Source organism: Lepisma saccharinum, chromosome 2 (genome assembly GCF_977018435.1).
Source record: "Lepisma saccharinum chromosome 2, izLepSacc3.1, whole genome shotgun sequence".
NCBI classification, from domain to species: Eukaryota; Metazoa; Arthropoda; class Insecta; order Zygentoma; family Lepismatidae; genus Lepisma; species Lepisma saccharinum.
The window spans coordinates 177,811,619-178,099,976 of record NC_139230.1 but is presented as its reverse complement, the minus strand read 5'-3'; the positions used below and the strand labels follow the sequence as shown (position 1 = coordinate 178,099,976).

The 288,358-nt window shown below is 37.9% G+C and overlaps 3 protein-coding genes and 1 long non-coding RNA gene across 5 annotated transcripts; 1 reads left to right on the top strand and 3 right to left on the bottom strand.

Annotated features, from left to right (window-relative positions):
• Positions 1-302: 302 nt before the first annotated feature.
• Positions 303-731, bottom strand: LOC145983772 (uncharacterized). The gene has a single exon (XM_083116821.1). The coding sequence runs from the start codon at positions 729-731 to the stop codon at positions 303-305; it is 429 nt and encodes a 142-aa protein (XP_082972947.1).
• A 54,384-nt stretch (positions 732-55,115) lies between these two features.
• LOC145984207 (F-box/LRR-repeat protein 5-like) lies at positions 55,116-147,932 on the bottom strand. The gene is made up of 7 exons (XM_083117737.1): positions 147,829-147,932; positions 97,624-97,821; positions 80,694-80,840; positions 76,334-76,823; positions 74,331-74,490; positions 71,366-71,533; positions 55,116-58,655 (listed from the first exon to the last, which is right to left on the bottom strand). Exons 1-7 carry the CDS (start codon positions 147,922-147,924, stop codon positions 58,097-58,099), a joined length of 1,818 nt encoding a protein of 605 aa, XP_082973863.1. The 5' UTR covers positions 147,925-147,932; the 3' UTR covers positions 55,116-58,096.
• A 32,249-nt stretch (positions 147,933-180,181) lies between these two features.
• On the top strand, positions 180,182-212,998 carry LOC145984206 (uncharacterized). The gene is made up of 3 exons (XR_014441286.1): positions 180,182-180,629; positions 200,619-200,720; positions 205,979-212,998. It is a non-coding gene; the product is annotated as an uncharacterized LOC145984206 (long non-coding RNA).
• Positions 212,999-232,829: 19,831 nt separating this feature from the next.
• On the bottom strand, positions 232,830-283,189 carry RYBP (ring and YY1 binding protein). 2 transcript variants are annotated; one of them, XM_083117734.1, is made up of 4 exons: positions 283,100-283,189; positions 270,886-271,011; positions 265,062-265,214; positions 232,830-233,795 (listed from the first exon to the last, which is right to left on the bottom strand). In XM_083117734.1, exons 1-4 carry the CDS (start codon positions 283,123-283,125, stop codon positions 233,576-233,578), a joined length of 525 nt encoding a protein of 174 aa, XP_082973860.1. In that variant the 5' UTR covers positions 283,126-283,189; the 3' UTR covers positions 232,830-233,575. The 2 variants fall into 2 exon arrangements, with proteins under 2 accessions (XP_082973860.1, XP_082973861.1); XM_083117735.1 differs by having other exon boundaries at positions 270,886-271,008; positions 283,100-283,187.
• Between the last annotated feature and the right edge of the window lie 5,169 nt (positions 283,190-288,358).

Below are 288,358 nucleotides of genomic sequence, written 5' to 3'. Positions count from 1 at the left end.
GTCTGGACTGCCAGACGGCTAGTCTGCAGGCAAAATGAAAACATGAACATGACACTCTAGCTACTGTTGCATTGATCACACCTTGTGGGTTGGAGCACAATCTTGCTGGAAACTCCAATGTTGATTCTGGAGCAATGTGCTGCTTAAATCTTTGACGACAGGCTCCAGGACTGTGTTTTCATACACTCTTGCACTGGTTTCAACCCAATTCCACAAAAACACAGCTGGGTGGCACCAGAATAAGTCACCCCCCACCAAACTATTACTGAGGAGGGATGATGGCTCCTCTGAACTCTTGGAGCTCATTGATGGGTTTCTTGTGAGATAGAAGCATTCAAACGATCATTTTGCTGGTTGATGCTCTCTTCAATGGTGAAGATTTTCTCATTGGTGAACAGAATCCTCTGATGTCCATTCTGAGCATAACACTGCAGGAGACGTCTGCACTTCATCAGCCTCTGAGTCTTCAGCCGTGGGCCGAGGTAATGTCTGGTACATCGGTGATACGCTTTAAGTCCAAGGTCCTCACTCAGTAGCCTCGACATCAATCTTTTTGATATGTCCATCTCACGAGCCATCACCAACTGCTTCCAAACTGGATTTTCTTGAACACGGTGTGCCAATGCCTTCTGTGCTACTGGAGTCTGCACAGTGCAAAGGCAACCTTGCTGCAGTTGATTCCTAACAGATTCTGTTTCAGTGAAGCACTGGATGGTCTGGTGCACAATCATTAGACTGGTTTTTAGCTTTTGTAAGGTCTGGAAAATTTCACTGGCTGATTTCCCAACCTCATGTAATGTTATCACAGTGACGTGATTTCCTAAGTCTCACCATTCCATGTTGGCGGCTGCAGGTATGTGCTTGCTCTTACACAGCCACACTCACAATGACTCAAGGTGGAACCCAGCACATGGGTGGTTTGGTTTGAGTTTTAAGTCCATTTTATGCACAGAAGCCTAATAGGGACTGGACTTACAGTTTAAAGTGGGATACGAACAAGTATTTGCCTCCACATGGTACACGGGTGGCATCTTATCTTTCACACCACTTGGATGGCATGTGTAAGACATTTGTAACAGTATTTATGGCAAGACTAGGTGTAACCATACATATACAGGGTGTACCAGAAGTGATAGTGCAAACTGAAATGTTGAAGAGTACATTATAGGAGAAGTAAAGAAGTGTTAGTAACATGGGGTTGCAAATGAACCGTTTGTGAGATAATTGCAAATGTATAGTTACGATCGACCACCGACTTGATTGTTTGTACACATTGTATGCCTTTCATGTGTGAGATGCCATAGTCCTACTTAGTAACAAATAACAGAATTAAAAGGTTAACCTCACTAGACATTACTGTTCCTTTCATTACCAAAGACTATTGTACTGTACTGTATGGTACATGTTCGGCAGTGTTCAGCTTTAAACAAAGAAACCTCAGAGTGCATAAGGAGACAAGCATATGATGTGTACAAACAATCAAGTCAGTGGCAGATCATAACCATACATTTACAATTATCTTGCAAACAAGGTTTGCAAGATGTGTGACCCCATATTTACCAAGACTTTTTCTTCTACTATCTTGTACTTTTCATCATTTCAGCTTGTGCTTTCACTTCTGGTATATCCTGTGTGTGTGTGTATTATATATTACTTCCTGTACATGAGTGTAGCAAGTAATTTTTAACTTCAATTTCACAATTTTTCTTTTTCAATTTTCCAGGAGGAGTCAAATGACCCCCACCCCACTTCACTCACTCTGCTGTTACAGATCGATAGAACTAATTAATTAATTAATTTGTTCGTTCATAAGCAGCAGTAGAAACAATATCTTGCTTGTAGGAAACCAGGTTCAAAAGGAAGACCACCTGGGCTTGCTTACACACATACACATGTAGAAAGAGAGAGAGACTCATACTCTTGCAAGAATGAAGATGATCTGTCTGCGCTGTTTCTCTTTTTTTACAGAGCAAGCCAGATAGAAATGATTATTTCCTTTCCTCGGGTGTTTTATCAGTTAGAATTAAGATGATGTGTACCTACTACCAAAGATTTTCAAATTTTGTGTATGCATTATTTGAATCACAATTGTTTCTGATGATTCTTTTTTCTGTTTTCAGAGGATATTCGTTCTGAATTGCAGCAGAATGGCACTGAAGTAGAACCAGAAGAAGGAGAAGATACTGTGGAATCCATTATTAAGTACTTTGCTGAAACTTGCAAACTGGGTTGTGCATATTGTAAGGATATTATTCGTAATCCAGAATATCGTACACATCAGCTCATAAATGATAATGGTGTTACACAATGTGAAAAACTCAGTCTTGCTGTTTGTGATTTTTGCAGTACAAATGGACATGTAAAACCCTACTGTCCTTTGTATCTTAATACAAAGAAATAATTCAACGTAAAATCGAGATCCCACTGTTTATTGTTGTAATATCACAGACATTTTCTGCTTATGAAAAGAGAGGTGGTAACAAGTTACAATCTCTTAAGTTTCAAATATTGATAGAAATGGAGGAAGAAATTCAATTCTTGCTCCATTGACCATTAAGTCTTGTAATTGAGGCCCATCTACCTATTTTTTTTTCTTTTTGGACTCTGAAATCAATGGATCAACTACCCACATTATATAGCGTATTTACACGTGTATAATGTACACCCTGTTTTTTGATATGGAAAAGTGAGAAACAATTATATCTCGTATATAATGCGAAGTATAATCCAGTTTCAAGAAATGGCTTAGTTAGTTGTAGGTCGTAAAGCTATTGTTATGCTGATCAAGAGTGAATGACATCATACCTATTCAATGAATCACTTGTCGCTATGTGGACCAAGAGGAGAAGAATGTCACTTGTGTATACCATGAGTTACCAACCCACACCACTTTCTCCCTCTCCCTCCACTGTGTTTAGCATCCCAAAGCTTTCACCCTTTAACCACCTTATTTATTCTGTAATAGTAGACAGTGAGATGAAAGTTATGTATGGATTTGCAGTGCTCAGGAAGTTATTTTCTATTATTTCTTGCCCAACAAATATCGCTGATATGCATCCCATGTGATGGTAAGTGCATTCTCAAAATTCTGTCAGAATGGCACTGCTTTCCTTGGTGTCACAGAACATTACATTACATTACAAAGTAAAAAATCATAAGAAATGGCCTTCAAACTTTTATATGAGGTTTTGCTCATTCCTTTTTTACTTTTTCTAAAAAAAAACCTTCAAAATATGTACTTTTTCGTGACTAACATTTATATGAGGTACATTCAGGACCCTCAAATTAGCAGTTAGCAGCACAAGATTTCTTCCATTAAAGCATTTACACACTCCATATATAATATTATTTGGCCAGTAATACATTTTAATTATTATTTTCTTTTTCCTTATCTTTTCTTTCATCCAGAGTATCATAAAAATCAATGTTCCTTCATTTTGTGATCAAGTTATTTCAACCACATTTGACATTAGTGTCACTATCTTGAATGGAATACTGTTGCCATATTCACAAACTACAGGATTTAAGCTTTACAACAATATATAACATGATAGGGTTCCGTAATCATGAAAATCAAAGCAAGTGTTACAAAATCATGGAATGACCTTGTACGGTTTCATGTAGGCTGTCTGTATTATTCTGTTCATAATACGCACCACAGTTTTTGGGAGCAAAAATTTTGGAAAATAGTGCGCATTATACATGAGTAAATACGGTAATTGTCATATTTTCTTATCTTTGTTGTAAAAGACTGTACATTTAAAAGTTTGATTCATGAAATACTACTAATGAATTTAAGTAATAGTAATTTTTTAGTAACAGTAACAAAGTTAAGTTTAAAATGATTAAATGTAATTTTAACTCTGTTACTTTTGGTATAACTGTAAGAGAATTAATGTAATCACACCTCTGTGAAAAATTCGATTCTTTTTGGGGGGGATAAATTTTATAGCAACTCTGTTCCTATTTGTATGTCTTTCTGCAATCATCATCATCATCGTGCATCTCCCTACCCCAACTCTCTGTCCAATTTGCTCACTTTTCAATTCTGCCTCCTCTGGTTTTACACTCCTATTCTCCTTAGGAATGTCATATCTCACTTGCCCCTCTCCTTCATAATCCAAGTATGCTCTACAAAATTAAAGATATGCTCCCCCGTGTGTTTTATATTGCATTTCACAGCCATATCCTTGTTCTACATGTCTCCACATACTTTAAGAGAATCTTGTTCCCAGGTGTCCTCTACTATTTACTTACTCATATATATATATTCCACTTTCTTCAGTTGTTCTTCCATATTCCCTGCCTAATTATTGGTAAGTTTATGGCTCCAATCTTCTTGTTATTAACATCTCGCTCTTTCCTGCATTGACATTCATTCCTGCTCTTTGAATTTTCTCAAGTTGTCAACATACTTGTTCTTCACCATTTCATCTAAACAACTTTGTCTTCATGTTTTCTTCTCTACCTCTGTGTGAACAGCAGTGCAGAACTGATGTTGAAGAATTCTGTTTTTATCATGTTAGGTGCCTCTTGATTACATTAATTTCCTTACTCCTTTTACTAAGATTTTCTCATTGACATTTTTTTGTTTCTTCAAATTCGAATTTATAAAGTATGGCAGATGACCTTGTTGCTTTGTGTCTAAAAATTTAGAACATCCAGGCATTCATATACTTTGAATAATCAGGGTTAATATTAGAAACTATTTGCTTTTCTATATTTATGTAATAATATATCTTTATATTTTTTTATAAGTGTTTCTTTGTAAAGTGGTAATAATTCTGTGTTACTGAAAGAACTTGTTTTTCAAGTATGATATTGTAGTGGGATTGAACAGAATAGAGAAATACTTTGTTGTATTGGATATTGGAAGCAATACCATTGTATGCCAGATGAAAATGAATTGTATTTTCTGGTAAAATTTCAATAAATTCACATAATGAGAATAGAGCAAAAATGATCATTATCTCTATGTGATTATAATAATAATAATAACTGAGTACCAAGAGAGTATTGGAGAGAAACTATATCTGGAAGAATATCGAGTACTTTTAAAATAATAGTAAATAGAGTTAGGGAGCTAAAAGCATATTGAAAAATGGCTTCTGAAGGCCATGTTTCTTCCCTCTCAAATTTCTAAAGTATAGCAGATGACCTTGTTGCTTTGTGGGATGAAAAGGCATTCATGTACTTTGAATAATCAGGGTCAATATTAGAAATTACTTGCCTTTCTAGTATCAACTATACATTTATATCTATATAATAATATTATGTAATATATCTATATATATATTTTAGAAGTGATTGAGAACAGAATAGAGAAACACTTTGTTACAGTGAATATTGGAAGCAATACCATTGTATGTAAGTTGAAAATGAATGTATTTTCTGGTAAAATTTCAATAAATTTATGTAATGAGAATATAGCAAAAATGATCATTACCTCTATATGATTAGGTTTAGAAAATAACCAAGTGCAAAGAGAGTATTGAAGAGAAAGTAGATCTGGAAGAATATGGAGTACTTTTAAAATAATAGTAAACAGAGCTAAAAGCATATTGAAAAATGGCTTCCAAAGGCAATTTGTGAATAGTGCATCTCAGTGGTGTCAAATTCTTTGTCTTCATACAGTGATGGCACCAGGAAAATTGTGAGTGGTTAGGTAGGGGTAGGGTGACCAACTCTCCCATATTTCCCAGGATATTCTATATTTGAGCAAAATATTTTGGATCCTTTCAGGTCCCAAATTGACATTCTATTTCTCCCGTATATTTCATTCACTATCTAGATTGTAAAATTTAAATTCATTCCGAGTTCGGCGAGACATACAAAACATCAAGTCAAATGCAAAATTTTGGGGGGTAGGTCGGAAATTACATCATACCTTGTGGTAGTTGTTGACTGATGCTTAGTTCTGCAGCAGCAGTGGACAAATACATGTGGTTTAGGACTAAGAAAGATGCCAATTAGTAATTTCTGAAATCAGTGGCCGCGGTGGCTCAGTCAGTAACGCATCTGACTACCATGCTAAAGGTCCAGGGTTTGATCCCCGGCCGGTTCATATCCGGGAACTTTTCTAACGTTGGAAGCGGCCCTGGCACCCACCCAGGGTCAAATGACATGGTTACCTGGGGGAAACCCTAGGGGGTAAAGTGGTCAGGGGCGTGATGCTGATCACATCACCCCCACTCATGACCTGATCAAGAAAGTGTGGGGCATTACCCCCACACCCCCTATACGCCTTCATTGCATGGTGCTAAGCACAGGGGAGAACTTTACCTTTTTTTTTTCAGTACATTACATAAAATGTAAATTAATATTATCCATTTCATAAACATTTGCTGGATGACACTGTGCCACTAAAAATGTACAAGATTTGTCACAACTAAATCTCCCATAAATTCAAAGCAGAAAGTTGGAAATCTCCCTTAAATTCATGGTCGAATGTTGGCCACCCTAGGTAGGGGGCAATATTTTCTGGGGCAAAATAAAACTGAATACCACAAAAATGTATATTCAGGTTGAAAGAGGTTTTAGCATGCAATGTTAACTGGGCATTATCCATTGTCTAGTATTTGTTTTTACCTACACATATTCTAACACTATGTTTCAAGGAAGCCTCTCTTCTCTTATCTTCAGCTGAACAAATTTACTTATTTCAGATGATGGAGATTGAATCTAGAACAAACCTGTGCTACTAACTGCTCCACTGCACCCTTCAGAATTTTATCCTACTTCTTGCTCCACTTATTCTGTTTCTATAAGTGGAGCAAAATGTTGTATAGAATTCTAGGGTGGCACTGTAGTAGTTAGTTCATTTCTAGGAAGCGGGCATGGCCTCCCTTTGCTCCCCAACCCCTTCCGGACATCCATGCACAACACAAAGTCACACTGAGGAGGGTCAAGGCACTAGAGCCTTGTTAGACTGCAAAATTTAGAACAGTATTTCACCGATCAAGAACAGGTCACATGAAGCAGCTTTGTAATATTTTTTTCAGTGGCAAAGAAAGTGATCCATGACAATGACTGCATAGGCACAACAGCTCACAAAGATAAATGATTTTTGAAAGTAAGAAGATGGTAATCAAATGTCAGTATTAGTATTTGAACAAGTTAATTATACTAATAATTAATTGTTCATACATCAATAAGAGGTAATTGAAAATAATGTGATTTACATTTGAAAACTGTCTCTATGTTTCAGAAGGAACACTCCATTCCTCACCAGACTAACTTTGGTAAAACTGACACAGACACTTAGGTTCTACGAAATCGAGTATATGGTTTCAATATCGGTCCATTGAGGCCATAGGCATAGCTAGAACTTTATATTTGGGTGTGCACAAAGAAAAAAATGAGGTCTTGTACCATTTTAATAGCATATTTTGCAAAACAATCACTTGGCTCTTTAACTGCACTGATGTTTGTAAAGGAATATAAATTCACTAAATGACAGTGTTGAAAATTTCTGAATATACGTAGTAGAAAAAATCAAATTGCATAGACATTACACACACACAAAATGTTCATAAATGTTACAAACAAATACATCAAAATACATGTCATCTATAACAAGAGACGTCTGTCAAAAGGTACAATGTTCTTAAACTCATCAATAACTTCATTTACATCAATAGACGAAGATTTTTCCTGTTCCACAAATAGCAAGGACAGGGCTTCCAATCTATCCTGCTTCTGAGTTGCTCTTAATTTAGTTTTAACTTGGGTAAGCTTGGAGAAAACTCTCTCACACGTGCAGCTTGTGACAGGTATAGAAGAAAAGCGCTGTAGTACAGAGTAGAATGCAGTAAATATCTTCTTTCTCTCTTCTTTCACCAACCACTCCTGTACCGTAACAGAAGAACTTCCCTTGGGTACAGAGGATTTTCCTTTCAGAAGTCTTACTTTTGCTGCCAACTCGCCGCCTGTTAATTTGAATGTTCTAGCTTTACATCCTTTACATTCAAGTCAACCAGATTTCCCATGGCACTGATGACCCAACAGTTTCTTGACGAAATCTCTCATCAATACCACAAACAACTGTCTACAAGAGGATAATAACAATAAATTCTCATCTCCTCTTTCTTTGTTTCATACCAATACTGCGAGCTCACTGATTCGTCAAGAGTCTTTGCAATTTTGTGCCTCTTCACTGGATGAATTGAAATCTCCAGACTATCACAGACTTTAATAGCTTCGTTGAAAAGTTCTGTGAATTAAGATGAATTTCTCATGGATTGCACAGCATTGCAAAGCGATCTGACACTAGATACAGCCGAAAGTAGATTTACTTCTGGACTTTGGAGTAACTTGCTAATCTTCACGATCATTTGTAATTCTGAATGAAGCATTGTGAGACAAAAGACGAACTCAAACGATCTGACTTGTTGTTTTAGTCCATTCCATTTAGCTCTCACATCACCCTGATGACTGTTTTGAGTGATTTCTTCCAAAGCCAAAATAATTGCAGAGTAGTTCCTTTTCATTGCAGAAACAGCTTCAGCATGGCACGCCCATCTCGGTGTTGACAAAGACTTCAGTGTTCTTACTTAGACCAATTTCCTGGCATCCATTTTATCTCGGTGTTGACAAAGACTTCAGTGTTCTTACTTAGACCAATTTCCTGGCATCCATTTTAAAAACTGCATGCCTTGATGAACTACCTTCAATGAAAGAGTAAAGGAATTGAATTGTTCCAAAAAAATCTGAAACTAGTATATTTTCAGGTCGTGAGTTACATGAATCCACAAGTACAAGATTCAAACAGTGAGCATAGCAGTGAACGTACATTATTGAACTGTTCTTTTCTTTGCACTTCATTTGCACCCTAGATAGTGTCCCAGACATTGCTGAGGCTCCATCGAAGCAAACTGAAAGAACATTTTGCCAATCAACACCAAACTCTGACACTACTAGTGCTAACGTATTAAGAATTGTCTGTACATCTACAGAAGATAACTTATGAAGAGCCACTAAATGCTCAACAGGTAACTGTTTAATGACATAAAAAAATCGAAAAACTATAGACATCTGTTCATGATTACCACAATCACTTGTCTCATCAGCGATAATGCACACGTTTGTACCAAGTAATGACATTTTCAACTTCCTTACAAGAACATTTTTCAAACAGCGGATTAGTTCATTCTGAATTTGTGGACTTAAGTAAGTGCAATTTTTTGGCTCGTTCACTAAGGGTTCTTTCAAAATGAGGTCATATTTGGAAATTAAATCAACTACATCTAGAAATAACCCCCTGTTGTATGCTTCTTTATTCTCAGTATAACCTTTCAATTCTAAGATAAAGAATTATGTTTATTAGCCTGTCCATGATTTGTCGATTTTGCAGTCTTGTTTGTTCTTGCTTTGAAAGAAAAGCCTTCTTACAATCACCTAATTGGACGTCAATTGGTTTATTTTTATTGTAGTTTGACCAGGATCTTAAGCTTTGCTGGTGTCCTTTAGATTTTTAACAACTTCGAAAACATTTGTTTGCTCTATGCCAGTTTTGAAAACCTCGTGCAATGAATGCTTGATCAAGGTGCACTCTCACTGATGCATTGTTTGAAGCAAAATCTCTGCAGTAAAAACAAAATGCAGAGTCAACAGTATATTCCAACCATTTGTAACTGTGAAACCAGCTAGATTCAAAAGCCCTTTCTTTCCCACCTATTCTATTTCTAGCGAAAACCACCAGGGTTGGCTGTTATGGTCCTAATTTCACCCTTACATCACATTCTGTTCTGTTATGTGGTATTGCATTCACAGGGTCACAAGGATCTATTGATATGTCAATAGGCTTACCTGGTGTTTGTTCAGCATCAGGAGCACCGAAACAGGATTTTTTGTTATTTACAAGTTCACCAATAACACTACAACTTGCACTATCACAGGCACTACCACTTGAACTTTCAACTGTCTGGTTTCGATCGTGACCACCTGGTGTTTGTTCAGTGTCAGGGGCATCAAAACAGGATGGTTTGTTATTTACAAGTTCACCGATACCACTACAACTGGCACTATCACAGGCGTTTGAACTTTCAACTGTCTGCTTTTGATCGGGACCACCTTCATTTCTTTTCAGTCTTACGACAAAACTATCATCTTCTTTTAGAGCATAAACTCACTATTTAAAAAAAAAAGTATGGTAAGTTTACACGAACGAAATATCACTTCCACAAGCGGCAATTTTCATCAAATAATGGCTCCTTCGATCATTCCGAGAGACGAATTTGCAACAGAATCTTAAAGAGCAAGTACAATGACAGTTACAAAGAAGAAAACTAGTCGGTTCAGGAAAGATATTTAAATACCAGCCACCAGCGACATTGATAAATAAACTTCCAACAATATAGTTGCATTGTCAAAATGTTTACTGATAAGCTTTCTGCCCCACAGAAAGCATACAATAATTAATTGATTGTGAGAATGGAGGGGAAGGCGATTGTTGGCAGCAAATATGTTACTGTGACATTATTGTTATTCTTATACATATTGTTTCCCTGTATTATATCAGTTTTTAATTTCAAGCGTTCAGTAAAGAAAAGAACCTGTTTCCACATTTCCACAAATATAGGTAAATTTAAACCAATATTGAGGAAGGGGGTGGGATTCGGGGATAAACACAGTGAGTTCAATATTTCGAATAATTTCTACTTTTAATAATTTTGTCCTGGAAAAAGAAAGATGACACTTATTTTTTCTCTTATTGAAATATCTGTCTTTAATTCTCTTTGATAAAGCAGCCCATTAGGGTGTGCCTAGGCACACCCCGTAGCTACGCCTATGATTGAGGCACTATATCCAAAAACAAAAATGTCGGATATTATTAGTTGTTGACAATCATGTTTGTTATCGAATTATAAGTTAATTGACACAATAATGCAGCAGTACATGCATTCATACAAAATGTTCTTGATATTCATGCACACTTGAATAGCAAAATAAAGAAAGCAAAACATGATATCAAATGAATGAAAAAAAGGAGTACTCACCACAATCCAGTCTATATCCTCAGTTGTTCTTGCTAAAGTATTCCTTGGTACAATTTCAACTCATCTGTTTAAGATTCTTATTCAGTTTGTTTACATGCTGCGGGTAACCATCAGGCCACACAAGCCACTCCCGCATGGAACTAGCACTAATCGTGAACTTAAGACCAAGAATCTCCAAGATATTAACAACCTTTTAACAGGCACGGAGGAGAAACAGCTGCATGTTGTTGAAAAAGAAAAAGGACCCAACACCAAATGTAAAAAAAAACAAAAAAACATAAGAAATATTGCACTTACCTTGGAGTTCTGGTTGAGCAGTGATAGTATTCCAAACAGCATTCCTGAAAAGGACAGTCTCCCATGAGTTGTTCGTTGGTATGAAATGCATGTCCATATTTTGAAATGTTAGTGATCAAGGGGTCCCAGGTTTGTTTGTTTGAATTGCTAAGTCCACATTATACACAGAAAGGCTAATCGGGGCTGAATTTACAGTTTAAAGTGGGATCTGAAACACTGTGGAATGTGTCTCCACCGGGTATCGAACACAGGAACCCTTGGGGCCCAAGGTTTGATCTTGGTGGAGGCATATTGTGCAGTCATACAGATCCCACTTTATAAACTGTAGGTTTATTTCTGTGTAATCTTTCCCTGCATAAATGTGAACTTAACCTTTATTGGGTGAGGGAAATTGTTCAAATTTGTCTTTTATTCAATGACTTTGTGGTAGTTTTTTAAGTGCATAAAAGATACAACCTTGCATTTGCCCTATATTTAATTGTATCTACATATCCATTCTGAGATGTTAATGGGAACATTTTGTTTTCTTTTAATCTGTACATGCAGAACTAACAAGGAGAGAGTGGCACATTTGGATATAATCACAGTACTGTAATGGTATTGTTATTACATGTCACTTTTGGTTAATTGGTAGGGTGACCATATGTCCCGTTTTGACTGGGACAGTCTCGTTTCAGAGGCATGTCCTGGTCATCCTGTTGATGTTATTTGAAAACCACTATTTGTCCCATTTTATGAAAGTCTAGGAGTTAGTTTGAAAATCGAGTCTAAATTTTAGACATTTCATTCTAAAAACAATATGTTGATGCAATTTTTAAACTAGCGACATGGCAAAACAGCTGTACTGCGTTTCAAACACTTCATAAGAATCAAAATCTTTCATTGTCATTGAGAATGTTCTAGCAGACAGTAGTTTACTGTTAGCTTGCATCGCAGGTTGTTTTGTTTTGTGTATGTTCCGTTACTTACAGAACAGTGAATAAGCATGGTACAGTCAGAGAAAGAATTACCTGGGACACGGGACCTAGAATTTCATAACGTGTTGAAGCCTGTTGTTTATGCAACCCAAATAACAAAATATTCGTTTAAGTTTGCCTGGTGGATCTGTGTTCTAGGGAAGGATTGAGCATTGATAGCATGAGTCACATGACTCATGCCCCAGCCACAACAAACAGGTGGGTGCTACGAGTGCTCCAGAAGAAAATTTCAGAAAGTGGTTTCTTAACAAGAGCTACTACTCATAAGGAAATATTCGTTCCACTAATATTAGAGTCATGTCAAGAAGGTTCACTGAAATGATGGTTTATATCGAGTTGTCATCACCGACCACATGACACACACTAATTGTTTAAGTCTAGTTTATGCACTGGACCTACAGATTAAAGTGGGATCCGAACCAAATGTTCCTCTATCTTGTATTGAATTCGGAAGTCTTTGATTACATGGCGAAGACATTGCCACTAAGTCATCGGAGAGGCAATGGAACGCTTTGAGAAACAGACCAGTGAAACCATATTTGGCGTAAATTTTAAAAATAAGATAATATTTTGTGGTCACAGTTTGGAACCGTGGGAGAGGCATATATTTTTTGTCCCATCGTCCATTTCATGAGTTCCCCTTCCTTTGAGCTCTCGATTGCCTCTGTCATGATTGATCTAAAACTAATAAATGCGACGTTAATTTAACAATCTAAACAACGAAACAATGCACAATCAACTGCACAAAACAACATTCCAATTGTTTTAAAATCGGAAAATAATTGAGATGCTGTAAAATGAAGCAAGATGCAGTAATAAAGTGGAAATTTGGTATAGAATTAAATCGGTGAAGATGTTCGATTTGATTTGATGTTTATTATTTATATTCTTTCACTTTTGGCAAATAGCGACAATAAAGATGAGTAATGAGTGATGATATGATATTGATTAAGGGACACTCACCAAGAACACCCATAGCCAAGCCGAGATTCGAACCAGGGACCCATGCTGTCGTAGCGCGCTTTGCTAACCACTCCGCTATGGAGGTCAGTTAGGAGTGGACATTATACCATATTTTGTGTGCACAATTGGGATCAATGCATGGAATGACTAGGCATATTATATTACTAATATATTCATATCATAATATCACGTCATATTATTCGGCACGAAGTAACATCAGAGACATTCAATCTTACATTTTTGCCTTTCAACTAATTCTTCAACTTCAGGTTAATCACATCAATAAGATAAATTATGAAACAAATGATAATGAATGTGGGATATTGACAGTTATTACGAATTACCTGACACAAGCAACACTAACCAGACTTGGTGGGCAAGCTCATTAAGTGTCGACATTCGATCTCGTCACCAAAGTTCCCAGGTTTGAGTACCGTCCTTGTTACAGGTGTTTGAGTATTTCGTCATTAATTTCATGTAATGGTCACTCGTCCCCGACTGGGAAGAAAAGTGATGTTACGTAACAAAAATAATAAAAATAAACATGATCAAAGAGTACTTATTTCATCTCTCACGAAATCTCCTACAAAACCGGGATATATGAAATATATGTATCTTCATATACGTTTTTGATTTCTATATTTAACTAGTCGAGATCGAGAATGGGAGAGCAATTTTCAAATCGAGAAACCAAGAGAGGGAGTGGAGTCACTGTCGAGTCTTGTTTCTTCCTTGAGATCTCCCTAATTGAGTTGTTGTTCTGTTTGTTATTGATTTTGTATTGGCAATTATTGTCATTATTCTTTCCCTGTAGGTAAACCATTACGACGATTTATGATGAAAAAAGCAGATAAAAGGGCAAGAACAGGAAAGTCATGCCTGCCCGGGACTTCAACCCAGAACCTTACGTAACGAGATTGAAATTCTGGAGAAGGCATCCTTGGCTTTCTCTTTCCTCTACTTCTGTTATGTTATCATACACATATAATTAAAAGGTATCTGAGAAAATATGTAGCGATTCATAATTGTGTTGGTTAGATGCTACAGATGTGAACTCCAACATGGAAAAAAATATTATTTCTTGTTTCGTATGTGGTTGAACATGAAATTTTCTTACACTGTGACAATTTATTATTTTACTTTTTGTTTTGTGTACAGATAAGCCAATCGGGACTGGAGCTTCAGTTTAGAATGGGATACGGACCACTACCTGCCTTCACCGTGTATCGAACCCGGGATCCCTTGATTACAAGGTGAGAACGTTATCATTACGCCATCGAGGAGGCCCCGTGACAAAATGTTATTCACTCGATCTATACAATAATTTATTTCAACATTTACATTTTTGTTTTCTTCTTTCTTTTTGTTAACTACTCATATACGACTCTTTTTCCGTCTTTGAATTTCTTCTTGTTTCAGGGAAAAAAAATAATACATGCAGGCTGTATAACCCCCCGTACAAATAGATAGAAAGCTCACTCTCAAGAACTAATTTATAAATAACGTAACCATTAGGAAAGTATTAGAATGTTAACTGATATAACTGCAGATGAAACAATACTTACAGACGCTAACGAAATATCTATTCTTGTATAAGCTCACAGACAACAGGTATCTGATGAGTCATTCACTCTTGCTAACTACGAGCGAAGGTCACTTAACCAAAGGGTGGCAAACAGACGTCTGCTCTACGAAACTAGGGTTAGCAGACGAGACCACGTATTCTTGTTATCAATGACATACGAAATAAGGAGGAACAGAGCTTTCATATCAAACTAGACATATGTTTTGGTCCCGTCATTCCAAGTAGAATACTTTCTTGTCGTGGCCTTGAAGGCCTACGTAAAGGCTTCTCTGCAAGAAGGATAGCTTACCATTGAGGAGAGGGAAAGTGTGTGAGTATCGAGGTCCTTCAACTTTCGTATTCTTCTTCATTTCAGAACGCGTGCTGTATCGTCGACTTAATCCAATCTATCCCTTGTAGGTTTTAGGTTATATTTCTGTTCGGTAATTTCACATTGTCTTCCTGCTTATGTTATTCGCGACGAAGGTTCTGGATTCGATAATATGGACAATAACGGGATTGTGTTGGTTGGTTGATTTGGTGTCTTAAGTCCACTTTATGCACAGTAAGACTAATCGGGAATGCACCTACAGTTTAAAGTGGGATCCGAACCACTATATGTGCCTACACATTACTTTGCTACTAGATATTTGCATGCTAAGATGTAGGAAGTGCTACATTTTCGGTGTGTGGAATTGAGAATTATTTTGGATACGAAGGATCGGACAATGGAGTAGTGGGAAAAGGATCACCTCACATGTTTGAATTATAACCCCTCACTCACTCACTCACACTCACACACACACACACACACACACACACACACACACACACACACACATATGATATCGACCATGGTTCATATAATGAAATATAACATGGATGAATTGTGTTAAGAAAAACTGGAGCTTATTCACATCCCTACGGAACTTGGAAGAAAGTCCACACAGAGATTAGAAAGTTCTGTTCCGAGAAATTCTGACGTATAGTAAATGAAAAAGCAAAGTGCTACCTTGTGCTTTGCACCAAGCCATGAAGGCGTGTAGGGGGTGGGGAGTTAGGGCCCCACATTTTCTTGTTACGGCCGAAGGTGGGGATAATGTGATCAGCACCATTCCCCTGGCTGCCTTTACCCCCCCCCCCCCCCCGAGTTTCCTACAGGTACCCACTTTATACGATGCTGGGTGGGCACCGGAGCCTCTTGAACAGGTGGACAAAATTCCAATTCTCCCATCGGGGATCGAACTCAGATCTCTCTCATGGTAATCAAATGCCCTAACGACCGAGCTACCATGACACATATAGTATAGTAGACTTTGTGTTTAAGGCAATAATCATTTTAGTTTTTCGTTCAATGCTTTTAGGTGAATCATTTTCGGACATATAACATGTAGCTCTTGTCGGTCTCTGCGACCTGGCTTGAGAAAATGCGATTTTCTGACGAACAACATTCCATCTGACAAGTCACGTGACTTTCCTACATTTCCTGTATCTGTTGGCTATTGCATGAAAGACGAGTTGCTCTTGAGACAGACAGAATCACCCGATCACCTAAAGGTGCAATGTGTGTTGTCTACCTTTCTGGCATTATTAACTGCCATTAAAGTCTTACGGGGAAGAACTTTTTTCCACCACTGTACATGTAGTTTCAATACGGACATGTAAAAATAATTCAAAATCCTGAGTCTTGACGCAAACTCAAAAGACAAATCTCGTGTTGTATGTCAGATATGTGCGGTAAGTTTTCGGAGAATTTTATGAATGGTTGGTCAAGAATAATGCTGTTCTCAAGAAGAATGGTTCTTCTGCTCAATACTTCTGGTATTCTTCAACTTCAGTAAATAATTACATCAAAGGTTAATCAGAAGAGGACAGAAATACTATGTAAGCCATATCAAGATTATAATAATTAATACCTTTTGACAACGGAAGATAATATTTAATTTATGTTTATGATGTATCATTCATGTGATCCATACTTTAATTAATAATAATAATAATAATAATAATAATGACATTAATGTTATAATTAGGCCCAATCGATTCTTAAAGAGAAGGGGGAGGTAACTAACCTACTTGGGATGTCCCGTTCTTGGGCCAAAATATTATGGTCACCCTATTAATTGGGTGAATGATGATTAGATGATATTGATGAAGGAGACTCACATAGAATATCTATGCCTGTTGTCACCTTGTAATCAAGGAGTCTTAGGTTCGATACCCATTAAGGCACACAGTGACTCGGATCCCACTTTAAACTGTACATCTACTTCCAAGTAGCCTGTATGTGCATAAAGTGGACTTGGAACAAACTTCAACTTCACACACCCATTTCCTTGGTGGGACTCCAACCCGTGAACTTCAGTGGCTATACTTGACATGTTTGAATACCAAACCAGCTACAAAATCACAATCAACTAGTAACACTCTATTAACTTTCATAATAACTGAAAAACATAAATGACCCATTCCACACCAAAGTTGTATGCTAACAGTGGTCATATCTCTAGTTCATACACAACATGCTTCATTTCGTGACACCATGTTGGTTTTTTTTAAAAAAAACAGTGTAGGAAACAGACAGACACAATGTGGTACCTTGTTTTGTCCAACCATTTGCACATTATATCATTACTATTCTCTGTTCGATGAGTAAACTGACCCAGAATTTTTATCTCCAGCTGTGGGAGTTTCCAAGTGCAAAAACTGGGGATATTACATGTTGATATTTGCTTAGTCATAAATGACACCTTCTGCTGTGAACATGCACCCTTCACCAGTGTGCATATTAATGGGGGGATGCCAGGATTTCTTCCCCACAAGAGATTTTAAACCCAGCAAAATAAAATTATTTTTATCTCTGCAAGGGATGTATTTATCCCCTTGAAATAAAATGAAATTGATAGTATACAGTATAGCATTTTTTAATTATAACAAATGCAACTGAAAAATCATTCGTGTCCATTAATTGTCTAGTCATCAAACATTAACATGCAGAAAAGTATGCAGCCTTGTGGATTAAAGGAGGAGCATTCTGTAAGTGAACAACCTCACCAAATATGTATTCAAGTGTTTACAAGAAGCTTGTAGGTGGTTAAATGGACATTACATTTGAACCTGGCAATGGAAAGTTGGATAAGTTTTCGGTGTTACTAGTTCGATAGCTCTTTTGGAGTACGAGTTAGGGATTTCTTAGAATGTAAATAGACTATATTGTTTCTAAATTATGTCATGAATGTAAGTAAGATTTAATGACCTACGTTAGAAACCAATGTTCTAAGGTACTTCCTTAGCATCCAAGGAAATAGTTTAAGTTTACTGACTGGTAACATATGCATATGTAAATTGCACATCCAAAAAACTACTTCCCAAAATGAAACCACATATACACCCCTGAGTGGGCCAATGTCGCCAGTACGAGGCTCTTGCCTCCCTCCCCCCAGGGGCAGCACCAGGGGGTGAAAGGGGGTGCTTGCACACCCCTTAATTTTTTTATGCATCCCTAATATTTTTCAGCAACCCTTTGTCAAAGCTTATTTCCAACTGGTAATACTATTAACTCTGGCAGTGCCTTATAACATTATGACTTGTTAAAAGCAAGTTGTCGTTTGAGCATCGAATGTTAGGTATTGAAATGAGACCATTGTTATTGTGCAAAAGGCAAGCCATTGATTTCAATATATAAGAGAATCTGCAGCGGCATTTTCTACAAAGATCAGCGGTTGTTGTCTTTCTTTCACCAGCATTGTTGTTAAGGATTGTTTCTCCTTTGGTTTTTAAATGGCCCGTTTGAAGTTTCCGATAATTTCCTTCAGCTTAGTGTGGCTTGCTTTTGTGTTTTTTTTGTTTTTTTTTATAGCATTGTTGATACAGAAGGTTTCAATCTCCACCTACTTGTCTTTTCTTGAAGTCCCACTGCAACAGAAATATCATTTGACTTCAAGATATGGTTAGGTCATGCTCGTGAAATGATTTAAAGCAAGTTATATTGTGAAGAGTATTTTCTTTTGTTTTTTTTAATACACACTTGTTACGTAAATGTCTGGTAAACGTACGATTTTATACTTTTTTTTCAAAAACTGCTATGAAGAGGTCGAAAGTTGATGAAGCAGCGTTGCAATTCATTGTCGAGGATAGTGTGGCAGAAAGTGATTCCAAGGAAGACGAAGTTTCTGTGCAGTTCGCGTTTCCTGCTGACATCGCAGCATCTGGAGCAGACGGACTTCGACAACCTGTACTTAGCGAATATCCTAAACGAGAGTTCAGCCAAGAGAAGAGGAGCTTTCAAGCCGATTGGTACAAGTCATATTCTTGGTTAGCATACAGTGTAATCAAGGATTCTGCTTATTGTTTTCCCTGCTGTTTCTTCTTCCCGGATAAATCTCATCATTCATCTTTAGTTTCTACAGATGGGTACTCCAATTGGAGAAAGGCTCTTTCAGGAAACTCTGGTTTAAGGAAGCACGATAATGCAGAAGCTCACAAGAAAAGTTGTTCTAGGTGGGAGGAGTGCAAGAAACTTAAGGAAAGGGAACCTCAGACGTCTGTAGCAACATTGCTTAGTGAAGCACATGCAGCTGAGGTAAGGGAGAATAGAGCCTACATCGGACAAATAATTGAAATTCTCAAGTATACTGCAATGCAAGGTATTGCACAAAGGAGACATGATGAGAGTGAACTGAGTGATAATCGTGGAAACTTCCTTGAACTTCTAGCATTAATAGCAAAAAGTAATGTAATAATACAGAAGAAGATCAGTGGTACTTAAAATATGAAATACGTTCATCACTCGGTTCAGAATGAAGTGCTGGATATCCTGGCAAGCATGACACTTGAAGCAGTGAGTAAAGATGTAAACGATGCAGTTTTCTACGCTTTAATTGTCGACGAATCTAAGAACATAAAAACAACAGAGCAACTATCTGTAGTGGTGCGGTTCTACTTAGACAGCAAAATTTACAAAAGGTTTATTGGTTTCTGTCCTGCAGCTTCCTTAGATGCTCAGTCTTTGCTTGATTACGTGAAGGACACTTTACATAAATGTGGTATCAAGTAGGAAAACTGTATGGCACAAACCTATGATGGCGCCAATGTTATGAAGGGTTCGGTCAATAGAGTGCAAACTTTGTTTCGGAAAGAAGTACCGCAAGCACTCACTGTGCCAATCATAGACTGAATCTGGTCATTGTGGATGTGTGCAAGAACACCAAAATTGCAAACGAGTTCTTCGTATTACTGCAAAGTCTCTACGTGTTTATGTCAGGTTCAGTGATACATTCAGTTTTTGTTACTGTGCAGCGTGATATGGGGGGTAGTGTTCTGGAGCTGAAATCTCTAAACGAGACAAGATGGACTTGCCAATCTGCTGCTTGTGATACAGTGAAAAGAACTTTGCCTGCCATATTGGTTACGCTCCACAGGATTGTTGACGAGAAAAGCTCACAGACTCACGAGGCAAGGGGGTTCATCGCCGCTCTTAACCATGAATTTTTCGTTCTTCTGTGCATCTTCAGCTCTCTTCTAAGAGAATTCAAAACAGTGTCTGATATGCTTCAAAGCAAGGACTGTGACATTAGCAGTGCTCTTGTCTTAATTGAAGCTACTTGTGGTCGCCTTAAGAGACTCTGTTCTTCTACAGAGTTCGCTATGATTTGGCACGAAGCATGTACCCTCAGTGTTGACTTAGAAGTCGAAGTAAACGATTAACGCCCCTCTCGAGATCGTCGACTTCCAAGTCATCTCGCCAGTATGTGGTGTTGGAAGGCTGTCTCCGTGATATCTTAACAACAGAAAATTATTATTATAGACAGGCGTACCTCCCTGTGATCGATAGGATTCTAGCAGAACTGGATCGAGGGTTCAAGGTCAACAGTCCTATTATCAATGGAATGTTGTGCCTTTATCCTGATTCACGGATGTTTCTCGACATGAACAAACTACGCCATATGGTAGCACATTACGGGTATGATATGGACAGTGTAGAAGCAGAGGTGAAGTTAATTCCAAAAGCAATAAATCGCTTCGAGAATAAGAACGAACAATAGACAATATATTTAAATTTGTGAATTTCCTTGATGAGTACAAACTTGCGTTTCATGAGGTGCATAAATTAGCAACAATAGCCATTGTTACACCAGCCTCGAGTGCCGGATGTGAGTGTACATTCTCAAGTATGAGCCAATTGAAAACCTATCTACGTAATAGAATGTGTCATCAACATAGTAACTTGGCAGTGCTGGGTGTGGAGAAGGCTGGATGTCCAGGGACTAATTGATAAATTCGACGGTATGCACAAAAACCGCAGTATAACTTTACACTAGGGTTGGTTTGGTAAAGGTAAGCTATGCTTTATGTAAGTGAATGCATGTGAAAGAAGGGAAAAAAAAGCAAGGAACATTTCCGACAAGTGAAGCAGTCCAAAATAAGTGACATTTTTAAGTGATGATTCCATGTGTTGGTTTCTTTTTCCAAGTAGCAGAACTTCGGGTTGCAAAGTTTTCTTAAATCAATTCACAAAAATTGAACACTCAGCAGCTACTTTATTGGTGTCATCTGTATAACGTATTTGATATTTTATTTCTTTGTAATTCACGATGGCTGTATTGAAAAGGTTTTAAAAAATGCATTTATAAAAGCATGGTCTTTTTTGCATATTGTAATTTGTATTTGTGTATATGCTACATGATCCCTTACTTGGAGAATAAGATAATACATGTCATTGACAATCCTTGAACAAGTTTCTTACTTTCAAATTACAAAACATGTGGTTTGTGCTAATAACAAGCAAAAATAAAACAAGTCACTAGTATTCTTGAGTTTCTTTGTCATATTTTCATGGAAGTCTACTAAACGTTGATTGGTGTTTGGTGTAGTGTCTAAAACATGCACGTAAGATTAATGTTTTCTGTATTTTCAATGTCGCACCCCCTAAATTTCATTCCACACCCCCTCAGCACCCCCAAGTGGTTAATCCTGGTGCCACCACTGCCTCCCCCCATGCCCGAGATATCAGGAAAACGTTGATGTAATTTGAATGGTGAAATTGTAACGATATTTCATTACAGCAATTAACTGCTAATGAAAGAAAGTTTACACAAGAGCATGGCCATCCAGAAGGGGGGCAAGGGGGATTCGTTCTTCCTGGAAAATGGATGTTATTTGTATATGTATTTGTATTACACACATATACATTTCATTTGTCACATTAATTTGTGTTATTTTTTTGAAGAATGTTGCAGGAACATGATAACATCAATCTGAAGGAATGCTTTTTGACTCTTATGGGAAAGATATGCCCCCTTGAAAATAAATTCTGTGGACATCCATGAACAAGAGACATTAAAATCATGTTGACTGTCGTAACTAGGGGTGTGTAGGAGTCAGGATGCGATTGGGAAGGAAATATTAATGATTCTGACATTCAGGACTGAAACAATTCTCAATTTCCTGAACAGATCAGAAAATTTTTGGTTTAAATCTCAAATTGTACACATTCTTCAAGTGATTGCATTTCTGGAATAAAAACTTCATTTAAAGAAATTTCAGCCACTTATAGTGCAAAAGATATTAGGAATTAGCCTCTTTTTCTAATTTCTCAGCTGTTCGGTATTACGAAAAGTCGGGATCTGACGTCGATAATTCACACCCTGTTATTTTCAATTATTACCCGTTTTTACAGTACCCTTCGGCAGGTAAAAACATGGACAAGATGTACCATGAAGGACAGTAGATTATGTGGCATCTGATTGATATATCTGCTTTCTGAAAAAAGTACAAAAAGACAGAGAACTGTTCATCAACAAAGTGATAGATATTTATGGAAAGGAAGGCAAATGCAGTTTCTATCTAGATGGCAGACTGGAGTCTGAACTTGTACAAGCATCAAAAAAATCCGTTTGAATTTTATGATTTGTAAAGTAATACTAATAAAAAAAACAACAACAATACAAGTTTCTATGACTGAAGGGCAACATATGAAATCTTACCACACAATCCCGCTCCTGCCCGCGGCCTTGGAGTAGGCATCCCTCCCCCCCCCCCCCCCCCCCAATGCAAAGGGTTTAATTTGCAAAGTGCCCTTCACTCACAGATGAGAGAGACAGAGAATGGGACAGCCAATCATTCGTGTAATGACAACCTTAGGCTTAGCTGCACCGGGGGGGGGGGGGGGCACGTGGGGGCACTGGCCCCGGCAAACATCCACGTGGCACCGGGAAACTGTTCTGTATTTGCTGGAAATTTTACTTTGATGACAAATATTGCAAAACAATTCCTCAGTAAATTTTGTTTGCAGTTTGAAACACTTCTTCAATTTTCAGTAGCACGAACCCAAGCAAGGCATTTATTTCTTATTTCACTGTTTCTTGCTTGTTTAACACAAACAGATGTATTGGGAGGGGATGCAGTGAATGGTTTTGTGGTCCGCCCCGGTCATGGAAGTCTTGAGACCTATTGAAAATGCTGCACACCAGATCCAGGATCCCCCCAAAACCTGCACTTTCTCTTCATCTGGCCCTGCACTTGGCTCCATGAGCACCGAAAGGATGACACAAACAGGAAGATTTAGCTACGGGTGGCTAGAACTTTCTACGTTAATTATTTTATGATTCAGAAAACATAACCCAATGCATTTCAAATTCCAAGAACAGAATTCTATTGCTTGTCCCTTTTTTGGCATGGGAATGAATGACATAGCAGTTCTTCTCACATGCACCCAACCCTCCTGCTAATGACCTCCCCTGCAAGGAAGGAAAGGCCACTTTCTGAAAATTCGGAGAAACATCGAAGCGGTCAGTTCATCTGTTGATTTGGTGGACAGTTCATATATGTCAGTTTCAAGTAGGATTTGTGGTCCAAGCAGTGGTAAACTTCTGTAAATGCGAGAAGATAGCATCACGAAGTGTTTGTGATCTCGTTTTCCTAGTAATATGTCGAATGAGAAGCTGCCAGATTGTCTTCCTCTTGAAACAATGGATCAGGATCGACTGATCGCCCAAATATCCAACATATTTGTATTCTAAAAGAGAGTATGACTACCACACAAGATCCTGGGTTCGATCCCCAGGGTGGTTGATCTCATGTATAATGAAGAATAAATCACGTTTCAATTAAGGAAGGAAACTAGGTATGTAGCAATTGTATTTACAACCGTCTGCATGCTCTATAAGTATTATGTTACAAAATGTGTATATATTTCTGACTTTCTGTGATATTTCTGCATTTAGCCTCCACCTGCAAATGCGGAAGCTGCTGCTGGCTAGGTGGCTAGGTTGGCTAGACATACAAATATAATTAATCCCTAGTCATACAGCGAATAATAATTATAATATAATCATGAGTTATGGAGAAGCAAATAACTTATTAAGCATTTTCTGTTTCTATTTGTTGTGCAGTGGTCAACAAGGTGCATTACGATGCCAGGGGTCGAATCCCAGACTGGGCATGTGTGTTCTTTATGATGGTCCTCTCATCAATTTCACATCACTCATTGTCATCTTCATCTCCACAATTAGCCAAAAAGTGTCAGAAAAGCGAAGTAAAATAAACCAAATCAATCACTGACATATTTCTATATTACGCCGCTTTTCTACCTCTTGGGTTAAATGCAACAATGAGGATGAATGATGAGCCGAAGAAATGGCGATGGGACAGACATGATACAACCATACCTGTCCAATGTTCGAATATTGGACCTCTGGTTTCGTAGCGTGTTATACTCAGTGTAATTCTTAAGAAGAAAAACTGTAAAAGTAGGGTGAAAAGAAGCAAAGTTGTACGATGCATAAAAAGCCATGTTTAGTTCTTCTAAAACCTTCCAATTATCGAGTTCGTGTTTTAAGTCCACTGTATGCACAGTAAGACTAATCGGGGATCCGAACCACTATGTGCCTCCACCCGGTATCAAAACCGGGACCCCTTGATTGCAAGGTGGTGACGCTACCACTGCATCATCAAGGAGGCCGAGAAAAACTTACAATTATACCTGCCGCAAAATTAGTTTGGTATTGACGCTTGTGAAGCACGTGGAAAAAGAGGGTCTACGTCACTGCGGGAGGGTGAGTTGCTGGCATGCGAGCCAATCAAAATCTTCCCTAGTTACCTAGCAACAGAGAACGTTTTTCTCGGTGTTGCCGTTTATCGGGCGATTCTTCCTGCGATCAGTTTTCATGTTGTTGGGAGAGGACATGTTTGTTTGTTGCGTTGTGTTGCTGTGATATTTTAACCGGTCCGTTTGTTTAGTGTTTAGTGAATTTAGAGTATTCTTTGTTGTATATACGAGGGTCACTATTGTCTGCTGCTGCTGCCGACGTGTCTAAGAACAACCATAGGGAAAGAAAAATATAATGTGGTAGAAATAAATAAATAAATAAATAAATAAATAAATGCGAGACTTCAAAACTGGAAACCCCAGGAAAGAAGAGGAATATCAGTAAACACATGACAAATTTAGATATCTTTCAGCAAGATGCTATTCGTCGCCATATTTACTCTTATTATGGAAGGAAAGATCATCCCACTTTTGGGAAACTGCACGTTTCGTTGAAAGATTCGGGACTTTTTCAAGGTGGGGAAACATCTTTAAGGACAGTCATAAAATCTCTGGGATTCTCATATAAAAAACTTAATGGATGCAAAATATAGTAAAGTATGTAGGCATATGGGGATGTGGAGGTAGGGCTCCACACATTCTCGACCTCGACCTAGGCCATATTATGGAGGTGATGTGGTTCACAAACCGCCTTTACCCCAGGTTTGCCCCAGGTATTCACTGCTCTGAGTTGACCCCGGAGCTGCTTGGGATATTTAAAAAAGTTCCACAAACCACTACAGGTCTCCCGTGTGAAAGTCAGATGCCCCACCAACTGGAATTTTGTGCACTTCAGTTGCGGTATAATTGAAAGATGGGCAGACATTAACGGCGACTTCGGAAAGAAATGGTTATTGAAAGTGTATATATTCAATATTTTCAGAATGGATTAAAAGGTAACCTGTAAACAATGCTCGTTTCGTTAATTCGTTCATGTTGTAAGGGAAATGGAAATGAAGAGAAAAGAATACACATTTCATCATTGTTGTCGTTATCCAATTTTCCTCGAAAAAGAATAACACATTTCATCATTGTTGTTCCTTTTCATAACACGTTTTCCTTGGCACAGCGTCAGACTGCTGCACTGCGTACCATACCATACAGTACCACATGATATGGCAACACCGTGACGCCTGTTAATTCAGCTCTCAATACCAAACTAATTTTGTGGCAGGTATAGTCAGTAAAATTAATATTGAGGGACAAGGCCTGCGAAGAGTTCTTTCATTCAGTTGCGTGGGTCATCACATCGAGTCCCATAGTTTCGGGAGCAGAATTTGCTTCCATATCGCTTTCAAGTACTTCCCAAATTGTCCTCACGATGTTGGAACAGCACAAAAATTTTGGAACTAATACAAGCAGGCACAAACCCAGGGAAGGGGCTCGGGGGCTGCAGTTTTTCCTGAAATCCTACAAATATCTGATTTTAATAATGTGTAGTATTAATTAAATTTACTTCATTAACAGGATTAAACATCTTGTATATGGTAAGTTGCAATATACCAAGAAATCAATCTTCAGCGCATTTACTACTCCCCCCAACCTTTTCATCTTAAGATGGCAGCTGCCGATAAGGTATAAGCCCCTTCCGAAATCAAATTCTGGCTACCAACCTGACTACCAGGGATCGAACCTTGAACCTTTCGATTGATTGATTAATTGAACTGGTGTTTTAAGTCCACTTTATGCACAGTAAGGCTAATCAGGACTGGACCTACAGTTTAAAGTGAGATCCGAACAACTATGTGCCTCCATCGGGAATCGAACCCAGGCAGGTTGTTGAATCTGCCAAACCAAAGACCAGAGCGTCATTATTTGAGTGTGAGGGAACTTTGTTTTATCCAGTGCCATCATATATTCAGTTTTCGACACACAAATAAGATTAATTTTAAGAAATTAGACGTGTGCAAATAATTTATCGTCATCATTTCCCAAGTGAACAATCAGATGCCATAGAAGACTCGGGCCTGCCCCTGAACTAAGATATACCGGATTCGATTCCAGTATGAACTGTATACATGAGATGCCTAGCTTGAACTCATTACACACACATTTCATATTTGCACTGTTGCCAATACTTGTAAACCTGGTTCCAGCACTTTATATCTAAAACCACGGAAAAGGGTTTTATCTACTTCTCAATTTTTTTCAGCGAATTTACAAATTTAAAGAATAATAACATTGTTCTTAGTGTATAAGCCATTAAGCTAATGAGTTCATTCTGCATTTAGTTTCCAGAATAATGGCTGTGTATTTCGCGAGAGTATATCCATAGACTGTTGGGGGCTACAGAAGAAAATGATGTTCCTTTCCAATTTATTGATTTATTGAGTTGATGTTTGAAGTCCACTTTATACACAGTAAGGCTAATTGAGACTGATTCTATATCATCTATGTTATGTTCATTGAAAGTGTATTTCATCGTAACAAATCTTCTGCTGTTACAAATGAGATCAAGCTACCATGTGCACATTTTATATTTGAAATTGCAGTTTCCCTAACCCTCAAATGAGGTCATGTATGTAGGCACATACGAGTTCCTTTTACCCAAGAAGTTTATGTTAATACATTTACTGTATCCATGTTATTTTATTCTTATTGTGTTATCCTAGGGAAACCTACATATTTGCAAGACTGAAAAAAAGTTTGTGTGTGATCATTTCTTGAAAATAGGGACAAACAAGCCAAATTTTGAATTCATGATTATAAAGTAACTATTCCGCAGATTTAATCTTAAAATGTAAATTAACACTGACAAGTATATTGGTGAAATAATACAGATATACACATAAATATGAAGGATTAATCTTTATATGTCTGCATTACATTTCAGCAGGGAATCATTTTGTTTAAACTTCAAATTTCAGTTTGATACAAGTAGACTCAGGGACATCATTAGGGAAGGGGCTAGGGGCCCTGGCCCCACCAGTTGTGACTGCCCCCCAAAACAAAATTTTGATTGATTAAAAAATATCCTAAATTTACATATAATTTTCCAGTAATTTTGTAACACAGTTGGAAACTGTGCAGGGAACAAACTTGCTATTCTGAAGAAAATCTTTAGAAGCAAATGTGGGACACCAAAATTCTGACAACTTCAAACTTTCCAGCAATTCTTATTACATTAAAAAAGTTGGTTTACTGGTGGTAAACCAGATAACATGAGATAGTACACTACTGTTTCAAACTAACTGCATTAAAAAAATTAACAGTTTCTTACTCACCCAACATGATGCACAGAAGACCTGAAGAGGTTGCCAAAAAACTAAAATGTGATGCAATTTACAACTAATGTTTCCATATCTTTGCTAGCACAATTTAAAGACCTCCTTCAATAATCATCATGCCTAGAATGAAAATGAGAAAAAGTTGACTATGCTGGCAAAATATCCAGAAAATGAATTTCTGACCCCAAAAGACAAATTAGGAATATTTGTATTTTCTCATCTTTGGAGACAATTTCTGGAGGGATGTGGGAGTAATGAAACATTTTCTTGATACAAGGCTTCCTACATGGCGAGAATTTCAGTCAGGAATCAATAGGATTGGTAGCTTTATGTATACAGAACGAGAACATACATAAATTAGTTACTTGGGTATCATGTGCATGCTGCATGTTAATACTGTATAATATACAGAGGTTGTTCACTTTATATCCAACCATTGTCGATTTGGTGCTGCCACCTGGCGTATCATACTGGAACTATGGGTCTGCTGGTGGGAGCAGTGTTGTGTCTAACCTTGTAGGTGCGTGAGTGTTGGTAGTGAATGTTATCAAATGGCACCGAAAATCAACCGGTATTGGGAGGGTTACATAATGGCCCTTTTCCATGCAAAGTTTTACACAATACGTACGCATTGTGAAACACTCGGGGTGACTACTGCGAAAGCTATTGTGGCCCATTACACACAACAGGATCTCCTTGAGAAACATTCACCCACGAAAACCACCAGGAGAAGGGCTGCAAGCAAAGTGTCACATACCGTGACACTGACGGCAAGGGGCACAGCAACTTTGTTCGTCAGTGCAGGGAAAGTTTCTCGTGGCTTTATGGTTGTGACAGGATTCGGATATGAGGGTAAGTTGATGATATGCAAGGTGGACAAAAATGTGAAGACATTTTTAGTCAATTATATTATGAGTTGCACATCAGTCGTGGACTATAGCAATCCACATGTTATCATCATCTAAATATTGTTCTTGTTCTGGTGTTTAGTATCTATATGCTGAAACACCAACATTTCATTGCTTCACATTTCAGTGATATATCAACTTTTGACACCAGTACATCACTATGCACATTAAATTTAAAGTGTCACCATGGAAATAGGCTGGGGCTGCTTTCTCTTTGTGAAACTCTTGCACAAGCAAGTAGGGGTTGGTATGGAATCAGGATGAGAAATTTTTAGAACTCTGAAGTTTGGGGTGGGGAAAATTTTCGACTTTTCCATTTCCTAAGATGGTAAATTTTCAGGATGAGGAAATGTTCTAAATATGCCAACAGTGTGGGCCTTCCTTATGGTGCAGTGGTAGCGTCGTTGCCTTGTAATCTAGGGGTCCCAGGTTAGATACCCGGTGGAGGCACGTAGTGGCTTGGATCCCACTATAAACTATAGGTCCAGTCCTGATTAGCCTTACTGTGCATAAAGTGGACTTAAAACATCAACTCACAACTCATATCTCAACAGTGTAAAAATCTTGAATTCTACATACACACAATTTCCCCCTCTCAAGTGAATGTTTTAACATTTCTGTAATAAAAACTCCTAATTTCAAGAATTTCCATGCACTTATAGTGTAGAAAAAATCAGGAATAATCCATTTTTAAACAAGATATTTGGAATTTCCCAACTGTACAGAATCCCAAAATGTTAGGGATATCATTTCCCAAAGTTGAGATTGAGATATAATTTTCTCCTTCTGATCCTCGAACTGACTTTCTGGGATCTCGCATACCCTTATAAGCAAGCGTCATTGTTGAAAATTTCTTAACACTTTTGCCACATTTAAAATTTGCCTCAAAGCACCGAGAAGAAATGTAACTGTAGTGAAATTTTTGCTACGAGCTACAAGAATTGCATACTGAAGCTTCAGCTACAATTTAAAAAATGTAGCACCACTACAGCTACAATTATTGTAGCTACACAAGCTCTGCTACAGCTACATATATTGTACATTGCTAGAAAAGGTGTTTCGTGCAGCGGTGCGTCACTGGGAGTTTTGTGTGGACGTGCAGGGTGGTCATTTGGAATAAGGCTCAGTGCAACCTGTGATTTATTATGTGTTACTCTGAGGTTGGGTTCACATTATCTGTAGACGTTTTGATAGATTATATGTTACTATGTGTTAGGTTTTCCATTCTCATTATTGGTTTGATTCTAATATCTGTCTTTCAAAGAAATGGATCAAAACTTTATAATCATCCTGTATAACACATACTATGTGCCAATAATTATGGATGGAGCAGACACTTGGACAATGACAGAGAGAGAGACAAAAGAAAGATTCAGGCAGTAGAGATGAAATTTGTAAGGAGTATATTTGGGAAGACTAGAAAGGATAGAATAAGGAATGAGGAGATCCAACAGACAGTGGGTATGGTGATGCTTCAGAACAGGATAGATCAGGCACAGATGAGATGATTTGGACACATGAAGAAGATGGGTGCAGAAAGACTACCAGTAAGAGCTCAAAATGCACAATGAGTGGGAATAAGGCCAAGGGGGAGACGAAGATGTCGGTGGAAAGAGCAGATAGTGGACAGTGTTAGGAGAAGAGGACAAGGTTGGAACACCGTGGAAAGAGAGGAGTGGTGGAAGACCATGAAAAAATGGAGAGGCTTGACTTCTATGCTGACCCAGCCAGAGGCAGGAAACGGCAAAGGATGATGATGATGACCAATAAATGCTGCCCACAGGGATCTATCATGGGACCAGAAATGTGGAATATCAATTTGGAATTGGCCCTCAAGAAACTGCAAATCATTCCCAAGATAGTAAGAATTATAGCTTACACAAACAATTTAGTACTGATAATCCAGTGCAAACCTCATCCAGTGTGTGCTTCAGTTACTGTATGGGTCACAGGTGGCAGATAGTGAAACCTCCTTCGGATATGAGGGGAAGCTGTGAATAAGGGGAAACCCAAATAAGCAGTCCCAGAGTAAAGTGGGAAGGCTATCAGGGGGTGGAGGGTGTCCAGTGGCATGGACATACTCAGCAAATACCACAGATTATCAGCCATCAACAGCCTTGTGTCATGATGAATAAACACAGCCATAAAAGTGTTTGGCCCCACTGCCTTGTGGGGCTGGAGGGATCCAGAAAGGCTAAGGGAGTTGGAACCCTGACAGAAAAACAAGGGTATACCCACAGGTGGCAGCCCCACCACCCAGGTGTAGGCTGTGACAGGCCCAATTAGCCAACAGCCAAAAACATAAAAAAATCCACAAAAGAAAGGAGCAAGCTGGACTGGAAATTGGAGACGGCACAGCCTACAAATAGGAACATTAAATATTGGAAACTGACAGGAAGTACTGAAGAAATTGTGGATCTAATGGAGAGAAGAGAGATCGACATCTTTGGAATGAGTGAAACGAAATGGAAACGAAGAGGAGAAATGAAATTGAGGAAAGAGTATAAACTGTACTGGACAGGTACCGAAGAGGGCAGGAGAAGTGGGGTTGGATTTGTAGTCAGAAGTAGAATAAGTGAGGAAGTAGAGGGGGTAAATGACAGAATAATAAAACTAAAAATGAATGTAAGAGGAAAGAAAAGAAATATAAATAATTCAAGTGTATGCCCCACAAACAGGATGTACAAGGGAGGAGAAATAATTTGAGGAAGACTTGAAAATCATGTAGGAAAGGAATGGCAAATTGTGATAGGTGATTTTAATGCACAAGTGGGAAGAGATAGCAAAGGGTATACAGAAATACTTGTAGCAGATGGATGAGGACAGAGGATTGGGAAGGGAAGGAGGCTACTGGACTTTTGTAAGACAAAAAGACTGTTAGTAGGTAATATATGGTTTAAGAAGAAATATGACAGCCATAAAATTACAAGATACAGTTCGAATAATGAACAAAAGTCTGTAATATATTATATTGGTTAACAAGGAAGTAAGGGAGATAATGAACAACATTAAAGAAATACCCAGTGAGAACTTAGACAGTGACCACAGGCTACTATGGAAATGATTTGATTATGGCATTCCTAGATATAGAAAAGGCATATGATAGCAAGGATAGAACAAAGATTTGGAAGGCTCTAAGAGAGAAAGGAGTGGAGGAAGAAATAGTGTGTAGAGTGCACAGCAAATATAAGGAAAACCATAGCTGTATGAAGACACCAGTGGGAAGAACAGAGTGGTTCAGTATAAGTAATGGACTAAAACAGGGAAGTGCTCTTCATAATTGCAATGGATGCAATTAACAAAGAAGTGGGGAAGAAGATAGGAGAGGAAGAGATGAAGGCCCTGTTGTTTGCTGATGACTTAGTAATATGGGATAACAGGGAAGAAGTAGTAGAGAGAGAACTTGATAGTTGGAATGAGGAAATCAGTGGGAAGAATGGAGTGGTTCAGTATAAGTAATGTACTAAAACAGGGAAGTGATTACTTTCTTTTACCCCTCTCTGCTTGTGAATGTTTGATATGTGGGCTCTGATTTTTACTACTTTGTACTAAATAATGATCTGAGTCAACATTAGCTCCTTTATATGTTTTACATCCATCAGATAGGTACAATGTAGAGTGTGAATTAATACATGATCAAACTGATGTTCAACTGAGAAGTCTGGGTATAACCAAGTAGGTTTATGTATGTTTTCATGAGGAAACATAGTACTGCCAATTGACATGTTATGTGATGCTGCAAACTGTACTAATCACAGGGTGCCGTCATTCGTGCTTGGGTGTGGTTTATATATGCCAATCATGGGTTGAAATATCTGTTCTATTGTGCCATTCATGTCTCCTAAAATTATCTTCAAATCCATAACAGAAATAGGCAATCCACCATTTTCACCTGACTGTCCTGAGGGTCAAGGGGACAAAGATGTGATGGCATGCTTCATATCCAGCACAATGTGACCTTACTGCGAATTGTTCCAAAATATGATTTTCAAGACTTTCTGGCAGTGACATCATCATCTCATGAAGTGCATAGCTTCACAAGCAACAGCAAACTTTTGCAAGAAACAGCAGCTGCCAATGTACAGGTGAGAACAGTATGTTCTGATAGGGCCATTCTGGAAATTGAACTGTTGCACCTTATACTGTGTCATTGATCTAACAACCGAGCCATAAAGCCAGCCCTGGCTTTCATTGATTTTCGCTTCCATTGTTTTAACTGCATGGAATCATTGTCTGCGATACTGTAATGAGATCTGTATACAGTGTGTTTACAAAGTACTGTTCCTTGAACTTTGAATAGCTGTAAGTTGGTAACGAAATGTTGGAAATGAATGTGACTTTAACAAAAGAGAGCATGGTCCTTTGGCATGTTTTTGCGGTTGAAAGAAATACACCACGTACCTGAAGACATGCAGGAGGGGAAGGGGTGTCGTGCAGTGTGGAGAAAAAAAATGAACAAAATCATATTTTTGCCCCAAAACTTCTCTCAGTTCCTGGTTTACGACAACTTTCTCTGAACTTTCAGTCTATACGTACACAGAAATGTCAAAAGAGGCTACTTTTTTTTTGGTTGCAATGTATAGGGTGACAGAGAAATTAAATTTTATGACGTCAGCAGGAAAACATACTTTTTGTACATTTTCACGGCAGTTTGCAACGCTGCGAGCATCAAATTGCAAGGCACGGTGCATACTGGGAATCTACACAACATGGGAAGGAAAAAGTACCGACATTGACGAATACATATTTATTTTGAAATTTTTTGGAAATTAGTAACAAACAGTAAACCCGTCACATGGGTGGCAACACTGGTCTGAACACACTCCTCTAAAGCAAGTGCTAGAAATGCCCACCTCTCTGTTTCAAAGCACATTGCAGACGATGCCGTAAGTTGCGGAAGACTTTTTTCACGACTTGTGGACTGATGTTGTTCATGGCATGCACAATGTTTGCCTGTAGACATGGGCATCCGGAAGCGGGAGCAAGAGGGCCGTGGCCCTCCTGGAAAATGAAAGTCAACCAAAAATTATATATTTCACACACACAATTTCATTTCAGCTACAATAATACGTATTAATTACACAGGGCCGCATGGGTTCTGTTGTTTTTATATTTTTGGGTGTTTTACATGTATTTGAACTTGCTGATGCTTAGACTGGCATTAGTTTTCTCACATCACGCAAGAATTTTTTACAATTCACGATTTATATATGTGGGTTGTGGTATGCATGTTTCAGTGTAATTGAAGTGATTGTCGCTAGATGTCACTGGTATGTTTCAAAATTATTCAACAAGTAATAAAGACGAATAAGCTTCAAACACAGAAGTTTTGTTTTATTTGAATTAATTAATATGTTTCTTGCCTAAATGCTGAAAATAATACTATGTAAAACATTGATATATCATTTGAAATTAATTTTATATTTAACTGTCAAAAGTCCTAATTTGATTCGATGGTATGTAAGATACTTTGATCTCCTACATTTGGTTGTTCAATGTGGTACGTTACTGTGGTGTGGCCATGGCATCTCGTGGTTGTCTGAATAGCCCAGATGTGTTTTGCTACATCTGCGGTGAATTTTTTCCCCAGGTACAGAGACAGGAAATTACAGATTTTGTAAGAAAAGCATATTACGCATACTTTAAAATGAAGCTAGATCAAGATAAATCGTGGGCCCCACACAAGGTATGTAGATCATGTGTGGAATCTTTATGAAACTGGAGCACGGGAAAGCAGCCATCTATGCCATTTGCAATACCCATGGTGTGGAGGGAGCCTCAGGATCACAGTAATGATTGTTATTTCTGTTCCTGTGAAATTGTAGGTCGAAATATTAGAAACAAGAAGAGGATAGTGTATCCCAATATTCCCTCTGCAATGAGACCTGTGTTGCACGGTCCAGATTTGCCTGTACCGACACCTCCATCAAGTCTTGAGTGTGTAAGTGATCCTGGTTCACTAAGTGATTCAGTGGAAGGAAGTGAAATGGAAGATGACATTTATGACCCCCTCACGGAGCTCGTGACCCTATACCGTTCACTCAAAGCGAACTCAATGATTTAGTTAGAGACCTAAATTTATCTAAAGAATCAGCTGAGCTTCTTGGTTCCAGACTTAACGAAAAGAAGTTGCTGGTTTGTGGAACCACATTTTCCTGGTACAGACACCGAGAAAAAGAGTTTGTGCCTTATTTCTCGAAACAAGATTCTCTCGTGTTTTGTTGTGATGGGTCCGGTTTGCTGACTAAGTTAAATTTTCCTTCTCTTTCAACTGATTGGAGGCTATTCATTGATTCGAATAAAACAAGTTTAAAATTTGTTCTGTTACATAATGGAAATAAGTTCCCCTCAGTTCTTATTGCTCATTCTGTGTCACTAAAAGAAACCTACAGCAATATGCAACTTGTTCTTAATAAAATTAAATATGAGGACCATGGTTGGTTGGTGTGTGGCATCTTACTTGGACTACAATGTGGATATACGGAAATGCCATGTTACATCTGTGAGTGGGATAGTAGGGCACAAAATTACCACTGGGAAAGAAAAGAATGGCCAATACGGAAAATGTTGAACCCAGGTTCAAAGAACATCGTACAACAACATTTAGTCAGTCCTGAGAAATTTGTACTTCCCCCTCTTCATATCAAATGAGGGCTTATTAAACCATTTGTGAAGGCACTTAACAAGGAAGGAGAATGTTTCCAGTTCATATGCAACAAATTTCCATCCCTGTCGTAGGGCAAAGTGAAAGAAGGTGTTTTGTTGAACCAGACATTAGGAAATTAATGAATGATAAAGACTTCGCGGAAACAATGACTGTAGCTGAAAGAGATGCTTGGATAGCATTTAAAAGAGTAGTGTTGAACCCCAAAAGTCCTGATTACAGAGAAGTTGTTGGAATATGTTACTTAAATTTCAAGAGCTGGGTTGTAACATGAATCTCAAATTACATTTTTTGCATTCACACCTTGATAACTTTCCACAAAATCTCGGTGAATTAAGTGAGGAACAAGGCGAACAGTTCCATCCGGACATGAGGGATATGGAGAAAAGGTATCAAGGACATTGGAGTGTTAGCATGATGGCTGACTACTGTTGGGCATTGTACAGAGAAACGCCAGAAGAAAATCACAAGAAAGTTAGGAAAGCTTACAGAAGAAAGCGTGCTAAACAGAACTGAAAAATATGTATTGTGTAATGATTTTCTTGTGTGTATATTATATACTGCTATATGTCGTTTTCTATATTATATGGGTCCTTTATGTCTGTCTACATTCATTTTAAAATAAACATGTTGATGCGTTTAGTGTGATAAGCTACTTATTCTGATTGAAGAAAAGAAAAATTGTAATAAAACAGTATGCATTATTGGAAAGAGCCCAAATTTTGAAATTTGATTTGTAAGAAAACTTTGGGTGATAGAGAAAAACGAATTTCATATTCGTGATCAGCATGGCACAAATAATAAAGTTCACCTATTAAACAAAAAACAACATTAAATTGAATTTAATTTGTGGCCCTGTGTTATTGCACGAACATGATAAATTTAAATGTAAGCAACGTTTTTTGAGGGAACAACACTATTATTGTGGAAAATGTGCCTTGTTTGCCCCCCCCCCCCCCCCATGGAAAAACATACCTTCCTTGCCCCTCCGTGGAAGAAATCCTGCGGACGTCCATGCCTGTAGATGTTCTAATGTTTGTGGGTTGTCTTGATAAACAACATCTTTTAAATAACCCCACAAGAAGTAATCTAGTGGGGAGATGTTGGAGGAACGAGGGGGCCACAAGCCCTATCGAATCAATTTGTCACAAAAAAATTATCTCAAGAAAGGCATTGTTTCGCGTGATGAATGACTTGAGGCCCCATTTTGTTGAAACCAAGTGTCTCTCTCATCTTCCTCTAACATCGACACAAATTCCTGCACAATGTTCACATGCACATCACTATTCATAGTCTCTTTGAAGAAAGATGGTCCAACAATGCGCCGCAGTGATATTACACATCAGACACCTATTTTCATGGAATGAAGTAGCTCCTCATGTAAAACATGAGGGTTTTTGGTAGCCCATATCCTACAGTTCTGACTGTTAACATAACCCGATAGGTGAAACCATGCTTCATCGGAAAAATAAACTTTGTCAAGTTCCCTTTGAGACCTGAATTTCTGAAGAAACAATTTAGCAAATCGTATTCTTTTGTCTATGTCCAGAAATTTAAGTTCATGTACGACACGAACACGGTAAGCACGAAAGTTTAACTTACACAGTGGGGATCTGCAATTCTCTCGATAAACGCAGGGGTGATTTCTTAGGAGAACAAGCATACCAATGTTCCAAATCTTCCAAGAAATCGGCTGTAAAGGCACTACGTCTTCCACTTCGTGGATTGTCACATTCTACCAGTTTCATCAAATTTGTTTTTAAGCCGCAATATTGTTTTCCTATGTGGTACACTCTTGCCAAGATACCTCTATGAAAACTGTTCCTGCACCTGTTCATGACTGTTTGTTTTCAAGAAGCATTAGAGTAGGGGGTGTGCGGGACACAATTTTTTTGGATCGGGACGGCAAATTTTTTAAATCCAGACATGCGGAACAGGAAAAAATTAGCAATTTCCCAACAAAGTCGGGAACTTTTCAGGATGGGAAATGTTCGAAATTTCCCGATGCTCTTGAAATCTCAAATTCTACATGTCATTTTCACCTTAAGTGATTGTATTTCCATTTCTGGTACAAGAACTAACAATTTACGATAAGTTCCAGACACATTTACAATGCAGAAAATGTCGAGAATCAACGACTTTTTAAAATGACCATTCGGTATTTCCCGATTGTTCGGGATCCAGAAAAGTCAGGAAGTCATTTCCCAAAGTCAGGATCGGGATGGGAATTTTTTCCCAGTCCCGACTTTTCGGGATCCCGCACATCCCCTACATTTGAGAATAAAAACACGTTCTTGCAAGATGTAACTCATTTCAAAAGATAAAGGATTAATAACTTTAACACTCTGTATTACTTTAACTGATAAGAGCACTAGCATAGCAGAGATACAGGTTCAAGTCCAGGTTGAGCCTGCATTTTTCACTTATATTTATTTCTACATACTACACTTCCTGTTTGTGCCACATCACAAAGTAAACCTTGAATTGTTTTCTGCCACCCTCCCAACCTGACATATCTTTGTTCAAAATATGCCCACACCCTCCAGTTCACTGATGCAATCCACTTAGGTGAAGGACCCTACAGACTCACACCATTGCAAGTAATTTGATCCTTTACCCCAAGGGACTCTGCCACTCCTCCAAACCATACATGCATCCTAATTGCAACATTTGTAGTGTGTATTTTCCTTAGCAGAAACCGTTATCCTCAACCTCAGAATAAAGAACCACTGCTCCTCCACCCAAAACTGATTCACCATAGCCATATGCACCAACAGCCACAACACTAGCTAAAAAGTTTGTTTAAAATCTACTTCACACTCAATCAGCTGACTGAGACTGAACACTGAACAGACCCCTTGATTACAAGGTGACATCGTTACTACTATATCATCGAGGAGCCCTATCACACACCACATCCATTGGCTTTTTTTCTGATTGCAGGTAACCATAGACTACCCTTGTACATTGATGCCTCTTTCACAAAGTGCTGGGAGAAGACTTACATATCAGTCATGCATGCAAAAGTATCTCCTTCACTGAACCTAGAAACCCAACGACCTTATCTTCTCCATACTTCAGATGACCATCAACAGTCATCCAACCAACAAACACTACTATACTCTGTCCCATCTTTCTCTGGGGAAAGCAGACAAAAACAAGTCTCTGCACAAGTAGTGATGCAAGACAGCTCCACCAATGAACATCTAAGAGGAAATGGGATCAAATGGAGGGGGGAGTGACTGCAGTTACCAACTTTTGAGCGGCATCTACTGCTTCTCTCTGCCCACTCGTTTGCCCCCCCCCCCCCCCTCTGCAGCTATGCACAGCCTTGCTCCAGAGATACCCAAGACAGAGTATAAGCAAGCATACAAACACAGATGTTGATCATCATATTGTTCAAGGCAACATAACTATTCTCTTCACCTTGCAACACTGCAGTCTGATGCTTTCACACTTTCATGACAATGTGCTCAGGCTGCAAAATATTAACTCTTCCATTTTATCAGGTGAGTGTTACTAGTTTCCTTCAAGTTTGATATTATCTACATTTTTGTCTCTCCTTCTTGCCCTTGTTTTACTCTCCCTCACATGCACATATTCAGTACAGTGCACTGAGGAAAGGCAGAGGAATAAAATAAATAAAAATTACAATTGGACTTTATCCATTGAAATTCTGAATATACACTGTTACTAGACCACACAACCATATTTACTGTCTTTTTTTCTTATATTCATCCATTTGCATTTCTTTTGAAACAACATTATAATGCACATCTTATATAATAAAAGGAGATTCAAAATTTTAAAGTCATATTATGTTTTCTTGCAACCTCATCACATTGAAAACAAGTGATGGATTGATTGATTTGGTTTATATCACTTTTCTGCCACTTTTAGCTACTTACAAAGATGATATTGAGTGATGATATGATGAAATTGATGAATGAACTCACAAAGAACACCCATGCCCAGGCTGGGATTCAAACCCGGGATCCCTGGCATTGTAGTGTGATGTGCTAACCACTCCACCACGGAGGCTGGCTGAAAACAAGTGAGTTTAAGTATTCAACAAACTGACTCCAGACTTTGGCTTCCATAAGATTTAGGGAAGTGGAGGGAACTGCGAGCATATATGGTATTGAAAACTGGCTTTGGCTCCATCCAGGTCACAAATTGTACACAGTATAAACGCAAAGGTTTTTTCTCATTCAACAATATGGAGAATCTGTGGGAATTAATTTGAATTATTCTACTTTTTTGAATCTCTGCATGTGGTGTAAAAATTTTGAACATATTTTCTACTTCAAGAAAAGTGACTTACAAACAATTGGATTTCAGAAAAATAATAATAATTGTGCAAAGCTCACTTTATCCAGTCTCTTCTATTTTAAGGACATGCCAATATCAGAACCAGTGGTAGAGTGAGAGCTTTGTAAGTCTAGCATGATCAATGCTATTCCTGTTATAAACTGTGGAGATTTTGTTTTTTCATTCCAGGGATGTAATAACCAATGGTGCAACAGCCCATGAGACCAAGGTCTATCTACAGACTGCCAGCCTCACTCCCACCTGCTGAGGTGGCAGATCACCCAACCAGTTACGGGGTGACGAGTGGTCAGCATGACTACAGAGGCGAGGCATCCAGTCATCAGGAGATGTGGCGATGACCAAGGAAAATAATAAAAATATTGCATTTTAAATATTTTAGAGAAGATGTAAAAAAAATAAGTCAGAATACTAGCATATTTGTGCAAAATAAGCCAAGTGACAGCATGAAACGGCTCGAAATACGCAAGACAATTGCTAATCTTAGCACATCGAAATGAGGCCCGTACTACCCCTTGTGGAAAACCTCCTGCCAAATTTCCTATTCAAGGTAGAAGCCCCAGTACATCGCAAAATGGTGTGAATCCATTTGGTCTCTGCTGGTGCCAAGAATAGCCTAACACTTCCGAACAGGCAGACACTATGACAAGGTCCAACAACCTCTACTTTCCCCCCACTCTTGAAAGTCTGGGTCATAACAGGCCTTTTTTTTTTTTCAGTCCCCATCCCCATGTTTAGTCACAGCAGGGTTTCTCTGGGGTCATCAAGATTCTTCTGAGTGTCCAGTGGTGTGCTCAAGGAGGGGTTGGTGAGGGTCATAATCCCTGCTTAGGCTCAATATATATATATATATATATATATATATATATAAATCAAAGGCAGGTAAAGATGGCAAAATGAGGAATGAATACTAAAAAGTACCCCACCCCCTCCCTCAAAAATCCTGGGCACGCCACTGCAAATGTCTGCTATTTCCACTTGTTAAGATGAAAAGCACATATTGAAATATATGAAATCTGCTTTTCATTATCAAAACAATTGGCGGCAGACCATAAAGGTTCTTACCTTTAAACGTGACAATTGAGGTGTTTGCATTTCAGTTTCGATCATCATATGGGATAGAATTGTGTGTCTTTTGTAGTTGTAAGGTCTGTGGTATGAGCTTTTACATTGAATTGGCAATGACCTTGGCATTTATCACAGAAATATTGTGCCCCCTCCATTGAAAGATTGACCCTGATATTTGGCAAATCTTGGGATGACTACATAAAAATGTCACGCTTCGCAACTGCATGACAAAACCTCCAGTTGTTGTTGTAGGTTTCCATGACTGGGTTATGCTACTGATTTGCAGCTCCCCAAATTCCTCATGATGGTGGGTGGGCACCAGTCCCATACACCAGATGAAATCTCAGGAGAAATGTTGTTACGCTTCCCCCAGGAGACTCGAACCAAAGTGCATCCCATAACTTATCAATAAAAATATGCTATGTTAGATAAAATAATTATAACCAAAAGAACATAGCCGGATTTGGAATTCAGAGGTGGAAACTAGTCAAGTGGACAAATTACTGATTAAACTGACCAAAATAATAAAAAATTGACCAATTGTTAACCTTTTTATTTACACCATATCAATAAATTGTCATCCTAAAAGCTTCCATCATCCCCATAGCCAGCCAACCAGGACACATTTTTGAAATGATAAGACAATGTTTTCATTATTGTACAAAATTATGTAAGGCAATAAAAACACACTTAAAAAGTAATGTGTAGCAGGTATTGAAATCAGTGCTGGAACTCGAAAATGTTAGCTGGGGAGATGCTTTGTGAAAATGCAAAACATGTGTTGTTTAAGTGTACCTTTGGTTATTTCAAAGAAAAAATATTAATAAACTTTCATGTTTCTCCATAGTTTTCTGCATTTCATCGGCATGCAATTTATTTAACCCTTCCTTTTACATCTCTATTCCTTCTAGCATGAGCTGTGCCATGTTGACTCCCACCATGTCTTTTCCTCAGGAGCCTTCTTCACTTAGCAATGTTCCAGCAATCATTCTCTTCTCATTCTGCCCATCTCAGCTTCTCCAGTTTTGCTTCATTCTCTTGAATACTCTTCCTTTCATTGTCTAATTTCATCAACCTTTCCCTTTCATTAATTTCATTCTCCCTTTGTTTCTTGTCTTTAAAAGCACACACACTGTTCATCACAATGATTGTAATGAAAATGGGCTGCTCTTGGCATCTGTAAGAGCTCCTGTGTCATATTAACAAGGCACACCTTTTTCTCACATACATGATTTAAAATAACATACCAGGAAACATGGTCCTCAGACAATAAAATTAGAACATTTCAGCAACTGAAGAAAGACAATACTAAAGAAATGCTTTTATCACTGGTAGGAAAAATGTAAAAAAAAAGTCTGACCTTTAGCTGAATTGAAAAAAAAATCATTTCAGTGTGAAACCATCATGGAGTAACAAAGTCACAAATTGCAGTCATGTAAACAAAAACTACTGAATACAGAGAACCTTAGTACTCAGCAGTGGCGTCGCTAGGCCCTTTTTGGGGGGGCTGAAGCCCCCCCAATTCCTCGATAAGCCCCCCAATTTTTAGCTATTATTACATACAGTATTTCGAGAAAACATATTTGAACAATTGTTAATGCAGGAACATACCTCTAGATACATATTCTGGGAAAGAATCTTTTCGTTGTGACATAGTTTGTTTTTTAAGCACGATCTTACATCTGACACGCCATGTCTTTAGCTGGCAACTGCAAATGATCGCCGTCATTTGTTCTATTTTCACATCGGTTGCTACGCGAGGAAACGGTAGTGGTGCGTTACGGAGTTTGTGATATTGTGTGTTTGTTATCAAAGCTTTTTGTGACATTTACTGTTGTTCGTACAACAATGGACAAATTTATTATTCGAAGTAAGCGCCTGAAATCAGAAGCTTTAAGTGAATGCAGCACAGCCACAGATTGTCTCGATGAAGATAAGGTACCTGCTTCAACTGCACCAGCCGAATCGGAAACATGTCCTCCCACTCCAAGTTCATCTACAAAAGAAGTCGAGAGTTTCATCACTTCAGATTTAGGCAGTAAAAGCGAAGGGCCTAAACAATCGTTTCTTTCAAGATTTCCAGGTATTGTTTTCGGTAACCAGAATAGGTGTTTAAATGAAGTATCATACAAAAGTTTCCGGTGGATTGAGTACAGTGTTAATCACGATGCAGCCTTTTGTTTTCCCTGTAGACATTTCGTAGGCCAGACAGGTAAGGCAGATCCTGCATTTACAAGTATCGGTGTTCGTAACTGGAAAAAGGCTATAGAAAATTCAAAGATCACGAGAAATGTGCTTCTCATGCAGGCGCGACTCGTGCATTGTTTTACTGGGGGTTCACCGAAGTCATATGACACATACTCAGTTTTCGCAAATAGATTTTTTCGGGAAACAAAGGAATGGGGAGGGGGCTTAAAAGATTGGTACATAATTTTTTCATAGAACGAGGTTTCATAGTAGAGGTGTGCGTATAAATTTAGGGCTAAAACTAAGTACAATAAATTGTACATCTTTGAAAGAAATTTCGGGTTTTATGGACGTCATAAACGTCCTCAGGATTTGTTCCAGGGATTGTGTTATTGATAATTTTGCAAGAAATTCGAACCGCAGAGTACAGCTGATACATAAAGACATAGTTCACCAACATTAGAAAAACAGGACAAGAATATCCATCTGTTTTCATAAAATTCAATGCAGTAAGTCTATGTTAGTTTTAATTCCTTATGCTTGTTATATATTATTGTCTTATTAATCACTTTGCTATTTTCAAACATTAAAAATATTTACAATAGTAGTAAGTCATGTATCTGGTTGCAGCCCCCCCAAAGCAGATGGCCTAGCGACGCCACTGGTACTCAGTCGTCATCATTGGTGGCAGTGGCCACTGAAATTAATAGAACTGTCAAAAGCAACTTTGCATAAAAATTGAGTACTAAGGTTCTCTGTATTAATTTACTACAATGACACTCATTTCCCAAATGTAAAAAAAAAAACTACTAACTTCACTGAAAAATTAAAACAAATGACAATTTAAATATCAATATGAAAAACTGACTTTTACTGATTTTACTGACCATTTTCCACCTCTAGAAATGTCTTATTAAATTTCTAAAATTCTCATTCTTCCATTACAAATATAATTTCAATCTAATTTGCGATTTATCTCTGCAAAAGTGTTAGTCATGCATACTCATAGGTATTTATAAATCCCTCAGAAGTGTTTTCTGTATCATTATCATATAATTTAATTTTAGCCACAATAATATGTGTTAATTATTGCATGAACACCATAAATTGAAATTTGAGAATTTTTTTTAGGGAACAACACCATTTTTGGGGAAAATGTGCCTTGTTTGCCCCCTCCCTGGAAAAAAATTACCTTCCTTGCTCCTCCCTGGAAAAAATCCTGCGGACATCCATTCATAAGTATTTACTGGAAAATTCTCACAGTAAATTCGGAAATTGTCGAAATCTAGCAGAAAAAGAAATTCTAGTTTTTGAATTTTGGAAAACCTGTTACTGAACTGTCCTTTCTTATTGTTTATGGATTTGGTTTATTTACTTCACTTTTGACTAATCACAAGCATGAGGATGAGTGATGATATGATGAAATTGAAGAAGGGACACTTACAAAGAACAACTGTGCCCAAACTGAGATTCGAACCCAATCCAAACTTTTATGGGTTTCAACTGTCTCACAGTAAAGTCTGCAATATGAAGCCTTCATTTTGTTACTGATAATAGTACTTTGTTGCAGTGTTCTCATTTTATATGCTTTGTTACAATGCGTGGTGTTCACTTAATATTACTTCACCATGTCCTCTTCTCTCATTCTGTGATTGAGGAGGTCCATGCATCGACTTTTTTAGTATCTTTTTTTTCTACACAAACTTGATGCTCAAAGTCACTGGCAACCCTGCCTCATCTGCAGGCAAGACTCAGTACTTCTGCCGAGAAGCCACGCCCTCTGTATTTATGCAGGTGACCTTCCACCATTTGCTTGAGGCAGTGTTCTCTCATCAGAGGAGGTCTCCTCCCCTCTTTCTGTCAGCCTGGTCATCGGAAACAGCAAGAATGTGTCCTATACACAGAAAGTTCTTGTGCGCTCGAATCTGGATTTGACTCTCCAGAATATAAAAATAATGTATTGGATTTGTTGTACTTTTGGACTGGTCCATTTTCAATTCAGAAGTCATAAAGTAACATCTGTAGAAAATTGCATTTTGTCAGTTTAATCCATGCTTCACAACAAGAACAGATTTAATGAAATCGAGCATACGAGTAACAGTTCAGACTGACCAAGGCGACCATGGACCTGTGTGTAAGGGCAGATAAATTTTGCATGGTTGTGTATAGGTGTTTTGGTTTTATTGTGCAATAATATATGTTAATCCAAATACAGGGTGTCCCAATAAGAAGGACACATTTAATATTTGTAAAATAACATTATATAGTTACGAAATGGCAAATATTTTTACTTCAGTATAACGAGTAAATGTTCCGATTTAAGAATGCCAAGTTTGATTTACGCAACATGTCTTGTGTGTGGGTTGGCATCACTGTTCTTACAACTTCCTTTATCAGTGATTGTTGGCTTAATCTGGATGGAGTGCTACACAACGGAACAACGAGTTTTGATAGTGAAAACTCATTACAAGAATGGTGAGTGTTATGCAGAGACTGTTAGGAAGCTTCGTGCAATACTTGGACGTGAAAGCAATATGGTTCACAGTTTCTTGTGGCCGCATTTGAATGGAATTGACACTAAACGCATGTGGTTTCAACAAGACGGCGCTACCTGACACACCAGGCACGAGACGATTTCCTTGCTGCATGAGAAATTTCCAGGCCGAGTCCTCTCTCACAATGGTGACCAGAACTGGCCAGCTAGATCATGTGACCTTACTCCTTGTGACTACTTCCTTTGGGGTTTTCTGAAATCAAAAGTCTATGTAAACAAACCCGGAACAGTGCAAGAACGCAAGGTGGAATTTGAATGTGTTATCAACAGTGGCGAAGCATGGTGTTGCTGGAAGGGTAGGCACAGGCGTGCGAGTTCGTGTTGTTATGGGTGTGACTTTTTTTAAATATAAAAAATATAACCTTTAAAGTTATTTTTGAAAAGGTAACAACATATTCTTGCATCTATCAACGTATCTGAATAGTAACGCTTGATGTGTGCTAACTCGTAAATCGTATTTCTTGATTTTATTGTAAATTGATGCTTTAGATGTCATTTGAGTGGCAGTCCTCAATGTTCCGATGCCCCTTCTTTCTTCCTATGCCCAGTAACAGGATTTTATGATTGTTTTTGTAACATTCCAGAGTAATACAAGTCATTATTTCCCTTGCTCACTTCAAGCTCACAACAATGAAAGCCAGCCCCCGTGGCGGAGTGGTTAGCACATCGTGCTATGGCACCGGGGGTCCTGGGTTCGAATCTCAGCCTGCACATGGGTATTTCTGGTCAATTTCATCATATCAACACTCTTCCCCATCTTCTCAAATTAGCCAAAAGTGGCACAAAAAGCGAAGTAAAAAAATCAATCAAAGAACAATAAAAAAATAAATGAGCAAAAAGAAAAACAAGATAAAATATAACAAAAAAACAACAACGCAACAGGAGTAAATTGAAAAACTAACGAAAACGCAGAACACTGGGATAGAATTTTTTTTTTTGCCCTCGGAACAAGTTGTCTTTGCCATTCTACCTTCACCTTCCCTTTTCCCTTGTTGGACACCCAGCGCTGGACAAGAAACAGATGTGAAGCCCAGTTTGTACCGTGTGTGCAGGAAAAGTGTGCTGCTGATTAAACTATTAAATTTTGCTAAATGCAACTAAATTGTGCTCAGATGACTTAGGTCTTAAGTTCATTTTATGCATCTATTTTGGGGGCAGTTGTGATGTAAACGTGTGTTGTTGATTAGTTAAACAATATTGGTAATTTCCTTCATTAAATTAGTTACAATGGTTTAACCAATATAACTGGTTCAATGTAATGCTTGAAAAAGTTTGAGAAAATTTGACGACTACAAAAGGATGCAGCTTGTTTTATCTGTGACCCCAAATTTCTAGCAATTTCCTTCAATAAAATGTTCCTCATGAGCTAAGTTAGGAAAGATAAAGAAAAGATGAAAAGAAGACTGTGATCCAGATGTAGCTGGATCAGCATGCCACCTCTTGTTTGAAACAAATAAGATTTGCGATTTTATTTAATTTTTTTTTTTTAAAATATATTCCTCTGAATTCAATTTATCTGTCTCCCAGGAGCGCATGTTTATAGATGATGCTATCTTTTACCATTATTCCAAACACAGGGTGCTAGGTGCCAATGAAGTTCAAATTGTACTAAGTTTAGCACAATTGTGCTAGGGTTGGCATCTCTGCGTGAGGCTGGATTCACTGTGTCCATTTCGGGCGAATGCGCCCCTGAAATTATGCTTTCCTGCATGAATCACATAGAATGTTATTGGACCAGCTGAGGCCCTCGGAGAAGTGGCTCAACATGCGACGATATAGTCTCTGGCAGGGATGGAAATTTGTGGAAATTATAGTAGGGCCTAGAATTTCAGTTTTTTTGTATTAAGGCATCGTTTAATGAAATTATAAGTAATAAAATAATCCGTAATAGCCAATTATATTAGGGTAGGCCCAGCCTCTGGGCATCGTATGATGCTTCGCCACATCGATGTGCAAGTGTGTGAAAAGGTATTGCAAATTTCATCGAGAGAGTGAAGTCCTGCAGAGCAAGTCGTGGGGAACATATGCCGGATGTTGTATTTCATACTTATATCGGAACATTTACCCATTGTAATGATGTAAAAATATTTGCCATTTTGTAATTATATAGTGTTATTTTACACATCTTAAATGGGTCCTTCTTAGTGGGACACCCTTGTGTTAAATAACCACTGTATGAAAGGGAGTGTGAGTGAAAATATTCAATGCTATATACTGTTTATGCTATGAATTTTATTCAAGAAGCTGGTTTGAAATGTTGCCATCATTATTTCAATCATTAAGTTTTCTGTTAAATGCATATCATGAAAGTGAATAATAATTGGGGAACATTGCATCAATTTTCATGCTGTTAATCCTAAATATCCAAGATTATTGTTTAAAATCTATTACTGCTCATGTTAATTGGGAAGAGGGGATTTGTTATATGTTGTAAGAAAAATATAATGCTACAATAAGCCAAATTATTTAAAATTAAAAATTCTCAGCCTAGACTACGTCATTCTATTAAGAATATTTGCTGATTTTATCATTGTGTTTCCATCCATGCACAACAAGTGAGAAGAATTAAGAGGGGTTACAATAAACCAGTCTACAAGGGAAAATAAGCTCGATTTTTACTGTTTCCTTCTATATTTGTGGACCTGCTCTACAGTGACTAGAAGATCATAATTGTAGGCCAGCTATCCACAATTATCTTCACAATCCATGTCCTGTCTTGGATATTGTATTCGGCGAACTGCCCTGGTTCTTCGCAGTACGTAGATTGGAATATGATTTCTTGTTTTGTAAGGATTGAACAATTAATTAATCTGTTTTTCCGAACTCACCTATCTAGTGTGGGGAATCAGGAGGCTGATAAAAAAGGGGGTAATATTTGTTTCTTCCTTTTTTACAGGAATGGTTGGATGTTTGAATTTTTATATTTACCCTCTGAATTGTCATTCGCTGATGTGGTCATTGCACATAAATAGAAAGGTAGTGCAGCTTCCAAAACATTTTCGTCTTTTGTGACGATCATGTCACAAATGCTGACAATGTATAACAGCCTTGCTGCAAAATGCAGTTTCTGTTGTATTGTGCCAAAATCATTCTATTGTGGTGAAAGATGTACTTAACTGTGTTAGCTGCTGCCTGTGGCTTACAACGGAATTGCTTGACTGTCTCTTCTCTGTCCAGATTTCTCCTTCAAGGTGGAGACCACCAGGGACTGCACATACACTGTAAGGATTTCTGTAAGCCAAAAACTAAGGGTTTACGCAGGCAGGAACTGAAGTTCTCATGAGGCATTCTTTGCTGAAGTGCTGCAACCTAACAAACAGGAACTTGAATGTTATCAATTTGAGTTAATTACTTTGGAAAAGGTAGATATTTTCTGTTCTTTTTCCTTTTAATACATTAATTTCTACCATACTGCAAGAAGAGTAAATAAGGAAATAACTGAAAAAAATTAAACATCTTTCCAAGAGATTCAAATCTGCATTTTTCAGGTAACTAAATCATCTTGTCCTAAATGTTCTCACTAGTTTTGTTTCTTTAAAACAATTTTGCACTCCTGAGTGTGTTAGTTCATGGAATAGTCCCAATTACCACAAATTAGTTTCTGAACCAACTACTAATATGTTAAAAATTACATACCACCATCCCGCTCTCTGGCATGCATATACACATATTTCTAGGGTGTACCTAACACAGGCGATTAGTCTACACTAGTCTGAAAATATTAACAATACAACATATTACTTGTAGCAATGTAGTTTTATTTGATTTCATAGTAATACAAATTTTATGAAGGAAGGAAAAAAAAATAAGGATTAAATTAAAAATAACACAAATCAACTTACAAAATCTATAAATTTGTATAGGAGAATCAATACTGATAAAATAAATGAATGAATAAAATATTTACACAATCAACAATACTGTATAATTTTCCATTGCAGAAAAATCCATTATCATGCCTCACGTCTAAATTTTCTGTTGATAAAACATGAAAATACACCCAAATTAACCAGAAAAACATGGAAGTGTTCAATTTATTCCTTCACCTTTCACCCAATTTTTAATACATAACAGTCTGACTGTGATATGGCTAAAATGGCCTATTGGCCCAGTTTGTCCTCCCTATTTGTGTATTTTAAGGGTATTTTCATGATGTTAACACCATGTAAGGCAATATTATATGACTTTTGTAGTAACAAATAATAAATGAAATTAAATCTTTGGTTATCAACTAGCCTGATCAATTTACAGCTTTCATGTAACACAATTCAAAAGACTATACGAGATAAACATATAACCACTAGTATACTATATTAATCAATGAATTAAATATAAAAAAATAGATATGAAATTCTAGGTTTCAAGAACTTGTTAAACACATCTTTCTTGGAAAAAATCAATTTACACTAAAGACAAATTAAACTTTAACATATACATTTTCTAGAGAAAACAATAAAGAACCTAACCTGGTGATATAATTATACACAGTCTACATATACAGGGTTACTACAAAAGAAATAAACACTTTGAATGTTATACAGAACCAAAACCATTAAACAGACTTGCAATTACGTGTACTAGCATAAATGTGCAGTGGCCATTCTTTTCTCATGAGAACACATTAACTGGGAAGAATTACTTTGACATGCTTAGGGAGGGGCCACTGCCTCAACTACAAGAAGACAGCAAACTTCCGTTTTTAGATGTGTCACTGGCACAGGGAGGTTTGAAATTACCTGAATTATACTCTGTCTCATGTCAAATTGGCCACTCAAAAGACCAGAACTGGCACTGGCACATTAGCCAACAACAAGTCTGAATCTGACAACTTGTGATTTTTTCTTGCGGGGTTATATGAGTGAGTTTTGGTTCCTCCATTTCTTGTAAGGTAAACAATCTAAAACACATCACAACAACTGTTGGGAGCATTGATAAGGAAATGCTCTGGTGTGTTTGGAAAGATTTGAATTATTGTATCGTTATCTGTCATGTGATAAAGAGCTAACATCTGTACGTTAGTCACACAAACTTATAGACACATACCATACAATAATACAGTATAAGTATTTTGACTATTTTAATAATACTTGGGTTCCTATAATACATTGAAAGTGTCTACATCTTTTATAGTAACTTTGTACCAGGTAATTTTTCACATATGTTCTTGTGATACATTGAATCATATTCCACCTTAATAATGATAATTCTGACAGAGGTGTGAAAATCTACAAAATCAAACAATATCACTACAAACCCAAAGAACAACTACATATCTTGTTATTTAAAACAGCAATGTTTAAGAAATACAAAGCAATGATTATTGCAACATGCTAATCATAAGTACTGTTTCAATTTTAAACATACAAAAAAGAGGAGACAGTACTCAATTCTTAAGCTAACTAATGCATCACATGATACTGATAAAATATGTGCATGTGAATTTACCATCACCTTACATGCAGGTTAATTGCTCTAACAACTATGCTAAATTACTTTTCAACTCACAGCCATCATTGAAAGACTAATACACTTATAATTGCCAAAATGTACTATTAATCACTTAAAACCTAAATGAGTGCAGATAAAAGAACAAAGCAAGTGATAAGGAGAGAAGTAGAATTCTTCTCCATACACGTAATTTTGCACAATACTCGTATACAATATAAACCGTGAAAAATGTATAAATTCTGTGTTATTGTACAACATTCTAGTACAAAGTAAAAATCATTTGCAACTACAAAGTAAAAACCATTCTTCATATTTAACCATTGGTGCTTAAAATTATCTAAATATTCTCGGTATTAGAAAAAAATGGGTTTCATAAATAACCACCAAACCAAAATTGGCTAAAAAGCAAATCATCCTATGTTTCATGATTTTACACCCAATATAAATGGTAAAACTTAGATTACCAGGTATGTTTAGTACAGTAACCAAATATCAGTCACACTTTAACATGGTGTGTGTTTAAGAGATAATTTGGAGCTTCGCCAAATATTTCAGTACCAAATGTGACAGTTCATATGACAAGGCAAAAATAGCTAATATTTTGGTCACACTATATTAAGGAGGTCATGAAAGTTCAAATTTATAAATTATATGTGGATCTGTAGGAAATTTTTGAAGTTAGTTGCTTTTTTTTTTTAAGAATGTTAGTGAACTTAATGTAGTGCACAAAAAATGTGCACTTCCACTGAGAATGAGAACATTAAATGTTAAAAAAAAGTGATACTAGAATATGGTAACAATTTAAAACTTTCCAAATATTTATAAATATTAACATACAATTATTTCATTGAACCTATATCACAATTTTATTTAAAATGCATATGAGCTAATAATTTAATCCAGAAATTCATTTCTTCCCTACAATACAGTGAATATGAGCTTAATAATGTAAATTGTGAATTTTGCAAATTTCCAAGTAATTTCATGAGAACAATAATGGCCAGTATTTTGCAGAACCTGCACAATACCTGGACTTGGGAAAAGCATAAGCCAGGTTAGGTTAAATTCCAAACTAATACTTTTGAATATCGATATCACTTACATCAGAATTTGTTCAGCTGTGATATTTTGTTTCCATTCACATTTCATAATCATTGTTTAGATATGGACAACCCCATGAATTCCAAATAAGTGATGTTCAAAGGCAGTTTTTTTTTTATCCAATGGATGTTACATCACTTGCTTGAAAATAATATAATTATTATTTAACTATATTAATTAAATTATTAAATTTGATTTTCCTCTGCTGTTGAACCTTTCTATTCACCTACGAAGGTATATCAAATTTTTCACATTTCCTTTTCAAATATAGCTGCCGGGTTAGTCAAAATGTTATTTCCAACAAACCATACACAACAGGAACATAATCCAGACATCACTGGATAGAGGAAAGTTCCAAGTTTGAAATTTGCTTGTGACGAAGCAGCTGTTTGTTGAATATATGGCATAATTCACATTGCACTTGCAAAATGGATTCACACTTTGCAAATTTTAACACACAAAATGACTTTTCCTGTGGCATCGTCATTTACCCGTAATGAGAAAAAAAAACGTCATTGTGAGTGCATGAATGAAACCAACTGGCGTACAACAAAACTTTGAATCTTAATCTATCCAATGATGTGCATATTATGTTTCTGTCATGTATTGTTTGTTGGAAATAACATTTTGAAATCTGCTACTTCTTACTAATCCTGTATATTTTGGTAATAATGTTCTCCATGTTATGTATTGGAGGCCCATACTCAATGTCTGGTATTCATACACTGATAGACAATGTCAGATTTGGCTCTATGTTAGCAATCTACAATCTGCTGGCTGTGTGAATGGAGACACTGATGTGAAAGGCTCCATTTGATATAATGGAAAAGCCGGGAGTGCAGCCACAGTGCTTGCCACCACAATTGAAAGGGACTTAAGGCATCAATTGAATGCTACACTGGTATAGACTTCAGTAAGAGTATACATACGATAGAAGATTACTTTTAATACATCAGTTATACTTGTTAAATTTCAACATTCTTCTAACACTCCTTAGACAGGACTAGTATGATATATGATAATTTGTAATTTGCTTTTAGATAACACACTAACCTGCTAATTATCCAGCACCTCTGTTGTTAAGGCACGTTAATTTTTGAGTTATTTTTACCATGTTGTGTTTCGATTTCCTCTGCTTTGAGAGCATAATTGTTTCTAAGCTGCGATGTTATATCTATGTGATAACTTCTCAGAAAACTTATCATATCATAAGCAACACCTCAGAAATATTATTCAAAATCAAGTCTTCAATAATTCACTGCCTTCCTTGGTTTTAACTTTTCTGATGATAAAACACAGCATGAAGGAAAAACAAAAAGGGTATTGACATTTTGCCCTAGTAAAGCACTAGCATAACTATGTCTCCACACTTTCTGGAATTATCAATAATCATGAACATAAGTGAAAAATTTCATAATACTTACCAAAAAATAACATTCCCTATTTTTACATATTTGTTATATCATCAGTAATTTAATTTCTTGACATTGCAAAATGTGAATCATTAGGCATGTACATGTAAGATATATGCAAAGAGTAAAATCAAATGAACTGGCTGCATTTGAAATGAATGAATATATTTGAGTGAGTGAGAGAGAGAAAATTTAGGGGGAAAAGCTAAAAAATATGAAGGAAATCAGCCCAAAAATTCATTTGTTGCACTTATTTTGGTCACTGCATTAAAATTCTATTCCCCGCACTGTACTAGACATTGTTGGGGGTACGACATTTACGGTTGGTATCTCCAAATACATTTATGCAGTCAGCAAGTCCTTAGTTGCTGGGTAAACCATGTGGGTTTAATGTGAAGCATATCCCCCTGCTTACAAGGTGAAAATCAATTTCTCAAACGTGCTGATAGCACCAAACTTAACCCTCCTAACAAACTTACATGAATTTTTTTCACAATTACAATTACAATTTTAATAATGGTGAACAATGTTAGGTTACAAGACCAGGTTTAGGGCTGTTAGCAACCCATTTCATGACATGTTAGCAGCTGGGTGTGCCTCTCACCAAACCCCAAACCATGTAGGATCCCGGGCAAAATACTGGCCATGTACTACTTGCTGCTGTGAGATATTAGGTCAATACGTGGTTACTTTTTTTTTAATTGACAATAGTCAGTGTTCGTAACTGCACTTGTTGTGTATTATTGTTATCAGAATATCAGAAAATATTTTATTTTGTAAAGAATGTGTAATTTTACAGAACACAGCTGATATATTAGGCCAATCGATGTATGGGTTTCATGTTTGTGTAATTTTTTAACATCATCTTTGGGCATCCTCTTGAGGCACAAGACACCTGACTATTAAAATAAATTATTATTTAATTAATATAATGTGTAATTTTGCCAAGAGAGGTGTTCGAAAATGGCCTAAGTACAATTAGCATGCAATTTTTCCATGTGTATGTAGGTCGAGGGTGGGTCAAAATGTGTCCAAATTCGAATAATCCCCCCTATGAAGTAATAATCCCAGGAACCATGAAAGGTCATAGAAACAAGTGTTCACTGATCTTAAATATGCATCAAATATTAGCATATTCATATGAGGGACAATCGGAAAAAAAGGTTACAAAGCATATAACTTTTGTTTTATTCACTGTAACGTAACAAACATTTATGTGTAGATTAATAACATGTTTGTCTTGTTGCAGGTTTGAGGACTTCGGATTCTGACCATGTATACCCAAGAAGCGGACATTTAAAACGGTGACTCATCTGGAAAATTGGTCAAGAGTAGAAGTGAGGGCAGTGGTGCGGTTCCTGTGGGCCAAAAACATTACACCTGCTGACATTCATAAGCAGATTGTGGAGGTGTATGGGGAGGGGGCAATTTCAAGGCAACATGTAGCAAAGTGGTGTCGTGCCTTCAAAGAAGGATGGACCAGTATTGTTAATGACAACCCTGGACACAGCGGTAGACCCAGTACCTCAACCACTGATGTGAACTGTGCTCGTGTGGATGAGTGTATTCGTGAGGACAGAAGAAGAACATTACGCTCAATATTAGCTGAGCTGGGACTACCATTTGGGGTTGTGCAGAACATTGTGATTAATGTCCTTAAGTATAGGAAAGTATGTGTGAAATGGGTGCCACGGTCACTATCAGAGAACCATAAGACCAACAGAATGGTGACGTCGCTGAATATCCTGCAGCGTTATGCAGCAGAGGGGAACAATTTTCTTCACCGGATAGTGAATGGTGATGAAACAATATTGCATCTGTTCACTCCATCAAGGAAACAGGCATCCATGGAATGAAAGCATGCATCTTCTCCATGGAGGAAGAAATTCAAAGTGGTTGCTTCGTCCAGGAAAGTTTTGTGCACTGTATTCTGGGACATAACAGGTGTGCTATTGATCGAGTATTTGGAACAGGGAGAGACCGTGAATGCTAAAAGGTATTGCAGGACACTTCTAAAGTTGCGGGATGCCATCAGAAGAAAACGTCCTGGTCTCCTCCACCGTGGTGTGATTCTTCTGGATGATAATGCGAGACCCCGTTCAGCACAAAAAACTGTTGAGTTTATTCAGCGTTTACGCTGGGAACGACTAAAGCACCCCCTACAGCCCTGACCTAGCCCCCAGTGACTTTCACCTTTTCCCTGCTCTAAAGCAGAACATGGCTGGCCACCATTATCTGACATGTGATGATGTCAAAACCGCTGCCTCACGGTGGCTACGAGAACTTGATGTGGATTTCTGTGCAACCGGTATGGAAAACCTCATCTACTGTTGTGACAAGTGCTTGAACAAAAAAGGTGATTACATCGAGGACTAGTGTTGAGTGCCCTCTATCATCAGGTATGTTGATCTTCCAGCTATGTCTAACACATACGCCATAATAGTCTTTTTAACCTTTTTTTTTCGATCATCCCTCGTGTGTGTGTGTATATATATGTTATATATATTTATTTATTGATTGATTGATCTTTCTGTCTTATCAATGCAATTCAAGAGTTACTTACAGCTGTATATCTACAAAGTAAGTGCACAGAAAACCCTATTCTTTTTGATATATTATTATTCTTAGACTGTTCATCTATCTGGGTCAACACTTGATATAACATGACCTCTCGCATCACAGATGCCATGAGGTTGATTCAAAATATAATTTACACCTGTTGCCATCTTTTGGTAGGATTGTGCAGTAAGGGAAGCACATGCATGGAATGGAGTTCACATCAACAGTTCCCTGGTGAGTTCCCCACATTGGTGTGGTAACACAAGATTACAAGAATGGAAAATTGTAAGCTGGGATTTTACTCTGAGCTTGATGTAAGAGGAACTAGGATTCTACATTGAAAAAACTGAATTGTTCAGAGATTCATATTGTTGTAGCACTGGTGTATGAAGCAAATAAAAATGCCACATCCAGCAGTTTCAATGTGGTTGCACAGATCTTATTGATGTGGAATGGCAAGGACTTATATCTATGCTGATACCAGAAAACAGTGATGGGGGTTGACTGACTTCACAGGAATTGCACATAAGGTGGAAAATTCAACAAGCAGGGCATGCAATCATCCACAATCAGGATAATCAAAACAGCATTCACAGTGGGCTTCTTGGCTCTCGGAAAGTTCACCACGGAGCAGATTTCTATCATTTGAGGGACAAACATCTAAAATCACAATCATACAAGCCAGTACAAAAACGATGTAAATGTGTGGAAAAGCAATGGAAGGTTTCTGTATTTTCTTGTATTCTGTTGCATGTCCATACAGGTTTCTTGATTTACACTAGTAGGGTGTAACTTATACTTTATATCACCCTTGTACTAGAGTTTATGAAGATAAAATTTATTGGGCTAAAACACTAGCAATTATATATTAGCTTGGTGGGAAATAGCCTTGGGTAATCCACATAATTGCCTGAAGATGTCAACAATCAAGAACTACAAATGCTGCAGCAATATTTGATGCTGCATGTAGCCCATAGCAAACAGAACTCCGAAGCAGACCCTGTTTATTCTCAGTGGTAATAAAATTATATAATCTGAAGGAATGCCCAAAAGTTATAAAAGACTGAGAAATGTGCAGTCATACTGCCATACAATGTGTGTCTAAAAGTAAAACATTACTACATCAGGATACTGCTTAGTACCTATGGATCACATTGCAATCACGCAACATAAATTCAGCTTCACCCTGATTGGTGTTTTTTGTGTTGTGTTTTATCAGCGGAAAAGTTAATACTGAACAAAATAATAGCATTGCTTGTATGTAGTGTTCAGCAGTGCCTTGTTCGAACTCTAATAATTATCTGTTACAAATATTCCAACATAAAATATGAAAAATCATCTTTCCTCAAGTTATTACTAGACATACTGAAAATAATAAAATATGGACTTAGTATTTAGCCTTATTGTTCGTAAGCACATATTCCCAACAGAAGAAATTTAAATGCTACAGAAAATACATAAATTCCAGCTTCCCAAAATAAGCACAAGATAAGGAAGCAATGCTAATAAAGATATTTGTGAACTCTTGTATTTCTTTACAATAGTAATAATCAACAAATCAGTAAACAACAAACAATATCAATTACTATGTTAAGGACAACAATTCTCCCCCCACCCCTCTTAATCTTTTAAAGACATGAAACAATATATCACTACTGGTTAATCATTTAAAAAATATATGTATTTCACACTACCAAGGTGAGTGTACATCATGGAATGAACAGTAACACAAAATGATGTTCTATACAAGCATGCTACACTGATGACACAATGCAACAAGCTCGCTTACCAGAATGAATATTGTCACAGCCATTAGCATCCTTAGCATGCGGTCCATCTGTAATTGAATTACAATACCATAATTTCTCTGGTTTAAGTTTCGTACATTTAGCTACCAACTCTTTAAGTGCACCACCTGTCATAAGAAAGCAACCACTAAGATCTAACTCCTCAACATGAGAGGTAACTTTCTCTGTCTTGCTTAACAGGTCAAGACTATGATTAGTAAGTGCACTGCACCCTGAGAAGTTTAAATATTTCACACCACTGACATCTCTTTTATTATTACGTGTGGAACTCTTACCCATTCGTGGAGATGAATCTTTTACTTCTTGTACCTGCTCCCATCCATTATCACCAACTTCCTGTTCATCGTCTGAACTATCAGATGTTTCTGAAGTAGAAGTGTTGTTTCCAGCATTAGGTACGGAAGACCAGCAAGCAGTCAGGTGGAATACTACTGCATCACCGATGAAAATACAACCACTAACATCTACATGTTGCAAATTGGCACATGCCCGATGCGTTGCAAGACTGCAAAATAATATGTGTGTTGTGATACAAAATAATGTTTCCTATATTCTGTTGTACTAACAATCTACATCAAAGAATATCTGTATTTGAAACATGCAATCTACTATATCTCAGGAGGTGACAAATTTAATCGTAACAGGGCAGAAATAACAATGAGTGTTTTACATGCCCAGAGGGCACATTCTTCACCATTCATCACCCAAAATAAACAAATTAATTATGATACAGGATTTGTTAAAATTGTGACAATGTTTCATAATGTTATTATTAATGGTAGAGATTGTTCATCATTAGGGCTGAGCCGATACTACTTTGAACCGATACCGATGGCAATACCCTCACTGATTCCACCAATACAGATACTGTTGCTTGAAAATTATAATAATTAAAAGTTGTTCAAAGTATAGATTAATTAATATGTATTAGTGTGTATTATATGCATCAATTTACCAAGATTTTTACTTTAAAATATTTGAGAATTACATCCAATATTAAATTATATATTATATTATCACAAAATTAGGTTGTTTTTTTTCACACAAGACTATAAATAAATAGAATAATAAAAAGAAACTTCAAATTTTGAATAATTTCCAGGATAACTACACTGCGAAAGTGTCACACTGCATTTTTGCGGAGTCCATGAAAGACCAAAATACCGGAAAAGTATCAGCAGGTATATACCGGTAAATTCGAAACAATACTTTCTGATAGCGATACATCGGCATCAGTATCTGTTCAGCCTAGAGTTGCAAAAAAAGCCGGCTTTTTTGAATGGATGTTTTTTTTTTTAATAAAAAGCCAGGTTTTTTGGGGGGGGAATTGAAATTTTGGCTTTTTACCAAATGAGGCTAACCCATTTCAGTTGCAGTGTTAGTTAAGAGTTTAGAGGTTCGTAACATCATATTTTGCAATTAGCTAAGTAATTTTACATGGGTAGCAACAAAAAGACACATATTTGGGATTTCTTCTACAGGATGTCCAAAAAGTCCAGCAACCAAGACATTGAACATTCATAACTTTTGTACAAATAGTTATAGAGACATGAATCTTCAACTGGGTATTAAGTTTGTGTATGTGAATATTTCTTAAACATTAAACTAGAAAATCATGCTGTTCATGAACATTCAGTATGGGGAAAATGTTACCAAGGTGTCAAAAAGTTTTTGTATGAAGTGAAAACGAACATGGATAAAATACATCTATGGAGTTGCTTGCAAAAAGTTTTCAATGTATATCGACGGTCTCTGTTGGTATTTACTGAATTGATAAAAGAACAATGAATTTTTACACATTACAGACAATTTATAAGGTTTATTATGACATATTCATTTAAAAAAAAAGTATGCTATGTATCAGGTGTGCGCGACAACTGTCTGTGTTATTCAATCAATGTCCAAATGAAAGAAAAGATTTGAAATTTATTGTATGAAAACCTTTTTTATGATAAATTTCAAATCTTTTCTATCATCTGGACACTGACTGAATAACATAACCAGATGTTGGGCACACCTGATACTGCTCTCTGACACGACCATTGTTGTCAATAGTAGTTGCCTCAGAAACAAGGTCAAGAATACAACTTCTCTCTTTGCAAATATTAATGGGATAGAGAGTAAATGCTTAGTGGATACTGGGAGCGAAATTTCTTTGATGTCAGAGAACAAATGGAAAAGTATTACTAGTGATGTCACCTAAATTAGAGCCAATAGAAGATATTATTTTGGTTGACTATTCTGGAAAAAGAAAACAGAAAGTATGTACTTGGCAAATCTTGTGTGGATATAGAAACTGAATATACTAGTTCAGTTTGTTGTCATCAAAAATTTGACAGTAGAAATTCTTTTAGGTTTAGATTTCTTTGTATAATGTAGAGGCTCTTGTAAACTTCAAGGAAAATTCTTTATTGTTACACACCAAACAAAGTGAAAGGATAGTTATATTATTACCCATATCTTGTCCAACTTTTGATGCGATTGAAGAGGCAGAGAGTAGTTGTCCTAATGTAACACAAAAGTCAAAAGAGGAAATAACCGTTGCAAGTGTAGATGATCTTAAAAGCTATGCAAGCTGAAATACTAGATGAAGATGAAAAGAATCAACTGTTTGATTTGTTACTTGTATTTAGGATGTTGTTTGACGAAAGACCTGGTTTATGTACACTTCACAACATCTTAGTTGACCGCCTCGAAAGAATTCTAAGTCCTGAAATCGTAAACTTAGCAACATTGCACTTCAGCTCCAAGTGAGAGTAGCCAACTTTGAGTAGGTCTTTCCTCTAGACGATAAACACTGCGGTGATAGGTTTTCAATTTAACACTTTCCATGAACTTAGAAACTATAAACCGCTATTATAATACACAATCAAACAGATATAATAAATTGGAAAAAGAACCTTGAAGGATATTTACGATTCTGCTTGCTCGACTTGAAATTTGGGGGGTTTGAAACACTGAATAGAGTTTTTCTCCACCTGGAGGAAATTGCCATCAAGTTTGTGCAGAAAGAAGCAAATTTGTGAGGATTTTATGCGACATTTTATTTACAATACATTGCATAATATTGAACAGTTCTGAAAAACATATATATTACACGACTTGTCGAGAAAATGTGCTTGAAACACAGGAAGGTGGGAGTCTTCATACACGTCAACATGTTTTTAAGAGTATAACGTCATTAAGTTAACGTAGAGCAGTTGGTTAGCCTCTGATATCCTTATTTTTCATCAAGCGTGAAAGGTCGCGGGTTCAAATCCCACCCTATCCTCTATCTTTTTTTTCTTTTTTTTTTTTTGTTTGCTTAACAGATACCATTGATATTAGAATATTTAAAAAATGAATCCGATGCACACTTGAGGGACGTCCCTTCTGCGCATATTTCCCCTTAGAAGTTGCAGATTTCCAGGATTTAAAGTTAAAACTTTTCTTTTTAGTTATTGTTCACATGTTGTGTTAACACACACATCATGATTAATTCACAAATCACATATATGTATTCAGGATGCAAAATGTAATGTTATTTAAGTTATGTATTGTTTGTTCTTCACTGACACCTAAAATATTGATTATTTGATTTCGATATACTAAAAAAAGATATACAGTTATGTTAAGTAGTGATCTAGTGCAGTACTGTAACGAAGGAGAGCGTTTAATGAGTTCAAATTGCTAAGATTGGTAATTTTATGTCCGTTCCTTCGTAATGACTGTTGTCAATCCCCTCACCACCATCTTACCAACTAATAGTAAATCACTTATTAACATAAATAAATTGTTATTGCGACGAAGGCCAATTCGATAAGAAACTACTAATAAGTATTTATATAGTGAGTGACAAACAAAAAATTCAAAATCTCATAATCATCGTTAATTCCTCTATGCTTTGTATCTAAATTGTTTGTCTTCTTTGAACAGAAAGTACGAGTATCAGATATAACAAACTTTCCGCACTAACTTTGCAATATTCGAAACCACCATTACAGACTTAGCTCTATGTAACTTGATTCTGCGCATTCCACATGGCATGTGACTTCCTCCTATCATCGAAATAACTTTCTCTTACTATTTCCTTTCCTCTCGTGAAATACAGAGACCAATGTTAACTTCTTAGCATGGTGGATAAACTTTACACCCAACGATATACTCCTGAAAAAAATCCTGCCTAGATGGAGAATCGAACCTACGACCTCCCTCGTAAGAATCAAGCACGCTACCTCTTCTCCAGGTAGGTCATGTTAAAATTTGCTACCAGTTTGAAGAAACCAATTCACACATAATGTCATATCTATAATTTCCTCATGGCAATTTTCATGAGGAAACGAATTCAGATAAAATCGAGAAACGCTGAAAGGGAAAAATGATGAACATGTCTATTGGTGTTTTGTCATATTTTGTAAATTGTGTAAAAATTCCGTGTTTTAAACAAGCAATCGTTTAGTTAGGAAGTATTTTGTTGTTTGTTAAAAGTAGGAACAGGAGACCGAAAAGGAGTCATTTGAACCAGACTCCGTTTGACAAGAATCTTCAGCTTTTTTCCAAAGACTGTATGAAAAGAGAGAGGAACGTATGAAATATAAAATATGTGTGAAATTAAAACAATGGAAACCGTGAAAGATAATACTAACGAACTTCAAACTATGAAAAACATATTTTCGTGGTGGAAAACTCCAAGTCATTTTCGAAATATGAACTTGATGTTATTCTTTATTATGAAGTGGAGATATGGGACGATACGATCCCTCAGCAAGAACATTTTAAGTAAGATACCTCCAACTTTTTCAATGGTCATAATTACTAATTAGGGTCCGGAAGTTGATGAAAAATCAACTTTTTTCTGACCCTTAAAAACAATGCTAAACCTGATATCATGTCCGTTTCCCTTCAGTTAGAGCCGGAAAACACTTTCTCTTTTACATTTTCTTTTTGTTGCATTTTTCGGCCTTTTTTGGCTTTTAGTTTATTTGTCAGTATTTTTAACAATTTTTGTTGCATTTTTACTTATTTTTTAGGTTTATTTTTTTCCCCTCCCCTGTTGTTTCGTGCATTTTAAATGCATTTACTAGTAAAACTTACATATTTAGATTTCTTGACGTGATCCTTTTAGCAAATTCACCATGAATCGAAAATACGGTCAATGGAAAAGCATAATGTTATTCTTAACTGAAATGTTTGGCAATGGATTAAAATACTTTGTGTGAAGATCTACTTTGAGGTTCTTTTTCTGGACACTATTATCTCTTTAATCTGTAGTTTTAAAGTAAAATTAGTCACAATATTAAATGCAATTACACTCTGGTATACGCGAAGCAGAACTGTATTTTCGGATGCTGGCCGACTACAGTATCATAGAGGCCAACTCTGAAAGGAGATGAATTGGTTGATTTGGTGTTTTAAGTCAACTTTATGCATAGTAAGGCTAATCGGGACTGGACCTACAGTTTAAAGTGGAATCCGAACCGAGTGCATAAAATAACGTGAACCGTGTGGTGTAGGGGGATCGTTTGCTTATGGAATGGAAGGTCATGGGTTCAAACCCAACTTCCTTGCAAAATCTTTTTCGGGAAGTAAACGGCTTTGGACGAGAATGCTTATCTACATTTCTTGGATATTTCCATTGATATTTATGCGATTTATGTCCAGCATTTCCGGATGCAGAAAGTTGACATGTAAGTTCTTAATATGTGTTAACTTATAACAGCTGAATGAAAGGAAAAGTATTTCCCAAAATCCTGCCTATCACTGAAAGATTAAAAACATTAGTAGAAGCATTACTTGAGGCATGCACAGAGGCCACGATTATGGAGTGTGGAGGGGCAGATGACCCAGCACTATGCTAAACTTTATCTACCAAGGGAAAGAAACTGTTCTTGCCCTCCCCCCTCCTGCATCCCCCACCTTGCCCCATCAGTTTTGAAACCCAATCGCCGCCACTGAGCATGCATCGCATAAATATTTACAGTAATATCATATAATATTATATTACGTTATTAGAACACTTCGTACTCGGTAAGTAAAAAGGAAAAAATAATAAGGAAAGGGTGGGATTTGAACCTATGATGTTTCGATCTTGACGAAAACAGTAAAAAAATGAAAGTGCTGTCATCTTACCAACTACTCCAGAAGATTGCTATCAGAAAGCTCAGTAAAATACGTTAATCTCAATTGAAGCGACATTGTGCCGGAGTTTCGAACCATTTTTCCCCAAGAACCAAGAAAAAGACACACTTTGCAGAATCGTTTGGTGTTGTGCAAGGTATCTTTACTAAACATTTCGCATAAAATCATCATAAATTTGCCTTCTTACATTCAAATGTGACCGCAATTCTTTCCAGGTGGATGAGAACCTGTTCAGTGTTTCACAATGCACATACATTTTCCTATTTTCAAATTCAGAACGAAGAATCTTGAAATATTTTCAACATTCGCATTTCTACTTAACATTTTTTTTGTCTACTCATATATTTTATTACTGCTTTAGGGTATCTTTACTTTATGGAATGTGAAAGAATGAAAAAAAACAATCACGAGCGTATTCATTCAGGAAGAAGAAATGTTGCAAAGTTGGGCACTCTTAGTTGGCTCTGAAGCGCTATGCTGCCAAATTTACGAATTCCGGACTTTGAAATTTTTCAGGGCGGTCAAATAAGATGTTGCGAAGTGTACTAAATATGCAGTGGCGAAGCGTGACATCTTCACATAGTCATCACAAGATTTGCCAAACGTCAGGGTCGATCTTTCAACGGGGGGGAGGGGGGGGGGGTACGGACAATATTTCTCTGGGAGAAATGACAAGGTCATTGCCAATTCAATATAAAAGCTCATACTACAGATCTTACGACTACAAAATACATAATTGTATCCCATACAATGAGAATGATTAAATATGATTATGAGAATTATTAAATATGATTATATCGTTCAATATATGTTTTCCTCTTAACAAGTGGAAATAGCAGACATTCGCAGTGGCGTGCCCAGGATTTTCGAAAGGGAGGATTACATGTACTTTCTTGTAGTAATCATTCCCCATTTTGCCATCTTTTTCTACGTTTGACTATCTTATTTTTATATTGAGCCTAAGCAGGGATTATGACCCTCACCAACCCCTCCTACAGCATGCCACTGGGCACTCGGAAGAATCTTGATAACTCAAGAGAAACCCTGCAGTGTGGCTGTAAACATGGAGATAAGGGCTGAAAAAAGGCCTGTTCTCATCCAGACCTTCAAGAGTGGGGGGAAGTAGAGGTTGTTGGCCATGTCATAGGGTCTGCCTGTTCGGAAGTGTTCGACTGTTCTCGGCACCAGCAGAGACCAGAGAGATTCGCACCATTCTGTGATGAGCTGAGCAGTCCAACACCATTGCCTTCAATAGGAAACTAGGCGGGAGGGTTCGGTGTGAGGGGTAGTACCGGCCCCTCATTTCGATGCACTAAACTTTAGCGATTCTCTTGCGTATTTCGAACAGTTTCATGCTGTCGTTAGTTTTTGTTTTACTTCTTCTCTAAAATTTTTAAAATGCAATATTTTTAATATTTTGCTTGGTCATCGCCGCATCTCCCGATGACCGGATGCCTCTGTAAATATGCACATCATATTGAATAAGATACAACAGAACCTTTAGTTTCTAAGCCATATCGAATACCGTACCATTATAGACAAAATGTAAGAGATCATATTCAAAAATTACTTGAATGGGACATTATAGAACTTTGTGATTCACCTTATTTAAACCCACTGGAATGGGTTTAATGGAAGTAAATGGAGTTTTAGCTGCAATGTCTGATTCTTTTACATGAAGCATTTCTATGAATGTGGTAATTGCTATGATATTTGGTACAGTGGTCGCGAAGATATTAATGATCATTCTAGACAGTCGACCACATCCTGTTATCGTCATACTTTCGTTAATAATACGGGAGAAAAAATACGCGTGGAATGCTCTTGGCAACTAAATTTTTGTGTATGAATTAGGTTCATTATTATTATCATCATCATCATCATCATTTCTTTTAAAGATATACAAACTGAAGCATTTGTATTTTTGATATTTACTGCCTCTTTTCTTCTGCTTTAAACTATTCGCGGCGATGATGACAATGATGATTGCATGAAACGACAAGGGGAAACACACAAAACTTTCTTAGTGCCATCAACATGAGTGTAAGGAAACTTTCAAACCAATGGGACAAGCGACACGGGATGTTCACACTGTCACACTAGTGACACACACTTCCAGACTGTAAAATAGCATTCATTGCACATGAGGGTCCAAACAGCAAATGACACGTTCATATGGCGTATTCGCATGCTACTTGTTACTTCGGTCAGAAAGCTCCTTAAAGGAAGGGTGCTGAGACCAAAGCGACATTCTACAGGGGGAGTTCCCAACTAAGTGACAAGCGACATGGTGCCTTCAGTCTATTAGCAAGCGTTGCTTGCGAACAACAGATAGGCGACACGATAAACCGCACATTACAACAACAGATCTAGGCGACACGATAAGACACACGTGTCGCTTTGTCGCTTCTGCGTCGCTCAAACTGGGCCATTTCCTCAATAGCTTGAAACATGTTGCCGTGGTTTGTTGTTCGCACATACGCGATGCAATGAGTGTCTTGCTTTAGGGAGATTGTGCACCAAAGCGACAAGTGGCGCCCGACACTTATCGCTTGAGGATTTCACCAACCGAACGTTGGCCTGTGCTTCCCGTCATGCCGCTACGATGTGAAATGTTGCTCTTGATTGGCTCCTTTCCAAGCAACATGTGTCGCTTCGGTATGAAAGTTGACTTGGACCGAAGGACCCGTGTCGCTTTGGTGAGAAATCCTCATATTGTTTGCCGTGTGTCGCTTTGGTCTAAAATCTCCTTGAGGAAATGGTGCAGTCAGAGCTTGTGTCCCTACGGTTCGAAAACTGCATTCATTACCGACTGCTCACTTTCAAGCGACACTTGTGGTTTGTCACCTCGGTATGAAATATCTCTCAGGACACTATTTATATTCTAATAACATAGAAAAACAAACTCGAATACACAGTCCAGACCTGACGTCCGGAATCACATTACGATGTTTCTTCTTGTGTTACGCACGCATGCTATTTATTTATTCATTATATTTTACTTTTCTTTCCAAATTAATGCCATTTCGTGACTGCAAATCACTCCACAAATATAACTGTTTCCCTCAATTCATGTACCGCCTTTCAAGACAAACAAATCTACATAATATATTCCAAAAACTAACAAAGCCGCATTACTTTCATAAGAAAATTAGCACCGATTCTGATTGCACTGCCATCTATGTTCTCATCAGTCGCGGGAACCAGTTTCTTGGGTCGTTTTCCACACTACGTTATTCAAGGCGCTGTAACCAAGGTATTAGGCAACATTCTGTCAGATAATGTTATCATTTATGTTGATGATTTATGAATTAGAAGTGGATCTTTAGAAAGTCACATAGAACATTTAAAAAGTGTATTCTCTAAATTAAAAGAGTCTGGTATGACTGCACATCTCAAGAAGACATTCTTCTCTAGAGAAAAGTTATTGTATTTAGGTCACATTATTGACAAAACAGGTATAAGAGTAAATCCAGAGAGAGTAGAAGCTATTCTCGATCTTCCTACTCCGAAGGATGTAAAGACACTTCACAAAATAATAGGTTGTTTCTCTTGGATGAGAAGATTCATTCTAAATTTTGCTAAAATACAAGAGGGAACAAGAGAGTTTTGATTTGCTCAAGCAAGAAATTTCTAGTGATGCTAACTATTCCATCCTGATCTTAATCAAAGGTTCTATGTCCAAGGAGATGCCTCTTTACTTGGCATTGGAGGATATGTGTATCAAATAATTGATGGTGAGAAAAGAAAAATAAGTTATGAGTCATACATTGAAAGGTTATGAGAAACAATACACCATAACCAAACTACAATGTTTAAGTCTATTTTGTATTGAGAAATGTAGTCAGTATCTTTTAGGTAAAGAGTTTACCTTAGTTTGTGATCATAAGTGTCTTACTTGGCTGAACCATTCGAAGAACTGGAACCCTCACTTATTGTGTTGGTCCCTTCAACTTCAAAAATACCAGTTCATTCTAGAATACTGCAAAGGATCTGACAATGGTCGAGCGGACTTATTGTCCAGACAATTTTCAGAATCATGCTGATTTTGATGCACATAAACAATAATGTAATGTTTAAAAATGAAGTATTAGATATACCTGTAGAGTTGTTAGTGCAACAGCTGTACAATGATAAGCTCTTTCAACCTATTATTGATTATTTGAACAATTGTGAAACATAGGCATGGACAGACCATCTGATTAGGGGGGGGGGGGGGGCAAAAGCCTTTATAAAAGTTCAGTCGGGAAAGAAAAACCTCATTTCATCTCACTGTTTTAGTTTCATTGCATTGAAACTACAATATAGCAACACAGGTGCACCATAATGAATGAATAAATTGTCTCTGAAATGTGCCGCCTTTTCCTCCAAACAAATGTGTTCATGTATTTAAGACAAAACTGTTTAGCAGCAAGAGTCTGAAGTAATTAGTAGTTATAACTTCTCTCGCTGGCAATTTACAATGCATTACAGAAAACAATAAAACTGCGAGCAAAGCGAGCAAGAAAACTTTTAGATCCAAATTTTTGCAAACTGAAAACAATATTAATTTAATATGGGACAAAAATAATCACGTGGTTCCATGGCATTCTCTTTTACAATTTCTTACATTTAGACCATTCGGCACCCAGGGCCAATTCCTGCCGCCACCTAGCTATAGCTCTGAACTTGACAAGACTGCAAGAAAATTTTACGAAATGTATTCTTATTTGTATAAAATTTGATATCGAGGGGGCAATTGCACCTCGGTGCCCTCCTGCAGGTACTCTTGGCCATCTGGAAGAAATAATGCAAGAAAGAGGTGATAACTAATTTCATCTTGAGTGTCCTTTTGTCCTGCTACTTTTAGATTCTACTAGTTTTGCTTTCTTTTACCCCCCCCCCCTAAAACTGATTTCCATCCAAGGCTGGGTAGGGGCAATGTCCATTGCACCCCTGTGGTTGCGCCACTGCACCTCCTTCCCCGTAGTTGCCTTGAACTATAATCGGCTTGAAAATATTTTATTTTCTTTAAGAGTATAATATCATTTAATAACGGCGATACAAAATTTCTAGGTGAAAATATAATAGGGGCATGGACGTCTGGAAGGGGTAAAGGATGGCCACACCTCCCCCATAGAAATCGAATGTTAACCTAAAAGTACATATTGCAGACATATAATTTGATTTCAGTCATAGTAATTTATATTAATGCTATAGTTTCAAATTCTAGTGGTGTTTTTTGAGGGGGTAACACTATTATGAAGATAATATGCCCCATGATAAAATATCTTACTTGTCTCTACATGGAAAAAATCTGTGGACGTCCATGATTGCAATTGCCCCCCCTTTTGCTATCAGCAGACACTCTAGGACAAGAAAGTAGAGAGACTTTCCCCCACCCTTGAAAGTCTGAGGCCTTCTCTTCAGCCCCTATGTTTACAACCATGGCAGGGTTTCTCTGACGTCATCAACATTAAACTTCTTCCAAGTTTTCCAGCATTCTGAAGCATGCAAAGCTCTTATTTTTAGGAGGAAAAATACATATTGAGTAATGAGTGATATGAAATATGTTTTTCATTATCAAAATCAGCATAAAAGCTTGACTTAACATGAATTGAGATCTCAAAGTATTGAGTAAGCCCGTGCAAAAGTCTTGATGTTCTTGTTTCTCTTTCTCACAACAATTGGAGGTTGCCTTTAAATGCAATTCAATTTCAAACACAAGAGAGAAAGTTGAGAATGGTTGCTTTTTCATTTTGCTCAATTTAAGTAGTGTGGTCTCCAAAATATTTTCTTCTAAGTTTATAATTTTTAGTGTTATTAGCAGTATTATTAAAGTTACTAACACTATATGAACTGACTGACAATTCACAAAAGCAATGTCAACAAGAAAATAAAATGCAATAACATGCTGTGCTGTAGCCTTTATGTTTACTTTGTAATTCGTACATGTCAATTCTTTATATTTAATCACAGGAAGAATACAAATTAATCAGATTTCATAATTCTCATCATATAGGATTAGCATAATTTGTCCTTTGTGGTCGTAAGGCCTATGGTACTGCAGTCAGCTTTTACATTGAATAGTTAATGATCTTGGCATTTATCACAGAGTATTATGATGACCCCCCCCCCCCCAAGGCTGTTGAAAGATCGTCCCTGAGGTTTGGCAAATATTGCGATGACTGCATAAAAATGTCACTCTCCACCACTGATTATGAGCCCTCCTCCTGAAATAAAATTCTGGCTATGGGCCAGCATGTGTACCAAGATAAGTATTATTTTTTGCTAGTTTTGACTCATCTACCCATTTACAAAACACATTCTAAATATCAATGTAAGTGCAAATCTGCTCATTTTGGTGAAATTGTGTTTAAAAACAACCTTTGCCATGTAAGTCTTTCGGTGTGCAACAACTACTTACAATGGAGTTGTTGAAGGAGTTTGTGGCCTAGTTTTTGGTGAAATGTATTGAAAAGGTAACATCAAGATATTAGACAAAAATATTGAAGATCTTAAGAATTACTAGAATAATATAAGCAGTGTTTGCATTATATCTTAACTACTGCTTACTTTCCCCAATACAGAATCTAAATGAAACAAAAAATACAATAGGTTGGGAAAGTTGCTGCCATCTTTTGACTTGTTTTCCAACCAAGAAGACTTTCTGAAGGTTCACGTACGCAAATTCCCACTTTTTTTGACGGCTTCCCCTTGTTTATCTCAGCTTCTTCAGTGGAGCTAAGAAGAGCCAAACACTGCCTAATCTGGTGAGTTTTTCTTGTCAACAGTAGTAGTGTCAACAGTAGTAGGGGGAAATTGGGGAAATTTGAAGCATTGTGAAGACTTTATGAATGAAAAAAGCTGCTTTGTAAATTAAATGCAGAAAACAAAGAAATTGAAAATTTTCAGTTGAGGGTTCCGGTGCTCCATGAACCCCCTTCAGGTGATGCCTCTGATTGGTAGAACATCTGTCATCAGTAAATTTTATATCCGTACTTTATCGGTATTGGCCAAAATTTCATATAGGTCCATCCTTAACATACATAAAAATATAAAATAATTATTTTTACTGTCCTATTAATTAATTATACATCATTACGTAAAAGTACTTACTCTTTGAAGGCATGTATGTTAATTCGTGTGTGGCTCACATTCAGATACTGCAAATTAGGGCATTTCTTTAGAATATTTCTGAGCATTTTGTTGCTGAGGCAGGTGCTACCTCCTGCAACAAATTTTCTAACACAATGTCCAAATCTGGGAAGAACATGTTCAACCAATCTGCAATAAAATAAATACACCAAAGTTATTGATTCTCATATGTACAAAATGGCAAAAATTAAAAGTTAAATGCAACAAAAACCATAGCCTGAAAGATTCCTTTGTGTACAGAATATATCTGAAAAGAAAATAATATTAAATGGTTTCATAAATGTGTGTTGTAAGACTGATTGATGTTTATAATTTTTTTTTAGATGTGTCAGCTCTAATAAACAAGCCCCTTTCTATAAAATCATTAGCAAATGTCTACTGATTTAGAATTTCTTGTCATGTCTATGCTAAATCTCCTTTTACAAGGACAAAACGTTTCATATGAGACAAACACACACACATACAGAAGGTTGATTTTCATGTACTAAGTTTGGATGGAAGTTAGTTGGAAGAATATGCAGAAATAAAAACAAAATAAAGAATAGATAAAGTTATTTTTGACTTAGTTTTAAAGCTATTTATTAGCAGTAGAAGTCTGGTACAATTGCATCCAGTGGGTCTTTGATGCATCAGGGGTTGGAGTAATGGCTATGAGAAGTGTCATGATGTAATACCGCTCCTAATCTATTGTTTACAACATTAAGTGACTGGCTGCAAATGACCTAAGTGTTACATTGTGATACATCACATACATGTGATGTACTACATAGAAATTTCAGCAAAAAGCAGGCTCGACCAGGACTCAAACCAGTGTCTCAGACATGCCATGTCATTGCTCTACCAACTGAGATACCTAGCCACCTCTGATTTCACTTGATTTTTCACTCACTGTTTACCTTCTGTGAAGCTGTCTCTGTCAGTGCTACCACAACAGGATATGTTGCATCTGAAACACTGATGATGTCGACAGTGCCAAGTTTCTCCCAGTGTAGAGATGTATATTTAAGATACACAGGATATATACTAAGAGAAATTCCATTGCAGTTGCACTGAGAGACAATTCCACATGGCTAAAACAGCAGCAGAGATAAATCAGGTGAAACCAGGGCTGGCCTAGCAGCTCAGTTGATAGAGCAATGGCATGGTATGCCTAAGACTCAGGTTAGAGTCCTCGTCAAACCTGTATTTTTTACTGAAATTTCATCTTAATGTTGGTTGTAAGGTTACACTTTTCTCTATGCGAGAGACTGAGAATGTGTGCGCAAAGCATATTAAATTTTTCATTCTCGTTATTTGTATTTAACCTCATGTGTTTTCATTGCTATGTTCAGTGTGATGACCTTAGCTCAAGTGTGAATTTTAAACAAAAGAAGCAAGCAATCGTACACAAAATTTACACCTTCCCTTACACCAATTTTACTAGAAATAACAAGTAGTCTCGTGATGCTGGTTCCAAAAGGGGACCAACCAGTGTGTGAGGCTTGTAGGCTCTGGTCTCCTCCAGCATTTAACGGCTGATCCACAATATCTTGTAAAGAAATTCATCATAAATTCACATATTTACTATCATTAACTGTCATGTTTCACTCCTGGACCAGCTTATGCATCCAAGTGTTATAATGGAGATGTTTCATTGTATTTGCACCAAAAACTTTACTTATGGTTCGACTGGACCTTTGGCAGACATCAGCAAAGACATTTTATGAAATTTCCTCTTCTTTCGAGACACTGCTATGATATTCTACAATGTGAAAAATTACATGTGCTTAGAATTTCTTCTAGCAAATTCAGATGAATCTTCATGGTTTACTTTCGCTTTTGTCTAGATATGCATAATAGTTGGTTTGGAAAGGGTTAAAAATAACTAAAAACAACTGTATTGTTTTGTTATTCAAGAACTGAAATATATTAATTAATTTTGCAAACATGATGTATTAAATGCAGTCACGTAGTGCTGGTACACATTATGGACAAGCAATCTTCAATAGAATCAAGTTGAAAAATGCATGGAAGTACAACTGAGGCATTGCCAATTTTAGGGGGCAAACTCGACAAAGGCCAATTTTTCTTTTATTGTTGTATCATATACGTTGAAGACTGTAGGAACTCATGCAAAGTCTGACAGGAGTTTACCTTGCCTCTAATACTTTGAAATTTTCTTTTGAATACTGTAGGACACACATTTAGAAAACTGCTGATTCCCACAACTTGTATTTTGCAAGTTTGCCCTTAATATCCACAATGCTTAAATTATATCCTTCATATCTGCAAGAATGGTTGAAAATGTATAATCATTGCCAGTATGCCACAATCAAGCTATTCCAAGCATTACATGTAGTGGGAATGCCCCCTCTGCTTGCCATTTTTGTCATACCATGCTGCAACACAGCATGCGAACATGATAACATCAAGTAAAATATTGGACGGTTTTCACTCTCGATCTGATGACTCAACTGGTCGAAAGGTCAAGGAGAGACCTCCCTCACTATACAGCCAGGATTTCACAATCACATGTTCAGGTGCTATGCACGAAGACCATTCAGAACAAGCACGTGTATCAGCGCATCAAAACATACCCACAGCACAGGATGGTTCAAATCACTTTGACATTTGGATGCCAGGGAAAGAGTTACGCAGAAAATATTGTACTATCCTCATGTATTCACTTTTGTCATGGCTTAATATTTCCAGCTGCATTGAGGCTCACCCAGCTTCCCACCCGATGGGTACCTTGGGGTAAAGGCAATCAGAATGTGACTGATTACACCATTACAAAATTTGAAATTATCACATCTGCAATCAATAAATATATACCTCCAGTGGAGAAACTTCACCAGTATTTCAATCTGCAAAAAGCATACTTTATTCAAGATGATCTCTAAAATATGAAAGGAATCAATGGGAATAATAACTATCGGTAACTTACCCGTTTAGTATTTTCAACTCATGAATCACATGCCATGACAGAGAATCATCATCAAGATCATTTTCATCATTTAGTACATCTTGAGGAAAATACATAGTCCATACATGGTCTTGATTCTCAATTAAGTCTTCAACAAGTTCTTCTTTAAGGGACCAATATCCTGCAGGAAAGAAAATTATCATTGTAAACTTGAAGTAACATGTTCAATACACATTAATTAACATTTAAATGACAAATTATTTTGAAAGTGCATTACTAGAGAAAGGTAAAAGAGCACAAAATGGAGACTCCTTGCAAAGAAATTCAAGATCATGTAATTATGCAAGATATATAAATTACACCTTACTGATTTGACATTCTTTTACACTGTGCACAAATTCAACAAAAGTTCTGCATTGACAATAACAACATTTGGTCCTCTCTCGTGTACACATATGAATGGCAGAAAATACTGGAAATTTTCTGGGGAAAAAAAATTTAGACCACATTGCAATCATTAAAGGCATAGAAATAATGAAGATGAAACTTTAAAACAAATCTGGTTATTTTTTTATTCAGAACATTCACCTTTACTAAGAGAAACTTTGCACAATGAAAATATTCCTTTCAAATATTTAACTTTCTCCCACCCCTGATTCCAATGGCATGCAACACCAGTTACTACACCTGTGCACCAATGTCATAAAATGTTAACATGCACCTTTGTTGTACTGCAATTGAACTATCAAATTTCTGTCAAAATGTATAATGGTTACTACAGTGCCTTTCACTGCTGAGGTGGCCGTGGAACGGCGGCTAGCATACCGGAAAGTAAGATCGCATCTGGTGGCAAACTGGATGCAACATCTGCATCTGTGGTTCGCTAGGTATGTAATGAAATAATAAGCTTGTGCAATTACATTCAGTTACAATTAAAATGAGCACATACCTTGTTACAAGAGGAGTTTGAAATGTTGTCCTCCTGCTTCCACACATTTATGGCATTTTTAAAGGAAATTTTCAATAACACGTATGAGTTCCTCTTCCGAAATTGCTTCAATTTCTCTCCTGATGTTGTCTTTCAATTCTTCTAATGTATGGCTTCAGGTTTAAAAGTCTGGCAGCTGACCATGCAAACATCATGAAAATGTTTTGCAAGGCGCCGGAGGGATTTTTGATCGAACTTCAATGTTGTCTAGTTTCTCCTCATTAAGCACACGCCATCTTACCCTTCATTTCTTATCAAGAACTGACCCTGATTACCTAAATTTGTTCACAAGTATTCAAACACTGTCTCTGTGTGAAACAGGAGTATCTGGGAATTCTGCTGCAAAACACATTCTAACTTCCCTACAAGAATTTGTAATGACGTAAGAGTCGTACATAAAAATACGTTGTTTTAAATTATACGAATAGCGTGGAATTATTAGACTGCAGAAAAGCACCACTAATATGTAAACTAAAACAAAACAATCTAAAACACTTATTAACACCTTAACACTTCACAAACATGTGCAAACTGGACACCAGCTATCTGGATACTGAAGCACTGATGCATCCAATACACAGGTCAGCGTACAGCTGTGGGTCTAAATGCGAGCAGGTGCGATCTTACTTCCCAGCATGCTAGCTGCCACTCCGTGGCCACCTTGGCTGTGAAAGGCACTGTATGTCACCTTCAGATATCTAGGGGTAAGCTGGCCCACAGGTTTCTAGTATATTTTAATATTTTAGTAATTCCACTTGTTTGTTTGTTGTATTTAAGCTCTTGGGATTTACTCGGCGATGGATTTATAGCTCTAAACATTGAAGTTTCCATTCTGTTTCTAAAATATTAAGAGCTTCCCAGTTCTGAAACATTGCATGCTCTTGATCTATGAACGTTTAAAATGTTAACCTGCTTTTAACATACACGAGTATGTCTCATGACCAAGACAATAAAATCTAGGCATGTTAACGTTAAAGGCCATCAACACTTTGAACTATGAGAGAACAGAACTTAAAAGTAACAAGAAAGCACTTACCTAATGCCCATTGTGTTGGAAGAAGAGACCTCCACATTGATTCATCACAAACAAGATTGTTGAAGAGTTTGCACACTTGACTGCATTTCAAACGCTCAGGAATGTTCAAATATGAGAAAATTTCCAACAATATTGTCTCTGGTAAACTAGTAATTGCAATCTTTTCATCATTTTCCTTAGGGACATTTTTCTCAGAGGATTCACCAGATTTGCATTCCTCAGTTGTTATGGTACTTCTTTCGTTGTCACCAATGGCAAGAATGATTTCCTGATCATAATTATTGATGTCCTCAGTACAAGAGAAAGCATCACCACACACAGTGTCTGAGCACTCCAACTGTTCAACATTATAATTAGGAAGCTCTTCCATACTTAATTTGCTGATGATAATATCCTCCACAAGAATGTTTTTGCCTTCAAAGTGTTGTGAAAGGACTAAGTCCTTCAAAAGCTTCAGTTCATTGTAGTCAAAGTATTTCAACAAAAGTGGCTAAAACAAAGAGAAATAAAATACAAATAATTCATTAAATGTTAGTACTTATACTACGCATTTACTTCATTGTTAAGCTACAATGATTTACAAACCATGTCAGTAACAACAAAATTTTAATTATGTAACATTGTTTACATTGATGGAGAAAACATGAACAACATAATTTCTATGCACACAATAATGGTCAACACATCACCAAAATTAACATCTAGAATATTATTTACTGTGTGTTTAATGAAGTTGTCACACAAACTTTACAAATAAATGAACTAAATTGATGATTTTGTATCTGACTTGGAGGTTCAAAAAGAGCAGTGAAACCTATCTTCTGAGATATGCCAACACAACAAGAGTGAATTTGCAGATTAAATTCACAGAAGTGAATTTCTATGGAATATTGTTATATTAAAGTTTGGAATATTATTATGTCAGGCAATAGGTCATAGGCACGGTGGCATATGTCGGCGAAATGACGAGAACGCCCACCAGACAGATACCATATGTTGTTGCATTCCAAGGCCGTGTCTATTACCAATTGTCTAACATAACAATATTCCAAACTTTTTGTGAGGAGTGTACTACAGTAGACCCTCGTTAACACAAACTCACTTAAGATGAACACTCTGTTAACATGAACAAAATGTTGGTCTCGGCAGAGATGTATTATACAAGGTCCGCCCATAAAGAAGCCAAACTGTCAAAAAAAAAAAAAGAACCAAACCAAATAAAAAGGTACCATATTCTGGCAACACTGCAAAGAGCTATATCTAAACTTCCCATCAGTGCATGTTTCAACCTGTTATAGGAATCTGGTACAGTTGCAATGCAGACATTTTAGGACAGTTCTAGGTTAAAGATTGCAGCTCTCATACAGTTTCCACCGACTGCAATGTAGCCTACATTGCATGCTCAGAATTTGGCACAGAGCCACCAGCAATCGTGTGAGGTGTGCAGACCGGACGTTGTGAGTGATAGTATGGTCAGACGATGGTGCAGACAATTCACGGGAGGCCAATCGAATGTGCACAACACCATACAGCTGAGTACACGTGGGCCCTTTGCATCACTTCAGGTGAGAGATCTTGGACCACTCCCTGTACAGCCCTGGCCTTGCATGTACCGACTTTCATCTCTTTGTTTAACTGAAGAGTTTTCTGGCAGGACAAGGGTTTGACAGCTACACTGCGGTAGAGATAGTTCCAGTCTTTGCTGTCAGACACATATACCATGGGCATACAAAATTTAGTGCCATGCTACAACAAATGCCAGAACAACGGTGGTGGTTAGTCTAAAATTAGGTTAGGACTCTCATTGTTACTAATGTAATAAATTACAACTGATATTCTTGTTTTATTTATGCCTAATCCGTAGGGACCTTGATATTTTTTTTCAAATTGGTGTATTTTCTTATTTTTTATTTTTTACTATACGGTGTTATTTTTTCCAAAATTCACATTTTCATTTAGCGCATTTTCTGGCAAATATCTGAAATTATACCTTCGTGGTGTTTTTTAAACTACTGTTTCAAATTGTAAGTCACATGGCCTACGCCTCTTAGCGAGAGTGATATCTTGAAAGTTATTTTGGGAAAGTTATTTTCCATACCCCTTTTTTTAATTTTAAGGTAAGGATTTTAGATAATGGAATTTTCTCCGTATATGCTGAAGGATGCATAATGACCATTAGTGGCGACACACCCAAAAAATTAAAATCAATCAATCTCACGTGACAGATACCGATATATTATGGCACCAAAAATTGGCATTATCTTTTTTTGACTTGTTAGTGTTACGTTTCCCAAAATTCGCGTTTTTGTTGTAGAATATTTATCTGCCAAATATACCGAAACTTAATACTCTATTGTGCTTTTCCACTATTATTTTAAATTGTAGGTCACATGGTCTACATATTTTCGTGACAGTTTGATATGTTGGAACAGATTTTTGAGGAACTAAAAGTAAAGTGCTCCCTTGCACTTTTCCATGAAGGTGTATACGGGTATGGAGTTGGGGCCCACACTTTCTTGATCACGGCTGAAGGTGGGGGTGATGTGATTAGCACCATGCTCCTGGCTACCTTTATCCCTCAAAGTTTCTTCAAGGTACCAGCTTCATATGATGCTGGGTCGGTGCCGGAGCAGTTTGAATAGGTGGAAAACATCCCTGTTCTCCCCTGCAGGGTACGACCCCGGGTCTCTTGCATAGTAGTCAGACGCCCTACCGACTGAGCTCCATTATTACTCGCTCGACAAATGCCGATGGTGCGCACTTAGCTTGGTAATTCAAAACATATCTCGTGCGACAAATACGAATATGTAGCTCATGTGTGACGGTAGATACGCACTCGATCTCCAGTTAGAACACTGCCACTTTGCTCTGTGATGTAAATGGTTTTGATAGAAGTTGAAAAAATTGTGGGAAATACATGATTTAATGTGGTTGTCGGAATTATTCCATGTACGTATAACTCTATAGTTTACTCTTGAGTAAAATGTTGGAAAACTTGCATATTCTATGTACACAAACATGGCCTAGAAAAGACAAGAATGTTGGATTTCATGGAATTTTTCGTTGTTTTAGGACATTTCTTTAAAAAAAATCGCTAAAAACGCCAACAATTCGCATTATTTCGATATTTCGAACTGGCGAAAAATTTGTCCAGACATCACTGCACATTCCTAAACATAACATCGCAGCAATTACCATTTTCCACGGTTTTGGCGTTTGCGAAAAATCAATGTCCCTACTAATCGGAAATCACTTTCTGACCACCCCTCGTATACATCAGTAGATGGAAAGTGAAAATTAAACGGGCTGGCAGAGAAAAGTCAATTCTTGAAGAGAGTGATTTGCTTTTATGATTGAATGATTCGAGTAAATATATTAAAATATTTACATATTTATTATTAGTATTTTATTTCATAATATTAGACATTAACCTGACTCAGTGAGATATTAATGACTAGGGAACGGAACTTTAGGTAAATAAATGTTGTTGTTTTTTCTGCGATAAGATAGAGATCCTCGTTTTTGCCAAAATTCTGATTATAGCCTTATATACCAACACATCAAATTTTATTTTACATAAAAACACATTTTCTAGTTTTCCGTATGTAAATAAATATTTTGCAAATTTTCATTTTAAATACATAAAATCGCTCATTGACTTCAGCAACCTCGAAATCCACGAAGGAAAAATGTTTATTCTCCCCACCTCTTTCATATCGAGAGTGTTAGGTTTGTTTTGTCTTGAACACACTCGCTGGCAGACTTCTGCCACTGGATTTAACCCTCAAGTGCTAATGTCTAAATGTACAGAATTTTGGGGGGAAAACCAAGGTTTTCAAACTTTTTGCCAAATTGCACGTGTTTTGGAAGGAGGTGAAGTAGAGGAAGCTTTGGAAAACTTCAGCATTAGTGACATTTCGTGCTTCAAATATGCAAGAATTGTTTTTTTGTGACGTGGAGCGATCTTCTCACAATATAAGATGCTTTTTAGAGATAATCGTCACAGATTTACAATAGAGAATTTGGAAAAAACTATTGTGATCCACTGCAACTCTTCCAAAAAATAGCTCGCTAAGAGGTAAGCATTTAGAAACTGATTTCAGGTGTTTATAATGCATGTCATATTTTGTTCTTGTTACCAAATGTTTTTATTTTTGTTACATATTTTCCTGTTTTTATCACATATTTTCAACATTTATGACACATAAAAAAATAAATATTTCTGAGTTTTTAGCACATAAAGTTCCGTTCCCTATTAATAACCATCTCTCATGAGTTTAAACAGACAGGGCAGAGAGTGGCTTTCATGCATAAAGAAAAGTAAGTGGCAAATTTGAAAATAAAAGAAGTTGCAACTTGCCTGGTATACTTCTTCCTCCTCTTTCATATGAGGTAAAAAGGTATCTGTGAAATCATTTAGCACCTTACGTAATCTGTTCCCATAATCAATGCATTCTTTCACAGATTTACTTTTAACAGCATATCCGTTCTTCACAAACTCCAGCACCTAAAATAAAAAAGTGTTATTTTAATGCCTACAAAGGTTTACATTAAGACATACAAAAATATAACTATTTTCACAACTATATTTGATTGATTGATTGATTTGCTTCATTTTACTTCCACTTTTTGTGCCACTTTTGGCTAATTTGCGAAGATGGAGATGAGTGATGACATAATAACAATGATGAAATTGATGAATGGACACTCACAAACATCCATGCCCAGGCCGGGATTCACAGTTTTCCTTCTCTAGGTGAAAATTTCCATTTTTCCATCTATTTTCCCTTTCACTTTAATTATCTTTTGTTAATAATAATAATAATAATAATAATGATAATAATATCACAAATTACTCATGTAATTAATTAAATTTCCCTTCATTTACCAAGCATGGCACAGAAGTAGGAAAGAACAAACAGCTTTCTTCCACCAACTTTGTTTGCAGCATTCGAACTAAGGACATTGGTCACGCGTTCTTTAATAGCCAGTCGCCCACTCACTATCTCTTTGGCTCCCTTGCCTCCCTGCATACTACCAGGTCGATAGTAGTCTGAGTTGGACAACAGCATTCAGTGGCATACATAAACCAGTGTTTAAATAGTTTACTTATATTCTGGTTGCTTTAATTCTTCACAAAATACATAACATAACAATTTTCCATATATTAAAGCTAAATGTATATAAATATGTGAGAAAAGTTGGTTTACTGTCAGTAAACACGTTAACATGGAAAATATGCAACTGCCTAATTGACTATCTTTGAATTGAGGACTAAAAGTGGTAAACGTTGTAAGTGCCAAAAGTGAAAGTGTTGGGAAATCACATCGTTCCGCACATCTGCCTGTAAGAACGTGCACACTAGTGACCTCTTTACATGCCCTTTGAACTACTCAGAGGGCTACCAGCCACATTTCACGTTTACCACATTATCAAGCATGGCACATTTCACAGTTTAACGTGGAAAACTGTGTTTGAATTCTTGTGGCACTTACAGCGTTTACCAATTTTAGTCTTCAGTTGTTGAGTTCAGGAACTTTAACTATTTCCTAACAATATTGGTATATCTTTCAGACATAAGGGTAGCCACTATAATAATTGTTACAGTTAATTCTATGATTCCCATTAGCAGACAGACAGACCTATCAATTTAGATATTAACAATGTACACCAGAAGCCCACCAAGTAATAATACAACAAGTTTCTAAATGGATGGTGGCCATCAAAATTAATGGAACCATAATTAAATAGTTTCATGGTTAAAGTAGGGTAAGTATCCAGCAGTAGTGTAGCATTGCAGAACCCCCATACACCTGGCATTCCCAGATTTAAAATAAGAAAGATGCATGCTGTAAATAACAAGTAAAACATTACTAATTGTACATAATAGCTATTTATCTCACTCAGCCAACAATGCTCCACTGACAGCTCTCTATCTGTAGTTTTTCCAATGTCTTTCCTGACCAAATGTTGGAATTTTCAACATACATACAGGACCTCTGCCATATAGCAAGGAATGTTGCACAGTGTATGTGTGATAGCTGTGCTTTTGTAAGAAGCTTGACTCTCAACAGAATGTGCCAGAGGCTTCCTTGTATGCTGGTGTATGCTGTGGATTTCCCCTCAGCATAGTGACTGAAGCAACCTCATTCTTCCAACTCTTTGTGCTGTCTGATGCTACAATACATATGACTGACGTAACTTTTCCAAACTCAGATATACTAAATGTCTGAACATCATTATAACTTCTTTGTATAATTTATTGTAAGAACAGTAATGTCCAGTACAAATTACAAAAAAACAGCACAGATTTTGTCCAAGAAGTTGGTAAAAACTGCATTCAGAGTTTTCAAATCCTTGTGATATGAAAGGTTATAAATTACAAATTTTTCATTCGTGGTCAAAGTTCAGCCTATGCCTGCTCTACCACTGAACCCACAAATGCTTAATATGGTGTCAATGGAAATTTGTAGCACTTGTTTCAAAACTCTTCACAACGAAGATGAGTAGTCTCTACATGAAATTATTTAAAAATGTTTATCAGGTTTCTTAAGATTTAATGTGATGTCAAACACTGGTCTAAATTACTAATCGGCACTGTTACATCAGTAATAGTTGGATCATCCACAATAATAATGTCTACTAATATTCTAGAAGTGCTTATGACTCTGGTAGGATTTTTAACCCTCTGTTAGGGTATGCCATTTTCTGTAACACACATAGGCATGTGATAAACACCTATCCCTCAACCCCTTCAAGTATCTGTAAGGTATGAAATACACCGTGAATTATACTGATTATGCATGAAAAATGTTCTATCTTTGTATTTCTTCTATGCGCAGCTGCAATTTTCTGCTGCTCTTTCAAAATGGTGTAATAATATAGCAGGCGCGGAGCATCCATGTAAGCTGTGTAAGCCGGGCTTACACTTTATTAGTTCTAGTGAAATGTACTCCCTCTGTCCCATAATTATTGTCCGGTACACCTTTGTTTGTTGTCCCATAATAATTGTCCAATATTCAAACTGTGACATTGGTGTGTACAGAAGAAGAAAATGAAACACGGGAATGAGTCATACAACTTTATTACTCAAGGATCAGTACAAATTGGCCGATCAAGTATCCAAAAGAACCTAAATAAAAAGTACTCCCTCTGTCCCATAATTATTGTCCGGTACACTTTTGCTTGTTGTCCCATAATAATTGTCTGATAGGCAAACTGTGACATTGATGTATACAGAAAAAGAAAATGAAACATGGGAATGAGTCATACAACGTTATTACTCAAGGATCAGTTCAAATTGGCCGATCAAGTATCCAAAAGAACATAAATAAAAAGTCACCATTTTGGCATACCGGACTATAATTATGGGACAGAGGGAGTAATCAATCCAGGATCAATACAAAGTGACCAAGAAGTTCGACAAAATAAAACATCAAGACGAAAGAGATTGTTGGTCCAGGAAGGTTGTCATCCCATCAACGAGCTTGATCTAGTGCTGCAGAGCTGCTGTAGCCTCATCGTAAATGTTTCATGGACACTTCAAGCGAGATGGCAGGATGTTTCGGCAGTTCAAGTGTGCTTTTTGCATATGGGGAATCCTGTAGTTGTTCCCACCTTTGGAGGCGCATAATTTCAATGAGACACGACTGCAAAGTGAAAAAGATGTTGTTGAGCTTGTCGCGTGTCAGATCAGAGAAAGATGTTTCAACGGCGGTGATCAACTCATCAATAGTTTGTGGAGCTGCCTGATGCTGGAGAGACTGAATTGCCATGAAGTACCCCAGATCTAAAACATTCATGTCCGAGATCCAAAGTGATTCCACTGGCTGCTACAGCATCCATCCAGGCGCAGTCATTGGGAATGATATGCGGACGTGCATTCTCCTGCTGAACGGACACCTGGATTCTCCCTGCGTGCAGTCCACGAGGCCATTGTGCATCTATGGCTGGGATTAACTTGTTGATGAGAATGTCCCGGTAAACATCTTTGGTAACAGTTAATGGTTTGGTGACCATTGTACCAGCAGGACGATTCCTACTGTTCCTCTTGGCAGGTTCCTTGCTGACGAATGGCCAAATGCCTAACTTACCTTTAAACCACTGCTTGTGACCAGGATCCAAACGAGGCCGGGTGACAGCAGCCAGAAACATGATGTTGGGAATAAAAGATTTGCTTTTACATGTTCACTGCGGGTCTGGTTCATTTGGCAGCAAGTACAATTTCTGACCGTCCTTCATCAGGTAGAACGATTTTCCATCCACATGAACTGTCTCCATCATCATGTTGAACTTCTGATTTCCGCTTTCAGGACAAGCGACTGTGGTAGGATCCAGCATTGACAAGGCAAATTTTAGACGTTACGTCTTGTTGCTATCAGTCAATAATGGCTTCAGCGCATTAGTATGCACTCTGGTCTCTCCTGCCTTCACACGCCTGTGTAGGGTACTCTTAGCAACATTTAGCGCCACCCACTGCCATTGAACGAATATTCTGCCGCGTTCGCAGCGGTAGGTGCTGTAGTCATTGTAGGGCGAGATCCTTCTTCTTTGGTCCGACTTTGCCTTTCATCCGAGATGCAACCGCAGCACAAATGGCCCCATTTTTCAACGATTGCCGCTCCTGTTGCCAAATGTCACATATTGTTCTCATACTTACATGAAATTTCTCAGTCGCACTTGTCATGGCACCTTTCTTCACTACGCCAGCCGTACTGTTTTCAAAGAGAAACTCGTACACTGCCTGTCATTTACTGTCCGTGAGGTTCTTGGTACCCCTGTCGCTTCCTATCATGTGTTGTGTGTTCATGGCTGTTCTTCTCACACGTACTCACTGAAGGAGTGCTCTACTAACGATTTGCAGCGTGCCTTGCTAGACCGGTTGCCATACAGTGCCACATCGGTGACATTTTGGTATACCGGACTATAATTATGGGACAGAGGGAGTATGTAATTATATGGCAAAATTCGTAAAATCTTCAAAGTTCAACTCGGCCCAATACCAATCTTCGAGATTCTGTTTGTTAGATTGCAACACTTCAACACAAGGGGGCACATGGGAACTCCCGCCTTCTGCTTGCGGGAAAGTTGTAATACGTCTGAATGTTGCCTTACAAATTTCTGACCGCAAAGGAGCAGTGCCTACTGTATCTGGATCGAGAAGAGCGAGGAATATAGGGAGAAGAGTGGGCCAAACCCTAGGTTTGTAAACCTATGGCCACAGGCTTACAGCAGCGTTGCAAACCTCATGTTTAGAAAAAGTGTTGTTCATGGACGTCCGCAGTATTTCTTTCCACCAGGGAGGATTAAGCAAAGTACTTTTTTTTTTTTCAGGGGTTGGGGTAAACTAGGTATATTTCCCTTCTCAAAATATACTAATTCAATTTGAAGTTAACATTTTTCTGCAACGCCCTTACAATAATTAGTAATTTGATGTGACTGAAATGAAATTGTATGTGTGAAAATGGTTGACATTCATTTTTCATGAAGTGTCTCCTTGCCTTGCCCCTTCTGGACATCCATGGTGTCGTTTAAACTCCAAAATTATGCTACATACTACTAAATTGTTCTGTGATTATCATATTATTAATATTAATTTATAACAAAACATAAATATAAATTCGAATGGTTCAACCAATGGTTCGACGTTATACGTGAAAAGTTTGAGAAAATTCAACCACAACGAAAAGTGGCCCTCTTGTTTCATTTATATCCCCAACTTACAAATGACTTTTTAAACTTGTGCGAGATTTAGCACCATTATGCTTGAGTTGGCTTCACTGAATACGTGCCAGCGAGACAGGTCCTGCAAGAGGAGGGGCTCCAGCATTGTCGGGTATGAATGGTTGACTGCAAAGGAAATTTGAGCCGGTGGTGCTTCAAGGAGGTTTTTTCCCAGGAAAAGGAAATTCTGAAGCAAAAATCTAACAGGAAGGAGAAAAAGGAGAAACCTAAAAATGAGCGGGATATGGGAAAAGTACATACACATTGATGTGCTAAATTCCTGTTTCTGTTTTAAGCTTGTAGGAGAGCATAAACATCAGAAACATTAAGATCTCTGTTTTCCATTTATGTATGAACTCAGCTGGTAATAATTGACCTAAAAAGTGCAAAAATAAATAAATAAATGTTAATGAAAGCTGAAGATTGAACCAATTTTACAAATCTCATGTCAAATGTGAACCAAATATTATTAATTATGTAGTCCGTGATTCAAACACTCTTCGAACAGCTTTCGAAAAGCCTGTTTATGATCTTTTAGGTGCAAGATTTGCTTTTACAGTATCCTAAGAAAGCACTTACATGTCCTTTGATAGAAATTTCTGGATATGTCCCTACAATTAGTGAGCATTTCTTTTATAATTAATATTGTATTTTTTTTTTACTAAATATAGGGAATTTTAAGGCAACAGAGGGAATTTATTTATATCCGAAAGGGATATTCCCCTCACAGTTCGAAAGATCACCGCTTTGAGCAGTGACCAATTTTGGATCTGGTTTATTTTTATTTCCCCGTTCTTGTTGTCGAGGTATTGCTTTTGCGAATTCCATCTATTGAAAGCGGACTGTCGGCCCTGTGCTGTGGTGTGATAGTGAAGTGCATTATGGAATAAAATGAGTGTGATTGTGCGGTGGGGTGGAGAACTTGTTCAAGACGCCGTTATCCATCAAGGATTTTGCTGCCAAGAAGAAACTTGTGGAGGCCCACCCCTTCCTTCTCTAGCAGGCATAGTATCATATACTAAAAATAAAGTGCGCCGATTTTGTTATTCAGGGTACGAAGCTGATACTTGGTTATGCGGTTGTAAAAAGTATTCAGCACTTTTCTGTTTCCTTCTGTTTTAGTTTCTTTTTATTATTATTCATTTTATCTAACTTTGCATATTTTTTATCGTTGCATTACTCATTGTGATAGGAATAAGACTGACTTAATTATCAGTTGAAATGTAGGAGATACACAGCCTAGCAAAGAAAACACCAATCCCAGGGATTTATCCAGAATTTTTAATTTGGTGAAAAATTCCAGGGAAGTGTTCTAAAAAAATGGGGGGGGGTCGATGTGTGTGGATAAATCAACCATGTCAGCCCAAAAATAAGCACAACGGGAAATAACCTTCATCATTATAGGCTTACACTGTTGGAAAGGTCACGCTCCGCCACTGTAATATAGAGTTAACGCCAGTCACATGCTTGGTGTACAGTTGTCTCCCATGCACCTAAATATGTAACAACCAAAGCAGTGCCATGTACATTTTCAATTACACAGTCACTTTCACGTTCATTTTCGACACTAATACATGTCCTCCTCTTCCTCATTAACCCACTTTCACATAACATCGGAATCTGCAGTGTGCTCAGCTGTTTGAAGCACTGATATTTTTTTGTTACATATTTAGGCACGTGGGGGTCAACTGTACACCAAGCACATGACTGACATTAGCATTATTATGTGGCTTACAAGTGCAACAGAACTGTGTAACTGTGCTTAGAAAGAAAGACAAAGAAGGAACGTTCAGCAACACAAAAACACTGATGTGTAGTATAGTTCACAGTGTTGTGATCTCACAATGAATATCAATGGGAACACCTGTACCCCATGTGGTTAATGAATTGCACCATGCCAAAATGTTTAGCTGGGCAAGCGTAAAGAAACCTAATGTTTTGCTATACATGCTTTATGTTTGAGGCAAAAGACTCCGGATAATTTAAAGAAACTAATTTAATAAAGCTTTTAAACACTAGTCTTCCAAACAACATTGTTGCATAGTGAGGCATTTCATTTGCTAGGTAAAACACACATAGATCATATTTTCTTATCAGAAACTGCCAGACTTCATGCAAGAAAACACAATGAGATAGCATTTTCAGATGTACAAAAGTTTTGGCAACTCATTCCATCGGTAATGACGTTCCTATCCAAAATGCTCATGCTACGCCACTGGTCACTGTTATCAAGTACAATAACTACCTATAATACCACAACTTCACAAAAGCCATTTGGAGAAATTATTTCCTACCGAAATCAGGAATTTATAAAGAGAAAGAGGTGTGACGATATTCTTCCGCATCTTGGATACAATAGTGTTACTTACTTGAAGGTTATGAAACGCTTACAACCTGAAATTTAGCAATAAAATTCATTGTGCCACTTACATCATAAAAAAGAAGTGAGACCCAATAAAAATTTACATGAATAGATCTTTAGGACACATCATTTTTTACCTTTCAACAGCTTTAGGACCTTTCTAGAGTCAGTGTCTCGGAAGAACTTTCTGCACTAACTTCTGTCGCCTTTGTGAGTAAAATGTTAGCTGCAGATAGTTACAGCACAACTTACCAAGCATGATAGCACTGCTATGACTAATCAAAATTTGTAGACCTCAAACAATAGAAAGGCAAGAATAAAGTTTACAAAACGAAAGAACTTATCACCTATACACTTGAATCTTCACTGGACTATTTTATACCCATGATGCATTACTGTAGCATGTTCATGTTTCCTGTCCACGTGGCAAGTCATCTCAGGACATAAGAAAAACGAGCATTAAGAAAAAAATCATAGTTAATTTACATGCAGGGTGGAGGGGGAACAAACATTGAGTGTTGATAGATACCACAAACACACACAACTTTGCTTAAAAAACAGCACCTTGAAAGTGTTTATACCCCCAGGCAAAACTATCTTCCCGCGCCCACGAACTGCGAAAAATGGTTGACAAGATGCCGGTTTCCCCTGCTAGCCAGGGTTACCAACCTGGATGCTCATAAAAGGGCTAAGACGGTAAAATAACTTTTAAGGAACTAGATTTTCGAAGGCGCGACAAACTGCTTCCTAGAGCAATTTTAGGTATCAAAGTGGGGAAGGGAGTTGCTATTACCATTTGATGACAAATAGCCTAGTCCAGTTTAGGCTTTCTCAAGAATAATACATGTTTAAAAGGTAAAATTACGTTTAAAAAAGGTTAAAATGGGAAGGTGAAAGACAAAAGAGGGTTCCGTCACTTGCTTTCTATTCCTTCTCAAGTTGGCAACAGTTTATTCCCTTTGTTAGATCCCACCTCCTTCCTCCTTTCCTAAGTTCGCAGCTTCGAACGAAAATTGCTAGATATCATGAAGAACATACTGTGAATGCGAATTTATTGTCAGTATAATACTAAAAGGGGTAGATTTGGAGCTAAATTTACCCTCTTGGAGCTACAAAGCTCCTTGGAACATTTCGATATTTTTGGAGCCAACGAGTGTGCAAAAGAGCAAGACTTGGCTCCAAAAAGGCTAAATTGGCAACACTGCCGCTAGAGTCTTCAAAAAGGAGGAATTCCACTGTTGCCGCTTGTTGCAGAAAGAGGCGGCAGTGTTAGGTCTAATCAGCTCTTTGACTGCAAGCTTGGTGAAAATATACCATGTAGACAATTAACTAAATTAGGGACGTGATAAATTCACGTAAAAATATCACACACATGAAAAATCAAGCACAAAATCTAAATAAATTTCGCCACGAAATTTCGCCGTTAAAATTAAGCACAAATCGCCAAACTGACGTGTAAAATCATTTCACTTTGAAACCATTTACGTTAATCGAAAAAACGACAAACTTGTGTAGACGACGAACTGAAAACTTCATTACAAAATAAAGACTCGTACAGGAATGCAACAGAAGAACTCATCTCCGTTATGTCTCTTTATCTTGTACTGAATGAAGTAACAAGTCACATTTAAAGGGCTCTGCGTATCCGAAAGTTTAGCGCTCTCCTTTGCAGCGGGCTATCTATTGATTAATTATATTGTTAAAAATTATAACTGTCTCTTCAGCAATGACGCTATTTTTCCCCTACTCCGAATAAGGGGATGCAAGTCTCTCCTTGGTAAAAACAACTAATTTTAAGCAAGTGAATTAAAAGAACAAATATATGGAGAATTTGTCAAGAACGAGTTGAAACACATTGAAAAACTCAAATCGCTACAAAACCGATAAAAGCTGAGGCTGTAAAGAAGCACTCGGCACACAGAAGGGCCAAGGCAAAAACATTATATTGGGTGTAGACTCAGGCACCAGAGCCTCGTACACCCGCAAGAACGAGTGATTGCATTCCCAGTGGGAGCCCCATCATAAAAAGTATGTTCTAACTCCACTATATGCTCAGATAGGCTATTCGGGACTGGATCTACAGCTTAAAGTGGGATGTGAACCACTTCTGCTGGGAATCAAACCTGGGATGCTTTTATTACAAGGTGACAGCATTAAGCACTACGCTATCGGGGAGGTTCTAGGGTATCCCAATCGCGAGGAAAGTTTAGGAAGTATAATACCGGACCTGTACTACGGACTTCATTCAGTAAGGTAAAGGTAAATATGGCAATCAGACTCCCTACCGACTAGTTTTACCGAATTTTAATCACTACCCAAGTAAAAAAAATGGTTTTCCTTGGTTCTCCTTCAAACAATAGTATTTTTAAAATTTATTTGGCGACCATGCAGAATGCATTAGGAACCAAATAACCATGAATCTCAAGAACAACTTCGATCACTGATACGTTAAAGTGTAGTTAAGTAAATATAGTTCAGGCACATATGCACAAAAATACAGTGAAATTTTTATTTGTCCGTACCGTGCGAAGAAGTAATGCGTCAGCCGAAAACAAAACTTCCAGCATCAAAAATATACTTCTTCCAGACACTAAAACGACAGATTCGCGTTTTCCTAACTGCAAACGTTATATCTCATTCATTTCGAAACGTTTTCTTCGTCCTTCTGTACACCGTGGAAAAACTATCCCTCAGCCCATGATACTAAGAGACATGGTAGGCTCATGCGCATCGCCGGGGGTTCCCCGGGACCGCTGTGACGTCAACTGGTGAGCAACTCGAGATTTCGCCCGCTACATCTGGCAGTGAATCTTTGTCTCTCACTAACAAATAGACGTTTCTTTCTTTAGTGAGAGTTTTCTTCAAAATGGCTTGTGCTGTGTTCCGATGTAATAACTACAACCGTAAGACTAAAGAAGGAGCTGTTAGGTATTTTAGATTTCCGAGAGATGAAAATGCACGAAAACAGTGGATTTCGCTTTGTAGAAGCGTGTGTACTTCACACATATATGTATACCTAGGTAAAATGTGGAGCATGGGGAATTCCATTTTAGACGCGAATGTAGAGTTTTTAATGCAAAATTTGCTCAAATGATTTTTATTTATTTATTATTATTTAGATTTTACAATTTATGACTATTTCAAAACATGTTTCAAGACCAGATAAGAATTCCAAAACATATAAAGTTCTGGAGCTTATTCTGAACTCATTTTGAATTTAATGGGATGGAAAATCAGAAGTTTGTAATATGAAAATTGCGAGCAAAGTTACATGTATTCATTTTAATGCAGGTTCTTATATAAAAGGGGTGAGGAGTATTCCACCTCCTCTAACTTGATTCATTCCAAATCAGGAATAATCATTTCCCACCCACTGAATATGAAAATCATATTTTTAAAGATATCGTACTTTTAGAACCCCATAGCTATATATAAAATATCATTAACCTTTAAGCAGCCAATGGGTCATATATGACCCATAGAAAGTATAGGCGAAAACAGCTAATGGGTCATATATGACCCATATTTCCGATTACAACATTCACGTGCTTTTAGGACCTTCATATTTGTATGTGAGGTTGTAAACGCTGATGTTGAGATAAGACTTTGAAATGTCATGTGGAAGAAAAGCCACCCCTCCCTCCCTTTCTCTAATATGCAAATTAGTTATTTTTTTTTGCCAAAATGCAGGATTGTACATATTGCGTCATATTTCAGCCTGTATGAGGACTAGGCACTTGAAACAAGTTTCACTTTGTTGAAAAAAGTCTATTTTTTGAAAACAATGAAAAAGTTTGCGCCCTTTTTGAAAATAACGGGAGAAGAGGGGGCGAACGCCAGATTTGTTTTCATTGAAATCTCGGGACTTGGCCCCGTTTTTCTCACTTGAGCTTTCTGAATTGTACACGGTCGCGTTCTCCGATGTTTTTGCTTTCAAACAAAAGTTATCCGAAGTAGATTGCTCAAATAGTCTCAGAGATATAACGTTTTTCTGAAATAAATGTAAAAGTTTAAAAATAGCACACAAAGGCCGCGGCGAGAGAGGGGTTACTTCCGAAAACCGACTCGGCTCTTTAAAGGTTAAACTAATTTTTGACAGATATGTACCGTATGCAGTGCCCTTTAGAAGCCATGTATTCGGTATTTTCTCAGACTTCTAGAAGGTGCTTTACATGTACTTTTCTATCAAATACGAAAACTTTGACGTATGTTAACAGCACTTTTCGAACGCTTGTTGACAGCTATAGCGTTGTCTTGCCTTTTTTAAAAAAATACTGAATCGAGATGATTCCCGATCAACTCGCAACAGATCTAACTTTCAGGTATTTGTAAAACATTTGACATAGTAATTATTTGTAATGTAATTAGCTGTACCTTATGTTGTTCTTCAAACGCTGAATAAAGTACTATCATTGCATATGCTAAACCGAAATTCTTCATATCTCAGAGCAAGCAAAGTTAGAGGAAAACCATACGCTCGAAGTAATTTTCTTACAGTTTGACTTTAGAATTTAACTTGAAATGGTGTTGTTGTTTGTGTTGCATTCAATATCAAAATTAGATTTTAAGCAATTTATGTCCAATTCTAAGCATATCTAATTCATAGGTAATGTCTCCTTCTGATAAAATCACAAATGGCACCCTGTTTTAATGTCTAGGAAATATCGCTGATCCATTTCAACTAGGAATGGTATCGAGATGAGACAAAAATCTCTTAATATGTAGGTTTAAGTACAGTTTTCCGAACACCCTCTGACAAAGTTATAAATATAATCGGTGAGGTATATTGTACCCCCGAAATTGGTCTGTCGTGTCGCGTCTCGAAAACAAGACGAGGCAGGAATTGTGGAAGTATTTCGTTTCAGAAAATTCCATTTGAAAAATTCAAAATGAAAGAAGGTCAGTCATATTCTCTTCTGATATATATCTTCGAATCGACGCGATCACTTGTTTACAAAACATGTACCCCCCCCCCCTTATACGAAGGGAATTCGTCTGCAGCGTGATTTTCTGAAAGTAAACTTTAGCTCATTCCATCGTTCCACACACATTTTAAATAATTTTCATCTCCTTAAAAAGATCAATGAACTAACTGTAGTAGCAAGAACAATGTAGTACATGTAGAATAAGTTTACAACGGTTTGAATTCCTGTGGTAAGGAAAATAATGCTTACAATTTACAATTTTTATATTGAGCAATTAGAAAATACTAGGTTCTTTTAACAGTAGCATCTTGTACCTGAGGGGGGGGGTACAAGGGGTACAACTAGAATCTATTTTGGGGGTACAGTACCCCCTTCAAAAATGTAGGGGGGTACAATGTACCCCTGTGAACCCCCCCCCCCAGTGTGGTACTGTAATGTTGTTTGTGTACTTTATAAAATTTGTGTTGAACAAAAAAAAAATTGCAGTACAAACTTACATTATAAATAATGTAGCTAAACATTTGGCGTTTTGGAAATATCATTTACAAAAAAAAACACTATATAAAATTTTATATTTATATTCTTCATTCTTCCATGAAAGAAAATATTCAATTTAGATTTTTGTTGTTTCTTTGATACTGTTTCTACCCGACGAACTGTATCTTGGATGACTACCGTGACTACCTACCTATGTACTATATTTAACCTATTTTTTACTACTTTTCACAAACGCTGATATGGGTATATTAAACTAACTGAAATTAGTACAATGACACTGAAGGATCTTAGAATGTGTTTTAACACGTTACATTTTAGGAATTTAAATACGTAGGATTCATTTTAAATTTGCGTATCATCAGACAATATATCATTTAGTAAACGCAAGTGTGTAGTGAGTTACAAAAGTTCGAATACCGGGTAAAGCATTTCTGTTACTTTACTTGCCTTTGCGAAATATAGAAGAAAAAAGCAACAGCCATGGTGAAAATGCGAAAATATTATCACATTGTCCAAACATTTACAAGAATCAATGCAACATGTGTCAACTTGAGATACAGACGAAAAAGCGACTAAATTAGCTACAGGTTTTCTTCCGTATGCTCCTCCCCTACGCTCTATTCATTCCTACTTTTACTGACTTTGTGCACAAAGAAATACCAGTCCTTTTAAGCAGTAAATAAGGTTTTAAACCTTCCCCGGAAAACTTCATTCAATGAAAAAGAACCCCTGCTATGTATTCTACCCGCTGGCTGCGGCATTTGCTCACCAGATGACGTAATGCGCTGGAAGGGACGAAAGTCGTCCGCCGGATGAGCCAACCTACTAGTCTTAGAACCATGCCTCAGCCTGTCTCTTCCGGTCGGAATATTTCACGCGGTATGCAAGGAACTCGTGTCGCCGAAGTAAACGTGGCAACAGCGTGCGGTATTGCCACAAAGGCGGATCCCGCACCGGAAGAGAGTTTGTGCTCGACTCAAGTTTCGTCGCTGCAAGTGTGCAAAATCTAACCAGGGTGGCTACTCTATGATCATGATAAAATTCAAGTATATTTCCTGGTTTCCAAAGCGAGCTTTCCAAAAATTAAAGGATATAAGCAGACGTTTTCTCTATTTCAACCTTACGTATCACCGGCTCTTACCACCCACACACATACACACACAAATATATTAACAATATATATGAAGGGTCTGTGTGATTCCAATGTATTCAAAAATTCTAATTCAATGAAACGGTATGTATTAGGGGTGGGCCGATACCGATAAAGTACCGATATAAAATTGACCGATACCGATATTCTACCGATCCGATATAAAATTAGAAATGGTCCTTGAAGAACCTGAAGGTTCATTGACCTCCTTAATAAATGTGTGTTTCAGGGTGACTGCAGTGAAAAAGAAATTGCATATTTAAACATTTTCTTTTTTAGAAAGTAGGACACGGAGATTATCCATAAAAATTACAACAAAATTAGAATTTTGCACTAAATTATCAGATATTTAACGATATATCGGATCGGTAAAATAATCGGTAATTTTACCGATAAACCGATATGCCTATATCGGCCGATACCGATAGAGTACCGATTAATCGGTCCCATCCCTAGCTATGTATATTTCATTTCAGGTGTCATTTCACATACTCAAGACTCCAAAAATATCTACAAAAACAAGTCACAAATGTTACAGGATATACTAATCTACAAAAATTTGTTATATGTATAAGAATTTGAAACTCAAATTTATCTAATCAACTTCAAGGTACCTTATCTTGCAATAATCTTCCGTTTGTCAGAGAGACTGTTCTGCAAAGGACACTAACAAAGTAAAAGAAATGAGAGCATTCTCCACGCAGCGTTATTTTCCTTCCTCGATAAAAATAAAAGCTAAATGGTGAAAAACATGCTTCAGGGCATTTATAAATATGTATAAATTCCAGGGCTGAGCCGATACCGATGCCGATGTATCTGTATCGGCAAGTATAGGTTGAAAATTTTTTACCGATACCTACCGATAATTTTTTTGATATTTTGGTCTTTCGCGGACTCCGTAAAAATGCCGTGCGAAACTTTGGCGGAGTCCAATTATCCTGGAAAATATGCAAAATGCGAAGTTAATTTTTGTTTTGAACCAGTTTTGGGTTTTAAAAAAAAATGGGAATTTTGTGACAACGTAACATGTAATTTAATATTCTGATGTAATTTTCAAATATTTTAAAGCAAAAATCCTTGTAAATTGATGCATATAATTAGAGTGGAATACATATGCACTAATATTAATCTATATTTTGAACAACTTTTAATTATTACAATTTTCAAGCATCGGTATCGGTGGGAATATGTATAAGTATCGGCACCGGTATCGGTTCAAAGTAGCATCGGATACATTTATTGTAGTTTGGGCAAGTTTAGCCCACATTATACATAAATAGGGACTGGAACTACAGTTTAAAGTGAGATCCGAACCAAGGAAACGTGCCACCACCATGAATCAAATCTGGAAACCATTGTGCACTTTCATTTCCGTGGTCAAGGGCACCAACTTTTGAAAAACATTGGGTGGGCTCAAACACTAGAGTTAAGTTCACAAATAAAATCTCACAAATCCTCCCTTCCTAACACTGAGCGAGAGTTTTATGGGAACTGAATTTTCTAAGCATGTTTCCGGGCCTCCCCCATGGCGCAGTGGTAGCGTCATTGCCTTGTAATCAAGGGGTCCCGGGTTCGATACCCGGTGGAGGTACAAGTGGTTCGGATCCCACTTTAAACTGTAGGTCCAGTCCCGATTAGCCTTACTGTGCATAAAGTGGACTTAAAACACCAACTCAAACCAAAACCAAACTAAGCATGTTTCCAATTGAAAAAGTCAGAAGAAATCAAATCTTTCTTTCCTCCCCCTTTTCTATAACTGGATCCCGGATTCAAATCGCGGCCTGGATTTCTTTCTTGCCCTTTCTTCTTGCTATAACACGGAGAGAGAAATGTGTTTGAAACAAGTCTCTCCTTTGATGGAAAACTTCATAATTTTTATATATTTTTAATATAATTAGCTTCATTGCATACCTTACATAACACCACTTTTTTATTTTCATCGTTATAAATCCACAGATGTCTGCACTGCAATGATTTTTGAAAAGTTATACCATCAGCATTCTTTATTTCCAGTTAACTTGATATTATAAAATCACGATTATTTGAAGACGAAGTTGGTAATAGCTGATTTAAGAGCCGAATTTAAATCTAGAGTATAGGAACACTGGACGAGAGTATTGCCCACCTGTGGTCACTTAATTAGATATTTATCCATGATAAATAACACTAAGAAAACCATAACCACATTACACCAACGTTCACGCAAAACCTAAACTTTGTTTAGCCAATTCGTTCCTTGGGAGTTGTGTTCGGTAAACACCACTTTTCGCTCACCCAAGTAAATTGACACTTGTTCACTGTTACGGCCTTGTCTTGCACAAGATCAAATGGGCCGACAGTCTGGCTTCTGGAAAATGACGAACAAAAACCATCTGACTAGCGCTAAGAGAGACGAATATAGTGCACAGCAATGCATCCTCACATTTTTCCTTTTACAAAAAGCTATAATTTATTGATTTCAATAAGCGATCCATGAATTACGATAACAAATATAATAATACGACAAATTATTGGGTGGACTTGGTCCCCAATTGGCGTCACTGGCCATACGACGTCACAACGATAATAATAAAATGTTACAACAAATACATAAATAGCCTTAAATACATACAGTAACCGTACTGGCACTTACCTCTGACAATTTACTATTTGCATGACAGTTGCACACTGACGAATCATCTACTGATAGTGAATGCATTCTATCTTGCAGTCTCTCCAATATTAACATGTTTTCTATGTCTTCATGGCACTTGAATTCGCAGAAAGTGTCATTCAGCAAGCATAATAATGACTCCATTGCTCTGTTGTTAGAGAAGTCCGTTTTTTGTAACTGAAAACAAGAATCATTATTATTATTATTTATATTTAAACTGGTGAACCTATACTCTATCCCGGGAATCTCTGGAGCAAGGCCGCGCATAAAGGGAGAAAGTGAGGGGGCGAAGCAGTACACGATGCTGCAAAGGCTAGAAACTGCAGTCGCTTTCCCCCCTCCACGCAATCCTGTTCCCTCGCTCCAGAGATTCCCGGGACAGAGTATAGAATAAAATTTAAATACAGCAGTATACACACACAGATATCGATAGTCTGACGTAGGGATGTAAGTCTCAATCATATTTTTTTGTGTTTTGCTTTTTAAATTTTGAACCAAGCGTTGAGCGTTAAACAATATACTACGGATCTGAGGTGGTTAAAACGTGAAGACGTTTCAAACCAATGCACTAAAAGTCTTCTTCAGAACAAGAAAATTAAAACATGATGTAAACAGGTACAGTGAAGGATGGGCGAAAGTTTTTAAGAATGGATGGGGGGGGGGGGGGTCAGCTCCTGAAAATACATTTTGAATACCAATAGGAAAATGGGAGTCAAATAATTACACTCATAGGCGTAACTTGGCGGGGCAAGTTGGGGGCATTCGTCCCCCTCCAAAATTTTCAAGTTTATTAAAATTTACAATTTAAGGGTACCTTTGTTAACCTCCTGGGACCTGAGGAGCAAAGTAATAAAATAGTAATGCTTGTGATTTCATAAATGTAACAATTATTTATCAAATAATCCTGGACGCTATTTCTATTGGATGGAAAACTTTTTAGATTCTGCACCCCCCTTACCCCCCAAGTTACGCCCATGATTACACTGACCTATTTTCTGTACGAAAATAAATACCGAAGAAAGGGGTTCTGACCCCCATCTACTCCCTTCTATACGCCCATGGAGGGGGGGGGGGAGGCAGAATTTAAAAGGTAATAATTTGTAAAGTAAATTTCGCCGTAGCTTCGAGTTGTGTCTGGCGTTGCATCTTAGGAGGAAGTTGTCAACATGGTCAGAGTTCATTCCAGTCCCCCTTGATGGTGAATGACGTCATATATATATGACGTCACAGTCATAAATCCAGGAGTTCTAGTTCCTGCCTGCAAGTGTTGCCACCTGTGATTCGGGACTTCGTTAGCACTACAGCACGTAGCAACAGGGAGGAAATTTTTAGTGCAAGATTACAATCACCAAAAAAGGACACAAGAAACCTGCAGGACATCCAACAAATTCACTGTAAAACATTCACAGATCAGGAGGAGTGATTCCCCCTGATAAAGCATCACTATTCTCAATTTCTCGAATGCAATACGTAAAACATCAGAATACTCCCAAGGAATGGACCTGCTCTGCAACACAGGAAAAATGCCTCATTAAGCATAAACTCGTTGACCCGAGTTTTATTTGAAACTTTCGAACACACCAAGGGCCCAAACGTTGCTCCGCCAAAAATAAGAAATAGTACAAGTATATCAATTGAAAATTGATTGATTCATTGATTTTGTGTTTTAAGTCCACTGTATGCACAGTAAGGCTATTGAACACTGATTGATTGATTTGCTTTATTTTACTTCGCCTTTTTGTGTCACTTTTGGCTAATTTGCGAAGATGGGAATGAGTGATGACATGATAAAATTGATGAATGGGCACTCACAAACATCCATGCCCAGGCCGAGATTTGATTTGATTTGATTTGGTGGTTTAAGTCCACTTTATGCACAGTAAGGCTAATCGAGATTGGACCTACAGTTTAAAGTGGGATCCGAACCACTTGTGCCTCCACCGAGTATCGAACCCGGGACTAGGGATGGCCAGATCCGGATCCTGGCGGATCCGAAATCCGGATCCGGATCCTAAAATTTTTCGGATCCGGATCCAGAACTTTCGGATCCGGATCCAGAACTTTCGGATCCGGATCCGGTACTTTTGGATCCGGATCCGTTTTGCCATTAGTGTTGCCCACGAGACAGGACTTTGGCCTGTCTCGTCTCGTGGAAATGCTGTCTTGTCTCGAAAATATTCGTTTGTCTTATGACACATGGTCGATCTCGTCGCGTCTCGAATTTTTAAAAGCCTGTCCCGTCCCGTCCCGTGGGCAACACTATTTGCCATCCAACATGCGCTTCTTTGTAAAGTAAGAATGTGCTTATAACATATTGTTACCTGCTAATATATATATATATATATATATATATATATAGTGTGTGTGCGCGCGTGCGCGATTTGTAATTAATTAATACACTTACAAGGGTGGTCTAAGTTTCCCCCTCCGAATTTCCATGAAACTTGGCAGGTGTATAGAGGCCGCCCCTCCTCAAATGTCAAGATGAGGAGAAATTGAAGTGGGGATCTGACCCCAAACCATGTAAATATGGCATAGGAAGAAACAGGGGGCATAGGGCCTCTCTATACACCTATCAAATTTCATGGGAATCGGAGGGGAACACAGGGGTCAAATGATCCCCACGTCAATTTGTCCTCATCTTGACATTTGAGGCGGGTTTTGTCCCCTAAAACAGATTTTTAGCCGAAACAAAAAAAACACGTATTTCTTCCTTTGGGCCCCTCTATACACCTGCCACGTTTCATGGAAATCGGAGGGGAACACAGGGGTCAGATCCCCACTTCAATTTGTCCTGATCTTGACATTTGAGGGGATTTTGCCCCCTAGAACAGATTTTTAGCCGAAACAAAAAACACGTATTTCTTCATTTGGGCCCGTTTATACACACACCTGCCAAGTTTCATGGAAATCGGAGGGGGACACAGGGTCAGATCCCCACTTCAATTAGTCCTCATCTTGACAATTGAGTGGGTTTTGCCCTGTAAAACAGTTTTTTAGCTGAAACAAAAAAAAAACACGTATTTCTTCCTTTGGGCCCCACTATACAGCTGCCAAGTTTCATGGAAATCGGAGGGGGACACATAGGTCAAACACCCACTTAAATTTGTCCTCATATTGACATTTGAGGGGGTTGCCCCCTAAAACAGTTTTTTAGCCGAAACAAAAAAACACGCATTTCTTCCATTGGGCCCGTTTATACACACACCTGCCAAGTATCATGGAAATCGGAGGGGGACACAGGGGTCGGATCCTCATCTTGACATTTAAGGGGGTTTTGCCCCCTAAAACCGTTTTTTAGCTGAAACAAAAAAACACGTATTTCTTCCATTGGGCCCGTTTATTCACACACCTGTCAAGTATCATGAAAATCGGAGGGGGACACAGGGGTCAGATCCTCACTTCAATTTGTCCTCATCTTGACATTTGAGGGGGTTTTCCCCCCTAGAACCGTTTTTTAACTGAAACAAAAAAACACGTATTTCTTCCATTGGGCCCGACTATACGCCTGCCAAGTTTCATGGAAATCGGAGGGGAACACTTAGATAACCTCAATTGTTAGCCTTACACTTTGTAATTATATAACACTGCATATATTATAATGTTTTATTTTAATTCCTAAAACTGTAACTGTAGAACAATTGTATAATTTTTGTATAACATTTCTATCTTGTTAAATGTGTTAAAGGTTTCATCCTGGAATGGAATGTCTCACATTTATGTGTGTTTTCATTTCCAATGCATTCGAATGAATACATATTCGTTTCAATGGCATTTACAAAATCATCTGTGACATTTTATGTTAAACAAGTAAGATTATTTTTGTGTGTGCACGAGTGTGTTAGCCGATGCGTAGCAAAGTATTTTAGGAATAACACTTGAAAAAAATTCTTGTAGGACTAACTAATGAAAAATCTCTTTGTAATCGAAGATCATAATACCTTTTAAGGTGTGGTAATATTATAATGGGATCGAGATACGAATCTCTCGGATCCGGATCCAAATCCGGAATTTTCGGATCCGGAACTCTCGGATCCGGATCCGTTTGGAATCCACGACTTTTGCGACACTAGCATTTCTGCCGTCATATGCGACACTGTATGGAAAATATATTCCATGACAGTTGCGACACCGTCATCTGCGACACAAAGTGTAAATAGCTTCCAGGCTTAGGATTGGCAGCATCATGGAAGCTGGTGTTTTTGAAAACCTTTATTAGTTTTCCTTCACACTGGCACCATGGAAGCTGGGTGTTTTAAAGCTGGATGTATTTATCCTTTGTCAATGACGGATTGTTAAGATCCCTTGTCAGTATACGAGCAGACTGCAATCCCTTGTCAATGTAGAACCAACATCTTACTATTTTCATTCTAATTTCTGAACGTACGCCATTCTCCTCAAAAAGCGCTTAATAACTCTATGCATTTCATAGTCGGCAAACGCTCTTTGTATTCTCTCAACACATTGTTATACACAGCCGCACGTCTGGATCTGTTTTGTAATCGTTTGTCAGTCCCAACTCCTGCACCTCTCGCCACAAACATTGGTTAAAGTGATAATTACAACCACTGATCTGAGCCTCGGGAAATACTTTCCTCAGAGACGCTATTGCTGCTGCACGTACGCAAATGTCGCTAATTCTGGTGAACAAATTAGAAATCGTAGGGGAAAATCCAAGCAGTGTCGCTTATGACGGGAAAAAAACAGTTTTTGCCTTAGTGTCGCAAATGACGGTGTCGGAAATGTCGGAACTCCATCCGTTTGGCCATCCGTACCCTGGACCCCTGGCGTCATAGCGAGATGTGTTAACCACTCCGTCACGGGGGCCGGCTCAATTGAAAATCTAAACAATATATTTTTTTTATGTGAAACCTTGTGTTACAAAGAGGAGAGGGATTGTTAGCGGGAATGAAAATTAACATTTGTTGCCAGACACTTGAGAAGGTGGGAACCTCAGGATCCCTGAATAGAATTACATCACTAGTGCAAACCCATCCCTGCGAGAAAAAAACTTCAGTCACCGGCAATAAAAATGGAACACCTAGATCCTGAAATGCTCACTTCCCTGCAAGGCGTTGTGTGTTGCCTAACTCTACAGCGGTGATAGTTTACATTGAGAATTTGCTATTAAAATCCACTTATCGCCGTAGAGTTAGGCAACAGACATAACGACTTGCAGGGAAGCCAGCGTATTTCAGGATCTAGGTGTCCCGTTTTTATTGCCGGTGACTGTACATAACAAAAAGGAGATTAAAATAATGATGGAAAATATGTGTGTCCGCAGTTCATGTAAGTGAATGTACAATGCTACGCAATCTTTACACGCACTTGATTACTGGCGTGCCCAGAATTTTCGAAAGGAGAATGTTACATAAACTACTATTTTTAGTAGTCAGCCCTATTTTTGCCATCATTTTATGCTTTTGAAGTTCCTTTTATTAGAAATCCTGGACCAAAGGAGGAGTTATAACCTCCACCAACCCCCCTTGGGCACGACACTGCACCTGATGCAAAATTCTTCTAAAATTGGTAAAATCTGACCCTCGCCTCGCCCCCTTGCGATCGAGAAAACAAAATGCGATTTCCCACATGTAGATACGTGGGGACAATTTTGGGTTATTACAACTTATTCATAAAAAATGCGCTTATGCATCAATCTGTAAGAATCTTGATAGCACATAAGCCTGTAAGTAGATTCGGTGCAAGTTCCAGAACAAAGAACACCAAAGATGCTTTCCGCCTGCTAATCTGATATTTCCCTACCGCCTCCCTTTATTTGCTAAAGTCGGGGAGTTCCTTCCAGAAAGAACTAATGGGATGTAACCTAAAGCCGGGCTGACAGCGAGAACCCACTGTTTCAAATCATAAACAGGGAGCATTACTCCATTATCTGGGATTAGTCACCCACACAAGACCTGTCTTTTGAAAAGGTCAAGTAACAGATGCCAAGCCTACCACCCCCAACTATTTCTGGCCCAGAGACATTCGATCTATACCAATGAATGGTTGCACTCCACTGTCTCCAATGCACCCTGCCACTTCATAAGAATTTTGCTCTAATAATTTTACCAACGTTAAAGTAGAAGTTGGTTTGATTGACTGATTTATTTCTGCGGGAGGCAAAAGTTCGCGCTGTTGCCACCTCGGAACACAACCCCGTGTGTTTGGAGATTTGGAACACAACCCTGTGTGTTCGGAGGTTTAACAGAATGAAAGATCTCGTAGAGTTGGTCTTTGTAAACCATGCGATACAAACTGACAGTATTGCTCGAAAGGTCAAGGATGACACAGTACCCTGGAGAGAGGTCGGTCTGACGCTCAGCCCGGTTGACCTTGCCACACAATGCGCGGAAACCAGCGACTTTTGTCCCGCTCTCGCTTTGCTTTTCCCAAATTTGGCACCAGCGCAATTCTGGCCAGCCGCCTATTTTCATGGCTATGCGTTTAGTTTATATTGACTCGCTTTTCTGCCACGTTTGGCTAATCGCGAAGATTGAGATGAATAATCATAAGATAAGATGGATGAAGGGGCAATCACAAACGCATATGAAGGACACAAGGCGAGTCCGAAGGAGGACTGCTGTATATTGGCTGCGAGTACAGACGCCAGAGACTTGTTAGTCTGCAACAATGCCGCCCAAGGTGCACTACGTGGAAGTGAAGTTGACATTTAGGTGCTTTGAGGACAGTCGCCTCTTGATTTCCAAAATTGAAATTGGAACTGCGTTTGCAGCATCAGACCCGTGGCGGAGTGGTTAGCACAGCGCGCTACGATGCCACGGATCCCGGATTCGAATCCTGATCTGGGCATGGGTTTTCTTTGTGAGTGTCCCTTCATCAATTTAATCAAATCATCACTCATCCTCATCTTCGCGATTAACCAAAAGTGGCAGAAAAACGACGTAAAATAAACTAAATCAATCAATCAAGCCGCATCAGGTACTATGTTCCATTAACACAAACCAACATCGAATGAACAGAAAAATCTCTTATCAAAATGTTTCATACGCATCCGTGTTGTTTTTGTTTCCAACCCACTTTGTGTAACGATAGCCTAATCAGATCGGATCTACAGTTTAAGGTGGGGACATGACCATTGTGCAATGTGCCTCCGCACGGGATCGAACCCGGGACCCGTTGATTACGAGGTGACAGAGAAACTACTATGCCATTGGGAAGGTCCGGGCCCTTTGGAAAGTAGAAATGTGACATGCTCGCACCAAAATCAAGTGACTTCTTGGGAAAAATCCAGTAATAATTAGGGTTGTTAAAGGTCCAGGAATTATAAATAAATTCAATTCCGGTCCTGGGGAGAAAATCTGTAAAGTATTTCAATTCGGTCCAGAAACCTTTTTTCGGATCAGTTTAAATAGGGTCCAAGTTCCGAAATGAAATGAAACAATACGCAACTTGGACTGAATTTAAATTGTGCGAGAAAAAAAGGTTCCGGTCCTGCCCGGGAGAGAAAATCAGCAAGTTCTAGACGTAAAAAACCTTTTTTGTTTAAAGTATTTCAATTCGGTCCAGGAACCTTTTCCGGATGTATTTAAATTCGGTCCAGGAGCATTTTTTCCGGATGTACTTAAATTCGGTCCAGGGACCTTTTTCTGTATCAATTTAAATACGGTCCAGGAACCTTTTTGCCGGATCAATTTAAATTCGGTCAAAGTTCCGTATTGAAATGAAACAATACTCAACTTGGACCGAATATAAATTATGCGAGAAAAAAGGTTCTGGTCGTTGCGGAACCCGATAGAATCCATTAGAATTTATGGTTTCCTGACCTTTAACATCCCTGGTAATAACAACAATAATAAATAATGATATAATTATGTATTAACTACAGATAAGAAAATAATTCGCGAAAAGAGTAGCGCCAGAACCTGGTCATGGAAACTCCGGGGGTCAGATCAGGCGAAGTCTCCACCTATCTTCAAAAAGGAAAAAAAAAAAACTTTCAAGATCACACTTTCGCGTGCATCTACGAAAATCAAACACGATAGTTTTTCCAACTCTATTTCTGACAGGAGTTAAAATATGAAAGAACAAACTTGGAGTCATGCGTGTACAGTTATAAAGTCAATGTTAATTAACCAGTTCGAAACTTCAGAAGCAAAATTACACTTTAGACATCCCTCCGAAGTTAATCATTCCCTTGGGGCTCCTCTGTTTGATCAAGCATGGTCGACTTATATTACACGGTCGCTCCGTTACACCTAGCACCACGCCCGGTGCTTCACTAGATCAACACAACGAGCAAACAATGTCCACCGAGTCCCTACGCTACTTTATCCGCCCGTTCCAGGAGAACAGCCTGTGTGCAATGAACACGAGTGGAAGTTCCAAAAGTCATAATTTCTTACCTGCTCTTTAGAATAGGGCTTAGCCAATACCATCCTTTAACCGATACTCTTACCGATTTCCACAGATACCGATGCCGATACTAGAAAATTACAATAATTAAAAATTTGTTCAAAATATTTATCAATATTGGTGTGTAAACATTTTTCTCCAATTAAATGCATCAATTTACCAAGTTTTTTTCTTTAAAATATTCAAGAAGGATATTAAAATAGATGTTATGTAATCACAAAATACAGTTTTCTTGCAAAATCGTTGCAAAATAAATAGAAACTTTCACTTTGGCATAATTTCCGGGAATTAGACTCCTTGAAAGTGTCGCCCGGCATTTTTTGCGGACCCCGTGAAAGACCAATATGCCGGAAACGCATCGTCTGGTATCGGGAGATGAATTCCAACAGATACTTTCCGACACCGATACCAACGGTATCGGCTCAGCCCTACTTTAGAACAATTAGAACAAAAAAATATCAAGTCATTTACGAATCGCACAGGAGGTCATCCGAGGCTCTTGCTCTGTAATTCTAGGTAAGTGTTAACAGAGATGTGAGCTTTCCAATAACGGCCATGACAACCTCGGAGATCGAACGCGACAAAGATCTCGCCGTACAGGTTGCGGGTTCGAGTCCTGGTTTGGAAATGAAAGTTCCTTTCCTCCAATATCATCTTGTCACCATCCGTCCTCATCACCACCAACGTGATAGACAATACAAGCGTAAAAGTGGCATAAAATAAGGCAAATGCAACAATGGCCTCGAACATTTTCTTGTACAGTTACGAGTAAAAGCGGGTTCTATTTCTGCAGTAATGCAGAAATGTGTGTTTTGGAGCTGAATCCCTCACCGAATGTTGGAAGAAAAAGAAGGAAAGTGACCATACAACACACAATGCCTCGTTTATGTTTCTGGAATATTACAATGTCTACGTTGTGTAGCTCTCTCGTGTGTTGTATGGATACAGTCACTGACATAAATATATTGGAGTTTAGATATAAGGAAATCGAATCTGCCACCAAACTCTTACAGTCACACAACATGCAAAACACAACGAACTGACACGTAACATAAAACGCAAGGAAGTATCTGAAGTAGGGCACAAAGGATTCGCGTTCATGTCTCGCTTAGTTATTGTTGAATACAGATAATATCAGAAAAGAACAGAAATGTCCCAGCAAACAAATGGAATATATGAGGACGTAATGTCACCGGTGTCCATCTTGAAATTACACAAAGTCATACATTATTGTCCTAATTTACTGCAAACTAGATCTTTACATGGTATGCAATAAATCAATCTGTCGAGTGATGTGGGTTGTCTAACCGTAGGGCCTCCCCGATGGCGCAGTGATAGCGTCGTTGCCTTGTAATCAAGGGGTCCCGGTGGAGGCACATGGTACAGTGGTTCGGATCCCAATTTAAACTGTAGGTCCAGTCCCGATTATCCTTACTGTGCATAAAGTGGACTTAAAACAACAATCAATCCAATCTAACTGTAGGGTTTGGTGGTTGATCCAATTTCCTGCTTCATATTGCTTGTATATGATCTCCAACCTATTTATGCCCGCGATTGTATCCCTCATACACACACTCTTTATCCTATTTTACACTTCCACTTGTAGTTACCGAGTAACATAGCAATAATATACCCAAACCAAATAAATATCCACAGAGCAAAAATATTCCAATTCAAACAATTTGATGCGAGCCTCTTCTCCAAGTTCGCAACCAACCTCTGCTGAGAATGTATTTGTATAACGTTTACATAACGGTTAATTGCGACGGTGAGTTACAAGGATAAGACCACGTGTCGCCCAATGAAAAGCCACTTGGCAGGCCCTGGCCCTCATAAAGGTTGTCGTGTCACGGAGTGGTGAACTGATCAAATGAATGACGGAACAAACCAAATTCACACAAAAAATGCTCAGATATTAAACGAAATATTTACATTTAAGGCCGTACTACAGCGCCTAGAATAACGTAGTGTGGAAAACGGCATGCTTCTGCGCTCTCTGGATGGTTCCACTCGAAAATGATCCGCTAGAGGCGCTGGTGTTGACCCCGGTGCTTGGTGTTCGACTGTTTATAATGGAAGTAAATGGAGTTTTCGCTGCAACGTCTGATTCTTTTACATGAAGCATTTCTATGAATGTGATAATTGCTATGATATTTGGTACAGTGGTCGCGAAGATATTAACGAACATTCTAAACAGTCGACCACGTCCTGTTTTCGTCATACTTTCGTTAATAATACGGGAGAAAAATTCGCGTGGAATGCTCTTGGCAACTAAATTTTTGTGTATGAATTAGGTTCATTATTATTATCATCATCATCATTTCTTTTAAAGATATACGCACTTAAGCATTTGTATTTTTGATATTTACAGTCTCTTTTCTTCCGCTTTAAACTAATCGCGGCGATGATGATAACGATGATTGCATGAAACGACAAGGGGAACCCCACAAAACTTTCTTAGTGCCATCGACATGCGTGTACGGAAACTTTCGAACCAATGGGACAAGCGACACGGGATGTTCACACTGTCACACTAGTGACACACACTTCCAGACTGTAAAATAGCATTCATTGCACATGAGGGTCCAAACAGCAAACGATACGTGCATATGGCGTATTCGCGTGCTACTTGTTACTTCGGTCGGAAAGCTCCTTAAAGGAAGGGTGCTGAGACCGAAGCGACGCGCTACAGGGGGAGTTCCCAACTAAGTGACAAGCGACATGGTGCCTTCAGTCTATTAGCAAGCGTTGCTTGCGAACAACAGATAGGCGACACGATAAACCGCACATTACAACAACAGATCTAGGCGACACGATAAGCAACACGTGTCGCTTTGTCGCTTCTGCGTCGCTCAAACTGGGCCATTTCCTCAATAGCTTGCAACATGTTGCCGTGGTTTGTTGTTCGCGCATACGCGATGCAATGAGTGTCTTACTTTAGTGAGATTGCGCACCAAAGCGACAAGCGGCACGCGACACTTATCGCTTGAGGATTTCACCAACCGAACCCTGGCCTGTGCTTCCCGTCATGCCGCTACGATGTGAAATGTTGCTCTTGATTGGCTCGTTTCCAAGCAACATGTGTCGCTTCGGTGTGAAAGTTGCCTTGGACCGAAGGACCAGTGTCGCTTTGGTGTGAAATCCTAATATCGTTTGTCGCGTGTCGCTTTGGTGTAAAATCTCCTTGAGGAAACGGTGCAGTCAGAGCTTGTGTCCCTACGGTTCGAAAGGCTGCACTGATTTCCGACTGTTCGCTTTCAAGCGACATTTGTGGTTTGTCGCCTCGGTATGAAATATCTCTCAGGATACTATTTATATTCTAATAACATAGAAAAATAAACTCTAATACACAGTCCAAGACCTAACGTCCGGAATCACATTGCGATGTTTCTTCTTGTGTTACGCATGCTATTTATTTATTAATTTTATTTTACTTTTCTTTCCAAATTAATGCCATTTCGTGACTGCAAATCACTCCACAAATGTAACTATTTACATCAATTCACTTACCGCCTTTCTAGAGAAACAAATCTACACAATATATTCCAAAAACTAAATAAGCCGCATTATTTTCATAAGAAAATTAGCACCTGGGTCGATCGCACTGCCATCTACTTGTCATCGTCTCGGGGAACCAGTTTCTTGGGTCGTTTTCCACACTACGTTATTCCAGGCGCTGTAGCCGTACTAAAAGGCAATTTTGTGGTAATTTTTCGATAACAGATGGCAGCACCGTTTGCCATGGCAACCGAGGGCCATGTTTCCAGATCTCCGCGTAATCAAGGTAGATACATACAGGTTGGTCGATTAGGGTACTCCTTGATGGGATATGACGTCACGTTGGTTATCAGATTTTATTGAAAAATCTAAGTAGATGTGGAGCAACGTAATTGTTTATCATGAGATTTTAGTTCTATGTTCTTATTGGAAAAAAAATACAACAATTTATCAGCAATGGAAGATAGTAATAGTCGTAATAGTAATATAAAACCCCTTGTATTGTATTATGTATTTCTTTTAATATTTCGAAAGCAGAAGAGAACATACAAAGATAACTGTAGTTAATTCAAACACGAAATGCATAAAGTAAGGAGAGTAATTGAAATAATTGAAAACATTTTGCAATTACGTTTGAAGCGAATGCTGCGTTGACTGTAGAATTCACTTTATATGACAGTACTTAAACACACTTATATCTTTTATCGGTGACGTTACCAGATTTTCTTCATAAATTTGCAGAATTTCAGTGAACATTTTGTAAATATTTATAAATAATAGCTCCCTCTAACGATCCTCAATCTTTTATCCTTGAAGTGAATAAACATGGAATTCTACACCTTTATTTTTTACTGAGTTTTAATATCGCGATTTTGAAAGAAAAATGTCCGAAGAATCCTGGATACACAATAGAAGACTATTTTTATAATAATTAAATATTAAATACAGTTTTGTAGCGCATCTAATTTATTTGCATGTCTTGTCACAACACAATGTCCTGTTTCATAGTTCTTTACGGATTTGGTCTATTCTGGTTTTCAGTTCTGCAGCTGATGTAGAATCTTTGGAAGTAACAGTAATATTTTCAAGTAACAGTAACTGTAAATTACTTACGTTATGAAGTTAGTAATTGTAACTCAGTTATTTTTCCACCTAACTAGTAAGTTGTACAATTACTTTACTGCATGGAAAGAAATATTATCTTGAACCAAATGTTCTCCTCAAAGAATGGGTAAATTGACGATGATTAAAGCCGGCTCCTTGGCGGAGTGGTTAGCACATCGCGCTACGACGTCAGGGGTCCCGGGTTCGAATCCCGGTTTGGACATGGATGTTTGTGAGTGTTCATTCATCAATTTCATCACATCATCACTCATCCCAATCTTCGTAAATGAGCCAAAAGTGGCACAAAAAGCGAAGTAACATAAAGCAAATCAATCAATTGATGATTATTAAAATCTTGAGTCCATGAGGACAATTTTGTATTTTTTTCGTCAAGAGCCAGGTTGTATCCCAAGTTTATTTGTATTAGAACACTCACCATATAAGACTACATACATAATCTCCAACAATCCTCATGAACACACAGTAATTTTATAGTTCAACAAAAATTCTAAAAAATATTTGATTTGCTCAACAAAATAAAATGAAATGTTAATCGTCATTATTTGTAACAGAAGTTTACCGTGAATTTTATTGCCTCAATGTTTGTACATGAAATGTAAGAAATAAGTCATAATTTCATGAAACTTAATGCTAAGGATTTGGTGGTTATCGGTGGTGAAAAGGACATCGCGCTTGCAACTCATGTTCCAAACAACGTCTTAAGATATAAAACAAATCTAGAGTAAAGTAACTGTAATAATAACTATGTTAGGTACTTTCTAAAGAACAGTAATAATAGTAATTATATGCGAATTACTTTCTCAAGTGATTAACTCGGTATTACTTTTAAAGAGTAACTATTCAAACACTGTTGATATATCACCCAGTTCAGCAACATATTGGTATGAATTGCGAGGGAAGTTGAGCCTCCCCCTTGGCAAAGTGGTAACGTAATCGCCTTGTAATACAGGAGTCCCAGGTTCGATAGACGGTGAGTGTACAGTGATCGTCAATAAAAATTGGACAACCACTAGATCATGAGTCTCTCTTCTCTGCAATGCGTCTTGTATTTGTATGTTGTCTAAATCTACGGCGATGAGTGAATTGTAATAGCAAATTTTCAATGGCAAGTTCTGCCACTGCCGTTGAGTTAGGCAACACACATAACGCATTGCAGGGATGCGGGTGTTACAGAATATAGGTGTCCCTTTTTTTTGCCGGTGACTGTATATAGTGGTTTGGATCCCACTTTAAACTGTAGGCCCAGTCCCAATTATCCTTTTTAGAAATTTGGGTCTGTTTACAAGTTGATAAATTTTAATTGTGACCCACGATTCAAGTTTCACGGCTTCCCGGATGGCATAATGGTAACGTCGTCGCCTTATAACCAAGGTTCGATACCCGGTGGAGAAACTAAGTCCAGTACCGATTAGCCTTTCTGTGCATAAAGTGAGACCTAAAAACAAACTCAAAACGACTAAATAAATGTACGGTTCCCACTCATCTTGGCAAAACAGATTCATGGACTTTTCGAGGCATTTAACAGGCCATTTTGTGGTGCTTCAACATGCTAATAACCAAATTTTAAGTGTACTGCACTTGTAAGGGGGGAAAAAAATTAATAAGGGAAAAAATATGTAGAAAATCTCGCACTACGTGGTTGATTCAAGAATGAAAGGAGGAATTCATTTTCATTGGCAAATCGTAGCTAGTAAGAAAAATACTAGATTTTTTTCTATTCAAAGTTTTTGGATGTACAGGGTTGTCTACAAATGACTGAAGCGGTTTCACGATGTTACTGTACGTGTACTATTGAACATATCGTGAAGTAACTTTACAGTTTTGTAGAGAAACTCAACAAGTTTTGTGACACATTACAAGCTTTTCGATATGCCCCCCTTCGTGATTCTGCAAACGTAAACTTTATAATCAAGTTCTTCCCAAACGCGATGCAGCATGTCCCTATCAATTCGATCAAACGCAGTGATGATGCGAGCTCGCAGTTCTGTTAATCACTCGGTAATGGAGGCACAAACACTAAATCCTTCACATAACCCCACACACAAAAAAGTCACACGGATTTAAGCCAGGGAGCGTCGTGAGGCAACTGAGGCAACAACAGCAGTTGTTGATCATAATTTCCACAACGACCGATCCATCGGTTTCACTCTCTGGTGGTTAAGAATTCGCGGACATCGCGATGGAACTGGGGCGGAGCACAGCACTGTCTGTCTCAAACTGTGGCATGAGCCAATTTTCTAACATGTCAAGATACCCGTATTCTGTAATGGTTGTTCGCTGAAGAAGCTAAATTTTGAGATTGCACAAAAAGCATTGAGTTTCGGAAAGTCACGAATATGCTCAACGGCGCCACAAAGATAAAAAAAGGTAAAATGCTCCCCTGTGCTTAGCACCACGCCATGAAGGCGTATAGGGGGTGTGGGTACTTTCTTGATCCGGTCGTGAGTGGGGGTGATGTGATCAGCATCACGCCCCTGACCGCCTTTACCCCCCAGGGTTTCCCCCAGGAACCCATGTTATTCGACGCTGGGTGGGCGCCGGGGACGCTTCCAACGTTAGAAAAGTTCCCGGATTTGAACCGGCCGGGGATCGAACTCGGGACCTTGAGCATGGTAGTCAGACGCGTTACCGACTGAGCCAACGGCGCTACAGGGAACAGAAAACCCCCTTAACTTGTAATGTGTCACAAAACTTGTAGAGTTTATCTACAAAACTGCACAGTTACTTCGTGATACGTTCAATAATACGCATACAGTAACATCATGAAACAGTTTCAATCATTTGTAGACACCCTGTATTTTCAAAATGCCCTGACCTTTCCAAGATTTTCACCCATAAATTTGATTTTCCTAGCTTTTTCAGGTCAGGGTGAACCCTGAAATTATGGTTTCACTACAATGCCCTTGTCTTCATGGACCACCTTTCTATCAATACTCTCCCATTCTACGGCCCTTATACTGGAATATTGTTCGTTCCCCCCATTGCTGGCCACGTGTCACTGGTGTTTCCGGGTTGGTAAAAGGGGGGCTACAATACCACAGAACCTACTGTAGGTCAGAGCATCAACCTCCCTTGCGATAAACATAGCTGCCTATGTTACTGTTAGTAACCTATATAATTTGGAAACAAATATGCACTGTAAAAAATTAACTGCGGAAATGACGGTCTAGGACCATCAACTTCCGCTGCCATCCTACAACCGTAAAAAGTCACCATGATCATTTTTAAGTATTAACGGCCATTACACATATACCTTAATTAATGTAATTTTAATTATTTCATTTCCAAAAAATATATTTATGGTGCACGCAGCTGTAATTTACACTCATCTCTCTTTATCCTTGATAAATATTAAAATTTAATTTTTTAAAAAAAAGATTAAGTTTCGTTTTTTGTAAATTAACAGGCAGTGTTAAAAGTTCTAACGCTACAATAGTGTAAATTTTAGGGTAACTTCAACAGTGCAAAAAGTACAATTGATTTGAGTGTAGTGCTAATAACACCATTTTCTTCAATTACAGTGAATGACAATAGCACTTTTTTCACCTGGCACTCCAATCTCGTAAGTTTCGGATTTCTGATATTTTCTTTCTGTAAAAAACAAATTTGTAACAACTGAATTGTACGGGCTATTAACTGATTGTATTTAATAATCCTTGGTATGCAGGGAAAATAAATTGTATCTGCAACACGTTTAGCTTTTATCTAAATGTGTTTTCCGATAGCATAATTAATCAAATTTTCCCATCTATAACGTGCTTCATATAACATGTGTGAGGAAGAGAATACAGCAGTAAAATTTTGTTTGAAATGTAAACCTTTTAACTGACTGATTCGCGGGAGAAAAATAAGCAGACAAAATATAAACATTAAACGAACATCATACTTTATACAAGGAATTCCTGGCAGCATGTGAAGCTAACAATTATACCACGGAAGCTGCAATGCTGAAAAGTTGATATAAAAAAAACATACTACTTCAGTTTCGGAAACAACTGTTGTAAATATTTTGATTTATGAAAATAAACAATGGTAACGTTTGTTTTTGGAGTTTATTTTATGTCCTGAAGTTAATCCGAGGTGAATCTACAGTTTGAAGTGGGATCCGAACCCATGGAAAGTGTGCCTAAGAAGTGAACTCAAGTTTTCCTAATTACATCCTTCAGGGATTCGCACGTTATATGAATATTACTGTATTAATTTCGCATCATATGCTGTACTATGTTCTAGGATAGTTATTATTACATCAATAATTGGGTGATTTAGAACTTAATTTTGAAGAAATTTATAATTGTGATTGGAATGTCAATTTTCTGCCTAAAAGCGCGACAATCCGTAAACTATAACTACAAGTAATTTCGCTAAATAGTTACACTGCTACTTTTCATAAATTTTCAAATCGTGCATTTTTGTTATTGTTATAGTAAACAATTTGAAGTGCTATGATATTCAGTTTCTTCAATTCTATTTTACGTCACTTTTCTACCTCTATATGTTAATCGACACGCTGAGGATAACCTATGAACTTACGAAATAGAGGATGAATGAGGGCTTTCGGCGTCTTAGCTCGTTACACTATAAAACCAAGATCGACATTTTCTTAAATTAAAACTGTGTGGTATACACTTACTAAACATTTGGAATTACTGTTATCGGGAACTGTACATAACATTAAACGCTTGCAACAGCCATTTACTGAACATAAAGTTGCGGCTTTATTACGTATAATGCTCTTCTTATCTACCTGAATTTCTGTGACTACGTGGCCAATCGCGACAATAAGGATGCAAGTTTGAATGGAATTAAAGGAAATTCACAAATACGCATACTCGAACATAGAACATTCGGTGGAAAAATTGTGAATGACTATGTTCGCCAAGCAAGGGAGGCAATACGCGGAATTTATTATATCACATATTATTATTTTAATAATTATTATATAATTACTTCGGGAGCTTACACACCGAACGAAACCAACACGATACCTGATATTCATTTTTAAAACGCGCAAATGCAAATGGAGGCCTTCACACTGAAGTGCCTTCAGTGTGAAAGCTTCCATTGGTTTCTGCGCTTTTTTAAAACTAATAGCAAGTGCCATTAGAATGAAATAACATGCATCGTGTTCACAGATAGCACGTAGTGCGTATTGCGGTGTGTGGCTTTCGCAACTCTCGCACCATCAGCAAGACAGAGTTACGAGAGCAAATCGAAGATACCTCAAAATACGCGTGCGCCATGCGTAGGCGGAGATACAACTGACACCGCCCACCTCGCGTCATGAACAGAAAATTGAATCAAACCCTTCGCACAAGTGGGAACAATTTTGTGCTTCATGAGGCTGTAAATAACTTCTCAGAAAATTTATGAATCCGGCAAATATCTAGAAAAGTATTTTGGGGACGATTCAATTCAATCTAACCCATTTTCCTTGTATAACACTTGTACGACCTGCAAAAATACATGATACAATATTCGTCAAAATGACTATATGAAATACATGATACAATATTCATTAAATGACTATATGTTTTGAAGATATACATTTATGCGAGTGCACATTGACCACATTGGTGAAGTCTTTTAAATTAGTATTTTACGTCGCTTCTCTGCGTATTTAGGTTAATCGCGATATTGGGAATCATTTATGATTAGATGCAAATAATGCCGTAACACACACACACAAAGAAACGCTAGTGAACCGACGGGACTCGAGTCAGGAGCAATTTTAGCACAAGTATCTATTGAGTCACAAGATGGCACTGAGACCAGACATGGCAGTCTCGTCTGTCAGCTCTGTCTCGTCTCGATTTACAAACACCCAACTGTCGGTCTTGCACAGAGAAAGAAAAATATTTGAAATAACCAAAAAATAACTTCTTGTAACCGAATATTTGCTTAAATAGACGACAAACAGATGATTGTTCACCAGAACCAAATTCTCGTAATGATGCACATTTGAGACTTACTAAAATATTTAGTCAAAAGTAATGAATTTAGTAAAGGCTACCAAATATTTTGTTCGCAGTTACCAAAAAGTTGAACTACGTGCTATGTTAATTTAAAAAATTCCGTTTATTTCTTTTCTGTGCTTCTCGAGTCTTAAAATACATAACATAATCAACACCCACAGCACAGCACTGTGCAAACTTTCATTGTATATAAATTTAATTAAGGCAAAACACTTTCGTCCATGATATATTCTTGTTAGTTGCCTTCCTTTGATGCTACGAGCGTTAGCAAAACGGCTATTTTATCCGGGATGTATGCAACAACGTTGTACAGGTTCACAATTACTACCACTTTGCAATTACAAAAATAAAACAATATGCTTTATTCATAAATAATCAAAGTTGTCCACACGTTTTTGATATTTTGTATAGGCCCAGAAATTGAACAGATAGTTTTGCATACATGGAAAATTCAATTTATAAACAGGTGTTTCCGTGCATAGGTATGTAATGATTTCTTCGATCAAAAATTAACTGAATATGAGAAAATACAAATTTAAGGTACATGGGTGTAAGGGGTAAACCTTTCTCAAGCCACCCACGTAGTACACCCTGGACTGCACTTTGCAGACTAACGAGGTTCTGGCGTCTGGACCCACGGCCAGTATAATCATCTATGGGACTTCTGTTTTGTGCTGTGCACATGTGTTTGTGCTTGTCCGTTCATCTATTTCATCTTATCATCATCACTCATCCTCATCTTTGCAATTAGTCAAAAGTGGAAGAAAAGCGAAGTAAAATAAATCAATCAATCAAAATTTAAAGTACATTTACAATACAGCTTGGCAGCTGGCATAGCAGATCCATGAATAAAGATGACAGGCGATGATAAAACAAATCAATAAAAATTATGCAGAGCAGTTACACTGCAGCTTGGCGACTTATAATGCAGCTGACAGCTTTGCATATGCCAGTATAACAAACTGGTTTGTTTCTTAAATTTGTATAAAAAAAGAAGTGCTTTGCTAACTATCGAAGTCTGCAATCATAGCAATTACACATGCACGGCTTCGTTTCCAGAAAGGAAACTGGGAATACATTGTTCAGCTCCCAGCACCGAAATAGCAAGTGTACTTCATTTCTCAATTTTTTCTTCCGGTTATTTAATTGGTTGGTTTCTGGCACTTTTGGCTAATCACGAACATGAGGATGAGTGAAATTGATGAAGAGACACTCACAAAGAACACCCATGCCGAGGCCGGGATTCGAGCAGGGGGTCCTTAACGTCGTAGCGCGCTGTGCTGACCACTCCGCCACTGGGGTAGGCCTGACGGTTATTAAGAAGAGGTTCTTAAATTATCCTGAAACGTTTTATGAAATTAATATGCAATAGCAATATCGCCGAAAACATGTCAGTGGGAAGGCAGAGGAGAACATCATGTCTATTGTCTGGTCATGGACGTACAGAGAGCGGTGGGTTTTCTAATCTCAACTCCGCCCCAGAAATTTCTTCGAAATACTGAGGCACGAAGAAGAATAGTTCTATTGCAACTCTTGTGTCACTCAACCGTTACACCTTCCATTTTCCCCTCAATACGCCCCTGGCCACATATATTTCGGATACAAGTTCGCAACCAAGTGTTTTATTTTTGTTCTTTTTTTCAGTAGGAGTCCCGCACACTTTACTTTAGGGGACGGCAAAATACAGCGCTACGCCACTGTTCATTTAAAATAGTGCTTTTTCTTTTCTGTCGGTAGGCACAGGTACGCAGCATCGGCACATTTTTACAGGTGACAATAACATTTTATTTTGATGGAAGAAATGTATGTGTGTATGTGTACGTGTGTGTTACTACATGGATGCACGATCATTTATGAACATGCCACAATAGCCTGAGTAGTTATGATGAACATAATAACAAATCAACTTGAAGAGTGCCAGAACCTTCCTTCTTACAAAAAACCACTGCGCGTTTGTGTACATATATGAAAATTATACCGTCATTAATACTCCTCGATTTTTCTCCATTGGTACGCCCCTGCTTCCCTTAATATAGTTAAAATTGCACCCCAAACAGTAATTTGTCGGAAAGTTCGAAGTTATCAGGTTGAGTTCATGAACCGGACACAAGTCCAGAGACCCCAGGTTCGATTCGTAGAAGGGAGATTAAGCTCCGGTTCCGACTTGACTCCGTGAACAAAGTGAACTTTAATATAAAGTCTTCAGATAAGTTTTGCCAAGTCGCCAGGAATAATTACGAAAATGAAAGAGGAAAAAGTTTTGAAAAGTACGGACACGGCTATCCTTCCGTCAAAATGAAGCCCCTGCTGTCCAAATGCAATTTGCAACGCAGCGCGGATTAGGAAAGGTTTCACGGATCATCCACGTGTACCGTTTGCTGGGCAACAACCAGTCGTCCGAAAGATTTCAATGATAATTAACTATACACAAAGGCATCGATTCCAGTCTACCAGCGTGATTAATCAGGGTGCTTGGGTCTACCTCCGCGGGGGGCGGAAGTTTTAAGCCTAACAATGCTGCTCTCCAAAACGGCCACTGTTCAGCCGTAATACTCAGGAACTAATCGCAACACCGGTTCTGTTACCTGGTAATATCAAACAACACATACATGACTAAGAGATCGTCTCCCCTTCTTCCACCCCCCTTAAACAACCGCGGGAACACCCCCCCCCTTCTTCCTGAGAGAGATGCATTTAATAGCCTCCCTCGGCTCTGACCCCTCGTGCAGCCCTTCTCATGCAAGGTCAATATTTCTGAGTCACGTTAATGCTGGGGACGGAGTCAGGTACCAAACAGCAGGTGGCGGGGGTCTCAATCAATGATTATGGAAATGGGTTCCCTAAAGCGTCTCCTGCTCGAAACCGAAAGCAATTCTAGTGCCTCGAACAATTAGTACCTTGCGATTCAAATTAGTGGCAGCCTTCGGAAAGTTACTCTTACTTCGCTCAAAAAAGTAACCAAGTTAAAGTTAAATTTATTAATGTAACTCGGTTACACTTTGCGTTACAGATAAGCTAAAACTTGCAGAACGTGATGCACACAGAAATTGCAAGCGGGATGATCATTTTACATTGACAGTCATCTAATATTCACGCTAGTTTTCATTAAATTCTAAGAAAATACCTGAAAAAAAAAAAACAACTGTTACTTGTAACTGTGTTACAAATAACTCGTGATTCGGATCCAACTTTAAACTGTAGCTCCAGTCCTGATTAACCTATCTGTGCATAAAGTGGACTTAAAACTCCAAATTCCAGATTTAACAACATTTTTACAAGTAACTCGTTACTTAAAACACAGACAAATTTTATCTGTGCTTAAAATCACGGATTGGCGATTGCCATCGAACAAACTTTAGAGCGTACCGAAATAAAGTTTTGCAATCAAGATATATGTGCGTTTGTTTGTGTAATACATCCTCAGACGGGCGAAGCAGATCAGTTTAACGGTTAAATAGCCAGTATTTTTATAATTAGAGCAAAATTCTGACAGTTCGCTATATTCATCAATATGGAGTAAATTTTAAAACCGCAGCTTTCTTAATTAAGATAGCAAATGGACTAAATGTTCTTCATGGAACATGCAGTTTTATATTCGATCGGAAGAATGTCAGTAATCGACAAATTTTATATCTATCTATCCCTTATATGCATACATATACCGGTAATGTATGCATATATACATCTACCGCCAGCTCAATTTATTTTTACGAGTTCATTTGAGAACTATTCTAGCTACGAATAGCCCATTAAAAGCCATAAATGGTATCGAAACCAGACGAGACTTGGTAGTGTCTCGAGTTATATTTATATCTGTCTTGCTGTCGTCCCGAAATAATAGTAGAAACAACATATTCAACGAGATATGGTACAAACTTTCAGAGTGCATGTAAGTCAGTATAGTTATTTTTTTGCTTGTTTGTTTGATGCCTCGTTTCGAAATTACGAGCTCTCCAAAAGCGAAATTTTCTACTCAATATGTATGCAACCAGGTCATACAGGTTCTTAAATGCCCCTAATGTATAAAAAAAGGTAAAGTGTTCCCCTGTGCTTAGCACCACGCCATGAAGGCGTATAGGGGGTGTGGGGGTAACGCCCCTAATGTATTGACTTCGCAATTACTATAAACAAAATGTATTATTTTATGGTATGTCTGAAGAAGTCTTACAGTAAAATAAGTTTGTAAAATTTTCGATATCCTACCAAAATCTCGAATGAGACAGAGAGTCTCGAACAATAGGTTCCGGTCTCGTCTCGGTTAGTCTCGAAGGATATGGTCTCATTCTCGAATTTCGATACGAAACCATGACTTGTTTCGGGTGCCATTCCTAGCCTGGGTAGCGTCTAACCCACGAAACTAGAAAAGCAGTTTAAATACGCCATATCGCTGCATTAATAGTGATTGCATATAGCTACAGATTTTAGGTATTCAACAATTTCACTGTATACACCCACCTGTGGTTACTGGAATAGGTAACTTAACTAACAAGACAATAGTTTTTGTGCATGGTAATTACTGAACATAACAGTAACTAAAAAAAATACAATGAGAGGAAGGGTATCCACGATGGGAATTGTAATCAAGGATATCCGAATTCGAGCCCCGGTGGAACACATTGCACGGTGGTTATATCCACTCGCGGTTAGCCTATCTGAGCACAAATGGATAAACTTAAAATCGGAGGACAATTGAAGAGGGGACATATATATAGTGAGCTTCGTAAAAAGAAAGGTGGGAAATCGAAATTTTCTCTACTGCAGGCTCAAAGATGTACTTACGTTTGTCAGGTTTTTTTTTTTTTTTTTTTTTTTTAGAAAGGCAATTTCAGTATCTGGAAACGCTCTCATTCGTTCAGTTTAAAATAAGAATACCCAATTTTTTTTTGGGGGGGGGGGGCGGAATTAAAATCTCAATTGGACCGTTGCATATTTCCACTCTTCAATTTACGATGATTATGATCAAGATGTGGTTGTGAATACTGTTATTGGTTCGTTTTTGTTAATATTTTTTTTGTTTAGTCCGCTTAAACAGGTAGTCTAACCTCGTCTCGAATGTTTTGGCCTCGTTCTCGTCTGGATTTTTACAAGCGGTTGGTTTCTTTACCATTCCTACCGTGTACTAATTTAAAACACTATACCGTTTACCACCGCAGCTATCCTCGCAGAGCTATTATGTACAAAATAATCTTACTACCTGTTGAATCATGCAGGGTGCCACTTTCAACAATTCGTTCCAAATTGATCTCCACTTGAAATGTCAGCCAGCTGGTGCTTTAGTACACGCAGTGAGACTAACACGAATGGACGCAAAGTCACGCAAACTGATGCCGAAGCAGGCGGATAATAACCAAGTGCACTACCTCTAATTGAACTTACTACTAATCGTGAAACAAATTGCTAAAGCGAAAACACTTAAATATGTGATGGCGCACTTTAAACTAATTAAGTTAATGTTAATCATTTGTGATCATTTTATGTGATTGGGTCTTCTTATCTGCGCATGTTGTTTTCATGGCAAATCGATAAATCGATTGATTTGGTTTATTTTTCTTCGATTTTCTGCCACTTTTGGCTACTCGCGAAGATAAGAATGGGTGATGATAATGATGAAATTAATGAAGGGACACTCACAAAGAACACCCATGCCCAGGCAGGGATTCGAACCCGGAACTCCTGGAGTCGTTGCGAACTGTGCTAATCACTACGTCACAGAGGTCAACACATATGCATAAGAACAGTTCTGTAGCTTGGATTCTTGATTAATGGGAGAAATATTTTTTCACCTCTTAAGAGCCAATAAATAATTTACAACGTGCTCCACTATGCTACTTGAAACACACAACTATAATTGAGACCAAGAGGGTCCCGATGGCCAAGAGAGAGTGAGGGGGGGTGTTGACAGTAACAACTCTTGAAGTATCGGGATATTATATAAATTATACATACAGATATACAACAAGAGTAAAAAATTAGCAACCACAGAGGGTGCAGCAATCAGGGGGGAGGCGAATTCCCATCATCTCCTTCAAATACCACAATGGGCAAAACCTCATAAAAAGGGGGTGCCGAATATCATACAACGATTTTGGCTATTGCAAATGTAATGCAAAAGAGAGAGAGAGAGAGAGAGAGAGAGAGAGAGAGATGTGATTTCGAATTGAGGTTTCTTTTTCCTAAAAATAAAGGAGCCTAATGTAAAATTTTCACATCTTTCCAAGAATGGCCAAATGAAATTCGCTTCTTTTTTATGTATATCCGAGAAAGGTATTCTCCTTTCTTGTTTACTCCTGTTTGCAATTTCACGATCTCGCTTGTTGGGATGTATGGGGACGAAACAAATAGTGCTTCAGCGCGAAACTTGGTGCACTTGATTAGCATCCAGTTGCATATGCCAACAATAGATTGGTTTTCTGACTACCGTGTGAAAAAAAAAAAAAAATAGAAACTAATATATGCTGCGGCGTGTAGGGGAGGTGACCTTCTGAGAAGGCACACAAATGATAACTTCACTTCCACGTGGGGTGTAAGGGGTGACCTTCCACGTAGTACACCCAAATGTCAACCTCACTTCCACGTCAGTACATCCTGGACTGAAGACTAACGAGGCTCTGGCGACTGGCCCCATGGCCAGTATAATTTTGTTTGTGTTGTCCTGTGTTTTGTCCTTATTTGTGCTGAGTGTTCTTTACAGCCTCGGCTTTTAACGAAAGTCAGAACATTTTAATATTATATGATTTTAATTAAGCAACGTTAGAGTTGTTATGTGAAACGTTAAGGGGCTGGACCCCGTATAGTGTGACGGGTGCAAATTAGCCTTAGTGCTGACGCACCCAAAATTTTAAAATCAAAATCAAAAACTTCCACGTAGTACATCCCGATAACGACAGTCTTGCAGGCCAACGAGGCTCTGGCGTCTAGGCCTATGGCCAGTCTAGTCCTTTGTAGGGTTCTGTGTAGTCCTGTGTTTTGTCCATGTATGTGCCGAGTGACCCTTTATAGCCTCAGATTCTAATGTAGGTAATGCTATTTTAGTTCTCAGAGACAAGTGTTGATTGTACTTACGATAAGAGGCTTGGCCCCGTGTAATGTGACGGGTACAAATAGCCTAAGTGCTGAGGCACCCACAATTTTAATTTCAATCAACCAATGATATATCAGAATTCCCCATGCTTCATTCAAATAATTGTTTGTATTCAATTAATGAACGAGAAAGCTCCTTCAATCAATGAATTATTTTGGTATCTAAAGGTCGGCAACAGGGGCTACATAAAGAGTGACCGTGATCCTCAACCCTTCGCGATGTCCATGTTCCTAACTACATGTTCAGGGAACTACAGTCAAGAGAGGATTGGGGACGAGAAAAACAACTGTGTTGGATAAACCTGACTGACCCTACCGAAAGCTGTTACATCACATTAATCACGTTCGACTCTGCTGCCCTTCTTAAGACCCTTGAGAGAGAGAAATATAAGATGTTGAGTGTGTAGTGGGGGTATTTCCGGTGAACTTAGGTGCTTGTTAGCTAAGTATCGTTGTTCGAGAGGGAGTTAATTGGAGCTCTGTCAGGTTAAGAAATCTCCTGATTGAACAAGAACCTCTTCAGATGTGTCGTATATTGATGATAGCTCAACGGAAGTCCAGCATCTCTTAGTGCATGCAGCAACGAGACTGAGAAAAATCGTAAGAGGATAAAGTTAAAAAATAAAAATCAAGTGAAGACATCATTAACGTCACAAAATGCTCGTAAAATATTCATTTTCAAATATTTTATGTAAGAAAATATGCCCGGGGATAATTTGAACAATGGATCTAACATCACGTCACTGTCCTTTGCACGCGTCGGCCTGCGTAGTGGTAACGTGGTTGCCTTGTGATCAAGGGAACCAGAGTTCGAGCCGAGGTGCATTGTTCGGTAGAAAGATCGGATCCAACTTCTTTAAACTGTAGATCTAGTCTCGATTAGCGTACCTGCGCATAAAAGACCTGCCTTGACTCATCTCACACAACAAGCCGTTAGGTGCCGGGCTTGCCCGAGTTGATAGCTTCCTGAAGATGAGGCCTGCTCGAAAAAATAAGCTCTGCATACATATTACCTAGGTAGTAGTTGCAGTGCTCTTCAGAACATAGGCACACACAGGCATTTTTAAATGTGGGGCTTCAACTGCTAAATATATATTATAGTGCACAAAATAATTAGTGTCCTATTTTCTTTAGGAAAGTCCAAAGACCTCCATAAATTATTATTCGCTGGAAAGAAGCTGGAAATTCAGTTTGCAACTAAATTGCGGTAGTTGCACGTGTTCAATTTCAGTTGTTAGAGAGCTGTTGGGACACACTGAAATTTCTACAACTTGCATCTATTGTGAAAAACTACCTTGTATCCTGTATTCCATTTGGATTTACTGCATTGTCCTGGCTTTTCTGCAGAAAAGAAAAAAATATATATAGGATTTTTGGAACTCGTTTTAATGATTCCACAACAATGCCAATTTTCTCCTGTTTTCTCGGAACGTAACGTGTCGATTAGGGTTATGACAAAAAAAAAATTGCAAAATTTTGTATCTCCTGTGGTCGCAAATGATGAACTTTTGTGACCTGATTACTAAAAAATCATCATTGTAGGTGGTTCTAAAAAAAACTTCCCGCACCAACCCGTTTCAGTTTCAGTGTGTGTCACGAGAACTCTATGTACGGTGCTGTAGCCTGTAGCTACTAAAAAAGTAGATCCTTATAATATAGCTCACGATAAAATGACTAATAAAATATGTTGATAGTTTTAGTAAAACATTATATAAAATGATACGTGTATTTGTGTCTGTATGTAGTTACTGATTATGCTAATTACACAGTGTGTGTGACTGTTGGTGGGTTCAAACAACGGGGATTCTTTGAAAAGATCTTCACAATAAATTTAATATTTTCATAACCCTACATTATCAATAACAACTATTTTAAGGGCTCTTTCGAAAAATACCACAAACAACATTTGAAAAGGACATTATTAATGTAATAATTAGTAAATTAATGTAGTAATTATTAAATGATTATTTATTAAGTGACTAATTGTGTATATTTTCTCTATTTTCAGGTTTGGTAGTTCAATATTAGTATTATAATGGCATATTATAAATCAAGTGAAGCGATTAAGAAAAATGCGGAATCGTGGACGGAGAATGTAGCTATTGGTGCAACACAAAGAAGAGATGTACCTATAATTGCAACACTTTTCTTTTACTTCCGCGAAAGAAAGACATTATTGGTCGCTATCATACACTTCTGGAAATAGCGAAAGATAAGAAAGAAAGAATGGCTATGGTAACTGGTTAGCTTATTGTTCTCTGGGAAAAATTTAGCTTTCCAAATTTATCAAAACAAACAATTATGTCAAAAGTAGTTAAATTGATTGAAGAGAATGATAAAAATGAGGAAAAAGGATTCATTTCAAGTTGAAATAGAAAATATATTTGACATAACGAAAACAGACGGAAATTGGCTGTGCCAAGAAGATAAAGAACTATACAAGTTACAAGTTAAATCACAAGGTAAAATTGGATATGTAACAAGCACAGTTGCTCCACAATCGTCCATCCATCCCTCTAAGCGAGTGCGAAAATCGGCTTCACAATCTGAACCAAACGCTGTCTTTGCCACTGATGTAGATGACACATCATCAACAGAAGTAAGTAGTGATGAAATCTTTTCTGACACAGCATCTGTGTCAGAAGAAAGTGAAAATGAAAATGACAAAAGAAAACGAGTCGTGCGTTTCTCAACATCACATGCAGCTAAGTTGGTGACAAAAAAATCTCTTTCAAGTAAAAAAGATGCTGTAGTGTGCTCCAGTCTAGCCAAAGATGGAATCAGTGTTCCAACACCATCACAGTCAGGTGTTTGGCGAGCTGTTATAAGAAGTGGCGAAGATGCGAAGCGTAAAATAAAATCTATTTTGCAAGAAGAGAAACATTTCTGCCTTCATTTCGACGGTAAGCGAATTGCAAATCACTAGTATGACGTGGTAATCTTGAAGAGTTCACTTAGAGAATTGAAATTAGGTATAGTAAAATGTGAAAGCGGATCATCACAGGATATTTTTAATGCACTGCAAAGTTTGCTGAATGAATTTGATGCGTGGAAGAACTTCAAAATGATCATATGTGACACAACAGCAGTAAATACTGAACGAGTGAATGGAATTGTTCAAAAATTAAAAAGTGAAATGATCAAAAGATGATTTGATCAGCCACAGTACATTGGCTGCCAGCATCATATTCTTGATAGAATCGTAAAGCATGTGTTAGACTTCTTTAAACCGATTTCTTCTACCAAACCAACTCTCAACTATGAATTCGTGGACGAAGTGATAAAACAATACGATGTCTTGCAGCAGTCCTACAAGCCAGAAAGTGAAATGATAACTGTTCAAAATCCAGGTTGGCGAGATGATTTTAGATTTCTGTATGAGTTATGTAGAACATTCAGTTTCCTTAAAGAAACTGGAGCATACCCAGCAATTAAATGGAGAACATTACCGTCTCTTCACAATGCCAGATGGAATTCACGTGCTATATATGCTCTTATTTCGTACTTCCTCATTCCTAAATGGAGAATATCACTGAAAATACCGTGCTCTTTCATCTCAAATACGTGGCAGGAAGCCTGGTTTTCTAACCAAATGTTCAACGCAGAGATTCAACAGAAACTGATGGATGGAATTTCCGAATTAAATTGCTCTGCAGCCATGAAGTGCTTTGTATCTCACTGGAACGTTGAAAGATCCGTTGTAGATATACCACGGACGAATATTTGTGCCGAACGAGGGGTGAAATTAATGGAAGAACTGTACCAAAAATGCAAAACAGATAAATATTTGAATCTGAAGCTTATTTCAACTAATACATTTTGACTGTGCTGAATGTACTTAAGTTTGAGAATTTTCATTGTCATTGGTGCGGAACATTTTTTATGAATTGAACGAAATAATTGTCAATTTCTGATTCTGGCAGTCAGACGTCGTACCGACTAGACCACCGCGGCTCTAAAAAAAAAGGTATTATAAGAGTTGCAGAAATATATTTTCTAGCTCTCTTTCTCATAACTGTGGTGTATTAGGGAGGAACGAGGAAGTGTAAGGGTCAGCACGAGCTAGAATGCGGAATGGTGCGAGTGCAAGATGTGGTAAGGGTGTTGACGTAGAGAGGTAAATGAGAATGATAGGGAGTTTTGGAGGAAAGGCAAGAACAAGAGTAGAGCAGTTGAATTAGAGCCGCCAAAGGAATAGCATCGATTAAGAAGGTATTCACTCGTCCCAGATAAATTATACCAACCTAGCACCTAAATGTGAATCTGTCTGTCGTTGTACAAGTTATTAGAAATGTGGGAATAAATGGGTATTTTGTAATTCGACTACATAAATTCGTAGGCATTTGTTCGTTCCTTTTGCCAAGGATGAACATCCACCTATTTCATCCCCTATTAGTCGACGTTAATTAGGAATTATTTCTACGAAGGCTACGTAATTTAGAAGATAACTCGTGAATCGACACTTTGCTTTCCTGACTTCTTGGTTACAAGGATTGCGTCATATCATGGAACTTTCGAAATTGATAGTTGCCGACCCGCTGTTTTAAATCCGTCCGATATTTGCCATAAGCTCGATCCCTATGAGTCGTCGAAGGTCTTCTGTCAACCAGGGATACGGGGGTCGTGAGAGGTGCATTTGTAAGTGGGGGGGCGGGGGGTACAGCTCTGAAGAGCAACGTCAACACTCAAACAAGCAAAGGGGGCTCGCCCATGTGAAATAAGAACAACACTAAACAATTTGATTTAAATACTTGGAATGACTGGACAGGCGGGGTTAGGAGATGACATAGGAATGTTTGTACCTGTAGCGCAGTTGAAATTCAAGCCTCCGCTGGTCCTCGCTTCGACGTGGTCCTACCCTGGAATAAAACGTACGAAGGAGCGCAACTCCAGGCTCCTATACTCGTGTATTCCGGTATTCTAAACTATCACTTTCCGATCCTTAATTTTCTACTTTTCCTTTTATAACGACAACTATGGAGCTTACTCGCAACAACTGTATGTGACGTAAAACTGAAAGCAACTAAGAGCGAGATATTCTCACGTGAACTATCAAACTGGAATTTGAACTTATTCAGTTAAAACCGTTGACTAGATCGCGTGCCCTGCCAACGGTGATTTCTGTGGACAACGCTGATTTACTCTATTTCATATTTCTCCGGCCTAATGCGAGTTGTCAAACAGTTTCGTGACGGAGGAAGTGTACAATCTTAAAAGAGGGTTCGTAGAGCAACTGGTACTGGAGAGCATAATGAAACTGCTGTCGTAGCCACGGTGGCTCATAATTAGACCTCGGATTTTAGGTTTTTAACCTACTTTTTCCTTTCAGGTAAATTAGAAATAACAAGTTACGTCAGCGTTTCATTAAAAACGAAACAACTGACTATTTTTTATAGTGCCTAAAATAACCTATGTTGCTTGTTAGAACCTATTTTAGGTTTATGTTACTAAATTAAACCTTTTTTTAAGGTTTTTATAATTTCTTTTAGGTTTTACAGGATTTTTATATCTCACAGAGCTATTTACTAGGTTTGGTGGTGAAATAATTCAACGACTGGCGTGTTTGAAACATGTTTTCTGTCGATTTCCCTCCCGTTTATCAAAACTTTAAACAAAACAAAAATGTTACCTGCAGACAATGGCGACGAAAGGGCACAGTTCCCCCCTACTTTTTACCCCTGCACTATAGATTCTTAATGCTAAGCCTTGACTACCAAGATAAAGTAAACTGTCCTTGCCCCCCCCCCCCTCCTCCCCATTCTCAGTTTTGGCACCCAATCGTCTCTACTGCCTGCACAGTCCCAAGTGCAAACTTCTGATCTGCGTGGCCTTGCTCACTTTCGCGTCAGTTTGGTCCTTTTTGGCATTCACGCCTTGCGAAGTAATATTTCAGCATTCAAATTAGCACTACTGACTATGTTTCTGTTGAAAGCTAATTTTCAGCACATGAAATGATCCTCACAGACAAGAGGTGGAGTTTGAGTGTGGATAACGCAAAAAGATTCATGTTGGCCACTAGGACCATGATAAAATTCAAGTATAATTCCTGGTTTTCAAGGTGAACTTTCCAAAAATTCAAGGATACAAGCAGATGTTTTCGCTATTCCAACCTTGCGTATTACAGACACGCACCCTCCCTTCCATACACAAAAATATTGAAATATAAAGGGTTTGTATGATTCCACTGTAACAAAAAATTTACCTAATCAACTTCAAGATATATTATTTTGTAATAATCTTCAGTTTGTCAGATAAATTGTTCTGTAAAAGACACTAACAAAGTGAAAAAATGAATGAAATAAAAGCTAAACTGAGAGAAACTTGCCTCAGGGCATTTATAAACATGTATAAATTTAATGGGCTATGGATTAATAAAAGTTGCAATTTTTCACGTCTACGGAGAAAAAATGGAATAGAGAAAACATCCGCTTGTACCTTATTTCATGTCTTGCCAAAATTCATGAATAATTTCCAGAGCCAATAATCCACGCATAATTTCCGGTGCCAATAATTAACGTGTAATTCCCGGAATTCAAGGAATTCCAAGTGAGTAGCCACCCTGATATTGTGCAGCAAATTATACATACGTAATTCATTTTTCATATCAACAAGTAACTTTTTCTAACAGCACAAGTGCAGCATTATAATAATTTGTAGATAATTTTAAAAATGATATAAAGAAATGAAAATTTGTTTAGAAAATTAATATTTGGTTATTACGGTTCTTGTGAAATTTTGTTTTTAACGATTGTATATATCACTATTTTTCAGGAATTTTGTACGAAATTAAGTCTTTTTGCAACCTATTTCAGAATTTTTCGAGCCTAATTTAAGGTTTTTAGAACCTATTTTCGGATTTTTAGAGCCTATTTTAGAAACCTAAAAGCACACATTTTTTTAGTACCTAAAAATCCGAGGTCTACTCATAATCCCCAGGCGAGTACGCGAGTAATATCATCGCAGTCAGGAATATCTCGCAATAGTGTTTGAAGAATATTGAAACATCACAAATTTCTTCCCTATCACGTGTCCATGCATCAGGAACTTCATTCATGGCGACGATTTTCACAATCGAGTGGTGTTTTGTGAATGGGCACGCGGACAAATACTAGTCGGTCGGCCAGCAGTTCTTTCGTACAGTACTTTTCTCTGACGAGTCAACCTTCACAAACCACGGTCAGGTTAATCGTCACAATATGCATTATTGGAGTGTGGAAACCCCACACTGATTGCGTGCAGTTGAACGTCAACGTTCTTGGTCGGTTAACGTGTGGTGTGGAACCATAGTCGGCAAACTAATTGGTCCCTATGTTTTTGATGGTACTTTGGACGGGCACAGTGACGTAGCGGCCGCCCCCGCAATGCGGGGAGGGGGCGATGTGTGCCCCTGAAAATATAATACTACTAGAAATTCAACAGAGAGTATCTCATATTTAAAAAAAAAATCGATATACGAAACATAAATTTGGTTCCCAGTAACGTATCATATGACGTATACGATAATAAGCAGCGTATTGTCCCAGCCATAGGGGCCCGTGCAATTTGACAAGTGGGCCCCCTCCGAAATGCAGAATGAACTTACTTGCTCGTAAATGACCATCGATAGAAAATACGCTACGTAGTTTGTCGTAAACGTAGTGTAGTGTGTCAATTCAATTGTCTACAATTATGAATCCAGTAAGAGCAGTGTTCAGTTGCTCAACCAGTCGATGCCTTATTGCTATACAATAAACAATCTAAACTTGGTAATTCAGGATCTTTTACCACTAATATTAGTTACACGTGATATTTAAGGTGTAACTTCCCTCCAGATATATTCAAGGGGGCCCCAAGATTTTTCATATTGAAATAAGAACTGAAATAAATTTCCCACATTGTCCACATTTGTTATGTTTTACTTCAAAGGGGGCCCAAAATTCAGTAGGAGGTGGAGTCCAGAGGCAATTATCCCTTTTCCCTAAGGGACAGTACCCCCTTTTCTGTCACGCAGGGTGTATGAGTTAAATGTTACCATTACGTATTTTCTGAAGTTCATTTTTCTGATATATTGAAATTTCTTGCACATTTCTGTCGAACCAGTTCTACTTTTCCAATTTGTTACGATTCTGTGATCTGCAGTGTTCGAAGTGAAAATTCCTAGCTGCGAATTTCCTTGTTCGAGTTTTGGATCAACGTGAAGACAATGCAGTAGGTGGAGGAGGATGCATTATGAATTTTTTCCTAGCTGGGGGATAGCATCCCTCCTTCGTCCCTCCCTCCCACACGTACTTCGAGCACTAATGATCTATTAATAAAACGGTTCTTTTTATATGAGAAAGTCTTTAAGAAATATATGTTCTGCGGTTTATCGAAAAGAAATGGCATCGTTGAAATTTTGAATAATGATATTAAGGTCCACTAACAGTAAAATTAAACATCGTGTCCGTGTGGAAATACTTTTTTGGGGGCCCAGTTCTTCCAATCGGCATTTCATTGAGCGACATTTTTTCAGTGAATAGTGTCCCATCATCGCTTTATTATCTATCTCTCAAAATTGGAGGGCGCTGCGATTTCTTCGTAGCAGATTGCAATTGGCTTTGTGATGTTAGGTCACCACTGACAATCTAGAGGTCCAGTTCAACCCCAAAACTGAAATAATAAGTTTGCTTGAGTATATAACCCACTATTAGTATTAGGAGGCTAATGTGTGCGACTCTTAATCTTGGCTTGGAGCAGCCAGAGGATGGTTTTGGAGTTGAAGGCTCATCCACTTAGAAATCTCAAAGAGGAGTGTTTACTATCCTTTAAATAATTCCCCCAAACAGTATTTTTTTAAATTGAATTGTTGTTTTAAGTTTTTAACTCCACTTTATGCACAGATAGGCGAATCGGGACTGGACATACAATTTAAAGTGGAATCCGAACCACTATGTGTCTCCACCGGCTTTTGAACCTGGGACCCCTTGGTTACACGGGAAGGACTTGACCACTACGCCATCGGGGAGTCGCAGTACTCTTTTTAATATCTGTGCAATTATATCTAACCTGATATTTTTTTAAAATGTTTCAAGCAAAAAAATACAAAGGATCACGAACAATTTATTTTGCTGCGTGAAACTTCTCCCTCCTTCAAAAGAGAATCCTGGCGTTGAAGTAAGTGAAAATGTTTCCAATTTCTTCTTCCAGTTATCTGAGAGATTCAAGCCATCCTGATTTAGTTTCAAAAAGCTACTAATCTGATATATTTGTATAAGTCGATAATACAAAATTGGAAGGAAGAATATTTGGGTAAAAGTTAATTTCTTGTATAGCTGAGGGGGGAGGGGTGATTAGCTGACTAAGGTACGTGCGTTTCACTCTGGCACCATCTCGATATATATATATATATATATATATATATATATATATATATATATATATATATATTCATGCTATGGGGGCCCCCAATATTTTACTTGCAGGGGGACCCCAGAGAACTGCGATGCGCCAATGGACGGGCACAAATATCGAACGTTTTTGCATGATGAATTACCGACATTGCTTGACGACGTAAACCTTGCACTGCGACAGCACATGTGGTTCCAACATGACGGTTGTCCAGCACATAATGCTATAGTAGCACGGGAGGAATTAAACCGCATGTACAATGGTCGTTGGATCGGTAGAGGCGGTCCGGTGCATTGGCCTGCCAGATCGCCAGACCTTACATCGCCGGATTTATTTTTGTGGGGATATCTGAAAGAACGTTTTATTAAGATTTGCCAACAACCCGCGGAAACATGATCGAACGAATAAGAAATGCTTGCGCACATATTGATACAGATAAACTTCTGCGCTGTGTTCAATCATTTGAACAACGGACCAACAAATGCATTGAAGTTCGAGGACATCATTTCGAGCACTGCATTGAATAATTGCATCTAGCACCCCGATGGTTAGAGGCGAGGGGACTCACCCAAAACAAGCACCCCGAGACGAACGGACGGCGCCATCTATCTATCACGAATGGATAGATCGGACAAAACATACGAATTTTCAGACGTCGAATTCGAATCTGCAATAAAAAATTAGGGGTTCCCTTTTAACATTTCAAGGTTGCCCCCCCCCCGAGCCGGCGCGGTGGTTTCATTGTAGCGTAGGTGACTTGACCCCACAATACTATTATACTTTCATATGGAACATTTTCTCCTTTCGATGCATATTTCTCGCGATATTTCGATTTGTCAAGTTACTGGGCGTGACCTTTGTTTTCGCCGTTATATGTTGATGCCCGTTCGGGTATGTGTTCAGTTTCTCAATGAGAAATCCAGGCTGCTTGCTGCTTAGTATTTTGTGTGTTGAACTTAGTTACTAGTATTTAGCGAAATTCTTTGTATTAAGCCAATTCGAAGTGCATAAGTATTTCGAAATGTGGTCCCTTTTCTTGAGCTTGCATTTGAATCTCATGCATGCATTCTCTAGTTTCTTTAGCTTATTTGATATGGAGCTGCTTGCATTGAAAGCAACTATGGCTCTATAGATTTTTAATGTCTCTGTACCATACGTGTTTAGTTTTGTAATTGGGAATGCACAACGTAAGTAGAGCTTGAAGTGGAAAATGTTAGCTGGGGGGATATTTGGTCCAGCATTGGGGTTAGCTGGGGAATGCTCCTAATAGTTAATATGGTGACAATTAGATAGCCTCGGGACCTACAGTTTAAAGTGGGATTCGAACCGGGGACGGGACCCCTTCATTACAAGGCGACCACTACGCACGTGATTTTTTGGAGACAAGAATTAAGTCAATCCATGATTTGGAGGTATGAAGAACGTAACTTCTTCCTTTGCGCTGCAGAAATCGATAGATCCTTATTAAAGTATCTCATAATTATGGAATGTTCATAGTTGGGCAAAATATTCAAGATTTCATTTTCAAAGTTACCGAGATAAAACAGCCTTTTGTCGTCTTACAGTGACTTCGAGTACGACAAATTCAGAGGAATTGTTATATTCGCCTCGTGCCTTGAAGGCACATAGGGGGGTAGGGCCACGTACACATTCTCGTTCTCGGCCAAACGGAAGGTGGTGTAATAAGCACCACACTCCGGCCAACTTTACACCAGCCTTGGTATCCATTGGCAAGAGGCTAGGCGAGCCCTAAAGCTGCACTTTGCACAGACATTGTCAAAAAAAATCCTACCTTAGATCATCCACCCTGAAAATCGGAGTACATGTTCCTAAAGTATGGTGGCGGTTGTCCACCCCCTCTTCACCTCTATATATTTCATTAATCACAAAAATTTCAACAGAAACTTTCTACTACTTTCCTTTTGCTACTTTGAAAAACTTCTAGCTTGTACTACATTCTCTGAAAACTATTGATCGACTGTTGTGCAAGGATTTAATGTCCGAATGATGAAAGGGGAAAGCATGCAATACAGTAATTTCTCCTCCTATGAATTGCGTGCATTAAATTTATTAATAGCCAGAAAGAGTTTCTCAACATAAAGCTAACTACATACTGTCTGTTTCACAATAGTTACACGTCCATCTGATGATGATATTTTAAAGTATTAAAAGTTACATCGTCAACAGCTTCCAAGTGAAGCTTGGAAAATCTAATGGAAGTCTTTGAGCTACAATGTGAAAATCATGTTGATGTGGTGCATAAAATCATCCCTTACAGGGATGAAATGAGAGCTTGGTTGAATCGAATCCTGTATTGTTCATCCCTTAGGCATATGGAATGTTGACTTACATAGTGGTAACATACGTGATAATGATGAGAAGTTATATTAGGATTAGATATGACCTGGATCAAGATCACAAGATCATACACCTCCTATGTTATTTATTTTCTTGCATTATATAGGTTTTTATATTATCTGCAATAATGAGGATGAATGGCAAAATGATGAAATAGATGTAGTGACAAACCCAACAAAACCTCCATGTCAAACCCAGGAGTTATCACATGTTGTGATGTGAGGGATCCCAGGTTCAAATCCTGGCCTGGGAATAGGTGTTCTTGGTGAGTATCTCATCATTTTCATCGCCCATCCTCATCTTCAAGATTATCCAAAAGTGACAGAAAAGCGAATTATTTTAAAATAAACCAAATCAATCTAACGTAGGAATCAAACCTAGAATCCCTGAATTCTACATGCTACACTAGAAACTAAGCCTTGGAGAATGGGATGCATTGAAGTCAAATCAGACTAGTTTCTCCAAGGTAGCTTTTGCAGCAAAATTGTTCCTATTTTGGTTATTATGCTCTGCTGCCTCTTGGTTTAATTAAGATTTAAGATGATGAAGATGAATGATGAAGTGGCGATGGAACAAACACAATGATACATCCATTCCTTGACTAGGTTTCAAAAGTGGGACCCTGACTTTGTAGCATGTTACACTAGCTACTTCACTTGCATCAAAATTGTGTGGTACATTTTACCTACCGGTTGCTACTCACTTTAAAACTTGTTAAGCTACTTAGCTTTCCTTTTTCTCTATTATGTCACTTGTCTACCTCTTGAGTTAATCAAAATGATAAAGATGAATGATGAATTGACACAATGGATGAACCTGAATGATGAATTGACACAATGGATGAAAAGACAAACACAAGGATAGATCCATGTCCTACCCAGGGTTCAAACCTGAGACTTGTTGCATGGATTGCTCATGGAGGCCAGCCAACTCAAGCTACCTTGGTGGCTGAGCAAGTTGAATGCTCAACTCGTAATACTACTACTGAAACTGTAGGTTCTGGATTCAAATTCCTGCATGGGATGGATGTTCCTTTGTGTATGTCTCTTTATTAATTTTCCAAAATCACAGTGATTAACTTAAAAGAGGAAAAAAAAGTGACAGAAAATAAGCAACACAAATACAAACTATCCCCAAGTCATGCAGGACTCACATCCTCTACTTTTAGCTTATCCTGTTTTAAAACTAACAGCATGCACCCAACTACCAGACAGCATATAGTACATGACTTCAGTGTTTACACAACCTTATGGAATAGCAGCTTTGGGCTTGCACTATGAGCATATGTACTTGTATTCGTATTTGTACTTTTGTTAGTTTGTTGCTTTTCTGCCACTTTTGGCTAATTGTAATGATGAGGATGCATGACAATAATTGTATGAAATTGATGAAGAAAGACACAAAAAAACATGTCCAGGGCAGGATTTGAACCAAGGAACTTCGGTGACAAGATCGAAAGCCCACCACTTAACACCCTTGGCCACTGACCTGGCTGCATGAATTTGGTAGCATGGACAGCTACAAGGAGAAACTTCGGTACTTTACTTTGGTAATCACATGAAGGTAGGAAAGGTTTTACATGTGATTTCATCCCAGCATACTTTCTTCATTATCATCACACCATAAATATTTTCCCAAGTCACTAATTCTCTATGGAATGTAATTTGGGTTACAAACTACAAGCATTTCTTCTACATCTTTACTGTGGTAAGTTTAAAATGCTCAAATTTAAATAATGCTGTTTCCTCCAGTGAAGACCAATGAGAATACACCAGTGGCTCAAGAAAGTTAACAGTAACATGGGAAATTCCTAAGAACTTCATTGTATCTCTTGCAACTAAATGTATGTATAAGTAAAAAAAAAAGTTATTTTTCCTACAATCAATACTATAAGTTTTGCTTTCCTTTTTTTTAGAAAAAGTAAAATCTTATCTAAATTGAAATAATAATACTTGCCTTGTGTAAAGATGATTTAAGTAATTTATGTTACAAACTGAATTAGCTTCTTTGTTTATAGATTAATTTACTGCTTCCCTGTGTCTATACAGGTTATGGTAACAAGAGCTGTTACACAAAGCATCCAAGGTATGGCAGCAGGCAATGTGACACTTGTTGCTTCATTGTGAAATCCTCCTACTAACTAATAGATCTATATATCACAATTACTTTGTTTGACATAACTTCTACTAGCAACCAGTATCTTCTATAATAATTTCAGTATGCAAAATATGAACTGTTAAAATCCATTATATATATTTACGATTGATTGAGTTGGTGTTTTAAGTCCACTTTGTGCACAGTAAGGCTAATCGGGACTGGACCTACAGTTTAAAGTGGAATCCGAACCACTATGTACCTCCACTGGATATCGAACCCGGGAATCCTTGATTGCAAGGCTACGACGCCTCTTGTTTACTAGGTGATGACACTACCACTGCACCATTGGGGAGGCCTTATATATATTTACCAATTTCGATTTCTGCAAGAATTATAAGGAAAACCAAGATGAAGCCGAAACATTCTGTGCTGCAAGATTGCAATTTCCACTGCAACAAACTACGGTGGAGCACATGCATAAGAATTCCATCACATTCCTCCTTACAGGCTTTTCATAAGCCAGTGAGGGTGCAGAGGCTGCGATGTTGTAGATATCGTGTTAATAGTTCAAATGCACAGAAATCCATTGGACTGGCATGAGAGCTTTAGACAGGAATGCCATAAAAGGGAATAACACGTATTCCTGTTTCCTGCTCCATGTCCTGAAAAAACTGGAGGGATGATCTAGCAGTATGGTTGGTCGCTTTGTCCATGTGGATCCACATCTGATTCTTGTTGACTCCGTACAAACGAGGGATGTCTGTCCGATAGATTGAGGCCATAATGGATTCCTGGAAGTAGGCAGCATTCACCGTTATGTACCTCCAACTTCCCCTCGTAACCATATCCAGAGACAATGACAAAGTTACAATACTCCTTAGCAGCTCCCTCAATTTCCTCACAATGGTGGGTGGCCGGCCACCAGTCCAATACACAGGTCAAAATCTCAGGAGAAAAGTTGTTACGCGTCCCCCAGGAGACTTGAACCTGTGCACATCCTGTAGCCGGAGCCCAAAGCATGATGCCTTAGACCACATGGCCATGGTGTGGCATGTATAATTCAAATTCAGTCCATAATTCAATCAAGTATGCTTAAAAAAAAAAAAACTCGCAATTGTAGTGTTTGTGATCAGGCCATTCATTAACAATTCCAAAATGGTTTACAATTGTTTATGGATTCCAATATGCAATTTTATAATATCTCTATTTCACTAGATGGATGATACATAGGCTTGTCAACTTTCCTGGAATGGCTGGGAGTCTCGCAGAATTGAACTCTCTCTCTCACAGTCTCCCAGACAAACTCTTATCTCCCGGATTACTATATTCAGTATAATTTTTTTTATTTTTATCTTTCTATTTTCTTCTGACAAGAGAAGAAATGTTTATGCCAAACCAAACAAATAAACTTAATATTATTATTTTGAAGATTTGTGATCATTAACAATGAGTTATTGTTTAAGTAAGTAGGAGGGAGAAATAGAAAGTTTAAACTTGTGCCAAATCATCTACACCAGTAGTTCTCAACTTTCATGAGCCCGAGCCTGCAGCCTGGTAAATTTGTTTTAAAAATTAATGACCCAATCCCAATAAATTTACTCATAAATAGCTTACTATTTTTTTTACTTTATATGATAATTAATATGTACCCTTGAAATTTAATATTAATGAATAAATTATGGTATAGTTAATCATAGGGAGTGTTAGTTTCATTATGTCTAGGTTTTTGAGAAAATATAAAATTTGGTTTAAATTAGATTACAACGACAGGATTTAATGGAATCTTTTAGTTTCTCTTGCCAACATCATTAAATTAATTCAGTAAGTGATAATTTTCATTATAATGTTCCATTTCGAACACTAGAAAATTTCAATTAAAAAAAATATTTCCACTTCAATATATTTGTTAATGAAAATTGCTGCACAAACTAAATTGTCCATGGTACCTGTCCATCAACCTCCAGATTTGGAGGTGGAAAGCAACGTGCCTTCCGGTTAGATCGGTTTATCATTCACCACCATTGTCACAAAAGAATTTCCAGTTATCACAGTCAAAATCATCTTCCAGGTGCTTTCCAGCTGGGGCCGAGATTCATTTCACTCTTCCGGCCTTAACTCGAGAAAGGCCCAACCATTAAAATTCAAATTTGGAGGCTGTACAGGGGACAATCCCCTCAAGTCTTTGAATCCTCAATAGCACTGGTGAGAAAGGATTTCCTCTAATGCTAGTGAATGCCAAATGAAAGGCCATCTTTCCAGGTGGTTACTTACTACCTCATGATGCAAGTCGCTTCTCTCTTTTGGCCCTAACTCAAGAAAGACCCAACAGTTAAAATTCAAATTTGGAGGCTGGATGGGGGACAATCCCCTTAAGTATTTGAATCCTCACCAACACTGGCGAGAAACGATTTCCTCTTCGCTATATCACTAGTGAAAGGTGAATGAAAGACCATCTTTCTAGGTGGTTTACAGCCCCGAACAGCAAGTTGCAAACTTCAGAACACGGTATCATTGACAGCAGGGCCTGGTGGTTGAAAAACAATGGTATACACAAAAGCTGCACAAAACTAAAACAAAGGTATTGCGACAAAGTCTCGAGGCCTCTATATTTACCATCATTATATAGAATTATTTTGTAGTATGTTGGATTAAGTGCGTTTTCATGTTCGTGTTGGTGTCATGGCCATTTCAGAGTCGCAAGAAAAGAAAAAGTTTTACTTAATTTTATTTTCTTATTTGTTTAATTACAAATTGTGGTTGCTAGGTTGTTTTCATCAAGTTGATTCAATTTTGTATTCAGAGTACCAAGACCACAAACAAGTATTCCGGATAGGCTATTAGTATTCCAGAACATTTTAATCTAAAGGGTTTTAAGGATGTAAATAAATCTCCTGGAATTTTAGTCTTTCAAGTTGGCAAGCTTAATGATGAACAAGGCAAAAGCTAATGACACCAACTGCATTTTGTTCCATGCTCATCATTTCTTACATATATGTTGTTACAAATTTTGTAATAGATTTAGTGTAATTTCCAACCTAATTGATTTTTAAAACAAAAACACCAATATTACATTGTGATGTCTAATAAATTAATACTAAGAGTTATTTTAGTATGCGCTGCAATGTAACAAAAATTGTATTCTAGTGATCGTAACCAGAGAAGGGCACAGTGAAAGTAAGTTTCTTCTTGTTGTTGTTGTCCATTTGTTCTTTCCTTGAAACAATACTGCAAAGAGTATTTGAGATTTTAAGTTTTGGAATAAGGAAACATTATAGTATCATATAATTCTTTCACACTGAAAAATTAGCAAGGCTGTTTTTCAATGTTTGGTCACATTTTTTGTTAGCCAAATACCAGTTGGAGTTTGCCTCCAGCACCAAAATTTCTTGATGTGAAAATAAGCAAAGGTTAGCTGCCCTTAGGTTGGGTGCATAATAAATGAGAGTTGGTAATGCTGGGGTGAGGAATTCAATCACCCACCCATCCAGATGCCCAATTCATAGCAAATTTTACTCAGGACAAAACTACAATAAGGCACCTGTGGTTGTTGAAATTCATAGTACAGTCAAGTGTTCCCTGTACTTTGCACCATGCCATGAAGGCATATAGGGGGTGTGGAGTTAGAGCCCCATACTTTCTTGATCACGGCCAAAGGTGGGGGTTATGTGATCAGCACCATGCCACTGGCCACCTTTCCCCACCAGTTTACTCTAGGTACCCACTTTATACGATGCTGGGTGGGTGCCGGAGCTACTTGAACAGGTGGAAAAAAATCCCAGTTCTCCCTGCCAGGCATTGAACCTGGGTCTCCTGCATGGTAGTCAGACATTGAAATTCATAGTTTACACTGTAAATGCAAAAACCCATGCATGTGTATTTTGTATTATTACAAATAAAAATACATGTAAGGGAAAGGCAATACTACACATTTGGCTTTCTTCCTAAAAGAGATTAATCTCTCAAAGTGCAAAATGTTATTGCATACTATAAACTAGAGCTGAGCCGATGTATTGATATCAGCCAATGCCAGTGGTATTGAAAGTATCAGTTGGCTTTTGTTTACCAATACCGGCCGATAGTTTTCCGTAGTTTTCATCTTTTACAGAGTCCACAAAAATGCCACGTGAAACTTTTGCAGAATCTAACTAACCCTGAAGTTATGCAAACTTCAAGGTTTCCAATATTCCATGGAAAAACTCTTTTGTGATTACATAAGAGGTATAAGAATATTCCAATTTAATTCTTGAATATTTGGAAGGAAAACTGATAAATTGATATTTATAACTGGAATGCAATACATGCCCACTAGTATTAATCTATGTTTTGAACAGCCTTTAATTGTTACAATTTTCAAGCCAGTATCTGTATGAGTATTGGCTCGAAGGGTAATGGCTCGGACCTAGTATAAACATTTATCGCAAGTATCATAACCATCAGGCCATTTAGAGATTTTATGTGAGAAAGGTTGGCTTTACATTGGTCAATAAATTGAAATTAGCTGTATATTGTCCCAACAGTTCTTTCCGATGCTTGCCGAACCATGGATAAGAAAGTCGAAATCAGTTTTACAAACTACTTTCTCCTGTTAAGACTACATTCTAAATTCTAGAATGCAGGGTGGATAAAAATCATTATTTTTATTCAAAAAAATCACTTTTGATGATTTTTTAAATTTTTTTTAAAGAACACGCTTAAAATTTCTTGTATGGTTTTTGGCACCATACATACACATACATGTTTTTGTAGAAAGGCTATTTCTGGTAAATGTGTCAGTAAAATATTTGAATAGTTTGATTAAAGCAAATAAAAAAATATATGTAAATATACATTTTTCTGTTTCTGATACTGTATATATGAACCTACTACGGAAATGTTTGTTGGGTGAGTTAATGAAACCATAACAATTTCAGTAACTTTTCTTCCAGTGAAAATAAAACATTCTAGATGATGTACCATATAATTGTAACTTAAAATATTTGCAAAATATCAACTCCCAAGTTTATTTAGTTTCATGATAACGACACTATTTATGGTTTAACATGAATAGTATTTTGTATATCATTCTACACAAAATGTTTGTCATTTTTGCCCTAGGAACAACAAAGTCAAGCCACATGGTTTGGACATAATGACAGACATGGTGTGATTGGTTTGCTTTACTCTATTTTGCCTTTGTGCCACTTTTGGCTAATTGGCGAAGATGGGGATGATGAGTGATGATATGATGAATGGACACTCACAAACATCCATGTCTAGGCCAGGATTCGAACCCAGGACCCCTAGTGTCATAGTGTGATGTGCTAAACACTCCGTCACGGAGGCCAGCATGGTGTGATTGGTGATTGGTATGCACCAATTTTGATCATTATGACCAACATGGCAGTTAATTATTGTAGATTAGGCACACACAGGAGATCATCTCCTGTGTGTACCTAATCTACAATACTTAACATCCCCATGCTGGTAGGAACCAGGCAACGTCAAAGTCTACTGTGTTTCAAAGGCAACAGATCCTGTTGCGGTAGCACTGGCAGAGACGATTTCATGCAGGTAATACAGCGATAGCAAAAAATCAGGCGAGGCCAGGCCAGCTCGGTAGCTCAGTAGTTAGGGAAATGACACGGTATGCCCGAGACCCAGGTTCGAGTCCTGGTCGGCCTGCATTTTTCGCTGAAAATTTCTACGTAGTACATCTCCTGTGTGTGCCTAATCTACAGGGTGTAACAAAAGTACCATTACCCCCTTGAATTGTAGACAAACCTGCAAAATGTGACTTTAACAGCAGGCATATGATGAGAGGATGGTATACCATTAAATCAGACCAATGACTAACATTTACTCCAGAGGATCTGTGTGCACACTGCCATTTTCATTGCACAGTATTATTTGCCTCCAGGTGCAATGTGAAATTCTCCGTAACATAAGATGTCAGATCTGGATTTCGGGGTGGCCATTTTAAGAGAATTCCTCAATGATGTGTTCAGAGACAAACTGATTGAACGAGGATCGCCAAATTTACCAGCACTTTTAAAATGGCCACCCCGAAGTCCAAATCTGACATCTTGTGATAATGCGCTATGGAGACACATCAAACAGAAAGTTGCCCATAATCGTTATCAGACAACTGAGGAACTTCAAGAAGTTGTTAGCAGTGAGTTTGCTTCCTTCGCGCCAGCCAAGTTACGGAGGATTTCACATCGGACCTGGAGGCGAATAATACTGTACCATGAAAATGGCAGTGTGCACACAGAGTAAATGGTGGCCATTGGTCTGATTTAATGGTATACCATCCTCTCATCATACGCATACTGTTAAAATAACATTTTGCAGGTTTGTCTACAATTCCAAGGGGGGAGGGGGTAATGGGACTTTTGGTACACCCTGTACAATACTTAACATCTCTACGCTGGGAGGAACCAGGCAACGTCAAAGTCTGCTGTGTTTCAAAGGCAACAGATCCCGTTGGGGTAGCACTGGCAGGGACGATTCCATGCAGGTAAAACGTCAAAAGCGAAAAATCAGTGGAGACCAGGCCGGCTCAGCAGCTCAGTGGTTAGAGCAATGGCACAGTATGCCAGAGACTCGGGTTCGAGTCCTGGTCGAGCCTGCATTTTTCACTGAAAATTTCTACGTAGCACATCTCCTGGGTGTGCCTAATCTACAATACTTAACATCTCTACATAGGGAGGAACCAGGCAACGTCTAAGTCTACTGTGTTTCAAAGGCAACAGATCCCGTTGCGGTAGCACTGGCAGAGACGATTCCACACAGGTAAAACAGCGATAGCGAGAAACCAGGCGAGGCCATGCCGGCTCGGTAGCTCAGTGGTTAGAGCAATGACACGGTATGCCACAGACCTGGGTTAGAGTCCTCACCGAGCCTGCATTTTTCGCTGAAAATTTCTATGGCAGTTAATGTGTTAAACAAAAAATGTTACAGGAGTGTATGGAAGCAAAAATCATTCTCCGGAGAAGATGCAGTAAATAATTAATCACTAGGACTCTGAAATATGTGCTAACAGACATAAATAGAAAACGAGCCATGCAAAATATGGCAATGTACTATGATTAATTCGGAATTAAACAATCTGAACTTGCACTGTTATTGGAGTTATTACAACTCAAAAGTGTCTACGACTGTACTAAAGTTTCAGTGTAACAGAACTACACATATACAGATTTTGAAAAATAGTAAATAAAAAATGGGCACAACTATGCACACATTCTTATGTTGATATTTAATGGTAAAGTGCGTAATCATATTTGCAAGTTCTACAGGCCTTTTACAATACTGGAAATGATTGTGCAAGTAAATTTGAAATTTGGAGAAATTAAATATTATTTACCAGATAAATCATGACTTGAAAAATAGCTCATGTTTTCCAGTGTGCAATCATTCTTGGTTTAAGTTCGCCTCAGACTCAATGCAGTGCTCAATGGAAGCATTCAGGGACCTGACTTGTTTAATCTAACAATGAAAACATTGTTAGAAATAAATACTCCTTCACACCTCACAACACATGACATGGTAGCAGGAGCAGTCTCTATCCAGATGATAGTAAATAAATGGCCATTTGCAAAAAGAGATGCATGTTCAAGTATGTGGAAAGGAAAAAAATTGTTCCCCACCAAACATGCGGTAAGTAATTACGGTAAAAATTTACTATTCCACAAACACATGTAACTTCTTCGTTTCGTCACTTTTAACATTCTTACTTACCTATCTGATTCACGGAACATTCTTGAAGGTGTATTCACGTTTCTTGTATGAAAGTAATGTCAATTTTTCACATTATGAGTACTTCTTTATTTGCGTTGTTTCATTTCCGTAATAAACAGTATGGCGCGTACACCTTTGCAGATCATCGCGCGTCGTGCTTGTGTTTTGTTGATGCAGTGTTTCCAACCTTCGTAACCTAAAAAATACTCGTCAAGTGAATTTTTTTTAAGTTTCTTCGCATTATTTTACGAACAAGATTTTAACTATGCTTGCCTAACCTAACCTTGCTGGAAATGGTTCGTGGGGCTATGCATGAATGGTTTGTGGGGCTACGCATTTTTCAAGTATGCAATTACAAAATCCAGCGGATCATCCACACCCGGTATGAATTTCACCACGCATCCATGACACGTCATCTTTTCAGAAAACAATGGCGTGGTTGGAAACCCTGCAATCGACAAAACAGAAGCACGACACGCGATAATCTATGGAGGTGTATGGGCCAAAGGCTATTGTGCGTCGGAGAATTAATTTTCAACAAAAATAATGAATTTCAGCGATGATACATTCCCACATGACAGAAAACACCTTCCAGATGTTAGACAATGCTACAGGAACTTATTACCATAAGTAGTTTCTTGTGTAAAAATGAAGAAATCTGTTTATGGAATAGTAAATTAGCACCGTAATTACTATGCCTGTGAAGTATGTGTGTACAATGATTGGTTTGGAATTAACCAATCTAAATTTGGGCCTATTTAGTAAGTATCTGAAACTACATTTTCATTGCATTAAAGCAGTGAACACTCAAATTGATATGTACAAGGTGTACAAAAATTCCCATTACCCCCCCCCCCTTTTGAATTGTAGACAAACCTGCAAAATGTTATTTTAACAGCATGTGTATGATGAGAGGATGATATACCATTAAATCAGACCAATGACCACCATTTACTCCAGAGGATCTGTGTGCACACCGACATTTTCATGGTACAGTATTATTCGCCTCCAGGTCCGATGTGAAATCCTCCGTACCATGGCTGGCATGAGGGAAGCAAACGCACTGCGAACAGCTTCTTGAAGTTCCCCAGTTGTCTGATAACGATTATATGGGCGACTTTCTGTTTGATGTGCGCATTATCACAAGATGTCAGATTTGGACTTTCGTTTGACCATTTTAGAGGTGCTGGTAAATTTGGCGATCCTCGTTCACTCAGTTTGTCTCTGAACACATCATTGAGGTATTCTCTTAAAATAGCCACCCCGAAATCCAGATCTGACATCTTATGTTACGGAGAATTTCACATTGCACCTGGAGGCAAATAATACTGTGCCATGAAAAGGCGGTGTGCACACAGATCCTCTGGAGTAAATGGTGGTCATTGGTCTGATTTAATGGTATACCATCCTCTCATCATATGCATGCTGTTAAAATAACATTTTGCAGGTTTGTCTACAATTCAAGGGGGGAATGGGACTTTTGGTACACCCTGTACAGTGTGATGCACAACTTTTGCCCGGCAAATTGGCCACGGCTAGCTATTTTCATTTAGTTTTTTTTTTTTTTTTATATATATATATATATATATATATATATATATATATATGAATGCAGTGTGCTGATGCAGAGGTTGTCAGCAGCTTGTTTGACGTTCGGTTTCAATTCTTCAATCTCCCATTGCATGAAATAAATAGAATAAACATAGTGATGTTCAATTTGCTTGGTAATACTTATGCATCCCACTCGACGTACAGATGGTGTCTTACCATGCAGTGCAGCAACGCAATGCAAGTGAAAAAAGGGGGCATTAACAACTGCAACTGTGTCAATAAGGATTGCCCTTGTACTTAGCTAGTGCAGCTGAAGTTGTACGTAACATTACTAATTAACTGCTGTACTGATTTAGGTTCAGCCTACGAACTTGTGCCCGATTGTAAACTTAGCATGTAAACATTATTTCCAGATGTAATCAATCATTTCTAGATTTTTCCATGTCTTTTGTTTGATTGGTCTTTGCATTCTTCTTCAACAAAGCAAAAGAGAAATGCACAAAACGTGCACAGGCTGAGAGAGACTGGTGTTGTTAATTTGGAAAAAAGTTTGCTTTGCACCCATTTTATGCTTAGGCAGATTAATTGGGACTAGGCCTACAGTTTAAAGTGGGATCCAAACCACTGTGCAATTCTATCCCATCGGGAACTGAACCCAGGATCCCTCGATTACAAGGCGGCAACGTAACACTAACATCATGGAAAGCCCTGCCTGTCAATTATACAGCTACTTGTCTGAAAGCCTCGGTCAGTGATCGAACTCTGAACCGTTATCATAAGCAGAAGCCTCTGACAAACGTATTTCCGCTGGGTACTGGGCATGTATTTGTAACGCGTACTGTGCCGAAATTTATACATTTGAATCACGAAGAGTTAAGAAAAATAAAAGTTAACTTGCTGATTGAAATTTGATCTTATACTTTGGTGCTCCATACGTTAAGACCTGTTACACACACAAAACAAACATCCGTAACACAAACATGACTGACACGACACACAATTATTTCTTATTCATTCTAAAGTAAAGATGCTAGAAGCACAATACCTTATGCAAGTAGGAAGTGACAAGTTGTTTCATCCTTAAATGTGGTATTCTAAATAAATCCACATCTTCGGGAACGTTAAACACTTCCGCGGCCATGGTGCTCATTTGTTCACCTTCTGGTCGAGAACGTCTGTCAACCAAATAAACATCATTAATGAGCAATTCTACAAGAGATGTACCAGAAGCATCTCAACAAACATATGGTAGATTTTCCATTTTGTTTGGAAAGTTACACACAGTGGCGCAACCACAGGGGAAACAGGAGGCATTGCCTCCCCAACCTTCGACGGAAGTCAAATCTAGGGGGGGGGGCAAACATTGACGGCTAAGGAGATCTGCAAGGGGGGGGAGGGAAGAGGAGAATTGCCCCTTTCGAATTCAATTTTTATGCAAATAAAAGAACATTTCGTAAAATTTTCTTGCTCGCTTCCCTCGCAAAGCCCACTTTTCTCGGTTTCGTCAAGTTCAGACCCTTAGCTATAGGGCAGCGGGATAAAGGCCATGGATGTCGAGCGATCTAAATGAAAAAAGTTGTATAAGAGAGAAGGCCATTGCGTCCAGCGAAATTATTTATGCCCTATTAAATCAATATTGTTTCAAATTGCAAAAATTGGATCTAAAAATTTTCTTGCTCGCTTCTCTCGCAATTTCATTGTTTTCTGTAATATAATGTATTTAAATAATGTATGTTGTATATGTGTATTGAATAAACTTTCAATAGGTACACGATTAATGTTAGCATGTTGCATTTGCTTTATTTTACTTCGCTTCTTGTGCCACTTTTGGCTAATTTGCGAAGATGGGGATCAGTGATTATATGATGAAATTTATGAATGGATATTAACAAACATCCACGCCCAGGCCGGGATTCGAACCCGGGACCCCTCGCGGATGTTGCACATGTGTAAGACATAAAAGTTATACATGTTACATGTACAAAAGTTATTATCTACGGAATGCATTTACCATTCATTTTCTGCCATTCAAAAATACAGTTTGTGTGCTTGTTTTCCATTATTAGATAATGTGAAATTGACGGTGTTGAAAATATACTTCAAATAGTTTGTTCCAAACAAATGCTTTAGCACCGACTTCTACCTCGTCTTTGCGTAACTTATGAGGATAATAACGTTTTTGATACTAGTACTATTACTACTACCACTAATAATAATGATAATGTCATTATTGTTATTATTATTATTATTATTATTGTTGTTGTTGGTACGTTTATCCTGGTACTTACCCCCCAGATAAAAATTCGTGGTTGCGCCACTGGTTACACACACACACAGTAGTGGCGATTGGGTGCTAAACTGGGGGAGGGGGCAAGGACAACTTACTTTCTCTTGGTAGATAAGGCTTAGGTCATAGTGCGGGAGCAAAAAGTGTGTGTGGGGGGGGTGCAATTGCACCCTTCGCCGTCATGTACACTCGCCTCAATTAGTACTCAAGCAGTTTGTTTCTTTATACAGCATATTTACAGAAGATGCAATTCAATCTACAAGTGCATCAATATACGCTGTATAAGACACAACTTATTACTAACTTCGTTGACCCTGTACACACACCTGTGCAATTTATTTTTTTTTGTTTTTTTTTGTTTAGGGGTAGTGCTATTGATTTCAATTAATATTATTGAAGGCTACTTTCGATTGCAATCGCCACTACAAGAGTTCGATGGAGCGACGTCGCCAGAGTAGGGTAGGGGGGCGGACACCCCCCGGCAGACACTCCGACCCAATACTCCCCAACTGACGTTAATGCAATATCGAATAATAAGCGTCTTCATTTCTAAGAGTATGGCGACATTATCTTTTCTAAGTGGTCCTATTCTGAATGTTACACTTTTCCTATTTCTAATAACAACTTCATTAACAAACATTAATTTTGTTCTAGTACGTGTATGTGTGTGTGTGTGTGACATTTGTTCAAGATTTCAGGGACAACCTGGGTATAGGTGATTTCTCGTTCATTTATGTCTTGTAATCGTCACGATTAACCTTAGTTTTAACCTGTTTAAAAAAAGAAATATTATATGCGAATGGTCTTGAAACATCGTAAAAATTCTGAGGACCACAAAACATCATCTCTGTAGTACAAGCAAATTATTCTAATAGTGTATCGTCAGTGGCAACGATAATTGCTGTCCCTCGGTGCAAGATAATGGCAACCCACACTTGACCGAAATTGAGTTACAGTTGTTCCACGAGTCTACATATGTTTATCTCCTCTTCTGTTTTGTCAGAGTTCACATGTGATACTGCAATGTATGTTTTCTGGTGAGCGAAATTATACCATCACCACATATTCGTAACCAACAAGGCAAAATGGCTGGGGAAGCGTTAACGTCCATCGAAGCAATTGGAAAGTGAACTTCGATAAAATTGATTTTGAAGTATTGATTCATCGTAAAATCATCAAGCAGTAGAAATTCCTCAGATAGTGATGAACGAGTAAGTATTTGTTTCTTTAGTTTTCGTTCATTGTGTTGCGTACCATTATGTTGCACCGGAAAAAAAGTTTTGTGTTGTATACCATTATGTTGCTCCTAAATTTTCCAAAAAATGTTTCGGTGTTGCCATTAGAAAATGCTCCCATGACCTCGGATGATACATCAGATCTCAAGTTTACTCTTCAAGGGAAATCACCTTGAAAACGGCAAAGCCTGTATGGGACTAATTACTTAAATTGTAAGATAAAGCATTTGTGTCGTATCATGGCCCGCTACGATCCCTAGATCCCTATCGTTGTATTTTTTTTAATAAAACCTAAATTATACATTTGTGTGTACTGAATTTCACCTGATCATACATAATTATTATATTAAAAGTTGCAAAAAACAATGGTTGGTTGATTTGGTTTTTAAGTCCACTTTATGCACAGTAAGGCTAATCGGGACTGGACCTACAGTTTAAAGTGGGTTCCGAACCACCATGTGCATGCACCGGGTATCGAACCCGGGACCCCTTGATTACAAAGCGACGACGCTTGTTACTTGCTTGCCCGCCCCCCCCCCCCCCACACACACACTTTACCTCCGCACTCGAGGTTCGGTGCACTTCGTACTCGGCTCTGATTTGTCTAGGGGTATCTTTCTTTGTACAACAATGCACGTGGGTTGCAACAAGTCAACATAATTATACTTATATTTGACTACAAATTCCAAGAGACAACGAATAACCTTTGCGAAACCTTACTGATCAGGGGGATAAATTACCTTGTCCAGCAACTGTGAAATTAAAAACTGAAATTTTGGATATTTTCTAAAGTTTAATTAACGTAAATTTAAAGTATATACAAGTCGTATTCGAACATTCTTTTCTCTAAATATCTGGCCAAGACTCTAATTTTGATGTTGGAAATCTCTATTGTTTGTACCTGGATGCTTTACATTTCATGAATTACATCGGGAGTACACTTGTCACAGGGTAGACTCGCGTTACACCAAGAAACGTCTTAACAGGCGCGAGGTCGCCCGACGTGTACATTTCTCAACTCTCCACGGTGACAAGGCACTAGGCTGCCCGGCGCACCGTAATTACTTCAAAATAACATCCAGTACAAACTACCTTTTTACCTGTAAATTGAACACCAAGGCACTAGCTTTCCCGGCAATCCAATCTCTTACAGCATCCGTTTCGGGAGATCTGTCCTCCGGTCCTAGCTGACCGAATCAAAAATAGCCTCTCCCTTCCAAGTCTCAGTTTCAACACCCGACCTCCTCCACTCTCATCTGGGAGTTTATATACAATATGTTTGGTTGGCGTCTGTTGCCAACGGCCCTTCTTTCAAAATTTTTAATCTTTAACAGCTAAACTGCCCGCCTTTTTCCTTGAACGTTCGAAACACGAAGAAAGAACATAGAGCTACAGGATTTTTATACATGGAATATATACGAACCTAAAAATGCATAATAAATAGTCATACACTTATCACATATACATATTTTTATACACGTAATTACCTAATTAATTAACATATTAGCAAAATATTTCAATAAGGAAAAAAAACACTGTTGCCCTGACACGGGAGCAGGGTAACACGCTACCACTGCGCCATCGGGGAGGCCCCGCAAGAAACAATGGCAAACAACAGTTGGGTGCAATACAATGGTATTCCACATCATTTTTCTTTCCACAACTTGTCTCCAAAATTATTTTATTGTGAAAATATTTTGTTACAGCAATACACAGATTATGTGCTATGTGATCATTGAAAGTCTTTCTAAATCATAGTTTCAAATTAATGAATTTTCCAAATATTCAATCGCCTTTTTCTCAAAAGTACCTTCTTGTGGGTTGCCATTTTCTTGCCCCGAAGCGCAGAATTAGTGAAAGACATTCAAAAGTGGTTCAAGAAAACTGACACTACATGTTAGTTGTTGTGGATGCATCGCGGTATCTTACTATTGAGAGGCTTGATTTTCGAGAGGATGATGAGTCTAAGACAAGCCTTAACAGGAAATTTCTTGGAATTCTCGAAGTTAATTTCAAAATGCGATGATATTATTCGGAAATGTATTGAACTTTGGACTTAAAATTCAAATTATACAATTCGATTCAAAAGAAATTAATCTGCGTAATGTCCATAATTTTCAGCAAAATAAGCCAGGAAGTGGAAGAGGCAAAAGTCTGAGTATTGATGGTAGATGAAGCAAGAAATTGCGAGGAAGAATTTCTTGTCCGATTAGGATTTGCCGCTTTCAGTCATTAGATACAGGTTCGTTCTTTGCATATATCATGAGACTTCTTTACAAGAACTCCATAGATTCCTGTAACTGTGTAGCACAAACCTACGATGAATCTAGTGCTATGGGTGGTAGAGTGAGAGGTGTATACCCTTTGCAAATTTTTACTCCTCTGATATCATTGCCCTGAAAGGTGAAATGAAGAATTTGCCTCAAAATCTTCAGCGTTACGAGGATGGAACAAAAGTAGCCCACTTAATGCATTTCATCCGTCATCGATATCCTAGCAAAGTATAAATTGACATTGCACGAGGTTCACACTCAAGTTGTAATCTCCGTAACAATTCCAGTTTTCAGTGCAGCGTGTGAAAGAACCTTTTAGTGTTTGAAACCTTTGAAATGTCTTGCTCGAAACAGAACGCTGGTTTCTAATACTTAAGCAAATAATTTTCTTCCAGGGTCATGTGTATTTAGAATTTTTGTCACATTATTATCTTACAACTTGAATATTTATATCACTAGTTTCTACTCAAGAAAGACGAGAAATTATGAAATTATAAATGAGAAAACTCTTTTAGACCATTTTCTACCTGTCTCCCAATACTGAAATAAGCCAGTAGAAACAACACAACTTACGGCAGTTCCCACGAAGAGAAAGAATTAATGCCTTTATTAAAACGAATCTCTTTTCTTTTTAACACTTTTTTACATATTAGAAAGGAAGTCTCGTCTCGTCTTACCAGTTTATTATCATCTAAGTCTCGATTTTACAGAGGCCTATCTCGTTTCGACAAGTCTTGAAGGATCTAAGCCAAGCGTCAGGTTAACCTTGCAGCAGGTTTTCGCATATGTAGATCCAAACGTGCGCGCAGAATATAGTTCCACTGAGATGGGTTCTATTCCGACACAACTGCATACTTGCAAGAAAACAGTTATTTAATTTGTAAAATACAGACAAAATAATACATCCATTAGCAGGTGTGGACTTGATCGGATGCAATCACTATGCAGACGAACTTGGATCCGCAGATTCGCCAACGGAGTTTGTATTGCGCTGAGGAATCGCTGAAGCCCAAGTGCGAGTCGAGCAAGACTGAATACGTTGCAGAGCGCGTGGAATCCGTGATACCAGTGTTTCACATCCCACTATTTTAACCCTATGTTTATTGTGATTAATAATCGTGCTATACAGCGGCGAGAATGGCTGAATCAAGGTCTCCTGTTTAGCGAGTGTTATTGTGGGCTTCATCCGAAGAGAATAGCTCTTCAAATCAAGAAAGTTATTTAAAATGCTTCACTCTCCTTACGGAAACAAGATCAAAGTAAAACAGGGCGTGAGGTGATTTGCTGTCAATGTGCGCACGAACTGTATCCCGGGTGTTGAATGATTTGCGGTTTGAGTTTAGGAAGAGGAAACGATTGTTTGTTAATTGACGACAAAAGAATGTCACCAGTATTAAAATATATCCCCGTGAGAAGAAACATGTTTATTATTTGGACCAGACGTGGGCGTTATAATGATTTTTTTTTATATACCACCGTGCAAAATCACCGCCAGGGCTGAAGAAACCGACGAGAAAGGGAGAGGGGAAAGGGGAGGCTTATTGTTTCACCCACCGGCGGCAATGACGTCTTTGTTGAAGGCGCATTCCGTGCAAAGAAAGGGATGGATGATTAGCAAGAAATGGACAGACCAAGATTTGAATCCTGGTTTAGTGAAGTGATTCATAAATTGAAACCAGAGTAAAGCAGCAGACAATGCACCTGATTGTATATATCCCCAATAACAAATCATGCTTTTTTTAATGCTGGTATAACTTGAAGTGCGTGTGTCTTACAGTAACAAAGGTTTTCATAAATGTATTTTTTTTATAAACCAAAAACAATAATTTGTCATTCAATTCAAGAGAGCCTATGGTTGTTTACTTATATCTTTGTTTATTTTTATTTTTGCGTGCTCGAAATATACACACATGCTCATGGGCGTCCGGAAGGGGGCAAGGGGGCCGTGCCCCCCTGTAAAATGAAAGTCAACCAAAAATTATGTATTTCACACATATAATTTCATTTTAGCCACAATAATATGTGTTAATTATTGCATTAGCACTATAAATTCAAATTTAAGCAATGTTTTTTAGGGAACTACACTCTTTTGGAGGGAAATGTGACATGTTTGCCCCCCTGGGAAAAAAATCCTGCGGACGTCCATGCACATGCTCTCATGTTTCGAAGATATTTCGCATTTATATTAATATATATATATATATATATATAATGACACATTTTTTAAATAATTTATGTGCCGAAAGTACTTCTAAAATGTTATGTTTCAGGAGACAAAAAGAAACACAAATACTCTATGTGATCAAAAGTATCCGGACACACCGCGAAACGTGTGTTTATCATAGAGGGCGACACAGTACTGCCATCTACTGTGTGGAACACATAGTCAGCGAACTCAGTAGTCTGCAGACAGTGTGAGACAGCAGTAAGGGATATTCTGAGGAAGTCACAGACTTTCAACGTGGTCAGTTGGTTGGGTGCCACTTGTGTAGGAAGTCTGTGTGTGAGGTTTCCACCCTCCTAAACATCCCTCTGTCCACTGTTTAAAATGTTATAGTGAAGGGATGTGTACAACCCAAAAGCGTGCAGGCCAACCTCCCATGTTGACCTCCAGAGACCATCGAGTGTTGAAGAGGGTCGTACAGCATTATTGTCAATCATCCATCGCCACCATCACACAGGAATTCGGAACTGCATCAGGATCTACTCCAAGCAGCATTACTGTTTGGCGCAAGGTGCGTTAACTTGGTTTCCATGGCCGAGCAGCTGCCCGTAAGTCAAACATCACAAAGACAAAAGCCAAACGCCGCCTCGTATGGTGCAAGGAGCGTCGAAACTGGACCATAGAACAGTGGAAAACTGTTGTGGGGAGTGATGAATCACAGTATACAATGTGGCTATCCGATGGTAGGGTGTGGATGTGGCGAATGTCTGGTGAACGACATCTACCAGTCTGTATAGTGCCGACAGTAAAATTCGGAGGTGGCGGGGTTACAGTGTGGTCATGTTTCTCCTGGAGGCGGCTTGGCCCCCTTGTTGCTTTACATGGCAATGTCACGGCACAAGCTTACATTGACATTTTAACAGCTTTCATGCTGCCTACCGTCGAAGACCAGTTCGGGCATGACCATTGTGTCTTTCAACACGACCGAGCACCCGTCCATACTGCAGGGCTTGTGGGGGAGTGGTTTGACGACAACAACGTCCCACTAATGGACTGGCCTGTGCAGAGTCCTGATTTGAAAACCATAGAACATCTCTGGGATGTTTTGGAATGCCGACTTCGTGCTAGACCACACCGATCCACATCAATACCTCTTCTCATATCGGCGCTCTGCGAGGAATGGGCTGTCATTCCTCAGGAAAGCTTTCGGCACCTGATTGAAAGTATGCCTGTGAGAGTGAATGCTGTCATCAAGGCTGGCCAACACTGTATTGACTGCCAGTGTTCTCGATGGAGGGTTGCCCAAACTTGTACTTTATTTTGAGGTGGGTGTCCGGATACTTCTGATCACATAGAGTATATTCAGCTTGACATGCATGCGGGTATTGATGTGTTGTTCGGTTGGCTATACTGTGGATTTTCTCAGTGTCTGCGATGTAAGCAGCTCGGCGGTTGAGGCAAGACTGGCACGCAAGATTCTGTGCTCAGTTCTCGCGCGGATTGATACATAAAACCTGCTGCAAACTTAGCCTGACGCGCGGCTTAGTCTCGCCTTATCGCGGTTTCAAACAGGTCGTCTCGGTTTCGTCTCGAATGTTTTCCCAGCCTGAACTTTTTTTTCTCAAAGGGCTCAAGCTCACTCTGCCCTTCTCCCCCTGTTCGAAGCCCTTGCATCATAGCGTGGGGGAAAAAACCTCATTATTTTCCCACGGTGTCGACAAAAATGCTGACTACGTGTGCTTTAGCCCCAATTTAACTACTAAGAAAGTTCCGAAGAATTTCAAATTAAACATTTTGAACTTTTAAAAAAGTTTTTAGTGTTCACCATCCAAGTCGGTAATAACTATCTGTATAAACTTACAAAGTTTTTTCAGTAGCCACACATGAAATGGTGTGTTCAAGGCTTGTCCTGATCCCCGACAGACATGTCAAAATTTGCCTTCCAAGCCTTGCACATCATAGCCGATGCTTCAATGAAGTAGGCTATATTCTTGGCTTATGCAGATATACATATTTACCTTCGACATATAGAAATTTGCATCTATGCTTGTAACCTTTTGATGACATCGGCGCAGTCAGGCATGGGCTCGCCAGGCTCGATCCCTCCCGATGTTTGCAAAATATTTTGTGATACAGTGCAGATTTTGAAACTCATACTTCCATAGTCGGAAGTGTAACAAGTGGCAGTGATTAGGAGTGTGTGGGAGGGCAGCCAGCCAGTTCTCAGAAGGGTGCGATGGAGAACGATCATTGGCGTACGCAAGCCAGTTTTGAATTTCTTTAAATAATTTACCTAAATTCTGGTTTAGAAGCTTGTTTTAATAGTTTGCATAATATATAATGAGCAATTACTCATATATTAAAGCTAAATCTTTAATATATGTGTGAAAAAGATTGTTTACCGGTGGTAAAAGCGGTAACATGGAGAATACGCCACTGGATGTACTCCAAGTATGTTCAGTATTGAATCAATTTGGGGGAAAAAGTGAATTTCAAAATCTCAAAGTCCTGGTAAGAAAAGCAAAGTCTGAGGGGAATAATAAACATTCTCTATCCTTTGAAGGTACAGCCAATTAGGAAATAACACTTTCTATCCAGAAACAGAAAAAAAAAATGTTGCGTAGTGTAATAGATGTCTTTCCGAAGGATGGTGTACGTGAATTAATGCACACACACACATACATACACCCCCCCCCCCCACACACACACACATACAAACACATTAAAGTGCACATATATGTTCGAGATACGCCAAGTATAGAAATATTATCTGTATGTTATGTAAGACGAAATTATCAATTGGAGTTATCTTAGTGTGAATGTGAACATGTACTTACACATAGGTGACCACATTTATTACAGCAAGACAGTGTGCTATGAGGTTGTACATCACGATCTTGGAAAGATAAAAAGTTGTGACTTCGGGATAAGTTTAATCAATAAAACTCATTGAGAATAGAGCAAAGCAATGGGGATTGATTGATGATGGTATATTTCACTTCGCTTTTCTGACACTTTTGGCTAATCGCGAAGATGAGGATGAGTGATGATATGATGACACTCACAAGGAACACGCATGGCCAGGCTGGGATTCAGACCCGGGATCCCTGACGTCGTAGCGGGATCAACATGGAAAGAATCCAGTAGGTGGGGGCTTATGCAAATTTTCCTAGATGAAGGATATATGAATTACTTAAACTCTTCTTCACATGTTTTATTTTAAATCTAGTATAAAGATGAGGCACGTTTTTCAAATAGAAAGTGTGAGGGTGCAAGAAATTTCAACTTGAAAAGCTGAGCTCTCAAAATGTATCCTGTACCTATACAACCCGACATAGCAAATGGATGGGGTTGCCTACATTTTAGCCGCGCGTCAGGCTAAGTTTGCAGCAGGTTTTATGTATCAATCCGCGCTAGAACTGAGCTCAGAATCTTCCGTGCCAGTCTTTCCTCAACCGCCGAGCTGCTTACATCGCAGACACTGAGAAAATCCACAGTATTGCCAACCGCACAACACATCAAAACCCGCATGCATGTCAAGTGGAATGTATTTTTGCTTCTCTTTGTCTCCTGAAACATAAAATTTTGAAAGTATGTGTGTGTATTTCGAGCACGCAAAAATAAAAATAAACAAAGATAAAAGTAAACAACGATGGGCCCATCTTGAATTTAATGACAAATTATTGTTTTTGGTTTAGAAAGAAATACGTTTATGAAAAACGTAGTTGCTTCGTCCGCAATACATCCGTTCCTGTAAGACACACGCAATTCAAGTTATACCACCAAAAAAGCATGATTTGTTATTGGTGATATATACAATCAGGTGCATTTTCTGTCGCTATTACTCTGGTTTCAATTTATGAATCACTTCACTAAAGCAGGATTCAAATCTTGGTCTGTCCATTTCTTGCGGATAATCACCCTTCCCTTTCTTTGCGCGGAACAGTAAATATGCGCCTTCAACAAAGCTTTCATTGCCGCCAGTGGGTGAAACAATAAGCCTCCCCCTTCCCCTCATCATTGGTTTCTTCAGCCCTGGCGGTGGTTTTGCATGGTGGTATCCTTCCATGTTTTATTCCCCCTTCCCCCACCCACCGAGTTGAAGGACGTCTCGTCCAAATAATAAACATGTTTCTTCTCACTGCGATATCTTTTAATACAGCGGAAATTCTTTTGTCGTCAAAAAACAAACAATCGTTTCCTCTTGCTAAACTCAAACAGCAAATCATTCAACACCCGTGATACAATTCGTGCGCACATTGACGGCAAATCACCACCTCACGCCCTGTTTTACTTTGATCTTGTTGCCGCAAGGAGGATTATGCATTCAAAACAACTTGCTTGTCTTTGAAGAGCATTTCCCTTCGGACGAAGTCCAAAATAACATTCGGGTAAAACCACGCGCTGAACAGTAGATTCAGCCATTCTCGCCGCTCTACAATAAACATAGGGTTAAAATAGTGGGATGTGCAACACTGGTATCACCGATTCCACGCGTTCTGCAACGCATTCAGTCTCGCTCGACTCGCTCTAAAGTTGCAGTGTCTCTTCAACGCAATACACATTCGAGTTGGCGAATCTGCGGTTCTAAGTTCGTCTGCACAGTGATTGCAACCAATTAAGTCCATACCTGCTAATGGATGTACTATTTTGTCTATATATTACAAATTAAATAACTGTTTTCTTGCAAGTATGCAGTTGTGTCGGAATAGAACCCGTCTCAGTGGAACTATGTTCTTGCGCGCACGTTTGGATCTACATATGCGAAATCCTGCTGCAAGGTTGACTTGACGAGCGGCTTAGTAGTCGGGCATCAAAAATTAGCAACAAATTGGAAGCCTACCCAGAGAGTGGTAATCGAAATAACTACGCCACTAAACTACCCGTCACCAAAGTCTAACTTATTTGTGGAACCTTTGGACGCATTGTAACGCACCGTCCCAGTCTCTTACGAGATCCAACCTACCAGCAAATACATGCGGTCAAATAAATCACAGGAAAAGTTACATAAACGTCATCTGTTTTCTCAGATCCCCCAAATTAACTAGCAAACAATCTCCAAGGTTGCGTCGTGGAAACTCACAGTAAACAGCTGACCTACAAAACAATAATACCAAATATAATTTAGTATTCCCTCCCGTTAATCAAAACTTGTTATTGAATTATGCAGTACTTACAATACTAAAAAGGTTGTCTTTTTTTCTCTCGTAAAGGCATGTGAAGATTGCAAGTCCAATTTATAATTTATATTTCTTTATTACGATTAGCCAACGCAACGTAGTACGACTATCGTGCAATAACAAATACATTCATGAGCAAATATAAATTACAACGCCGAGCGTTACTAATACAAGAATTGACCTTCAGGTCTCCTTTGGTACAAAAATCATCAAATACACAACATTTAAACTGACCATTAGAATAGATTAAGATCTGTCAAATTTCCACAATTCATTATCGTGCAACGTATAAATATGTATGCACGAATTCAACGCATCAAATCAAATTAAAGCTTGTATATTATTAAGTTACTGTACACTTGCAAAGTTTATTTTAAAAATCGAGTTATCTGATGCTCAATAACCTTTACAGTAATCTTTGGATTACTTCTTGCAATTTTTAGTAAGAATGACGCACCGAGTACGTCTCGTAATAGACAAAGGAAGATTGTGAAGTGTTTCTGCAAGACATAGTTGTATATTAAATCATTATTTTTGGAATTGCAGACGAAACACGTCACAATTTATGAATCTCTGTTGGCTGTTTTGCTTTGATGCAAACGTAGAGTGGCACGGACACGTTTACCGTTCAAGAGCAAGTGAAGAAAATTAGTGATGAAGGTGAAATATGCGCTGAAGCAACGACAAATGCACATTTTTGTTTTGCATGCCCGCACAGAAAGCATTACGGCAAAACTAAAGAAAATTACAGCGAAGTTCGGATAATTACCGACTGGCCCTAATATAATCGAAGACACTCTTATTTACATATTTCTATAGTTTTATATAGAGCGGTGAAGAATGGTATTGTTTACTGTCGGTTACTCTTATGCTTGAAATATTATTTTACCATCTCTTATAGGGCGGAGTTTGAGCTTTTGCTTTGAGGGGGCCAGACTCTGAGAGAAGCATATCATGTACCCGAGGGTTATTGAATATTCCCTACTTTATAAGGGATCCGGAGGCCTTCCCCCGGAAATTAGAGAAAAAAAAACAACTTAAAAACACTGAGTTTTAGGCCTTTTAGATTTGAAAATGTTAAATTTCCTCGCATAAGTAAACAAATATTAATTAGTATATTGGTTGTCAGTCTTAAAAGAAGCAAAACAGTACGATTATTGCATTTTGCATTTCATTAATATTTTATTGATACAATACTCGTATATTTAAAAAGTTACGGTACAATAGTAAGCTTCAGAAATTTTAGAAAAATTAAATTGAAAAGTTCCTTTGATGTCTCAACAGTAACTGTTGACTCAACACAAAGTCATTTTACGTTTTCCTTTCTTCAAACTGTACACATCAATCAAATCGTCTAAGTTAATTTTTTTAACAACATCTGATGCAGTGTATAAGATCATTAAATTGTGCAACGCAACCACTCGTGGATTCGACTCATAGCAGAAAATGTCCTCTCACAAGTTGCACTATTTGATGGCAGGGTAAGAGCAATTTTCAGAAGAATGCTAACATTTTTGTATGTTTCTGTATGTTTGCTCAAAACTGTGTCCACTATCTTTGGAACAACATTCTTCAAAGACGCACTTATCAAACTCAAACCTGAACTTTCCATTACATTTCTTAAAACGGTCATTTCTGTCTTCAACATTGTTGTGTCTATACCAGGAATGGAGTAAAACTCAATGAAACGTGCAGCTCCTTCTTCAACCAGACGAATAAATCTTTCACTGGCTTCAGCAACTTCCAAAATTTCACCACTAAATCTTCTTTGCAGTTCGCCAATCAAAATATCCAGCAATGGATAAAAAAAAAATCATACTTTTATTTTTTCTTCCAGTTTTCTTCACTTTGAAATGTAGAAAGTGTTTCAGCAGATGTCTTTCCTCTGGTTCTCTAGCCCACTGAAGAACAAACCAGATAAGCATCTAATTTGTTTGATATCAGTCTAGGCCGTTTTGGATTTGTACCTTCTTTCTTAGACCTAATTCTTTGTCAACATCCTTTAGTCCATTCCATTTTCTGTTTCAAGTGTTTTAGTTTCGCTGGGACTCAAGCTCCTAAATCACTCCGTTGGCTACACTGGAACTTTGAGCTATTGAGGCATCAGCATTCTGAAGGGACTGGGATAAAACATTTATGAGGGGGAGATATTCAGGAAATACTGATAAACATACAATGAAATCCAACGATTTTATAGCTGAAAGCAGGCTTTTCATTATCTAAGTTACCTCCAATAGCTTTAGCTTTTTCTTCTCTGTCACGTTGTTTCAGAAAAAAAGAACGAATGTCAGTCTTGGTATTCTGCTTTTTACTTATTGTTACCTGGAATGTAGACAGTAGGCCTACCACTTACAGACGATAAACTAAAAAATACATTAACAACGAAACAGTTCTGCTAAATAACTATACACCAGAACAAAAAAATCACTCTTATAAAGCCACGAATGAAAAATACACTGTAGCCTAGAGTAGTAACTGCAGACTGCACTGACAGTGTGACTAGGAATTCGGACGAATCTATTTTAGGAGAAATAGGAGAGGAAGCTAATGAGTTGAGTGTTGCATCAGAGCCAGTGTTTCCAATCCCACTTGTAAGAACTACCCGCTATTGAGGCGCAATTATCGCACATGCCATCATGCCAAACGTCAAGATTTGCGGTATGGCTTCATAGCAAAAATGTAGTAACTGAACTTAATCATGTGTTATTTTTTTAGTCTTTTTTAAGTGGGGGGGGGCAGGGAGGGCCTGGCCCCTCCAGAACTCCGCCTAAAATATAATAAGAATAAAACAGAAAGAAAGAAGGAAAGTTTTATAATACAGAAGCTACCTAGGCTGGACCTACACTTTGCACATGTCTATTGCCACTGAAAATATAGGAGCAGATTACTTTATTGTGCAATAGCTACTATAATAAATTTGATGTTATGTTTTATTTATTGTTTTTGTTATTATTAGACCAAAATTGAGATGAAAATTGGGGGCGTGGAAGAGGGTGAGCAAACACCCCTTTGCACCCAGTTTGCGCTGCCAACGTACAAGAAACACGCAATGATGGAAAGTGGATAATAATTTTATACTTTTGAAACACGGTAATTGAGCTATAAAATATCTGAGAAAATACAAATACATTTGGTGGTAATTATTCACATTTTAATTTCAACTCATCTAAATGAACCACTTGGCCACAAAGAAAGTTTTGAGATATGAAGTCTTCAGTGAACTGATTGGTCGGCCAGTACCAGTTAGTTCATTGAGTTTAATATTAGCCTTATTACCTCATTCTATTTTAGATGAATTTGCTAGGTTAAAATGGGCTTATAACAACAAATCAATCAATCAATCAATTGCTAGGTACCTGAACTTCCCAAGAAACTCTCTACAATTAATTCAGAAGGCGGGCAACGATTTTGAAAATTTTAACGCCAGCAGAACCCTTCACGAAATATTTTCCTTAGCACACCTCTGCTTCGCCTCATTTAATCGTACCATACCCCGTTCGATTAAGAAATATTGACCCTGGCAGACCTTGTCAGCTCCTGCTCAGAATGTGTAGAATAAGCATTCTACAGGAAATGGTAAGAACACTGGCCTTTGGTAAGAGGTGACGAGAGGCCAAGCGAGTGTTTAAATACGTGCGCATGAGAGCGACACGAGGTCTTTTAATCTGGAATCATCGGAGAAGCAGGAGCTACTGGTCTTATTTCTAAACCGAACAGGGTAAGCTAGTCTACACCCATTCTGCCATCTGCATTGCTCACTTCAGTCTAGAAACGAATCATGAGTCTATTTGAATGAATAGTTAGATATTTGTACCTGCCCGTTCAGGGCTGTCTCTACCATCAACTAGTACTAATAGCTACATCCCTATTTAAGATCCCGCGTTCAGAGGCATCGTTACGTGGTGGATTGATGCGGGCCTTTTCATTTTCTTTTGGAAATGAAAAGCGTCAAAGACTTGTTTTCTTAAACAGACATAAAAATTGAAAGGATAGGCATCGCTACGTGGTTTGAGATGCGTGGGCTTTTCATCCATTTTTACGGAAATGTGATGAAAATTAGCACTACGTAGTGGAGTTGCGGAATTTTTTAATTTATTTCACTCTGAAATAAATGAAAATTGAAATTTGTTAAATAGTGACATGTCAGAATTGTTTTTTTCTCTGCGAATCTTTATTTTTGGGGAAAGCTGCGTAGCACGCAGTTTTAATGTTAATGATGGTTATTGTCGATAATCAGCTTTAATTCAGTCCTTACCCACCACACCCACCCAATAGGCTAATCACCCGCTGCATTAAAGCACATTACAATGCGGAGGAAACGAAAATAGAATGTTTCCTTTGGTAGCCACGGGCGCTTTTGCTTCGTCGCGGTTTTCCGCGTCGATGCGATGTGGCATAAGGTACGTCCGTCATTCCGCGCGCCGGAAGGTTCGATGTCGGACATTCGAGTGTCATATTCCGCCCAGAATTTGGCCAGCCCGGGCACGTCTACCGACGAGCCCTTGTCATTCCGCTCCTAGTAACGCCGTGGTTCGCTCGAACCCGGTACCTTCGGTCAGGGCCTGATGGCTATGACAAAACTACCACCTGGGAAATTATCATCAATTCCCAGGATTTTATCAAAATTTTGAAAGTGGCATTTGATTTTGATGACCTTGCAGTAGTCTCTTGAAATACAATTTGGTATTTTTTTAAACGTAAATTTGGTGCGTGACTTATGATATTTCGGCTATAAACGCGACGACTCAATCACACCATGATGTGTGTACTTAGTGGGTCACAGCAGAGAGTATTGCTGAAGTTAATTGTGTTTTAATTAATTAAAGTCCTTTAAAGTTTCAATTTCATATATATATTTTTAAAACAGACCGTAACTTGTTAATGATCCGAAAAGTAACGCCGTTTGTGTTTATGTGTTTTAAGTTAAACTGTTAAAGATTATCGCAAGGAGGGTATTTAATTTTATCACGTATAGTTTTGAAATGCACAAGGATCAGTGGTCGACTCACTCGTAATTTAAAATGACTGAAATCTCCTCGCCCCGAAGATGGGAGCCTTGGTACTAATAATTGTAGTGCAAATTGATAAGGAGATAGTCGAGAGAATACACGAGTCAGTCGCAGAGCATTTTTATTTTTACCTTGTTTAAGGAATATTTTTTTTACTAAAGTAAAGTTAATATGTGAAAAAACGAAACGCTAATTATATTTCTAGGAATAGAGGAGCAATTATATGTCCGCTACTATACGCTGGCGTAAGTAGTAAGAGTGACGCTACCATTCGGCTAGAGTATAACCCGCTCGTTGATTCAATGTTCTAGCTAAGGGATAATAATAGGTGTTTTTAGTTGTACGCGCAGAAATACCGGTAGTGAAATATAAAAGAGTGCGCAAGTGTTTATATATATGTTTTAAGGAATAGAGGAGCAATGATGTCCGCTACTAAAGGTAGTAAGTGTGACGCTCCCTTCCATTAGTTTTAAGGTTAATTATGTCTTCCCCTACGAATTAATTGTGTACACAGAGGTACCCGTAGCAAGAGGAATGACACTGTCATTGTAGCGCAATGACATAAGAATGACTTAGTCTACATGACTTTTAGTTTGTTAAAACACCATAGTTAGGCGTAAGCCAACTTGTAATGAAAAGTAGAACGAGACGTAAGCGGTATTCAAGGCGTGGAGTATTTCACATATTAACGAGATTTTTTTGTTATTATCCATATATTTATTGTCTCCTTCAGCTATTTATTAAAGAATAGCTTAATATTCCTCCTTTTGCGTTTTCTAGCTTTGAATTTTAAATACCTTAAATTTCATGTGTATTTATATTATGATATTTATATTTCAAGTTACGGCATTCCTTAATGTTTAAATAAACATTCTTTAGCGTTATTCAACAGATTTCGTGTGGTTATTTAATCGCATCGCAAATCACTAAATCACTAAATAGCGATAAAAGTTAAAAAGGTTGTTTAAATTAAGGCAAATCTGGTTGTCATTTTTTTCATTAAATAACGATGAAGTATTGCGAATAGTATAATCAATCAAGCCCTCCCCTTAGGTATAATCACGTTTACATTCCGTCAGCTTACGATAGGTTTAAACACGCAAGTTTAATCTCTGCACCGAAAGCACGATTCATTCGTTGTTTTCCTTTTGTTCCTTCGAACTCAGGATATGTGCAGTCGCAAGACTCAAGTCCAGGATTTTCCTCCCATGTAAGTCACCAGATTTCCGTGCGGAAATTTTCACATTCGAGTTAGCGGAAGAATCATATCTTATTTCAGTCTCGGAGAGAGATAATTTGATGACACCTTTCTTTGTTGTAGATGAACTTTACACTCAGCTGGCGTCGACACTGAAATTCCTAGCCTCCCAAAGAGGTGAGAATAAGAGTCTTTTCAAGGGCGCTTATTTATGCGTTTTTCTCGTTCCTTCAGAATTTTCAAAAGTTTCCCGAATGAAATTTAATTACTTCTTACAGATTAATTTCATGTTAATCTTCGTAAAGTAGGTAATAGCGAGTAATTGTGCTTATATTTTAATCTCCCACACGTCATAGACTTTAGTTGAAGTAATATCATACGAAATCCTATACTTTTCTCCCGGCCCGGCGTCATGATGTTCATTTACGGTTCCGTTTCAATTTTTTTTCCTAAGGCGACCATATACAGTAGTTTTGTTTACCTTATTAGGCTAAAAACTCAAAAGAGTGGATTTAGACGCCTACAGTTGTCATGGGTCAAGTGTAATCTCTTACGCGACGAGCATTTATGCTAAGTGACGAAGAAAATCCACGGCGGGTTATAGCATTATTATTATTCCTCTTTTCTGTTTAACGCAATGCCTTATATATATTTTTTTCCCCTTTATTCTCAGAACCGTAAATTTACTTCACAGATAGCCAAGAAATGTTTTCTAAATCAATAACCCAGTTTAGTTTCAGTTTTGAATTTACTGTTATCCTATTACTAATTTGGAACTTCATTTTAACTGTTTATTTATGCTATACGTCAGGCGTATGCAAGCGCAAACAAACCTTGACTAGTGAGCGCTAACAGTGCGTCACTATGTCGCCTTGATTTATTCATCCATTTTATTATGTACCTTTCGTAATTAATGATTTTAAGGTCATTGGAGCCATGTCATTTACTCTTTTATTTTACTTGTGGCTAGGTCCGTTTTAACAGCTGTGACGTTACCAAATTTTGGGTTAATTATTTTTTTTTCGTCAGTTCCTCATTTTTTACAATGCTTTGACACTTCTGACATGATATTAATGGATTTCGTTGGGTTAATTTTCTGATACCAGGGGATATATTTTATACCATCTACATTTTACTTTTATATATTTATCAATATTTAAACCTAGATATTTTCGTTTATTTTATTGTATATTGATCATGTCCCAACAAAGGGCATTTAGTGCCATGTCATAACTTTAGTTTATATTGCACATTATTTTATATTTTGGGAGAAGCCAGGGGCTATATATATATATATATATAATTTAGTCAATATATACATATATTACTTTTGATGAAGTTAGATTTTCATTTTAATGGTGTTCCAGTGTTAAGGCGTCAAATAACATTTTCCGCCTTTTATTTTCTTTAGCCTTCATTCAAACTTTGTTTTATAATTTATATCACTTATTGGGCAGTTTATTTTATTTTAGTTTACTTATCTTTACTCATGATTTTCACTTGCCTATAGAAGACGATTCCTTTACACATTTTTATATATTTTCAATATTGAATGACTGAGAGCAATGTAGTTTTCCCATGTCCAACCTGTTTCCTTCCCTGTTCGGGAATTCCAAGAGTTCAAGGAATTTCGAAAAGTCCAGTGATTTTTTGAGGCCGGAAGAAGAACGCATTCCTGAAGGCTTTGGAGCTCACCAGCCTCCTTTGGTTTTCAGCGGTGTATGTCACGTAGCAGCACCGAAAATCCTATTCCAAGTGACATCCCAGGACTGGAACAGCGTCAGAAACATCAGAAGAAATGTCATCTTACAGAGCAACCCCCCCCCCCCCCACGACTCTAACCCCCTTAAGAAGAAGCATGAACATCTTTCATGTACATCGTCCCCTTTTGCTCTGTAAGGCCAGGCAATGTCCTTCACCACATATTGGAACTTTCCGGGTACAGTCAACGACCCAAATGTGTTGAGACCCAGCCCTGTGGATCAGCAACCTGCCAGGCCACCTGTGACGTTTCATCCTACCAGTGGCCATAATTACTGTATGCAATGGCGTCTGCTGTGAACTTTCGGGGGCCTATCCTAACATCCCCCCAGTGTTCGCCATTGGACAAGGCATATTTTGGGGCTTGGAACCGCTACTTGGAGTGGCTTCCCATGGACTACCCTGTGTTCGCCCGCCCCACGGCCCACGTCTTTTCATCTGACCTTTGCTGACCAGTATTCCGAAACTTTCCACACCGGGATTCGAATCCGGTCCCCCAGTGAAAATGATCGGTCAAGGACCGTGTATGTCACAGAACAGTGCTTCGTACCCCAGGACTCCGGGGTTGGAATGTATTTGGACTGCCCTGCCGTCTCATTTCTCAGGTCATAGTGTGCACACATAGTGTGCTAAGAACGTCAGTGGCAAGTGCAAACATAATCTTCAACTATTTTTTTTAATCTTCGTGTGGTTGTGCTCAGTCCAGTAGAGCTTGGTGTTTACCACGGTCTTTTTGCTCTCGCCTCGAACTGTCATCCTGATGAGGCGGAAGATTGCGAGCATGCGGCCTTAAGGTTTCTTACGGATTACGTTCTGTGCTTATTTAGCACTTGTTCAGAAGCAAGTCGCATGTATCGCGTTACGATGCAGTGTGTTGAACTTTCCGCTGACTCCACGGACCTGCAAACAACACTTTATATCGCATGTTGACCAACCGTCAGCATTGTTGATTACGAAAGACTCTTCCAGCGTGTGGCTAATGAAAACAAAAGACTTTCTTTCAGCTTTCAAGCTTGAGCTTAATTCTGTTCCATTTAATTTTCGGTGAAGGGTCTCCGACATTTTTTTGTTATTATTTTATTTTATGTAACTTTTTTTTTCATGTAATAAACAAAAACCTTTTAAATTTTGGTGAATGGCAGAAGGTTCAATTTAAACTTTTCATGACTACAATTTCAATTTTAGAAATTGTCTTGCAAGAGGGGGTGTCGTACCATACCCCGTTCGATTAAGAAATATTGACCCTGGCAGACCTTGTCAGCTCCTGCTCAGAATGTGTAGAATAAGCATTCTACAGGAAATGGTAAGAACACTGGCCTTTGGTAAGAGGTGACGAGAGGCCAAGCGAGTGTTTAAATACGTGCGCATGAGAGCGACACGAGGTCTTTTAATCTGGAATCATCGGAGAAGCAGGAGCTACTGGTCTTATTTCTAAACCGAACAGGGTAAGCTAGTCTACACCCATTCTGCCATCTGCATTGCTCACTTCAGTCTAGAAACGAATCATGAGTCTATTTGAATGAATAGTTAGATATTTGTACCTGCCCGTTCAGGGCTGTCTCTACCATCAACTAGTACTAATAGCTACATCCCTATTTAAGATCCCGCGTTCAGAGGAACGTTACGTAATGACCACCCTCTCACAATCATGTGTGACATTTGTCCCAATCGTAATGAACGAATGTTTTGATAGATGTCATGTTATGATTTATCTCTAAACATTGATATTTGAAAAGTTGGTCGATGTTAAACAGTCATATGTTTTCTATAAGGAGATGCACAAATATACCTTTTTCTGTCTATAGAGTCGATACTCCATCAAAAGAGAATTGAGATGTTCAATTGGCAATTTAAGCCTCTTTTCGCAGTAACATAATGATTGTAATGATTATTTTCTTGAAAAGAAGTTTATAGTCCACCAAAGAACATGAACGCAACCTTCCATTTCAAGAAAAATAATACAACAAGGGTTTTGTTAGCTGCTTTTGTAGCAATTTTCCGTCGATGCTTTGTCCAACAGAAAGAGCCAAAGGCCAATTAAATCGCTCTTGCCTTCCATGCGTTTTGTTTCTTGGACGTCGATCGAACAAACAAGTCTTATGTTGTTGTAGCTGTCTTGGGTTATTATGATTGCTGCAACCACCATTTCTTCGTAATTCTTTGTTGTCATCTGTTGCTACAGCAACTTTCACATTGATTGTGTAAACCCGTTATCGAAGCATGAAAGTTGACATCCTGTCACCTGGTGAACCAACCAACAGTCTTCTAAATCGATCCTGTCCTGAGAAGTGTTGAGGTGAAAATTCATAATTCAATGAAGGCCTAGCAAATGCGACATGGTAAGGATCGGCAATGCAAGATGATAGGTAAAACATTTGTGTTCTGGGCATTAGAGTCTCGATCCCATCTCGGTAACGTCTTTGAATGCGAGACGAGATCGAGACAGCATTATAGACTTGTCGAGACTATTGATTGATTGATTTGGTTTATTTACTTCGCATTTCCGCTACTATTGGCTAATTGCGGCGATGAGGATGAGCGATGATATGATGAAATTGATGAAGGGGGAAACAAAGAACACCCATGCCCAGGCCGAGATTCGAACCCAGTGCCCCTGGCGTCGTAGCACGCTGTGCATTTGTCGAGACGAGAACGAGACAGGCATATACTACTCGAGATGAGACTACAAACAAACCATCTGTATATGTATGTAACACACACACATACACACATTGCTTTTTCCGGAAACGAAAGTACCGATATGTTTCATAAGTTACTTTCAATTGTGCACAAATCAATACAGTTGCAATGTTAATGTAGTAGTAATTACAAAAAATACTGAGCAGTATATTCATATGTGATCGTACGTTCCGTTCACACATAGTCAGGGACGTCGGAACCGGCCAACTTATGTTTCGCTTTGAAAAAAAATGGAGAAATATTCTTGCACTAGTTAAATGAACATGAACTCAAGTTTTCGGTACCAGCAAGAAGTGACAGGAAGATCCATTTGCAGATAAGAATCGCAGCCACGTCTCAGCAAATCAATAGTAACGTGCAATTATCCCCGTAGGAATTCGCTGCTTCCGTTTCCAGTTTTCTTTTAATCTTCCAGGTTTGTATGTACAGGTGCGGTCAGTGTGAAACAATAAACCCAGCGTACCCTGGTGGAAAGGAGGGGCGGAGGCAGAGAATTTTTAATATCTTATTTTCCATCTACAACTACATTGCACGGACGCAAGGACTCCAAATCAAGGGGGGAGGGGGCAGGTGGAGATTGAGCCTTCTAGGTAAAGAGTTAAAGGTGGAAAACATTCGAGGTGAATGCCAGACGATGCGGTGGTCTAATCGGTAGAGCTTCCGACTCCCACGCGGAGACCAAGGTTCGATTTCCGGGGTGAGTGATCTAAGGTAGGAATTTTTCCGCCCTTGTCCCCGCATAAATCGACTCCGCGGCTCACCCAGCCTCAAATGGATGGGTAACCCTTGGAGTTAAATGCAGCCGGAGCTTGGTGCTGATCTCACCAGCTATGAACATGACGTCTAAAACAAAGAGTAAACTTTTAATAAATCTAAACGGCCAAGAAGTAAAAGTTAATCTCTTGGTTGTTCCGCCTCTACACAGTGCTTTCAGTATTGCCTGATGTGAAGAAACCACAGAGGAAGGACAAGATTGTTATTTTGCTCCTTCCTTCCCCTCCAGTTACGCCCTAAAAAATGAGACTATATGTATTTCGAGTTATCTTGTTTGTGAAGAATATCTGTAAAAATATTTTTGCACTAGATTTGTGAACGTGCACTCAAGTTTCCGTTAACAGCAAGAAGCACGTGACATCGCAGTCAGGTCTCTGCAAAACAATTATCCCCGTTGGAATTCCCTGCTTCTGTTTCCAGTTTTACTTTGAAACCTGCCAGGTTTTGTACCTGCAAGTGTGCTCACATTTAACAGTACACCGGGGAAGTGCACTTTCCGAACACGAGCTTCCTTTAAAGACCCCTTGCTGTGATGGATTTGAAAACCTGCCCCCCCCCCCCACTCCAAAATAAGCTCCGACGTCCCTGGACATAGTTTCTATATTTCTTTCTAACATGATTTTTTTTTGCCTCGGTCACAGAGTACATTGGGTGCTGGACTCACGATCTAGTCACATATGGTCTCGAGTTCGAGTCCTGTCGTTGCGATTAGCCTAAGGACGTCAAATAAGCAAATACAAACTATACAGCACGAAATGTTGTTTTGATTCACACACACACTGTGTGTGTGCATACATTAACACGTAAATACATTTTATGCTCACATTGGGTTTCACAAGACGTCCTGTGTTTGATTTCCCGTGAAGGAACATTACACAATGAATAGCATTCCACTTTAAACTGTAGGATCAGTTCCGATTAACCTATCTGAGCATAAAATGGATTTTATTGTATATTCACACACACAATATATAATCATCTATGCTCGTTACTATCTCTCGATACATATTTTCTCCTCTAGATCCAGTGTCTATCGGCCTATCCGAGCATAAAAGTGGCCTCAAGAAGAATTTTGAAAGCCTTGACTTCTCTATATTGTAAACCCTAGCATCAGCCACGTGCTTCGCCACTGCTAGAGTGCGCGTCAAATCTCCTGCATATGGCGATAGCCAATAGCAGCGCACTGCAGCGGTGCCATGTCGAAATCTCACACGGAAAGAGACAGCGTGGTTGAGCGAAACGCCTTGTCACGGAATTAGGCAACGCCGCACGTCTGCGATTCGTTGGTGCTATTCAGCCTGAACGGCCATATGCAGGAGATTTGACGCGCACTCTAAGAGCATATAAAACGCACATAGACAAAAACGACACAGAATGAAATAAATTGCAGTTGTATTTGCATCTAGGTTTGTGTACAGTAACACTTGTAGGTCTGGAGTAATTAACGTTGGAAAATGATACTCCCTCTGTCCCATAATTATAGTCCGGTATGCCAAAATGGTAACTTTTTATTTATGTTCTTTTGGATACTTGATCGGCCAATTTGTACTGATCCTTGAGTAATAACGTTGTATGACTCATTCCCGTGTTTCATTTTCTTCTTCTGTATACACAAATGTCACAGTTTGAATATCGGACAAGTATTTTGGGACTACAAACAAAAGTGTACCGGACAATAATTATGGGACAGAGGGAGTAGCACTTTTCGCGTAAAACTCATTCTACAGTTCCCTCACGACTTATGAGGCAGGAAGTTACTTTCTAACTGGCGGGAAATTCTCTCCTCTTCGCTTCTCTCTATATGTCACACTCGCACCTGCCTGTGAGCTTCAAAAATGCTTTGCTTAGGTCACGCGAGACTGCCTTTGTGGCGTTCATTCAAACCGGAAGCCATGAGGGTGCATTTCACATACACTATGTTGAATTGCATTATTAACAATGTGGATGAGTCAGAACCAGTGGCGAAGCGTGGGCAAATTTTTTGGATTGACGTGAGAAAATTTGCAGCCCCATTCTTCTCCCCGTCCATGCCATTTGTTTTAGGGAGCACACACACCGAAGAACCAGCTGCGCTGATGCCCGACTTCGGTGTGAATGCTCTCTTTTCTTATATTTTTGTACCACTTTTGTGTGAAATACTTAAAAACTACTAACAATATTTTGAACAACTTCTAATTATTATATTTTTCAAGCATCGGTATCGGTGGGAATCGAGAAGATTATCGGCACCGGTATGGGTATCGGTTCGACTCGTCTCTAGTCCTACTAATTGTTGCTATTGTTTATGCCCCTGTTTCTAGCCCAACTGTGCGGGCGTACGTACTACAGGGTGTCCTACATAAAACAGGTTCACCTGTAATGAACGATACATGTGATGTGTATCGGTTTTATGTGGGACACCCCGTAAAAAGTTAGTACTCGAAAGCCGTAAGCAGGTGGTTGTGCAGTTGATCATCCTCTGTAAACATGTAAAATGTTTTTGTGCTTGTGCTGAAACACTAGCCTCGGACAAGGGGTCCCGGGTTCGATACCCGGTGGAGGCACATAGTGGCTCGGATTCCACTTTAAACTGCAGGTCCAGTCCCGATTAGCCTTACTGTGCATAAAGTGGACTTAAAACACCAACTCAATCAATCAAAACATATAATATTTAAATAAAGACATTACAAGAGTTCGTTTTAGGTCCAATTTGTGGTTACATACATTAATCTGAACTAGATCTTCATAGGGAAATTCGAACCAGGAAAGGAGCCCAAGGACCCTTTGATTGATTGATTGATTTGCTTTATTTTACTTCGCCTTTTGTGCCCCTTTTGGCTAATTTGCGAAGATGGGGCTGAGTGATGATATAATGAAATTGATGAATGGACACTCACAAACATCCATGTCCAGGCCGGGATTCGAGCCCGGGACCCCGTCCGCCACGGGGGCCGGCAAGGACCCTTTGATTATAAGGTGAAAGCATTAGTAGATTTTTGTGAAATAAAAGTAGTTCAATTTTATGTGTATTAACAATGATTACAGAAAGGTATAAGCTTGTAAACGTATTTCCGTAGGTGAAACTGTCACAAAATATTTGACCTAGAATTCTATCGTTTTGTGTCCATCAGATAGTGTTATTCGTTTGAAATGAACAATCCTCGTATTAGATTTCCGGTGTTTAAGTGTTTATTAAATCTAGTCTCGATTAACGTACGTAGTTGTGCTAAACTCTTTATTCTTTTACTGTATGGAAAAGAATTGCTTAAACAATTTTTGTTTGTTGTAATATAATGCTATCAATACTTTTTTAATAGATATTTATTTATTTATTTATTTATTTATTAACACCTTGTTTTAAATGGCGGAGTTAAGGCCGTACAAAGCCTTTCCTTCCACTCAACCAAACACATACATTATTATATTATACACAAAGTACATTAAGTCATTTCACATAGGTCCACACACACACATTATACTCATGCACACAAGTCTTAACGCCCTGAATATAACACACAAAGTACAAAATATATAATACACAAAATACGATGTATGGAATGCAAAATTTAAAATTATATATAAGTAATTACAAAGTATTTTAAGAATTCGTGCACTTCCATATGCCCTTTAGTCTGCTTGACTTATTCATTCGTTTTTGGAGGGGCACGTTTCCATTCCAGCTAAATCCACCAATGATAACAGAGGACTTTGTTGTTTTTCTTTTTTTAACTATCAATTAGGGCTGAGCCGATACTGATGGCGATACTCTTACAGATACTTGAAAATTGCAAAAATTAAAATTTGTTCAAAATATTGACCAATATTGATGTGTAAATATTCTTCTCAAACTATATGAATCAATTTTACAAGAAATTTGCTTTAGAATATATTCAAGAGTTAGCTACATCAAAATATTAAAATAGATATCATGTAATTGCAAAATATAGTTTTTTCCTTGTGCAAAATTGGTGCAAATGAACAGAAAGTTTGAATTTTGCATTATTTCCAGGATGCAGCCCCCGTGAAAGACCAAATATGCCGGTTTTGAGTTGCTGTTTTAAGTCCACTTTATGCACAGTAAGGCTAATCGGGACTGGACCTACAGTTTAAAGTGGGATCCGAACCACTTGTGCCTCCACCGGGTATCGAACCCGGGACCCCTTGATTACAAGGCAAAGACGCTACCACTGCGCCATGGGGGAGGCCCTCCAAATATGCCGGAAAAGTATCGGCTGGTATCGGTAGATGAATTTCAACCGATACTTTCCGATACAGAGACCCTTGGTAGCGGCCGATACCGATACATCGGCATCGGTATCGGCTCAGCCCTACTATCAATATCTAAATGCACGGTTGGACGATTGAAATTAGATTCCCCATCAAACACCTGAAGTTTATTTGCCTGTTCTATAAATAAACTCCTAACCTGCATATAGTAACAGCCTTCTAAGCCTGGCAAGCGGATTTTTCGTTGCGAGACGCGTGGTCAGCGCATTGAGTCTCATCGCCGTTGTTTTCTGGCTTTCAAGACTGAGCCAGTGTTTCTTAAGTAGCTCCCCAATTGTCCTCACGATGTTTGGTCAACATCGAAACTTTGGGGGCTCCCGTCGGGAATCGAACCCGAGACCTCTCGCACCAAAGGAGAGGGCGGTAACCATTTGGTTATGCGGAACTTACCTATATAATCAGACCACCACTTGCTCCTATACCCTATCCCGCTTATCTCTGGAGCAAGGCCGCGCATAGCGGCAGACGAGGAAGGGAAATCGAGTGGGAGGAGCGAAGCAGTACACGCTGCTGCTTTCCCACTTCACGCAACCCCATTCCCTCTCATGTGTTCATTGGTGGAGCAGTCTCGCGTCGCTACTTGCGCATAGACTTGTTTTCGTTCGCTTCCTCCAGAGATACTGGGGCAGAGTATAGGCGCAGATAAGGATATATCCTTATCTGTGGTATAGGCATGTCTGAAATAAGATCCACAGTAAACTAATTTGAATTTAGCAGATATGTGTTATATTCAAGATTGTTGCACGAGACGAGACCCTAACTCTCTGATGATGACTACTTTGAGAATAAGTTCTGATCAGCAGGGTTTATAGAATCGAATTTTGGGACGAGGCTGATTTTCTTCACCATTCTTATCGAAGCGGCCTGTTAGAACGCTTGCGATGTCTCGGACTGCAGAGGCTCAAAAGAGCATGCCACTCACCAGTGGCGATTCTGGCGAAGCGTCCTATGAGATCTGGAGGCCGGGCCTGCACTAATATATTTGTCCATTTACGGATATTATCACTTACAATTTCATTAAACGACGTTCAAAACAAGAAAACTGAGATTCTAGTTCTTACGATAAATACCGTAAATTTCCATCCTTGCCGCTGTTCATCTGCTCCCTAACATCCCATGTAGTGCATGCGAGGAAGTCTAATTTTAGTGGCAGGTATGCCTATAACATGGTGCTTCCTACTATACTTTGTCCCGGGAATCTCGAACGAAAGCAAGTCTCTGCGCAAGTAGTGACTCAAGAGGACTTGAGCAATGGACACGTTGAGAGAGAACGGGATTGCGTGGAGGGAGGAAACCAACCGCAGTTACAAGCTGCTTCCATCAGCTTGTACTGCTTCGCTCCACTCACTGTCCTTCTCCCCCCTATAACATTATGCGCAGCTTTGCTCTAGAGATTCCCGGGATAGAATATAGGGCAATGTTAATTTCCAGACAGGGATTGCAAATCATTGCGAAACATCACAAAACAGTGTTAGTCTTAACTTTAGATTTTACTTTAATAACAACGTTGTATGGCCAAAAAAGATATCACGACATTATTGTATATTCTTGTTACTTCAGTATGACCACAGATAAGGGTATATAATATATTATATACCCTTATCTGTGCTATGACTGATTAACCTTTCTCTCCCGTAACCAGGAACAGGGTGAGACTGGAGATCCATGTGCATCTCATTCGAGTCTTTCGAGTTACATTGAAGTAACATTAAACATACGGTCTCAGAATGCGGTCTGACAGGTGGTTACTTTTCATAATGTTAAATGAAATGCGATGTTTCTTAACATCACCTGTAGGATACTTTAGCTTCATCATAGAACGAAGATATTTGAGTAACTTCATGGTCTTGCTCGTCCGTGTCAAGTCGACAGTCGCTGAATAACCTTGGATGGATTGATTGATTGATTTCGTTTATTTTACTTCGCGTTTTGTGCCTCTTGGCTAATTTGCGAAGATGGAGATTAGTGATGAAATGATGAAATCGATGAATGGACATTCACAAACAACTCGAGCGGGATTCGAACCCGGGACCCTTGGCGTCGCAGCGCGATGTGCTAACCACTCGGCCACATAACCTTGGATGGAGACTGATTCTGTAGCGTGGTATGGTGTGTGATCAATTTTTGATTTGGTTTTACTTCATAGGCTCGTGATTACAAAGAAATATGAAGGGACCATTCTGTTTCCACAGTGAAAGCTAATTTTAGTGTTCAATGAAAACAAACACTTGTTACAGGATCGGCAATTAAAGCTGCGCTACAACGAAAGCAGACGAAGGTAAGAAGCATTCTATTATTAATATCTTAAATGTAAGTGGCCGATTAATACAAGCAAATTTTGTATGAATATTCATTAACATTGTGGAAACCAGTAGGAAACGAAGCTTAAGAACGGGTTATCTGTAAGGTTTTTTGTCATGTTCGTCCATGGTAAGAACACCCACTACACCGTGAGGTGTTAAACTTGATCAAGTAAATTATGAAAACATGGAAGATTAGGTTCTTTCATTTTTCATCAGAAAATTGTTTCTAACCCTCGTATCAGAAAGAAAAAGAATCAAGTAAATCAATTTATTCGTACACGAAAGCGTCTCGTAATGTATTTTCCAAACACAAAATACAGTAGATGAAACTTCGACATCATCTCTACGGTGTGCAAAATTGGCTTTCCTCCAAGTACACTTGCCATTATATCCAAAAACATAGTCTCCAAGTCAAGATTAGAAAGTAAATGCAACCCTTTTTAGAATATGTTATGCAGTTTTACTTTAATATCTAGTGTAAGGATTTATATGGTGTGCAGCTGGCTGGCACTGGTTACTCTATTTCAATGTGACCGAAAAATGATGTAATACCACGTGGCTACTACAGAAGTCCCAGGTTGTTTGAAGTTCACTTATGCACGGATAGGCTAATCGGAACTGGACCTACAGTTTAAAATGGGTTCCGAACTATGTGCCCAACCGGGGATCGAAACCCTTGATAGCGAGGCGCCTACTACCACGTCACTGGGGAGGACCTGCAAGTAGTTGCTGCTTCGGTGTGAACGCAACATAATGAAATAGTACAGTGCGTTCAGTTTGGCTCGGGGCCAAGATAGCGCGTGACTGCAGACGGCGAGGCATGGCGGAGATGCCGGCATTTTCGATTACATACGTAGCGAGTAGCTGCTACTTCAGCGTGGAAGGTCCATGACTGGAGAGACAACTGATCTAATTATAATGCCTGCCACGCGAAATTAACAGTAGTTAGGGCTAATTATTGACAGTAAACTACCAACTTGCTTCAATTATTTCATGTTTGAAAAGTTAGCAGAACTTTAATTAATATTACAGTAACTCTTTTAACCTAATAACACAATTAAGCGACGGAAAGAAAACATCCGGGCCTCATATTGATTTGATAATTTTGATTTCATTTATTTAGTTTATTTTTACTTCGCTTTTCTGCCACTTTTGGCTAATCGTGAAGATGAGGAAGAGTGATTGATGAAGGATCCGAATCCGGAACCCCTGGCGTCGTAGCGCACTGTGCTAACCACTCCTCCACGGAGGAGGAGCGTCTCATATTGAAACTGGTTAGCCCGTCTAGCAGAAATAATCATGGACGTCCAGAAGAGGGGACAAGAGGGGGGCATAATTTCATTTCAGTCTCAGTAATTTATGTTAGTTATTATGAATTCATTGAAGAAACATGATCATTTCAGACTGAAATGTATTTTTTTGAGGGGCATCACTATTATGGGAAAAATTTGTCTCCTTTGCACCCTGGATAACAAATGTCCTTGCTTGCCTTTCCCTGGGAAAAATCCTGCGGACGTGCATGGATAGAATCATGGGCGTCCGGAAGGGGGGCAAGGGGGGGCCGTGGCCCCCACCTGGAGATTGAAAGTCAACCAAAAATTATGTATTTCACACATATAATTTCATTTTAGCCACAGTAATATGTGTTAATTATTGCGTGAACATCATACATTCAAATTTAAGCAATGTTTTTTTAGGGAACAACACTATTTTTGGAGAGAATGTGCCTTGTTTGCCGCCCCTGAAAAAAATACCTTCCTTGCCCCTCCCTGGAAAGAATCCTGCGGCCGTAAACAGGCAATTCTGCAAAACAGTCAACTCTTTTTTTTTTTTATTTAGTCGTAATAAAGGGATCCACAATGCGGCTTAAGCCTCGCTCTTTTCTTCGTTCTCCATGGAGCAACAAAGTCCTCATATGCGGATATTGTTATAATTATGTGGCTGCTTGTTAGATGGAAGATTGCTTCCTGTTTGTAGGCAACTGTCGGCGACAGCAGGTGAATTTTCCCACTAGGCATTGTGAAAAACGCGGGAGGACGGGGGGCCTCCGGTAGAACTATGTCCAATCCAAAATGGCTTTCTGAGATCTCCACCTGTATCAATAGGGGGGAGGGGTACAGGACAGGTGTGTAGTGAGCTGAGTCAACCAATCAGAGCCCTGTTCCCATGGCAACGAATTCCAACCGGCCGGAATTCGGTTGCGCTACTTGCTTTCAGTTTTGTTATTACCTGACCCTTCTTGAAGGCTTGGGGCTTGTCATGTAGAGACTTCGGTGCCTGCTGCTGTGCGAGTGCGTCTACGTGCGTGAGTGTGTGTGTGTGTGTGCATGTGTGTGTGAGTGGATGTGTGCGAGGGAGTAGATGCGAGATGCATGCGTAGGCATGCTAGTATTTTGATTGTGTGTGTATGTGTGTGTGCGTAAAAATGGCATTGCTTGTCTGAAGGTGTACGAAAGGGTGCATATGTAACGACAGAACTTGAGGTGAATATGACACGTGTTTGCGATCTTGTTTCAAACGTAGTGCAATTGTTCACCGAAGATCCAATTCACGAGTGCCTCCAGATGAAGATCTTTGTGATTTGCTGCCGTTTGTTTTGCACCTGAAAATTTCACAGACTGTATTTGAAGATGCACCTTGGAATACGAACGAAGAACACACTTTTCCACAATTTTTTTTTTTTTGCAAATCTACAGGTAATCTATCTACACCCTTAATTATATAATTTTAAAAAAAGAATAATTCTACTATGCACAAATTTTAATGTAAATTTCTAACACGTAAAGCATATTCTGAATTTATTGAATTGAACACTGCATTAAAGTATGTATTTGTTCAGAATTCTCGATTTTAGTGGCGTGTAATGGAAAATTGTAATGAAAAAATAGTATAAATTGGTCTCTGCAAAGTTTTATAAGCCAATTGCAAGTAGCTTGGGGTATTGTGGACATGTTGAGAAGCTGTGTATAAATTAGAGGCGCCGACTTGGGGGGGGGGCGCTTCCCCCCCAAATTCACGTAGGAGGACACATTTTATGTATATTTACATATATGAAATATTGTTTATGCCGATCTTTTCCCCAAACAATTTACCTTGCCCCCCCAATTTATATTAAGTTGGCGCCTCTGGTGTCGAGTGTGAACCACTAACACTCCCATGCAAATCGAACCCGAGACCTCTTAATTACTGGCATAAGAATTAGCAAGGGTATTATCTGTATTTATACTAACTACTGCGTTGGGGAAATTACTCAATTTTTTTCTAAAGTTTAGCGATAATTATAAAGAATGAGAAGATTTCTAGAACCTAGGATGGGTGAACTGACACTGATCACGTCTTAGTAAAATCGCAATCGTATGTGTGTTACAATTTTATATTGTAAAACTAAATATTAAATAACTATATATTTGTGTTAGTTCTAAACTGTTATTGTTCTTTAACAGTTGCACATCTATACCAGATAAATATCAAAGGGAAAGGGAGGGGCCCTCAACAACTGATCGCAAGCTATTTTAGTAAAGAAACTTGTCAACTTTATGTATTCTCAAATGTATTTACATACCGTAATATAAACTTAAATATGTACCATTATTATTAACTTCATTGAGTCTTGCCAGCCACGAGAGATTTTTACTAATTTTAGAAATTTAAATATGCTCATTTATCAGTAACTTACTACTTAATGTTCGATACGTTTGTTATACACACTTACTCTAAAAGAACGGAAACTCCCAACTTTTGTATTCATTAATTTGCATATCTTATATGAACGATCATTCTGTTTACCTTAATGAATAAAAGCAGAGAATTTCCTTGAAGCATCTCCAATCGCGAACTTCTTCCTGTAGGATGATACGTAGCGTTTACCTGAGAAATATCCGGATAATAATACCAGGATAATTCGGATAATTGATATGTATATACAATAATTGTGTAGATAACTATCACTTTTGTATTCAAATAACTGAGAATTTCAATGACAGGTATTCAAAGCAATATCGATGGCGAAACTCGGCCTTCAAACACACATTTTAATAATAATATAATCTATTAGTCCACCTTCACATCCACAGATTAGTTTCTTAGGGTTTAATTTATCCGCGGTTGGTTAAATACCGCATTCGTGAGTTGCTTAAGAAGGGGAGGAAATTGTCTGGTTTTGCTTTGACACCTCCACAAAAATGCGAAAGGCTCTTGTACAGTACGTGTTAATGTGTTATTAAGATATAAAACGCATTTTTTCAGCCGCAAACATTGATCAACAGCTTGTTGCTCTGAAATTAAGATATATCTGGGTTCCCAATGAGCTTCTCTAACCACTAGATAACATAGGTGGGTTTGTGGTTCTTCGACACGGGTGTACTTGCACTTTGTACCTCCTGCACATCCAAAAGTGAACCTGATTTTTCTCTGTACATGAACCGTGTTAGTTACATGCACCTACAATTGTATAACGCATAAGCAATTTAACAACAGAATTGTTAATTTATTGTTGGAATGACCCTCTTAGGCACCCAGAAAATACAACACTCGATGTATTCGCTCTTCATTAGCTTTATCGTGAGAAATGATATTAAATCATCAGCTAATAGGAAAGGTTAGAGCCTGCTGTTTGATCTACAGCCATTCACTTGACAAGCACCAGTAGGAGATAAGGGTGTTGAGTTGATATTAATTGAATTTCTGCCTAGCTTTGTGACATCATATAGTCATGCATTTGGTGCTAATGAAATTGGTATTTCATTCTCTGTTAATTACAAATTTCTGGTTTTTGAAGAGCAGGCGATGTAAAAATGTAAACATTTTGAAAGGGATACAATCAGGCTGATTCTATCAGCTTGGCGGTTTTTATTGACTCTGATTTGGACTTTAACCCTGCTTTGTTTTTCTGCTGCTGAAAGTTAATAAATGTCAAGAACATATTTACAAGGCGTGCCGAAAGTGTTACAAAGTGATCAAAATTAGTAGCACCCAAAATACTGTTTTACCGTTAGTTGGAAATATCAAGTTCATTTATTTCCTTTGGACTTAACATAAAGTAAGGATTTGATTTGGATGAATCAGTACTGTACTGACAGCATAACTCGTAACGTAATTTTAATGCATAATAATATTATAATTTACATGAAATGTTAATCTGGATTTCACTTTTCATTAGCTGAAAGTAACAACATTTTTGTTGTCTATAAATCTCGAATTTCTCTGTTTATATTTAACATTAATTTCCTTGGCAGGACAGCTGTTTTTATATAAATTTTAGTGGATTTAACTAGAACTAGAAACAAACTACATGATGAACGTCTGTTGTTTACACTATATTTTTACCTATTCGTGTAATAATAAGATTCATTATTATTATTATTATTACATAGGAGATACATATGTCTAGATACGTGCTTGGTTGAAATGGCTCTTTATTGCCATGTAATATTCCTTCAACCATTTCAATTGTCTAGTTTTCTATTTACTTTTGTTTTACTTATAAATTGTAATTACCGTAGGAGTTAACAGCTGGTAATGTAGTTTGCAGGTGTGTCATACTTTATTGTTTCTATCAGTGGCGGCGATTAGGGGGGCGGGGGCAGTTGCCCCCAACTTTTCCCCCGCACTGTGGCCTCTTAATGCTAAGACTTGTCTACCAAGAGGAAGTAAACTGTCCTTTTAACCTCATTCGGTGTCGTTACAGATTTATTTTTTGAAAGTAGTAAATATTAAATTAACTTGTATATTAAAAATTAATAGCAAGATGCACAATTAATAAAGCCCCTATCACACGGAACTGGATTTCTAGTTGGAATGCCCTAGTTGGCGATGAACTGACTTTCTAGGTAGAAATTATGGCCGCCTGGCTGACTGCTTGACTGGTTTTGAGGAATAGGACATGTTCTAATTGCTACTAACTTCTTCGACTAGATTCTGTGGAACAGCCAATCAGAGCAAAGTTTGGCGATGTGAAGATAATCTGTGAGTTTGCAAAGTAGCCTTTTTTGTCTGTGGTTTCCGAGTGCATACAGCACGAAAGGCATGTTTACAATTGAAAAAGCTAAAATATTCTTCCATACGTGTATAGTAAACGTTGTAAAGTATGTATTTTATCAGCGCCGTTCTTCTCTACCTAAAACCATTTAAAACAAAGCGATATTCCTCTCGGTTGAATAGTTATCGTATTTTAAAAGTGTGAAGTGATACGTTGTTTACATCTCGCGCGGCCGCCATTATGGGAACGAAAGACTATCGACAAGTACGGTGTAACAAGTACCGTGTGAGGCGAAAACTAGCAAATGGGTAGCCAGTCCAGCGTCAACTAGAGCGTTCCTACTAGAAATCCAGTTCCGTGTGATAGGGGCTTAATATAGTAAAAGTGATCAACATTTTTGTTAGATGCTGTCATTCCAGTTGTAACTGTTTCTTTATACCTAGGTACTTTCCTTTTTACAAAAAACAACCCCACCCTTTTTTTCAGAATTACACAATTCAATACTTAGGTCTAACTACAGCTATATACATAATTATGGGATGTACAATCACAGGGTAGAAATAGATTTAGTTTGTGCACATTTACAATACAACAATTCAATACGTATGGTTTTAATTATATGTACACCAAAACATATGGAATGCCAACAAGAAGTACACATATGTAGTTTTCATCTGAAAACATGTTCACTATTTTATCCGGGACCCTTTTTCCGCTTAACCTACATCACGCTAATCTTCAACATTTTCAATTTCTTCAAGTAACTAAACTAAATCATAACTAGACGTCGGATTTTAGTTTTTTAACCTATTTTTTCCTTTGCAGGTAAATAAGAAATAACAAGTTATATCGGCGTTTCATAAAAAAACGAAACAACTGACTAAGTTTTATAGTGCCAGAAATAACCTATCTTGCTTGTTAGAACCTATTTTAGGTTTATGTGCCTAAATTAAACCTTTTTTTAGGTTTTTATATTTCTTTTAGGTTTTACAGGATTTTTATATCTCACAGAGGTATTTACTAGGTTTGGTGGAGAAATAATTCAATGACTGGCGTGTTTGAAACATGTTTTCGGTCGATTTCCCTCCCTCCAAGTGTATGATGTTTATCAAAGCCTTAAACAAAACAAAAATATCTGACGTCACTGTTACCTGCAGGCAGTGGCGACGAAATGGGACAGTTTCCCCCTACTTTATACCCCTGCACTATAGACTAAGCCTTGCATACTAAGATAAAGCAAACTGTCCTTGCCCCCCTCCCCATTCTCATACCATTTGGTACCCAATCGCCTCTACTGCCTGCACAGTCCCAAGTGCAAACTTCTGATGTGTGTGGCCTTGCTCACTTTCGCGTCAGTTTGGTCCTTTTTGGCATTCACGCCTTGCGAAGTAATATTTCAGCATTCAAATTAGCACTACTGACTATGTTTCTGTTGAAAGATAATTTTCAGCACATGAAATGATCCTCACAGACAAGAGGTGGAGTTTGAGTGTGGATAACGCAAAACGATTCATGTTGGTCACTAGGACCATGATAAAATTCAAGTATAATTCCTGGTTTTCAAGGTGAACTTTCCAAAAATTCAAGGATACTAGCAGATGTTTTCGCTATTCCAACCTTACGTATTACCGACTCTCACCCTCCCTTCCACACACAAAAATATTGAAATATAAAGGGTTTGTATGATTCCAATGTAACAAATTAAATTACCTAATCAACTTCAAGATATATTATTTTGTAATAATCTTCCGTTTGTCAGATAGATTGTTCTGTAAAAGACACTAACAAAGTAAACGGATTGAGAAAATTTTGTTTTATTTTCAGTGTAGCTTTTTTTCATCCTAAAAAAAATGAATGAAATAAAAGCTAAACTGAGAGAAACTTGCCTCAGGGCATTTATAAACATGTATAAACTTAATGGGATATGGATTAATGAAAGTTGCAATTTTTCACGTCTACGGAGAAAAAAAATGGAATAGAGAAAACATCCGCTTGTACCTTATTTCAAATTCATGAATAATTTCCAGAGCTAATAATTCACTCATAATTTCCGGTGCCAATAATTAACGTGTTGTTGTCCGCGTTGGCTCAGTCGGTACCGCGTCTGACTACCATGCTAAAGGTCCCGGGTTCGACCCCCAGTCGGTTCAAATCCGGGAACTTTTCTAACGTTGGAAACGGCCCCGCCGCCCTCCCAGCGTCGAATAACATGGGTACCTGGGGGAAACCCTGGGGGGTAAAGGCGGTCAGGAGCGTGATGCTGATCACATCACCCCCACTCCCGACCGGATCAAGTAAGTGTGGGGCGTTACACCCACACCCACTATACGCCTTCAGGGCGTGGTGCTATGCCCAGGGGAGCACTTTACCTTTTTTTAATATTTAACGTGTAATTCCCGGAGTTCAAGGAATTCCAAGTGAGTAGCCACCCAGCAAATTATACATACGTAATTCATTTTTCATTTCAACAAGTAACAGCACAAGTGCAGTATTATAATAATTTGTAGATAATTTTGAAAATGATATAAAGTAAAGAAATGAAAATTTGTTTAGAAAATTAATATTTGTTTATTACGGTTCTTGTGAAATTTTGTTTTTAACGATTGTATCTAATCAGTATTTTTCAGGAATTTTGAACCAAATTGTCTTTTAGCAACCTATTTCAGAATTTTTCGAGCCTAATTTAAGTTTTTTAGAATCTAATTTAAGGTTTTTAGAAAATATTTTAGGATTTTTAGAGCCTATTTTAGGAACCTAAAAGCACACTTTTTAGAACCTAAAAATCCGAGGTCTAATCATAACATAAATATAAAGATGGAGTTACACAAGCAATGACAAAACCACCTTGCAAAAAATATAAGTTACTCTATATCTTGAAGGTACTACACACACACACACACGCACACACCTCATTCAGACTTTGTATCAACAATATGACATCGAAGAATGGCGAACACTATTCCTAGCACTTCGGCTGGAAGTTACTGAGAAGCGAAGATGTGTAAAAACAAAACGTTCCACAGTAATTCCATGTGATTTGACTTTTTTTGTTATTTAGCTTCTATTTTTTGCCACTCTTGGCTAATCGCCACGATGAGGATGAGTGATATGATGAAATTGATAATTGGACATACGAAGAACACTCACGCCCAGGATTCGAACCCGCGACGATAAATCGATGAGCAAGTTATAATGGGATGTGCATGCGCCACACGACGACGATTGAAAGGTAAAACGTCCAATGATACCATTGTTCAATGAAACTCGGATGTGATAAAAAAAAAAATGAAATTATGATCCAAGGCTTCAATTTTCGCTGCCAACTAATTATTCTACAGAGCAGCAGAGGTGCAATTATCTCAAAGACGTCAATTAACATGAGAGTAGATAGCCATCGTAACTAAAATTAAGGGATCATCTCTGAGATATCTGAAACTAACTAATATCATCAATTAAATGGTGTCTAAAATTAAACTAAGATCCTCGGAGACGACGGCTAAAATTAATAATGAATCTTCAATTAATCTATTTTTATAAAACAAAACCATCCAACTCTCACGAGAGAACGTTAACTAATTTTTAAAAAGAGTATTAACTAATATTAAATATAGTGAAGTACCGTAACAAAATGCCACCACAATATTTAAATATGTGCATTCTCTTGGAATTTGTTGGTCAGGAAATGCCTGTGGTTGAGCAAATTCTCTACCAAGCTCAATGTTAGGAAGATACCGCAGTACATATTGCAACTCGCGGTGTCTTTCTAATGTTTATCACTGACAAACTTCAGCTCTGTTCTACATACTTGCGGTTTCCTTATGAAATTGAAGAAATAAGCGTTTCAAGCAAACTTTCATAGATTTTATGAAGAATGCACTTTGCAAGTTTTAGTTAGTTGGTACATCGGTTCATAGGATGTTTCAGTTTGAGATTTTCGTTGAAATTCAAATTACTTTAACAATTCGTTTGAGGAAACAGTCGATTCATATTTTTCACATTGTCTTCTTGTGTTTATGATCTTCTAAAGGTATCCAGCTTGAATTATTTGTCCAATTACACATGATTCTGACTTGTTCTTTGACGCTAGATCTGAATCACATATTCCTTACAGGCAGAGCAAATGCTCGTTTACCATGTGCCCTGATAGACGAAAAGTTTTCATCTTACATCTTGATACTTAACGTATATGGTTGCGTGAGTGGCTTATCGTAGTTATTGCAGGATTTCATGTTGTCAATTGCTCAAAACTTTCATTTTTATCGTAGTTTTCCATTTTATTGTCGCATAATTTTTAACCTTTGTATGTGTGTGTGTGTGTGTGTGTGTGTGTGTGTGTGTGTGTGTGTTCGTGTTCTGCTCAAATTCAAGCCATATTGCTTTTGAGCAGTGTGGGATTGGCCAATTTGAAAGCCAAGCAAGTTTTGTCAGAAACCTGATCTGGTTATGGGGAATTCCCGTAAAAGCCCTATCCTCTGTTGGTATTACAATGTGTACTTGAGGTTGCTGACAGGTAAGGATAAAAATCTGCCTACCGAGAAATGCAGCACATGGAGAGCCGTGAAGTTAAGAATGAGAATTTTCAGCGCTGCGGCAAGTAATACTTATTCATAGGATATCATGCAGAATGTGGTCATTGATAACAATAACATCTTCAAAAATATGCTGGTTAAGGATAAAATCTTGTACGGAAAACATTTCTGAGATTTCACCCTTGACCAGTTCAATCCATTCAGAGACGTGTACTAGCCAATAGGGAAAGGGGACAATAGCCCTTTACATCCACCCCATGATATGAATTTAAGCTATCTTCAACCAGACACTATTAAGAAAAGAAAAGATAATTAGCATATTGAATTAAAGTTAATAAAGTGAGTAGAAATATTCATAGCGACGTGCCACTGAAGTTAAAAATTAACAGTTTTAGTTTCATTTTCATTAGTTCGTTATTCGTGGTAACAACGAAACAAAATTGCGAAAATAGAAATTTATAACATAATACCATTTAAACTTGCCCTGGACATTTTCCCCCGGAAAGCCCCAACCATTCCTCAACTTCGAAGAGAGGCAGACATATAAACGTAGCTTTTTGCTAGGTTTTCAGCGTTTTGGTGCCTCAGCGCCGTAAATCGTTGTGAAATTTTTGTGCAAGAATCAAAGGAACTATCCCATCAACCGAACCCTCTTTACAAAAAACCGCAACATCAGTGGGCCACGTGTCACCTCAAACTTCTATGAGTTAAGATTTCTCTCTCGCGCGCGCGCGCTACGACGCCAGGGGTCCTGGGTTCGAATCTCAGCCTGGGCATGGATGTTTGTGAGTGTTCATTCATCAATTTCATCATATCATCACTCATCCCCATCTTCACAAATTAGCCAAAAGTGGCACAAAAAGCGAAGTAAAATAAAGCAAGTCAATCAATCAATCTCTCTCCCTCTCTCTCTCTCTAAAGCGTTAGATACGTGTATGAACTGTGAATTCTAATACCGAACAATATGAACATGCATAGCTACTTGTAATTACAATTGTAAACCAAGGTTGAAGGTATAGGTATATAATAAGTGTTTCGGCATTAATTGTTTGAACTTAAATTACCTTAAGGGGCGACCTTCTGGTAAAGCATCCCAAGAGTCAACCTCACTTCCACGTAGTACACCCGTTTAACTGTAATGTTTCAGATCAACGAGACTCTGGATCTACAACCAATATAATCCTCCGTAGGCTGTGTTGTTTTGCGTTTGTGCATCTGTGAGTTAAGTGCCCCTTTACAGCCTCAGCTTTTCATAGGTAGATACGGATATGTTAGTCCTCAGAGACAGTGTAGTTTTAGCTGTGTTAAACATTGAATGGACGAGTTAGTTTTCAAACTTGGATAAGGAAGTTTTTAACAGATATATTTTATTTTCTAGTTAGAGGTGTGCCCTCAATTTCGGTTTGGTTAAGGGGTGTATCCCCATATTGCGTTAAGGGAAAATATAGCCTGTGTGCTGAAATGCCCATAATATCAAAATCAATCAATCAATTAAATTACCTTACCCTTCTTGTACGGCAAAACATGCAGTCAATCTCTTGACAATAAAGATTGTTAACGTTAGGTACTGGGTGTACCAACGAAGAGAAAGTGGACGATGAACGTCTTGTTTCCCACTTCGTGCCTGAGATTTAAACTCGGTGCATCGAATTTAGTATTATCATTCGATTATCATGGGCAAACCATGAAACGAGATTGTAAGGTTAACAAGGTGCTGACGACTGGTGTTCTTCTAGAACTTCTTTTAAATCATTTTGAATGGTTTGATCTTTAATATCCTCATCATCTGATTATGGAAAGGATTATTTTATTTGCAATTTTTAGCGGTTGGATTGGCGAATGTGCCAATTGCCTTTTGTGCTAATTCACCCTTATTACTGTATGTTCGATTTGGTTGGTTTATTGATTTGATGTTTTAAGTCGACTTTATGCACAGTAAGACTAATCTGGACTTGACCTACATTTTAAAGTGGGATCCGAACAGAGGCGGAACCACGAATTTTTGTCTGGGGGTCAAGTACATGGATAAACGTACCTAAAACAGCAACAATAATGGCATTATTATTATTATTAGTGGTAGTAGTAGTATCAAAGACGTTATTATCCTCATAAATTACGCAAAAAGGTGGTAGAAGTCGGTGCTAAAGCATTTCTTTGGTCAAACGATTTTAAATATTTTTCCAACACAGTCAATTTCACATTAGCTAATGATGGAAAACAAGCACACAAACTGTATTTTTGAATGGCAGAAAATGAATTAGAAATGCATTCCGAAGATAATTATTTTTGTATGCAACATGCTAACACTAAATTGTGTACGTATTCAATATGTATTCAATACATATATACAACACACATTATTTAAATACATTACATTACATTACAGGAGAAAAATACATTGCGAGCGAAGCGATCAAGAAAATTTTTAGATCCAATTTTTGGAATTGAAAACAATATTGATTTAACAGGGCATTAGTCACCATGGCATTCTCTCTTACAACTTTTTTCATTTAGATCGCTCGGCATCCATGGCCGACACCAGCCGCCCCCATAGTACGGCTCTGAACTTGACGAAACTGAGAAAAGTAGGGCTGTGAGCAAAGCGAGCATGAGAATTTTACGAAATGTATTTTAATTTGCATAAAATTTGAAATCGAAGGGGGCAATTTTCCTCTGTGCCCCTGCAGGTTCCCTTGGCCGTCAATGTTTGCCCCCCTAGAACTGACTTCCGTCGAAGTTTAGGAGGCGATGCCCCTGCCCTCCGTGTGGTTGCGCCACTGTATCCGAACCACTATTTGCGTCCACCGGGTATCGAACCCGGGACCCCTTGATTATAAAGCGACGATGCTATCACTGAGCCATCGGGGAGGCCACTAGATTCCTTCATCGATCTCATCAACCCGACATACATCGCTATCGTTGAGATTAATCTAATTTGGTATAAAAGCGACGCAACATAAACAAAACAAAATACAATCATAATTTAGATAATAAGAAGGTAAGTAAAACGTGCGCTATCTAATCAAGTATATGTGTTATGTGCATCATTATGGTGGACAGTTTAACAGACTCTGATAAAGCCAAAGCATGTACAATCATATGCATTTTTGTATTGATTTCTTAGTGTACAAGTACCTAAATTCATATAACCTATTCTCAAAATTTGTTTCTTCTTACACCTGCAGAATACGAGCAAGTAGTTTTAAACCAGTATTCTTATTGGATTTGTCACTGGCCCAATTATACTGGATGTATTAATATAAATTTAAGTTTTATATCACAAATTGGCAACAGGATAGAAACAATGGGCTTGTTGTCAATTAGGTAGCCGTTGTAAAATTGTGTAAAAACGGGATAACATTAGAGTGTTAATGTTATCCCGTTTATGTTAATTAAACTTTGAAGTATTTCTTTAGTGAAAATATTTCTTTTTCACACAGAAAGGGGCAAACGGGTAAATATTAGATTTCTAATTGAATTTTATGAGTTTTAAAAAAATACACTGAATATGTAATTAATTGTATGCAAATTGACAGCGTCATGTATTCTACATTTAGTGAGGAATTCTAATTTTAAACTTATTAACTTGGGAGACAAAATAGATTGAAAATATAGCCGAGTTAGTTCTAATTCTGTCTTGTTATAATTAAATATTACTAATGCAGGGCTGTAGTTCGATCCACACCACCATCAAAAATATGTTCACCTGAAGAGGAGAGGTGCTCTCTCGAAACTTGATGTTGGAATAGGCATAAATAGCAAAAACACTAGACAATGGATAATGTCCAATTTGCATTACAAGGTAATAAAGAACCATTGTCACCGACATTCAGGCAATTACTAAATTTCCGGTCTTATTCGTAAAGCAGACCAGACAAAAATGTCCGATTTGTTTGCAAAATGAAAAAAAAAAAGCAAAAAGACTTATTTGTAGAAATCACCGACCTCCGTGGCGAAGTGGTTATTACATCGATCTACGACGACAGAAGTCCCGGGTTCGAATCCCGAACTGGGCATGGATGCTCTTTGTGAGTGTCCCTTCATCAATTTCATCATATCATCACTCATCTATATCTTCGCGATTAGCCAAAATTGGAAGAAAAGCGAAGTAAATCAATCCAAAGCAATCATTATTTGTATAAATCGCTTCTAATTGGCTTTATGGTTCGACGTGGTTCAGACCTAACCGCTCCTCAAAATACGAAAAATGATATTACAAACATAACAAAATTTTTAGAACACGGTTTAAATGCACACAGTATAGATAAAACTTCAGTTTTTAGTTCAAGAAGTAATTTTAAGCCCAGTGAAATGAATAAATAATTTCGTCTTCATTGATTTCATAGTACTCAGGTTACTTAACTCTGATTTACTTTGACTCAGAGTTTTTGTGAAAGTTTTTCAAAGTATGCTCTTTCAGTCTACTTTATGCTCGGATAACAGAATATTTTGTGATGATAATGAAGCAATTTACAAATAATTACCAATAGACAAGTTTCGACAATGGAGTAAGCTATAGTTGGTTTGATTGATTGATTGATTTGGTTTATTTTACGTCGCTTTTCTGTCACAATTGACTAATCGCGACGATGAGAGTGAGTGATGACATGATGAAATTGATGAAAGGACACTCACAAAGATCAACCATGCCCAGGCTGGGATTCGAACCCGGGATCCCTGGCGTCGTACCGCGCTGTGATAACCACTCCGCCACAGATGTCGGCAAGCTATAGTTGATAGATTTCATGGAATACCTAACAGTTTAAGAAAGTAAGTTTTTTACGCATGTAAATGTAATAAATTATGTATCCAATGAATGATAAAGACGCTTCTTAGAGTCCCGCTTTGTTTGACACTAATTAATCACGGATTAAGGAAAAATGAAGGCAAAGACATTTCTTTCACTTCGGGAACCTGTTGGATGTCATGATTGGCGTGGTTGATATCAAGGTCTGATTTCCGCAGAGCGTGGGATTACGTAGCTCCGCATAATGCAGAGCCGACCGCCACACTTCAATCGATCCCGAAGGTCGGCGTAGGAGCGGATTTCTCTGGACAAAATGGCTGCTCTTCCGCAGTATCAAGTTTCTCAATGTTTACCTTAGCTCTGAGAAAAGCTACATTTTATCGAAGCTCTCGAGATGTTCCTGGTAGTGCAAATATTTTTACTATAATTCGAAGATACGTTTGTCTTATTCTGTTTATGTTGAAACACTAGAGTTAGAATTAACCTGCAGCACGTTACCATAACTCTGAATGTATTATTATTATTGCAAAATATTGAATGAAGTAAATATTTTAAAATACTTGTCAAATTGTTCTTCTTCAAGAAACAAAGAAGAACCTAATTTATATTACAATGTCTGTGAGAGTATGAGAGAAATGAAAGGGTTCACACAAGAAAATATATCCAACATTTCCTTAAAACTTAGAACAATGTAAGTAACGACCCTTCCTGTAGTCAAAAAACAACTTTACCAATATCTGATTATAACACAATAAAGGTTACTTTGCATATTCGTCAACTTTTTTGTTTGAACTCGAAGTATTACACGTCATCAGCTCCCAATTTCAGTACGAATATCACTTTTCGTCTGAGAGTGGGATAGACATTTCTCTTAATTTCTTCAAATGCAGAATGCATATTTTCATCAGAACGGTTTATGTCTAAAATGGACTAATATCGTTCAAGAAATGATAACATTTCCTGTGCGTCGTTTGTAGAGAATACTAATTAACATTACGTAATAAAAACTCTTATATTTACTTTATATACATGGTCTACAAAGCGGCGGGAAAGTATTGTGAAATCTGATTCCTTGTAATAAAAGAGGAAAACGTTTAGAAATTGAACCTAAAAGGTGAGCAGGTCGCATGCCGGAGAATGCTGCATCTTAAAGCGATGCAAAATTACTTACGTGTGCAGTCTTTTCAGTCGGACGAAGGAAGAATGATATTATTGGCATGATTATCAAGAGAAATAGAGACATAACTTATCTATTATATTCATAACTATCGGAATATCGCAAAGTTTACTGTATTTAACTTATTTCTTTCCAATATAATTTTTTCATGACATGATATTTAGTCAGCCGACGTTAGTGGTTCGGTAGGTTGTATTTTTGTTGTTTAGCGCCTCTTCTCTGCAACTTGTGTCTAATTGCTAAGATGAGGATGAGTAATTATTAGATGAAACTGATGAAGGAACATTCAAAGAACATCCATGCCCAGGCCAGGATCAAACACGGTAACGTAGGTGGAGATATTGAAGTAGTCGTTTGACTACTTAGTAAAATATACTGAATGTATTAATATCTTTAAATATGTAACCTTAACCGCATAACCAAAGCATATTCAAAACGGGCTTGCCGTAGTTATATTTTGTGTTTTCTTGTTTTATATCGCTTTTCTGAATAATCGCAACGAATGATGACATTAATGAATGGTATCACAAGAGTATATCTCCAGACCAGGACTCTAACTCGATGGATAGATTTTGAGTCGGCCATTCAAAGTGCTCGCCATCGATGCGACTTAACTATATGGGAAAATAAATAATGGCATAGTAAACACGAGATTAATTTTGTTTCAATACGAAATATCGAAATACATCTTTGCAAGTTATAAAAACATTAAAATCCCCACAATGCCCATATAACATACGTAAGGTCAAAGTGGGTCACAAAAGGAGCTGGTAAGGATACTTGATCTCGTATATATTCACTTTGCACATTCAATGTGCCACAAGGCATGAGGGAAGTACAAAAGAGTAGCCAGTCCTTATACGAGACAAGAAGGTCTCCAGATCAATAGAAATGTTGAATTATATAAACGCAATGACAGGAAATCGAAAATTTTCCTCGTGGCTATGTGAAGCAGAGAATGCAAGAAAACGTGAAGAGTACCGCGAAATATATATGTAATTTTTATCCATACGTGATATTTTCAACAACATTACTATGTTTTCAATTGTTCTCCTCCTGAAAGTTTGTATCATTGTCGTTAAACTTTTTTCGATGATGCTTTTCTTGTACACAGGGAGTAGAGGAATGAGCGAGCATCCTTCCATTAAAGAAAAGGGTGTAATTGGAACGTTGATTCGAAAGTGAGCTATCGGATTGCTTTTGCTTTCATGCAGGTCTTTGTAATCATCCACTATTTCTCGTCGGCACGATTGATTTAGTGCCTGAAATACGGAACGCATAACCGTTCAAACGAGTTCTGCTCATGTTAGTAATTACTTCTTTTCACTAGCAAGCAACACTCGCTTCTCCGGGTAATTAGAAGTAATTAAAATAGCCAATTCTGATGTTGAAGCGTAGCTCGAGTACCATAATTAGAATGTTTGTAACACAAATATTCCTAGTATTCAATATTTTTAAATCACTTTCTGTAAGCAAATTAAATTCTTAATCATAATAATACTGAATTCAGTACCAGTGTTTATTGAAATTAGACTCTAATGGTTACCGCTCTCGCCTTCTGTGCTAACGGCAGCGGGTTCGATCCCGATGAGAGCTCCAAAATTTCGTGAACAATTGGGGAACTACTATTTTTTTCAACAACAACAGGCCAAAATACAGTGCCCTACATTTTCTGCTTTCAGCTTTAGAGTTCACATGATTTTGATGAAATGAAATTAGAGAAATACAAGCAGAGATACATATTTGTCATAACCAAGGGAAGAGTAAAACATGTTAAGCTGCACATGTGAACACAAATGCACATAACGGTAGAAAGTATAGATACTGAGACAATAAATTATAATAACGAGAAGATAATATAAGTTAAACTCAAGGAAGAGATATAAAATTTCAGGCTACCGTTTATAAAAATAGCCTACTTGCATACAGAGCTTCCAAGAATACAATATACGACGCATTACCTTTACACCTAATATTTCAAATCTGAAAACACTCGTAAAACAAAATAAGGAGATACTTATATAACACATTACAAATTACATAAAATACGGAAATAATAAAACAAACTGCAATGTAGAAGAGTGTCTTGGTTATATTCTGAATTTCAGTGAATTTAATTAAAATTATTTCTAAATATATCAAAGCTTGCGTCGTTACGCAATAGTAGCAATCTCAGCAGACTCAAGTTTAAAAAGCCATAAAACAACGGGGATGGGACTCGATGCGCTGACTACACGTCACCCAATGCAAAGCCGCTTGGCACGCCTTGACCCTCAAGGAGACGTTGTCACGAAGTTTCTTTTTATAAATTCAAATAAGAGTTGCGTGGTTTCTATGTTTTCATTAGTTCCTTTTAACTTAAATACTACGTATAACTAATGTATTATCAAGTGCCACAAAATTCAAATCAACTTAAGTCATATTAGTTAAGAATACAATTTTCGTAACAATATAATATTTTGTTGCTCTGTCCTTTTATGCATATTATTTCAAAATTTTTGAAATGGATACAATGGTAATATTATTATTTCAGAAGATGAAGATATTTTAAGCCTTAGTTTGGCGCTATGGTTGAACTTGTGTGAAGGGATAATTTGATCATCATCTCATATTTCTATGTATTTTTGGAAAACTTTACACCAATATTTTCCCATTACTGTTGACAAAATACAGTGTAATGTAGTGGCTAATGCTGTTAAACAAATGTCTTGGCTTCGATTCCGGTGAGGGCATATTTCAGTGGTTCCAATTCCACTTTTAATAGGCCCAGTGCCGATTAGTGTATCTGAGCGTGAAGTGGTCTTGTGAAATACACCGTATAAATTTGTAATGATAATGTTTAGTTTTCCTACAGTAAATACAATTTCGGTTTTACTCTCTGTATTACTCGAATAACTGTTTTCATGAAATATATGAAACGGGGACGGGGGTATCTTTTAGTGACATGTATTAATAATATTATTAACAATAATAAAAAAATAAAGTGCATCAGGCATCGACATTTAAAATATAATTTTACAGAATAATATACAACACATGTATCTCATGTTTATGATCATCGTGTGAACCATATAAGTAAAATATTTTTTTAGGAAGAATGTCAAGATTTTTTTATTCTGCCTTTCGTAAATTTTTAGTTACTCAAATTGCAAATTGGTGCATAGAGTTGGGGCAGAAGGAGGACTCCTGCGCCAGAACGCCATTTTAGCGGAGGAGAATCGCTCCCAGCGTGACGTTTGCTGATCCTGCTTCGGTATTGAACGGCGATCCCTTGACGCCATGCCGGGAATTGCGACACGAAGCTTCTACCTGGCTGAATGGACGAGCTTTTCGAAAAAAATGTGTTCAACCCGGGTCTCTCTCCTCTTCTCCCTTTTTGTTTATATCAAGAAATATAGATTTACAGGAAGCATTTGTAGAATAAAAATGAATTATTTGAATTGACTAATCGTAATCGTAGAAATGTTGTTTTCTTTAAAATATGAATTTCCACAAACTTCCGTAATCAAGCCAGCTAATTTAAACTTCCAATTCAGTAGAAGCTAACTATAGAAATTATAATTATTTGTTGTTCAATTTCTCCTCCAAATAATCTCACTTCTTTCATTTTACGATTAAAGGAAATAAAAGTACTAATTTATTAAATATAATTTTCATTCTGCACTTTATACTCGATTTATCATTTACTGCTGAGATGCAGATTATGGTACAATAAATTACTTATCTCGAGTGGCTTTTTGGGAGGGGGGAGAAATATTCCAGCACACTTCGTAAGTCAGTTTGTTACAGTGGCTGATGTAATGTAAATCACAGAAACTTCTGAAAGGTACTGCCGTATATCCATACGCGATTGTACGTTTATACGTTGACGGAATGATTATTCGTATTTATGTGAAAAACGGGGAAGAAAATATACGTACTGCTTATATTAGATTAAACTGGAAGGCTATGGAAGTATTATACCAATTCGGTGGGCAATACAATCTAAATATTCTGGTAGAAATGTAAAATCAATTACAGCTACATAGCAAAAACATTTAGCGATGAAAATTATTTGAAATGCATCATTAATGAGGTATTCGAATCAGCGTATAAGAGTCTATGAAAGGAAGCCCAATCTATTTGGGTTCGGCTGAGTAATCTTTGGATATGTGGCACCCATTACATTTACTAAACAGTTTGGTATTTCAAATTTAAGATATTCAAGTCTACTTATAAAAATGATTTGTCTTGAGATGTGGTTTCTGACGCCAGAAGTTACTATGTTGTAAATAATTATTCTGTTGTTCTAAAAATAACTACTTCAGAAAGGCCTAGCTTGCATTGGGTGGGATTGCACTATGTTCGATTCCAAACATGAAACCAACCTTCGGTGGTTCTTCAATCTGAATCCAATTACACTAAAGCATCTATATTAGTATACATACATGTTATCCCCGAGATTCGCCACCTCTGTGGCAGAGCGCGTTAACATATCGCCTCCTGAACTCGCCACTGAAGATCAACGATTCGAGTCCTGGCGTTTCTTTGTGCTCGCCGCTTCATTAATTTCATATAATTATCACCCATCCTCATTGTCGCTTTTAGTAAAAAGTACAAAAGCAACGCTAGATAACAAAACTAGGAATATATATATACCCATTTCCAAGATGTGATTATTATGTTACTGGAATTCCTTAATTCTGCAATTGTTTTTTTCTCAACTTAAATTCGAACATTGTGTAAGGCATTGTTGATTGTATTCTATTCCATCAATTCATTATCCACGCTCATCTATCAGTATTAACATACAGAGGTAATAACCAAAAACAAATATTTTCCCACCTTGTGTCCAAAGGGTTCAGTGTTGAGAAGGTCAGACAGATGAACATCAGCATAAGGCGCAACATTAAGAGCATGCTATAGTCCACAAGTTATTATTTTTAGAGCCAATTGCATCTGTGACATGCAAATACAAGTTTTTTCATTCTCACAGCGTCGAAGATTATTTAATGTGTTTTCCTCATTTTCCAGTAAAACTTGTGAAAATCACCCCATACATAGAAGCCAGGCTTAATCAACATCTGGGGTGTAAGGGGGTGATTTTCCCTTAAGCACCCAAATTGAATCTCGCTTCGAGGTAGTAGTGGACTGAAATTTGGCAGATTAATGAGGCTCTGACGCCTGGAGTTTGGTTTCAAGTCCACGTTATGCATGGAAAGGCTTATCGGGACTGGACCGACAGTTTAAAATGGGATACGAACCACTATGCTCCTCCACCGGATATTGAACCTGGGACCCCTTGATTACAAGGCGACGACGTTACCACTACACCATCATGGATCTGACGCCTGGACTCACAGCCAGTTTGATCCTCTGAGGGGCTTGCATTGAGTACTGTCCATGTGTGTTTGTGATTGTCCTTTCATCAATTTCATCTTATTACCATTCATCCTCATCGTAGCGATTAGCCAAAAGTTGCAGAAAAGCTAAGATATATCAAATGAATCAATGAACTTAAAATCTGCCTGCCACCATACCCAAACCCATAAATTGGTAACGCCTTCCTAGTGGTTATGCTTCCATGGCGTACGTAGAAGTGTAATTGGCTGCCTATATAGCAAGGCGTGCACACAGCCCGTCGAGGACCAAGGGACTTTCGGTTGGGTGATGCTCGTCAAGGCATCTATACTCTGTTCTGGGAATCTCTGAAGCGAGCGAACGATAGCAAGTCTCTGCGCAAGTAGTGACGCGGCACGGCTCCACCAATGAAGGTGAGAGGGAACGGGATTGCATGGAGGAGGGAAAGCGACTGCGGTTACCAGCTTTCGCAGCAACGCGTACTGCTTCGCTCTGCCCACTCGATATCTTTCCCTTTTCTGCCGCTAAGTGTATACTCTATCGCGGGAATCTATGGAGAAAGGCCACGCACATTAAGTGGGCGGAGTGAAGCAGTACGCTGCTGCTGTACGCTGTACAATTGGGGGAATTGTCCTTATGATGCTGGGCCAACACGGAAATTTTGGTTCTCCCACCAGGAATGAAACCCTCCATCGCACGCAACAACCATTAGACTATGCTACGTGGAAGCTCATCTTAGAGATAAAGTGGGCAAAAACGAAAACTTATTAAGGATAATATAATAAATATATGACTCATTTGAAATAAGTGTAGTTTCTGTAAGAATAGACACACATGTTGTTTTCAATTTTGAGTGGTAAGAAAGAGATTTTAATGCATTAATGTGAATCTACATATAATTATTTCTTGTTACAGGAACATAAATTGTTTGGATGTTGGAAATATCTTAAAGATGCCATAGAAGCTCATACGGAAGTGACGTTCTTTGAAAGTACTTGACGCTTCGTTTAGTTGCATGTAAGTCCTCTTCCGTTTATTTGTCATTACATTACTGTCTCACAATTGCCACTAATGGTGGCTTTGTACGTAATTACTATAAACAAAATATACGATTTCTCAATAAATAAACAAGTAAGTAGATATCCGTTGGTATGTCTGAAGAGTCGCATAGTAAAGTGAATTTGGTTTAGGTTTTTTTTTCTCCCCAAGTATAGTATACCGAAGTTTCGAACGAGGCTGAGAGTCTGGGACACTAAGTCTCGATCTAGTTTCTATTTTAAAGAGGTCTTCTTTACGATCTCGCAGGATAAATCTCGAAGGGTTTCGTATCGAATTTCGAGATGAAACTGCTTGTGTTCTTTTCGTACCACATCTATCTCATGTTGCTTCCCCATTTTCTCAACGAACATTTCCGTGAGTAAACATCATGCAACAACAAGACAAAAAAAAAGAATTGATTGATTGATTGATTTGCTTTATTTACTTCGCCTTTTGTGCCACTTTTGGCTAATTTGCGAAGATGGTGAGTTATGATATGAAGAAATTGATGATTATACACTCACAAACATCCATGCCCAGGCCAGGATTCGAACGCGGGACCCCTGGCGTCGCAGCGCGATGTGCTAACCACTCCGCCACGGGGACCGGCGAACGAAAGAAAAGAGGATTCACGACAAACATTATGAAGGCAAACCTTTCTTACCCTTCATTCGACAAATTAATATATAAGCAATTTTGCAACTAGCATATGTACGTACGTTTATGTGGGAAGCAATGAGATAAATGAGGAATGGTATTCACATGTCAGCAGCCTAGCTCGTTTAGATATGGCCAAATATCTACCTTTATAACCACTCCTGCACTGTGGCTGACATATTTGATGTATTTACCGTTCCTTTTATACCTATTTGGGTTAATTGAAACCGCGAGGATGAATGATAATGAGATGAAAGAATAAACACATGCTCTAACTGGTACTCGAACCCAGCATTTTCATCGGCGAAATCCTGAGTCGTAAATGTAGGTGTACCTGGTTTAGGGAGTTTCTAATGTTAAAGTTGCACGCTACGTTGGAGAAGGTATAAGAGTTGCATTTAAAAAAACTTAATTTTATTTATTCCAAATATTGTTTGTTGTTAATATCGTACCTTTGTTCATTTAAAGCTCGCTTTTCGATTAGAATGAATGGTGTTTAGATGATAGAATAAACACAATGGAGAAAACTCTATCACTATTAGTGATACGGGACTCAAACTCTCAACAATCACCGCTGTGCAAGGGCACACGAAGGGAGGGGAATGCAACCCATTTCCACAATGGATAGGCCAAGAAATGTGAGAAAAATATCGGAATAGGCGCTTACATAAGAATGCAGGTATTTTGGAAAGTATGATATTGATGACTAAAATATTTTTCTAGAGCAAAATATTTGTTCAAATAAGTAATTCAAAAGTATTTTTACTAATTTGCTTATTATATCAGTGCAAATTTCAGAACTTCGGTGCATAATGTATTCACCTAATGTATTGGCGCTCGGTAACCGAGCGTGTTGTGTGGTCGACTAACCATCTTTATCGTCGCGATTAGTCAAAAGTGGCAGATAGTTTAGAAGGATAATAACAATGAAAATGAAAATTTTAGTCCCAAGCTATCACAATTCTGACCACCTCCTTTACGATTCAAAAAGAGATTTTAAAAAAAATATATATAGATTTGTGTACTGAATCTCATCACAGCATTAGGCTAGAGCATAAAATGCACACGTACAGGAGAGGAGTACCCTTTCCTTTTCAATATATTGACCACATGTGATATGTTTGAGGAGCACAGATGGACTCGAGTGCTGTGTTTGATAAAGACTCGTGAAGAGATAAGACTAAGCCAAGAGTAAACAAAGTAACATGCTTCCAGCAGTATTACTTGACGATCGATGTACATCACGCCAATCACAATACCACTACTTGGAAGTGCGAATAAGACAGCACTGAACCTTTAGGCCGCGGTAACATAGTTCTCTAAAATTCCTCTTCTTTCGAAAAGCCGCTATGATATTCCAAATTTTGAAACATTTCAAGTGAATCTAGTGAAGATAGTTTCGTGGCACTGCAAGCCAATTTTCTATCATAGATATCTAGGTAACGGAGAAAGATTTACTTCAATCCTCTACACCGTAAAATTTACAATATTTAACCATTAAAAATTCAACTGGCTGCCTGATAATTTATAAAAAAAATACACAACAGTTATTTATTATTTCAATTTGAATATTTTTTCATGCATAGAGATAAATAATGATTATAAATTACACTTGCTTACACCACAAATATATTGTTTAAAACTGAAGCATTCAAAATACATTAATTAGGACAGCTATGTCATGGTCATTACTACTTTAAAAGGGGTCACGATAATTTTTTAACGGTAGTTGGATGACAGCGAAGATTAACTGTATTAGGCAGTCATTTCTTCAGTCAACGTTTTACAATTAAAGAGATAATAGAAGAAATAAACGATCTCACATTGAAATATTTGCAACACAAATGCCTTTTGTGCCAGAATGTGCCAAAATATGTAATTTTATCATTTCAAAACATCCATTCCCCTTCTAAATTTTCAGTATTTAGATTTTCATACTGAATTTTCGAAAGAGCAGGAATTATCTAAAATAACTTTGCTGGCCAGAGAAGAGGTCCATCGCGGTCTTAAATTCTAATTGTGTACCTTACACATAGAAAACTAAATGATTCAAATATATTTGATGCACCAGATACGCATAGATTGATGCACTAACGTGTGTTTCTATGACCGTTGCCAAGAATCAGGTTTAAAGTTTGATGTATTTATGTATATAATTTATAAAGGTAACGCCAAAGTGCGTCATCTTTCTCATTTGGTCTGAGCTGCAGACTTTACGCAATTTTTTCAGCTGATGCAATCACTTTTCCGTGTGGGTAGGACTTTCGAAATTAGAATTTTCAATTTTTATGAGGATAGAAGGTATTTTTGGGGTTAAAACTTGGCAATCCCTGAAATACACCATTGGCTTCAAGCATTAGTTGTTCAGGAAGCTACATAAAATATTGTAGGGCTGCACTGTCATCACCAAGGAAAACCCTGCTCCGAACACAACCCAAGATATTTGCGGAAATTGGAAATATACCGCTAAAATTGACAAGGACGGCATCTGCCCCGGATCTAAAGACTTGTTCTGTCTTTGTCTGAAAAACTAGTTTTTAACTTATCATTAATACCCCTTGGTAACTTTATATAGTATCTTTAAAAAATGTGAGACGAGACTTAGCAGTGTGTCGTCTCGATGTACAGTCACCGGCAAAAATGGGTCACCTAGATCCTGAAATACTCTCTTCCTTGCAAAGGCGTTATGTGTGTTGCCTAACTCTACAGCGGTAAGTAGATTTTAATAGCAAATTTAATGGAAACTTCTACCACGCCTCAGAGTTAAGCAACGCACATAACGCCTTGCAGAGAAGCAAGTGTTTCAGGATCTAGGTGTCCCTTTTTTATTGCCGGTGACTGTACAGACATCCGTCTCGTTTTGGCCTCGGTCTGGTATGTTTTTTGTATTATTTAGCGTCGCTTTTCACCCGCTTTTGGATAATACCGATGATGAGGATGAGTGATGTTTAGATGAAAATGATGAAGGTACTCTCACAAAGAACAATCATGCCCAGGTCCGGACTCGAACCCAGAAATTTCGGTGGCGAGTTCGAAAATCGACAACTTTACGCGATGTGAGTCTTGAGTCTCGAAATCTAAAGTGCAAACACACACAGCACGTCACTGCTCAAATTTCAAAGCATACAGAAATCATTAAGGCAATCAAACAACTTTGTTTAACTTGTTTAACGGCTCGTTTCGACGCTACGAACACTCGAAAAACAATTTTCTCCTGACTATATGCAACCACACAATACAGGCTAGAAATCGCCACTATTGTAATTACTATAAACAAAATAATGATTCTGTAGTCAAACTTCGCAGACGCTGGACAAACAGGTATTACTTTAAGGACATGGAAAATAACCGACAACATGCTTCGTTGTTTAGCTAATATCACCATCATAACAACTAAACTTTAGAATTATTCTCCTTTCTTCTTATCAACAGACCAAGCTACGTATGTTTCATATGGTCAAGTAGATTTGTTTGGGTATTTATTTTTCAAACCTTGCATCAAAGTATCGAGCAGGACCGGCTTCTCGGACACAAAGTCTCGATGTCCTCTCGATTTTACAGATGCCTGTCTCGTTTTCGGTCTCGTCTCGAAGGATCTGGCTGAGACAATGCCACCTGGGTACCATAATTATTTCTCATATATGCTTTCCAATTTTCTCAACAAGCAATCTTGTTGTGAGAGTCTACGTTTCCTATCTTCGTGCTTATAGACAACAAAAGAAAAAGACGGTTCACGGCAAAACATTATCTATGCAAACATAATTTGTCCTTCATTCAAGAAATTATTTCCATTTCTCCATTTTATTGAAGAAAATCAAATCCATGAGCGGGTTCTGAAAAGTAACCCTCGGTGATCCCCTGCCTATTTAACCACTTAATCATTCATCTTCAACTCTATTAACTTACAGAAGTAGAAAAGCAACATCCGAAATAGAATGGAAATAGATATATCAGCACGTGTGCCGACGTGGCGGAGTGGTTAGCACAGCACGCTACAACGCCAGGGGTTCTGGGTCCCGGCCTGGGCATGGGTGTTGCTTCATCAATTTCATCATATAATCACTCATCCTCATCTTTGCAATTAGCCAAAAGAAGCAGAAAAGCAAAGTATAATAAAGCAAATAAATAAAATAAAATATCAGCACGTTCAACCAGAAAAAGATTAAATCAGCTAGGTTACATTAGGCTCCGTTATTCATATTAAAACTACGCAACCTTATTAATGGATATCGAAGGTTACAGATTCGAATTCTGGCGTGCACATAGGGTGTCCCTTTGTGAGTATTTCCTCAGGAATTTCATCTATCATTATTTTTTCCGTACTCGCGACTCGCGATTAGCCAAATGGGAGAAAAGCAACACCAAATAGGAAAAATAAAATATACATTTCCTCTTCATCTGTTTCACATAATCATCATTAATCCTTATAGTCATTATTAACGTAAAATGTGGGAGAGCAAAATAAACACGGACAAAATGTAATGCACACAAGAGACCGAATCATAAGTATATATTAGAATTATATTAGGAATACTGCTTCGTACATTTGTTCATACTCATGTTTTCTTTGTTTGTTTCAGTACCAGGTGTGATGGCTGTAAGGTACATTATCTGCAGACCATTTTAGATTAATACATTAGTAATTAATCATATATTAAAATGGCTTGCAGACGTCCGATGTAAGTTTATCTGACAAGTTCCTGTCCAAGGACACATTTTGTTTTTTTCTTCTCGCCAGAATGGAAGCCGACGATTTCAGCGTGATCACATAAGCGTTGAAGTGGACCGCAATTATGACACCGATAAAACAAATCATGTGATAAAAACTGCTTTTCTGTGTATTTGTGCTAATTGTTATGGACTGTGCTTTTATGTTCATTTCTCAACTGGTTTCGAGGTCCAAGAAGGATAAAAAATGTCGTAATGTGATCATAGTCTTGTGTATGGTGAATTTTTACATGTTTTTGTATAAACTAGCGAATTTTGTGTTGTGACTTAATATTTTTCATTGTTACTTTATTCTTTGTAAGTGTATATATCGTGAGCAGCGCACGATCGGAGTGAAAATGTTACTTTATTTGCCCATTTGAATATTTTAGCAGGCTTCGTAATTTTAGGTATAAACAAAATAACATTAGTGTTTATGGATTTTGAGTGGCAAGGGGGTAGATAAAAGTCAGGACAAATGATAAAACCAAAAGCACGGTACTTATACTAAACATGTAATTATAATATTTTACTTCTTATAAGTATCTATGTGATTCTAAATTGCCTTTTAGAACAAGTAATTTATGCAAAATAAATATTTTTGCCTCTCATGCCGAAAGTGCTGAAATCCTGCTCATGTGTTGAAATTAATGAAATTAATGCATAAATTTTGATCTTGTCTTTCCCTAATTTTAGTTTCAACGGATCAAGCGCTGCTCATGAATTTATTTAAGCGCTAGACTTCGATAGTTGGGCGTTAGAAGTAGTCCCCAAGATGGCTAGCACATTGCTAAGAGTTAAAAACAGAAATTGTGTGTCATTTAATAATGAAAATCTATAATTACTACGTTTAAAGATACGAATAATGAAATCGGATAAATATGTTTCAACGAAACGAGTCAGAAGGAGCACTTGCTAAAGAACAGAATAATTATCAACAAGTTTTGCATTAACCGTCAAGAGTTCAGATTATCGAAGTTGTTCCCTTTATGTACTCTAATTCGTCCCCACAGACAGAGTCTCCTGTTCATAATGAAGGGAGGAAATGAATATTAGAGTGGCCTTTGTCATGCAATGGCGTGTGCGCAGGTGCACGGAGGGTTGGCTGGTTGGTTTGTGCTTCGATCTCAATTTGCTTTCTGCCCGATACTCGCTGCGGTCGCATGCAGGCCTTGACAGAGGTTATTACAGATCCATTGTCCCACCGTTCCATATCGATTACACCCTCCTCCCCCCTTGAAAGTTGCTAGGTAACACCGGCAGCGAAGCCCAAGCCCCCACCCCCCTTCCTCCCTCGACCCCATTGTCAACAGAACCTATGTTTGACATATTAGACTCTTTCGAGGGAGGAAATGGTGAAGGAAAAGAAAAAAAGTCGGACTCTCGTCCGCGAGAGAGCTTACACACCGACGTGCTTCGTTTTTAAAACAGGGAGAAACAAAATAGGAGCATTCCCACTGATGTCGGTCAGTGTGAAAGCTCTTATTTGTTTCCGTAAGTTCGGCGTGCGAGCTCCATAATGACGAAAATTTAGATTTACTGCCCACTAAAACGCCTTTGGAACTTTCGATTATATACAGTTACATTAATTTCGATGTCTTCTAGGTTTTGTGCTTGTTCTCAAAAATTATTACTCGTTTCGGAAAAATTAAAGATATTCTACATTTTGAAAAATCAGACCCCCCTAGAACATGCACGGGAATATAGGCGAATTACATTTAATGTTTTTTTTATTCGTAATGCAGGCTGTCCGAAATGTCACATAACCGAGACACTGAACGTACGGAACATTCGTACAAAGAGCGACAGACACACGAACCTTGCACTGGGTATTAACTTTGTCTGTGTGGATATTTCTTAAACATTAAACAAGAAAATGATTCTCTACATGAATGTTCAGTATAGGGAAAACGTTACTAAGGTTTAACAAAGATTTTGTACGAAGTTAAACAGATATTTGGATTAAAGACAGCTGTGGAGTCGCTTGCAATAATTTTCGATGTGTATCGACGTGTGGGTGTTTGTCAAATTGAAAAAGGAACAATAAATGTTTGCGCATTACAGAAGATTTATGGGGTTAGAGTAAGGTGGGGCAAGACTGCGCAGTTTGAGTTCATAATTTTGAATTGAATGGGCATAATTCAGTCACTTCAAAGCCCTTCATGGCATTCCCAACTGTAGCTGCCTTCCCATATTCCTTTGTAAAAATGGATGCCACTTGGAAAACTGTGATTGGGCGACCCGGATGGTTACTCATCCACTTACCACACTCAGATGAATGAAACGACTTCAGTGGACCAAAAAATGATCTAATGCCTGGGCCTTGCAAGCCACACACTTGTGGGGTAAAATTGTGCACGTGCGCAGTCTTGCCCCTTGCTGCTTTCCTGAACAAATCACGTGATGCTGCCCAGCCATTGCACAAAGCAATGGAAACTAATACACAGGTGGGCTCGGCATTAACACAGCTTCTTCTATCCATGAAAATCGTAATATTGTATACATTCACAGTGACGTAGTACTCAAAACACGAAGTACCAAAATAAATAGCAAACACCCTCAAAATCTTTTCACTTACCTCTCTCAGCACAACGAATTTCAAACGTATCTTCACCACTGTCCACAGCTAGCTACCATCTTGGACGAAGTAACGGTGGCGCCTTTGTGCCAACTGTGTGTGATTTTCACCTCGAAAAACCGGTGCGCAGTCTTACCCGCCACGCAGTCTTACCCCACCTTACTCTAATTGTAACACATTCATAAAAACGAGTGTTTCTAAAAATTACGAGGTTTACTGGAAACATTGGTCGTGTCAGAGGGCAGTACTAGGTGTTGCCCGACATGTGGCTATGTTATTCAATCATGCCCAGATGAAAGAAAATGAGTTGAAATTTATCGTACAAAAAAACTAACTTACCTAAACTACCAAACTTCTGTACGACAAATTACGACTCTTTTCTTTCATCTGGGCATTGATTGAATAACAGCCAGATGCCGGGTACACCTAGTACTGCTCTCTGATACAACCAAAATTGCCAGCAAAGCTCGTAAATAGAAAAGAAAAACACGTTTTTATGAATATGCCACAATTAACCCCATAAATCGTCAGTAATGCATAAAATGCGTAAAAAATATCGTTCTTCTTTCAGTTTGATAAATACTCACAGAAACATATCGATACACAGAGAATTATTGCAAGCGACTCCATAGCTGTTTCTTTTCTGTTTCCATGTTTCTTTCTTACTTCGTACAAAAACTTCTCTCTTAAACCTTAATAACTTTCTTCCCATACTGAACGTTCATGTAGAGAATCATTTTATTGTTTAATGTTTAAAAAAATAACCACAAAGACAAAGTTAATACCCAGTGCGAGGTTCATGTCGCTTTCGGTTTTTGTACAAAAGCGACTACGTACGTTCGAAGTCTCGGTAACTTGACTTTTAGGACACCCTGTAGAACGAGGCTTCAGGGCGCTCCGAAACTATTACAAGCATCTAGACAACAGCAACTTATATTCCGAGTGCTCTAGGAAGTATTCTGAGATTTATTTTCCAAAAAAAGGATAGAAAGTCGTTGCTGTTACAGAATAGGGGCTGAAACAGAAAAATAAATGCTTGCACACACAAGAGAAAGGCAATATATATATAAGGAATTTCGACCTGTTCTGTTCCTAAACACAAATGGAGGATAGTTTGAAGCAGGTGGTTACAGGGTGTACTACATCCCTCCCCTACTACATGTACTAGGCTTGTTTCAGATGCAGAAATTGGTTACAAGATGATAGTGCAGGATGCGAGGGGATTTTATTCTTTCGTCTTGAATGTTGAACGCATCAAATTCTTCTTTAGCGTTGGTGGAAAATAACGTTGGGTTCTTTGCCAGTTAATGCTTGAGTTTTCAACTTTTTTATTAAAAAAAATATTTCTTTTACCTCATAATGGGTTTTCAATTCCATAAGGAAGAGAATGTTGCACAGAATATTAACTACTAGTTTCTCTATGAATTTCAATTGTCTGAAACGCCTCTTTTTTGCTTTTTGAGTGTGATCAAATTCGAAACCAAGAGCTGGTTGAAGGATTAACTATTTTATCACCTAGATATAAGATAATGATAAGTGAATTTGGGAAACTGTCCACATGCTAACGACAATGTTTATTGCTAAATCTTTCTTGTTGCGTTTGGATGGTTTCTGGACGGATTGAGTCTTCCGGCAGGTGTTTATAACCGCATTTGATAACATCCGTCCATTTCTTTTCCCTCTAATTGTTATAATTCTATGTCATTCCTAAGGCACACATAATTTCTTTTACCGTACGGGAACGATTTACAATATAAATTAATGTAAAAACTTCTTAGATTTGTAAAAATAAATAAATACAAATGACTATGTATCTACTATCAGCTGTATAATATACAGCTTACACAAAACTTTACATGTAGGGAGAATTGGATTGATGTACCTTTCTTGTATGGGTTAATTAATTCTTAAAACAAACTGTGAGTGTAAACCATATTAATATTAAGTTTCAACATATGCAGCTGAAACTTAGAGTTGTTGGTCTTGAACAAAAAAATTACTAATTATAAAGTTCATTTTTGTTACGCTTTCTTGTTTCGCATTCAAATGCGTAAATTATACTCACCTCATTAATTTTCGAATTCTAGCAAGTGTCAATGTTATAAGATGAAAGCATTTTTTAAATTCTTGAATTACAAATAAACTACGAAAATGTTTCAAGCAAGCATTATATTTTTATGTAATTCTTAAGTCTGTTCTCTCGAAGTACGATAAATCCACTATATTATTTTGTACTTGATCTCTCTGCTATCTAACCTAGTAATATGTATATACATAGAGGCTGTCCCAACTTTCTACCTTGAGTCTTCTGTCCATTTACTACCTATTTATGATTTGTCCGAATAGTACCACATATTAATTCTCGTAATACAAAGAGATGCAAACCATTGTTAATCACAACTTACTTTTACCTAACTTCTAGCAAAAGTTATAAATTCTTAAGTTTTATACATATTACATTAATTGTACGGTTCAGCTCAGCCTAGTTGTAGTCTTGCTTTCATGCGTTTGTTGCAAGTCGTAGTCGGTTACAGTATGCACACTGAGTTTAGCACATGCAATTGCATCACTGTGTACACGCATGTGAAATGACAACAGTTTTCGTTGCAGATGTCAAAAATTGATTCTGTGGCTGTTTACAAGATTGTTTACTTGCATGATACATACAATATTTTGATCTTTTGTGTTACGAGAGTTATACTCCACGAAGATGCTCTAACATAGAGAAAGATCTGTTCTGAAAATTCATCTCGTATTATGGGTCAAAACAAAAACAAATGTACTATTAAAATACTCACAATTCTAATCACATAGAATATTCCAGGATTTGTAAATAAAGTTCGCGAAATGTTTGATATATTACACAAGGAACCAATTTTATTGTTTCCTAAAGGAAAAGAGAATGACTTTTAGAGTAAGCAAGTTATGTTCACATAGCACTTGAAGAAAATGCATTAAAACATTCTAGAAACTTTTTCACTATATCTGTGCATAATTAATGGAAAACCCTTTATCAGTGAACTCCGTCCAATTTGTAAATTTAGTAGTGAGTTAATTATATATTGCGTATGTATGTGAAGCAAAGAGGTGAATTCTCTGTCGGTGGATGTTCTGTCATACAATTTAAAATTTCTCCATACATTCCAATCATGTACAATATGGCATGTAATGCATATGCAATAGAATAGCATTATGATAATTTACGTGATGTAAGAGGTACGCACCAAGCAGGGGAGGGAGATATGCAATTATGTCACCTGTATTTGTAGTGAACACTGTTGGAATCAGGTTATTGTTATATAAGATAGAAATATGCTTTGGAATGAAATATTCTTACATTACAACCAATAACCCGATTCCTACGACTCTGGCAAACGATCACGAAGCACAATGTATACCTTAGAGTGCAAGGAAAATATGCAAGAAGCCATAGCACATTATAGTTTCAAATCGTTTAAGAAAGTGCCCTTTTAATTTAAAAGTCAACTATAGGAGGTGCCAATAAATTATAACTTGTTATTTGTAAATTGTACTGTAAAATTTCCAATTCCCTTCAGGCATAAGCTGTCTTGAAAATTATGCTCTTCCACTCTCAGGTATTAAATAAAAACAATATCTCTCACAATATCACCAACACCCAAACACAATTTTTGTGCATGTATATCACATACACACAAAACAACTGACTTAATTGTAATTTACATTGCATGGAGGTAGAACTATTCTAACACTACTGGAAAGTACTATTTATCATCACGTAGTGTTGTAGCTAAAATAATAAAACTTAACGAAGGTATATAAAATGAATCTAAATATAAGAATTCTGTACATAATAATGTATAAATAGAAAAGTATTGTAGAGAAACATATAATCAGGAACGTAGTATTTTATTTGTTTATTTGTATTTATTGGATACAAAAGGTGCAGATCCATAATTTTGAATCAAGTTTAAGACTGTATAACGAGAAAATATGTGAATATGTAAATTACTGTGTGCGAATATTGAAAAAATAAGCATATGGAAAAAAAAATATGCAACCTCGTTGTAAGTAGTTAATTGTATATTCAAGTATAATTGAAAATTGCAACAATTGTAGATTAGTGCTTATCTGTCGTGTAGGAAATTTCTACTTGAGTATTTAAATGTTTTAACATATATGAATGTTGCAACCGCATACATGTGAAATATTGTATAATAATCTACAATATAGCGTAGATTAATACATATGGAGCATTCTTTGTGGCTTGAATTTGTGATCTTGGCTGTATTGTTGATGTTAAAAAATGTAGAATAAAGGCTTATTTCCTAAAAAATTTGAATATATTCTGTTTTTGTAACAAAGGCGGGCACATGCAGGTGGGCGAATTAGAAATGGTGAACAGATATTGACTGATGAGATGACGTCAAGTGGAGGTAAGGCTGTACGATAATGTCTCGTTGGTTTAGTAAACATATTGCGTTAATTGTTTAATCAAGTTAATAAGGTTCCGGAATTGGACATAAACAGCATACTTCAATTCCATTCATGTGATTTCCTTCACAATTTCAGTATTACTGTTCGATAAATTATGGATAAATAAATTAATATACCCATATACAATAATTAATTGAATGGTTTATTAGATAATTTGTAAAATTTAGAGAAGGGCATACGATATAAAATTAAATGCAAGAATAATATTGTACACCAAACATGATAAATTACTTTTAAGAATGTTTAATCCGTAAATTGTTACCCGATTAATAAAAATAATATTTTTTTTCTATATCTTGGTAATGATTGATTGTTTGATTTGCTATATTTTACTTCGCTTTTTGTGCCACTTTTGCCTAATTTGCGAAGATATGGATGAGTGATATGTGATGAAATTGACGAATGGACACTCACAATCAACCAAGCCCAGGCCGGGATTCGAATTCAGGATCCCTGGCGTCGTAGCGCGATGTGCTAACCACTCCACCACGGGGGCCGACTATATCTTGGTAATGAAAGCAGAAAAATGTCGTTCGTGGAGGTATGGTTACTTAAGAAGAAAATCCTCAAATTCGATACAGAAATGCTGTAGAAAAAGAGGACGCATTACAGAACTTTAAAATAATGGAAGGGGTATTTTGGAAATGATATCTAAGATATCAACTCGAAAGTAGAGCATGCATAGACTACACATAATCAGCAATGTAGCAATATTTTATTGTCGATTATTCGCCAGTAAAAACTGCGATTCGAAAACTCAGTTTAATAGGTTAAAATTTCTAAGGGAGACTGTGAGAATTGTGAGATACTATTTACTGGGTTGTTAAAGGTCCAGAAATTCTAATGGGTTCCGTAACAAGACCGGAACCTATTTATTTTCCTCGATGGTTTAAATTCGGTCCAAGTTGCTTATTGTTTCATTTCAATATCGAACTTGGACCGCAATTAAATTGATCCGGAAAAAAAGGTTGAATTGAAATACCTTAAAGATGAAAAGGTTCTTTATGGTCCAGAACCCATTTACGCTTGCTGATTTTTCTCTCCCGGACACGATTTGAATTTACTTCCAATTCCTGGACCTTCAAAATCCCTGGATATTTATAATAAAATGTACACAGTTGATTATGTAGATTTTTACTTGCCATCTATAAATATACCTCTGTTTGGATATATTTTTGCGAACTTAGTGGCGAGCAAATTAGTTCAAAACATATAAATTATTGTTTACAAGAATGAACTCGAACTCTTCTCTTTTTGATGGAAGGTACATCGAAATGAGTTCCTGTTTTTCCATTATGAGGCTTGCTGATGTATCCACGTCATTTATCTTCGTTGTTAGGTGAACCGTGAAGATACGCCCACAAATGTGGAGAAATTATGGAAGGAGTTCGACTTACAGTAGCCCAATAATATTAAATTTTAATAGTTATAATTTTATTATTATTATTATTACCAGGTTACAATTAATAAATGTGATATCTTTATTAAAGAGCCTGAATACAAATATTGATGTGCGACTGATTATATTAACATTTAACATTTAATTTTATGTTCTAATCAAGTTAATTTCAATATTTGAAAATTTTCTATCAAATTGGTTATAATTTTTCTTCATTTTATAATTACTGGCAATAATTTATTTTTCCAAAAAGATTCGGAAAGAGTTATTCAATTCAATTCAATTCAATTGTCTTTATTCTTGGGCGAGGTTCATGAGGTACTGTCACGTTCGAATCACAAGTGAATCACAAATGAACACTGTTTCACTGTAAATTTCTTTCCTACTTCTTATACTCACTAAATATGCAGTCCTGGTAACGTATCTGGAGTTAAGATATACACTTACGTCTATATATGTTGCAAAATTTCGTTCTTCATTACCGCGATCATTCTCCATACAGAAACAGGAACCATGTTTGATGATATGAACAAGTGACGTTCGGCATTCGTTGCGCTGTCTACAGCGTTGCCAAACTGTTCCTTCGTTACTTAACCCCACAGCTCTACAGCACCTTGGCGGGCCTTGGCTTACCTACCGACTGCTGGTCTCCCTCCCACACTGTTCCTCCGTCACCTGTAGTAGCGTGGAGGTCTTAGACCAGTATTGGGGTGACGGGTGATCAGCCCGACGAACCCCCAGCCGTTGTTGTAGGTCTTCTTGACCGGGTTACGCTCACTCACTCGGAGCTTCCCAATTTCCTCACGATGGTGGGTTGCCACCGGCCCTATACGTAGGCCGAATAAATTCCGACCAGAGCCGGATTCGAACCTACGCCGTCCCGCAGCGAACGATCTCAAGACGAGTGAACGCCTTAACCCGCTCGACTACGGAGGAGGACTCCTTCGTTACTTGCAGAGCATTTAATTGTTGCTTCGTTACTTGAGCGAGGTAGAAGAGCATGTGGAATGCGGGACTTCGATTAGAGGTAAGTTTGGCAACGGTGTTCGAGCGTTCTTCTACAAAAATGGCGTCTTGCACAGTGAGGAAGCTAGTGCTCTACAAACTATTCACGGATAGCCCCACAAACCATTCACGGATAGCCCCACAAACCATTTCCGGTTAGGTTAGGTCAGGTTAGGCAAGCTTAGTTAAAATTTTGTTCCTAAACAATGAGATACAGTTGTAAAAAAATCCACTTATATCGTTTTTTTTTCCTATTTCCACACGTGATCCCTGCATTTTAACAACAGATTCGTGATTAGAAGGCCAAATTTAGTTAGTATACCAAAAATTAACGAAATTGGAGACATTCTCTATATTCTTCATTCGCTCCTAAATTTCACATCAGCCATAGCGGACGCACTGCACAAATTAGAACCACCAACACAGACTGAAGTGCGGAAACAGCATGAAGCGTTTGGCCAGCAGGTCACGCTGAAGTTCGGGCGCATGGCATACTCTCAGCAGGCAGCCGACCTTGAGAAGGCCGCGTCCGGACTCCGGAGCCGCGAACTAGGCGGTTGCATCGGGAATCATCCTCCACGAGTTTCTATAGTATTCAGTTCTGGTAATATCGAACCATTTTATCATCATCATCCCTTTTTCAGGGTCGGCTTAAGAGCCGGGTGACTGCTCGGGCCGCAGTCCTCAGTGGGGCGCCAAATTCGGGGCGTCCCCCTAATTAGCACCAAAAGCTTATTTTCAATTACATAAGCGTGACCATTTGTTTGTTTGAGTTTTGTTAAGTACACTTTATGAACAGAAAGGCTAATCGGGATAGGACCTACAGTTTAAAGTGTGATACGAACCATTATCTGCTTCCACTGGGTCCGTGGCTCTTTGTTTTGAAAAAGAGTTGTATTTATTTATTTATTGATTGATTGATTTGTTTTTTTTTTACTTTGCTATTTGTGCCACTTTTGGCTAATTTTGTGAAGATGGAGATGAGTGATGAAATTGATAAATGGACGCTCACAAACATCCACGCCCAGGCCGGAATTCGAACCCGGGACCCCTGGCGTCGTAGCGCGATGTGCTAACCACTCCGCCACGGTGGCCGGCAGTTGGATTTATCGTTGACAAGAATTGATTGAAGTTCCTGCTGCATAACATAATAAGTATGTAGCAATTTAAGCTAAGAAATTACTGTTATTTTGATGTCGTTATATAGGTATGGGCACTGGCGGCAATTGGCTTCCAAAAATGGGAGAGGAGGGGGAAAGGTGACAAAACTGGCGGGGCAAGGACAGTTTACTTCTTTCTGTAGATAAGGGAAAGTGAAAAAAAGTGGGGGGCAACTGCCCCCATTCCCCCAGAAGACGCCACTGGGTATGGGTATCAAACGCATACCTACAATAAGCGTGTTCTTTAACAGTAACACTTAAAGTATTTTTTAAAAAAATAAGTATACTAGTTTTCATGTTTTTGTTGGAGGGAGGTGAAAAGTAGGAAGACCAGGGTAAAAAGAGGGGGCAGGGTGGAAAGTAGAGGATCACCAAAAATCCACGTCGCCCGGTTTAAAATTTTATCTTGAGTCGCCCCTGCTCTTTTTTATTTATCAATGGTGTTTAGGCTCTAATCGGTACATTATGCAAGAAATTGAGCCACCAGAACGTGAAATATATATAAAATGACATAACACGTAACACGCTTCGAAGCCAGAGATCCCAGATTTGAACTCTTGTCAACGGGGTATTAAAACGCCTTACAATATATGTATTTTTAGACTCGAAAGGGAATAGGAACAACACCGGAAAGAAGACGGACAGAATTGAATTGAATTGTTGTTTTAAATTCACTTTATGCACAGATAGGCTAAACGGGACTGGACCTACAGTTTAAGGTGGGATCTGAACCACTGTGCAATGTGCCTCCACCGGGTATTGAACCCGGGACTCCTTGATTACAAATCTACGACGAGGACGGGACGGCCAGAATTCAAAATGGAGCGGTCGCGAGTGGTCTGTGAATCCAAGCAGTGCTCGAAGTGCACTCTCCCCCAGCTAGCAAATTTTTCGCAAAGCCCCCCCCCCCCAGCTGTTTCATTGTCGCCATGTCAAACCATAGGAGCATCTCCTCAACTAGCCCAAGTCTCGACCAAACATCTGCTCAGCCAGTGGTGTGCCCAGGACTTTCGAAAAAGGGAGGGGGGTACTTTCTTAGCAGTCATGCCTCATTTTGACATCTTTCCCTGCCTTTGACGTTTTTAGGAACACTGGGCCAAAAGGGGGTTATGACCCCCACCAACCCTCCTTTGGGCATGCCACTGTCCCCAGCTAAGAATATCCTCTTCAAGCGATGTTTCGCACAAGTTTCAGGAATTCCAAACGTTTGAAAATTCTGACTAGATTTTCTCCCCATTGCATATTTGTAAACACTTTGAATCAAGTTTCTGGCAATTTTAACACTCCCACCCCCCAGGTGTAGGAAAGGGGGCTATAATCTTGGGCGCCACTCAAAGCCTTTTTCTTTTTTTTAATAATAATAATAATAATATGCGACATACATACATTTGGTAGAAGTAAGGGGAGAAGGAAATCATACAAGATGTTCCTTGACCCTTGTTCTCATTGAACATGTTCAAGTGATGAAGTGGCCCCTAGATACTTCCTTTGGGGGAGAGGGGTCACCATACCATTCAGTACATGACGTTCCCTGGTTCAACCACTTCACAAAAAGATCTCTATCACAAATCGCTTTCGATTTGTGAGGTTGATACAAAGTTACACACTTACCCTGTATATAGTTATATATTTTACGTCATACTTACCGACATTCTCAGCTTGCCCCGTAATGTGATCCCTTTCCGCCACGCCTCTGCTTTTGCTTTTTTTGTTAGTTTTTGAAATAGTATGATTTAAAAGATGTTCTTCAGACACTAAGGCATAACTGAAATATTCTCAAATATGCGAAACTTTTTTTCAATCGGAAATGCAAATTGCGAATTTTTCAATGTAACTTAAAATAACTTTTACTGAGTTTTTGTTTGTTTCCTTATTTCAAAATCTGTAGGATGTAAATATCACAAACCATGACATGAGAAGAAAATATCGAAAGACGTGTTCGATCGTGCGGGGGAGGGGGGATATCTAGCTACAGGGTTGCCCCCTTCCTTCAAATATGGTCATGCCTCAAACTGCAATTTGCAGGAACGAAGAACTTTGTATCTGGTCGAAGTAATTCGGAAATCTTTCACCAGATGACAGGCCTCCCTACATGTAAAGGTTGCGGCCCTGACTGCTATGCCATCTGCCGAAGAGTAGATGAATTAATATGTAACGATTTGCTGTGACTGGTTGTCGGTACCAAGAAGCAAATTTCAAGACACCAAATTCACCCATGGTGATGCTGTGAAGAACACAACAATGCCGTTGTATAAAATCGAAGAAAAGTTAGGCATCCTGTAGTTCACTGATGCACCGAGAGAGAGTGCTAATATCTCTACAATTTTTTTACCTAGAAAAACTCTGTTCTAATACGATGTTATTAACGAAATAAAGTTATGGACTTCGTAGGATTATTTATTGTTAATCGTATCTGAGAATTGATTGTGTGAATAAGTGTGTATTATTTCCACACCACAGCCAAATCAATTCATGGTATAAAGTATACTGAACCTCAGATATCTACAAACAGATAACTGAGAGCTGCGCTACAATTGGATCCAGAAGAGTGTATACATACAATATTGAAGTTTTTTTTTTATTTTTAAAGTACAACTTATGTAATTTTTCACAAGCATAGCCAGCTGGTTAAAATATTTTTTTGGTGGAGGCCCTTCACAGCTTCCATTTGGTGGGGGACCGGGGGCAATTGCCCCAGTTGCCCATAGGTTAATCCGACCCTGAGTACAAGTCAGCTACTGAAAACAGTACACACATTGGGCTACTAAAAACAGTAGAAGACAGTAACATTACAGTTCAGCTACTGAAAACAGTAGATGTTTCAAAACACCCATTGATCTACTAAAAACAGTACACAGAATTTTCAGACCTGCTTCTCAGGTCCGAGGTGGTTATTAACTTGAACATTTTATTAAACCTGCAAATTTGGAGATGGGCAAGTGTCCCCTTCTCCCCTCCAAGTTACGTGTATGTTATTGCTTATTGTATATATTATCCCAATGATTCTGAAGAAGGCACTGGAATCCATGGATGTTGTAAGAGAGGCATGGACGTCCGCAAGATTTTTTTCCAGATAGGGGCAAGCAAGGTATTTTTCCCCAGGGGGAGGGCAAACAAGGCACATTTTCTCCCATAATAGTGTTATCCCCTCAAAAAATCATTGCTTCAATTTGAAGTTATCATGTCCATGCAATAATTAACATATATTATTGTGGCTGAAATTAAATTGTGTGTGAAATATAAAATTTTTGAATTGACTTTCATTTTTCTGGATGTCCATGAGGAAAGAGGGACAAGGAGGGACACTACATCAGACTACTCCCCAAATGAAATAAACTTTCCACAAATGCACATTACATTTGCATGCATTATATTACTTAACCCTTCTAGTCCCAATAAAGCAGAGAAAATTTTATATTTTAAACATGAAAAATGTTTCATCACAAGCTTATCAATATGGTAAAACTCTCTCTCTCTCTCTCTGTGTGTGGGGGGTAGCCAGGGGGGCACGCACTTGCGAGCGAGAGAGATGATAATATATATATATATGCAATTGTTGATATCGCATGATACATGATACACGAAACACTCCGTGGTGATGTGGTTAGCACAGCTCGCTACGGCGCCAGGTATCTCGGGTTTAAATCCTGGTCTAGACATTGGTGTCATTTGTTATTTCATCATATTATCCTCATCTTCGCGATTAGCCAAAGATGGCAGAAAAACGAATTAAAATAAACCAAATCAATCAATCAATTATGGAGATATTTTAGAATGAACAATCTTGAATTTCAGTCTGCCCATTATTTGTCTTGGTCAGTTTATAAATACTGTCAATGCTTCTTACAACATCGAAAGTATCATTAATGTGTTGGATTTTGCTCAGGCAAGACTCCCAAGTTGTTATTTTCAAGTCGTCTCTCTTAACGAGGAAAGCTAGTGGCAACCCTGCCACGCACCCCTGGTAGTTATGTCAGAGCAAGCGTTTGCTGTGTTGGGTTGCATACGTACAGGATAGATTTTAAGTGCTTATAGCGCAGAAACTAAGCGCTTTCGAGGTAAACTTTATAGGGAAAAGTTACTTGTTTTTATGATATCTACCAGCACCCAAGCGTTGTTGAAAGAGTTTTCCGACACCCTGTATATATGTATATATGTGTGTGTGTGTGTCTATATATATATATATATATATATATATATATATATATATATATATATATATATACACACACACACACACACACACACACACTAATAAAATTTTACCCCGACACCAGCAAAAAGCTGATAGGCCAATCTAGGTATATATCTAATTATCCCCTTGTTGATTAATAAACTATGGCTACCAATTCAATGTAATAGTTTATATATAAAGTGGAAACTCGATTTTACATTTTTCAGACCAAACTGAAAGAACTTAAAATGTGGGAAAATGTAAAATCGGGGAAAATTTTGTAGCATTTTGCTCTATTGGGATCATGGATTGAATGTGTAATGTGGGAAAATGTAAAACCGAGGAACGTAAAATCGGGGTTCCACTGTATAATTATTTTATGTAATAATTTGATTCAGCATATTCAAATTCTTAAGTTAACAATTAATCTGAAGGGTTTGCTTTAGGCAGCAAACTTTAACAAACAATACATGTATTTTGTTTCAATGTTTATGACGTGAGTAAATATCAAAACTGAAATTATATCTATAAATATAGGATTGGCAAAATAGTAGGTAAATTAGCTGACAAGCCAATATAGTGATACCACATTATTCAAGTCGAATCAATTGACACTGGACTTTACAGAAACTATGGTGGCTCACAGGATCTAATATCACAAGGCATAATGGTTATGAAGTGAGGATTAGAAATGTATAGTGATTGAGATAGGACAGACAAAACTACAAGTTCCTTTTACCTTATATCACACTTTTTAATTTTATATGTACTTTTTTCTTATTGTTCCCTCGGGAAAAATTATGAAAACTGAAACAACAGTGTGCTTTTTTTCTGGCAGTATGGAATGTTATGTCCAGCGCGTGCACACACATATTTCATAGCAGGAATGCAATCTAATAAATATTTGCATTAGCGAAAGAAACAGAGATATAAGTATGTGTGAAACTTTCATGTATAAATAAGTCATAGTATAGTTTTAGTACATCATGATCATAACCTGTGTCAGTCTATATAACCACATGCTGTCATTTGGCTGATTTGTGCAATCCATCCCACAGGTGGCAGTTATGGAACCTCAAGTCATGTGATTTATGACGGGGAGAGGATTTGTGTGGCAGCTTGGGAGAGAGCACCACTGCAAATGAACAATGGGAAAATTGTTCACTTAAAATGGGATATAATTTATTTTTCTGGGGTTTATTGCTATTTATTTGCAAAATTCCTTTTGTCTAAAACCCAAGGGCAGAAATTGTTACAATAAACCTCCACATAATTGTAAATTGACTGGCAGGTTATTTTCCTGACTTCCACCGCATTTCTAAATTTTTTCAAATCAAGTAGTTAAGATATATCTGCCTTAACCATGTTTGGTACAACCTGTCACATTTCTCGGGCCAGTGATTGCTCAAAAGTTTATGCTAATGAGAAACAAGGAAAAAGTCATCTGCTAGGCAGCAAGGAGCAAATGAAAGTCAGAAGAGAAGTACTTACACAGACTCTGTTGCAATGTTGTAGCCCAACTACCACGTGTTTTGTTTGCGTCTGGAAGAAGCTAGTTTTGTAAGCAGTGTTGAATTTGTGCATTCCTGCATATTGTATGTACAGCCTGGCTTCCGCTTCCCTCAACACCGATTTCAATCTGGTACTGGCCGCGGTGGCTCAGTCGGTAACGCGTCTGACTACCATGCTCAAGGTCCCAGGTTCGATCCCCGGCCGGTTCAAATCCGGGAACTTTTCTAACGATGGAAGCGACCCCGGCGCCCACCCAGCGTCGAAACCCTGGGGGGTAAAGGCAGTCAGGGGCGTGATGCTGATCACATCACCCCCACTCACGACCGGATCAAGAAAGTGTGGGGCGTTACCCCCACACCCCCTATACGCCTTCATGGCATGGTGCTAAGCACAGGGGAGCATTTTACTTTTTTACTTTACAGGCAACACCATGTGGTTTCTGCTACAAATTCCAATGATCAGCAAGTGCGTGAAATGTTACAGGTTGTACCAAACGCAGTTTAGGTTGAGGATTGCTTGAATGTATACCAAGTGGTCGTACACAACATACTCAGGAAGAATACTGGAACTTTTTTTCTCTTCTGGAAAAAAAAAAGCACTGCTGACAGGCAGGGTCAAATTTTAGGTGTCTCCACCCCTAGGACAGTGTAAAATGCCATATTATTTTCCGTGGATGTGGATTAGTAAAGAATTAGTTTGGTGGTACATTTATTCAATGTGGATAATTTGTATCATTGGGGTAACTGCAAAGTAACTTACATGATGTAATGAAAGGTACAAAGAGGTGGAAAAGTCCTGATCTTCATAAAAGTTTACTGCATTTTTCAGTTGCTGAACTTGTTCAAAAAAGCATTGTTACGGTACGAAGACACAAACAAGAGGATGATACATGACCGATTCTAATTTAGTCTAAAAATTGCTGGCCTCCATGGTGGAGTGGTTAGCGCAGCATGCTGACACCAGGGACCCTGGGTTCAAATCCCAGCCTGAGCATGGGTGTTTGCAAGTGTCCCTTCATCAATATCATTGTATCATCATATCATCACTCATCCTCTTCTTCACAATTAGCCAAAAGTGGCAGACAAGCGAAGTAAAATAAAGCAAATCAGTCTAAAAATTAACAGAACAGCTTCAACCAGAAAATGTTTTGTGAAAACTGGAACCAACAAACTGGATTTATGAAATGCTATTTTGAAAATTGATTTTCAGTGTTTCAAAAGAAGGAACTGTTTTTACACTACTAATCAATACCTTTTTTACTAGAACACTATGCTTTACTTCCTTAAATTGAATTTATTGTTGTTTCTCCAAAGGCAAAGTCACAGCCTTTTCACTGATATTTTTTCATAGCCATATAAAATTTACCATTAAAACTATTCACGAAAACAGCATGAAGCAAAAATTAAATATGCCTAGGCCTAAATATGCCTATTGACTACTTAATTGAATGAAAAGACAATTCTGAAGAATTTTGTCATGAGACAACTACTGCTAAAAAGGTGCAACATCATCATTTTGTTAGGGTGCAAAGGAAACAAAATGGCTATAAAAGAACTATATATTTCATACAAAGTCACACACACACACATTCAGTACACAGCACAGCCATTTCTTTCACACTATCTACATGAACAGCTTTCCACTGGGTCTGTGTTACTTGTTACCAAGATTACATAGCCTACAACCTACTCTTTGGGCTCCACTCCAAAACACCTGAGGGAATTTCAATGAAGTAAAGCTTTAAAAACAGAGAACATTAGCATAATTTCCATATTACTGCTAATGAATGCATCCATTCAGCCACTCTCAACCACCAAAATACTTATGGTTCTTCTGTCCATAGCTTTTTATTGCAAAGATATATATTGCATGGAGCAATCAATTTTATTATTTCACTAACTGTATATTTTATAAGAAATTGCAAGAGACCTTGAACTAAAAGTTCGATATTCTTTGCATATAAAGAGAATACATGGAGACAACCAGCAAACTAATTACTGTGGGCCTCCCCGATGGCATAGTGGTAACATTGTCACCTTATAATCCAGGAGTCATGCAGTAGTTTGAATTGCACTGTAAACCGTACATCCAGTTCTGATTAGCCTAGGTGCATAAGCTGAACTTAAAAAGTCAAAGTCAACTCAAAATAATCGCTACTTGTTTTATGCAGAATACAATACGATAACAATTAAAATTTCTTTCTAACCAGATATTGCAAATCAATACACAGGAAGAGATTTCAATGAATATAACAATAACTGTCTACTTATGTTGTTGCTATTGTTGTTCCACTACCGTCTTTAAGGTCTTATCATGAAAGAAAAAATTCATACTGACACTTTCGTTAACATTAGCAAAAACTATCAGAATATTTTAATCTCACTACTGATCAAATTTCTCAAAAATGAATTCACATCACCACAATTGACAAAACTTGCATAAAAACATTGTACGAGACAGAACTTGAAACTGAAATAATATTTGCAAGCAATGCCAGCTAAGGGGTGATCACAGGCCATTTGGTGATACATGCTCCATTTCAACATTTTTTTTTCAGCACACTGACAACTAGCTAGTGATCACTCCTAGAATGAACATGTCAATGTGCTTACAAAATACACACAGAGTTGAGTTTGTGTATTTAAATGCACCATACTCCTCGATGAATAACTATCGAGCATTACTGAAAATCTGTGCAGCCAAATTTGAATTGATTGGAAGAAGACATGACGTGTGAATAACAAGTTTGCTCCATGTCTTTTTACATAAATTTGTATTAACTAGAGTAAACATTGCAGGGAGCAGAAAATTGACAAAACAACAATGAGCATTTTAACATATGGCAAAAATACTGTAATGTAACAAATAAGGGAACGTTACAGGCAGCATTTTTATTTTCCTGGAAAACAGAAAACCATGTTATTGTATATATGCCATATTCAGTGGAAACTTGATTATATGCTCTTCAGAGAACATAAAATGCATATTTGAGAAATAATTATATTATTTTGTTGCACTGGGACCAGTGAAATGTTAAAGGTGAAGTCACGGACATTCCTGGCTTGTAACAATTCCATTGAAAGTTAATGGGATTGTTACAACCCAGAACTGTCCATGACTGTACAACGCAGGAAAATGTACAATCTGGAAACATAAAATTGGAGTTCCACTGTATACTGATTAAAAAAACCTTTAAGCATACTTATACTACAGATTACAAAGACTATGCATACACTTGCATATGCAATTATATATAGAATGCATAATTCATATCATTCATTTGACAAGTATGCTATATTATATTCTACAATTCATGCTTGTCAAGTATCTTGGTGGTTCAAGAGTACGCTAACTGTAGTCTACAAATTTGCATTGGAATTTAGTTTGAAGTGGCTTACAAGTTACTTATAATTACAATTTGAGAGTTTTTGCCACTAATACAAAAAGCTCAAGATGCTTTTTATAATTTCCACACAACTGAGTAGCACACAATGATTTGGAAAGAAATATCTACATTATACGAAACTAAGTACACTAAAATGGCATTTGTTACACTATTTAACTTAGTATCTTTTAAAAAAATATTGTTCCCTAGATTATGATCATTTCTTTTTAGATTCATGTTAATGTACAAATGTGATTTTATATATTCATTTACTATTTTTTACAGCATACAAAAATCCCACACGTCATAAAAACACTCTTGCACAAAGTATTGAAGAAAGACATACTGAATATATAATAGATAAGATTTTCATTTCATTGCCACTATGTAACTTCATTCAATAGAATAAAATATGTTGGCAAATCAACTGCATATAATAATCACAAGAAACACACTGCATACTACACAACTTATTACCATTTCATCACCATTGCATTCTATGAAAATGTATCATCATACCTTTCACAATGAGTCCACACTTTTCACTAAAGTTATCCAACTTTAACACTGCAGAGGTACTGAGGTACAACTGGATGACAATGCTTTTCCATTCCTGTAAAAGTAAGTGGACTTGATAGTCAAGTCCTAAGTGAGAAAAAAGTAGGTACAGGTATTGTAAAAATGAATTTCTAATGAGCATTCTCTATTTCCAATGGTGTCTCACTTATGCAATCTGGAAACCATAACAGTGATGCAACATATCAGTTCCTACTATCCAGCTGAAAGTTGAAAGAAGAGTTAATGTAGATTGAAAAAAATAAAAATTATAGTAATAATAATTATGTTACAATCTCCAAACTTTGAAACCCTACAAGCCATCATATGTTATAAAAAATATTGCCTACCAAAGCAGGAAAAGTTGATGTGACATTACATTAAGTGCTATCCACAAAGAAAGACTCTATTATAAATGTAGAATTTAAAAAATGGGCACAAGCACCAGTTTCTACAACACTGTAAAGATTATTGAACCTGCAAACAGAATTCTCATTCAACAAATCTAACTTTTAATTATTCAACGTGCATTCACATGTTGTCTACGCATGAACAAAATAGAATAAAAGTTGAGAACTTATTTGACCTGTTACTCTTATTGTATTGACTCATCAGTTCTTCACTTACCACATGTATGAATATTGTTCACCCAGTAACAGGCTGAAATTCAACACGAGGTGTTCATGAGCAAGTCATTGTTATAAATATAGAATGTTGTTTGGTTATGAATATATTAATATCTCAGAGAAGTCAATGTCGATGGAAAAATTATACCTTCTAATGCATATGCTGGATAGATAGGTTTGTATGATATTCTATTACATACTCAGAGCAATATTCCCTCAATGTGGGTACGGTTTTTACACTATCTTAATGCTTGGCACAGTCTCATGGGAACAGTACACAAATAAACTATTATGAGTATATTTAATTGAATTAATTTCAATGATTAATTAACTCATGGTCTAGATTTTTGTTTTACATTGGTCACGCCAATCACATAAAATTAACATCATCAAACCAAAAATTTATGTTTCAACCAAGTCAAGTTTCAAGTATGCAGTATTCAAAAATCATACATACAAACATACACACACACACACACACACACACACACACAAAAGAGTTCATAGAACTCCCTGCTACAATGAACACTTAAGTTAAACATTGTCACTATTTACATGTGAGATGATATTTTTTGCATACAATTTCCTTGTATATGTCAACAAAAATAAATAAATTTCAGAAAACAAAATCTTACAAACTTGCACAAAATGACACATATACCCTTTCAATTTCAAAATAAAACCAAACACTTTTTCCAGATTGATTATGGTAGAATAAAAATTAGTACAAGACACACATGCCTCAGTTGCAGTTATTGCCATGATGGCATTCCTTGAGTAAGAAAATTCTTGAAAACTATCATATATTGCATTCACATGTTTCACATATTTTATCCATAGAAAGTTTTGCTCATAATTAAAATGAAAACACACAAAGGAGGTAAGTTCACTAAAACAGGAATAGACAAAACTTTAATCTACCAATTGTGCAAGAATAGTTTGATGAGAAAGTATTTTTCTAATTAAGATTAATCAAGGAGATTTTAGCACAAACGAAGCAAACATTCAGCTGGTAGCCTACAGGGATAGCAATGAGAACAAATTAGTTTGAGAACAACATACAGGCAAAAGCAGGAGGCGGCTTTATGCAGTAGAGAAAGATGACAGCCAATAAACACTTGCATCAACTTTATTGTAGGTATAATTGGTCAGGTAATAGGTGAATTTTATCAACAAATTACTGTACCACAACACTGTTATAAATAATTGTTCTGTTTTTTGCATTCCTTACATATGAAGATTCATTCATTGCATAGCCAACACATATTGATCACCACTAATATTATAAATGTGGTCACTTAAAGACAAGGTATAAGAGACTAGTGTAATAAATCAAGCTATGACAACAGTGTCAAGTATATCATTTCCTGGTGCCATAAGCTACTGCAAAAATTGATAGGAAGTGATAAAATGAATTCGCCTTCTAATGATTAGAGTAAAAAAAGAGGAGGGGGCAGAAAATCTACCAGAAAATTTTTAATTCATTGCATTTACAATGGCATATGCAATTAACTAGTACATACGATGCCACCTAATCGTACTGTGCACTTGTTAAGTCTATAATGAAGTCAAAACTACACAATTTCATTGCATACCACTTCCAACATCAGAAACAAGAACACCCAAAATTGCACAAAACATCCCCACTTTCAATTCACTTTAAGATTGCAACGGAAAATGAAACAGACTTACTCATGCTCCTTTCTAAATTTTCGAATTTTCAAAACAGATTAATGCATTATGATTCTACACAAACAAAAGTTTTCAAATGGATTTACTACTTCTGAATTAATTTCATAACATCTACAATAACCTGATCATAGAAAATAGGTGATTTCACACACAAAGATATCCAATATCATATTTAATTGTTGTTCTCTCAAAATGTAACAAGCAAGTTCATTCTTGACAGGAGTAGTCACTGTAATATAATAAATAAATATGCAGATACTCAATACCATATTAAGATTCCATCAGATTTGCAATATTCCTCTTCTTTTTCAAACTCCAGGTTTAATCATGAATCCACATACATGTTTATACATTTCAATCTTTAGACAAATTTAATTGCTGAGTAAACTTGAAGGGGCAATAGGTCAAAGAAATTAATGACAAAGTAAGTGTTAGTTATGTACCCATTAAACAGAAGAAATACAGATTTGGTATGCATATTTTTTGAACGCACAATGAAAGAACAGCTACAAAAAAGTACCAATATAAAAGTTATAGCCTCCATCTTTTACAAATGTGGTTGCTTGTTCTCCTTGCTACTTCCTCTTAACTGTTCTGAATGAAATTCAAGTATAGTAATGCGTATTCTTATTACAAAATGATGCAGAAATTTCAACTTGAATAATGGAATGTGAACTGTGGAAACCATGGAACAACCTATATTCTGGTCAACATTCAAATAATATTCCTGTATATGACAACCTCTGGGGAAAAAAAACAGGAAGACATAAAAGATATATTCCTTCCTACAAACAAGGATTTACATTTTCTACTTTATCCTTCTCTTAAGACTAGAAAAGTGTTTACATTATGACAATTACTTCATGTTTCCTTCACTGGGTCTATTTATGTAACTGTAATGCATTATGATCTGGATGACAAATACCAAACAAAGAGTTATCATAAATTTTTCAGAAAAAAATACAATTCGCATTACAGTAATTACAAGTAATGATTTGAAAGAAAGTTGTTAGTTATATTAAAATATCCCTTGCCTGAATGAATAGATATTTTCGAGATTTTACAAAATATATACAAATAATTGCAATATCATAATTAAGAAAATAAAAATATTCAAGTTTTATTTCTTGTCGTCATTGTATGTACCTATGAAAGTACAAAAAACTTTTCATTCATAAATATAATTAATGATAAAGAAAACTTAATACACACAAAATTGTGATCAAATGACAGAAAAATCTGGATTTTTTTCTGTAATCACGAAAATGTAATGTACTTTTTTTCTGCATTTTCCATGGAATTAGACATCATACGTAATACTTTTTTTCAAGATCCAAGACAAATATATATATAATTTTTACACGCACATACACACACACACACACACACACACACACAAGCACTCAATATAGAGTTCAATACCAAAATCTCTGTTTCTGTGAATTAAATCACACTGCCAATGTTCAAAGATTTGAATTACCTTCTTTAACGGTGTTTGTCACATTTGATGTGGGTCACTGAAGCTATGTTAAAGAGATAATTCCAGTACTAGTCAATACTGTTTACCTCACCATATTTGCGATATTCACAAAAATATAATTAAGTTAAATACAGCTCACACATTTTCATGAATAAAATTAGTATTTCTTTGAACATTTCACATAGCAGCTTAGTAGAACATAATGTACCCATGAAACAGTGATTACAGTAAAGAATGTAACACATTAGAAAAAAAATCCATTCGCTTCAAATCAGCAGCAGAGGTAAACCGCAAGTTTCAATTTACTATACTCCTTGTATAGTCTGGAGAGGAACTGAAAAATTATTTGAAACTGCCTCGAGAATGGTGCAAATTAAACAGTATTTTCATTTTGCACAACAATACACACACACTAACATATTGCTAAATATTTGTCACTGTATATCACCAAATGACATAAGACACATTTCAACTTGATGCCTTCATAACTGCCAAGATGTCAATACAGATAATTATATTTTACAGCACCAGTGCTCAGTGACACATTTACTGAAAATAGCAGGATCTTTTCATGAAACTTGACAAAAAAAAACATGTTGGTGGCAGTGTAATTAGTGCTTTTACTACAACACCTGTCTTTAATTGGACTTCTTACAAGCAAAATGTTTCTTGTATGGGTATTTCAACAAAGACTTTCATTGATCAGAAATGCAAACTTATTTGTGAAAAGGTTTACCAAGTATTGAAATGTTTCAATCGTTTCAAAATTGCAAACTTTCAAACCATATATATTGATAATAAATAACAACTCATTGAAATACAAATTGAGAAATAAAATTTCCGATTCCTCTATTATGCATTTAATATCTGCATACTAAATGATGGATATTATAACAAAAAGAAAGCAAATAGCAACATTGCATTGTGAGCCAGTATCAGTCCATAAAGCTTTTAATTATTCAGAATAATCAATGTCAAAATTTATAAAAAGCAGTCTGACTTTTACTGTATACATTAATGTGTTAAAATATGGGTGATATTTTTAGTAAATTAATATCAAAGTACACCTTTATTTACTATTTTATGTACGTGAAAGGAATAAACAGATCTGTCATATTCTCCTTGTTTAAATTTGTATGTGATTATTTATCAACATGAAGAAAGGTGGTCAAGATATACAATAAATAATTATCAAGGTAACTGCTAACTACGTCACAATAATACTGTTAATTGCATAAGTGAGAAATGTTCCAGTGAATAAGAAGAGATTCAATACAAACTTTATAGGGGAAATATGATATGACATTAAATGATAATGTAAATGTAGCTGGATACATGGAACAGAAAGCTAGATTGTCAAGATACTGTGTTCTTGCATAGTCAAGGGGCTTGCATGATCCTCTTTAGAACATGTAGTCCCAGTTCTCATACTTGTTATCATGAGGAAAATCTGAGTCTATACAGGGATGAAACATGGACTGCTTGCATCAAGACTTAGCTATCATTAGACTAAGTTGAGAAAAATGCATATTTTACAAAGAGAAAATAATAGGGCATATGGGAACATTGGGGGGAGGTGACTTGGTAAACATGCCTAGCATAAGAGTGGCTACAGAACTGGGTTTTGCAGACCAACGTAGATATTTATGTACCAGTTACGATTTTGGCAAAAGAACTATGTATATTTTGTATGTAAATTCTCTATGCACAACTAGTTCTGCAAATGCTGAATTCTAAATAATGATTGGCTGTAAGGAGCTATTCACAGTAGAGTACTGACAGAAGAGTTCAAGATATTGATAACTAATATTCAACTGGTCCAATATAAAAATTGCTCATGCCTCCCTGATGGTGTATTGGTTAATCAAGGGTCTCAGGCTCGATGCCTGGTGGAGGCACATATGCACATAGTCATTCATATCCCACTTAAAGTGGACTTAAAAAGAAATTCAAGCCAAATCTCAATCTATTCTATATAAACAGGCACATTGGGATTTTTGCCTTAGAAAAAAGAAAGTAAGTATTTGGACACATATTTTTATAAAACTAGGGTAAATGGATTACAGTTTTATATTTAATTAAAAAGACAACAAAATGGCAGAATCTTGCACTAAGTGATAGGTTATTTATAGTAAATATTGTATAGAAATATTATTTATAGAAATATCAGTACAATTATAGGCATGTTGACCAATAAACCTGGGAACTGATATGTCTATATCAGCAAATACCAATAGAGTATTAATTTGTCCTATCCACAAATGTTGTTATAATAATCATGAAGAAAATGTAATTTATGTATAACTTACGTAACATAAGTAAAGGGGGAGGGGAGAGAAAAGGACATTTTCATGTGGACACTGAAATTCTCATTTTGATATTCTTAACTTTCCTTGCTCTGTTGCTACCCTGTATAAACACAGAAAACCAACGAAACATTCATAATCAATGACATTTGTAGCAATTCCTCCAAATCATTTTCTGTCACCTTTAAGTATAAATCGAAAGTAAGAAACTACATACTCTGCATGATGAGGAAAACTGCTAATATTTTTTTTAAAAAAAAACAGCATATTTCATTGATATGTATTTACGACCAGCTTCTTCATATTTTCTTCTACTCACTAGAAATTTGATTTTTGCTTTTATATTATATTGATTTTGTGAATTAAAGTCACTGTAAACAGATTAAATAATTCTTTATACACAACTAACAAATTTTGAATCATTTGCCACCAACAAAAAAAAAATCAAGTTTCTCATTTTAAGATAAACTTGAAAAAACAAACACACAAAAATATATATATATATAACAACTCAAAAAAGAATAATGAATAACATTTATGGACCACAAAAGTAAATAACATTGATCATAGTTATTTCATCATGTCAATTGAAATGTTACAACAAATAAGGAATCGACAATTTCATTCTTCCAAATTATTTAAAAGCACTACAGTAACTGTAACAAGGGTGATTGCGTGCTTCAAATGCAACACACACAATTAATGGCATAACTAAAAATAAATAAATACATTTACAGACTGTACAAAAGTTCATATATCAAACTATATGTAATGACAACATAAGCCTTGAGTTAGTCTATGATGAAAGAAAATTCCAGTTAATTGCATACAAGTCTTCCACAATCAATTTTTTTTTAAATGTGAAAAATATCAAAAAGACCATTTACACACAATCAATCACATTTGGTGTTTCAATTATAAAATTAAATTTCATTTTAATTGAAAATATTGAGGAAGATATTCCATCAAATGGCAAGAATAAAACACATTCTTGAGTAGACACAACTTTCGCCATACACAATACAAGGCATCCACCGCATTGTTTTGTACTTCAGTTTCGTACTTTCACATAAAGTTGAATTGGTACATAATAAATTTAATTTAAACATGTCTCAATTTACATTACGAACTTCTTGAATCTGTTCCTAAATCACCACTCCTAGCATCTGTACTTGATTCAGACTGACTTCCATTCTCAGAAGAAGCACTGCTTGACTGTCCAGACTGATCCGAAAGTGCTTTCTTTAATTTTGGTTTATATTCTGTGATAATCACAGTCACATTATTAACAGTCACTTCTCGATGTTGGGCTGAACTACGATCCACATTCTTCAATCTTGGACTAGAATTATGAAAAGATTTCAGTGATTAAAGAATACAGAGCAAAATAAATGGATAACTTATACTTTCCAGTATGTACTTTCATTAACACCAATAACATTTGATGATTTCCTTATTTAGCAGCAATTTATACTTCTCAAATGCAAGGTGCCCAACAAATAAATATTGTCCCCTTTTGGTAATGATGACCAAGAACTGAATAAACCTAGATGTTTAGGAATTGCAAAAGTTAATACATAGGTAAAGGTAAGGTAAAGTTCCCCGTGCATATAGCAGTGTGCCATGAGGGCACATTTAGGGAAGGTGGGGGTAGGGCCTCGATCTTGGCCACTTTGGAGGTAATGTGATCAGCATCATGCTCCAGCTGCCTTTATCCCCCCCAGGTTGCACACAGGTACCCATTGATTTGAAGCTGGATGAGCCACAGGGCCGCTGTATGCGGGGACAAGGCTGGAAAAATTCCGACCTTAGATCACCCACCCTGGGAATTGAACCCAGGTCTCCCGACTATACCACCATGGCTAAATCTTTCAAACTATACAAGGAATCTCATTACTTAAAATCTTTACCTCAAAGATAAAATAGGGGTGTAGTGTAAAGAGTTCCTTGAGAAAGGTTAAAAGTGAAAGGTTGTAAATAGACCTGCACAGGACACACACAAAATGTTAAAATGCAAAATGTTAAAATTTTCCTTGGAGACAGTGTAAAAGGCCTATGCTTCTGAAGGAACTAAAACAATTTAAAACACTGCCATCGTCTCCCAACTTGGATGATAAAAGTTTTTGTCCAAGGAAAGTAAAACCAGCACATTCAATAAGAATATGCCGAACACTTAAAATAACATTACAGACAACACACATTGGAGGGTCCAGGTCTTGCAGCAAGTGACCATGGTTCAGAGGGCTGTGTCCAATTTGGAACTGAGTTAAAATAGACAGAAGAAATGGTAGGAGGAATGCCATGCATCAATAGTAGGCTTGATAGTGCAAAGCTTGTTCCCCGTTACCTCATTCCACTCTTCCTGCCAGGTGTTGAATGATTGATTGATTTGGTTGATTTTACTTCGCTTTTCTGTCGATTTTGGCTAACCACAAAGATGAGGATGGGTGATGATATGCATATGCGTGTGCATGGGGGGCAAGCAGGGGCAATTGACCCCTAATCATGGACTTCCGCAGATTTCTTTTCACGGAGGAACAAGCGAGGTATTTTTCCATGGGGTATATTACCCCAATAATAGTTTTGCCTCTCTCAAAAAACACCACTTGAAATATTTGAAATTATCGCATTAATGTAAATTACTATGACTGAAATCAAATTATACGTGTAAAACATATACTTTTAGGTTGACATTCGATTTCTAAGGGGAAGGTGTAGTCATCCTTGATCCCTCTTCCAGACATACACGTCCCTACATTATTATACCTTCACCTAGAAATTTAGTATACAGGAATCTTATCGCGGTTATTAAATGCTCAAGCCGATTAAAGTTCAAAGCAACTACGGGGGAAGGGGGTTCAGTGGCACAACCACACGGGGCCAATAGACATTGCCACTCCCCAACCTTGGACGGAAATCAATTCTAGGGGGCCAAGCGGGGGGGGGGGGGGTGCAAACATTGAGGTAAAAGAAAGCAAGACTAGTAGAATCTAAGAGTAGCAGGGCAAAAGGATACCCAAAATGGAATTAGTTTTCACGTCTTTCTTTCATTATTTCATCCAGATGGCCAAGAGCACCTTGGGGAGGAGGGGGGGATAAAGGGGAATTGCGCCTCTCAAAATCAAATTTTATACAAATAAAAATACATTTCGTAAAATTTTCTTGCTCGCAATTTCAGCTTTTCTTAGTCTGGTCAAGTCCAGGACCATAGCTAGGGGGTGGTGGGAGTTGGACCTGGGAACTGAACAATCTAAATGAAAAAAAATTGTAAAACACAATGCCATGGTGCCCTATGAACTTTTTTGTGCCATATAAAATCAATATGGTTTTCAGTTTGCAAAAATTTGGATCTAAAATTTTTTTTGCTTGCTTTCTTCACAATTTTATTATTTTCTATAATGCATTGTAAATTACCAGAGAGAGAAGTTATAACTACTAAGTACTTCAGACTCTTGCTGCTAAACAGTTTTTCATAAATGCATGAACACAATTGATTTGGAGGAAAAGGAGTGCAGCACATTCCAGACAAAATTTATTTATTCGTTATGGTGCCTCTATGTTGCCGCACTATACCGCGTGAGGCACCTAAAAGTACCACCTGAAATAGCGAAGAAACCAGAAACAGTAGCGATGTGAGGTTTGCGGGAAACAATAATATCAAATGGGGCTCGTAAATCGGAGGTATGGGGTGGGTCAAAAAATATCGACAAATGGGGCATCTGGAGCAAAGTCATATTTTTTTAAATGGAACGATATACAATAACATGCATAATATAAAAGAGCACACGCAGAGAAACACAACGCCGTTGGTCTCATGCATCTACTGCACATAGGAACGAAGATATGGCCATGTGAAAATATGTAAACAAACTAACAAGTGGCCCACTTGACCGTCAGTACCACGGCATGTACAAGTATGAGATGTCGGAAGCCATTGGACAAGATGAAGACAGAACGTGTTAAAGGAAGAAAAAATACAGTAGACATCGTCAGCACCATGTATTTGACAGTGTTACAGCATAATGAAAATGACCATGACAGTATGTCGAAGAACCACTGCGTAAGAAGAGAAAACCTGTCAAAGTGTGTGTTCAAAGTGGTGGCCATCAGCTGCGATACAGGCAACGAGGCACCCACGCAAAGATCGTTGCACAGAATGTAGCATCTCGTAGGGAATGTCCCTACAGGCCGCAGTAATGCGGTATTGCATATCCTCTGGAGTTGTTGGCACATCCCGGTAGACAATGTCCTTCAGCTTTCCCCACAGGAAAAGTCTAACGGTGTCAAATCTGGGGAACGAGCCGGCCATTTGACAGGCCCTCCACGTCCAATCCAACGATTTGGAAATGTATCTTCCACACATGCTGTAGCGCATCTTGCACTGTGAGCTGGGCACCCGTCATGTTGGCACCACATTTCCCTCCTTGTCTGAAGTGGTATGTCCTCCAATAGTACAGGCAGTTCATGTTGTAAAAACTGTATGTATCGGTCAGCATTCAGTGTCCCTTGTATAAAAAAAGGGCCAATGAGATGTTTACCCACTATACCACACCACACGTTCACACTCCATGGGCGCTGGCGTTCCACTTGGCGAAGCCAATGTGGATTTGTCACCGACCAATAGTGCATGTTCCTTAGGTTGACATTTCCATGATTGGTAAAAGTTGCCTCGTCAGTGAAGAGGATACGTAACAAATCAGGTGTGTCGTGTCGTAACATCCATGTGCTAAACCGAACACGGTCCACAAAATCATTCCCGTGAAGTTAATGATGGAGGGAGATATGATATGGGTGAAACGTGTGTGTGTGTGCAGAATGCGCAATACACTTCACTGACTCATCCCAGCATCCCTGGCAATTTCACGGGAGCTAACGTGCAGATTCACAGCAACAGCGGCGAGAACATTTGTTGCACCTGCCTCACCTGTAGTTGGCTTGTTCCGCACACGTGCTCGTGGTGTTACACTTCCGGTGTCTCTTCATTTAATAAATAACTTACCAAACAGACGTCGAGATGGCTGTCGTATGTCCGGATATCTCTCTGCGTACACACGGTAGGCTTCTGAGGCATTCCTTCGGCATTCCCCATAAATCAGGATCATGTCCGCTTTTTCTATGTTTGTGAACACCATAATCTTCGCTCTTACCACTACGACTGCTTGCTATGAACTAACACGATCTCGTGGACCTGCTATCAAAACTTGCTCTGCGTAAAGGCAGTTCTGTCAGGCACCTGAGAAGTCTTACATGCCGTGGTACTGACGGTCAAGTGGGCCACTTGTTAGTTTGTTTACATATTTTCACATGGCCATATCTTCGTTCCTATGTGCAGTAGATGCATGAGACCAACGGCATTGTGTTTCTCTGCATGTGCTCTTTTATATTATGCATGTTATTGTATATCGTTCCATTTAAAAAAATATGACTTTGCTCCACATGCCCCATTTGTCGATATTTTTCGACCCACCCCATACCTCCGATTTACGAGCCCCATTTGATATTATTGTTTCCCGCAAACCTCACATTGCTACTGTTTCTGGTTTCTTCGCTATTTCAGGTGGTACTTTTAGGTGCCTCACGTGGTATACCAGGTGGTCCATTTATAATGATAGTATGGAATATCGCATGCAGAATGCATCCAATCGAAAAATTGCACAGAATAAAAGTTTGATACAATTGAGGAGGTAAGTCAATGCCGCAAAAATTTTGTCGCCACCACCAACCCCTTAGGGGGGGTGGGGGGTAAATTTGAATTTTCAAATGGAACACCCCCATTCGTTTTACATATTTGGATTCAGTGTTGTTTTTTGTTTGAAAAATTTTGTAAAAAAATTGCAAACTTCGAACATTTATAAACATTTGGTACTTTCAGATTCATTTTGTTCCCTTTATGTAATAACGGTTTTGGTTTCCATTGAGAACATTGCATAAACGAATTTTATTCAAAAAATGTGTGCAAAGAATTCGGCAAACGAAAATTGTTTGCAATTTATGTTTTTGTGTAACAATAAATAATATTACTTTGTTCCAACTATTTGGTTTCAAGGAACAATTTCATATGAACAACAACACTACTCCATTCAGGCTCGAGCCATGTTGGACACAAAGTTTCCTGGTCGATGGATAGGACTTGGAGGACCCGTTTTTTGGCCAGCTCGTTCACCCGATCTCACGTCGCCTGATTTCTGCCTTTGGGGACTACTTAAAGAAAAGTGTTACCACGAAGTTCCAACAACGTCAGAAAACATGCGGCACAAATGATGCTTATGCCTCTATCCCTCCTGACATTTTGGGACGAACAGTGTAGAGCTTCAGACACCGTGTTTTGAAATGCATTGAAGAGAATGGTCTTCATTTTGAACATTTGCTCCTTTAAACATTTATTTGTGTACCTCAAATGATAACTAATTTGTAGTAACATACGTAATTTTGTTGTTCATATGAAATTGTTCAAGGTATACAAATAAACAACAGGAAATTTGAAAGAGTTGAGAAGTTCAAATATCTAGGCATAATCTTAACAGATACAAATAATATCTTAACAGATACAAATAATATAAGTGCAGAGATAAACAACAGAATAGCTGAAGGCATTAAATGCTCTTAAAGAAGTTTGACAACAGATGAATTGAAGCTCACAGGGTGGCTACAAACAAGCAGAATTGAAATTCCCTGACTTTTCCAGGTTTTCCAGGACAAAATTTACATTTTCCCCTGACAATTACAAACGAAACTAAATCGATGTTTTTGCAAATGGAAATAATAAACTCATACAGATCCACGTATGGTTGTGTTAAGTACCAATATTATCTTCTATGAAATTGACTTAATTTCTCTCTTCTCTATGATATTAATTCAAACTGCAAAATAGTGAATTTGGAAAGTTATTACAATTCACAAGCTAGGGAAGGATTACGGAATTCTGTCATACGCAGTAAGTTTAAAATAAAATACTTGATTATTTTTAAAGTTACGACTGAATGAGATAAGAGTGATTGACTAAGAAATACAGGGTGTCTATAAAGTCACTTAACATTTCAATGAACTAATGACAAATCTTTTCTTTTTTCCAAGTGATCTGATAAAATGTACTCTATAGAAGAGAGAATAGCCGTTGTTTGGAATGATGTATGAACAGGTGCGGACGGACTTCACTCGGAAATTCAGAAAACCAGGCCCCACCAGGCTGGCTATTAAAAACCTGGTCAACAAATTCAAGTGAATAGGTAGTGTTGAGGATGAAGAACGTCCTGGTAGGCCAGCCATAACACCACAAATTGTGGAAAATGTACAGGACGCGATCACACGTAGCCCCACCGCATCGACCACGCGACTCACTATCCATAATCCCAGCATCTACCAACTATGGCTCATAGCACGGTGGATTGGGGCACACCAAGCTTCTTACTATGCACCAACAGGATGGGATGCCATCATCGTTTGTGATCACCGAAATGACGTTTTCACCGGTAGATGGATTGGTCCTGTCTCGCAACGGGGAGTTGCCCCCCCCCCCCTCGATCTGACCCCATTAGACTTTTACATTTGAGGGTTTATCAAGTCTAAGGTGTATGGGGCGAGGATTTACAGCATAGCCCAGTTGAAACAATGCATTACGGCCCCAGTTGCTCAGATTACACCAGCTATGTTTGGAGAAGGTGTTTTGGGCTGTGGTGGATTGTTGGCATATGTGCCTAGACTTGAGGGGTGGTCACATTGAGTTATACTGATTTTGTGTCCTACTGTGATATATGTTTCAGTACATATTGTATTTTTCACCATAAATCCTGTTCATGCAGAAATGTTAAGTGACTTTATAGACACCCTGTACAATTTGTAATTTATCAGTCTCCTTATACAGTCTCGATATTATATGTTGATATTTCCACTGAGGTTTGGAACCTTCTGCTTGCAAGACCTTTGAGTGCGGACTCATTTTTCAATGCATAAAGCTCTCTTCTCTGTAAAGCAAACAACTTAACTCTTGCATATACGTGAAACAATTGAATCGAACAAAATAAAGTGTCTTAGTTCCTTACATTATCAATGGGATTTCTGCTTCAGTACAGTATATCCAAGTGAAGTACTGTGAAACTGACAACATGCAGTTATACCATTAATGCTGACGACAAGGGTATGTAGGTATTAGAAATTTAACGCAAGGAATTTATATAATTGCATTGTATAGGTACCTGATTTAGCTAACCACACATTAAAACAGAAACACTCTAATAATAAAAGCTTCTGAAAGTTCATATAACAGAGGCATCCTGAAAAAAAGCTCCAATGGTGCCTATATGCAGCACTAGTGGTCGGAGAGCGACACACACACACACATGCAGGCAGGAAGAAGTGGCATGTAGTTGTAATCCGGTACAGTTGCAATGCAGCCATTTTAGGACAGTTCTAGGTTAAAGATTGCACCAGCAATCGTGTGAGGTGTGCAGACCGGACGTCTTGAGTGATAGTATGGTCAGACAATGGTGCAGACAATTCACGGAAGGCCAATCGAATGTGCACAACCCCATACAGCTGAGTACCCACGGGCCCTTTGCATCACTTCAGGTGAGAGATCTTGGACCACTCCCTGTACAGCCCTGGCCTTTACCGACTTTCATCTCTTTGTTTAACTGAAGAGGTTTCTGGCAGGGCAAGGATTTGACAGCTAGTTCCAGTCTTTGCTGTCAGACACATATACCATGGGCATACAAGATTTAGTGCCATGCTACGACAAATGCCAGAACAACGGTGGTGATTATGCCGAAAATTAGGTTAGGACTCACTGTTACTAATGCAATAAATTACAACTGATATTCTTGTTTTATTTTTGCCTAATCGGTAGGGACTTTGATATTTTGTTATTTTTTTTCAAATTGGTGTATTTTCTTATTTTTTATTCTTTACTATACGGTGTTATTTTTCTCAAAATTCACATTTTCATTTTAGTGCATTTTCTGGCAAATATCTGAAATTATACCTTCATGGTGTTCTTAAACTACTGTTTCAAATTGTACGTCACATGGCTTATGCCTCTTAGTGAGAGTTTGATATCTTGAAAGTTATTTTGGGAGAGTTATTTTCCATACCCCCCTTTTTTAATTTTAAGGTCAGGATTTTAGATAATGGAATTTTCCCCATATATATTGAAGGGTGCATAATGACCATAAGTGGCGACGCACCCAAAAAATTAAAATCAATCAATCTCACGTGACAGATACCGATATATTATGGCACCAAAAATTGGCATTATCTTACTTGTTAGTGTTACGTTTCCCAAAATTCGCGTTTTTGTTTTGGAACTTTTATCTGCCAAATATAGCGAAACTTAATACTCCATTGTGCTTTTAAACTATTATTTTAAATTGTAGATCACATGCTCTATGTATTTTCGTGACAGTTTGATATGTTGGAACAGATTTTTGAGGAAGTAAAAGTAAAGTGCTCCCCTGCACTTTTCCATGAAGGTGTATAGGGGTGTGGAGTTAGGGCCCCACACTTTCTTGATCACGGTCGAAGGTGGGGGTAATGTGATCAGCACCAGGCTCCTGACTACCTTTATCCCTCAAAGTTTCTTCAAGGTACCAGCTTCATTGATGCAGGGTGGGTGCCGGAGCAGTATGAATAGGTGGAAAACATCCCGGTTCTCACCCGCAAGGGATCGACCCCGGGTCTCTCGCATAGTAGTCAGATGCCGTAATGACTGAGCTCCATTATTACTCAGTCGACGTGCGAAAAATACGAAGTATTGGCTCCCATGTGATGGTAGATATGCACTCGATCTCCTGTTACAACCCTGCCACTTTGCTCTGTGGTGCAAATGGTTTTGATAGAATTTGAAAAAATCATGGAAAATACATGATTTAATGTGGCTGTCGGAATTATTCCATGTACGTATAACCCTATAGTTTACTCTTGAGTAAAATGTTGGAAAACTTGCATGTTCTATGTACACAAACATGTCCTAGAAAAGACAAGAATGTTGGATTTCATGAATTTTTTCGTTGTTTTAGGACATTTCTTTAAAGAAATCGCTAAAACCGTCAACAATTCGCATTATTTCGATATTTCAAACGGGCAAAAAATGTGTCCAGACATCACTGCCCATTCCTAAACATAACTTCGCAGCAATTACCATTTTGCACGGTTTTGGCGTTTGCGAAAAATCAATGTCTCTACTAATCGGAAATTACTTTCTGGCCACCCCTCGTATAAATCAGTAGATGGAAAGTGAAAATGTAGCAGGGCTGACAGAGAAAAGTCAATTCTTGAAGAAAGTGATTTGCTTTTATGATTGAATGATTCGAGTAAATTAAAATATTTACGTATTTATTATTAGTATTTTATTTCATAATATTGGACATTAACCTTACTCAATGAGAGATTAATGACCATCTCTCACGAGTTTAAACAGAAAGGACAGAGAGTGGCATTAATTTCATTGCAATAATAGTGTTGCAGTAAATTTGAGGTTGGGAGCATGCACTTGCCAATTTTTATAACGTTCACCAATGCAGTTTTATGATCCACTTTTCGTGATAGTATTCAATATATATCCCGTTTGGTTGGATTCTTCTTGATATCTAAGAATAGCGCAATGTCATTGTAAACGTATGTTAACTTGTGCGAAACCAGTAATACGTCAGGATCATGAAAGAAAACCTTCGTAAGAACTGCTACATTAAATAAGGTGAAGTGAGCCAGAAGAGTAATAAAATTCCAACAGCATATTTGCAGTTTAAAGCTCTTCTTGTTTATGCATGCGATTTTTGTTGGATGTTGCAGTCCATGCAATTTCTGTCGCATATTGTAGTGAGATACTTTGTCGGGTGGCGATATTCGACAAAAATCGTATGTATCAATGGACCCTATTTGTTTCCATGTTCCTTCAGTTTGCCCAACAAAATGCTTTACTACGACGTCGGACAACTATCGGACGGCGCCACCCACTCTTATCCCCTCCAACTGTTGACAAGTCCCCTTACTACTCCCATGTGGACAAGAAAAAATGATAATTCAATGAAATTTTCATGTAATATTTAGAGGCTTAACCTTTACTCCCCCGGTTTTTGTGTTTTTTTCCATTGGAATTCGGAGGTCATGCCTCCCAAACCCCCTTCCTCGGTTCGGCGTTCTGAATTGTAGACGGTTGCATGCTCTGATGTATAAGCTGAAAAACAAAACTTATCCGAAGTAGATTGCTCCCATAGTGCCCGAGTTATAACAATTTTCCTCCAAAATTGCAAATTACTTATTTTTCGTAAAAAAAAAAATCACATTTTGGCTTATTCAACTTGTATGGCACCAAAGAACATTAAACATGTTTCATTCTCTTGAGAAATGTCCAATCTATGAATAGAATATTAAAGTTCGCACCTTCTCCCCAAAATAGTGGGAGAAGAGGGGGCAAACTCCACATTTTTGTTTTTTTCCATTGCAATTCGGAGGTCGCGCCCCCCAAACCCCCTTCCTCGGTTCGGCGTTCTGAATTGTACACGGTTGCATGCTCTGATGTATAAGCTGAAAAACAAAACTTATCCGAAGTAGATTGCTCCCATAGTGCCCGAGTTATAACAATTTTCCTCCAAAATTGCAAATTACTTATTTTTCGTAAAAAAAAAATCACATTTTGGCTTATTCAACTTGTATGGCACCAAAGAACATTAAACATGTTTCATTCTCTTCAGAAATGTCCATTCTTTGAAAGGTATAATAAAGTTCACGCCTTCTCTCCAAAATAGTGGGAGAAGAGGGGGCAAACTCCAGATTTTTGTCTTTTTCCATTGAAATTCGGAGGTCGCGCCCCCCAAACCCCCTTCCTCGGTTCGGCATTCTAAGTTGCACACGATTGCATGTGCTGATGTTTTAGCTGCAAAACAAAAGTTATCCGAAGTAGATTGCTCCCATAGTGCCAGAGTAATAATGATTTTCCTCCAAAGAGTGTTCGAATTTAAAATTCCCGCCGAGAGAAATTTCTCTCTCTCTCCACCTGCCATCACTGGTTTCTGGCACCATGGTTGTGTTGTGCATAAAAGGGGCCTAAAATTTGAGGCCGAAACTTTCGAACGACATTTCCTGTTCCTGTGCAGAGTTCCATAACGATATCTTTAAATAAATAAATAAAAAAAGTCAATGAAGACGAAATTCCCTGACATTTCCCTGACTTTTTTTGACACCTCAAATTCCCTGACTTTTCCCGGTTTTCCAGGTTTTCCAGGTCTGTCGCCACCCTGAGCTCAGGACATTCACCTTCAAATAACCACTGGTTGCAAACCAGCTTGAAGGAGTAGAGATGTTAAGGAAACAGTATTCAGGTGATTTATTTATTTCAGTATAAAGAAAGAATGAATTTTTGGCTTTCTTAATTTTTCAGAATGCTTCCCCAATAAAATATGTCACACCACATGCAAATGAAAAATACAAAAGTTTAACATAATGTTCATGCTGTGGTAAGCTGGATATTTTGGGTATAAGCTGAAGTAATTTTTGGCACTAGTATAATTCTCGGAATGTTAGTGACAATGGTTCTCCATTAACATGCAATGTTAATTGGACATCATCCATTGTCTAGCACTTTATACCGTGCATCTCTTTCCTTGCGAGGCCGAGAGATCGGGAAAAGTGTGGCAGGCGGCACTAGCGAAGATGCCGACATTTTCGACCAGTACTGTCCCGCTTATTTTTATGGACATATCTTTAGCATGCAGATATTTATACACTGCTCAAAATAATTAGGGGATCAGGCAAAAGTAAGTAGGGGATCAGATCAGATATGTTGTCAGCGCTTGTATGAGCTACAATCAGCTGCTAAAGCCCCGTAAACGAAAGTTCCAGTGCCTTAAACATGACGTAACCTTTGCACTGGTGATATCAAAGGGTAGAGGGGAGGAGTGTGTGCATGCTGGAGTTGTATGCTAGTCGTCTCTGGTTAGCGATACAGTTCAGTTGGGGAAGGCAAAGGTTCAGGTGAGAAAGTCAATGCCACACCAATGTGATTTACCAGAAGTTACAGCTTGGAGAGCCATAGGAAGGATTGAAGCTGTTGGAGTGTCGCAAAGTGTGATTTCCAGACTATGGAATCGTTTTGAAACAACAGGAAGTGTTCGCAGAAGACAAGGCCAAGGTCGTCCACGAGCAACAAAATCGAGGGAGGACCGTTATCTCTTAATCACAGCCCATAGGAACAGGGGGCAGAATGCAATGCTACTGCAACATGCCTGGCAAACAGCAACGGGATGCAGAGTGTCATCTCAAACTGTCCGTAATCTTCTTCATGAAGGTGGCCTTTATGCACGTAGGCCCATGGTGTGTGTTCCATTAACGTTACAACACTGTATAGCCCATAGAAACTGGGCAGAGAACATCGTGGTTGGGGACATGCCGAATGGAGGTCCGTTCTGTTCTCTGACGAGTCGCGATTCAGTGTGGAACCTGACAGTCGACGTGTTCTCATCTGGAGGGAACGCGGAACACGAAACAACCCAGCTTTTGTGCACAAACACTCCTGATATGGTGGAGGTGGACTGATGGTGTGGGCAGGAATCAGTATTGGTGGACATTCGGACCTGCACATCATCTGCGATGGCACCTTGACAGCTCGAAGGTATAGACACGAGATCCACCGACCTTTTGTCGTGCCTTATGCTGGTGCCATTGGTGATTCTTTCCGTTTCATGATGATAATGCTCATCCACATCGAGCTGGGTTGGTGGATGACATGCTGGACCAGCAGGGTATTGAGCATCTGCCCTGGCCAGCTTGCTCTCCAGACTTAAATCCAATCGAGCACATCTGGGATGCACTAGGCTGACAAGTTGCAGCTCGATCAGCACCTCCCACAACTCGAGCAGAGCTGGAAATTGCCCTTCTGGCAGAGTGGCGACGTATCCCCCAACAGCTCATTGATTCCATGCCATGCAGGTGTGCAATAGTATTGGCCGTTAGGGGAGACCATACACCGTACTAGAGGAGAGTTGCTGTAATGTTTGTGTCTGTTTTTGAGCTGTCCTACTGATGCTCTAATTGTCATATCGCATCACATGTCATTAACATCAGGTATCATGACAGCATATCTTGCTGTAACTAATCTCACAATGTAATAAAGGATCTGGTATTAGTATGCCTACATGAATTTTGATATCTGGTCTGATCTACTTATTTTTGCCTGATCCCCTAATTATTTTGAGCAGTGTATTAATATTGCAAAACAAGCGCTAACCTGTGTTATAAGAGTTGCCTACACACGTATCGACATGAGTCTGATTTCATGTAAGTGTCATACATAAAAAATATTTGTTCTAACGTGAACTTTGCGGCTGGTATTTGAATCACGTCACTTACACAAAGAAGTAGCACGGCAAGTAACCACAAACCACACTCTTTCACACAGTACAAAATTAACACACTTTTGGTTCAAGGTCTGTTCCTCACTAAACTCAAAGCTCTGTCCAGGACACCTGTAGTCATGAAGGAAAGAACAACTCAAGCTCGGAGCTTTCAGATTGCAAACAATGCTGACGAAAACCATTGACTTTTAATGGTTTAGTTTGCAATGTAATCTTGATACAGTGTTGCACATTTGAAACCTCCAAACGATTCTGAGCAAAGCAAAATGCTTTTGAGGGTAAACTTAAGCGGGATGTTTCTGGTCGAAAATGTTGGCTTCTCCGCTAGCGCCGGCCACCACACTTCTCCTGATCTCTTGACCTCACAAGGAAATGGATGCAAGGTACTTATTTTAATACTACATTTTGAGAGAGCACCCTTTCTCTTGTCTCCAGATGAACAAATTTATTTTTGCCAGTGGTGGGGATTGGGCCTGTGATGGACCTGGATTTTGCTACAATTTACGCACCAGATTTGTTGTAGGTCTTTAGGCCAATCCACCCCCTCAGCAAAAATAAATTTGTTCATCTGGAGACGAAAGAAGAGATGCTCTAATTTAGTGTTAGAATAAGCATACATAGTTAAAGCACTAGACAATAGATAATGTCCAATGGATATTTCCACTATTGACATGAAATAAATTTTAAATTCATTCATTTTACAGATAATGACACAGAAATGAGATGTGCGAAACATCTCACTGACATATGCTTTGGTTCTTGAGAAATATGCCTTCAGTCTTATTTAATGAACAGGCAACAATATGTAAAATTAGTACATGTGCATATCTAAATGGCTTGGTATCAAACAACGAGTAGCACAAGTATTCTAGTACCTATCCTCTTTAATTTTAATGAAGTAATAAAGCACTGCACACCGGACAGTAGAAAAATTCAAAATTTTCCGGCTCCGTCTCTTTCTTCTCACACCGATGATGCTACGAAGTCAGCGAAATCTACTGTCCGGTGAGTGTTTCCTTTTACCTTCTTTGATTTATATATACCGCATGAGGCACCTAAAAGTACCACCTGAAATAGCGAAGAAACCAGAAACAGTAGCGATGTGAGGTTTGCGGGAAACAATAATATCAAATGGGGCTCGTAAATCGGAGGTATGGGGTGGGTCGAAAAAAATCGACAAATGGGGCATCTGGAGCAAAGTCATATTTTTTTTAATGGAACGATATACAATAACATGCATAATATAAAAGAACACACACAGAGAAACACAACGCCGTTGGTCTCATGCATCTACTGCACATAGGAACGAAGATATGGCCATGTGAAAATATGTAAACAAACTAACAAGTGGCCCACTTGACCGTCAGTACCATGGCATGTAAGACTTCTCAGGTGCCTGACAGAACTGCCTTTATGCAGAGCAAGTTTTGATAGCAGGTCCAAGAGATCGTGTTAGTTCATACCAAGCAGTCGTAGTGGTAAGAGCGAAGATTATGGTGTTCACAAACATAGAAAAAGCGGACATGATCCTGATTTATGGGGAATGCCGAAAGAATGCCTCAGAAGCCTACCGTGTGTACGCAGAGAGATATCCGGACAGACGACAGCCATCTCGACGTCTGTTTGGTAAGTTATTTATTAAATGAAGAGACACCGGAAGTGTAACACCACGAGCACGTGTGCGGAACAAGCCAACTACAGGTGAGGCAGGTGCAACAAATGTTCTCGCCGCTGTTGCTGTGAATCCGCACGTTAGCTCCCGTAAAATTGCCAGGGATGCTGGGATGAGTCAGCGAAGTGTATTGCGCATTCTGCACACACACAAGTTTCACCCATATCATATCTCCCTGCATCAGGAACTTCACGGGAATGATTTTGTGGACCGTGTTCGGTTTTGCACATGGATGTTACGACACGACACACCCGATTTGTCACGTATCCTCTTCACTGACGAGGCAACTTTTACCAATCATGGAAATGTCAACCTAAGGAACATGCACTATTGGTCGGTGACAAATCCACATTGGCTTCGCCAAGTGGAACGCCAGCGCCCATGGAGTGTGAACGTGTGGTGTGGTATAGTGGGTGAACATCTCATTGGCCCTTTTTTTATACAAGGGACACAGAAATGCTGACCGATACATACAGTTTTTACAACATGAACTGCCTGTACTATTGGAGGACATACCACTTCAGACAAGGAGGGAAATGTGGTACCAACATGACGGGTGCCCAGCTCACAGTGCAAGATGCGCTACAGCATGTGTGGAAAATACATTTCCAAATCGTTGGATTGGACGTGGAGGGTCTGTCAAATGGCCGGCTCGTTCCCCAGATTTGTCCCCCGTTAGACTTTTTCCTGTGGGGAAAGCTGAAGGACATTGTCTACCGGGATGTGCCAACAACTCCAGAGGACATGCAACACCGCATTACTGCGGCCTGTAGGGACATTCCCTACGAGATGCTGCATTCTGTGCAACGATCTTTGCGAGGGCGCCTCGTTGCCTGTATCGCAGCTGACGGCCACCACTTTGAACACACACTTTGACAGGTTTTCTCTTCTTACGCAGTGGTTCTTCGACATACTGTCATGGTCATTTTCATTATGCTGTAACACTGTCAAATACATGGTGCTGACGATGTCTACTGTATTTTTTCTTCCTTTAACACGTTCTGTCTTCATCTTGTCCAATGGCTTCCGACATCTCATACTTGTACATGCCGTGGTACTGACGGTCAAGTGGGCCACTTGTTAGTTTGTTTACATATTTTCACATGGCCATATCTTCGTTCCTATGTGCAGTAGATGCATGAGACCAACGGCGTTGTGTTTCTCTGCGTGTGCTCTTTTATATTATGCATGTTATTGTATATCGTTCCATTTAAAAAAATATGACTTTGCTCCAGATGCCCCATTTGTCGATATTTTTTGACCCACCCCATACCTCCGATTTACGAGCCTCATTTGATATTATTGTTTCCCGCAAACCTCACATCGCTACTGTTTCTGGTTTCTTCGTTATTTCAGGTGGTACTTTTAGGTGCCTCACACAGTGTGTGTGTGTGTGTGTGTGTATATATATATATATATATATATATATATATATATATATATATATATATGTATGTATGTATACAAACACCATTAAGAAATTGTGCAATGGTCCTAGAAGCACTGCAACAGAACATCAATGCAATACATAAATGGTCTGAATTTAATTCACTCTAGTTGAACTCATCTAAAACTTATATTTTAACTCTAGGCTCAACGAGTAATCTAAAAAGTTAGAACAATTAAAATTCCCCCTCCCTGCGCTTAATAATTCAAGAATACAGAAAGTAGAAACAGCATGCAACCTTTGCATGATATTGAACGAGAATCTACACTGGGGTTATCATGTCACACAAACAGTTAAAAACTCAGTAGCCAAACTAAAATCATTATTTCCACTTAAACCTATGCTAAGCAAAAAATTGAAAAACTCACCCAGTCAACACACTCATAATGTCAAATATTGATTATGTGTTCCCCGTATTTATAAACATCAACAATAGCCTAAATTACAAACTACAAAAACTTCAAAACAGTTACATAAGATTTATACTGAATGTCAAAAGAAGATAACGTATTTCCCCGTACTTAAAGGAACTTAATTGGTTAAATGTTAAAAAGTAGGAGAACATTTTTGGCATTGTCTTTATTATACAGGATTATGAACAACAAGGAATCGAAATATTTATATGACCAAATTGCCCTGTCAGGCCTGTAGCCAGGAATTCTTTGTGTGTGTGTGTGTGAGGGGGGGGGGGGCAAAATCAATCCTAAAGGGGGCAAATTTTTAATATATTATGTCGCATTGGCAGATATAGCAGGGTACACAGAGGCACTTGCTCCCTCCCCCAAAAGAGATAAGTAACAGAAAAGGGATGATATCTTGAAACTGAAAAAAAAAAAAAAAAAAAAAAAAAAAAAAAAAAAAAAAAATTCAAGCAACATCAAATAGCAATATTTTGATAATGGACTTTCCAGATTGCCAAAAAATATAAAGTTTAACATAAATAGGCTAATAGGGACTGTATCTACTTGATATTTACAGGTCGATAATGTTAATAGACAATGTATATGTACCAACAGCTTTGGGCCTATCTGCAGAACTGATTAAGGAAGTCCTTTATAAATCATGCTTCATAATGATTCCCTCTAGTTTCCAGTATGCAGGATTTTTACGCACAAAGGAATCTAACGAGAATCCAACAACACCATTGTGTTGTGTTATGCAAGAAAAATCGAATTAATGGTTACATATTATCTACACTTTGATGAATTGTGTAAAAATTTGTAATACATTTGTTTGTTCTTGCTAAAACGTTAAAACATGGGTCCCTTAGTCCATCACAAACTCTATTTCCTTTCAAGGGAAGACACTTGCATCACTACAGACAATGTTTGTCTACTGGTTACGTTAACCATTTTGCAAAATATTGTGTGAATTGTATTATATTATAGTTGAAATACATGTTTCGACACCTAACAAACAAATAGGAATCCCTTGATTGATCAATGACTTCTTGGATTACAGTGTCATCATTAATATTTTATATTAAGTTTCATAGAAAGAAATTGTTTTAATAGGGTGCAAATAAATTTACGAGGCGCCATGGCATTCTCTTTAACATTTTTTTTCCCCCATATAGATCGTTTGGGTCCGAGAGCCGACTCCCGCCGCCCCATAGCTATGGCTCTGAACTTTGACAATAAGAATAGCAGACATTGCGAGCAAAGTGAGTATGAAAATTTTAGGAAATGTATTTTTATTTGTATAAAATTTGAAATCTAGGAGGAGGGGGGGGGCAATTGCCAATCTGTGCCCCTTGTAAGTGCCCTTGTCTGGGTCTGGAAGAAAAATGAAAGGAACACGTAAAAACTAATTCCATCATGAGTATCCAATTGTCCTGCTATTCTTAGATTCTAATAGCCTTGTTTCTTTACTTCAATGTTTGAGAATGGACATCCATCCAAGGTTGGCGGGGGGGGGGGGGGAGCAATGCCCCCTGTGGTTGCGGCACTGTTTATGAGTGTCTCTTCATCAATTTCACGTCATCACTCATTGTTGCGATTAGCTAGAAGTGGCAGAAAAGCAACGCTAAGTAACAAAAATCAAATATCCACTCCCTCTCTCTACCACATGAATCACTATTACCAAAAGGTAGACTTGGGAAACAAAAATTTAAGCAGTTCCAAGTTCATAGCAACACATTAAAGGAAAACACCCGAACACATTAGGCACCTTTAATACAAGACTACTCAAAATGTCACAACTGTTCTAGATACAAAGATTGCGAAATCATTTCCCAAAGTCTGAATCTGGAAGGGAATCCCCCCCCCCCCAATCCTGATATGACATTATATGGAATCCCATACACCCTAATAAATCACAAAATCAACAAGTGTCTTTGTTATGTTGCTAGAGTAACACATGATATAATTGTAAAGATTAATGAGAATTCCAGGTAGGAATGTGTTCTGTATTTTTCACAGGGCAGCAAAGCAGGCTCTCAGGGAGAGCAGTTGCCCCCTGCCCCCTTTAGCTACGGGCCTGTGCTCTGTACAGGAAGAAAGGAAAACAAATTAACCTTTGTCAGAAAACTAAATTCATGATTCCCATACACAAAACAGTACTTTACGGAAACTCTTTCATAGTGTCTGCGATAAAATAATGGAATGAACTCCCCTCGCTTCCCCACCACCACTGACCTCATGGAACTCCACCTTGCAACATACAAATTAAACTTAAAGAAACATCTTTGGTCCAAACAATAGTTCAACTTCATCTTTCCTGTAAGGTACAGGAAAGAGGTATTGGCTTTAATTTTAATTTTAACTCTGTAATAATATTAAAGTAATTGTGGTTTTAGATTTTACTCTGTGTAATCAGTACATTAACAGTTTATATTTGTAATTATATCTATTATTATTCTACATTTTAACTTTTCTACTGTAAATTTTGATTTTCAGAAAAATCAAAAAGTGTTATATAAAATGCCAGTTGTAATATGTACATATTTGACAAGGGCCTGTTGTAAGAGCAGCCAGTGAGGCTGATACATGTCCGCTCAATAAACGCGATTCTATTCAAACATTGCTGAAATTTAGATCCTACATCACTGAAGTAAAAACGTCCTCTGATTGGCCTGATGGCATCATTTAGAAAGTCCTGCAGGCAGGCCTACTGATCACCCCATAAACTTAGCGTGAGCTGTGAAAGGGACATCAAAAAGTAATTATTACTGTCTAAAACACAAGTATCTTATAACTTGCACTGCAAAAGTATGTGGTCCATTTCTTGCAGATGAATTGTCTTGACAGTATAGTAGCATTTACTACAATTCAGACACTCAGTAGATGTTTTTTTTTTATTAGACTGACAAGTTAATACTGGTAACAGTCAATGGCTGAACACGTGAACATTCTTCTTGCCTTCTGACTGGCAAGAAATTATTGTTACAAGAATGCCCTTTACTGGAATTAGAATTACTTTCTTCATAATATTTTGTTCACAAATTTTAAAATAACAATATATTTAGAACACCTGGGTTTACACATCAATTTCTTCAATATAAGTTGTGATATGGTAAAAAAAAAAAAAGTACAGAGTTTTTAAATTTCCTGCAGTAAATGACAGTTTTCTTCAGTTAAAAGTCTATATATTTTGTGTATTTATGACATGAACATGAGACAAGAATGAGACAGGCAATTACCATTCTAAACAAGACCAAGACCTAGACTGCCATGTCTCATCTCAACAACATCCTCAGTGGGGAGGTTGTGAACTGACCAATTAACACATTCGGGTAATGAAATGAGGCAGTTATTTTGATGTACAAAATTGAAAATACAGGGTGGCGCACGAAATGTCTTACCATTTGTTTTGTTTATTACACATTTATTTATTATTGAAACATTACAAAATTAATGCATAGTGAATTATCAGAGTATGGAAAGTTTGTTTAGTGCAGAATGTGTTCAATGTGTCCACCATTATGGTTCACAACCTCTTGCAAGCGAACCTTTACATTTGTCACAACCCTCCGGCACAAGTCCTCCGAAATTTCACGGCACAACTGCACAATGAAGGCCTTGAGTTGCACTACATCTGCAGCCTTCCTTGCGAAAACTTTATCTTTCAAGAAACCCCACAAAAAAAGTCACAAGGATTGATATCTGGGCTATGCGGGGGCCACAATCTCCCACCTTCGTGACGTTCAGGAAACCGATTAGACATTACACGCACATTAAACATCTCATACAGGAAATCAAGAACAATGTTTGCAGTATGAGGGTGGGCTCCATCTTGCATGAACCACTGAATGTGTAAATGGAGACCTGTTGCCAAGAGCTGCGGAATAAATGAGTTCTCCAACATTTCCTTGTATCGTTCTTTGTTTACTGTGTCGTCAAAGAAAAACGGTCCAATGATTCCATGGTTTGAAATTGCTGCCCACACACTCACTTTTTCTCCATAATTCTCATGTTCATGCAGTTTGTGAGGCTGTTCACTTGCCCAGAATCGAACATTTTGCTTATTTACCACACAATTTAAATGAAAGTACGCCTCATCTGTAAACCAAGTGTTGTGCAGAACATGATCTTCTTCCACTAACCACGAAGCAAACTGATGCCTTCGTTCCTTGTCCACTGCCGTTAGTCTCTGGACAACTGTCATTGTGTAAGGGAACAAGTGAAGATCAGAGTGGAGAATCCTTTGGATTGACCTACGAGATATTCGTAACTCAGCAGCCGCCCTTCTTGTTGATTTGCTTGGACTTCGTGCCAAAGCCACGTGAACTGCTTCAATGTTCTCAGGTGTTCGGACACTTGACGGGCACTGTCGATTATTCTCCAACACAGAGCCAGTGGTTTCTAATTGTTGGCACAATCTGTGAATGGTCTGTTTACAGGGAGCCCATCTTGTACCAAAGTGTGCACGAAAATGCCTTTTGTGTCGCTACCAAACTCTTTGTTTCTGCAAAAAACATTACAACTTTCACCTTCTGTTCGACACTCAACCGGCCGTTATCCGCCATCTTGCAAACTGCTGTTTCGCAACAAAATAGAGTCCGATACCGACTTCTCCTGACATCTACCTGATTTTCCATGAACCAACTCACCCGCATACGTGTTTTGAACATTCAATATATGATATTAAAAATTTTATGAGGTGATTGAATGGTATGACATTTCATGCACCACCCTGTATATTGTAAGATTTCAGTATGTGATATAATGTTATTCACATTATTACCATGTAATAATTATTCATAAACTAAGTATTGAAATTTTCTGTGTAACTGATGTAATCTACAGTGTATTTTTCTTATCTGAACAAAAAAATTTGATCTGAATTTATAACGACTGTGCACACAGAAAGGAAACACAAACTGAAATTGCCTTATGGAAAAGAAAGTAAATAGGCTTTACATATAATATGAAGAATACGAAAACTGAATACCATACTTTTATGTCATTCTAATTTTGCACTACAGCTTATAGTAAATTTAAATAAATAAAAGTTTAAAATTTATTTTTGAAAATTTGGTCTAACCAATTTTAGAAGGAATATTTTTCACATTACTTGATGAGAACACATGTGTGGGAGAACTCTTTCATTTATCTTGCATGTGGGCAGCACGGATATTTAATAGAAGAATGATCATTACCAGGGCTCAAAAACTCCCAGTCGCCAGGGCGACTAAAAATTTCAGCCTGGCGACTGTGATCTTATGCTGTAATATGTACGAAATTTTGATGATTCTAAGTTCAAATTGTAGTACAGCGTAAGTTAGCAAATTATATATTTTTTAAATCAACGTTGTGAACATTCCAGAGTGTTAGTAATAATTTCTTACTCTTTATCCCCCAACACCCCATTTCCTCGAATGATTTAGTGATGTTTTGAATACCGTGATGCTCAGCTTCTTATACAGTGTGTTTCAAAAGTTGCACAACCCAAACTTTGAAAATGTATATCATGAAAACCGTAAGAGATATTTACACCGGGTTTTCTGCATTATATAGTCTCATCCATTGAGATATTTTTCAATGCTTAAAATTATCAGTTTTCTCCATACAGAAAATTTAGATAAATTAATAACTGGCGGAAGGCAGCGTTAAATGTTTTTCAGAAATGCACTTTTGAATGAGAAAAATACTTAAGAAATTATCGAAGGGCCATAATTAGATGTCTGATGACTGATGCCATGTCAATCTGTCATTTGTAACCAATATTGGTCATGTTCAACATTTGATAGATTTTTTATTGGCGATTTTATGGGTTGAGTGAAAAAGTGCCATATTTGGGACATATATTATGGCAATGCTAGCAGGTCGAAATATTTGACTGATTTGATTTGATTGATTTATTTTACTTTGCGTTTTGTGCCTCTTGGCTATTTTGCGAAGATGGGGATGAGTGAAGAAATTGATGAATGGACATTCACAAACAACCATGCCCGAGTGGGATTCAAACCCGGGACCGTTGGCATCGCAGTGCGATGTGCTAACCACTCAGCCACAGGGTCCGGCAGGTCGAAATATTGTCAACAGACGCACGTCACATGTGCTTAAGTATTGGCTATACATTTACGTGAAAAATCATAAACCAAGATTTTGTGCCGAAATTGGACTCTTGAGAGAATCCTAGTCTGCCTCTGTTTACACTGAATTCTCTTCGCTCACTTTCGACGCTACTATGGCTGTTCTTTTAATTGATTCAGCATGACGTATTCTTTGGAGCAGCGCGTGTGCATTGCTGAAGAGTATTTTACTACTCATTCTTACACTCATGTGCAAGAGGTTTTCCAAGAAAAATCCCCTGCTTCTGCTGTACCTCACAAAGCAACTGTTTTACGACTAGTCAAACACCAACAAATGATCCCACAAATTGTTAAGAGTTGGTATTATTATTGAAGATTAGACACACACAGAAGATGTACTACGTAGAAATTTTCAGCGAAAAATGCAGGCTCGACCAGAACTCGAAACTGTGTCTCTGGCATACCGTACGATATCTCTAACCACTGAGCTGGCCTGGCCTCGCCTGATTTCTCGTTGTCGATGTTTTAGCTGTGTGGAATAGTCTCTGCCAGTGCTACCGCAATGGGATCTGTTGCCTTTGAAACACAGTAGATTTTGACGTTGTCTGGTTCCTCCCAGCATAGAGATGTTAATGCATTTTTCGCTGAAAATTTCTACGTAGTACATTTCCTGTGTGTGCCTGATCTTCAATTACTAACATCTCTACACTGGGAGGAACCAGGCAACGTTGAAGTCTACTGTATTTCAAAGGCAACAGATCCCGTTGCGGTAGCACTGGCAGAGACGATTCCACGCAGGTAAAACAGCGACAACGAAAAATCAGGTGAGGCCAGGCCTGCTCAGTGGTTAGAGCAACGCCACGGTATATCCGAGACGCGTGTTCAAGTCCTGGTCGAACTTGCATTTTCCGCTGAAAATTTCTACTTTGGTATATATTGTTGAAAATCAATTCTCAGATGTTTTCAGCAAATTAACAATATTTTTTAAAAAATAATGTAATTGCTTTTATTTGGATACATGCTAACATAAATTTATTAACCCAGTGATAGCGTTAGTTTAGTGCAGAAAACCTGGTGTAAATACCTCTTACGGTTTTCATGACATACATTTTCAAAGTTTGGGTTGTGCGAGTTTTGAAACACACTGTAGTATGCACAATTGCTAGCAGGTAGTTTCCTGGCACCTGATTTTCAGAGTTGGCGCCTAGCTTTGAAGAAAATTTTTCGAGCACTGATCATTACAAAGCATTGCTTTCCCTTCAACTACTGCTCCTTCTTCCATTATTTAAATTTGTACAGATTGTAAAACAGCTGCACATGTTCGCTCTCCATAGGCAACACAGTAAACTAAATGCTTGAAGAGCAGATGACAAACAAGCTCTAAATAATGACATATTAAATGGCAGATCGTGTTTTGAATGAAACACTAGCATTTCAACTTTGGAAGTTTCATTTTTGCCTTAAATTGAATGCAGAGAAATGAGACAACTTACAGGGGTCATTTTTCAAGGATGTAATTTTTAAAATTGTTGCAAGTAAAATTAACATTGCATGGAAATATTTGGCATTCATTAGTTGGGGGAGGAGGTAGGATGCAAAAATGTTATGTCATTGGTTTGTAGTCACGGACACTGCCGGCTTGTAATGAATACATTGACTTTCAATGGAATCGTTACAAGCCGGCAGTATCCGTGACTGTACTTGAGGTGTAAGATTGGCAACGAAGGCAAGAGTTGGCATGGGATGTATGCTATATCAGATGTGACAAAATGACTGATTACAAGAGTAAATAAATGTCATTTGCAGTACCCATGATAGGGTGTGAATCTAAGAATTACATTGATGGTTGTTATTGGACAATCAAATACCCTAATATCAAATTGGAGTTGCACCCTGTACTTCACATAGATATGTTGCTTGTTGCTGCACATTCAGATAGATACATATTCACTTGAATCTGAGGGAAGTAATCAGTGGCGTCTCGTGGCCTCAAATTTGGACGGGGCTTATTTTTTAAAGAATTTAAAATACAATGACAATTCACATGAATTACAAAAAATAGGTATTTTTTTCTTCTAGACTACAAAACTGGACTTACTTTTTTGAAAGAATTTAAAATGTAATGACAAATTACATGAATTACAAAAAACGGTTATTTTTCTTCTTCTGAACTATGAAATTGGACTTATTTTTTTTAAAGAATTTAAAATATAATGACAATTCACATGATTACAAAAGAAACCGGTATTGTTGTGAAACATACTTTTTTATGAACGTTGACTCCTGTTCTTCTGCTCAGCAAATTTTGTTATTACTTTTTCGTTGAAGCCCTCTATGTTTGAAAAGTATTCTTTCTCTATTGTAAGCAAGTGCCAAGGCATTTGGTCTGTCTTGTCCCATTGCATTTCTTAAGCAGGTTTTAATACGCTTCAATGTGCTGAAACATCGTTCAGATTCAGCTGTTGCCACTGGAGTTATTAAAACTATGTTTGTCACTTTTACTGTTTCTGAAAAGGTACCCTCTAAATAATTTTAAATAAAAAATGAATGCAATCTACTGATAGAGTTTATGTTTTTCAACTCTTCACTACAATAAAGAACACGAAGTTTCCTCTTCAGTTTTCCCTCTTCTATGAAGGGATAATAAATCTGGGAAGATGCCTCTGTTTAAAGATTGTTCTCTTTTATTATGTCCTCGTAGAGCAAGTTCATGTCGACCACAGAATTTTAAGCAATCGATAATTCTATTTAATATATGCCTATTTTCCCGGACAAATTCATTGTGTCTTGTAATTGACAGCCTACGTCCTTCATCAATTTGTGTTCGAACATCAACCCTGCCAAACTCACTCAACCATTGCGAATAAAAGCCACCACAACACTACAGTACAACACGCGAGATCGAACGCGACGCGACGTAACTAGCCTCGAATCAGCACTCAAATCCATGCACTCTCCCCTCCTATCTCTCTGCTAGCATGTGACCTACACTGTAGCGTAGGTGGGTGTAGGCCACGCCTTCCTTTGCGACTAGCCCCGGAAACCGATAATTGACATCAATGCCGCTACGAGCGCTGTCGTATCCATTGCAGCAGACGATGAATTTACGTGGGTAAAAATCGTCTTTTAAAAGACTGTGTGATAGTTATGCATTATGGTGATTGATAATTACGTCAATACGTCCGTTTTTCTTTAGGAGCTAAGCCCCGGAAGCCCCAAGGGACGAGACGCCACTGGAAGTAATGATGCTGAAGAACAGAGGTACTGAACTTCAAGCTGGAACATCCAGTGAGCCATTTATTTTTTTGAATGTGAGAGCAAGACAAATTCGGTGCACCATGCAAAGAAAGATTAGCCCTTGTAAGTCTCTGGAATCCCTAGAGAATTCTCTGGTTGTAAAGGATCTGTAGAAGATCTTGCTGCCACTGTTTCCATGCTAGCCTGGCCTTAAGACTATTTTCATTGAAGCCACAGGCAAAAATGGACATGGGTGAGAAATTACCCAGAAAATTACTATTTTACACTGTATGGTTACTGAAATTAGAAATATGATAATTGCACTATTATCAATGATCGATGATCATTTCCATGTGTATTTTTGACAATGTCCTGTACTTTGTTGTCCAGGGGCAGAGGGGGCATTTTTCTTCAGAAATTTTGGAATTTTCCGGTTCCTCCCCTCCCCTGCATCCATATATACACTCAATGTGCATGAATTGTATGTAGTCCGAATCTATGGTTCATTCCGCGTATAACGGTACTTGATTCATCCCTCTAGGGCAATTAGCCTCCAATATACAGGTGTTTCAAGGTAACTCTGCAATCCGAGGCTTGAGTCAGTGGGGCACAGACATGTCGTTTGGGGGGGCTACAAGTCGTGTTCTATTGCTCCTATGATAATAGTGCAATTATTTTATTGATCCAGACATGCCTGCGATCATTTCCATGTGTATTTTGACAATATCCTGTACTTTGTTGTCCAGTGGCAGAGGGAGGGGAAGGGGCATTTTTCTTCAGAAATTTTGGAATTTTTCAGTTTCTCCCTCCCCCTGCATCCATATATACACTCAATGTGCATACATTTTATATAGTCCAATTCTATGGTTCATTCCGTGTATAACAATATATCATTCATCTGTCTAGGGCAATTAGCCTCCAATCTACAGTCATCTAAATGAAACTGTGCATTTTGCTTAAAATTCGCCCGATACTAGTGAGCTTACCTGGCAAAATGGGCTTGGTAATCAAAAGGTTAATGGAAGAAATCTTGTGCTGCTAACTGCTAGTTTGAGGGTCCTGAATGTGCCTCATATAAATGTTACATTAATCACAGAAAAAGTACATATTTTGAAGTTTTTTAAGAAAAAGTAAAGATGGAATGAGCAAAACCAAGTACTGTATAAAAGTCTAAAGGCCATTTCCCATGATTTTTCACTTTGTAATGTAATGTTCTGTGACACCAAGAAAAGCAAGTGCCCTTCTGGGGGAATTAGTACATGCACTTCCTGTCACATGGGATGTGTATCAGCGGTATTTGTTGGGCAGGAAACAATAGATCCAAATAGCAATAGGTGACTCATTGAATAGGTATGATGTCATTCACTCTAGATCAGCATAGCAACAGCTATACGACCTACAACTAAGAAAGCCATTTCTTGAACCTGAATTGTACTGTGCATTATACGAATGAGTAGGGAGACAAATTTATGGTAAATAAAAACTGAGGAGAGCAGTAAATAAAATGTTAGATCAGCGGTATATACCAGTGGTGGGAAAAAAAAATTGGCACACACTTTTTCATTATGAGAGGAAACAACATACAAAAGAGCTATGAATTGATAAACTACTTCATTTTTATATACTATACACATACACAAGTACTTAGCTGTCCAACCAAAAACAAAACATAACACAAAATCACTTCATTTCTAAATTGCATATCTCAAGTGATTTATTAATTGTATGTATTTAAAGGATATTCTTGCTGTCCAACAAATAAAATAATCACTACTGCACATACACAAAAACATGTTGAAAATCACATGATAAACAAAATTCATTCATGACTGAACACAAATGACACCATTGTTTCCCTTGATGTACGGGAACAGACTAATCTTCTGGCTGCTACAGCTAGCAAGTTCAATGAAACTGGAATTTGAGTCGACATTCAGAGAAGAAAGGAATGCAGCTTGACAGGGAACGAAGTTTGTTTTCGAACTGAGATTATGTGCATGGGAAATCCAAATTTGCAGTGTCTTCCTGATGTGATCGAAGATAAAACGTTCTTCAGCTGCAAGTGGTAGGAAACTTTAGGCAAACGTTTCGTTACAAATCGACAGTTTGCGCGCACAACCTTGATTGCCGGTTTTTGCGTGTTTTCTACTTAATTTGATGATATTTCACGGTTATTTCACGAAAAAGCATTCATTTCATGGAAAAGCACACATTTCGCATTACTTCGGGAATAAAACTCATGCATATTTCATCATTGGGGGTGTAGTTACGTGCATAATGTTCAAAATTGCATCTTTTCTTCACATTTCGCGCATCGCGAAAATTCAATGTCCCTACGAATGAGATATAATTCTTCGTCACCTTTCCCCATCAAAAAACAGGGTGGGTGTGCATTATACACATGTAAATACGGTAATTTGGAATATTTGCACACTAAGGAAGAGTCACATGTTTGTCCATCATCTTGAAATGTGTTTAGAGCATGTTAGTCCTAAACTGTGTATCCCGCACAATGGGCGTCATGCTTTGGGCTCGGCTACGAGATGTACGTAGGTTCAAGTCTACTGGGGGAAGTGTAACAAGTTTTCTCCTGAGATATCTGCCTGTGTATGGAACTGGTTGTCACCCACCATCATGAGGAAACTGGGGAGATATGAATGAGCAGTGTAACCTGATCATGGAAACCTACACAATGACTGGGGGATCATCAAGTCGCCCTATAACTGGATGATCTTCCACCTTAGCAGGTGGGAGTGAGGCCGTCAGTCGGTACGTAGGCCCTGACCCTCACGGTGGACTGTTGCACCACAGGTTATTTATTATTTTATATAGTCCTAAACTGTGCACTACATTAAAACAATAATAATAAGCAAATAATACAGTCTAAGTCAGAGATCGTCAAACTCTCAGAGTCAATAAGCTACTTCATACATCTGGAAATGTGTGGCACATTATCATTGGTGGACTGAATTGTACTGATAATTCCTTGGTTCATAAAACTATCAAGATGCAATGATACCCTGGGACTGGTTATTTTTATTGGCACATGAGTCGTCATCATCATCAAAGTCAAGGTTAAGTTGTGCTTGAGACTGAGAATGATTCTAGAGCATTGGGGGATCATTGTTGTTTTTGCTTCTTGAAATTTTGAATAGGCTGTCTGTTGCCTATTCAATCTTGTGTCTGCACAAGACACAAGATTCCAAAAGTCTTCCCTCAATATCGCTCCCTGGACCTACATTGTGTGACCAACCATTCCCAAGTCACTGAAAACATCTCTGTGAGCTACCATAGCTTGCAATCCATGGTTTGGCTGTAGTTTGGCTACAATTGCTGAAAATATTGTTTCTTGATCTCTGAAAATTTGGTCTAGATGAAGATTTTCAAATATCAGCAGAAATTGGAGAACACACACACACAAAAACCCTATTTTTCATGTGCCGTCTTGAAACACTTAAGACTGATTTATTCAAATGCAATAACAATAATCTGATATATCTAGTGGCTTTTTGCATAAAATCTAAATCAATCAATCAATCTAAATTTTCTACAATTATTGTGGTCACACTATTAGTGGATTCCCCCATTTTGTCAACCCACCACTCTCCTAAACTATTATGGGTCAAATGATGCCCTAAACCTGCCAATGTATTTTATTTTTTTAACTTGTAAAAAGTAAAAAAAGTAAAGTGCTCCCCTGTGCTTTGCACCATGCCATGAAGACATATAGGGGGTGTGCAGTTAGGGCCTCACACTTTCTTGATCACGGCCGAAGGTGGGGGTGATGTGATCAGCACCACACCCCTGGCTGCCTTACCCCACAGAGTTTCCTCCAGGTACCCAGACTAACATGGGTGTATCTTGAAGTGAAAAGTGCATAATAATAATAAACTAATGATGGTCACAATCATATGAGCTTCATGCATTGACCTTTTTCCGAATCATTTGATAATACTCAAAAGTGGGTTTATGTTGTGTGGGCTGTGCAATAGTGATCTACTTAGAATGATGTAAGCAAGTAAAAATCCACTGTTGTTGATGCCAATTACTTATTAGGTGAGACAAATCTGTCCAGTTTTATCTAAAATAAAATAAGAGAGAGTTTGTTTTCGAAACTCCTTTCCCAAGTGGAATTTGAAATTCTTCCTGCATTTTTGACTAGCCTCTACAACAGAGTTTACACAAAAACTGAACAAAGATAAATACAAGTCAAAAATATTTTGCAATCAGTAAGCGTAAGATTATATTTATTTGTAGTCAAGTTTTGATAATTTTAAAATGAAGATTCAAGCGTTAACAAACTGTTAGGACATTTTCAAGGACAATAAAACAGCACATATAAATTAATACAAAGACCAAAAAGTAAAAGAGTGTGGTCAATCTAAATATTATTCCATCCCAGGCATGTATGGGGAACCTGAGAAGGCACCTAAAAGTCAACCTCAGCCTTCAGATCGAGGCTCTGGCAACTAGACCCATGGCCAGTAAGTATATATAGTATATCTCTGTAAGGTCAAGTTGTCCTGTGTTTGTTTTCATGTGTGCTGAGTGCCCATTTACAGCCTCAGCTTTTAACTGGGGTACGGAGATTTTATCCTCAGAGACAGTATCGTTTTATTTCTTGTTAAGGAATCGTTGACTGTATGAGTTTTAAAAATTGGGTGAGGAAGGTTTTTAACAAACATATTTCATTTTCTTGTTTGGGGCCTGTCCTCAATTCTGTTTTAGTTAAGCAACTTATCCCCACATTGTGTGATGGGCAAAAATAGACTATGTGCTGATGTGATCATAACGTAAAATCAATCAATCATATTATTTTATCCAATCACCCTCCCCAGCTTGAATGTTTAAGTATCGATGAACAATTTTTACAAATATATGTACGTAACAGCTTCTGCATAGTGGAGTCACAATCTTTGTGTGAGTGATCTGGTGGTAAGCACAAATTTTTGGTGTTGACATGAGGAGTTGCTGATTCCCGCGCACTGTGCGGCAACGTCAACCAAACTGCGTTGCCTAGTTCGAGCATCAGACCAACATCTCTCCGGGGGACCTTTTGTGTCATCCCTGAAATTTTTAGTAAATATTATTATCAGTTTGTATCACATGGATTACAAAGATCAACTCTACAATGAGATCTTTCATTCCCTGAAACCTCCAACACACGGGGTTGTGCTCTGATGTTGTAACAGCACAAACTTCTGCCACCTACCTAATTTTATGGTCGTGCATTTAGTAGGAAGCTCCTTGGTATATCTTGGCCCCTCAAGGGGATGTTGTATCATGGAAAATTATATTTTGCACTTGTTATTTAAAATATCAAATATGAAAAAGATACATACGTCACAGAAAGAGACTTATTAAATATGCATTTTCTTTTTTTCTTCGATGTATTATAGACAACACAGGGAAATGTATTAAATTAAAATACTCACGGATGCCTGCTCTTCTTCACTGGCTTGTTTTCAGAAAAGGAATTCTTCTTGTCACTCTTATCTTTGCTTCCTTCCTTCTTTGTTTTTGGAGGAGTTGGTGTGTACTGCTGTGCAACTTGCTGGGCCACAAGTTGTGGATTAATCCTAGGTTTTCTGAATGAAAATGCAGAAGTACATTAGATGTTATGCTTTCCTTATTTTTCATTCTTACAGCTTGCTGTCTAATCTACAATGTACTTACATTTAACTCTGAAAAACAGCATACTTGATTAATACATTAGATTGATATACACTGAGTGCTCACTGAATTGTGACCACCCCTCCAAACAACAAGGAATGGCCCAGCAGCTGTTCTGATCACATGACCACCCTGACTGGAAGTATCATGGTAAATGTATAGACACAATGCTACATGTTAGTCGAACAGCACACGTTAAACTGGGAGGTGGTCAGGATTTAACATAATTCCAAAAGGGCATGATTGTGGGTGCCCGAGCATCAGGTGTATCAATAACCCAGATAGTGACACTGGTTGGATGCGTCCATTCCAGTGTAGTGAAGTTGTACAGAGAGTGGCAAGGAAACGAGTCAATGTCCACCAAGAGGCAGAATTGCTAGGCCATACAGAAGGTGACACCATGGGGAGAGCGTCAAGTCAAATGGCTCGTGACAGCTGAACACACCATCCGAGTCCGGGAATTATGAGAATAATACAACAGTGGATGCACAACACCCATATCCCATGCAACTGTGCAGCGCACCCTGGCACACATGAAGTTACACAACAGATGACCCATTCGTCACCCACTCCTCATGAAGCGTTACTGCCAACTTCATCTTGCTTGGGCCCACGAGCATGCTGATTGGGCCGTAGACTATCGGAAAAGGGCATGTTGGTCCGATGAATCACGGTTTTTGCTACACCACTGTGATGGGCGTGTGCGGCTCCAACAGCATGAGGCTAAGGACCCTTCCTGCATGGTGAGTGGTGCACAGGTGGGTGGGGTTGCTTCTGTTGGCATGGACTGGGACCATTGGTGTGTATGGTTTGCCATGTGACATCTGTTGTGTATTGTGAGGTGTTAGTGGACCACTTACACCCCACAATGCAACACTTCTACTCACATGGGGACAGCATTTTCCAGGACAACAATGCAAGGTGCCACTGAGGCAGGACTGTACTTGTTTGGCTGGAGGAACATTCCACAGAGATGCAGCATATGAATTGGTCCCCTACCTCCCCCGATCTTAATCCCATAGAGCATCTGTGGGATGTTGTGGAATGAGCTCTTAAAAAAATGCATACTGCACCGATGTCAGTTGGCTCGTTATGGGATGCCATCAAGAATATATGGTGTCAGATCCCCATGGAGACATATCAGCACCTTGTGGAATCCATGCCACATCATGTCCAGGCCATCCACCAAGCAAAAGGAGGACCAACAAAGTATTAGGTAGGTGGTCGCAATTCAGTGAGCACTCAGTGTATATAATAGAAAAATAACATGCACATTAAAAATTACACAAGAAAAATACAATAAGACTACATACTAAAATATACTAAGAATACAAAGTAGATTGGAATAATAATACCAATTCTATTAATTATACGCATTAAAGATTACTATGCAATCATTTACACTAGGATTTGAGTTAAACTAGTAAAATGATACATGTAATATTGATAATAACAATTCATTACTATTCAACAGATTGTGGTACTATCGTGATAAAAATTTATCCTGACTGAAAAGAAACAAGTAAGAAGTAACCCAGGTTGACTTCTAGCCAGCAAACAAATGAGATCATCTTTATAGCTTAGCAGATAAGGTCATTTTACTGTAATGAAGAACACAGATATGGATCCTCCTGCAGGTACCTTCAGGTTGGTTGGATGGTAAAAAAAATACGTTACATTTCTAATTAGCCTCTGAATATGAAGAAAACTTTTAAAACATGAAGTTTATAATAACAGAAAAAGAGGCATTTCAACACAAAATGTATGTGCCACTAAAATTACTGATGTTGATATTTCAACCTGCTGATAGTTTTTTTTTTCCTTATTCATGCTTACAGTTAATATTTAGAGACCTAATATCTTTTTTGTTTTTGCAAAAATTGGTGTCATTTTTCTCATTATTTTCCTCAAAGCCGGCATTTAACGTTAAGATGATAAAACAATCTATGCATATTCCTCTCATTCTCACTACAGAATTTGCAACTTAATCATGGCTTGAGACTTAAAGGAAATCACTGTAAATAAAAAAAAGATTATATTAAACAACACTCAACGAGAACCATGACACATTTCATCTTTTCACTAAACAAATTTATGGCTATGAAGAACAACAGCTAACTTTAAATGTTTACATTAGATTTACAATCGCAAGCCACCTGGGCTCGATCATTGGTTAGTTTAAAAATTTCAGTGTTGATCCAACATTGTACATGACAATTGGGAGATACTTGAAAGGAATAGTAGTGGACTCCAGTCTTGTAAGCCACAAAACAGTGGTGATGTGCAGATTTTCACGATATTGTTCACTCTATATGCAAAAAATGTGGTGAAATTTCAGAAGAAACAGTAAAAGTCACATTAAAGATGATTTAGTTGGTGTTTTAAGTCGACTTTATGCACAGTAAGGTTAATCGGGACTGGACCTACAGTTTAAAGTGGGATCCGAACCACTTGTGCCTCCACCGGGTATTGAACCCGGGACCTCTTGATTACAAGGCGGCGAAGCTACCACTGCGCCATCAGGGAGGCCCCAACACATTGAAGATGAAATTTGCATTATTTCAAGACTACTTCTAAAATAAAAACTGTGTTTAGCATATCATGTTATTCATCTTTAATTAAGGCTGAGCTGACCACCTACCAGACTAGCAAATCACCTCAAGTTTAACAAACCCATCAAAAATATTTCAGTTATAGGCCAGTCAACAAGGGATGATTTTGGAGTCCAATAAGGAAAAAAATCAGGGAAAGCTGGAACAAATTTTATTATCTTCCTAAAAGGGTTCTTAATGACGTATTAATTTTGCACCCCTGTACCATCCCGGATTTGACTGCCATCTTTGAAAAATTGCACCCAAAATCAGTTTTTTGCAAATATCTTGCTTGGAAAGCACTTTACAGGAAAAGTAGGAAGCACAGTTAGGACGTTAGAGAAGTGAGAAATTTCACTTTTTTTCCCGCTCCATTTTGTAAGAGCGAAAGACAAGGAAATTATTTTGCAAGGTAACTTGAGGGCTTATTTGTAACTATTTACCAGTTGGATGTTTGTGTACGTCCGTAATGAGAAAAACCAAGAATATTAGTAAAAAGCGATGTGTGAAAGTTGAGAAAATGGTGAATGATGGGAATACTAGCACGTAGGGGTATTCTTAAAAAAAAAAAAATGTTTGGGTGTCTATCATGCGGGAGACCCAGTTTCGTTCCCGGTGGGGTTTAACAGATTTTTTCCACCTGTTCAAGCAGTTTTGGTGCCCATCCAGTGTCATATAAAGTGGGTACCTGGAGGAAACTCTGGGGTTTAAAGGCAGCCAGGGGCATGGTGCTGATCACATGACTTTCAACCTTGGCCGTGCTCAATAAAGTGTGGAGCCCTAACTCTACACCCCCTTTACGGCACGGTGCAAAACACAAGGGAGCACTTTACTTTATCTTTTTTTAATTCTAAATGTTCTAACAACTTTTCTTGAAAATGTGTTTTCAAGTGGTAATATATGTATGTTAATTAAACAATAATTCTGCAATATTTAATATAAAACAAATGAACATAATGTCCGCATTTCTGCTACTGCTGGAAACCAAACCATCCTTTGTCTTCTACCAGCAAGAATTATTGTAAGTACATATGAACAAGATCATCACAGTTGTCCTGAGCTTTCAGATCGAAGCGAAAGTTACAGGCCACAATCTACATAAGATTGGTCCTTATTGGACCTCCTTATTGACTAGCCTATTAGGCATACACTGCACATGCTGATTGACAAAAAAATCAAAGAGACGCTTGCAATTGTGCACTTTCTACATGATCTGAACATCAGTTCCCACTACTGCAACAACTTAAACCCAGCACACGCAGCAGATGAACTGGCTACACTAGTGCTCCAAGGGGCATGCAGAGAAGCAACAAGTTCCCAAGTGGATGGCAGCAGAGGCCACCAAAATTAATATAACTTCTACAAGTTAGTTTTGCAAAAAAAAAAAGAAAGTAACTTGCTTACGTCTAATTATAAAGTGTTCATGTCATGGGTTTGTTTCATGTAGAGCAGTTAAAATACATTTATACAGTGAAATTGAAAGTTGCTCAGCACAATCTTGAGATATCTGTTTTAGCATATAAGTAGGGAAGTGAAATTTAGATTTATTTTCCCCTAAATTTTGATGTTATTTCTTACTGCAATTCGGTGTTATTTTTCAGTTTAGGGCAAAATTCGGTGTTATTTTTACATGTGTTTTTACTGTTCCTTCCATGATTTAAGATTTTCACATTGCTTTAGTTCTGGAAAATTGAGACAAAATTAGTTTTAATGAAAAAAAAAATTAAAGCTTACCTTTGTGAGAAATTACCAATTTCCTTCCATTTGGAAAACTATTTCATCTCATCAGCTAGTAAATATGAAATGTTTATTGAATGATATCACCCAAGTCTTTGAAAACAGTCATACTTATCACATTTCTCTAACAATGCCAAGAAAATCCCTCTGCGACCTCAAAATACCATTCTGTTTACACACACCTCAGTACCTTTCAGCAAACCCTTGTTAGTTTCGGCATCCTGGATTGGCTGTTAGTTACTTCCACTCGCAGGGCCGTAAGAACACTGCCTCAGACACTCATCACAAATGACAAAAAAAAAAAAATATTTCGAAATCAGCCGGGTAAGTTTTACCCATATGTGCATCCTTACAGGTTAATGTTGTTAAGTAATTAGGTGCTTCCAATGTTTAAGAAACAAACTGCATATTTAAAAATTTACATTAATTATAGATTTGTATTTATAAAAACAATGACAAATTGGCAAAATTGATGGCTCAAAGACTATTTTTACTAATAATCTACATAATTATGTAACACTGTCTTTTCATGTTTCTCATTTCAAAACTTTTGTTTCAACAACTTCTCCTAAAACAAAAAGTAGATGCTGGAAGTGGATGGTAGTATATTGCTAATATTACACTAGCATATGAGCTCTTAACATGCACACAACACACATGTTCATGCACGTATGCGTGCACATACACACACAAACACCAGAGCTTTATCCAGAATTTTCAATCCAGGGGTGTAAGTTCACATTTAGGGAAGTGAAAGGGTACATTTTAAATCACTGATACACACATTCTCACTCATATGATTACCACAAGCGAAGTGTTGCTGATCAAAGGTAGTGGTTGGGAATTGGCAAGGCAATCATGTGCATGAGAAAGCAACCAAATATTGTCATGCTATGTATGAGTGGACCGTTTTGCTGGCTTGGTGGTCAATGACATCAAGTGGTAGACTTATGATATAGCCCCGGATGTTCCCAGTTTTAAGTCCCCACCCAGGCATGGTTGTTCCTTGTGACTTTCATGGGTGTTCTTTTCAATTTTATCTGATCATCACTCATCCCATTGTTGCAATTAGCCAAAAGTAGCAGAACAATGTAAAATAACAAAATTACAATACAAAATACAATTACATGAAACTAATTTAAATTTGTTTAAGGATGTGGAATTCCTTGCTCCCAAACATACAATAAAAGTCTCTACACTGAAATTTGATGAAAACAAATATCTTCACTCAAAATAATGAATATGTTAAAAATCTTACCTAGTAGATGTTCCCTTCCGTACATCACACATCAGGCATTTAAATGCTTCCGCTGTATTCCTATAAGTACACACACTGCAGTCCCAGTAGTTCTCTTCTAATACTTTTGCTTGCCTTTTAGTTCTTCTGAAAGAAACAAGAAGTGAAAGTGCATCCAATGTGATATGTAACATCTAATAAATTACATATTCTATAGTACAACCACATGCAAAAGAACCTGCGGATCCTGTGCATTCTACTCCTGCTTGGAGGGAAGAGCCAGAGAGAAGCATGCTTTCTTATGGCCCGACTTGAATGGATAAAGGGGAAAGTGCACGAAGGATTTTGGCTGAAGGTTCTTTTGTTTGTGGTCACTCTTATATCATATAACAACAAAAAGTGCATAAACTGTAACATAAAATACTGTCTCACAATTAAGAAATTACATATGTAGGTGGCTGGCCTCCATGGCAAAGTGGTAAGAGTAATGTGCTATGAAGCCATAGATCTCTGGTTTGAATCCTATCTTTGTTCCATCATTTATTCCATGGATTCATCATTCATCCTCATTGTCAGTGCTCGAAGTAGAGGTGGATGCAGGGTGGGGATCCCCAGCTAGTAAATTTTTATGCAAAGCATCCTCCTGCTGTCTTGTCACCTCTTGTTCCCAACAGCTAGCCCCAAGGATGGGGCAAAAATCCCACACCTAACAATTTCCACTTCAAGCATTGCTCATTGTCACAAATATATAACAAAAAAAAATATCAATAATTTTAGTTTAAGCTATACAGCATAACATTAAGGGTGACAAAAGAAAGAATCTACATTATACATGCTGTGTATTACAGGTGCACTTTAATGGTGCACATTTTTGGTGATAAGTCTCTTCTCCTCATGGACCATGTTAGTGTAACGTCACGCTGCAAGATTGAGTCCAAACAAAGTAGCCACATGGTTTTAGCCTATTTGAAAGCATTGAATTTTTCATCAGAAGGGGTAGGCTTTAAGAATTGTGACAGCAGTTATGAAACAAAATTGTGATGCAAATAATACAACAATGTAAAGGTGAGATTTCAGAGAAAACATCACTATATTACACATACCTTACAGGGGAGAACGAAAAGAATAAATGAATTAGGAAATCGAGCAAAATGGATGTCCTACCGGCTTCCGATCTGAAACTGCAGCCAACAGGTGGCAGCACTGCAGACGTGAGCATGCTGAACTCCCAGAATTCATATCGGCAGCATCACTGAAGGTAAGATAGATCTGGCTTGGTTGTGTTCGGAAATGGAATAGCTCTATTTTCTTTTAAAATGCATGATTTCCTTACTCCAGTTATTCTTTACCTTATGCTCTGTAAGGTGTGTATAATACAGGGTGATTCTTATAGAACCGGCCTGATGAATTTACTAATAATGCTGCAGGTAATGCATATAACTGTTCACAATTACAACAAAATAATCCATGGGCTGTGCTGAGTCAAATGGTGTGCAGATGGTCTGACAGGTGGCAGCACTTATGCTACAAGGTTCAAGGACACATAGCAGTGCACGTACAAACATGTTTGCAGTGTCCAGGCATCAGGCCCGCAAGCCTGGAATTTCCTGTTCGGTTTACTGAAGGACACAGAGTATGCAAACAAACTGCACGTTACAAGCCTTAAAGGACATTTCGGCTGAAATCAGGAACATCACCAGAGAAACACTGCGGCAAGTCACGGAAAATATGCAAACGCGGGTGGAGGTATGCCTTCTTGAAAATGGCGGACACTTCCAACACATGCTCTGATCACAATCAACAGCACAATATCCAAGGTATGTCATGTATAAATTACGTTAATATCTATTTGGTATATTTTATATTACAGCTCATTTTGTCGAGCCGATTCTATAAGAATCACCCTGTATATCAATGTATTCTCTGAAATCTCATATTTATGTGGATGTACAATACGCATCACAATTCTGTTTCATAACTGCTGTCACAATAAGATACCCCTTCCAATGGAAAGTTCAATGATCTTGAAAAGGAGAAAAACATGCCTCAAATTGCTTGGACTCGAATGTCGACTGCTGTGACATCACCACTATATGATGCACGGTTTTAGAAGCGATATCGGGCAGAGTTACGGAGAGCGTGTCCTTGGCGACCAGCCAATAGCAGGAGTGCAACGTTGTACAGTTAGGAAACTGCAGCGAGCAAATTAAGCGCCATGTTCTGTAATTTTTTTTGCGCGCAAGAAGTTCTTTATAAAACTTGCCACTTTAAGGTTCATCATTGCATTGGACATGACATTATGAACCTGACTGTCCAAGTAACATGCATTTCCGTCGCCTACAGCTGGAGATATCGTTTCTCGAAGAAACAAGGGAAACAGCGCATCTCTACACACACACACACACAATGACCCTTCGTTTTCCTTCAGTGTTCCGTCTGTTTTTTTAGTTTTTTTTTTATTTGCCACCTTGTTAACTCTGTTGAGTTGTGTCTTGATAAAGCTATGGGTGTCAAATTCGGCCGAATATGAACAAAGGCCCTTCATTGTGGTGGGTGTTTACGAACATTGCGAATCTGAGTAACTTTCAGTTCAGCATTTTCGTAACAAGGGCGGTGTTAATTGTACTTGTACACCACGAAGAACAGTTGCGAGACGATTCAATATGGCCCTTATTGATTGATTAAATGTTGGTTTATTTTACTTCACTTTTCTGCTACCTTTGGCTAATTGCAAATATGAGGATGGATGATGATATGATGAAATTGATGAAGGGACACTTACAAACACCTATGCCCGGGCTGGGATTCGAACCCGGGACAAAATCCATATCCAGGCTGGGATTCGAACCCAGGACCCCTGGCGTCAAGCACGCTGTGAAGTCCAGCCCTTATGTTCGATAGTTATGCAATAGTGTGTGTTCCGCGAGTGTTACTTAATAATTTAGCGCCGGCCCCCATGGTGGAGTGGTTAGCATATCGCACTACGACGCCAGGGATCCCGGGTTCGAATCCCTGCCTGGACATGGATTTTGTGAATGTCCATCCATCAATTTCATCATATCATCACTCATTCCCATCTTCGCAATTAGCCAAAAGTGACAGAAAAGTTAAATAACATAAAGTAAAGCAAATCAAATTAATAATTTCGCTCTTGAAACCTATTATAAGTAGTACAGGCACCAAGCGTAAAATATTACGTTCACAAGACAGAAATCTTAGTTTTAAAGTGTATTCTTGTTTCAAGGAATTGGCGTCGGAAGAAGTGCGTGCTAAAACAGTGTTTTCTCAGAGTCCAGAACTTACGGCTAAAGCGTGTGGTGTCTGTGTGCATACTGTGTTGCGTATTATAAAACAGGGTAACGTATCTACCACAGAAATCGGTAAACCCCTATTCAAATCTTCTGGGAAACATACCACAAAACAGAGACGAGAGTGATGATCATGACCTTGCAGTTCCTCTATAATAAATACCTTCAGTACGAGTTTCTCTTATATGCTGCAGTGATATGATATAATCCTGTGTAGAATTCTTTACTATATATTTCATTGTACTCAAATATCATGTGCATGCATTATATATAAAAATCAGAATATTGGACACAGCAAAATCTCTGCATTTCCTTTCCGCTAGCAGTTGGTTTGGCAGCAGCGCGACAGCACTGACTGCGTATTGGCTGAACTCATGTTCCTTCTAAAAGTGTACGCCGTATAATATGGTGCATTGGAAGTCAGCAATATTTGTTTCTATTTATCATATCAGATTCTCTTTGTAGTTAGGTGTATCAATTCCAATTCCCTATCAAATACTCTTTGATGTTATAGTAAAGGCTTTCATTAGGGCTGAGTTGATACTGATGATGTGTTGGTATCTGCCAATACCAATGGTATGACTATCGAAAAGTATTAGTTGCAACTTATGTACTGATACCAGCCAATACATACATGCTTGATCTTGGCCATTTTGGAGGTGATGTGACCAGCACCATGCTCCAGCCATTTTACCCCCCAGGTACCCATTGATTTGAGGCTGGGTGAGCCCCAAAGCCACTTTATGTTGGGAAAGGCAGGAAAAATTCATAAATCACATATGGCTTCAGCATAAGCTAAAAATGCATAAAATTTCAAAATAAATATTACAAGAATACTCTCAAGTGCATAGTTCCCAATTCCAACAAGTAAGAAAATGAATAAATCCAAAAATCCCAATGTGTAAAAAGCAGTACCACACAACAACCATTAACTATTTCACTACAACAGGTATCTGCAAGCATAAACAAACATAAAACATTTGTTGCAAGAAGCAAAACCATTGTTTGTTTGAGTTTGTTTTTGAGTCAACTTTATGCACAGAAAGGCTGATCGGGACTGGGCCCACAGTTTAAAGTAGGATCCTAACCTCCAGGGGTAGAAAAATACAGGGTGCCTGAATATTCAAATTCAGTTCTAAAAGAATATATATTTCATAAATACTTTGAGTTAGCATGTAAATTTTCATCACTTTTTTCTTAAATAACGAGTACAGTATGTATTTTCTTTTAAATGTTTGTGTGTTTTATGTATCATTAAATCAGAATAAAAAAATGCCACAATGTAATATTTCACTGTTGTTAGCCAATTAATAAATTAAATGTTTTAATGCCATATTTCAAAATATGTAGCTGTATCTTAGTTGGATTCAGTTATTTTTTAGCATACATATGAAAAAAAAAATGCTGGCTCCTGCTAACAACTATGTACCTCTATTTGGTAACAAACCCGAGAACACATCGATTACAAAGTGACAATGTTACCACTAAACCATCAGTAGCTTCAAAACTGTCATAATTGATGTAAACAAAAGTTGTCTTCGTAACTGATGTAAAGAAAAGCAGTCTCCACTTGCTCATCGTGATCCAGAGGATAACAGCCATCCCTAACTAATTAATACTAACACCATCAAATCTAACTGGCCTAGCCTATAAAAAAGGGGGGTTCAGTTCCCATTGTTATATCACCATGATATGTACAAGTTTTCTTTAAGATTTGAATTCTATGCATATCTTACATGGAAAGGTTTTCTGATTACTTCATGCATTTTTTCAGGATAATTTTTTTTATATCCTGCTCCTATATACTTACATGACTATATTAGGCATTATTATGACACTCCAGCATGCTTATGGTGTTACTATTTGTATGCTTGGAGTAGGTTAGCATCATTAGGTTTCATTGCCATAGCTTTCCACATGTTATTTGATCTTCTACACATGTAAACAAGTTTTTTTTTTTCCAAACCAACAGAACTAACTTAAGAGTGTTATCACTTGTGCAACCTAATTTTCAAAACATAATTCCTTACAAATTAATACTTTCTGTGACATAAAAAGCACAAATTAGTATCTTTGAACACCAAATTTACTAAAAATTTGCAGTATTCTAAGCACTAGCACACTACACAGCTTCCCGTACTTGTAAAAATCATTATGCAATTAGAATCGTGACCCCCTTCCATCCCCTTGCCTTCAACAAAGGAAAGGGGGAAAAAAAGAATTGGACTTTCACCAAACCTATTCTAAGTGGATAAAACTATCTGAAACATGCAACACATTTCCAATATCAACGACTAATCCTTTCATTCTTTATCCATGAAAATGTATCATTGACTAGGTGTAAAGAAGTTGCGAACTTATTACGACACCATTCACGACACTCACATGAGAATAAGAAGTGGAACAAAAATGATTGTTCTCTACCACATGTGTAATTCACTACACAACATAAAAAATCATAAGAGATGATCATGATAGGGTGCAAAACTACCATGAAAAAAGCACTACAATTATAATCCCTGATATCACATTTGTAAATTATAATTAAGTCCACTTTATTCTCTGATAGGCCAACCCACTCCGAACCTACAGTTTAAAGTCAGATCTGAACCATTCTGCAATGTGCTTCCACAGAAGATCAAACTCAGGACCCCTCCTTACAAGGCATCAGCATTACACCTACACCATCAGGGAGCACCCAGCAACTGATAATTTCAAAATTTTACGATACTGTAATATAACACTAATCTACAAAAAATTACTTATGGATAAATTTCCTATGCATGTAGAAGTCATGAGTTACAAAATGCACATTTTAAAACAACACTACAAGCATAATCTTAAAATGTCCAAACCAAAACTAACACATCAAGTTGAAAACAACAATGCCAGCCTGAAGACTCTACATACATGAAAAATGACTACCACAAAGAACCACTGGTAAAAATTTACTATCGCACAAACAGATTTCTTCATTTTTACAGAAGAAACTACTTATGGAAATAAGTTCCTGTAGCATTGTCTAACATCTGGAAGGTGTTTTCTGTCATGTGTGAATGTAGGCTATCATAGCTGAAATTTTATTCTTTTTTGAAAATTAATTCTCCGATGCACAATAGCCTTTGCTTTCATTTGCTTCCTGTACATTAACCTCTTGACTACCACTAAGTATGGCCCATACGTAGCTGGAACTATTGGCCGACATGGAAATATTATTGCATGGTAATGGCCAAGAAAACTTACGAATGTCCCTGGTTGGGAAGGACCGAAGTCTATGTGTTGCTGTACATCATTTGAGCATGTGACTATCGCAAGCAATGAACAAAGCACGCTCGTTACGCCATCTGTTGCCGAAAGTATGTAACCCTGCTATTGAGGAAACCTGTGTGTTTTTGTTTTATTGCATATTTTGTAAAACAAAAGCAGAAAGATATGGAAGAGTAGGATAGTAGTTCGTCAGATTATGTTCCGGAAGAACAGAAAAGTGACTGTAGTGAGTCTGAATATTCAGATATATCCGATGTAGAAGACAAGGCAAAGTCTGTCTGAGATTGGACATACGTGAACGATCCTTTCAGTGATGCACGTGAGAATTCGTCACTTTCTTTTTTCCTTTTTTTTAAAAAAAAAGAAGAATTATATGAATAATATAGTTAAAAAGAAATAATTGATTGATAGATTTAGTTTATTTTACTTAGCTTTTCTGCCATTTTTGGCCAATTGCGAAGATGAGGAGGAACGATGATATGATGATATTGAAGAAGGGACGCTCACAAAGAACACCAATGCCCAGCAGCAGTGGTGGCAATTTGGTTCCAAAACTGGGGGGGGGGAGCAAAAACAATATATTTCCCTTTGTATACAAGATTTAGCATAGTGCGGCAGAAAAAGTGAGGAAGTGGGGGGGGCAAGTGCCTCCCTCACCCCCCAAATCGCCGCCACTGCCCAGGCATGGATTCAAACCTGGGGCCCTTGTCATCGTAGCGTGCTGTTATAAACAATCTGCAATGGAGGTCAGCATTAAAAAGAAATAAATACTAAGTGACGATCATGTTATCCAATAATGTGAGAATGTGAAAAACATTTAAGAGATTGTTATTGAATTATCATGGTCATGGGATCCTGCTCTCTATCTACAGGCAGGGATTCAAAGTGTTAAGGGGATGTTGCATGCGTTTGATGATGTAACCTCCTGTCACTGTTTCCAACCATGCCATTGTTTCCAAAAAATATGATTTTTTAACTATGTTTGCCTAACCTAACTAACCCTAACCTTACGTAATATTCTTGGGGATGGAACGAATTTTACTAAACCTAACCTAACGTTACGTAATGTTTCTTGGGGCTATCTTCAATGGTTAACTATGTTTGTATTTTTTGGGTGAAAAAGGTTGGAAACACTGCATATCCAATGAAATCGACAAAACACAAGCACAATGCACGATGATCTACGAAGGTGTACGCGCCATGTTGTGTCTTACGCAAGCGAAAAACGAAAAGAAAGAAATACTCGTAATGCCAAAAATTGAAATTAATTTTATGAAAAAACATAAATACACCTTAAAGAATGTTCCGCGAAGCAGATAGGTAAGTAGGGATGTTAAAAATGACGAAAAGAAGAAGTGAGATGTGTTTGTGCGATAGTAAATATTTAATGAACCACTTATTTCCTGTATAATAATGAGTCACCAACAGCATTTCAAAACACATATTGTTCATAAAAAGCACAATCTTCACAAATAATGCAAAGTTGACAATTTTCTAATGGATGAACAAATTCATCTAGGTAACCATGGTGAACTTATAATTCACTACATCACACACTGAGATCATGCCTAGCACACTTGCAGCTCACTATACCACACAACTGCAAGCAACAAGAACTGTGATCAAAATCACATCCACCACAAAAACAGTTTCCTTGACCAAATAACAACACGAGTCATTAATGATAAGAATAATTTTCCCAAATAATGTAAAAATTCATCGCCACTTTTTGCGAGAAGGTACACAGTCAACTGTATCTGGTATGCTATTTAGAGAAATTAATAGACTACATATTTTCAGAAAATATATATAATTTTATCAATATGTTGTAAGCAAATTAGCTTTTCTCAGGGTACAATACTATGGAATGTACAATGGAAGTTCAGATCCAGTACTAACATTTATTTCAAATATAACATTTATGTTATCCACTGAATATTGTCACACTGGCAAAGTAAGGAGCCACGATTTTCAGAATTGTAAAACTCAAAATACATTTTACGAGAAAGGATATTTCTAACCATTCTGTGAGTTGACTTTCCAAACTAAATTACTTACTTTGTTATCTTGTAAAACATATTTAAAATGATTATATTGTAAAATGTACATATCTGTACAAAATTTGTACATGGAGAGAGGTCCCTACAATACGATATTTGGCTTAATGATTTTTGTTTATGTTACCTTCATTAGACTACTGCATAAAATGTAAATAAGAAAATCAAAATAGAATTGTTCATTGTCATTAAGCAATCTTAAGTTGCTATAAATGGTGCCATACAAATATAGTAATATGTGATTTCTTCTACCTGCACCTATATAATTGAGTAGGTTAGGCAAGTAATGTTTGGTGCTCTTAGCATTAAATTGACACTCCCACATTTTTATGGTGTTACTATTTATTATCAGTGTGACTACTTCCACCAAATTTTAAACTGTGCATGTGCATGATCTACAACCTGGCCTACTACATGTATGTGCGCATTCTTTAGTTGTTTTGATTGATTGATTTGGCATTTTAAGTTCACTTTATGCACAGTAAGGCTAATCGGGACCAGACCTACAGTTTTAAAGTGGGATCCGAATAACTATGTGCCTCCACCGGGTAATGAACCCAGGACCCCTTAGTTACAAGGCAACGATGCTACCACTGTGCCATCGAGGAGGCACTCTTTAGTTGTTGATGTGTATCAAACTTATATCAGTGTGCATATATTTTTGTATGGACAACAACAAGTATTTCTTTTGCACACTGTGAAGTTGGAAAAATACTGCAATGTTCCAATATGCATTGGTGCTGGTAATATGTCGCATGACATAAATATGAAGGGGTATTGCATTCCTTAATGCTTTTGTTGTTAGGTTAGGCAGGTCAGGTTCAGGGCTGTTAGCATTAAAATTGTCGGAGTGAATTTACAATATAGAGAAAGTCTCCAATTTTGTTAATTTTCAGTATACTAACTAATTTTGACCTCCTAATCACGAATCTGTTGAAAAAAACCGGGGGTCACGTCTGAAAATTTGAAAAAAAAGCCGATTGAGTTTTTTTTAAATATAGGTGTATATGCATAGTTTTACGAACAAAAACGTAATCTCCTGTCATTGTGTCCAACCACGCCGTTGTTTTACAAGAAAATGATTTATGATGTTCAATTCTAGTACGATCCCTATTTTTTCGATGAATTTAGGGGTGAAATGAGTGCTAATGGAACCTAACCTAACAGGCCTAACCTAACCTCGTGTGAGTGGTTCGTGGGGCTACCCGTGGATGGTTTTTGGGGCTAACGTCAATGGTTTGTGGGGCTACCCGTGGATGGTTTTTGGGACTAACGTCAATGGTTAGTGGGGCTACCCGTGGATGGTTTTTGGCGCTAACAAATAATTTTTCATCAAAATGTACAATTTCCAGACATGACCCCCGGTTTTTTACAACAGATTCGTGATTAGGAGGCCAAAATTAGTTAGTATACCGAAAATTAATGAAATTGGAGACTTTCTCTATATTGTAAATTCTTACCAAATTGTCTGTAAATACTTCCCAACATCAGATCATGTAATTTCTGGTCTTAGCACTTTCTACTATTCCCACTACCTGGTGATAATAGTTGCACCAATTTTTAACTGAAATTAACTCCTTAGCAGTAACTTAAGTAATACTTTCAATGAGATTATAAATCCACTCTATGCACAGTTAGTGTTAGAAATAGAAAAACAGTAATCTGTGTATTTGCTTGATATGAGTATTCTGTGCATGTTTTTTGAGGTGAATATTCTGTGTATTATTTTGCGGGTTACTTATTCTGTGACCAGCAAGAAAAATGTCATGTACTGGTTGACTGTGTGTGAGATTAAAGCTTAATTTACTTATATTGGTGTTTCGTTTTTAACAGTTAGGCTAATCGGGACTGTACCTACATTTTAAAATAGGATCCAAACCAAAATGTGCTTCCAGCGGGTATCGAACCCAGGACCCCTTGATTACAAAGTGAAGACATTACCACTATGCAATCAGGAAGGCACCAATACTTCCAATGAATGTATTAAAATATGATACAATACAATGTTATGGTCAGGTAATTTGCTTGTGAAAATAGCCCCATAAGCTGTTCTCAGCACCTGGTGAAAATAGTACGGCCATTTATTATTATATATTTTCTTTGGAAATCAACTTTCACAATCAGTTAATAAAATCAAAAAGCATTTGTGCACTGTATTAAATATGACCCTTACATACAAAGAAACAATACCCAAACTATTTGGAATGTATGTACATCATGTCGGTCATTACAAATATATTTCAATGCACGAACTGAAGACAAATTACAATAAAAATTTCAATAATATTTTCAAGGCTGTTGCAACTGAAATGGCTACATTAACTTACTATTTTTGAAGAACTGAAAGCACAGCGATCTGCAAAAGACTATTATTCAAATGTCTTTATAGAAATATTATTTCAGTCAATTTCATTTTGATTCTTCGCATCTCTAACTTTGCACTAATTAATGAGAGAACAGATCACTTCGTCCCCTACAAAAATTACAATTTTCAGAATTGTTCACGGTATAACTTAAGATGACCAGACCCCTCACAGTTTTTCTTCATATTTGACATACTTACTAATTGAGGCCTGCTAATGACGAATCTGAAGTTAAAATTTGTTGGAAACGTCTAGAAACTGCAAAATAATTGCGAACCATTGATGCTAGCCCCACAGCCATTGACGTGTGGTTAGGTTAGTTTCGGTTAGGTTTGGCAAACATAGTTAAAATTTGGTGCCGTGGTAGTATCAGTATTTCCTTGTGAAACAAAAAAGATCGTGAAAATAGACTGTTTCCATTTGGAAAACTAATGCCTTATTTTCGCTGAATTGGCAATTTCTAGACGTTTCCGACAACTTTTAACTTCAGATTCGTGATTAGGAGGCCTCAATTAGTGAGTATGCCAAATATGAAGAAAATCTGAGATGGTTCCTGTCATCTTAAGTAGTTCCTTGTTCACAAATAAATAAACTTTCAAATTTGTCCTTCGTGAATTTTTACGTTCAGTACTGCATTGTACCTTATTTAGCAGGCTTGAAAAATTAAGTTCATCGTAAATATTTCGAAATTATTCGTGGCTGTGCCATACATCTCGTGTGTGTTTACATCACGATCCCCGTAATGTAAACAATAATTTCAGATATCAATCAACGGATTATCCTGTACAATAATGACGATTATAAATCATTAATGTGGAAGGCTAAATTGGTTAGCAATTTTTGAGCGAGAATGCATGATTTTTAACCAAATGTACTCGTAACTTCTGGCCTACAAAGGCATATCATAAACAGCTAGGCTACGGCTCCTGCATTGTATCATTGCTTATGTACATACAAGCTGTGCCAGCCAGGGTAATAAATAACATAATAAATAACAAGTTATTTATTAGCTCAAATTTTGTGAAACTACAGTACATTTTCCTTGAACAGTTACAAAGTAATTTTTCTTGTTTTTTTTTTTTCACATCGTATTTCTAGGATTCGGCTGGTTTTTGAACAGCCAAGCATTTGTCCATACACGTAAACTACCACTGAATATCAGCTGCCCGAAGCCTGGAATTGTTTTACTAATTTCTACACATGCAATACGTGAAATTTACATTCTAAGAATTAATATTACCTATTTGGACTCTTCTTTTGGTCCATCTTCTAGACCAAAAACTGAAATATTGAGAGGCAACCCCCTCACTGTGCAGTTTTTTCACCCTTGTCACGTGATTACCCAGGTAGCTCCGCTCTCTCAATAATTGAAGAGCGCTAGCGTATCTTGTGAATATTGGTCACACTTATCGCACAACACTTGAGTCTCCTATCGTTCTGACGTCATATGAGGATATATTACGTTGGTTGTTGGTTATGTCTGTTATGTTTGGCTTTATTATCATATATACAACGAAATGTATTTATTTATGCTAAGAGAACTAAACCTAGCTAGCCTAACCTAAAAACTTAGGCATTCAGCCTAAACTTAGGAGCATTCTCCCGTGACGTCAGAACTTAAAGTTGCTCACCTGTTATGCGATAAGAGTGACTCATCGGTTTCTGTTGCAGTAAAGATAAACGCGTTATATTGCAAATTATTTCTCATTAAATGAGAGTGAAACGATCTTGAAATATACTAACATTCTCATTACTTAATTTCTTGGAGATCTATTTGAAACATCATCGGATATTCTGGCTAGATCAGGTTGAATAATTGGATTTATTCCATAGCGTACCCAGAATTATATTAGGAAGGGCTGAACCTGGAACCTAATACATACTTGAAAAGTTGGTAAATCTTTCCAGTGTATGTATATATATATATATATATATATATATATATATATATATAAATATATAATGATAATGTGGATATTCCACAATCTAGAAAATCTACTGTATTTAATAGCAATACGTATGTATATTCCAACAAATTCGCTACAATTTCTCCTATTGGGGGGTAGGCATTGCGGAGGGCTGCCAACTTTTCCTCCGGTACGCCGTTGATCAGAATAGCTGTACCGTGGTTGTAGCCACATGCGGATCTAGAATTCATTTTTTTTCTGGGAGGGGCACAGAATGTGCTACAAGACTGCAAATATACATGAGCAGATTTTTGACAGATTTAAACAGCCTAAAATGAAATACAGGGTGTCCCTAAATGTATCTACGCTTTAAAGGGAATATCAAAATTAAATGTCCATTGCATTTTGAAGTACTAGCATTTCACACATTAGTAATTCATCGCGTTTCAGTGATGACAGCATCACTTTGACGCCATCCTTTTCCATATCACTGCCGTACTTTTTTTTTTACATCGATGTGTTCTTTCAAAATGGCGGTGAGAGTCAGGAAATGCGTTTCCCGCACCACAACAAGCGTTTCTACAGTGCGTTCAATTTAAAAGCGGTATGGAGAACAAATATACAATATACAAAATATACAAGTAAGATTTTTAAAGCAAATGTTGAAAATGATGACCTTGTTCTTGAATACACATGTTAACACGTTTTTCCATATTTCTTGCAACATTATGGAGGACATCTACAGCTATGCCCCTAATTTCCTCAGTGATGTGGTGCTTCAGCTCTTCTAAGGTACGTGGATTCTGCCTGTATACTTTTTGCTTCAAACCCCCCCCCCAAGAAGTAGTCCGGACTTGAAAGATCTGGGGATCTGGCGGGCTGCAGTCCCTTTGAAATAATCCTGAGTCCAAAGAAATCTCTTAACATAACCATAGTCTCATTGGAAGTATGCGGAGTTGCAACGTCCTGCTGAAACCAGCTCTGACGTTCCTCTGGTTCCAACATTGCAACAAACTGCATTATAATGTTTTGGTAAATTTCACTATCTATTGTGTTTTAAAAAAAATGGGCCCTACCACTCACCGCCTGGATATGGCACACCAGACACCAACTTTCTGAGGGTGGAGGGGGAGTCCACGAAAAGATGGGGATTTTCAGAGCTCCATGTTCGATAATTTTGTAAAGACAAGTAACCATTCAGGTGAAACCATGCTTCATCGGAAAAGAACACGTAGTCCAACACAGTGATGTCATTCCCAATGAAGTCCAACCATTGACAGTAGTGTACAAGATTAGGGTAGTCAATTTGTTTTAATTCTTGAAAAACTTGAATTCGATATGGATATAATTTCGACATTTTCCTCACTGCTGTATGGGCTGATCCTACAGACATTTGCGTCTCCTGGCTTAGGCGTCGTAAAGGTTTGTGGGGAGATCTTGTCATTATTTCATTAACATTAGTCACTGCCTCTTGTGTTAGTACAGTCCTCCTACGTCGGTGTTTCACGTTACATACAGACCCTGTCTCACGGACAGCAACATAACATAATGGACATTAACATAACATAACGGACGACAACAACAAAAACAAGACTCAAATATACCTTACGTACCGCTTTTAAATTGAACGCACTACGTGGCTCGAGCCGAAGATCACGTAAAGGCATCCAATAGCATAAGAGTTTATCGCAGTGGCGACTCGTGGCTTTTTTGGGGTGTAGGAAGAAGTTATGGTAAACCGAGGAAGGTTTGAAAAAATTGTACGATGGCTCAGCAAACAAAATGGATTCAGCAAAAAACTTGAAACTGTTTATGTTTACTCCCAACAACCTTATTTAAATTCTTAGTTTCATAACTTTGATTATTTATTTATTGTGTTCCGACATAATTTCTTTTAAGATGAAATTAAACTTGGAATGTAATGTAATAGCAGCACATTCAGCATCAAATACCCCATGTATTTAAATGGGAGACACAACAGGGGTGCTGCCACCTAGAATAGTTTGCTTTGACCAGGCCCATTGTATGTACTACTCTTCGGAACATCTTATTTGCCGATCTCTTGGACATGCCGGAAATGCCTGGCGGTCGAGGTCAATGTTTAAGTCGCGGTCGCTACCTTTATGTCTAGGTCGCGATGGATGGAGGGCGCACATACCGCTGTAAGTTCTCAGTTTGAGGAGAAACATTGCTGTGGCGCGTGCGAAATTATCCCGTGGGTGCTTGAGTTCTTTTTTCAGTTGATTTTGTAAATTCAAGTGTATTTAAACCATGTACTCCAGTCAGGCCCGTACCCAGAATTTTTTTGAGGGAGGGGCCAGACTCGTAAATGTGTTATATATATACACACATGAGAGAGAGAGTGAGAGAGAGATATTACAAAATAGTTTTAATGTGTTATAAGCGTTAGAAAAAGGTAAAGTGCTCCCCTGTGCATAGCACCACGCCATGGAGGCGTATAGGGGGTGTGGGGGTAACGCCCCACACTTTCTTGATCCGGTCGTGAGTGGGAGTGATGTGATCAGCATCACGCCCCTGACCGCCTTTACCCCCCCAGGGTTTCCCCCACGTAAATTACCGATGTTATTCGACGCTGGGTGGACGCCGGGGCCGCTTCCAACGTTAGAAAAGTTTCCGGATTTGAACCGGCCGGGGATCGAACCCGGGACCTTTAGCTCAGACGCGTTACCGACTGAGCCACCGCGGTTATAAGAATTAGATCTTTTTTAATTTGATTGATTGATTGAGTTGGTGTTTTAAGTCCACTTTATGCACAGTAAGGCTAATTGGGACTGGATCTACAGTTTAAAGTGGAATCCGAACCACTATGTGCCTCCATGATCTTTTTTTAATTCTTGCTTTCTGTTAATAATTGTCAATTAGATTTAATATTTATATCAAGTGGCCGCGGTGGCTCAGTCGTCGACCTTCGTGGCGAAGTGGTTAGCAGAGCGCGCTACAACGCCAGGGGTTCCGGGTTCGAGTCCCGGGTAAGGCATGGGTATTTGTGATTGTCTGTCCTGAAAAAGTCCTGAAATAGAAATGTGAATGAAATGATATGAGTGAATGAAGTGTGATGGGGGAAGCTTCCGCTTAGGGGCTTTCCTTAAAAAAAAAAAAAGTCGGTAACGCGTCTGACTACCAGGCTAAAGGTCCCGGGTTCGATCCCCGGCCGGTTCAAATTTCGGGAACTTTTCGAACGGTGGAAGCGGCCCCGGCGCCCACCCAGCGTCGAATAACATGGGTACCTGGGGGAAACCCTGGGGGGTAAAGGCGGTCAGGGGCGTGATGCTGATCACATCACCCCCACTCACGACCGGATCAAGAAAGTGTGGGGCGTTACTCCCACACCCCCTATACGCCTTCATGGCGTGGTGCTAAGCACAGGTGAACACTTTACATTTTTTTTAACCTTTATCAATCTTGTATTAGTGTTTTATCTTTATTTTGTAATGTTGCTAAGAACCGTACCCAGTATTTCTCTAAAAGGGAGGGAGTAGATCCGAATAAGTGTAACAAATACTGTGAGGTTGGTTGAATTAGGTTATTGTAGATTGCTTTTCTGCCAAGTTTGTCCAATCGCGACGATGATAATGAGCGATGATATGACGAAATTGATGAAAGAACACACTCACAAAAAACACCTATGCCCATTCATTACAATAAAGAACATGTCTAAATGTGAGTTAACAAAGAAACAAAAATCGCATCACAATTGCAGTTCGAAAGAAGTTGGGATAGGGATTAAAAGTAATGGACTGTCCCGGCTAAATCAGTAAACCGGATGTCTGGTAGCTTTGCGTCAATGATTATAAAACTATAACTACCCAATGTTGCAGACTACAAACTTCTACACAACAAAGACATTCATTTATGCAGAAAAAAATGAAATTTTTACAAATTTGCAAAACGATCGATGTTATTTTCGTAGTTTTTTTTATAGGTTTATAGGTTCACATGGTTTTAGGGGGGCCATGGCCCCCATGGTCCCTCCCCTGGGTACGGGCCTGACTCCAGTGACAGTGAAGATAACGATTCTATGTCTACAATTACAAAATGGTGGTTACTTTCAAATATTCAGAACAGGCGTTATAGTGCTCATCCTATTAATAAGAGAAGACAAGATTTGAGTGAATATCATCATTTATTACCGGAACTGAAACAGCATCCAGATAAATTTGATGAATATACGAGAATGTCTATTGAAACTTTCGACTACACTTAAATGAAACGAAGCAAAATATAGAAAAAGAGAACTACAATAATTACCACAAGGATCCGATCCTGGCCGAAGAAAGACTTGTTTTAACAATCAGGTAAGCACATTACGTAAGTAGATTTCATATAAAGTTCTTATCTCTTTCCAAGGAAAAAGGTACTGTTTCAGACTGACTGGCAAAACTTTTCTATAACTACTGCAAAAATTCATAAAGTAAACTGCACGTGGGCGGTGATGACCAACAATAAAATGAAATAAAAAAGCTTCCCTAACCGCAAAGTAGAAAACACTTCAAAAGTGCTTTCCGGGAAAATGTTCCCGTTCCTCAGCCGAATGTGACTTTCGGACTTAATTCAACCGAGGAAGGGGAACG

Coding starts and splice junctions, on each gene's coding strand:
- RYBP (XM_083117734.1), bottom strand. CDS start 283,125: ATGGACCAAAAGAAGAGTCCAAATAG. Junction 271,012..283,099: donor CAAAAGAAGAGTCCAAATAG/GTAATATTAATT, acceptor TGTTTCTTTCAG/AAGAACTAAAAGGCAAGCAA. Junction 265,215..270,885: donor CGGAAGGGAACATCTACTAG/GTAAGATTTTTA, acceptor ATTTTCATTCAG/AAAACCTAGGATTAATCCAC.
- LOC145983772 (XM_083116821.1), bottom strand. CDS start 731: ATGATTGTGCACCAGACCATCCAGTGCTTCACTGAAACAGAATCTGTT.
- LOC145984207 (XM_083117737.1), bottom strand. CDS start 147,924: ATGGCCGCGGAAGTGTTTAACGTTCCCGAAGATGTGGATTTATTTAGA. Junction 80,841..97,623: donor CAAATAGTAAATTGTCAGAG/GTAAGTGCCAGT, acceptor TTTTTATTTTAG/GTGCTGGAGTTTGTGAAGAA. Junction 76,824..80,693: donor AGGAGGAAGAAGTATACCAG/GCAAGTTGCAAC, acceptor TCTTTGTTTTAG/CCACTTTTGTTGAAATACTT.